This window comes from Balaenoptera physalus, assembly GCF_965194825.1.
Source record: "Balaenoptera physalus genome assembly, chromosome: 3".
Lineage (NCBI taxonomy): Eukaryota > Metazoa > Chordata > Mammalia > Artiodactyla > Balaenopteridae > Balaenoptera > Balaenoptera physalus.
This window is the reverse complement of record NC_138890.1, coordinates 7,230,420-7,503,254: the sequence shown is the minus strand read 5'-3', so window position 1 is coordinate 7,503,254 and position 272,835 is coordinate 7,230,420. Positions and strand designations below refer to the sequence as shown.

Genomic DNA, 272,835 nt, shown 5'->3' with positions numbered 1-272,835 from the left:
CCAAGACCAACTTTTGATGAACAGGGAAGGCTTCCTGGAGGTAACCGCTGAGCTGAAAGCAGGAGGATGAGGAGCTAGCTGTAGAAAGAGCCAGGTGGAGAGCATTTCAGGCACAAGCCCTGGGGCCAGGGTGTCTGGATGAGTCAGCAAGAGGGTGTTAATGGGGCGGATGGGGCAGAGCCTTGTGGGCTGCCATGAAGACTTTGGCTTTCACTCAGTAAAAGGGAGCAATGGAGGGTTCTTGAGCAGAGGAGGGGTGTGAACTCACTCGGGTGTTAGCAGGCGCCCTTCCGCACCCGTGGGGGAAACAGTGAAGGAGTGGGGACGGATGAGTTGATAATGAAGGCTGGGAGCTGAAAATATGGGGAGAAGTGAGGTTTAGGAGCTGTTTTGGAGGCGGGGTTAACAGGAGCTGGGGGGTAAGAAAGGAACAAACCTACAAGATCGAAATGAACAAGGAAACCCAAAGAACATCTGTACAGGATAGCAGGTGAGAGCTTTGGAGACCTGACCTTCTCAGCCCCTTTCCTGCTGGGGTCACCTTCAGACACGTCGCCCAACTTACCTGCCTTAATTAATGAATGGCGACAGTACATAAGCAGATGAGAAGTACTCCAAAAATGGTAGTTATTTAAGAAAAAATTCCGGAGGCAGGAATGTAGGAGGGAGAAAGGCAGTTAACATGGTGGAGCAGTTGGCCCAGAGGTGACAGTAAGCGAGCTGGCACCAAGGGGGCAGTAGCGAGCTTCCAGGTTAGCAGGGTCGGGCAGCTTGGCAGGTCTGAAGCCCTTTAGACTAGACTATGGTGCACAGGTGCCCGGCCAGGGACAAAGCAGGCCTGGGGGCACGTGTCCAGGCTGTGTGCTGAGGAGGTAGGCAGGTCACTGCCACCTTCTGGAGTCTGAGGATCAGAGCCTAATAAGGGGTATTTGTTCAGGAGAAACCTGAGCCGCCTGCATGGTGGAATTCAGGCGGAGGCCAGGAGACAGAGGCTTCCTGCCCTCCCTCCTTCTCCCTGGGGAGAGTAGCCCCAGATCAGAGGATCCCAGGGCGGTTGAAGCTGGGGTTCCCCCTACCAGCCTCCCACTCCCCCCCACAAACACTCCAGGCTCGGGCTCTGTACAATAGGCACTTTATTAGTGGTTGGAATGCAGTTACAAGTAGGGGTGTACGGACAGAATGGGGGAGGGGACGGCAGGCACTGGAGACAGAAACCCCAGGCTGGGATTTCTCCAGATCCCGGATTGGGATCCTGGATTGGATTGGTGGGGGGCGGGGGGGGGCGCGCCCTTGGGATATGGCGAAGGGGGAACCAGCACACCCGTTCTCCCCCCACCCCAAGTTCAACAAATTTGGCAAAAGGATCCTCAAGGCAAGGTGACTGGGCGGGGGGGGGTCCCCCCATTTGCCCAGAGCATCTGCCCATCTCCCCACTTCCTCTGAAATCATCCCTTGGGTGGATTCAGTTTCTTTTCTCTCTTACAAAGAGAGCTGTGTCAATAACTGGCAGAGAAGGGCGGCTGGGGGCGGTGGGATTCGGCCCAACCTGCCAGCCAGCTGGTTTCCATTAAGCTGCTATTAGCGACCTCCTCCCCCCTGTTCCACACCAGCTTGATCCCAGCCTCCCTCCCCGGACAGCCTGCCTTCCGTGCCAGGAGACACCCCTACCTGGCACACACCCCCCCACCCCAGCCATACCCGAGGAGGGGACATCGGAAAGCATTCCTCAGTGGCCCCATCTCAGCCGTGATGACAGACAGAAAAAAAGCTAACAGACCCTTTAACGCATGTCCAGGTTAAAAAAATAATAATAAATGCCTGCCGCAGCCGGTAGCCAGTTGTTCAGCCCCGGAAAAGGGTCCTGGCATCCTGGCCGGAGCAGACGCAAGTGAAAGGTGGCCTTCCTGTGGCCACCGCTGCTGCAGACACAAACGCTGTCCTGTCATGAGAGGGGGACAGGAAGCGGAGGGCAGCCCGCAGAGGGCCCTTGCATGTCAGACATCAAGAAGCCTCGCTGGGCTTCTCATCCGGGCCAGTGGGGGCTGGAGAGACTCATTGCACAGTCTTGGGGGGTGGGGGGCGGCCGTGAAAACGCGGACTGGCCCTTGGCATAGGGAGGAGATCCCACAAATCCTCCAGGTTCCCAGAAACTGGTGGTAACTGGATGATGGGGAGGGGCAGGAAGGGGGCGGCAGTGATAGGACTTCAGGTCAGCCCGATGGGCTGGGGGTTCTGACCCAGCTGCCGGGCACCCATTGTGAGACTTCCCGGGATGGGGGGTAGGAGGGTGGGGCCTTTAGGACTCCACTGGCTTCTTGTTGGTCTTGTTCAAAAGCTTCTTGAGGGTGAGAGACATGAAGTAAGGCCTCTCTGCGGTGCCATCGTTCCTCTCCAGGTCCTCCACTGCGGAGAGAGAGGCCCCAGAGCAGGTGGCATGAGGGGAGCCCACGGCAGGGGCCTCAGGGGACAGGGTTGGCGGACAGGGGCCACAGAGAAGCCTCAGAGGGTTAGGAAGCAAGACATGCTGGGACTGGAGGGGGCGGACTGGAGCAGGCTGGGAACTCAACACACACACACACCCCCACACACACGCTCCCCACTCCCAGGCCAGGAAGCCCCGCGTGCACCCCCATCTACAGGGAGGAAACAAGGAGGCCTGCGTGGCCTCCAAGCCAGCCTCCCTCTCTACTCCTCGACTTCGCCCCGCTTCCCCTCCTCCTCCGCACTCCCCTTCAACAGGATGTCTCTCAGCTCGGGCGACATGAAGTAGGGTCGCTCCTGAGAGCCGTCATTCCTTTCCAGGTCCTCACCTGGGCTCCCCCCAGGAACCAGCAGGGGGGAAATGGGGGTGGTCAGGAAGGGAAGGAAAGAGGGAGGCAGGGAAGAACAGGGAAGCCAGCAGGCATGGAGGAGAGGAAGAGAAAAGAGAAAACAAAACAAAAAAACACAGACAGATGGAGAGACCAGAGTTAGTGGCAGCCACTGATCCCGCCCGCCCCGCAACAAAGCCGGAAACTCCGAAGCTGAGGGCCCAGGGGCACAGAGTGTTCCAGTTGCAGCCTGGACCAGGGGACAACAGGATGGAGAAGCTCTGAGTGCAGGGGGAAGCTGAGAGGGGGCGCGCCGGGGCCCTAGGATGAGGGACAGCCAGGCCCTAGGGGAGGCTGCGGGCACTGGGTCGGCATGTGTACCCCCATCGGAGGGAGATGTTCTGCCCAGAGGGGAGAAGGGAGTCAGGGCCTGGGAAGGGTGGGGATGAGGGGTTACTCACAGAAACAGAGGAACAGTGTGTCCACACACATGCCGTAGACACTGAAGAAGCCGTGGGCAATCAAGTAGGAGCCGATGATCACCGTCTAGGCAAGGAGAGACAAGCTGTTTCCACCCCAGCTTCTGCCCAGGGCAACCCTCCACTCACCACCATGTCCCTCCCCAGCTGGGGTTATGGCATTTCCCTGCTGATAAGCCCTTCCTCTGGACCTCCCTGGTGGCGCAGTGGTTAAGAATCTGCCTGCCAATGCAGGGGACACGGGTTCGATCCCTGGTCCAGGAAGATCTCACATGCCGCAGAGCAACTGAGCCCGCGCGCCACAACTACTGAGCCCGCGCACCACAACTACTGAGCCCGCGTGCCACAACTACTGAAGCCTGCGCACCCTAGAGCCCGTGCTCCACAACAAGAGAAGCCACCGCAATGAGAAGCCCGCGCACCACAACGAAGAGTAGCCCCCACTTGCCGCAACTAGAGAAAGCCCGCACGCAGCAAAAAAGACCCAGTGCAGCCAAAAAAAAAAAGAAAAAAAAAAGCCCCTCCTCTTAGTCGTTCCTCTGGCTGCAATTTTATGCATCTTCAGGGCAAGACAAGTTTAATGCTCACAACCCTACTAGACTGTGTCTATCCCGTTTATAACTATATCCCCAGTTGGGACTTCCCTGGTAGTCCAGCGGTTAAGACTGTGCACTTCCACTGCAGGGGATGTGGGTTCGATCCCTGGTCATGGAACTAAGATCCCGTGTGCCATGAGGTGCGGCCAAAAAAATAAATAATTTTAAAAATTTTTGTTAATTTAAAAATAACTATATCCCCAGCAATCTGGAAATTCACGGGGCCTTGGTAGGTACCTGATAAGCATTTATTGACTGAAGTGAGCAGACTTCAGAGAGATTACATAACTTGCCCAGAGTCACTCAGAACTAGCAAATAAAGAACTAAGATAAAAATCGAGGTCACATATACGCACTGATGTGTATAAAATAGATAACTAATAAGAACCTGCTGTATAAAAAATAAATAAAATAAAATTCAAAAAAAAAAAAATCGAGGTCCCTGGGTGCCAAGGCCTGCACTCAGATACTGTACTGCTCTTAGGGTGATGACCTAACCCCTCCATGGCCCCGTCACCTCCCTGCCCTTATCTCCATCTCCTCGCCACTTCACTCCCTCCACACCAGCCACACTGATTTGCTCACTGTTTCTGGCATAGTCCTGCCTCAGGGCTTCCGTACTTGATGCCTCTGCCTGGATGTTGCCTGCATCTCCTTCAGATCTTAGGTGTGACGTCATTTCCACGGGGAAGCCCCCTGGACTCCTACACCTGCCCACATCCTCCACCACAAGCTCTAACAATTGGCTCCCTGTAATTCTACCCTGTGGCACGTACAGGTTTGCAAGCATGCATCCAATGCGGATCATCATTGGTTAATGTCGATTTACTCTTAAACTGTAAGGCCCTTTTCTTTTTTCTGGCTGCGCGGCATGTGGGATCTTAGTACCCCGACCAGGGATCGAACCCGTGCCCCCTGCAGTGGAAAAGCAGAGTCCTAACTGCTAGACCGCCAGGGAAGTCCCAAACTGTAAGGCCTTTAAAGGTCATGCCTGGAACGTGGTCGGTACTTAATGTCTGTGTCCCGAATTAACAACTCCCTACCTCTGACCCCCATCCACATCTGTCTAGTCAAAGGAGGCTAGTCCCAACATCTTCTCCCCAACCCCTGTCTGTCCCCAAAAGTTCATACCAGTATAGGGACCCAGTAATAATTGAGGGGTGGTGCTGTGTCCTGCACGATCCTGATTCGGTGGGTGAAGAAGAAGAAAGCCAGGATCCCTGGAGAGGGGGAGGAAACCGGGCTGGTTGAGGGTTCTGGGTAAAGGAAATAGCCCCCCCTCAAGAAGACCCCAGAGAAGAAGACAGTTATCAGAGAAGACGTGGGGGCCCGACAGCAGCTCACAAGTGGCCCCCAACAGGCGCCCGCAGCTGGACAGGCTCGGTGAGCAGCACTCACCCACACTACCCACGATCAGAAGTTTGCCCAACAGGAAGAGGAAGTCGGTAACTTTGTCCAGGACAGCCACCCTGCAGGGGATAGTAGTAAACAGGCGTGAATGCTGGCTCAGGGCCTGGGGGAGGAGGGAGGTGGCCAGAGGACGGTGTTTTCCCTGACCTGATGATGTTTCTCATGAGCAGGAAGAAGGCGTTTCTGGCTGAGGTGCAGAAGTTGGTGCCGTAGATGGCAATCTGGAGGGAGGTGGGAGGGATGGATCAGACCCAGTGGGTGGGGAATGAGGGCTCCTCCACCCAGCAGGAGCTGGTGGGTTAGTGCCTGGTCCCGGGCTTACTCACCATGATGTAGGCATTCCTGTTGAGGAATCTGATGAATTTCTCCAGGCACCAGAAGCAACATTTGAGACAGGTCATGAGGAACTTTGCAAACTTGTTCTCCGCAGCTGGTAGATGAGGGAGAGATGCAGAGGTGAGAGGAGACCCCACTCGGCCTGGTAGGAGCCCCCTACCTCCTTGTTACACACACTTGCCATAGTTCAGGACCCTTAGAGCCCACCTTCTCAAAGAGATGGGGAGAGGAGACTTGATCCAGGACCTCAGCCCCACCCCATAAAACGGCGTTCAGCCCAGCCTCCAAGACAAGAAGCAGTGACAACCCACACTGCTATCCTGGCCCCGCCTCCAGGGCAGAAGCCAATCCTTGATGCCTCCTTGGCTCCACCCCAAAGTACAACCAATCCCAGCCCAACCCTCTCGTCAGGAACCAATGGTGGCCCAGGCCTCTCGTTCCCGCCCCCTCAGCAGTAAGAACACCCAGTGGGCTCTTTCAGCCACCCCCTCCATCACAGGAACCAATCACTCAAGACCCTCAGCCCCACCCTTTCCCCATCATAGGCAGAAACCAATCTCTGTCCCACCACCTTAGCCCCACCCCCCCACCTCGGGAGTTACTGCCAACCCTCTGTGGGCCATACCTTTCAGGCGCTGATCCAAGTACTCGAGTATCACTCGGATGATCTGCACGATGGCCAGAATGAGGGAGCCGAAGGCCAGAGAGCCTGTGTGATACCTTTGGGCCGAGGGAGTGGTCAGTGGTCCAGCCAGGCCTCTTCCACTCCATCTCATCCCTACCCCCAGCCCACCGGGGGGCCCCACCTGAGCGCCCGGCCGAAGGCAGAGAAGAGCGGGAAGGCAGGCAGGTCATCCGGCTTGTTCAGGGCCCAGTAGTAGGAGGCGAAGGCCCCAGCTAGCGTGACCTGGCCCAGCGCCAGCACGAAGTTGGCCAGCCAGAAGAACATGAAGGCATTGAAGATCTGCAGGCCCAGCAGGGCCCGGTGATAAGTCGACTCACCACCGTAGAAGGCGAACTGGCAGTGGGCTCCAGGGCACAGGCGGGATTCATTGGAGGAGGGGAAGGTCTGTGGGAGGGACGCAGAGCCTGGTCACATCATAGGGGCTAGGGGTTCAGAGTGGGCTCTGGGCATCAGGTCAGACCTGTCAGGTAGACCACGAGATGGGACAGGAGTCACGGGGAACAGAGTTAAGTCAAGGAATTGGGGGTTTAGGATAGGGGTTTTCAAAAGGGCTTCTGGAAACAAGATTAGGGATCATCATACCAATGGGTGTCAGAGAGGCGGGATAAGCTCTCTTGGGGATCAATGGAGTGGCCATGTGGACAGATCACAAGTGGCAGAGATCAGTGTGAGGACCACAGAAGGCAGGTTAGGGGCTTGTGAAAGGCAAGGACGGGGCTCTAAAGGAAGGACTGACCGTCACTGGGTTAAGAGAGGGGTGTCGGGGCAGGAAATGAAGTCAAGGCGGAGGGGGAGGTGGGTAGATCAGCACTTAGGGGATGGGGGGAGTAGGTGCCAGGCTGGATCTCTTCCTCTCCATGCCACCCACATCTGGCACAGGACATACAGCAGGCACCACATGTTTGCTGAATGGTCCCCAAGTGGGGATGAGAGGCCTTCAGATCAACTGTGGGCTGCTAGGGAAATAGCCACCCCCCAACTTCCGGACACCCACCTCAGGGTTGCAGGTTTTTCCAGCAACTGAGCAAGCGGTGTCATTGAAGATCTTATAGACAGCTTCGTTGGAAGTGGACAGAAAGCTAGAGGCTCATTAAGGAACCCAACGTCTGGGATTAGGGACCCACAGGGGCATGTGGAAAAGAATCCATTCCCACACCAGGTTCAGGCTTCGCCCCCAAGATGTAGGTCACCTCCAGGCAAGTGTGGCACTTAGCCCCCAGCCCCGGGGTCGGAGATCAGGGTCTGACAGTGGATACATAGCAGTGCTAGCCCAGTAGGCGATGCAAAGGCACAGCAGGAAGAAGGTGACCAGTGGGTACAGCAAGGAGCACATCACGTATCCCACAGCCCTGGGAGGAGTAGAAACACAGACATCAAGGCCCGAGCAGCCCTGGGACCACCCCAGCCTGACCCCCTGGCACCCCGGCACCCACCTGCTGGCTTCTTTAATGAGTGCAATGGCGATGAGAATTCTCTTCCGCAGAAAGATGAGCAGTAAGATGATAATAACCTCGAGGACGCTCAGAATGATCACTGCGGGGGGGGGGGGGCAGAGAGTGATCAAGTCCGCCACCTGCCTGGGCTCCCCACTCCCACCCAGGCCTCACTGAATGGGGAGCTGGGACTCACTGAAGGCCATCCAGGTCTGCCGCAAGTGCAGGTACACGCGGAGGTCCGTATGGAAGCCAAGGTCCACCAGGGAGATGTCAGAGCCGGCCTCGCCACGCAGTCGAGCGTACTCCATGTAGCAATGAAATATTCCTGCATGGGGAACCACCGTGCTACGACTGACCTCAGCCCTCCGACGGCTCCCCCAACATTACAAAGCGTGTACAACCACACCCATTTAACAGAAACAAAAACCAAGGCTGAGAGGGGCTGCCATCGCTTGCTGCTGCCTCAGGGCCTTTACTTGCTGTTCCTGCTGCCTGGTTCAGTCTCTCCCCAACTGGATCCTCACATCCTCTCGTCCCTGCTCAAATGTCACCTTCTCATGAGACCTTCTGGGATCTCTTCCCCCATTTAGAATCATACCCTCTTACATTCCAATTTCTTATCCCCCTTCACAGCTTTGACATCCCAGAGGTTTTCTGGTTTGTTTCTTGCCCATCTTGCCCATACCCTCTGGAATATAAGGTCCACAAAAGTAAGGATCTGTCCTGTTTTATTCACTGCTGTAAGCCCAGGACCTAGAAGACTGCCCAGAACATAGTAGTCATTCAGTACATGACGGATGAATGAATGAATAGATGCCAGGATGCTGTGTGGCCTGACGCTTTCCTGACCCCTCTGCCATCCTGTAACAATGATTCATGGGTGGGGAGGCAGGACACGGGTGCTAACATCCAGTGGGGTAGCATTAGGGATTTTCACCATTCCCCTTAGCTCTGGTAGAAGAAAGTTATAAAGTACAGATAAAGTACAAAAAGCTAGTCACCAAAACTGCCAGCACCCAGCTAGAAACCACTATTAATGAATATTTTGGGAATTCCCTGGCAGTCCACTGGTTAGGACTCCACGCTTCCACTGCAGGAGGCATAGGTTCAATCCCTGGTCAGGGAACTAAGATCCCGCATGCTGTGCGGCATGGCCAAAATTTAAAAAAAAAAATTTTTTTTAATGAATATTTTAACATCTGTGTCTCCAGTGTAGGTTGCACATCCAGCATCTTTCCTCCTGGAAAGTTTAAATGAATAAACAGAACATGAAGCACTGGCTTCCGAGCACTGCCTCTGAGTTCCACAGGCCTCAGGCCCTCCCGCATCTCATCCGCAGACTGTCTTCTTCTCATTAAATCTCCTAACTAATAAATACTAATTATCCCCAATTTATAGAGAAGGAAATTGAGGCATGGGGAGGTTGAGTCACTTGCCCAAGGTCACAGAGCAAGGAATTGGCAGAGCCAGCATTTGAACCCTGGGCTTTCTGATGCCAGAGCATGTGGCCTTAACCACCGTGCAAAATGGTATACTTTAGAATGAATTTGCTGTTGATGAAATACAGACCCAGTCCTGCTTGGGAAGATTATGATTTAATGGTTGTTTCCAAGTATCTGCTCTCATAAACAATGTTGAGATGAATATCTTCACAAATATTCCAGATAAAAGATGGAGGATGTCTGATGGCTCAGGAGAAGTTTTGTTTTGTTTTTTTTTTTCGGCTGTGCCACAGGGCTTGGAGGATCTTAGTTCTCCAACCAGGGATCAAACCCAGGCCCCATCAGTGGAAGCGCCAAGTCCTAACCACTGGACCACCAGCGACTTTCCTCAAGAGAAGATTCTTGATGGGCCAATGACAGCTCAAAGGGCATAGGCATTTTGCAGACTGTGGGGAGGGGAGGACACAGGGAGGGAGAGACGTACCGTAGCCTAGGACCAAAATCACCATGACGATCATCACCCAGACCATAATGCCAGCCAAGAAGCGGAGCAGGACAATGAACAGGAGGCTCAATACCATGGCGATGGCCAGGCCTCTGGGGGATAAAATGGGTACATGAGCGGACCCCATCCCCTCGCCAGTCTCAGACAGGGCAGCCCAATGAGGGCTACCTTCCCTCTCAACTTACATGATAATCCAGTACCAGGAGACTGTGTAATCTTCAAATATCCGCATGGCCAGCTGCCGGGCCTCCAGGACTCCATTGGCCTTCCTGGGGGAAGGCAGACAAGGCTTTAGGTCGGACCCCGCTCCCTGATTGGGCCAGCCCCAGGGGATGCCCTGTCCCACCCAGGAAAATGCGATGCCAGCATGGTGGGTCATGGTCCTCACTTGGCGCCTTCCACCAGCTCTGTGATGTTTTTCCGAGAGCCATGCCCATCCTCATAGGTTGTCTCGTTGCCCACCATGAGGACCCCCTTGTGGCTGTGGATGGCTGGGAAGCACCGCCGGGCCACTGCACAGAGCGGGGGATAGGACCAGTCAGGCTGAGCCCCTGAAACCTCCCCACGCCCCTCCCAAGCTCACGGGACCCCAGACTCACGGGGTTTGCTGGGGATGAGGACGGCGGGGCAGTCGCCATCTCGGAGGACCTCGGCCACACCCTGCCAAGAGACAGGGAGGGGGTCAATCCTGCGGGCCAGCACTCTCGACCTGCCCCTGCCTGGGCAGTTATCTGCTTACCTTGTTGTTCTGGAAGCCAGGCACGCAGAACTTCTTGTAGTACTCAAAGTCCTGGGATCTGCGAGCGTTCAGGTAGGTGAGGTAACGGTCAGGACATTTCTCCACGCAGATCTTGGGGGGGCAGGAGGCAGGGGTTGAGTGGGGTCCAGATAGACACCTGATCGCCTCTGAAGACAGAGGTCCCACCCCCTTCCCCCTATTCACCAGGGAGAGAGAAAGGGCTAGGAGAGAAGCTGCCACTACAGGGGGAAAAGGACCTGATGGTGGAAGGGGGGGGACAGGAAAGAGGGGGGGAGGGGACGAGTTACCTGGGGGGTGGGACACTGGAATTCCAGCAGGACCAGGGGGCTGGCACACTTCACAATGTTGAAATAAAACAGGAAGGGTTTGTTCCTGGGGTTGGGGAAGGGAGATGGAAACTGTCAAGACTCCTCAATCAGCCTATATAGACTATCTTAATGAAAACAACAACAACAATAATAACCACAGCAGCAGCAACTCCATGCCAAGTGCTCTTCTAAGCACTGGACATGTGCTGGCTCATCTAACCATCACAACAGCCCCATGAGAGTGGGACTGTCATGATCCCCATTTCAGAGATAAGGAAAATGAGACCCAGAGAGGTTGAGACACTTGCCATAGGTCACACAGCCAGGGAATGGCACAGCTTGGATTGAACTTGCTCTTTTACCTCAACTATTCATCACCCGCGGACATCAGATCCGGGACTGTCCCCTCTCTGTCTCTCCCCTAAAATGTGGGCCACCAGAGGACAAGACTTTGAATGTCTCATTTAGTGCTATGTCCCCAAGGCCTAGAACAGAGGCTGGGGATGGCGGGAGTTTTATAAATACTTGTTGACTGGACTAGTGGATGGATGGAGGCGAGGAAAGCCTAGAACCTTCTCCCCAGTGCTCATGAAGCTCTCCCGCACACTCCTCTCCAGACCCAGCAGGCCCCAAGGAGCCAGACTCACTCATTTTTCGTGCCCTTCTGCCCGCAGAACTCGCCTCGGCTATCAGTGGGGTAGATCACTTTTCGAGGGTCCCCATGAGTCCAAGCTGTGGAGGGATCCAGGGATGCTGAGGGGCTGCCATTCCTTAGCACCAGCCCCACTTCTGCCCCAGAGGCGGTGGCTTGCCCTTCCACCCTGGAACCCCAATCCCATCCCCTCCTTTGCTCACCTATGATGCCTACAGCCACATAGCCCACAATGGCCAGGAGGAGGAACACACAGCAAATGACGTCTGTGCAGCCTCTGGGGAGCAAGAGACCGTGTCAGGGTGGGAGTACTGGTGCCCTGGATATCATGGACCCATCCTGCCTTGTACACACATATAGGTATGTGTTATTTGGACACATGTTCCTGAGTGGTACCAATGCTGTGCCGAAGGGCACGTGCATTTTAAATATTAATACCTTTCATTGCAACACTATTTACAATAGCCAAGATACGGAAGCAACCTAAGTGCCCGTCCATAGATCAATGGATAAAGATGTGGTGTATATGTATACAACAGAATATTACTCAGCCCCCCATAAAGGATGAAATCTGCCATTTGCAGCAGCATGGAATAGATCTGGAGGATATTCTGCAACGTGAAATAAGTCAGACAGAGAAACAAATAATGTATGCTTTCACTTATATGTGGAATCTAAAAAATGAAACAAATGAACAAACAAAACAAACAGAAACAGACTCATAGATGCAGAGAACAAACTGGCAGTTGTCAGACTAGAGGTGGGTGGGGGATGGACGAAACAGGTAGAGGGGATTAAGAGGTACAAACTTCTAACTACAAAATAAATAAGTCATGGGGATGTAATATACACATAAGGAATACAGTCAATAATACTGTAACAACTTTGGGGACTTCCCTTGTGGCACAGTGGATAAGACTCCGTGCTCCCAATACAGGGGGCCCGGGTTCGATCCCTGGTCAGGAAACTAGATCTCACATGCATGCCACAACTAAGAGTTTGTATGCCACAACTAAGGAGCCCTGGAGCCACAGCTAAGAAGCCCACATGCTGCAACTAAGGAGCCAACGAGCTGCAACTAAGGAGCCCACCTGCCATAACTAAGACCCAGCACAACCAAATAAATAAATAAATAAATATTTTAAAAAAATATATTGTAACAACTTTGTATGGTGATGGGTGGTAACTGGTCTGATTGCAGTGATCATTTCATAATGTATAAAAATATCAAATTACTATGTTGCACACCTGAAACTAATATAACATTGTATATTAATTATAACTCAATAAAAAAAACTAAAAAATAAAAAATAAATTTTAATACCTCATGCTACACTGTCCTCAAAGCAGGTTGCAGCAATGTTCAGCTCTCTTTTGATTAAGTGCCCATTTCCCTACATCCTTACCAGCATAGCATATTAATGTTTTTTAAAAGTGAAGCTATTTTGTGGTGATCAGTTTGTAATGTATAGAAATTCTGAATCACTATGCTGTGCACCAGAACTAACATAGTGATGTAGGTCAATTATACTTCAAAAACAAACTAACTCATAGAAAAAGATATCAGACTTGTGGTTACCAGAGGTGGCAGTTGGGGAGTGGAAGGGGGCATTGGATGAAGGTATTCAAAAGGTACAAACTTCCAATGATAAGATAAATAAGTGATGTAATGTACACATGGTAAATATAATGTTGTATGATATATATGAAAGTTGTTAAGAGAGGAAATTTTAAGAGTTCTCATCACAAGGAGAAGTTATTTTTTTCTTTTTCTTTTCTTTCATATCTATATGAGATCATGGATGTTCACTAAACTTTTTGTGGTAATCATTTCATGATATATGTAAATCAAATCATTATGCTGGGGCTTCCCTGGTGGTGCAGTGGTTGAGAATCCGCCTGCCAATGCAGGGACACAGGTTCAAGCCCTGGTCTGGGAAGATCCCACATGCTGCGGAGCAAGTAAGCCCGTGCGCCACGACTATTGAGCCTGCGCTCTAGAGCCCGCGAGCCACAACTACTGAGCCCACATGCCACAATTACTGAAGCCTGCGCGCCTAGAGCCCGCGCTCCACAAGAGAAGCCCTCGCAATGAGAAGCCTGCGCACCGCAATGAGGAGTAGCCCCCACTCGAGGGAACTAGAGAAAGTCCGCGTGCAGCAACAAAGACCCAACGCAGCCAAAAATTTTTTTAAAATTTTAAAAATTAAAAAACCATTATGCTGTAGACCTTAAACTTATTCAGTACTGTATATCAATTATATCTCAATAAAACTGGAAGAAAAAATGAAAACAAAAACCCATAAGTTTCACCATGTTAGCACTTACTAAAAAGAAAAAATTAAACTATTGTTATTATCATAAGATTAAATATGAACATGATAAAATTTAAACCATACAGGAATGTACATAACCAATAACTGTCTCCCACATAACCCTCCTCTCCAGGAGTAACCTGTGTTAATGATTTCTAGTGAGTTCTTTTTATTTTTTTTTAATTTTTATTTATTTTTGACTGTGTTGGGTCTTCATTTCTGTGCGAGGGCTTTCTGTAGTTGCGGCAAGCGGGGGCCACTCTTCATCGCGGTGTGCAGGCCTCTCACTATCGTGGCCTCTCTTGTTGCGGAGCATAGGCTCCAGACGCGCAGGCTCAGTAGTTGTGGCTCACGGGCCTAGCTGCTCCGCGGCATGTGGGATCTTCCCAGCCCAGGGCTTGAACCCGTGTCCCCTGCATTAGCAGGCAGATTCTCAACCAAGGCGCCACCAGGGAAGCCCTCTAGTGAGTTCTTTATTCACTGGTACAAATGTTTTCAAAAAAAACTTTTTTTGGTTAACTCAAGTATGATTATGATACACCCACTGTTTGTGTCTTGTTTTTTTTACTAATATATTGAGAGGGATCCAAGTGACTATTTAGAAAGGCTCTTGCACATTTTAACAGCTGTGTAATAAAATAACCTAAGGATGCACTGTAATGTATCTAACTAGTTCCAAGAGATGCAACTCATATCGTTGGTTTTTGCCATTTTCAAAAAGGCAGCAGTATCATACAATTTTGCCCATCTATGCAAGGTGTACTGAGAGAATTTTTTTCATAGAATTTTAATCTCTGGAACAAAGCCGTACATCAAAAAAAAAGAAAAAGTCATATTTCCAAATTCCCTCCAAAAAAGACTATCAATTAGTTTCAGAGCAGAATGTGTCAATGTTTTTTTAAATTGAGGTAACATTGATTTATAACATTATGTAAGTTTCATGTGTACAACATTATATTTCTACTTCTGTATACCCTAGTGTGTCAATCTTTTTAGCCTCTGCCAATCTGTGATGGGGAAATTCTATTTGGTTACTGTTTTAAATTACATTCCTTTACTTTCCAGTGAGTTTGAGCATTTCTCCATAACTCCACTGTTTACACTATTTCTTTTTTTTTTTTTTTTTTTTTTTTTTTTTTTTTTAAAAGGAATATTTTTTTTTTTTTTTTTTTTTTTAAATTTTATTTATTTATTTATTTATGGCTGTGTTGGGTCTTCATTTCTGTGCGAGGGCTTTCTCTAGCTGCGGCGAGCAGGGGCCACTCTTCATCGCGGTGCGCGGGCCTCTCACTATCGCGGCCTCTCTTGTTGCGGAGCACAGGCTCCAGACGCGCAGGCTCAGTAGTTGTGGCTCACGGGCCTAATTGCTCCGAGGCATGTGGGATCTTCCCAGACCAGGGCTTGAACCCGTGTCCCCTGCATTGGCAGGCGGATTCTCAACCACTGCGCCACTAGGGAAGCCCTACACTATTTCTTGTTCTATAAATGATCTGTTCCAGTCTTTCGCCTTAATTTTAAAAATTCATTTGTAAAGACTTTGTATATTAAGGAAATTCCTTTATCGTTCTTTTATCATTCTTTTATCTTTTAAGTTCTTTTATCATTAAGTTGCAAATATTTATCACCAGGTTGTTGGAGTACAAATGTGGAGGTGTGTAAAGAAACAGGGGTGGAGGCAGTGTTAGTAGAGACCCCTCCCCTCTCAGGAACCCAGACGGCTTACCTGTTGTAAATGGGTCCTTTGAAGGTGGGGTCATACTTCTGTGGTGTTCCTGAAATTCAGCAAGATTGAGCTGAGTGATCCAAGATGGGGCTGGCAGACCACCCTTCCCCAGATGTTCCTAGGGGTGTCTTGGCCACGGAGAAGTAAGATTCAGAGATCCTGCGGATTTTCTGTGAACAGCCCGATTTATCACCTGGCGACCACTCACTGGGAGGGGGCTGGAAAAAGGGCTACCAGCGAGCCCGGTGGAGAGGGGAGAGTCCAAGGTGGGATCTGGAGATGGTTCTCACAGGAGTCCTGGGGAGGCTGCGAGGACAGACCCTTCGGATGAAGGAGTTTGGAGGGACCTCCGGGCGGGCGTTGGGGTGAAGGGTGTTGCCAGGTGACGATGGGGGGTGGGGGATACAGGCTGAGATCTGCAATTCCGCTCCCCCCTCGTCCCCCCACCCCAGGTCCTCCCGCTGCCCCCTCCCCCTCCAAGTTGCCAGGCCCGGGCGCGGGAGCGGGGCGCTGCCTACCATGCTTCCCGTAGTAATGCTGCCGCTCGCCCCCCATCCCTGCGGGCGCCCTGCCCCGACGAGCGCCTGCCGGATCGCGCTCCCTCTCGGCCCTCGGGTCCGGACGCCCGGGAGTCCCGAGGGAGGGACCGAGGGACCGACTGACGGCGGCTCCTCCCAGCAGAGTCAGGCGGGGCGGCCCAAACCGGTCAGACCGGCCCTAGCAGAGCGGCTGCCTCGGACGGACTGGACCACGGAACGGAGGGAGGGAGAGAGGGAGGGAGAGAGGGAGGGAGGAGAGGGCCGGGCGGGGCGGCAGCTGCTCCTGTCACTCACCCGCCGCCCGATTTAGCCCTCTCCGCATCCCCCCCCGCCCAGCCCCCACCCGGGGAACTCTGTGGCTTCACTCTGTGGCTTCACCCTGTGGCCTGGGCTAGCCCCCTGCCCCCAGCCAGGCGACACCGCCCTAGAACATCTCTCAACCCTGGAAAGCGCCTAATAATTGTCCCATTCTCCAGGTATGGAAACTGAGGCATAGGGAGGTCAGTGTCTAGCCAGGCACAGCAAAACGGGCAGATGGCTTAACCCGAACAACCAATGACAGAGTATTTGGGCTGAAAACTCTCCAACCTGTGGATGCATTTTTTTTAAAAAGTAAATGCCAACAGTTAAATATTGGGACAGTCCATATAAAAATCCACATCCCTGTCTCTTGAAAACTGCCAAATTAGGACTGACAGCCCCCAGTGCCACATCCCTTCCTGGCATTGCCCCCAGCTGGTCCCTTTGTGGCCCCCAAGGCTACACACCTCAGCTCACCACCCTTGCACACTCTCACAGTCGATAATCCTGAAGCCACTGCTTTGAAGAACACGTATTTATTGAGCATCTGTTGGGTACAGTGGCATGTGAGAGACCCAGTCTTGTGGGTCTGCTCTTGTGGAGCTGATATCCTACCGGGTGGCCCTGGATTTGAATGTTCCTGCCCCATCTGAGCCCGAGGATACTCAGGCCAGGGCCTTGCCTTCTCTGAGCCTCAGCTTCCTCAACTGTGAAATGGGTCTAAAGCATAAAACCAAAACCAGCCAAAGACCAGGCATGGGATACCAAGAAGTATACAGTTGGCATGGATGTAGTATATTGTCAGTGTAGGAATACTCAGCGGATGTGGACGTATACAGTAGGTATGGGGGTACTGCCAGCATGGGGTATACAGCCCACATGGAGGTATACAATTCGGGGTGTTTAATCAGTTTGGGGTGTACAGTAGGGGTAGCGGTATACAGCTGGTGGGAGGGTACACAGTCAGCACAGCATTCCCAGTCAGCTGGCTACACCCCCTACACCAACCATCCACCCCTGCGCCAGCTGTATACTCTCTTGATCATGTGCCTGTTCAAACTGCATCTCCCAACAGCCCTTGGAGCCAGTTGTATACTTCATAGTACAACCAGCTCTACAGGTGACGTGGCATGATACAGTCGGCGTCAGGGTATAGTCAGCAGGAAGAGCTATCCAGTGTGGAGCATACAGCCAGCATGGGGTTATAAGAGAACAGTTGGTGCTCAATAATCGTACCTGTTGCTTCAGAGTCAGGCACCCCCTGATGGGACTCTGGTCACCAACTCAGCTTGTCCCTAGAGAAATGTCACACCACCCCCCCCAGTGGCTTCTAGCTGTGGAGGCCCCACCTGCCCCCTGGCCCACAGGCTTCAGCAAACAGGCGAGGCCCAAGGCTCCAAGCCATGCCCTTGGGTGACCAGGCCTCCCAAAGTAGCCCTGTGGTTGCCACGGTCCCTGCCAGCCCAAAGGCCGGCTGGTCCCACCCCACCCAGTGCAAGCAGTGCCCAGGCCACAGCCTCTCTCTTCCCAGATACGCTAGGTCCCCGGGGGACACTCTTGCAAACTCCGGCCTTCAGCCACCAGTTCCACCCTGATGATGCTCAAATATGGGTCCCTGGGGAGGGACCCAGGGGTCCCTGGGGAGGGCCTCACTCCTGAGCAGCACGACCCTGTGACACCTGCCCCCCAGCACCCTACATGGGGGTCTCATGGGCACCTCCCACTCAGCATGACCACATCGAGCCCCCATTGTCCCCCAAGCTGCTCCGTCCTCCTGAGTGCTCAGGCTGGAAACCTGGGACACCTCTCTCTTTGCTTCACATCAGCTTTGCCTTCAGAATCTATTCAGGATCCAACCACTCTCACCCCCTGTTTGGCTCCCACCCTTGTCACACGGCTGTCGTCTCCTGCCTGGACAGTGCAGGTGCCTCCACCCTGGTCTCTCAGCTCCCACACTTGTCCCCCACTGTCCATTCCCCCACAGGGGCCAGAGGAGCCTGTGAACACCCGAGTCAGGGCACTCCCTCCTCTGCCCTGAACCCTCTATGGCTCCCATCTCACTCTGAGGAAAAGCCCAACTCCTCACCATTCCCACAAGGCCCTGCCTGCTCTGCCCTGTCCCGTCCTCCCTGCCTTCACCCCGTCCCACTCTCCCCTTTCCTTGCTCCGTTCCAGCCTCACTGGCACCCTGGTTATACTGTAGGTTATACTGGGTACACTGTACACTGCTTTTTAAACTTTTTCACATTTATTAAAGGTTTTGACCATGAGGGCTTCACAAAATGTCATGAAATTCTATTTGCCATCTAACCGTCTACTTCTAAATAGGAGACAAACACTAGTATAGCAACCGTTCTAACGTGGAAAAATTTTTAAATTTTTTGAGAAAAGAATGATGTATTTATATTTTTTTCCTTTTTGAATTTCAACCCTCAAAATATTCCAGCAAAAAAATCGGGGGAGCTTGGGCTGGGTCTCCTTCAATGGGCATCTGTTGCCCAGGAGGATGGTGGACTTGCCCTCACCCAGGCCACCACCAGCCCATGTCCCCCCCTGATTAGACTATAACTCACCAGGCACAGTCTCACCTCAGGACCTTTGCTCTGGCTGTTCCCTCTCCCCAGAAAGCTCTTCCCTGAGACAGCTGTTTGGCTCCACCTTCTTCAAGCTCAAACATCACCTCCTCAGAGAGGCTTTCTCTGACCATCCTGTCTAAAACAGCACCCTTGGGGCTTCCCTGGTGAGGAAGGGGTTAAGAATCCTCCTGCCAATGCAGGGGACACGGGTTCGAGCCCTGGTCTGGGAAGATCCCACATGCCGCGGAGCAACTAAGCCCGTGCGCTACAACTACCGAACCCGCGAGCCTGGAGCCCGTGCTCGGCAACAAGAGAAGCCACCACAATGAGAAGCCCGCGCACCGCAACAAAGAGTAGCCCTCGCTCGACGCAAGAAAGCCTGCGCACAGCAACGAAGACCCAATGCAGGCAAAAATAAAAATAAATAAAGTAAATAAATTTTTTAAAAAAATAAATAAAACAGCACCCTTTCCCCCTTCTCTCCTGTTACCCTATTTTATTTTGTTTCTGACTCATTTACACATTGACTGTTTATTGTCTGCCCCCATGTCTGTTTGCTGCACAAGGGCAGGGATTTATGTCTGTTTTGTTCATAACTTTGCCCCCAGCGCCCAGCATAGCATCTGGCACAAGACAGGCACTCAGTCAGAGTTTGTTAAACGAATAACCACGATATATAATCCATGTATAATATAGCTAAAACTGAAAATAAAAATGCAGCTTAGAGTTTTCCGGGTGCACGTATTTAAAAAAATTAATTTTTGAATTTTATACATATAAGAATTGAATACATGATAAATGTGGAATTTCCAGTTGGCAGGGAAAGGATAAATCAGTCACTAGCCTTGACTGCTCATTTGGAAGAAAATAAAGTTAACTCCACTCCCACCACATAGCAAAACAAATTCCACATGGATTAATCATGCAACTATATAAAACTCAAAACTATGACAAGTAGGATGGGAAAACACAAGAGCATATTTCTACCATCTGATAGCAGGTGAGACGGGTAAGGTGGGTGGGGGAAGAGAGAAAGGAGCGCCGGAAGTTTCTTATGTCAGCCAAACTGGCAGAGTGGGAACCATCAGATAAGAACAGCTGGGGCTGGGACTTCCCTGGCAGTCCAGCGGTTAAGAACCAAGGAATATCTTTCAGACACTGGCGCAGAGCTCTTTACAATACGGGTGATCCTATCAACAACCCGTTTTAGGGAGTTCCCTGGCGGTCCAGTGGTTAGGACTCCGCGCTTTCACTGCCGAGGGCCCAGGTTCAATCCCTGGTCGGGGATCTAAGATCCCACAAGCCGCACGGTGCAGCCAAAACACAACAATCAATTCTACAGCGGAGGAAACCGAGGCTCACGGAGAGGAAGTGGCTCCCCCAGTCACCTAGCAACAAGTGGTCAGTCCCTACTCCAGTTTTGATGAATGAGTGGGAGCCACTGAGGGTGTTTGAGCAGGAGCATGACGAGGCCAGGCTGGGGAGGGGAAGACACATGGAGAAGTCTCAGCTCTCAGGGAAATTGGTGGCCGTGGATGGGACAGATGGGCTATGGCCTTGCTGTGTGAACTTGAGTTATCCCTCTTTAAGATGGAACTAAAGAAGCAGAGAGAGGCACCTGGTGTAGCCTTGGCTCAGGGCGTTGCCTTGTGGGTGGCTCAGGAAATATAAGAGGGAACAATGGTACTGTCATCTAATGGGTTCCATTAGCTCTCATTTTAACATTAGCCAAGTGGGGACGGAGGGAGGGGCAAGGCAAATACTAATGGTTTGATCATTGAGCCTGATGATGGAAACTTGCTGAATTTTTGCAAAAATGCTACAAAATAATAGCAGTAGAATGCCCCCAGTGCCTCCATATTTCTGACCCGTTTACTGTGTGCCAGGCACTTTTCTGGAACGTTACACGGTTTACCTCAGCTCACCCTTATAGCAACTTTGTGAGGTTGATCCCATCATTACCCCCATTTGACAGATGTGGAAACTGAGGCCCAGAGAGAAACACATGCTGGTGGCTACAAAGATGGTGAGCAACAGAGCTGGGCCACCCAGCTCCTGAGTTATTCTATGGCTGCTGTAAGTAATTAACACCAACTTGGTGGCTCAAAACACAAATTTATTATCTTATGGTTCTAGAGATCAGACGTCCAAAGTCAATCTCACTAGGCTAAAATCAGGGTGCTGGCCGGGCTGCATTTCCTTGCCTATTCCAGCTTCTAGAAACCCCCCTCATTCCTTGGCTCGTGGCCTCCTCCTCCATCCTCAAAGCCAGCATTCTCATTAAGCCCACATCCGCTTCCATTGCTACACCTCCTCCTCTGACTCCCCTGCCTCCCTCTTTTCTTCTTCTTTTTGGCCACACCGCGTGGCATGCAGGATCTTAGTTCCCTGACCAGGGATCGAACCCACGCACCCTGCAGTGGAAGCGCAGAGACTTAACCACTGGACAGCCAGGGAAGTCCCCCTCTTTTCTTTACAAGGACCCTTGTCCTTGGGGCCACCTGGATAATCCAGAATAATCTCCCCATCTCAAGATCCTAAATTTAGTCCCATCTGCAAAGTGCCTTATGCCGTGTATGGTAACATATTCATAGGTTCCAGGAATTAGGACATGGACGTCTTTGGGGGAACCATTATCCTGCCTACCACAGTGTCTTTTTTTTTTTAAGATGTTTTTTTTCTTTTGACGTGGACCAGTTTTAAAGTCTTTATTGAACTTGTTACAATACTGTTTCTGTTTTCTGTTTTGGTTTTCTGGCCGCAAAGCATGTGGGATCTTAGCTCCCCGACCAGGGATTGAACCCACACCCCCTGCACTGGAAGGTGAAGTCTTAACCACTGGACCGCCAGGGAAGTCCCTACCACGGTGTCTTAACCATTTAGGCCAGGGGTTGACAAACCATCCGTCCCCCTGTGGGGCAAATCCATCCACCATGTTTTCATATGGCTCAGCACTAGGAATGGTCTTTCCATTAAGTGGCTGAAAAACATCAAAGGAAGACTATTTTGTCATGTGAAACTCAAATGTCAGTGGCTATAAATCAAGTTTGCTTGGCACACAGCCATGCTCATTCGCTTTCATATTATTTTTAAATAAATTTATTTTATTTATTTTTGGCTGCATTGGGTCTTCGTTGCTGTGCCCAGGCTTTCTCTAATTGTGGCAAGCAGAGGCTACTCTTCATTGCAGTGCATGTGCTTCTCATTGCGGTGGCTTCCCTTGTTGCAGAGCACGGGCTCTAAGCACGCGGGGTTCAGTAGCTGTGGCACGAGGGCTCAATAGTTGTGTCTCACGGGCTCTAGAGCACAGGCTCAGTAGCTGTGGCGCACAGGCTTAGCTGCTCCGCGTCATGTGGGATCTTCCCAGACCAGGGCTCGAACCCATGTCCCCTGCAGTAGCAGGCGGATTCTTAACCGCTGCGCCACCAGGGAAGTCCCTGTTTTCTTACTGTTGATGGCTGCTTGCTTTCATGTTGTCTGTGGTCTATGGCAGACTCGAGTAGCAGGCATAGATTGTATGTGAAAATATTGACTCTCTGGCCCTTTACAGAAGTTCGCTGCCCCCTGGTCTCTAAGCCATGAACCCACACGTGTTGAGCCCAAGTCTGTGCCAGCATGTTTCATATGCTCTGCTTATAACAACAGGCAGTGGTAAAGGCATGTCATTCATTCCCGGCAATGTGGGTGAGGAAATTGACAAGCCCTTTCCCTCTCCAGGCTAACGTTTTCCTGTGTGGAGAATGGGACTCATCCTTGCATTTACTGGTAGCTGTTGCCAGGGCTTGGTGCTCAAAAAGCACTTAGCACAGGTCTGGGGTACAAGGCTTTAAGAAATGGTAACCAGGGGAATTCCCTGGTGGTCCAGTGGTTGGGACTCGCTTTCACTGCCGAGGGCTTGGGTTTGATCCTTGGTCAGGGAACTAAAATCCCGCAAGCCACGGCACGGCCAAAAGAAAACAAAACATAAGAGAAAAGAAATGCTAACCAGGAGCACGGTACCATTTGACAGAGGGGGCAAACTGAGGCCACGTGCTCAGACCACATAGCTGGTGAGGGATGGAGCTCTGAATCAAACCAAGGTCCCTCTGGCTCCAACCCAGGCCTTTTGGGGGCAGATACTGGGAGAGGCAGAGCTAAAGATGTGACAATGGTGGGAGAGAAGGCATGGGAAAGTTGGACCGTTAGACCAGGATCGGGGAGGGGAGGCGGCCGTTGGGTCCCAGCCTTGCTGAGTACGAAGGCCAGCGCACCCAGTTCAGTGGGTGTAGGAGATAAGGAAACAGATACAGGCTACCCAGTCACGATGCTCATGCCAGAACATCAAGTGCTACCCAGACTGAGGCCTCTGGATACAGGCCAAGTCCCCAAGGCCTGCAATGGCCAAAGGCCTCGCCCATGCAGCCAGGCCAGCTCACCACTGCCTTCCCAGAAATCTCTGCCTGGGTAATGGGCATCCCAGCTGCCCAGAAAAATCCCTTTGACAAAAGGGTGGGGTAGGAAAGCTAGAAGTGATTCTACTGGCCACCATGATAGGACCAAAGACAGAGCACCTACTGTATGCCGGGCACCAAAGCAGATATTTCCTTCTAGGAATCCATTTTATCCTTTCAACGAGGCTCTGAGGGCAGATGGCACAATGAAGAAATGGAGGCACAGAGATGCTTTGTGACTTGTCTGAAATCACACAGCGGGCAGGAGCTGAGATTTTGAACTCTGGTCCTGACACCATGCTCTTTTTTTTTTTTTTCCAAAAATTTTTTCAATTTTTTTTTTTTTTTTGGCCACACTGCGAGGCTTGTGGGATCTTAGTTCCCTGACCAGGGATCGAACCCAGGCCCTCCCTTGGCAGTGAGAGCGCAGAGTCCTAACCACTGGACTGCCAGGGAATTCCCTCAATTTTTATTTTATATTGGAGTATAGTTGATTAACAATGTTGTGTTAGTTTCAGGTGTACAGCGGAGTGATTCCATTATACATATACCCGTATCTATTCTTTTTCAAATTCTTTTCCCATTTAGGTTATTACAGAGTATTGAGCAGAGTTCCCTGTGCTATACAGTACGTCCTTGTTGGTTATCTATACCATGCTCTTGAACTGTGTGCTCTGTGAATAACTCCGATTAACTAGGCATTTACTGTAGACCCAGCTCTGAGCTAAGTGCTATACCCACATGAGTTCACTGAACCTTTGAGGCAGCCCCGAGAGGGAGCTGATACTGTCATTAACCCCATTTTCTGGATGGAGAAATTGAGGCTCAGATATGCAAAAGGTACAGATATGAAAGGTTCAGGGATACTAAAGGTCTCTGCTAGTACAGAGCTAGAAGAATGGAGCTGGAACCGCAACGGAGCCAATCCTGGGTTCCAGAACCTGGCTGAGAGTCAGAATTCTGCTTAACTTTTTTGTAGATGTGTTCATTTATTTAGCACCTTGGTACAAGGCGATTCATGTCCCTTGACTAGTGCTATCACCTCTGGCCTGGTTTCCTGGCTTCTGCCATTGCACCCCAGAAAGGCCAGGGGGTACCTGTGAACCCCTGAGTCAGGCTAGGTCCCTTCTCTGCTCAGAACTCAATGACTCCCACCTCTCTCAGCACAGAAGCCCAGGGAATTCCCTGGCAGTCCAGTGGTCCAGTGCTTAGGACTCCACGCTTTCACTGCCCAGGTTCAATCCCTGGTTGGGGAACTAAGATTCTGTAAGTCATGTGGCACGGCCAAAAAAAAAAAAAAAAAGAACAGAATCCCATTATACCCCCTTGATCTCTCCACTCCAGCCACATGCGCCTCTTGGCTGCTCCTCAAACACACCAGACACGCTCCAGCCCCAGGGCCTTTGCACATGCCTTGCCCACTACCTGAAACATTCTATACAGCTCCCTTTCTCACTCCTCTGGTCACCTCAGGATGACCTTCTCTGATCCTGTTTGAAATTTTAAACCCTGCTTCCAGGCCCTATAGATCACTCCTATCCCTCCTTCCTGCTACACTTTTCTCCAGAGCACCTTCTCTGACATTGTGAGAATTTTCTCCATTCACCTTAGTATCTTGTCTGGGTTCCTTTCTACAATTTCAGCTTGACAAGTGCTGGGTCTCCAGGGTCTAGGACAGAACCTGGCACATGGTACCTGCACAATAAATGTTTGCTGAAGGAAGTTATGAATGCACTTGCTTATGTTAAGTAACCTGTATGCTTATCAAGATTAAAACAAAAAAACAACTTCAGGCAGAACAAGCCTTTGGACTAAGAAAAATCCCTCTCCCTCTCACCCCCGGCCCAGAGCCTTCACTTCCTCTCCCTGGGGTATTCCTCTCACTGGTTTCCCTTCTAGATGCTGTCCACAGGGCACATACCTAAGCAGATTTCTAGATGGTTATCCCTCATCCCCCCTGTTTTGTTACACACCCTGTTCCCCACTTTGCTATTTCACAAACTAACATAATTAGACATTGTTTTGCAACTGCAAGTTTCTTCATCTCACAAGGCAACATAGTAGCCCACGCTAGGAACAGTACCCTGTCTCATTAAACCAGCCTGAGGAGGCTTAAAAAAGATACAGATGCCACACATACACACAGAAATAAATAGTCTAAGCTCTGGAAAGAGTTTTCTTGGCTGTCTTACCTCTGGGGTGAGGACAGCTAGCTGAGGGTATGTGAAGGGTTCTTTCACTTGGAAAGCTAAAATCTTCTGTGCGGTTGAGGGCTTATTTTTAATTTTCAGCCCCTACCCCCAGCCCAGCAGAGAGAATATATTAATTTTGTTATAAAAGAACTTTAAATTCTGTTTAAAAATAATCCTCCCTGGGAATGCCCTGGTGGTCCAGTGGTTAGGACTTGGCACTTTCACTACCGTGGCCCAGGTTCAATCCCTGGTAGGGGAACTAAGATCCCGCAAGCTGTGTGGTGTGGTCAAGATAATAATAATAATTATTATTATTATTCTCCCATTGGGGATTGACTGGGAAGGGGCAGGAGAGAACTTTCTGCGGTGATGGGAAGGTTCTTACCAGAGATCTGCAAATTTTTTCTAAGGGCCAGGTATTAAAAATTTTAAGCTTTCTGGTTCAGATGTCACCTCTATCACATATTCTTCTTCTAAGAACCCTTTAAAAATACAAGAGCCATTCTTAGTCCATTGGCTTTACAAAAACAGGCCACAGTGCAACAATGTAATAACAATACCTTATACTACTGAGCTGTACCCTTAAAAATGGTTTAGATGGTAAATTTTATGTTATGTATTTTACCACAAAAATTTTTAAAAAAATATTAATAATGATAGGCCCTCCTTGGGCATGAGGGGATTCAGGAAGCTGGTAATATTTTTTACCTGATCTAGGTGCTGGTTACCTCATACATTTAGAATCTATACCCTTTTACGTATGAATTTTCTACTTCAATAAAAACTTTAGGGAGTTCTCTGGTGGCCTAGTGGTTAGGATTTGGTGCTGTCACTGCCATGGCCCAGATTTGATCCCTGGTCGGGGAACTGAGATCCTGCAAGCTGCACGGCAGGGCCAAAATATATTAAATAAATACAATGAAATTTCATCTTAACAAAAATGTTTAAAATATTCCCCTTGATTGGTTCAATATAAGAGGGTCCACCCACAAATGCACAGCTTAATGCAACCATCAGCAAAGATTGAGGAGGGTTTCCAGGTGCTGATATGAGAAAGGGATCATCTCCAACATATATTAAGAAAAAGGGGGCTTCCCTGGTGGCGCAGTGGTTGGGAGTCTGCCTGCTAATGCAGGGGACGCGGGTTCGGGCCCTGGTCTGGGAAGATCCCACATGCCGCGGAGCAGCTACGCCCGTGAGCCACAACTACTGAGCCTGCGCGTCTGGAGCCTATGCTCCGCAACAAGAGAGGCCGCGATAGTGAGAGGCCCGCGCACCGCGATGAAGAGTGACCCCCGGTTGCCACAACTAGAGAAAGTCCTTGCACAGAAACAAAGACCCAACACAGCCAAAAATAAAAAAATAAATTAATTAATTAAAAAAAAAAAGAAAAAGGAAAAAAAAAGCAACACGATGTGAAACAAACACCTTTTCATTCGACAAATATTTGTTGAGCACCTACTATGTGCTATGTGCCAGGCACTGTGGATACACCTTCAAACCAAACAGACATGCCTTCTTGCCTCATGAAGCTAGTACTCTAGGGATTTGCTGACATTTTTGTAAAAGGGGAACAAAGCCACTAAACAAAGAATACGTACATAATTGCATGCAAAGGTCTAAGGCCTAGACTTTGTTTGGAAGAAAACACAAGATGTTGTAATACTGATGCATCCCAAGAAGGGAGTGTGATGTTGGGAGAGGGAGCAAGAGGGAGATTTTTCACGATAAAGCTTGTATCTTTTGTTTTTTGAAGCATGTGAATGTATTATCTCTTCCCCTGCAAAAAGTTACAATTAACAATACCCTCTTCCACAATATTTTTAACAATTCAGATGCCAGAGCCCTACTGCTGGCTGAGTTGAACTCTCTAGCGAATGAGCCATGGAATCTGCTTTTAAAACAAGCACCATGACTTTTTTCCCAGTCCCCGAACCCCATCAGAGTCTATTGTTTTAGGTTCTAGAATCTTTTTCCATACTGCTCATGCCAAGAGTGGGCTGGGAAGGATGGCAGTGCCCCTTGCTGACATCCGTCGGGGTCAAGAGCCATTTCCTGGTTTCCTCAGAGATGCTGCCTTCCTCTAGATATGGTGTCTGATAGGGAAGGAGCTTTCTGTCCTGCCCAGTCTTGTCCAAGTATGTGCCTCAACAGATAGGGCTGCTTCTCCAGCAGCTCATGGAAAAATCCATGTCCCCAGTATCACCAGTCCCAGAGCCCTCCTGAGCACGTACAGCTTACCAGGCACTGTGCAAAACACTTCCCACCAGCCAGTACAGTCTGCCCAGCCCTACAGACGAGGATACAGAGTCTCAGAGAGGTCACCAACTCGCACATGGCCACACAGCTTGTATGTATCAGAACCAACCACGATTTGAGCCTATGTCTGTCTGATATCACCCACTAAATTCACAATGACTGATGGGAAGGCACTGGGGTACAGGGGAGGATTTGTGAGCCACTCTTTCCAAAGCACACTGTTCCCAAAGGAAATCTCGTTATCTGGCAGGGACTTCACAGGGCAGAGCAAGGGCCCTAGGTTTTTGGTTCTGATGAGAATGGACTACTTACAAACTAAGCAAGACATGTCCCCCCCCCCGCCCACTCTGAGGATTCAAGCCATGTGGCCCCTCTGGAGGAGGTGAGGGCCTGGCTGCAAGACCCAGCTGAAGTCTCCATATCACACTCTCCGGCCTCACAGACAGAAATAATTAAGCAACTGTGTGGTTTGTTTGCTGTTCCCTCTGCCACATTTTGCTTAAATCTTCCCATGGCTGGCTCAACCTCCAGCCCTTGGTCACCTAAAATAATCCCAGATGATCCTCCCCCCACCACACACACACACACACCCCTACCTAAAATTACCTATTTATTCAAGAATTTTTCCACTCTGTTGACTGCTGTGTTCTCCGTGTCTAGACAGTGCCTGAAGGATGCTCAATACATATTTGTCGATGGAATGTGCTTCTAGTGCCCAGCACAAGGTCTGTTGGGCACATAGGTCCCCTGTCTCCAGCGTGTTCCTGGCAAGACCATGCATGGCTGGCTCCCTTTGGCCAAATTTAAGGCTGGGTGAATCATATCATTGTCCACTCTGCCCCCAGGCTTGCCTCAGGGAGACCAAAGATCCCTCAGGTGCTGCCCACAGGCAGGCAGGACCCCAGGCAGAGAATCCCAGATCAGAGACAGCCAGCCACACCGAAGGGGCGCACAGCACGGGCAGCCACAGGGTCTGGAGCTTGGGCCAAAACCAAGAGCAAGGGGGCCCCTCAGGAGGTCTGGGCTGGCAGCTTCAAGCAGAGAGGGGAGAGGCTGTGCAGTTGCCAGGCTGTTGGCTGGGCTGGGCGGGGAGAGCCCAGCCTCCCCTATCTGTCTCTCTTTGCAGCCTCTGAAGGCCACAGTCCCTGGGGGGAGGGAGGCACAGCTCTAGCCAGCTCGTTTTTCTTGATTATTTTTGAGCGGTTTCCGGCCCCCTCCCCAAGGCCCTTCGGTCTCACAGTTTCCAGGAAGTTTCAGACACACAAGGAGGGGTGGCAGAGCCCCTTTAGCCCAAGGCAGTGCCACATGGGCCGTATGCCCACCTGAGCCCTGGGGACCCAAAATGAAGGAGAAAAGAGAAACTGAGGACCGCACACCCCTCCGTAGAACCCTGGGAAGGGAAGCTCTGCAGGGCGTGGGTGGGGAGGAAGCCTCATCTTTGCCCCATCCCATAGGCCCAGAGGCGAAGGCCGCCCTCAGAGGTTCGCAGGAGGGGGTCCCTGTCGCTGGGACCCCTCGAAATGGGAGCGAGCACCCCCGGCTCCTTGCACAGGGCGGGGAAAGTTTCTCAATTGTTTCCTGTTTCCTTCCTGTCCCTTCGCCGGTGGCGCTCTTGTTTCCGCCCTTCCCAGACGGCGGGCGAGACCCGATCGCCTCCCACCCCAGCATTGGGTCTGCCCAGTCTTGCCTCAGTTTCCCCATCTGGCCGAAAGCCCGGGACTGCTACTTCTAGGGGGATGTGAGCAAGAGGAAGAAGTGGGCAAAGGGAATTGGAAGGGGAGGATTTGGGGAGGTTGGGGCCCTGGTCCTTTTCCGAGCCCCGGTAGCCGTGCCTCCCCTCCCCCGCCCTGCATCAAGCCGCCCAGATAACGGGACCTCCCCGGGCGGAGCATGCGCCGTGTGTCCCGGCCCATCAGCCGGAGGGGGAGCAGGGGATCCCGAGAGCGGATGCAGGGCGACCTGGCGGGAGCAGGTGGGTGTGGGCTCGGCGCAGAGCAGTATGCAAGGCCGGGAAGCAGGAGGCCCCCAGCTGCAGCGCGGGTGTTTAAGATCTCGGATGTTTCCCCCCACCAAGGCCCCCGAACTCAGCAGAGGCGGACGCGGGCCAGAGGCGGCTCCTACCGTAGGCTCCGTCCTTCCGCTCGTCCACCATGGCCGCGGCGGGCGGGGAGGGGAGTCTGAGCCAGCGCGACCCCAGCCCGGCAGGGCGAGAGGCTCCGCGGGCTGCAGCGCCCCGCCCCGGACCCGGGCCCGCCCCTCCCACCTGGTCATCCTCTCGCGACCCCACCAATGGGAGTCCCGAGCGGGTGGGGGCGGGACTCAGGGGCGGGGGCGGGCTCGGGAAGGGGTGGAGCCCCAACCTTTGTTTCCTATCTGGGCTCTGGAGAGACCCTCTGGGTTCGTTTAGTGGGCAAGGAGCAGTCGTCATTCATTCAATCATCTATCCATCCACTCATTCGCCAGATAGATATTGAGTGTCGACTGTGTGCCAGTGAACAGACAAAAAGATGCTCTTTTTCATTCATCAGATTGGCAAGAATTTTAGAGTTCGGTAACATCAAGCGGGGTGAGCTGATGCTGTGGGTCAGAATGTTCTCTGGCAGAAAGATTAAATCCAAACCGTGTTCACCCTATACGATTCCTCTCTGCCACTGATCCTGGAGAAACCATATGCACGGCGAGTACGTGCCAAAAGGTGTTACCTGCAGTTTTGAGAGTTCTTGTAAAAAATGGTGGAGAACATGTATGTCCACCAATTGAGGGGTGCATACAACACAATACAACAGAAGAGAACACCATACAATGGATGAGAAGAATGAAGTCATCAGGGAAATGCAAATTAAAACTTGGTAATAACACCACTACATACCCACTGGAATAGCTAACTCAGAATACTGAGGGTACCAAGTGTTAGTGAGTATCTGGACCAAATGGGGCTCTCCTACACTGCTGGTGGGAATGTAAAATGGTACAACTACTCGGAAAAAAGATCTGGTAGTTTCTTATAAACGGGTATCAACCATATGACCCAGACATTCTACTCCTAAGTATTTACCCAAGAAAAATAAAACCAAAACCACTAAAAAAAGAAAGAATAGAAAAGAAACCCGCAAAGATGTGTATGCAAATGTTCATAGCAGCTCTATAATAGCTTTATTCATAATGGCTCCTAGCTTGAAGCAACCCAAGTGTCCAGTGTCCATCAATGGGTGAATGGTTCGTCAAACTATGGTCCATCCATACCATGGAATACTCCTCGGCAAGAAGAAGGAATGAACTATTATTGGTAAGTGCCACAGCATGGATGAATCTTAAAAAAAAAAAAAAAAAAAAGACGTTATGCCCAGTGAAAAAGGCCAGAGACTTTGATATGAAGTTCTGGAACAGGCATAGCTAATCAACCTATGGAACATGGATCAGAGGGGGCCTTTGCTGTTGGTAGTGATTGGCAGGAAAGGCCATAGGGTGACTTCCTGGGGGGGCAGAAACAAGACTGTGGTTAAACAGATGGGTTCAGTTGGTCACAGTTAATTGACTTCTGCCCTTTCTTAATATATGTTACATTTTAAAAGTGGGAACTATCTCAATAGTTTAAGAAAGAAGGAGGCGGCCCTGCAGGTTAGTACAAGAGTAAATGTTTATAGGGAGATTAGTCAGCATAAGGCGAGGTATTAAGTGCTTTTCATTAAATCTTTATCACCTTTTTCCCGTTGGGGAAAATGACACAGGGAGATTAAGCAATTATATTAAGTGTTTTGTGTTACTCCTTGCAACCATTTTCCAGCTGCAGAAAGTGACACAGAGAGGGTAACTAATTTACCCACAAACACACAGTTAGTGAGCACTGAGCTGAACAAGAATTTGAACCCGTGAAGGCTAACTTCACATTCCACATACACTCCACACCCCTCAGCCATAACCCTGCAGAGTAGCTCAGCTAGGCTTTCAGGTCCTATTGGTGAGTAAAAATAGCAAGTTGTTTTTAGTCGGTTACGTTTGGTATGAGAAGGAGAAAGAGAGAGAGAAATACATCAAACAGACACACAGCACACATCTTAACATAACAACAGAAAAAGATTTCAACTTTATAGGGGATGTCAGAAGGACCAGGATGGGGGAGGGGAGGCAAAGGGGACTTTTTCCTAATCTATCATGTTCTATCTATCTTTCTCTCTGTCTCTTTAGTGGAAGAAAGTATTCAAGGGTTTCTTGGGTAACGAAAACTCTATTTCAAAAAACAGATTCCGGGGCTTCCCTGGTGGCGCAGTGGTTAACAATCTGCCTGCCAATGCAGGGCACACGGGTTCGTTCGAGCCCTGGTCCGGAAAGATCCCACGTGCTGCGGAGCAACTAAGCCCGTGCGCCACAACTACTGAGCCTGCGCTCCAGAGCCCGCGAGCCACAACCGCTGAAGCCTGGGCGCCTAGAGCCCGTGCTCTGCAACAAGAGAAGCCACCGCAATGAGAAGCCCACTCACCACAACTAGAGAAAGCCCGCACACAGCAACAGAGACCCAACGCAGCCAAAAATAAATAAATAAAATTAAATAAAAAAAAAAAAACAAAAAATAGATTCCGTGGGAATCCCCTGGCGGTCCAGTGGTGAGGACTCTGCCTTTCCACTGCAGGGGGCGAAGTTTCGATCCCTGGTTGGAGAGCGAAGACCCCGCGTGCCGCGCGGGATGGAGGGAGGGGGATGGGGAGTTATTGCTCACTGGGGACAGAGTTTCCGTTTCAAAAGAGAACAAGAGTTCAGGAAATGGGTGGCAGTGTTGGTTGTACAACAATGTGAATGTACTTAATGCTACTGGACTGGACACTTAAAATGGATAAAATGGCAGATTTTATGTGGTAAATATATATTATAGCACAATAAAAGTTTTTTAAATAGCTTTTTAAAAATATGGTGCAACACAGTTGTGATGGGGGCACGGGAGACTTGGGAAAGCAAAGAGGAGGGATCTGACCTAGACAGGGGGTGGGAGGTCAGAAAGGGCTTCTGAAGAGGAGGCCTGAGAGCTGAGTGAGAACCAGGTGGAGAAAGCACGAAGGGCAGGCATCGTGCACTAAGTGGTCATGTACCAGAGGAAGAAGAGAAAGAGAGAGGGGACCTGAAATTAGGGACATCAGTGTGTCTGAGACAATGGGTTCAAGCGTGCCTCCTGGGAGAGGTCATCAGGGGTCAAACTTTGCCAAGCAGGGCAGCTTGAGGGCAATGGGGAGCCCTGGGTGATGTGAGGGTGAGGGAGGGCCGTAGGAGCTGTGAGTTTCAGGGAGATGCCTTTAGTGGTGTGGAGAAGAGATTAAGGGGGGTGTCTAGAGGCAAGGTCCCTGTAGGCATCTAGGAGGAACTGGGGCAGGGCCTCAGCCTCTAGGGACGGGGGAGGTTGCAGCTGCAGTGGGGCAGCTGGGCACACAGAGCTGCTCTGTTCTCTGATCCCACTGAAGCTTTTGGGCTCATGAATTTTTCATCCAAACAGACCTTGAGTTTCAGATTCCAGGGCGCTGGGCCCAGGCTTTTAGGTTCTGTTTACTGCCTGAAAACATCTGAGGGCCCCAGGAGAAGGGCCCTTGCAATGTTCAATGATGCTGGGGCTGGGGCGAGGGTCTGGCAGTGTCCTCAATCCACCCAGTTTACCTTCTGAGCAAGGGGCTGGTCGAGGCATGAAGGACACCCCTCTTTTGGGCAGAGGCAACCTAAAACCTTGGGCTTTGCAGGGCTAGAATTTCCAGCTCTGCCTCCGCTGGCTGGGTGATTTTTGTACAAATCATTCACTCTTTCTGAGCCTCAGTTTTCCTATCTGTCAAATGGAGATAACAGGTTTCCTAACTCAGAACATTGTCTCCCACATGGGAGACTTTTAGGGGAGCCCCTGAGCGTTGTGAGCACCAAATAGGGGTTAGCTATTGTTAGTAACAATAATGCTTGTATCCTGTAATGAGACAGAAGAGGGCTGGGACCCAGGTCTCAAACTCCACAACTCAGGTTCAAATTCTGGCTCAATTGCTGTGTGGTCTTGGGCAAGTGGCTTCACCCCTCTGTGCTTCTGTTTTTTTCTCTGTAAGAGGACATGAAGATAAGTGCTCAGTGAATGATGTCAGAGGCAATGGGTGGCTCTGATAGCTGCTGTCCTCTCTCCTTCCTTCCTCAAGTCCCCTGTGGGGATGCCCATCCCCCCTTCAGGGGCTGATAAAGACCTGGGGCTGGGTTTGGGGAAGGAAGGACTAAGCATGGGAGAGCTGAGTGTCTCCCCCTATAGGCCCTGCAGGACCCTCCCTCCCTCTGTGAAGCATGATCATTCTTAGGCAGGCTGAGATTTATTTTCCCTTTCCTTTCCCCTCCCCACTACAAACTTCCCTGCCAACAATCTTGGGGTGGAACCCAGGGTCCACAGTAGCTGATGAGCTGGGAGGGGAGGTGCTGTGCCAGGCATTGAGTTATGCCTAGTAACTCAGTGATGGAGCCTGAGGAGACAGCAACCACAACTTTCATACCCATTTAACAGAAGGGGAGACTGAGGCACAAAAGGTGCCATCACTAGCCCAATGCCTTACAGCTGTGGCGGAGTCAGGATTCAAACCCAGCACCTGTATCCTTAACTGCCATACAGTAAATAATAATAATAATAGCAAATAATAGTAACATTATTGAGCATCAGCTCCGTCCCAGGCACAGTTCCAAGCATCGTGTTGCATGTCATAACTCAGTTGAGCTGCACTGTAACCTCATCAGGAAAGAGCAGTGGGTTATTTTACTGTGTTTTTTTGTGTTTGTTTTTATTTTGTTCTGTTTTTTTTTCCTTTTTTCCTTTTATTCTCTTTTTTTCTCTTTTTTTTCATTTTGCAAGGTTTTTAAAAAAATTTTATTGGAGTATAGTTGATTTACAATGTTGTGTTAGTTTCAGGTATACAGCAAAGTGATTCAGTTATACATATGCATATATTCATTCTTTTTCAGATTCATTTCTCATATAGGTTATCACAGAATATTGAGTAGAGTTCCCCGTGCTATACAGTAGGTCCTTGTTGGTTATCTACCTTATTATATATAGTGGTGTGTGTATGTAATCCCAAGTTCCTGATTGATCCCTCCCTAGTTTTTCTCTTTTTTATTTTATTTGTGTGTGTGTTTTAATTGAAGTATAGTTGATTTACAATATCATATTAGTTTAAGGTGTACAGCATAGTGATTCAGTTATACTATATATATATATATATATATATATATATATATATATATATACATACACACATACACATTATTCTTCAGATTCTTTTCCCTTATAGGTTACTACATAATATTGAATATATTCTCTGTGTTATACAGTAGGTCCTTGTTGGTTATAGGAAAGTGCAGTTTTAACTGTATTTCACAGATGTGCAAACCGAGATCCAGGGAGGGGAAGCCAGGTGCCCGAGGCCATACAGCTGGCTGCTTGCATACCCAGGACTTGAGCCCAAGCAGTAGGGTCCAGAGCCCATGCACTCAACCAGCACACACACGAACAACAACAGAAACAATACTACTACCAGCTTTGTGCCAGGCTCTGCAGTGGGACTTTCTCTTGGGTTGCCCCTGCTCTGAAGATCATGGTGGAAATTCAGGGTTGGGAAGCCCATGAACCTCAACACAGTTAAGGGATCAGCAAATAGTCCCTGGCAATAATGGGATCTCATCACATCACCATTTACTCTCAGGACTTTCTCAAATGTCAGCTCCTTCTCTGATCTCCCTGCCTCACAGCCCCACATTTATTCTCCAACACACACACACACACACACACACACACACACACACACCCCAACTCCCTGCCTTCAGGGCTCCCACCTTTATCAGGGATTTTTTTTTTTTCTGCCAGCCTCACAGCTTGTGGGATCCTAGTTCCCTGACCAAGGATGGAACCTGGGCCCTCTGCAGTGAAAGCATGGAGTCCTAATCACTGGACCGCCAGGGAATTCCCAAGGGTCACCTTATTTTTTGGTTTTCAAGTTGCATACCTCTCGCCCTCCCTAGGAGGAGAGCAGTGGAGTGGCTTTGTCTGCGTCACCATCCATAGTGCCACAGGAGCGCTCAATAAATATTCACTCACTGAATGAACCATCATTACCATAATGAAAGTGGCTTCCAAATATCCAGTCTAGCACACAGTAGGTGCTCAATAAATGTTGGTCGAGTGAATAATATAACAATTATAGTCATACTAATGATGACCATTTATCTCTTCAACATTCTAGCAACATCCTAATGTCACATAGTAGGACCTTATAAATACGTTGGGAATGAATAAGAGTAACATCAGGGTAGGGAATTCCCTGGCAGTCCAGTGGTTAGGACTCCATGCTCTCACTGCTGAGGGCCCGGATTCGATCCCTGGTCAGGGAACTAAGATCCCACAAGCTGCGTGGAACAGCCAAAACAACAAAAAAAAGAGTTAACGTTAGGGGATAAAGAAGATGTGGTACATATATGCAATGGAATACCACTCAGCTATAAAAAAAGAATGAAATAATGCCATTTGCAGCAACATGGATGAATCGAGATTATCATACTAAGTGAAATAAGTCAGACAGACAAATATCATATGATATCACATGTGGAATCTAAAATATGACACAAATGAATTTATCTATGAAACAGAAACAGACTCACAGACACAGAGAGTAGACTTGTGGTTGCCAAGGGGGAGGGGGTGGGAGAGGGATGGATTGGGAGTTTGGGATTAGCAGAAGCAAACTATTATATATAGTATGGATAAACAACAAGGTCCTGGCCTTCGCTGGTGGTGCAGTGGTTAAGAGTCCGCCTGCCAATGCAGGGGACATGGGTTCGAGCCCTGGTCCAGGAAGATCCCACATGTCGCGGAGCAACTAAGCCCATGTGCCACAACTACTGAGCCTGTGCTCTAGAGCCCGTAAGCCACAACTACTGAAGCCCGCATGCCTAGAGCCCGAGTTCCGCAACAAGAGAAGCCACCACAATGAGAAGCCCGCGCACCGCAATGAAGAGTAGCCCCGGCTCACTGCAACTAGAGAAAGCCTGCGCCCAGCAACGAAGACCCAATGCAGCCAAAAATATAATTAATTAATTAATTAATTAAAAAAAAAACAAGGTTCTACTGTATAGCACAGGGAACTATATTCAATATCCTGTGATAAACCCATAATGGAAAAGAATATGAAAAAGAATGTATATATATGTATAACTGAATCACTTTGCTGTACAGCAGAAATTAACACAACATTGTAAATCAACTATACTTCAATAAAATAAATTTTATTTATTTATTTATTTATTTATTTTTGGCCACGCCCTGTGATTTGTGGGATCTTAGTTCCCTGACTAGGGATCGAACTCACACCCTCGGCAGTGAAAGCATGGAGTCCTAACCACTGGACTTCCAGGGAATTCCCCAATAAAATAAATTAAAAAAAAAAAAGAGTAACATTAGAGTGCCCGTCAACAGATGAATGGATAAAAAAGATGTAGTATATATACACAATGGAATACTACTCAGCTATAAAAAAGAACAAAATTTTGCTATTTGCAGCAACATGGATGGACTTGAGGGCATTATGTTAAGTGAAATAAGTCAGACAGAGAATGACAAATACTGTATTATATCACTTACATGTGGAATCTAAAAAGTACGACAAACCAGTGAATACAACAAAAAAGAACCAGACTCACAGATATAGAGGATAAACTAATGGTTACCAGTGGCAGGGGGAGGGGCAATATAGGGATGGGGGTGAGGCACAAACTATTAGGTGTAAGATACGCTACAGCATGTATTGTACAGCACGGGGAATATAGCCAATATTTTGTAACAATTGCAAATGGAGTGTGACCTTTAAAAACGGTATAAAAATTTTTTTAATTAAAAAAAAATTTAAAGAGTAACATTAGGAATAACAATAAAAGCAGCTACTTGGGGAATTCCCTGGCGGTCCAGTGATTAGGGCTCTGCGCTTCAAGAGTAGCCCCCGCTCACCACAATTAGAGAAAGCCCGCGTGCAGCAACAAAGACCCAACACAGCCAAAAATAAATAAAAATAAAATAAATTAGAAAAAAAAAAAAGACTCTGAGCTTCCACGGCAGGGGCCATTTGTTGATCCCTGGTCGGGGAACTAAGATCCCACATGGCTGTGGCCAAAAAAAAAAAAAAAAAAAAAAAGGCAGCTACATTTGTCCTGCTAAGAGTGTAACTCACAGTTCTTGTCATTGAGTGAAAGAATAAATTATTTAGTAAATATTTATGGTATTAATTAATTAATTAAACACATATTGAGCACCCAGCACTGGGCCCTGGGGACACAGACATGAAAAGGACAAAGTCCCTGCTCTATTGGGGTGCACATGCATGTGGGAGTGACAGAAGAAACAAGATGAGTGGACGGGGACTTCTCTGGTGGCACAGTGGTTAAGAATCCGCCTGCAGTGCAGGGGACACAGGTTCGAGCCCTGGTCCAGGAGGATCCCACATGCCGCGGAGCAACTAAGCCCGTGCGCCACAACTACTGAGCCTGCACTCGAGAGCCTGCGAGCCACAACTACTGAGCCCGCGTGCCACAACTACTGAAGCCCACGCGCCTAGAGCTGGTGCTCTGCAACAAGAGGAGCCACCGCAACGAGAAGCCCGTGCACCGCAACGAAGAGTAGCCCCTGCTCGCCGCAACTAGAGAAAGCCTGCGCACAGCAACGAACGAAGACTCAACGCAGCCAAAACAATAAAATAAAATTAAAAATTAATTAATCAATTAATTAAAAAAAAAAGATGAGTGGATGGGTGGATGGATGAATGGTTGATTGGTTGGATGGATAGATGAATGGATGGATGGATGGATGGATGGATGGATGGATGGATGGATGGATGGATGGGTGGATGGGTGGATGGTTGGTTGGATGCATAGTTGGTTGGTCTGGGGTCTCCACCCACCAGCCCTCCAGGGCGCAAAGGGAAAGTGAGGCGGGGCAGCTGTCCCATCCGAAGCTCCGCCCCTCCCCGCCCCCGCAGCGTCTTCACGTCGGCAGACTGCGCCGCTCACCTGGTGGCCTCCCCTTTAAGACGCGCTCACCTGGGTGCTCACCTGCGCGCGGGCGCTTCCGCAGGAAGAAGGAAGCGGCGCCACCGTCGCCTCCAGGCCCTCCCTCCCCACCAGCCAGGTCCGCCGGCCGCCACCATGTCCGCCTCGGCTGTCTTCATCCTCGATGTCAAGGGCAAGGTGAGGCTGGGCGCAGGGAGTGGGGAACGGACAGGTGAGGCTGCACCCTCCCGGACCCAGGGGCGGCCCCTCCTTGCAGGCAGCGAGGCCCCGGAAAGCTCTGGGGGCGTGGGGACACCCCTCCCCCAATCCCTGGGAGTCCCGCGTCGAATCCCACCTCCACTGTTCACTAGCCGCGTGTCTGAGGCAAGGGGCTTCTCCTCTCTGAGCCTCAGTCTCCCAGTCCGTACAAATGGGAATAACAGAAGTCCCCACCCAAGAAGAACGAATACAACCTTGTGCGTGTATACCACCTAGCACAGTAGACCTGCTGCAAACATTAGGCGTTCAATCAATTGAAATTATTATTTCTGTCACCATCATCATCCACAGTACTAATATTTGGGAAAGACAGCAGGGGCCGGAGACCCTAATTCCCCTTTGGGGCTGTCTTGTCCCTTTCTGGTGCCCCCTCCCATTCATCTTGTCATTCAGTAGCAATAATAACAGTGGCGGTGAAAATAATATGATAATAATCATAGTGGGAGCTAAGGTGTGTGAGGACCTGCGGGTGCCCTCTCTGTTCTAAACACTGGACTAAACCTCACCAAGTAGGTATTATTATTATTGACCGCTTGCTGCCTGCCAGGCAGAGCTATATGAACTATAAGAGATATATGGATATAATTGTTTCTTTTCTTTTTTTCTCTCTTTCTTTCCTTTCATCGTCCCTACCTCACCGATTTGGTGCATATGGAGCCTGGCTTGAGAGCAGGAATTCTGGAGACGGGGCATCTTCGTTCAATTCCCAGCTTCCTCACTTACTATGGGCGTGGTTCATACCTCAGTTTCCCCGTCTGTAAAATGGAGATGGTGATACCACCTACCTCACAGGGTTGTGGTGACAACAGAATAAATCAGCAGGGGGCTTCCCTGGTGGCGCAGTGGTTGAGAATCTGCCTGCTAATGCAGGGGACACGGGTTCGAGCCCTGGTCTGGGAGGATCCCACATGCCGTGGAGCAACTGGGCCCGTGAACCACAACTGCTGAGCCTGCGCGTCTGGAGCCTGTGCTCCGCAACAAGAGAGGCCGCGATAGTGAGAGGCCCGCGCACCGCGATGAAGAGTGGCCCCCACTTGCCGCAGCTAGAGAAAGCCCTAGCACAGAAACGAAGACCCAACATAGCAATCAATCAATCAATCAATCAATAAATCTTAAAAAAAAAAAAAAATCAGCAAACAACCAGGCTTTAGTAGATGTCAGTGAGGGCTCTAGATGCTCTAGCTGTCATTATCACGTGCCCATTTTGCAGAGGAGGAAACTGAGATGCAGAGAGGCAGAGCCTTGCCCACGCCCCCTCAGCCAGCAAGTAGGGTCAGAGCTTGGCACTCTGATGCCCCCGGGCGTAGAGTCCCTGGATCCCAGCAGTGACCAGACCTTCTCTGCCCACCCTCAGCCCTTGATCAGCCGCAACTACAAGGGCGATGTGGCCATGAGTGAGATTGAGCACTTCATGCCTCTGCTCATGCAGCGGGAGGAGGAGGGCGCCCTGGCCCCACTGATGAGCCACGGCCGGGTCCACTTCCTGTGGATCAAATACAGCAACCTCTACTGTATCCGGGGCCACGGGAGGATCCCTGGGGGCCCGGAGTGGTGGGCAGCTCAGGCCCAGAGGTGGTGGGCTGGGACAAGAGGTGCACAATACAGCAGTGGCTCAGGCTGGAGGGTGAGGGTTCAGGGTCTGTGCTCCATTGGAACCCTCCAAAATGGCACCTTTTCCTTAACCTCGCTGCCTGCAGTGGTGGCCACCACGCTGAAGAACGCCAATGCCTCCCTCGTGTACTCCTTCCTCTACAAGACAGTGGAGGTAGGTCCTGGCCTTCCATTGGCCGGCTGGTCTGTCTGTCTACCTGTTTTGCCCACCTTTTTCGGAATCCATCTCTCCTAGGAAGCTTTCCCTGGGGGTGTCACCATCAAAGCCCCATCACTCTGTGTTCTCATTAGCTGCTGTGGGATCATCTCGCCCTATAGGGTAGGAACCAAGGAGGTCTCCGGTGCTCAAATCTGAACCAGAGGGAACTGGGTTCCAGACCCAGCTCCCCCACTTCCTGGCTGTGTGACCTTGAACAAGTCATTTCTCTCTGTGCCTCTAAACTGGGTTTAGTCCTGCCGCAGGGTTGTTGTACAAATTAATCAAATTTGTACTTCTAAAGCACCTAAAACAGTGCTCAGTATACAGTAAGTGCTCAATAAAGGTCTGGTATTATTGTTAGCATTACCACTAATGTTGTATCATACTATCATATAGTAATTTATTGAGCCCTTACTATATGCCATTCTCATTGACTGAGAAAGTGCTCAGTAAATACTTTTTTTTTTCCTCTGGTCGCCGTGCGGCTTATGGGATCTTAGTTCCCGACCAGGGATCAAACCCACACCCTCGGCAGTGAAAGCACAGAGTCCTGGACTTCCCTGGCCATCCAGTGGTTAAGACTCCGTGCTTCCACTGCAGGGCACACGGGTTCGATCCCTGGTCAGGGACCTAAGATCCCGCATACCGCACGGTGCAGCCAAAAAAAATTCCTAGTAAATATAATATACTTTGACAAACAAGAGATCTGTATTGATTTGTCTCCTCTCTGCCAGGCAGAGGTGGGGACACAGCTGTGCCTAAGACAGGCACGGTCCCTGCCTATGCTGAGGAGTTAAAGGGCAAGAAGGAGGGACTTCCCTGGTAGCGCAGTGGTTAAGAATCCGCCTGCCAATGCAGGGGACACAGGTTCGAGCCCTGGTTCGGGAAGGTCCCACATGCCACAGAGCAACTAAGGCTGTGCGCCACAACTACCGAGCCTGTGCTCTAGAGCCCGTGAGCCACAACTACTAAACCCGTGCGCCACAACTACTGAAGCCCTCACGTTCTAGGGCCCATGCTCCACAACAAGAGAAGCCGCTGCAAAGAGAAGCCCGTGCACTGCAGCAAAGAATAGCCCCTGCTCCTACTCTCCGCAACTAGAGAAAGCCCGTGCGCAGCAACAAAGACCCCAAAAACAAATAAATAAATATGTATATAAAAAAATAAAGGGCAAGGAGATTCAAAGGGACATTGTGATAACCAGTGACTGGGGTGCTAGTCTCACCCTGATACTCACAGGGGTCGAGGGATAGTGGTGGCTTCACTGAGGAGCTGAGGCCTGTCACAAGGAGACTGCTGTGAGGAGAGTGTCCTAAGCAGTGGGCATAGCATGTGCAAAGGCCCCGAGATGGGAACAGAAAAAAGGCCAGAGAGGCTGGAGCAGGATGAAGGATGGGGTTTCCAATGCTGGGTGACTGACAGGTTCTCTGCTGTGGTGATACCTATTAATCCCAGGGACTCCCATCGTGGGGTCCCCCAAGTCCCAAGGGCCCCTGGATAGAATTCAGGGAGTCCATGAACTGAGACGTATTTCTGTGTAACAGTTTTCCTTTGCCATCTTGCGGGTTTTTTTGTTTTTTGCTGCATGGCGCGTCTTGGCTTGTGAGATCTTAGTTCCCTAACCAGGGATGAAACCTGGGCCCTTGGCAGTGAAAGCGCAGAGTCCTAACTACTGGACCGCCAGGGAATTCCCATCTTGTGTATTTTATTTCATGCATTTACAAACCTTGTTCTGAGGTGGGTCTGTTCCAGGAGGGCAGAGACCCTGTTGGCTTTGTTCACCATTAATATACCGACAGTGGTATACAGTAGGCGCTCAATAGTTGCTTGTTGGGTGGCTGGCTGGGTGAGTGGGGACTCAGCCCACAGCTACACCAGCCACACCTCTGTGGATGTCGGTCTCCCTGAACCCGCAGGTATTCTCTGAATACTTCAAGGAGCTGGAGGAGGAAAGCATTCGAGACAACTTCGTCATCGTCTACGAGCTGCTGGATGAGCTCATGGACTTCGGCTTCCCACAGACCACGGACAGCAAAATCCTGCAGGAGTGAGTGGGCCATGGGTCAACCACAGGGTGGGCCATGGGTGGAAGAAAGTTGGGGAGGGCTGGGGAAGTGTCCCTGGGCCTACCTGCTCATCTCCCTGCCTTCCTGCCAGATACATCACGCAGCAGGGCAACAAGCTGGAGACGGGCAAGTCACGAGTGCCACCCACTGTCACCAATGCTGTGTCCTGGCGCTCGGAGGGCATCAAATACAAGAAGAACGAAGTCTTCATCGATGTCATAGAGTCCGTCAACCTGCTGGTGAGCCCCTACACCTCTTCCCCACCCCTGCCACGGCCTTAGGGCAGGAGAGTGGGCCCTATGCCTGTTGACCCCCCCATGTGTGCATCCTCAGGTCAACGCCAACGGCAGTGTCCTGCTGAGTGAGATCGTGGGCACCATCAAGCTCAAAGTGTTTCTGTCGGGAATGCCAGAGCTGAGGCTGGGCCTCAATGACCGCGTGCTTTTCGAGCTCACTGGCCGTAAGTTTCTGGAAGGGGGCGCAAGCGGGAGCCTGAGACTTCGTCCCATCACGGGTGGGTGGTACCGAGAGACTTGCAGTCAGTTCTGAAATAGCACTCGCCCGCCCTCTTCTGGTTATGACCAGTACTGCAGCTGCTGGTTCCTTGCGCAAACAACTGCTTCATTATTGAGTGCCAGGCGCAAGGACACCATAGTGAAGAAAAAAATCCCTGCCCTCATGGATCTGACATTCTAGCGGCAGTAGGAGACAGAATAGCATCATATTTAACAACCTGGCAGCAAGAGCCTGATTCCCGGAGTTCAGATCCTAGCTCCGCTCCTGGCTAGCTGGGTGACCCTGGGCAAGTTACTCATCCACTCTGGGCCTCAGTTTCCTCATCTGTTAAATGGGGTGATCGTAGCGGTAGAAAGGGAAGACAAGGATAGGGACCGTGCCCCGGGCTCCAGGGTCGCCCCAGGCTCCAGGATCACGCTGCTAACTCGGCTCCGAGTTTCAGGGAGCAAGAACAAGTCCGTGGAACTGGAGGATGTGAAATTCCACCAGTGTGTGCGGCTGTCTCGCTTCGACAACGACCGTACCATCTCCTTCATTCCGCCCGACGGTGACTTCGAGCTCATGTCCTACCGCCTCAGCACCCAGGTAAGGCAGGGTCAAGCCCCTGGCAAGGGGTGAGAGTTGACCCCAGAGCCTCGGAGAACTCCCTCTTCCTCTGTCTGTAGGTCAAGCCGCTGATCTGGATTGAATCTGTCATTGAGAAATTCTCCCACAGCCGCGTGGAGATCATGGTCAAGGTGGGCCCTGGGGAATAATTACTCACAATGCTGGATCCGCCCCTTCATACCCGCACCCACCCCCCCATCAGTCTAACCTCATCTCCTACCTCCCTCCCCGCTCCTCACTTCCTTCCAGCCACGTGGGTCTTCTGGCTGGTTTTCAAACATGCCAGGCATGGTCCCCGGCTGTCCCCTGGATCATTCTGCCCCCAGCCACCCATATATCCACATAGCTTGCTCCTTCACCTCCTTCAGTTCTTTGCTTAAATGTCACCTCCTCAGAGAAGCCCTCCCTGATTTCCCCACCTCCCTTCTTTGCTGTAGTTTTTCCCTTATTACTTACCACCATCTGACACATGATCTGTTTTACTTATTTACTTCCATACACATATATAAACCATATAGTGTATTTATATGGTTTAAAGATTAATAATAAACCACACAGCTTATTTGAACGTGCCTGGCTCCACCAGCTCCTCTGAAACCCCACCTGCCCCTCCCCCAATTACTGCTCCTCCTTTGCCCGCAGGTAATCACAATTTTGAATTTCCTGTAAATAATTTCTTTGCTTTTCTTTATAGTTTTGCCACCTGCATTTATAACCACAAATATTTCATTCTTCCGGTTTCTGACCTTTATATCCATGGACTGGAGCTGTATGACTTTTTGTTTAATTTGCTTTGTTCAGGTAACATGGATTTTTAAGAGGAATCCCAGCAGCCAGAGCTTAGTGCATCCATTTCTGTGGCTGTAGAATATTCCACTGTGAGAATCTTCTGTCCCATTTCTTGCATGGGTTGTTTTCAGTTCCTGGCTACTGTGGTTCACCTTGCCTTGAATAGCCCTGTGCTTGTTTCCCAGTGCCCCAAGCAAGAGCTTTTCCAGAGCATATAGTTAGCCCCTTTTACAGATGGGGAAACTGAGGCCCAGAAGAATTAAGATGTCATTCATCTAGGAAGGGAGGGGGCACGTTGAACTTGGGTCTGCCTGGCTCAAGAGTCTGTGTTCTCAGATTTAATTTTGTCCCCCAGTCTTAGAGTCTTCGGGGAGCTGGGTTGTGGAGTGGACGGTCACGGGGCGGGGGGTGGGGGTGTTGACATCCCCAGTGTCCCCGTCTCTGCAGGCAGGGAAAGTGGAAAGGGCCTTAAAGCTGGTGCCTTCCAGAAAGAACACCCCCTGCCTTGTTTTACCTCCAGGTCCTCTGGCCCCAATCCCACCTCTCATATATTCCCCCCCACCACCAAATTCATAAATAAGAGCAGTCATCATAATGCTAGTCACTGCACATGGACACTTAGAGTCCTTGTGTTAAAAGCTTGTCCCAAGTCACACAGATCTAGGTCTGGCTATAATGTTGTAACTTATCAGTAAGGAGAACATGTGAGGATTGAAAACACAGGCTTGGGTCAAATTCCTGCTGTGCCGGTTATCAACTACGTGACTCGGGCGAAAGCTCTTTCTCTCTGGGCCTCAGTCTTCTCATCTGTAAAATGGACCTTAGGAATGACTCCTACTTTAGAGAATTAGTGAGAGGGCTAACTGCTTGGCACAGGGCCCAGCACATGGTAGGGGGTCAGTAAATGTCAGCTTTCAAATGAAAACTCTGTGACGGGCTGAGGACCCATCAGGCTTTGCAGTCAGAAGCTTCGGCTGTGAGTCTTGGCCAGGAGCCTTTACTTTCTTGTCTGTGAAGTGGGCTGAGAGCAGAGCCTGCCCTAGGGGCTGCTCAAATGAGGGATCTTTTGAACCAGGCAAAGGTGTATGACACTTTCCAAACGGAAGGCACCAAAAGCAGGGCCTCTGGGGGACTTCCCTGGCGGTCCAGTGGTTAAGACTTTGCGCTTCCACTGCAGGGGGCGTGAGTTCCATCCCTGGTCGGGGAACTAAGATCTTGCATGCTCTGCGTGCAGCCAAAAAACAAAACAAAAAAACAAAATCAGGACCTCTGGAGTCTCTCCTGGGTGTGGACCCCGGCTCTGCCACTTGTTGGCTGTGTGTCTCCAGGCAAATGCTTTAACTTCTCTGTGCCTCTGTTTCCTCATCTGGAAAATAGGCTGGATTATGGTCCCCAGTTCAGGGCTCTTGATGAGCTGGCACATGAAAAGGCCTTGGTGAATATTTGCATGAGTGAATTCTTCATGCCCCATGTTCTCTCCACTGACAGGCCAAGGGGCAGTTTAAGAAGCAGTCGGTGGCCAACAGCGTGGAGATATCTGTGCCGGTACCCAGCGATGCCGACTCCCCACGCTTCAAGACCAGCGTAGGCAGTGCCAAGTACATGCCAGAGAAGAACGTCGTTATCTGGAGTATCAAGTCTTTTCCGGTGAGCACCGGGGATGGGCGGGGGATCTGGGGGACCTGCCCCTGCTTCTTGAGGGCAAGGCAGAGAATAAATCAGAGAGCCACCTACGTGTGCACATGACTATCCTTCGGGGATGATAAAGCTGGAAAGCAGACCAGCATAATAGTTAAATTCTCCCAATCCCAGACAGCCTTGGGAATCCCACTTCCTCTCATGGAGCCTCAGTTTGCCCATCTGTAAAATAGGCAATATCATGTTACCCACATCCTTAGGCTGCTGGAGGATTGGTCTGTCCCTGGGATATTGGTGGGGCTGTTCGTCGGGGCCTGGAAAATGGGAGGTGATCATTAGAAGGTCCCCGACCAGGCTTTGCAGTCAAAAGCTTTGGCTGTGAGTCTTGGCCAGGAGCCTTTACTTTCTGGTCTGTAAAACGGGCTGAGAGCAGAGCCTACCCCTAGGGGCTGCCATGAGAATGGTCTGGGGTATAGAGGGGCCTCTCAGTGTGTCTGATACCTCCATGTGCCCTCAGGGGGGCAAGGAGTACCTGATGCGCGCCCACTTTGGCCTCCCCAGCGTGGAGAAGGAGGAGGTAGAGGGCCGGCCCCCCATCGGGGTCAAGTTTGAGATCCCCTATTTCACCGTCTCCGGGATCCAGGTGAGAGAAGTGGGCAGAGTGGCTCCTCTCCTTGACCTCAGTGGGTTCCCTGCTCTCCCGTCTCTTGGCTTGGATCACCTCCGTTCCCTGGCCTGGCTCATCTCTCCTTTGCAATCATCCTTGTCTTTTCCTGGAACAGTGTTGCCTTTTCTGCTCTCAGCCTGGGTCCCCTCCCCCTCCCCCTCTTACTTTGCCCTGTGCCTAAACTGTGTTGTGTCTATTCCCTTATACTGGGCCATCTTTCCCACTGTCCTGGACCACCTCTCCCCTAACCCTCCCACACACTGTCCTTGCCACATCTTTGCCCTGAGCCATGTTACTTCATTTCTCCCAGCCTGTGCTTTCTTTTTTTTTAAAATATTTATTTATTTATTTTGTTGCACTGGGTCTTAGTTGCAACAGGCGGGCTCCTTAGTTGTGGCATGCGGACTCTTAGTTGCAGCATGCATGTGGGATCAAGTTCCCTGACCAGGGATCGAACCCTGGGTCCCCTGCATTGGGAGCTCGGAGTCTTAACCACTGTGCCACCAGGGAAGTCCCCAAGCCTGTGCTTTCTTATTCCCTGAAGTTGTGTTATATATTTTCCCCTGGCCCCAGCCAGCTCTCTCCCCCTAGCCTGGGCCACCTCCTTTCATCCCTTTTCAGGTCCGATACATGAAGATCATCGAGAAGAGTGGTTACCAGGCCCTGCCCTGGGTCCGCTATATCACCCAGAGTGGCGGTAAGGCAGCCCAGCTCCCTGGGATGACGGAGACAAGGAGATGAAAGGGGATGGTCTTGGGGCTTTAATACATCCTGTCTCAGAGGGCTCCAAAACTCAACAGGCCTGGCGCCACATCTACCCTGTCTTTGTCAGTGTGCCACCCTGGGCCTCGGTTTGCTTATCTTTAAAATGGGGACAGTTGCCAGTTCCAGGGTAGTGGTGGTGGGGTTTGGATGAGGGGCTGAACACACAGCACCCCCATCTACTGCCTGGAAGCAGGCTTGTTGCTATGGTTACAGTCCCCATGTTTGAGCCCGTCCTCAACCTTGTTACATACCTGTAGGGTTGATCATGAGCGCTGGGGAAGGGGCTGGATTTGGGTGGGGGGCCTGTCCCTTTGTCTCCTTTCCCCAGTTCTGAGATGGTCCCCGCTCATTGTTTCCCTGCAGATTATCAACTTCGTACCAGCTAGAAGGGAGAAGAAGTGGGGGTTTGAACACGGGCCGTCCTCTCCCCAGGCCCTGACTGCGGACTCTAGAGAGAGAGAGGGAAGATGGGATGCGTGTGTGTGTGTGTGTGTGTGTGTGTGTGTGTGTGTGTGTGTGTGTGTGTGTGTGTGTGTGTGTGTGTGCGTGCGTGTGTGACGGCAGTCCCTGAATTAGCAGTTTCTTAAGGGCTGGCTGGCTCCCAGCCTTTTCCTTTACCCATAGGCTGGGAGGGATGGTCTCCCTGTCTCCAGGCTCCCGCCCCTCCCCCCTCCCATTTTATATGAAGAAATAGAAAAGGGGCTTAAGTCCCCCTCATGAGTGCCTTCTTGCAGTGACCTGCCTTAGGAGGTGTGGGGAGGCCCTCCTCCACAGCTGCTGAGCCCAGAGGCCTGCTGGCCCATTCTGAGTTTTCGGATGACATTAAAAATGAATCTAGCTGCTGTTATGTGTTTCTTGGCTGGGGGCTGGGGGTGCCAGGGCTGTCCCTGAAGTGCTGGGATAAGCGTGAGCAACACATATCCATTTCTTATCCCGATGGTCACTTATCTGGGCCCTCGCAGTTGCCCCCACTTTGGTTCCCAGGGCTCTGGGCTTCCCTCCCCCACGACAGCCAGTTACCATCATAGCCGCCAGAGGGCGCCCGTTAACTCCTAAATCAGATCTTGGCTCCATTCTTTTTAAAAAGTAAAAGTCAAGCGCTCACCGCAGCCCACAGGCCTGATCAACATTACCCCTCCCCCTCACCTATCTGCCCTCACCTCCTGCCCCCTCTCTCCCTCTATACCTCACTCTTCCTGGACTTACTAGGCGTGCTCCTACCTTAGGGCCTTTACATCTGCAGCGTCTCCACCTGGTATGCTTTCCCCCAGATATCCACATGGCTCCTTCCCTCACCTTCAGGTCTCAAATCAAATGTCACCTCCTCCGGGTGGCCCTCTCTGACCTCTTTCAACGGCCTTCTTTTCCCAAGAGACTATTACTTATCCCGTTTTGTCAGCTCCACAGTGTATACCATTCTGAAAATATGTAATTATTGTCTTCTCCAGCCCTAAACGGTAGGCGTCCTGCAGCAGGAGGCACCCAGCTTGCTCTCCACTTGGCCGCCTAGTACACAGTAGGTGCTCCGTAAATATTTGAAGGCCTCTGTTAAGAGCCTCCGACCGCGACTCTCGCCTCCCAGGCTCACCCACGTGGCACCTGCAGCGTGAACTTTCCTCCACGCCCTTGTACTTGCTGTGCCCCGGCTGGCCCCATCTGAGCCGAATGTGATTCCTTCCTCACCCACCCCATTTCCACGTTTTATTTTCTTCACCGTGCTTAAGACTATCTAAAATTATTTAGTTGCTTGAATGTGCGCTCCACAGCGCCGGGTTCCTGCACACACAGAACGGTTCCTGCACACAGAGTGAATGAATCAAAGCGCCCAGCCCAGTAAGAGCTAATAAATACTTATCGCACGGTAGAACTCCGAACAGGGCGGCCCCAGCCCTGCCTCCTTTTCCCTCGGAGGTGCCGAGGTCCCGGAGCGGCCCGCGCTGCCCTGCTCCTGACCTTTCTCCCCTGGGTCAGTTAAACCGGCCCTCTTTCCCGCCCGCCCCGCGCATTTGAAAAACCGAAAACCCCGCCATTGCCGGCGGTCTACCGGTCGCCGCAGTTCGTCCAATCAGAAGCGGGCCCGCCCACGCCGGTGCGCACAGCCCCCCTGGCGACGCGTGGCCATTGGCTGCGCTGGCCGAGTGGGCGGGGCACTACAGGGTCCAGAGCCGGGCAATGCAGCTGGGCTACAACGTAGCGAGTTCTTAAGAAAACGAATCCGCGGCGTTCGGGGGCGGGACCCCGAGCGCGCTGGCTCCGCCCCTTGGCGGCCGGCTCGGCTGCGGCGTCGGCGTCTGCTCAGAACAGACCCCGCCCGTCGAGGAGGAGGGAGGGTGAGTTGGGGGAGACCCGGCCCCCAAGGGGCGGGCGCCGGGCCGGGCGCTGCGGGCCTCGGAGGGTTGGGCCCGGGCCCACCGGCCGACAGGGGGAGGAGCCGGCCGGGAGGGCGGGGGTCGCGCAGGAGCCCCGGACTGGCGAGTCGGACCAGGAGCCTCGCGCAGGCCGGGGACGCTGTGGGAGGGTTGTTCGGGCCAGCGCTGGTGGGCTCCCCCGCACTGACCGCGTCGGGGTGGGGCGGGGGGCTTCGCAGGCCGCAAATATCGACATGCTGCTGGAGGAGGTCCGCGCCGGCGACCGGCTGAGCGGGGCGGCGGCCCGGGGAGACGTGCAGGAGGTGCGCCGCCTTCTGCACCGCGAGCTGGTGCACCCCGACGCCCTGAACCGCTTTGGCAAGACGGCGCTGCAGGTGAGGCCCGGCCCGCCCGCAGCGAGGGCGAGGCGGGGAGCGGGGCGAGGACCGGGACCCCAGACACCTTCCTTCTTCTCTCCTTGTTCCCGTTGGTAGCCGACTGGGGTCTGTTCCTCCATCGCTGGGCTGACTTGGCTCCCTGATGTCCCCTTTCTTAGGTGGATGGTGGATGGGGTTAGGTTGGGGGAGGGGAGAACTTTCCATCTTTGGAGTATTCCTTGTTCTCTGATTGCGGAGGATTCAGTTTCCCTGGAGAAGTTCGTATTCCTTGGGTGAGGGTTCAGCTTCTTTGGATCCCGGTTTCATGAGGACGGCTCCGGTTTCTTGGAGCTTGCATGGAGGATCCGACCGCAGGAAGAAAGGATTCATGTTTCCAGGGTGTCCCCATTTTCTGGGGGGGTTCTCTGAGAGGTATCCAGTTTTTGGGGGGCGGGGAATCTCCATTCCCGCGGGATTTTCATATTGGCATATTATTGGGGGGATCCCAATAAGAGAATAGTTACAGATTGCATGGGAGTCTCTCTTCCCTTGGGGACATTTACAAAAGGGGAACCCCATTTCTTGAGAGGGTCAGGTACCTTTGGGAGCATCCTCACTATATGGGAGGGGGAAATTCCATGGAGAAGGAGTTTCAAATTCCCTGGCCATCTCCTTTCCCTTGAGGGGGCTGTTCTCTGAGGTCTGTTTCCTGGCGGGGGTTTCATATTTCCTGATGATTTCCCATCTGTGGAGAGAAGTGTCTCTGGTTCCTTGGGGGAGGGTCTCAGGTTCCTTGAAAGTTTCCATGGGGCTATATCCTAGGGGGAGTGTATTATCCTTGGGGGGGGGGTGACCAGTTTTTTGAGGGTCCTTATTCCCAGATCTTGTTCTATGGGGTCTCAACAGCTGCCTGGGAGTTTATGTTCCCTGAAGTTTCTCGTTCGCTAGAGGACCTCGTCTCTGGCATTCTCTACTCCTGAATGACCCCTCTCTGCAGTCACCCATTTTCCTGGACCTCCTCCTTTGGAGACCCCCTGACCCTCTACCCCCCGAACAGGTCATGATGTTTGGCAGCCCCACCGTTGCCCTGGAGCTCCTGAAGCAAGGTGCCAGCCCCAACGTCCAGGATGCCTCCGGCACCACTCCAGCCCATGATGCAGCCCGCACTGGATTCCTTGACACCCTGAAAGTGTTGGTGGAGCATGGCGCTGATGTCAATGCACCTGATGGCACCGGGGCCCTCCCCATCCATCTGGCAGTGAGAGAGGGCCACACGGCTGTGGTCGGCTTCCTGGCTGCTGAGTCTGATCTTCATCACAGGGACGCCAGGGGGCTCACACCTCTGGAGCTGGCAAGGGGGAGAGGCGCTAAGGATCTCATGGACATACTGCAGTGGCACACGGTGGCACCACTGTGACCTGGGGCCACCCACTCCGGCAGCAGGACCCGGCTGGGTTCTGTGTCAGAAGAGGAGGGAAGAAACACTTTCTCCCTTTCTTCCTCCTGCCCACTGCCGAGGGGCACCAGTTTGTGGCTTGTTGGTGTTGATTTCTGGGGTGTGTGTGTTTGAGGTACATTTCTCATTTTTTTTTCTCACCCCTTTTGGTGTGTTGGGCAGAGAAGGGCTCCTGCAGGCAACAGCCACCTAAACGGTTCGGTTTCCTCCACGCCCCGACTGCTGGGGCTACAGACGAGTCCCAAGGGCAGAGCGTTTAAAGCCCCAGCCCTAGAGTGAGGTCATCGCTTCCAAGGCTCCTGGAACCTGTCGACCTTGGCCGGCTGTACCCAGAGAGAGACCTCAAGTGTGCACACTGCTTTCCGGCATGGGGGAGGGGGGAGTGTTCCAAATCAATAAAAGGGTAGTATGAGTTCATTCATATTTTGTTGAAAGCTTGGTTTCCAGTCCCTTGTACAGCGTTAAAGAAAAAAAAAAAGTCTATTTATTATGATTTATGGAAGAAATTGTGTGTGTAATTTAATGTTTTTACCCATTAAATTAAGACTTGTGCATGATCACAGCGCCGGTGGCTTCTGATTTTTGAGGCTGCGATGGAAAGTTGCGTGTTCAGGATGTTTGTGGGGGTGGGCACCGGGGTCGCGGATCCTGGATACTTTGAGGGAGGGGAGAAAGTGGTAATTCCCAGGGCGCCACGGTGAGTGAGCTGGGTGGGGCAGCGGTTTGCGCTGTCGGAACGGAAGGGAGGCAGGAAACCGCGAGTGGAGAAAGGGCCCCCAGATGTCAGCTGGGTGCCGGGAGCCCCGGCGGGTGGGGGAGTGGGGTGGGCGGTGGCTGCAGCCTTCCCCGCAGAGGCGTGGCCCATGGGCGGGGATTGCGGTCACGGGGCTAGGGATCCCGGAAAGGCCGGGGGCGGGGTTAGGTGCGGCCCACGAGGCTCCGCCCCATTTAAAGCTAGCTACTGAGTAGCCCCGCCTCCTGGGGGGTGGGGGCTCTCCACACGCGTGCGCAGTGGGTCGTAGAGCCGCCATGCCGGAGCCGCGCGGGTCGTCACCCCTGCGGGTGAACGCGGCGTTCGCCGCGCGGTACGGCCGCTACCGGGAGCGCGAGGAGCTGCAGCGGCGTGAGTGCGGGGCGCATGCGCGCGGGGCGCCAGCGCGTGCAGGGCGGTCGGGAAGTGGGGGTTGATCTGGTCCCCCAGGCTGAGCTGGGGGGGTATCCCATCTGTGCCCCACAGTGAAAGATCGCTATGGGGATAGGGACAGCTGCGGCGACTCCAGCTCCGAGTCTGACTCCGGCGACGAGCGCGTGGTGAGCTTCCCCGCCTCCCTCCCGGACTTGCGGGAGGTGTCCAAGCCCCCCACCGCATCCCGGCCCCGACTTATAGGGGGAGGCTAACCCCCAACCCCATCGCGCCGTACGGGAGCGTCCATCTCCCACCCCCCATTTCCATGAGGGACAGACAGCGCCCTCCCCATCCCCAGGGAGTGGGCAGATCTCCCCTACTTCCCCTCCCCTACCTCGGATCTACCTGCCCATCTTGATCTGCGAGGTGTGAACCCTCTGTCCACATTTTCGTCCCTAACAGTTTAACCATTTCTCCGTGTCTGCCTCTGTCCCCAGAGTGGGGCATCCCTGTGCCACATGGGGCACCCAGGTTTTCCCCATATCAGCCCTGATCTTTCCAGCCTCACTGAGCAGTCTAGCCCTTCCTCTCTGTTCTTATGTGCCCTCTGCCCACTTGCCCCTAGGTTGTCCATCCCTTGTTTATACCAGAAAGTACCACCCACCCCCTTGCCTGCTACCTTCCTCTGTCTCATATCCCGTACCTATGTGTGGCCCACCCCCAAGAGGGCCCCTCTCCTTCCTCCACCTAATTGACCACCTCCCCCATTCAGATCCAGCCCTCCACCCCCACCTGCCTCTACCCAGCCGGATTCCCCCCCTTCCTTCCTCCTAACATATACCCCTCTATGCACACTAATTCCCACACACTCTCAGCCCACCTGCCCCTGTTGCTTACTGCCCCCATCACAGCCCTTTTCTGAAGTCTGTCCCCACCCCTTTTCCTGCCCTAGGAATTTGACACTCAGCAGGAGCGTGACTTTTACAGGACCCTCTCCTTACTGAAGAAGAAGGATCCGCGCATCTATCAGAAAGATGCCACCTTCTATCAGAGAACAGGTCTGGGACTGCTTCTCCTGAGGCCCAGATTCCTCATTACTTTATAGGCGGTTCTGACTGTTTAATGGATCTCCACAGGTCAAAACTGATTAGCAAAGGGAATTCCCTGGCAGTCCAGTGGTTAAGACTCCATTCTTCTACTGCAGGGGGCACGGGTTCAATCCCTGGTGGGGAACTAAGATCCGGCATACCACGCGGCAAGGCAAAAAAACCAAAACAAAAAAATCGCTTAGCAGAGTGTCTTAGGTTATGACCTGTTGTCATTAATAACGGCTGTGTGCTTGGCCCTGTTCTGAGTGTGAATTATTCACTGAATGATCACTGCCAGGTACTTCCAGGAAGTAGCAAGTGTGATGCCTCTTTGATAGCTGGGAACTAGTGGCTCGGGGATTGAAACCTCGGTCTGACTCTGGCCCAGCACAGTCTTACTGTCTGCCTGGGGGAGGAAGGGGTTTGTGGATGTGGGTGATGACAGATGTCTTCTGGTGTCCCCGCAGCATCGTCCTCGGACAGTAAGGAGGAGCCAGCAGCTGAAGAGAAGCAAAAGAAGGTGCAGTCCATGTACCTGAAGGACTACGAGAGGAAGGTTATCTTGGAGAAGGGAGGGTAAGGAGAAAGCCTGACCCCTCTGCTCCCACTTTCCCAGGGCAGGTGGACACATCAGGCACTTAGGGGTAGGGGTGGGAAGAAGCCGGTGACTCACCAGAGTTGAGGGAACCTTGGAGAGCAGGAGCCTTGGTGACCTGCCTGCACCCCACTGCCCCCTCCACCAGCTGTTGCTCTTAACAGCCCCCTACCCCGTGGGGACAGACAGGCCATGGGGAGTCTATTCTGAAGCCTTCTTCCTTCTTCATATAGCAAATATGTCGATGAGGAGAATTCAGATGGGGAGGCCTCCAAGCAGAGACTCCAGGTGAGTCGGGTGGAGGCTGGGTGGGGGGCTTGGGGGTGCTTGGAGCCTCAGGGCTGGGCCTGAGGCCCATGTCACTCTCTCTGCAGCAGACCTCATCGAAAAGTTATGTGGAAGAACAGAAACAGCTGAAGGAAAGGTGAGCCCTGGGGCTGGCTGAGTGGCCAGATGGAAAGGAGTTGAGGCTCTGAGGTTGAGCGGGCCTGGGTTCAAATCCAGCTCTGTCACTTAATGGCTGTGTGCCCTTGGGCACGTCGTTTGCTCGCTCCGGGCCTCAGTTTCTGCATCTGTGAAATGGGGTTGGTCATGGGCTCTATGTCACAGCACAGCTCTGGGCTTGTCAGGACGAGCTCAGGGATTAGTAGACAGGACTTGTCTTGGGGCAGCGGGCAGGGCCAGCCCACCCGTCCTGAGGCTTGTTCTCTCACACGGGCAGCTTCCGGGCATTTGTGGAGGACAGTGAGGACGAGGACAGTGCCGGGGAAGGTGGCTCCGGGTTGCTGCAGAAACGCGCTAAAAGCAGAGAGGAGAAGGTGGGTGCTGGGGCCCAGCTAGACGGGGGCTGGTGGCAGAGAGGGGGCCCCGGGGCTCCCACAGACCCTCAGCGCTGGCCTTCCCCCCAGGCCCAGGAGGATGCTGATTACGTCGAGTGGCTGAAGGGGCAGAAGGAGATTCAGAACCCCGACACCCTGAAAGAACTGGTGAGTTCCCATTCATGGTCCCTGACCCACTACTGCCTGGTCTGCCTCCATCCAACCTTTCCCTGGAAACCAGCCCTTGAGAGGGTAGCCAGGAGCACATTCTCTAAAGATGGGGTGTGCCCCTCTCTGGGACTCAGCTTCTACATCTATAAAATGAGGATTAGCCCACCTACTTCATAGGCCAGCTGTGAAGCTGCAGTCACTCAAATCCACTGGGTGCCCACATCTGTGCTCCTTCCCTGTCCCGGAGTCCCTGATCCAGGTCCTATTACCCACCCCCACTTCACCCCTAGACTCACCTCAAGGAATATTGGAACAACCCAGAGCTGGATGAGGGGGAGCGCTTCCTGCGGGATTACATCCTCAACAAACGCTACGAGGAGGAGGGAGATGAGGAGGAAGAGGAGGAAGGAGAAGAAGGGTGAGTAGCCATGTCCCCCAGGGGCCTGGAGCCAGCACTGGCCAGAAGGGAAAAGGCACTAGGCGTTTACACTTTTTCACATAGATGGTAGCAGAGTTAGCCTTTCTTTTCTTTTCTTTTTCTTTTTGGCTATGCTGTGTGGCATGCAGGATCTTAGTTCCCCAACCAGGGATTGAACCTGTGGCCCCTGCAGTGGAAGTGTGAGTCTTAACCACTGGACCACCAGGGAATTCCCCAGAGTTAGCCTTTCTTGAGGAAAAGCTGCAGAGTGCGGGCTCTGGAGCCAGGGGGCCCTGCCACTGGATTTCCATGCCTCGGTTTTCCCATCTATAAAATGGGGGTAACGGTGGCACCCTAGCAGAGGGTTCTTGTGAGGATTAAATGAGTTAATATGCTGGTACGCAGGAGTGCAGGAGCTCGGCTGACGCCCCCAGTCCCATCCCATCTCGTCCCTCAGGGTCCCTGGCCCCCCGGTCCAGCTGGCCGTGGATGACTCCTCAGACGAGGGGGAGCTGTTTCTGAAGAAGCAGGAGGACTTTGAGCACAAGTACAACTTCCGCTTCGAGGAGCCAGACTCTGCCTCGGTGGGTGGCCAGTGCCAGCTCCGGGGAGGACCTGGCCCGCAGGACCCAGGCCGGGAGAGCCTGGAATCATCTCTGCTGCCCACAGGTCAAGACCTATCCTCGGAACATCACATCCTCCGTGCGCCAAAAGGACGAGCGCAGGAAGGAGAGGAGGGAAGAGACGCGGGAGCGGAAGAGGAGGGTGAGTGTCTGTTGGGACGGTGCGCTGTGAGGAGGAGGGGCCCAGCCTGCCGGGGGAGGGGGGAGCCCATACCCTCCCTCTCCCGTGAACTGCCGCCTGCAGGAGAAAGCGAGGAAGCAGGAGGAACTCAAGCAGCTGAAGAACCTGAAGAGGAAGGAGATTCTGGCCAAGCTGGAGAGGCTGCGGCAGGTCACAGGCAACGAGACACTGGGCTTTGAGGAGCAGGACCTCGAGGACGACTTTGACCCCGCCCAGCACGACCAGCTCATGCAGGTGTGGCCCCAGAGCCCCAGCCTGGCTGTGCAGCCGAGTGCTCAGAGCGTGGCTCTGGAATCAGCAGTCCCTTCCTGGCTGTGTGGCCTCAGAAAAGTGACTTGACCTCTCTGACCCTGTGTCTCTGTCTATAAAGTGGGTCTAACTGCAGCATTTATGTCAGGGCTGTTGTAAAGATACCCTGAGAGGAATACTAAATGTTAATTAACTTGGTAAATGCTCAAGGAAATTTGGGTCGTGGTATTTCCTTTAAACTCATTTATTGAGCCGTTAGTGTTTATTGTTGTATTTGGGGAAACACAGCTTCAGGCCATTGGAACAGGCAATGAGGGCTGGATGGGAGAGCAGTGGGGACCACGGGCACTGCAAAGCTGCCCCTGACTAAGCCTGGGAGGTCAAGGAAGGAGACTAAGGATGCATAGGTGGGCCAGGTGAAAACTGGAGTGGGTGGGTGCTGTGTGGTCGGAGTTCAGCCTACACTTTCTAGAAGCTTCTCAGTCCTGAGCTTCAGCTTCTCAATATTTGGCAGTAGTTTCTGTCTCTTGGGGAGCTTGTGAGAACATAGTGAGATGCAGCCCAGCGTCTGGCGTGTAGCAGGTGCTTATAAATGGCACGGTTAGCAATATCTGCCTTTGCCAGCCAGTGGAACAGGGGGCAGAGAGCAGGGGGGTCAAGGGGGCAAGATGAGCCAAAAGTGGGTGTAGAGGGGCCCAGACACACAGGGTTCCCCCGACATCAGGAGCTGAGGGGGGTGCTGGGAGGCCATGTAAGGTGCAGGAGTACTGCCATCTGGGGGGAGTGGGCCCTGCTCACCCTCCCGGCCCCGACCCTGCAGAAGTGCTTCGGGGACAAGTACTACGGAACCATGGAGGAGGAGAAGCCACAGTTTGAGGAAGAGGAAGGGCTTGAAGGTGAGGTCACCTGGGGCAGTGGGCTGGGGGCGGGAGGTGCTTGGCCTGACCTGACCCCCCGGCCCACCCCTGCCTGCCTGTGCTCTGGAATCAGACGACTGGAACTGGGACACCTGGGCTGGGCCGGAGCAGGGTGGAGCTTGGAGCCAGCAGGAGCCGCACTGCGAGGACCCCGACTTCAATGTAGGTGCCCTGGGCGCGGGGATCTGGGGGTCCTCAGAGGGTCCCGAGGACCGCAAGGGCAGGCCTGACCTGCGCGTCCCGGCAGATGGATGCCGACTATGACCCCAGCCAGCCTCAGAAGAAGCAGCGCAAGGCTCCTTCGTTGGGCAAGAAGAAGCGAAAGTCGCCCTTCGCCACAGCCGTGGGGCAGGAGAAGCCTGTGTTTGACCCTGGTGAGGCCCGGGTGGGCGGCCGTGGGCAGGCAGGGGCTCCACGGGGCCCGGCACACCGCAGCAGCCTGGCTCTGTCCCCGCTCAGGGGACAAGACATTCGAGGAGTACCTGGACGAGTATTACCGGCTGGACTACGAGGACATCATCGATGACCTGCCCTGTCGCTTCAAGTACCGCACGGTGGTGCCCTGCGACTTCGGGCTCAGCACCGAGGAGGTGGGACCCTGGGGGCACCCGCTAGGCAAGGGGGAGCCTGGGGCCATCTGTGCTGTGACACGGCCTGTTTTTTCATCTCAAAAACAATAGGAATAATAGTGCTAATGACAGTACTAATAATATTACCTGCCTCAAAGGGTTTCTGTGAGGCAGGGGCTCAAACAGTGCTTTGCCCACAACAGGCCCCAGTAAATATTAGTTTTAATTCTGTTACTGTATATCGGCAACAGGGTGACCATTAAGACTTGACACAGGTTCAAATTCTGGCTCAGCCGCTCACCAGCTGTATAACCTTGGACATGTGACTTAAGCCTCTGTGCCTGGGTTTCCCCATCTGTAAAATGAGCCTCATAACAGCCCCACCTCATGGATGTGGATGTGAAAAAAATATGCTTTGAATGTCACTTGCGCCTTAGCCACAACGGCTATGCATGCTTGACAGTAAAAACAGACAACGTTTATTGAGCTTATAACATCTGCATTCACTTCATCTTCCTGATGACCTTCCAGTAGGTTCTAAGGGGGTGCCCAACTCATTAGTGAGGAACCTGGGCCTCATCTGTAATTAGCAAACCCAGTCATTGGCATGGAGACCCCTGCCCTGGTCTGAGGCTGCTGGGACCACAGTGCATGGGTCAGGGCTCAAGGGCCCAAATTGTAATCTGAGAGTAGCCACTTCCTGGCCATGTGACTTGGGGCAAGGATCCCCTCTCTGAGCCTCAGTTTCCCCATCCGATGCCCCCAAAAACAAAAAAATCAATTAGCCTCTGCAGAAATCAGTTCTTTCTCACCATCATGACATTTCTGCTGGGTGGAACTAGCATTACCCTGCTTTGACCCATGAGGTGACTAAGGCTTAAGAGTCAGGGCCCCCTGGGACTCATGAGCGGGACCCCACTCTCCCTGCCCTTGCAGATCCTCACTGCCGATGACAAGGAGCTGAACCGGTGGTGCTCCCTGAAGAAGACCTGCATGTACAGGTGACGGGGTGGGGCTGGGCCAGGTGCCCCGGGAGGAGGGGCGGGCAGGCTGAAGGCAAGCATGGGCACCACCCAGAGCGCCCAGCGACAGGTGTGTCTGCCGGGCGCCTGCAGGTCGGAGCAGGAGGAGCTGCAGGACAAGAGGGCGTACAGCCAGAAGGCCCAGAACGTATGGAAAAAGAGGCAGATCTTCAAGTCACTCTGCCCAGAGGAGTAAGTATTGCTGGTTGTAGGGGGTGGGTGGGCTTGGGGGCCTGCCAGGCCCAGGTTTGAGTCATGCTCTGTCAGCCATCTGTCACATGACCTTGGGAATGGGGTTTCCCTTCTCTGATACCTGGGTATCAAGTCCTGGCTGGGCTGTAGCTGTGTGACGTTGGGTAAGTCACTTTCCCTCTGGGCCTGCTTCCTTATTTATAAAATGGGGATAGAGATGGCTCACTTCTTGTTGGGTTTTTCTGTTTTTTGAGGATTAAGTGAATTAATTCAGGTACAGTGCTTAAAACAGTAAGTTCTGGATAGGTATTAGCTCTTGTTATTATGCCTGTTATTTCCTGATCTATAAATCAGGAGTGATAAAAGCTCACGGAGTTGATGTAAAGCTAAAGTGAGTTAATTTGTGTGAAGAGCTTAGTGTAGGCCCAGGCTCAACGATCAAAATTATCAGTGACACAATCCAGCCTCAGAGTTCAGTAGAAAATTCCCAGTTTGGTATTGCATTAGACCCACGTTTGAGTCCCAGGCAGGCCCCTGAATTGTTTTATTCTTTTTTATTTCTGGCCGCGCCGTGCGGCGTGTGGGATCTCAGTTCCCTGACCAGGGATTGAACCCGCGCCCCCTGCAGTGGAGGCACGGAGTCTTAACCACTGGACCGCCAAGGAAGTCCAGGCCCCCGCGTTCTGAGCCTCTCCTTTTTACATCTATAAAAATGGGGGATGGAAAGCCTAATTGTGACTGGCCTGGGCTGAGCCACGCCTTCCTCCTCCAGGACAGAGATGCCCACAGAAGCCACAGGGAAGCCACAGAGAGACAAAGCTGGCCCACAGGGGCAGCTGCTGGCACCCGATGGGGCCTGTGGGAAGTGGCCCCAGCCTGAGAGCCCCCCAGTACAGGAAGAGGCAGCCCCTGCGACACCCACCGAGAAGCCGGCCCCCCGGAGGCAGAGGAGGGGCAAGAAGGCACGTCTCCTGGGCCCCACAGTAACACTTGGTGGACGCGAGTTCAGCCGCCAGAGACTGCAGGCCTTTGGCCTCAACCCCAAACGGCTGCACTTCCGCCAGCTGGGCCGGCAACGGAGGAAGCAGCAGGGGCCTAAGAGCCACCCCTGAGCTCAAGGGAGCCTGCAGGGGCCTTGGGGCTCCTCCCCTTCAATCAAGCCCCCTCTTATCGACTGTATAGACCCTCACATCTACCTGTGGGCAAGGGAGTCTTCCCATCTTAGAGATGTGAAAGCTCAGGCCTACTCAGTAAGCTTCCCCAGATGACTTGGAACCTCACCTCGAGACATACCCTGAGCCCCATCCCTCAAATGCTGGGCCCAGCCATAGCCAAGGTCAAGTCAAACGGCTTTATTAGCCCCCATTGGTCACAGCCCCTCCTCCCTCCCACCAGCCCTTGGCAGGATGGGGGCGTTGGGACCGGTGAGGGGCATGGACGGTCCAGTGCAAACTACAGTACTGAGTCAGGCCCTGAGTGGGTGCCCGGGGGCCCTCCCTCCCTGCCCGGTGAGGAGGGCCCAGCTGGTGGGAGGCAGGTGTGCGGGCTCTGTTCCTGGCTGAATGGCCCCGGCCCGGAGGCTTCCTGGACTTCTCTCAGCTGCACTTGTCAGGGGGGGAGTTCAAGCTCCCACACCCAGCGTGACATAAATAAAAAAATAAATAGGGTCGTGTCTTCTCCCTCATCCCCTCCCTTTATAAAAACACAAAGTCCTCAGAGCTTGGGCGTTTAGCCTTGAGAAGCCGGCCTGTGCGAGGGAGCCGCAGTGGCGGCTGGGAGGGCTGGGAGCAGAGGTCGTCCAGGCTGTGGTCCTGAGCATGGCCCTCAACCAGGGTGAACATGGGGTATCGCTCTGTGGCTGAGGAGGAGCTGAGGACCTGGTGGGAGGAGAGAGAACAGCTCAGCCCCCAAGCTATGTTAATTACCCTAGTAGGTATAATTATCTTAACAGGTATATTTATCAGGTGCTTCCCGAACTCAACTCCCATCCCGCCAGGGCAGTGATGCAGGCCAGCCAATCAGCACCTTCTGTACCCTGGCTATAGTGATTGGCTCAGTGATGAGCACATGACCCTGTGCAGCCAATGAACCACAGCTGTGGGATTTTCAGCCCTGGGATTTTCTCTGTCTGCTGAGAAGGTGGGGCTCCCTTTCCACTGAACTAAATAGTAGGTGCCCAGAGAGCCTGGTGGCCACTTCTTGCCACCATAAGGGTAAAGCCTTGATAGGAAAACAGAGCCAAAGGACAAGGCAGGGTCCTACCACTTGACCCCCTGGAAGCAGCTGTCCCCTTAAGTTTTTCATTTCATGCCTCTTTTTGCTCTAATTAGAGCTGGGCTTTTGCAGCTTGTGGTCAGGATAATAATCTTAACAACAAAGCCTGGACGTGGCCTTGCCAGGTCTGCTGGCCTCAAAGCCTCTGTTCCTCTTCTACCCTAGCCCTGCCCTTTGCCTCCCACCCTCCAGCATGCCTTGCTCACCCTGGTCAGCTCTGAGCAGAGCGTCTCAAACTCCTTCCTGTCTCCAGCATAGAACCCCACGGTACAGCTCGGGTCCATCTTGGCAAAGGCCATCTTGCGGGGTGAGGTGCAATGGAAGGACTGGGGCAGACAAACAAGGGAGGCTCGGGGGGAACCCTCCACAGGCCTCCAACCCCACCCTGGGGATCCCAGCTCACCTCTAGGGGGAAGTCAGCCTGGCTGACATCCACAGTGGGCTGGCAGTAGTGAGGGTCCAGGTAGAGGAGGAAGTCATCTGCAGGGGAGGAAGCGTGAGCAGGGGTGGGAGAGGGTAAGGTGGGGTAGGATGAAGCAGGATGGGGTGGGCCTACCCTGATAGCCAATGAAGTACAGTGAGTGGCGTGGCTTGCCCCCCATGATGCCAAGGCACAGCTCTGAACGCAGGAGCTCCTGCAGGGAAGAAAGCGGGTGACGGTAAGGACCCACAGCAGGTGCTGTCACTGTCAACAAATGCATAGCAAAGGCCCAATGTGTGCAAACCCAAGCCTGTGCTGGGCCCTGCGGGGCAGCAGTGACCAAGACAGGCAAAACCCTGCCCTTATGCAGCTGATGTTCTAGCGCGGGAGAACAAGGAACAAGATGAGCAAGTTACATCACGTGTCACAAGGCGGTAACACTCTGGAGAAAGAATAAAGGGAAGAAGGCTTTGCAATTTTAAATAGGGGAATCAGGAAAAGGCCTCACTGAGAGATGATGTTTTAGCAAAGAGTTAAGGGAGTTAAGAGTGCATCTTGGGATATGTATAGCTGATGCACTTTGTTATAGAGCAGAAACTAACACACCATTGTAAAGCAATTATACTCCAATAAAGATGTTAAAAAAAAAAAAAAGAGTGCATCTTGGGAAAGAGCGCTCCAAGTGATGGGAACAGCAAGTGCAAAGGCTCTGAGGCAGGTGTCTTCTGAGAACAGTGAAGAGGCCTGTGTAGCTGGAGCAGAATGAAGTGAGTTGGAGAGTGTGGGCAGATGGTACAGGGCCTTGTGGGCTGTGGAGAGATCTTTGGCCTTTATTCTGAGTGTAAACACACCAGGGTCTTTCCAGCCTTGCTGTTCCTTTTGCCTGGAACACTCCTCCTCTGGCTTCTCACTTGGCTTCTGGCTAGAGAGGGGCTTTCCTAGGCTGTGCAGCCACCTGCATCTGCCCTTCATCGTGTTAATTTTGGTTCCTTTAGAGTCCGAGTTGTAACACCACAGCTGTCAGTTTGGTTCCACATACACTTCCTGTTATTCCCCCATTAGAACGTCTGTTCCCAGAGGGCATCAGTTGTTGCCTGTTCACCTCTGAATCCCCAGCAGCTGGGACAGTTCTTGGCACATAATTGGTGCTCCGTAACTACTGAATAAACCGATGAAGAGATGAAGGAAGCATAAACACCTAACCCAAGCTGAAAAAGTCTGCAGGGCTCCTGGGAGGAGGCATGGTAGAATCTGGTAGAACCTACCTTCACGCAGGGCACGTACACGGGGTTGAGAGTCTCGCCACCCAGCCGCACTGGCACCAGGATGACCACGGACTTCCACTCAGCTGTGGGGTCTGGCCTGGCCACCAGGCGTGCCACATCCGCCTTGTACACTGGAAGGACAGGGCAGCAGGTCACATTCTCTCCGGCCCTTCAAGCCTCAGAGTACGGTCCTCCATCCTCAGGGGACCAACCCTGCCTGAGCAACCTCTTGGGATGACACTCCTGTCATTGGCGGAAAAGCACCTTTCCAGTGTCCCCCCACCCCAAGCTCCCTCAGACAATCCCAGGGGCTTCAGGCAGGTGTGGACATCCCCATTTTACAGAGCGGGCAACTGAGGTCCTGAGATTTAGACAGACAATGTAAAGCTAGGAGAAGTTGGAGAGCCTTCCCCGCAGCCCAGAGGGCCTCTAGTCCTCCCCGACTCGGCGCCTGGGTTTGCTAAGATGGAAATGGGAGCGCTGAGCAACCCGCCAGTCAGCTGAAAGTTCCTGTGTGTCCCTCCTCAAGTCCCGTCTGCTGGTTTCTCCTCTCCCGCCTCCTCCCTTGTGGCTATGTGAGCCCCCTCCTGGCTCCCAGAAAAGTGCATTCAACCCTTTCCGGAGACACAGCTGCTACGGTCTGAATGCTTGTGCCCCCCTCTAAATTTGTATGTTGAAATCTTACCCCCCAAGGTGATGAAATTAGGAAGTGGGGCCTTTGGGAGGGGATTAGGTCAGGAGTGAAATCACTGCCCTTATAAAAGGGACCCCAGAGAGCTCACTTGACCCTTTTGCTACCTGAAGACACAGCAAAATGAACAAGGAAGTGGGCTCCCAACAGACACGAAAACTGCCAGTGCCTTGTCCTTGGACTTCCCAGCCTCCCCAGCCTCCAGAATTATGAAAAATAAATTCCTGTTGTTCACAAGCCACCCAGTCTATGGTTTGTTTTGTTTTGTTTTGTTTTTTTGGCCATGCCGCACAGCTTGTGGGATATGAGTTCCCCGACGGGGGATCAACCAGGGCCCCGGCAGTGAAAGCGCCGAGTCCTAACCACTGGACTGCCAGGGAATTCCCTGGTCTATGATATTTTTGTTACAGCAGCCCTAACAGACTAAGAAAAAGGCTCTCCTGAACTGTTTCGGAGGGAATAATAACAATAATAGCTAATATTTAGTGAATACTTACTATGTGAGAAGCACTATCCTAAGGGTTTTACTTCTATCACTGACTCACTTAATCCTCATGACAACCCTATGAGGCAGAGGAGACCCGACTTTCGTACATGTTGGAACTGTTTACACAGTAAGAGTGAGTTGGACCTGCGAGAGGAATTCCTGTGTCTTTTATTCTACCGCTCAGGGAGAAGCCCCGTAAGTCTCCTCTCCTGGTTCCAGAGGGAGTGAAGGAACCCAGAGCACCCCGACCCAGTGTGGGCCTCGAGTCCTTTCCAAGGGTCCCTCTGCCGCAGAGCTTGCTTCAGCATCTGAGGAATGTGGGTCCTAAGAGGCAGCTGAGGTAGTGACTGGCTCAGGGTGAGAACCCTGTGACCTTGGCTCCCGGCCCCTTACCTGTGCAGTCCTGAGAAACGTACACCACCAGGCGGGTGACCTCTGAGCAGCTCTCCACAGCTTTCCTGGGGATGGGAGGAAAGGCCTGAGTTCCGGGGGGTACCCAGTAGCTCCCGTGTCCCCTGCAGCGGCCCTCACCTGAGTATGTGCGCCACCAGGGACGGCCCATACCAGTCCCCTGCCTTCTTGCCCGAGCTCTGCCCAAGCTCCACCAGCCGGTGTAGGCCGAAGGGGGCCCAGGGATGGTCAGCGAACCAGGATACAATCTGCCGGTGCCGGCGCTCCTGCTCCGGCTCAGGGGCAGCCGGGGCCCAGCGCGGAGGCATCCAGTGGGCAGGCCCACGGTACCGGTTGGGAGAGGCCAACCCCGATGGCTCAGGGGGGCCCAGGCCCGCGCCCAGGGACCACGTCCAGTCTGGTAGGGATGGAGTTAAGAGTCAAATGGCGATGGTGTAGGGGGGTGGGGCACAGTTCCCACTATCCATGATTTACACACAACTCTACTGCTCCAGACATGCCGTGTTTAACTACAATTTTCACATTCCTTCAACTTATTTTCTAAACAACTCTCACTCCCCGCCCCCCCACAAGCTTACTTTACACACAATTCTAACATGACTTTAAACTCTTTGTTTACAAACAGTTCTAACACTGCTGACCTGTGGTGGGCGCTACGCTCCTACTGTGCCCTTCCCCCTCCACCGCTCACCTCTGGGCAGGAAGTGCAGCAGCAGTCCCTGAGCTAGCATCATCTGCCCACTCCGTAACATGCATCCCCAGCCACAGTCGGAGGTCAGGCAGCCCCCGGCGAGAGGTGGGAAGTCCCGGCGGTATGTGAACCATAGGCGAGATACAAAGTCCCGCTGGAAACGCTGGATGTCACCTACAAGAGCAGGCTTGTCAGTTGCCACCAGAAACAGCCCTGGGGGACTCCTCCAACCCTAGCCAGGGGCCACCAGCTCACCCTCGCCCTCAAAGCGGTAGCGGCGGCCACAGAGATGGACGCTGGAGATCTTGCTAAAGCTGGTCCGGCTTTTGACTGCCCAACCTGGGGAGACATGGGGCAGTGTCCAGCAAGATGAAGCACTTGCTTGGCAGACACGCAACCTAACAGGGCAGCAACAGCGCTTAAATTCTCCCATCTGTGTGATGGGGACTATCCTAGTTCCTATCTCAGGGAAGGCTCTGGGGAATCCGTGCTACATTTCTCCTGGATGGAGGCGGGGCCCCTAGTAACAGCCACATGCGTGTCTGCCGTTAATTCGGGATGAATCAAAGAACGTCTGATTATTGTACCCATTTTACAGAGGAGGAAACTGGAGGCACAGGGAAACAAAAAACCTTGCCCAAGGTCACATGGGGAATCGACTGAGGCTTGGAAACACATTCCCCTTTGGACCTGCCAGCCAGCGGCCCGCTCTGGGCAGGGCAGGGCAGGGCGGGGGACCGACCCACACAGGTGACTCACGGGAGGGGAGCAAAGGGTGGCATACTTGACAGGCGCAGGGTCTGGTTCTCCTTGACTCCCACCGACCTCCAAGCCCCCGGCCCGCCTGAACCCTCAGCTCGCTCCCACCTCAGAACCCAACCCCGGGGCCCGCCCCCTCCTCACCGTACTTGACGTTGTTCCAGGCTGTCAGGAACTTCGCTTTAAACTTGTCCACTTCGTCCGGCTCCCCGGGGCCGGTCCCCGGCGACGCAAGAGCGGGGCCGCTGGCTCCGGAGGGCCCCAGGCCGTTGGGGTCCGGGGTTCGGGGGCGCCGTGGCCTGCGGCCCTCGGGGCTGCGCGTGTCCTCCTGGCTCCCGCTCCGGTACTGAGCTGCGGCCGGCGACACGGAGTTCATGGGCGCGCCGGGAGGGCTGACCGAGGGCCCCAGGGGCCGCGCTCGAGCGCCCCAGGGGCCAGGACGCGGCCAGGACGCGGGCGCCCAGGAAGGCGCTAGTGGGCCCCCGGCACGGCGACCAGGCCCCCGGGCCCTGTGCGGGACGGTGTCACCGCCGCCGCCGCCGCCATTTTAGCGGCCCTGGCCCCGGGAGGGAGGCGGGCTTGACACAGCCGGACGCCCCGCCCAAGCCCGGCCCCCAGCCTGGGTCCCCGGCCCCAGTCCCCTGTGGCCGCGCTGGAACCTCCTGACGCCGTGCCTCCCTGCGGCGCCCCGCGACCCCCTCCACCGCCCGCCGTATCGCAGAGCCCAGACGCGGCCGAGGCCCTGGAGGTCCTTATCGGAGGCCCCAGAGCCGGGAAGCCCCGCGCCAGGCCCCGCCCCTCGCCGGTTCCGGCCCCGCCCCGCCCGGCCCCGCCCCCTCCGTGCGCTGGGGCACCGACCCCCAGGCGGGGCCCCTACGCGGTTGGCACCTGCCCACGTCCGCCAGAGGATCAGAGCGCTGCTCTGCGGGCTGCGCACCCAAGACCCGCCTCGGTCGGGGGCCCAACCTGTGCATGACACCCACTCCCCCAAACTCCCCCTTCAAGCCACACCCCTACGTGCTTTAGTTTCCCCGGGAGCAGAAGGGCTCAAATACACTCAACGACATAAACGAATCTTCCTAATTTTGATGAGGGAAAGAAGCCAGACAAAAAGAAGAGTATATACTCGCTGGTCCCATTTATTTAAACTCTAGAAAATGCAACCTCATCTATAGTCATAGAAAGCAGATCAGTGGTTGCCTGGGGGTGGGGTGGGGAGAGGTGGGAGCAAGGGATAAAAAAGGGCTTAGGATGTGTTTAGTATCTTGATTGTGGTGATGGTTTCCAGCGTGTGAAAGCGCAACGGATTGTACACATTAAAAGTGTGTGGCTTGTTGTATGTCAGTTATACCTCAAGAAAGCTGTAAAAATTTTTCAGTGCATCTAACTCAGGGGAATGTTAGGAGGACGAGCTGAGTTCATTCTGGTAAAGCGCTTAGCGAGGCATCTGAGGCACAGTTAGGGCTCAGCGAAAGCCAATCATGACCTCAAAGGCAGGATGAGTGCCCTGGGAAGCACAGAGAGGGCGGCCTCTAGTGGCCAGCCCACGGACTGTGGCCTCTAGTGGCCAGTCCACGGGCTCTGTCCTCAGCAGGCAGAAGGAAGTTGGATGAAGGATTTAGACGAGGGCGTGCAATGTGAAGAAGGCACAAAAGTACAGTCACCTCCCTGACTTTCCCACCTTCGGTTCTCCTCTCATTCACTTCCCTTCAACCACACACCTGCCTCCTTCCTCAAATTCAACAGGTACCAATCCACCTCAAGACCTTTGCACTTGCTGTTGCCTCTGCCTAGACCTCTCCTCCCTGAGATATCTGCAGGGCTGTCCCTCAGCCTCTTTCAGGACTTTATTCAAATGTCATCCCTGCAGTGTGACCACCTTCAAAATTCCACCCCACCCCTACCCTTGGGATCCTTCCCCCTTCCCTGCTATTTTTTTTTTTCCAGAGCAGTTATCATAACCTGATTGTCTGAGTCAGCTTGGACTTCTATAACATTAGTGCATGGTGAGGGCCCTATTCCTAGCGAAGTCCTCACATGGCCTTTCCTTGGTGCATTGTACACAGAGAGAGATATCTCGTGTCTCTTCCCTCTTGTTAATCCCATTAGGGGGGCTCCACCCTCATATCCTCATCTAAACCTAATCACCTCCCAAAGGCCCCTCCTCCTAATACCATCACACTAGGGGGTTGGATTTCAACCTGTGAATTTTTTGGGGGGAACACAAATGTTCAGACCATAGCCCTGATCTTTTATTTATATGTATAATTTTTATGTTTATCACCTCTGTCCCCACCACATCACTAGAGCAGGCATCTCTGTCCATCTTGGTCACTGCTGCCTCCTCAACAGTCAACGTGGGGCCTGGCATATGGTAGTTATCAAAGAACTTGTGGAGTGGAAGGAGAGTGTATAGCTTCACAGGGGACAGATGGACTGGGGTGGCCCCAGGTGACCCCTTCTGTTTGATTTGCTGGCTGAACCCCGCCCCAACCATGGTCACAGCTGTTGACCGAAACCCCCCGCCTTGGTCAGGCAGGATGATAACCACGGGCATGAGTTGTCTCACAACAGGAGCTCCCAATAAAGAATATGCTGCTGCCGCCGAAACTAACAGGGAGAATTTGGGAGGGGCCAAAAGGAGGGAGGAGATGCCAGCCCATAATATTGTCCTACAAACCTCCCAGGATCCTTTGCGCTAGGGTCCGTCTTGGCTGAGAGATGCACGCGCCACCAGAAAGGACCCTGAGTCAGACTATATATGCGCCAAGCAAGATGACTGGCCAGAGATAACCCGGAAACTAACCCCATTACCATAAAACCTAAGACTGCGAGCCACGTGGCAGAGAAGTTCTCCTGGGTTCTCATACCCTGCTGCTCTCCACCCGGACGCCCCTTTCCAATAAAGTCTTTTGCTTTGTCAGTAGGTGTGTCCCCTAGGACAATTCATTTCCGTGTTAGACAAGAGCCCACTCTCAGGCACTGGAAGGGGTCTCCCTTCCTGCAACAGTTCCTTCCTGGAGGAGGGCAGTGATTCACAGTGTGACCTTCAATTTCTTCCCTTCACTCCCCTTCCATACCAGCACAGCCACAACCTCAGCTCCCCACCTGGGTCTCTGTCCCCACCCAGCATCCAGCTGCCAACTGTATCCCCCCTGGGATGTCCCCCAGGCTCCCCAGTTTCGGTTTTTCACCCCCACTGGCTTTTCCTCCCATGCCCTTGGCTCCTCCCCACCCAGCCTTCATTGCCTTCCTTCCTGGGATGTGGAAGCAAGCAACCTAAATGTCTACCAGTGGATGAATGGATAAAGAAAATGTGATATAGGGGAATTCCCTGGTGGTCCAGTGGTTAGGACTCTGCGCCTCCACTGCAGGGGGCACGGGTTCGATACCTGGTGGGGGAACTAAGATCCTGCATGCCAAGTGGCGTGGCAAAAAAAAAAAGCGTATATATATATATATAAACATTATTCAATCACAAAAAGAAGGAAATAAGTCAGACAGAGAAAGACAGATACTGCAGGATCTCACTTATATGTGGAATCTTAAAAAAACCAAACTTGGGCTTCCCTGGTGGCGCAGTGGTTGAGAGTCTGCCTGCCAATGCAGGGGACACGGGTTCGAGCCCTGGTCTGGGAAGATCCCACATGCCGCGGAGCAACTAGGCCCGTGAGCCACAACTACTGAGCCTGCGCGTCTGGAGCTTGTGCTCTGCAACAAGAGAGGCCGCGACAGTGAGAGGCCCGCGCACCGCGATGAAGAGTGGCCCCCGCTCGCCGCAACTAGAGAAAGCCCTCGCACAGAAACGAAGACCCAACACAGCCATAAATAAATAAATAAAAATAAATAAATTTAAAAAAAAACAAAAACTTGCAGATACAGAGAACAGATAGATGGTTGCCAGAGACGGTGAGTGGTGGATGAAATCAGTGAACAGAGTCAAAGGTACAAACTTCCAGTTATAAGACAAATAAGTCATGGGAATGTCATGTACAGCACGGTGATTATAGTTAATAACACTGTATTGTGCATTTGAAAGTTGCTAAGAGAGCAGATCTTAAAAATTCTCATCACAAGAAAAAAAAATTGAACCATGTGTGGTGATGGATGTTAAATAAACTTATTGTGGTGAACATTTCAGAGCATATACATACAGCAAATCATTCTGTTGTATACTTAAAATGAATACAATGTTATATGTCAATTCTATCTCCATAAAAAAAATTACAAGAAATAGGTGACATTAATTTTAATAATACTCTTTACTTAACCCACTATACACAAAATATGATCATGTAACAAGTATAAAAAATTATTAATGAGCTATTTTACCTTTTTTGGGGGTACTGTTCTCAAAATCTGACATAGTTCATGTGTTTTTTTACAACCATAGAATGCCTCAATTTGGATTGGACACATTTCAAGTGCTCAAGAGCCACATGTGGCCAGTGGCTACTGTATTAGACAGTGCAGGAAAGGTAACCACTGCCCAGGTGAAGACAGGAGACATCCCAGATGCAGCTGGAACCCTGGGTCCTTCGCTCCATGTTCCCAGATAATCTCTGCCTGAATTGCGGTGGACTACTTGGAGCCTGGTGTAGGGCTGGAGCCCAGTCTGTATCTCCAAAGGTACAGACTCTGCCCTTTGAACACCTTCTCCTCTCTTCCCTCCTCCTCCTCCCGCAAGGTCCCACTACCTTAAACAAACCAGATGCCAGGCACCCCCACTGGGCCACCACAGGCTTGTCTGGATCCAACTGGGGCCACCACCTCAGATTCCAAATAACAATGACTGTCACGGCCATCCTGCCTTGTGGGCTGTATTATTTCTCCAAAAAAGATATGTTGAAATCCAAACCCCAGGTCCTTGAGGTTGTGACCTTATTTGGAAATGGGGTACTTTGCAGACGTAATTAGTTAAGATGAGATCATCCTGAATTAGGGTGGGTCCTGAATCCAATATGACTGGTGTCTTTAGAGAAGAGAGATGCAGACAGGCACAGAGGAAGAAAGTCATGTGACCACGGAGGCCAAGATTGGGGTGATGCAGCTTTGTGCAAACCAAAGAAGGCCAGTAACCACCAGAAACTAGGAAAGAGACAAGGCATGATTCTCCCCTCTCCCCTAGAGCCTTCAGAGAGAGCATAGCTCTGCTGATACCTTGACGTTGGACTTCTAACTTCCAGCACTGAGAGAGAATCCATTTCTGTCTCAAGGCACCCCGTCTGCGGTAATTTATTGCAGCAGCCTTAGGAAACCAGTGCAGCCTGTTTATCCTTTCTCTTCTTCAGGTCTTGGCTTGCCAATCACCTGCTTTAAGAAGCCTGCCCTGACCTCCAGCTTGGGCCAGGCTTTCTTTATTCTTAGGCTCCTCCTGACCACAAATGAATTATTACATCTTTACAATCGTGTCATCGCTTGTTAATCCCAGTGTCCCCTGTGAGAGCAAAAGCCCCACAAAGAGAAGAGCCACAACAGTCGTAACTCCATTATTCCTTCAAGAACATCCACGGTAAAGAATGAACTACTTTTTTTTTTTTTGGCTGCACCACGTGGCTTGTGGGATCTTAGTTCCCCAACCAGGGATCGAACCTGTGCCCCCTGCAGCGGAAGCGCGGAGTCTTAACCACTGGACTGCCAGGGAGTTCTCAAAGAATGAAATTCTGCTATCTGCAACACCATGGATGGGCCTGGGGGGTATTATGCTTAGTGAAATAAGTCAGACAGGGACTTCCCTGGTGGCAACTGTGGGACTTCCCTAGATCCCACATGCATGCCGCAACTAAGAGTTCGCACGCCGCAACTAAGAGTTTGTACGCCACAACTTAGTTCGCATGTTGCAACTAAGAGTTCGCACGCCACGCCTGCCTGCCGCAACTAAGACCCTGCACAAGCAAATAAATAAATTAATAAATTTTTTTTAAAAAAGAAATAAGTCAGACAAAGACAAATATTGTATGTTGACTTATATGTGGAATCTAAAAAATAATACAAATAAATGAATACAACAAAACAGAAACAAACTCACAGACACAGAGAACAAACTAGTAGTTACCAGTGGGCTGAGGAAGGAGGGAAGGGGCAACATAGGGGGAGGAGATTAAAAGGTAGAAACTAATATGTATAAAATAAATAAGCTACAGGCTACATTGTACCGCACGGGGAATATAGCCAATACTTTATAATGACTTAAAATGGAGTATAATCTACAAAAATATCAATTCACTACATTGTACACCCGAAACTAATAGAATATTTTATTTTTATTTTTATTTATTTATTATTATTATTTTTTAAGATACATTTATTTATTTTATTTATTTATTTTTGGCTGCGTTGGGTCTTCGTTGTGGCACGCGGGCTTTTCTTTGTGGTGGCTTCTCTTGTTGCAGAGCACGGGCTCTAGGTACACAGGCTTCAGTAGCTGTGGCTCGCGGGCTCTAGAGCGCAGGCTCAGTAGTTGTGGCGCACGGGCTTAGTTGCTCTGCGGCATGTGGGATCTTCCCGGACCAGGGCTCGAACCCGTGTCCCCTGCATTGGCAGGTGGACTCTCAACCACTGCTCCACCAGGGAAGTCCTTAATAGAATATTTTAAATGAACTTTACTTCAGTTAAAAAAAAGAAGAACATCCATGGTCACTCTCAGTGTCCTGCACCAGGCCAGCGATGACAAGGAGAGAAAACCAGCCATCCTGGCTCTCTGGTGCCTCTTGTGTTGTTACATGACAGACACACAGTAATTGTTAAATGACTAAATGAACGATTAAGGAACTTAGCTGTCCTAAGAGCCTCCTCTCAGCTTTTTTTTTTTAAATTTAAGTAGAGTTGATTTACAATGGTATGTTAATTTCTGCTTACAGCAAAGTGATTCAGTTATACATATATATACAATCTTTAAAAAAAATTTTTATGATGATTTTTAAAATAAATTTATTTATTTTATTTATTTATTTTTGGCTGCACTGGGTCTTTGTTGCTGCGTGTGGGCTTTCTCTAGTTGCGGGGAGCTGGGGCTACTCTTTGTTGCGGTGCGCAGGCTTCTCATTGCAGTGGCTTCTCTTATTGTGCAGCACGGGCTCTAGGCACGCGGGCTTCAGTAGTTGTGGCACGCAGGCTCTAGAGCACAGGCTCAGCAGTTGTGGCACACGGGCTTAGTTGCTCCACGGCATGGGGAGCTTCCCGGACCAGGGCTCGAACCCGTGTCCCCTGCATTGGAAGGCGGATTGTTAACCACTGTGCCACTAGGGAAGCCCTATAATGATTTTTAAACAATATTTATTTATTATTTATTTTGGCTGCACCAGGTCTTAGTTGCGCCACGTGGGTTCTTCGTGGAAGCATGCAGACTTCTTAGTTGCAGCATGCAGGCTTCTTAGTTGCGGAATGTATGTGGAATCTTAGTTCCCCGACCAGGGATAGAACCCATGTCCCCTGCATTGGAAGGTAGATTCTTAACCACTGGATCACCAGGGAAGTCCCAGGACCTTGTTGTTCATCCATTCTATATATAAAAGCTTCCATCTGCTAACCCCAAACCACTCCATCCCTCCCCCACACCCTCTCCCCCTTGGCAACCACAAGTTTGTTCTCTATGTCTGAGTCTGTTTCTATTTCATAGATAGGTTCATTTGTGTCATATTTTATATTCCACATATAAGTGATATCATACGGTATTTGTCTCTTTCTGACTTACTTCACTTCAATCTCTAGTTGCATCCATGTTGCTGCAAATGGCATTATTTCATTCTTTTCTATGGCTGAGTAGTAGTCCACTGTATATATGTACCACATCTTCATTATCCATGCACATGTCAACGGACATTTAGGTTGTTTCCATATCTTGGCTATTGTGAATAGTGCTGCTATGAACATAAGGGTGCATGTATCTTTTTATTTATTTATTTATTTATTTATTTATTTATTTATTTATTTTTGGCTGTGTTGGGTCTTCGTTTCTGTGCATGGGCTTTCTCTAGTTGCGGTGAGCAGGGCCACTCTTCATCGCGGTGCACGAGCCTCTCACTGTCGCGGCCTCTCTTGTTGCGGAGCACAGGCTCCAGACGCGCAGGCTCAGTAGTTGTGGCTCACGGGCCTAGTTGCTCTGCGGCATGTGGGATCTTCCCAGACCAGGGCTCGAACCCATGTCCCCTGCATTGGCAGGCAGATTCTCAACCACTGCGCCACCAGGGAAGCCCGCATGTATCTTTTTGAATTAGAGTTTTGTCTGGATATATGCCCAGGAGTGGGATTATCATGGTAATTCTATTTTTAGTTTTCTGAGGAAACTCCATACTGTTTTCCAATGTGGCTCCACCAATTTACATTCTTACCAACAGTGTAGGAGGGTTCCCTTTTCTCCACACCCTCTCTAGCATTTGTTATTTGTAGAGTTTTATTGATGGCCATTCTGACCAGTGTGAGGTGGTACCTCATTGTAGTTTTGACTTGCATTTCTCTAATAATTAGCATTCCCAGCTCTTTCTGAGTCTCCTCAGCTGGCTTCTCCAGGGTTCAAGATCAATTCTCTCAAGACTTGCCCTACTGGCTTTACCTGTCTTAAGTCATTTAACCCTCAGTACAACCCTAGAAGTTAGATATAATTATTTTTTAAATAAATTTATTTATTTATTTTTTGGCTGCATTGGGTCTTCGTTGCTGTGCGCAGGCTTTCTCTAGTTGCGGCGAGCGGGGGCTACTCTTCGTTGCAGTGCGAGGGCTTCTCATCGCGGTGGCTTCTCTTGTTGCGGAGCACAGGCTCTAGGCACGCGGGCTTCAGTAGTTGTGGCACACAGGCTCAGTAGCTGTGGCTAGCAGGCTCTAGAGCGCAGGCTCAGTAGTTGTGGCACACCGGCTTAGTTGCTCCATGGCATGTGGCATCTTCCCGGACCAGGGATCGAACCTGTGTCCCCTGCATTGGCAGGAGTATTCTTAACCACTGCACCACCAGAGAAGTCCCTAGATACAATTATTAAACCCATTTTACAGATGAGGAAATAAAGTATCAGAAATAGAGGTCAGGGCTTCCCTGGTGGCGCAGTGGTTGAGAATCTGCCTGCCAATGCAGGGGACATGGGTTCCAGCCCTGGTCTGGGAAGATCCCACATGCCGCGGAGCAACTAGGCCCGTGAGCCACAACTACTGAGCCTGCGCGTCTGGAGCCTGTGCTCCGCAACAAGAGAGGCCGCGATAGTGAGAGGCCCGTGCACCGCGATGAAGAGTGGCCCCCGCTCGCCGCAAGTAGAGAAAGCCCTCGCACAGAAATGAAGAACCAACACAGCCAAAATAAATAAATAAATGAATAAATTTATTTTTAAAAAAAGTTAGATTTATTTAAAAAAAAAAAACAAAAAAATAAACCCAAAAGAAATAGAGGTCATACAGTGGGCGAACTACTGTTATTCCCAGTGGTCATCTTCATAGTCGTCATACATTTAAAACTCAGAAAGCAACCCAGTAAAAGAACAGGCAAAGGATCTATACAGTCTCTTCACAAAAGACAAATGGATGCCAAATAAGCACATGAAAAGATTCTTATCAAAAACCATCAGAAAAAAAAAAAAAAAAAAAACCATCAGGAAAATGCAAAATAACATGACAATCAGATACCACCACAAACCCACCAGAACAGCTAAAATGAAAAAGACTCACCCTACCAAGGTAAAGATATAGAGGAACCAAATATTTAAAGGGCATGCAGTTTGTTGTATGTCAATGATACCCCAATAAACTAGGAAAAACAAATCAGTATGGTAACATTAGGACACGAACACAAAATTGCATTTGAGTGGAATCCAGTGAGGTAGGATTGGTGACTGTATTCTGGTGATTGTATTTTGGCATCAGTGCCTAAATTTCATCCTGGGTCTCTCAGCAATTTAAAGAATGTTTCTGTGCTTCTCCACCCAGTTCCCATGCTCCTTAGCGAAATAATCCCTCCTAGGCTGAGCTGACTAAATTACACTCTCTTGAAGGAAACACAAATATGTATAAAGATGCTTTCTCACATAGATCACTTTCCTAGTCAAACTTCCTTGCTTCCTTAGAGCCACCTCGTTCTGCCTCTCATGCCTTTATTGCACCCAGAGTTGTGTGAGAGAATGCTCTAGAAATGAACTCACATTATGGCTGCCTTTTTGGCTGAAAGGATGCCAAACTCTTCTTTCATTCAACAAATGTATCCTGGGGGGAGGGATAGATTAGGAGTTTGGGATTAAAATATACACACTACTGTACATAAAATAGATAATCAACAAGGACCTACTGTAGAGCACAGGAAACTATATTCAATGTCTTGTAATAACCTATAATGAAAAAGAATCTAACAGATAGATAAAGTATAGATAGATATAGATATACATATATAACTGAATCACTTTGCTGTACACCTTAAAGTAACACAACATTGTAAATCAACTATATGTCAATAAATTTTTTTTTTTTTTTGGCCGCACTGCATGGCATGTGGGATCTTATTTCCCCGACCAGGGATCTAACCCTCATCCTCTGCATTGGGAGCACAGAGTCTTAACCACTGGACCACCAGGGAAGTCCCTCAATAAAAATTTTTAAAAGTAAAAATAAAAAATAAAAACAATGCTACTAAAAACCAACCAAACAAACAAACAAAAAAACCCCACAAATTTATCCTGAGCATCTACTATGTGCCAAGCTCTATGCTATAGAAAGAGACTATAGAAGGCTATAGAAAGAGGACAAATACCACAGTCTCCTCTTGGGGTCTTGGAGGTAGGATAAAAGAGATAAATGTTGAATTCATTACACAAATAATTACATAGTTATGATTGCAATAAGGGTCACATAGGAAAAGGCAAGCTTACAATAGCAGGAAGTAACCTAGTTTGGGGGCTGTGATCCAGGAGGACTTCTGAGGAAGCCACATTTAAGTTGAGCTCTGTATTAGTCCGAATAGGTCAAGTTTCCCTGCAATAACAAACAAGACCAAAGTCCAATGGTTTAACACAAAACCAAAGTTAATTCCCCCTTCATGTTACTCATCCTACATGCTGGCAGAGGCTCAGCTCTACACAGTCATGCAGGGGTCCAAACTGACCAGGTACGTACCATCTTGTGGCTGTACCATCAGGAACTCACTGCCTCAGTTGCCACAAAGGGACAAGAGAGAGACTGGAGAAGCTTGTGTGGGCTTTTTTTTTTTTAATTTAATTATTTAATTAATTAATTTATTTATTTTTGGGCTGCGTTGGGTCTTCGTTGCTATGCATGGGCTTTCTTCAGTTGCGGCGAGTGGGGTCTACTCTTAATTGTGCTGCGCAGGATTCTCATTGTGGTGGCTGCTCTTGTTGCAGAGCATGGGCTCTAGGCGCTGGGGCTTCAGTAGTTGTGGCATGCGAGCTCAGTAGTTGTGGCTCTCGGGCTCTAGAGTGCAGGCTCAGTAGTTGTGGTGCACGGGCTTAGTTGCTCTGTGGCATGTGGGATCTTTCCGGACCAGGGATCAAACCTGTGTCCCCTGCATTGGCAGGCGGATTCTTTTTTTTTTTTTTTTTTTAATATTTTGGTATTCCATTTGGTCCACATTTTTTTTTTTAATTTCTTATTTTATTTTATTTATTTATGGCTGTGTTGGGTCTTCGTTTCTGTGCGAGGGCTTTCTCTAGTTGCGGCAAGTGGGGGCCACTCTTCATCGCGGTGCGCAGGCCTCTCACTATCACGGCCTCTCTTGTTGCGGAGCACAGGCTCCAGACGCACAGGCTCAGCAATTGTGGCTCACGGGCCTAGTTGCTCTTCGGCATGTGGGATCTTCCCAGACCAGGGCTCGAACCCGTGTCCCCTGCATTGACAGGCAGATTCTCAACCACTGCGCCACGAGGGAAGCCCAAGCAGGCGGATTCTTAACCACTATGCCACCAGGGAAGTCCTTGTGTGGGCTTTTTTTTTTTTTTTTATAAATTTATTTATTTATTTATGGCTGTGTTGGGTCTTCGTTTCTGTGCGAGGGCTTTCTCTAGTTGCGGCGAGTGGGGGCCACTCTTCATCGCGGCGCGCGGGCCTCTCACTATCGCGGCCTCTCTTGTCGCGGAGCACAGGCTCCAGATGCGCAGGCTCAGTAGTTGTGGCTCACGGGCTTAGTTGCTCCGCGGCATGTGGGATGTTCCCAGACCAGGGCTCGAACCCGTGTCCCCTGCATTGGCAGGCAGATTCTCAACCACTGCGCCACCAGGGAAGCCTGTGTGGGCTTTTTGATGCCTCCTCAGAATTGATTGACTTGCAGAAGTGATGTATGTCATTGCATACATCTCATATTTCAATGGCCAAAATTAGTCAAGAGAATCACCTAAGTGAAGTAGTTTTTCATTCAATAGATAGTGATCCCCAGAAATGTTTATCGTAGCATCTAAAGGATGAGTGAGAATTAGTCAGAAAAAGAGAAGAAGGAAGGAAGTGCCTTCCTGGTAGAACAGCACATTCAAAGACATGGGAAACAAAGAGACAATGGGGGCTTCCCCGGGGCTTCCCCGGTGGTGCAATGGTTAAGAATCTGCTTGCCAATGTAGGGTACACGGGTTCAATCCCTGGTCCAGGAAGATCTCACATGCCATGGAGCAACTAAGCCCATGCACCATAACTACTGAGCCTGCGTGCCACAACTACTGAAGCCCCTGCACCCAGAGGCCATGCTCCGCAACAAAAGAAGCCACTGCAATGAGAAGCCTGTGCACCACAACGAAGAGTAGCCCCCGCTCGCCGCAATGAGAGAAAGCCCGCGTGCAGCAACGAAGACCCAACACAGTCAAAAATAAATAAATAAAATAAATAAATCTATTAAAGAAAAAGAGAGAGGTTCCCCGTCCCCCTCCTGCTGAGAACCTGCCTTTGCTTCCTGCCCTCAGGTGTGTGAGAGGAGCATGTTTCTTTCCAATAAATACCGATACATCAAAAAAAAAAAAAAAAAAAAAAGAGAGAGAAAGAGAGACAATGGGGATATGGATTCAAAATTCTGACAGAAAAGGATTTTCAATCCAGACCACTATTTCCAGCCAAAATATTGATCGAGTGTGAGGAGCAAGTAAAGACATTTCAGAACATGGAAGGACTCAGAAATGTTCTCTTTGATGCTCTTATGTTCTCAGAAATTTACTGCAGGATGCACTCCACAAAAACAGAGGGGTAAACAAAGAAAAAAAGAAGACATGAGACTGAGGAAACAGGGATTCCAGCTTAGGAAAGAGATGAAGAGAATTCCTGGGATGGCGGCAGGAGGAATACCCCAGCAAAAAGAACCCAGGAGGAAAGCAGAATGCTACCTATAGATTACCTGATGAATTTTATGATTTGGAAAGTTGAATTGAGATAAATTGCCAGAACTTCTAAGAAAGACAACTAAAGAAAAAAAGAAGGTAATTAACTCCAGGTGGATAAATTATACATCATAATAATTACATTGCTTAATTGTATCCTTCAAAAGGAAATTAAATTACATTTTCATAAAATCAATAAAAAGAATGTGAGCCACCAAGACACCAGGTGAATGCACGTCTCATATTCAGTTGATGACTCAGTGGCACCACCTGATGGCTGGGAGGCATCTCAAACTCAACTGGCCTTAAACTGAACTCTCTGAATTTAACTTCTGCCCTTTCTGTTGTTCCATGCCCTTCCCATCTCAGATGCCTGAAAAGCAACCCACCAAGGTTTGAGGACTCCTAATGGCCCACGTGAAGATGCTCAGACCAATTTTGGGTTGACTCCGCCCACATTCTCCAACCTGACCAATCAGAGCAGTCCACTCCCCAGACCAGGAGATTGGTTTGGTTATGACATGTGATCCTAGCTGGGCCAATGAAATTCAGTACTAGGACTTCTGGTGGAACCTTGGGGTGACTGGATGTCTTTTCCCAAGTTGCTACTGAGTGGGAATGATGGATCTGTAGTGCCAGGAAGAATCTCTGCCACCCAAAGGGGAGCTTGATGAGATGAAAGCCCAGCTGAACCAAGAGACAGAGTTAGATTCCTGGTGACATTGGAGCTTCTTGATCCAGGTATGCCTGAAGTTAACCCAACTCCTAGATCCCTAGATTTTCAGCTACGGGAGTCAATTCATTCCTAACCACTGCCCCCACACCGGTTTGAGTTGTTTTTAAGTTGGACTTAATTTTTTTTTTCTGGAACTTTCAACTAAACAAATCCTGATTCATACAGCCCCTACTCAATGCCAGGCTTTGCACTAAACAGTTGACATGACCAGTCTCATTGAACCATATGAGAGGGGAATAATTATGATTCCCATTTAACTGATGAGGAAACTGAGGCTCACAGATGTCAATCCATCTGCCCAAGATCAGAGCCAGAATTCCAACCCACGTCTCTCTGACCCCAAATCCTGCTTCTCTGACCATGAGGAACAGTTGCCAGATTTGGAGATTTAGAGACAAGAGGTATGGTATGGTAGGGGGTGGGGAGCAGGGCAAGAGCCAGTTGGCAATGGCCTGGGCTGCTTGAGCTTGCTTTCTTTTTTTATTATTTGTTTTAATTGAAGTATAGTTTATTTACAATGTTGTGTTTGTTTCAGATATACAGAAAAGTGATTCAGTTATACATGCATATATATCTTTTTTTTCCAGATTCTTTTCTCTTATAGGTTATTACAAAATATTGAGTATAGTTCCCTGTGCTATATAGTAGGTCCTTGTTGGTTATTTATTCTACGTGTAGTAGTGTGTATATGTTTATCCCAAACTCCTAATTTATCCCTTCTCCCCTCTGCTTGAGCTTTCTTCAAAGGGCTCCAAGGAGTTACGGGAGGGTCATGAGTGGGGAAGGACAGGAGGAAAGATGCACTGCAGTGTGGGCATTGGGATCAATAAAAATAATAACAAAAAGTAATAACTATCAAACCACAATGAGATGCCACTTCACGCCCACCAGGATGGCTGTAATAAAAAAGGATGGAAGGGACTTCCCTGGTGGCACAGTGGTTAAGAATCCTCCTGCAGGGGACACGGGTTCGATCCCTGGTCCGGGAAGATCCCACATGCCGTGGAGCAACTAAGCCCGTGTGCCACAACTACTGAGCCCGTGCACCACAACTACTGAGCCCGTGCGCCACAACTACTGAAGCCCGCGTGCCTATAGCCTGTGCTGCACAAGAAGAGAAGCCACCGCAATGAGAAGCCTGCGCACCGCAACAAAGAGTAGCCCTCGCTCCCCGCAACTAGAGAAAGCCCGCGCGCAGCAACGAAGACCCAACACAGCCAAAAATAAATAAATAAATAAATAATAAAATAAAAAAAGGACAGAAAATAACAAGTGTTAGCAGGATGTGGGGAAATCAGAACCCCTATATATTGCTGGTGGGAATGTAAAACAGGGCAATCACTTTGGAAAACTTTGGCAGTTCCTCAAGATGTTCAGCATAGAATTACCACATGACACCACCATTCCACTCCTAGATATATTCCCAATAGAAATGAAAATATATGTCCACATAAAAAACCTGTACACAGGGACTTCCCTGGTGGTGCTGTGGATAAGACTCCACGCTCCCAGTGCAGGGGGCCCAGGTTCGATCCCTGATCAGGGAACTAGATCGCACATGCATGCCGCAACTAAGGGGCCCGCCTGCTGCAACTAAGACCCGGTGCAACCAAAAAACAAAACAACCACAACAAAAACAAAAAACCTGTACGCAAATGTTCATAGCATTTTTCAAGGTAGCCAAAAAAAAAAAAAGAAGAAGAATAGAAACAAGCCAAGTGTCTGAGAATTCCTTGATGGTCCAGTGGTTAGTACTTCACGCTTTCACAGCAGGGGCCTGGGTTCGATCCCTGGTCAGGAACTAAGATCCTACGTGCTGCACGGCATGGCCAAAAAAAAAAAAAGTCTGACATTTGCCAAGTGGTTAGCTCTGGGCCGAGCAGTGTGTTAGCTCTTTACGCCAATGATTGCCTTCATACTCCCAAGATCACTGTGAGAACGAAAAAGACTTTCATGACTTCATTTTACAGATGAGTAGACTGAGGTCAGAGAGGTTAAGCAAGTCACACAGCAAGATGGTGAACCGACATCATAGGCCTGATATTTGAGGTCCACCAGATCTGCCCTTGCCCCACCCCCAGTTTCACCTCCCACTCCTGCTCTTTCCTCCCCCTAAGCCACAACTCTGCCCTACTGACCTGATTTCTGTTTCTTTTACCCACACATTCTTTTCAGCCTCCACACTTTTGCATGTGCTGATTCAATCCCTCTGCCCAGTTGTTCTTTCCCCTCCCCTCCCTACCTAGTCTGTGAAATGAATGTCTAAGTGTGAGGGGGAAGAGAGAGAGAGAGAGAGAGAGAGAGAGAGAGAGAGAGAGGAAGAGAGAGGAGGCTCTGACTCCAAGTTTCCAAACCTCACTTGGAAGTGAGGGATGCAGGGAGGGGGGCACCAAGAGGGCTGCTTGGTGGGAAAGATCAGGGCCTGCCTCCTCTGCCTTCTGAGGACTTGGTCTGCCAACCATGTCTACAGCTTTTGGAGCCCTTGGCCTGGGTTTAACTCAAGCTGTATCTGGGGACATCTGTGCAGGAAGATGAGGTCAGATTTTCCCATGGGCAGTTCACCAGGCCCGGAAAGAGCAGGGGAGAAAAGCATGGCTCTGCCCAATTTCTGCGCAGCACCTGGGACAAGGTGATTCCCCCCCCTCCCCGCCACCAAGCCCCTCACCCTCCCAACTCAAAGCCTCTTCTCGGAGCCTTTTAGAATTTTTAATAAGTACATTAATACAATAGTATTATTCAGCCGTAAAAAGAAATGAAGTCCTGCTGCCTGCGACAACGTGGAAGAACCTCAAAACATTATGCTAAGTGAAAGAAGTCCGGTGCAAAAGGCCACATATTGCATGATTCCATTTATATGAAGTATCCAGAAGAGAGAAATCCATAGAGACAGAGCGCAGATCAGTGGTTGCCTCGGGCTGGGGGATGGGAATGGGGAACAACTGTTTAATGGGTGTGAGGTTTCATTTTGGGGTGATAAAAATGCTTTGAAACTAGATAGAGGTGGTGGTTGAATACCATTGTGAATGTCCTCAATGCTACTGAATTGTTCCTTTAAGAGGATTAATTTTATGTTACCTGACTATCACCTCCATTTTTTTTTTTTTTTTTTTTTTTGGCCGCGCTGCGCAGCCTGCAGGATCTCAGTTCCCTAATCAGGGATTGAACCCAGGCCACTGCGGTGAAAGCGCTGAGTCCGGACTTTCCTGGTGGCGCGGTGGTTAAGATCCGCCTACCAATGCAGGGGAAACGGGTTCAAGCCCTGATCCAGGAAGATGCCACATGCCTCGGCGCAACTAAGTCCGTGCACCACAACTACTGAGCCTGCGCTCTAGAGCCCACGAGCTACAACTACTGAGCCACGTGCCACAACTACAGAAGCCCACGCGCCTAGAGCCCGTGCTCTGTGACAAGAGAAGCCACCGCAATGAAGAGTAGCCCCCGATGGCCGCGACTAGAGAAAGCTCACACACAACAATGAAGACCCAACGCAGCCAAAGATAAATAAATAAAGTTATTAAAAAAAAAAAAAAGAAAGCTCTGAGTCCTAACCCCTAGACCACCAGGGAACTCCCTTAATTAAAAAAAAAAAAGGAAGTACAGTAAGCTAGGCCTTTGCTCATGCTGATTCCTCTTCCAGGAACACCCTTCCCTCTGCCTTCATGTTATTCTGACCTCAGCTCACTTCACCTCCACAAAGAGGCCTTGCCTGTTCTTGGATCTAAAATGGTCCCCATTCCAGGAATTCCCTAGCGGTCCAGTGCACACTTTCACTGCCGAGGGCGCGGGTTCCATCCCTGGTTGTGGCCCACAAGCTGCGCGGCCAAAAAAAAAAAAAAAAAAAAAAAAATTCCCCATTCACTCCCGTAACACAACATTATATTTTATTTGTTTATAGCACACGTCACTATGTGGAATTCTCTTAATAACTTGTGTATGATTTTTTTTGTCTCCCACAAAAATGTGAGCCCCTTATGGGCAGAGGACCATGGTGTTCCCATTTTCAGATGAGGAAGTGGAGGCTCAGGGATGTTTAGAAACTGAAAGTCGCCCTGCCACCTGTCTCCTCTAAAATCCATGCTCCTGGCACTGCAGCCAGGGATTTCAAGCTCAGATACTGTGAGAGGCCAGGCTGGCAATAGAAATGTCCAAAGCCTCCTGGTGGCATGGCCTGGGAGCATATGTCTTCTCGAGGACCTCTCAGGCTTTTTATCTTTTTTTTTAAATTTTAATTTAATTTAATTTAATTTTTTGGCTGTGTTGGGTCTTCGTTGCTGCACACAAGCTCTCTCTAGTTGTGGCGAGCGGGGGCTACTCTTTGTTGCGGTTCGTGGGCTTCTCATTATGGTGGCTTCTCTTGCTGTAGAGCACAGGCTCTAGGCACGTGGGCTTCAGTAGTTGTGGTGCACGGGCTTAGTTGCTCCGCGGCATGTGGGATCTTCCTGGACCAGGGATCAAACCTGTGTCCCCTGCATTGGCAGGCGGATTCTTAACCACTGTGCCACCAGGGAAGTCCCTAATTTTTATTTTATATTGGAGTATAGTTGATTTACAATGTGGTGTTAGTTTCAGGTGTACAGAAAAGTGAATCAGTAATACATATACATATATCTACTCTTTTTCAGATTCTTTTCCCATATAGGTTATTACAGAATATTGAGTAGAGTTCCCTGTGCTATACAGTAGGTCCTTGTTGATTATCTATTTTATATAGAGTAGTGTGTGTATGTTAATCCCAAACTCCTAGTTTATCCCTCCCCCCCCCTTTTTTTTTGATTAATAAACTCTATTTTTTAGAGCAGTTTTAGGTTCACAGCAAATTGAGCAGAAAGTACAGAGATATCCCATATACTCCCTGTGCCCCATTCCCAACCTCTCCCACTATGGACACCCCACACCACAGTAGTGTATTTAGTACCACTGATGAACCTACATGAACACATCATTATCACCCAAAGTCCATAGGTCCATAGTGGCTCCCCCCCCGTCCCCCCCGCACTGCGAGACTGCGAGGCATGCCGGGATCTTATTTCCCAGACCAGGGATCGAGACTGTGCCCCCTGCAGTGGAAGCACGGTCTTAACCACTGGACCACGCGGAGTCCCAAAAGTCCATAGATTTTTTACATTGAGGTTCACTCTCTGTGTTACACATTCTATGGGTTTAGACAAATGGATAATGACATGTATCTACCATTACTGTATCATACAGAATGGTTTCACTGCCCTAAAAATCCCCTGTACTCTGCCTATTCATCCCTCCTTCCTCCATAATCCCTGCCAACCACTGATCTGTCCCCGTAGTTTTGCCTTTTCCAGAATGTCACATGGTTGGAACTATACATCATGTAGCCTTTTCACATTGGTTTCTTTCACTTAGGAATATGCATTTACGTTTCCTTCATGTCTTTTCATGGCTTGATAGCTCATCTCTTTTTGAGCTCATCCCTTTTTGAGTCCATTGTCTGGATGTACCAGTTTATTTATCCGTTCACCTACTGAAGGACATCTTGGTTGCTTCCAAGTTTTGACAATTATGGATAAGGCTGCTAGTAACATCCATGTGCAGGTTTTTGTGTGGACAACACTCTATTCTTTGGAAACAAGTCTCCAAGTCCAGCTCCTTCCCTCAAGGAGGGGGGAACTTAGCTCTCCCCCTTAGAGGGAGTTTCCAAGAATTTTTGGACAAAGATTAAGACCACCTAGGTGATTAATAAATATTTGGGAGGAGAAACTTTGAGGCTATGCGAATGTCGTCTTTCTTCTTAAAGTTTTACCCATTAATTTTCTCATTCATCAGTGGATTCTACATGCAACAATTATCACAGTGGTATTCTAACAGTGATTTTCTATTTTCATCATTCATTATACTTTTTTTTTTTTTTTTTTGGCTGCATTACGCAGCTTGTGGGATCTTAGTTCCTTGACCAGGGATCGAACTCGTTCCCCCTGCAGTAGAAGTGCAGAGTCCTAACCACTGGACTGCCAGGGAATTCCCTCATTATACTTTTATTAATTGGAATTCTTCTGTCGGGAAGATTTGTTCCTTCTCCCTCATTTTAAAATAGATTCAATCATGTATTTAAATCGGTATGGATTTGTGGACATTTATTTTATTCTTTGGGTTATAATCCAATTCTATCGCTATTTATTTTGTTCAAATTGTTCCAGCTTTGGCCAGTGGGAGTTCTTTCAGACTGGCTCTGGTGTCTTTTTGGCATTTTTTTTTTTTAAAGCACTCTGTCTAGAAGATGCTCCAGGGTCCTTGTGCAGTTTCTCTGCCCCAGCCCTAGAAGTGGTCATTTCTCCAAGAAGCCCTGGTTCCTCACACTGGAAAATGGTATTTAGAAACCAAGATCTGGGTGCTGAGTGTACTCATTGCTACTGGGGTGCCATTGCTCTGAGCCCTCGGCAGACAGAGCTGGGAAATGTGTGTGTACTAATCCGTGTGTACACTCACATCCATATTTACTTTCATATCTAACTGTTAAAATAAACATTTCATAATGATAACCCCATCCGGCACCACACTGCTTATTTGTAGCTTCATTCTCCAACAGTATGGAAACTGGTTGTCAGTATCTACAACATATGTACTTATTTGTTCAGTGCTAGTACATAGCAGTTCCAAAATTAACCCGTACTCCTGTGAGAAACAAATATACCAACCAGACTAGTGTCTCTGTACAGTTCAGACAGATGTTTGAACGGGAAACCTTTGAGCCAAGCAAACAAATCTTGAGGTTGTGAGCCAGAGTTGGCCCTTCAACCTCCAGTTTGAGACAACCCACCCATCCCGCCCACCCACCCCCACCCCCCACCCCCGCCGAAACCATGAATGCTCTGGTCTCTGGCTGTGGGAAAGTTGTCAGTTCACACCTCCCTGCAGCCACATTCATGCCTCAGGACTGGTCACAGGGAGATGGAGAGGGGGGGAATGGGAAGTCCTGCTGCAGCCCTCTGACTCTGGATGGGTGGAGGTGTGAGGGTACTGTGGGAGGCATTTTGCTCTTTCAGAGATGAGGATACTGTGCTCAGTGAGAGTGGGCACAGATTGGGGCGGCCCCTATGGGTGAGGGCCCTGGCAGCAGAACCTGTCAGGCAGGTGTGCCGGCCCAGGCTTGCATCAGGCGGCGGGCTGTGGCAGGAGCGCAGAGGCCAGGGGTGCCCTTCCCCTGGGAAAGAGACCAGGCATGGCTGGGGGGCAGGGGGAGGGGGAGAGTTGGGGTGGTAGTGGTGCCTGGGGTTGATAGGGCCTGAGCTGAACCCCTTCCTAATCCCTCCTCTGGGATACAGTGGTGACCAATAGCACCTGAGCTAACATTTACTGAACTCTCACCTGTGTCTCACAGCTCTGTTCCACTCCTTCCTCCTCAACAGCATCCCTCGGAGTGGGAACTGTCATTATCCATTTTACAACAGAGGCCGCCAAGGCTCAGAGTGGGTGTCACTTGCCCAGAGTCCTAGATTACAAAGTAGCTGAGCCCAGCTGCACGCTACAAACTCTTAACCTTTACTCAGTGACTGGGCAGAGGGACAGACAGGGTCCCTGGCTTCCTGGAGCTGGGAGTCTAGGGCAGAGACCCACAGTATGCCAGATGAATAAGTAAATATTCAAGGTAATTTCAGATGGTGCCAACTGCCATGTGAGATTGGGGAGGAGGGGGACACAGCAGGGAAGGCCTCTCTGAGGAGGTGACCGGCTGGAAGGGCTGGAGGAAGGATGTTCCAGGCAGGCTGATCCCCAAGTGCCAAGGTCTTGAAGTGTGTGAGGAACTGGGGGGAAGTCAGTGGGGCTGGAAGGGAGTATGGCAGAGGAATAGCAGAGGTGTAAGGAGGAAAGACTGTGCAAGGCCTTGTGGGTTTTGAAGGCCTTGTAGTTAGGGTTTGGACCTTAACTCTGAGCCACATATGGAGCCATGGGAGGGTCTGGAGCAGGAAGAGGGCTGTGATCTCGTGGGATCTTGTGTACGAGGTGGCATGAGTTGGGGGTGCTGGGGCCTGAGACCCGTGGCAGGAAGAGCCCCCCTCCACCCTGCAGGGCCCGTGGGAGGTGAGATTGCCGCCTGGGAGGTGAGAAGCAGCCACTTTCCCACCCTGGGGTGTGGCTTCCCCTTTGCAGAATGGGGTCATCTATGGAGCACATGATGTGTGCCAGGCATGGCCCTGCCACGTCTGGGGAATCTTCAGGGCTCATCCCAGCGGGCTTGGTCGCGGGAGGCTGTGGAGCTCTGGCACCCAAACCTTAAGGCGCCCCCCCCCTTCGCGGGCCCCACTGGCTGCGCTGTCCCTGTGTGTGATCTGTCGGAGCAGGCAGGAGTGGTTCTATTTGGAGCCACGGGGATTCCCTAAGAGGCTACACGGGGATGCGACCCAGCCTGGGTGTCCCACGCGGTCCCTTCCCTGGGGGCACACCTCCGATCCATCCCCAACCTCTGGCTCATGGTCCCTGGGACGCCCTCACCCCACCCGTGACCGGCAAAGCCTGAGGCAGCCGGTGCAAAGGGCACAGTCCCGGTGAAGGTCGCGGCAGCCAGGCCCAGCCCCCCTTCCCGGCTGTGGCCTCTGGTAGGACGGAGCTTCCCAGCCTGGAGGCTCCTGGGAACTGGGGGTGCGGGCTGCGGGGCCAGCTGGGACTGGCCCGTCAGAGGAGCGGAGGCCTGGGAGAGACGTGGGAGAGGCACAAACAGAGAAAGACGGAGACGCGACTGAGAGAGACACACACAGAGACGGGGAGGGACAGAGATGGAGAGACCCTGAGAGAACAGAAGAGAGACACACAGAGAGAAAGTGAGGGAGACAGTCATTCATTCATTCACTCACTCAGCGGCTGCTTACTGAGCACAGGCCGTGTCCAGGCAGAGCCCACGACAGAACGCGAATTCCTACCCCTGTGCGGCTGACTGGAGGGGACACAGTCCAGAAACATGACAACCGCGTAAATCACGTTGTCGGGAGTGATAAGGGTGAGAGAGACGGGGTGGGGGAAGCGGGAGAACCAGGGGGACTTACGAGCCAGCTTCTCCTTATCTGGGGAGGAAGAGGTTCCCACCAGAATCTTGACCGCGCCTGCCCCTCCCCCACTCGCCCCAAACCGGGGGTGGGAGCGGGGAAATGGGGTGGGGCCTGAGCCCGGAGGCCGACGGGACCTAGCTGCTGGGGGGAGGGGATTGAGGCTACCGCTGCCGAAGACCCCTCCTGACCCGGGTTGCCGGGGTCCCTCCGCCGGCGGGACGTCCTTGGGGTGCAGCCCAGGAGGTTCAGTTGGAAGGTAGGTGGACTATAGGGAGGGACCAGTGCCCAGAGGACAGGGAGGACCCCTTTACTTCGGTGGGGGTGGGGGCGGGGGCGGGGGGAGAGGCTCGGGTTGCGGCCGCCCCGGCTGAAGAACCCTCCCCTCCTCATGTCTCCGGGTCCTCCCACCGCGACGGAGCGTCCCTGGGAGAGCAGCCCAGGCCCGGAGCGGGGAGCTGAGGGCTCGCCTGTGCCAGTCGCCACCAGGGCGCGTTCCGGTGCCGCGGCGAGTGGCACAGGCTGGCAGACACGGGCTGGGAGCCCGGGCCCCAAGGGGAGGGGGCAACTGCTTGCGACCGCCGGCGCTCGGCCTTGCGGGCCCGCCCCCTCGCCTGTCAGCTCCAGCCGCGCCCCCCGAACAGAGGCAGCTCACTCAGCTCCAGGCCGCTCGACTGCTGAGCGCACACCACCTGGGCGCAGGGGTGAGTGTACAGCACAGGGTCCTTTCGCGTGCGGGGCTCGGCCTGGCCCAGAGGGTGTTGCCCTTGTCACTACCCTTGTCCCCTTGCTTGGGTTCCTTGGCCTTTCCCGAAGGCCTCTCGGCAGGGGAAAACCGGCGACTTCAGGACTGGATGCGGGACCCTGGATGGGGGTGTGTGGGGGGCGCCCGGAATCCCCTGGCCTCGCTCCCTCCCAGCCACGCCACTGCAAGTTTCACTACCTCACTCCTGCCTCCAGGCAAGACGAGGCGAGGCGGGCGGTGCACAGGGTGTGAGCCTCTATGCAGTGTCCCCAGCGGAGCGAATGTAACCTGTATCTGCGTGTATTTGATGTCCCCTTCCCCCCAGCGTGGCTGAGTCCGTGACTCCCTGTGAGTCTGTATTTGTGCCTGGTTCCCTGTGTGCAGCTGAAGCTGTCTGGGATGCATTTGTTTCTGCCATGTCCAACTAAGTCCGTTCCCCTCCCTAGGCCTTGGTTTTCTCATCTGTTAAGTGGGACTCCCGTGACTGTGTGACTGCTTCTGCGTGGATGTGTTTGTGTGGGAGCGTGAAAACCTTTGTGCCTGCTTCTATGCGAGGTACTTTGTTTGAGCCTCAGCTTCCTCGCCTGTAAATTGGGGATGAGGGGATTATAGCGTGCAGTCACAGGTGGGAGGTATTATTATACTTTAATGACATATATGCATTTCTGCAAGAGTCTGTGAGATGTGGATCCTGTCTGCTGCCCTCAGGCTCTGCCTCTGCAAAGTGCGTGGATAGGCTCAGCTTTCTCCCTGAGGTTTTGTGGCGGATGAAGGGGGGTTCGCAGGAAAAAGCCCTGTGTGCAGCGAGGTGTGCAGATTGTGGGGCTCTGGGTTCCAGGCTGGGTGTGGGTGGAGTTTGTGAAATTGTGGCCTGTGAGACTAGGCATAAGATCCCGTCTGCGTGTGGCGGAATTTGTATATCTTTGCCTGTGTCTCTCTGTCCATGTGTGAATGTGCATTCGTGTTTCCCTGATGGGGTGTAACTGCGCATTTTGCCCTAGTTTGTGACTATCTGTGCACATGTCCTTGTCGGTGTATCACTGTATTTGTGTGTCACTTTCTGTGTGTGGCTATTTTTGTCTGTTTATGATTAATATGCCTCTGGATGTCCCTGCTGTGTGTGAATTATTAGTGTACCTTTCCTGTGGGACTGTGTGTTACCCTGTCCCCTTGTGATGTTATTTGTGTGTCTTTGTGTCGGCCTGTCTCCATGGACACCCCCCTGCCATCCCAAACTCCCTCTGGGCCCAGGAGTGCGTGTGGGGTAGGGAGTAGGGGGTTAGGGCCCCCTTCGCAGGTGAGGCCCCGCCCGTGCCCGCCTCCGCAGGCCGCGGGGATGGTGCACGCCAGGCCTGACATTGCACCCAACCTCCCCGCAGTCTTGGGGCGGGCAGCCCATGGAGCCGGGGCTGCTGCGGCCAGCGCCAGTGAGCGAGGTCATCGTCCTGCATTACAACTACACCGGGAAGCTCCGCGGTGCGCGCTACCAGCCCGGCGCGGGGCTGCGCGCCGACGCCGTCGTGTGCCTGGCCGTGTGCGCGCTCATCGTACTCGAGAACTTAGCCGTGCTGATCGTGCTCGGACGCCACCCGCGCTTCCATGCGCCTATGTTCCTGCTCCTGGGTAGCCTCACGCTGTCCGACCTGCTGGCGGGCGCCGCCTATGCAGCCAACATCCTGCTGTCGGGGCCTCTCACGCTGCGCCTGTCGCCCGCGCTCTGGTTCGCTCGTGAGGGTGGCGTCTTCGTGGCGCTCGCCGCGTCCGTGCTGAGCCTCTTGGCCATCGCGCTCGAGCGCCTCCTCACCATGGAGCGCAGGGGACCCGCTCCCGCCGCCCGTCGGGGGCGCACGCTGGCGCTGGCGGCCGCCGCCTGGGGCGTGTCGCTGCTCCTTGGGCTACTGCCCGCGCTCGGCTGGAATTGTCTGGGCCGTCTGGACGCCTGCTCCACGGTCCTGCCGCTCTACGCCAAGGCCTACGTGCTCTTCTGCGTGCTCGCCTTTGTTGGCATCCTGGCTGCCATCTGCGCACTCTACGCGAGGATCTACTGCCAAGTGCGCTCCAAAGCGCGACGCCTGGGAACCCGCCCCGGGGCTGGCGAGGGCGCCTCGACCCGCGCACGCCGCACGCCGCGCTCGTTGGCGCTGTTGCGCACGCTCAGCGTGGTGCTCCTGGCCTTCGTGGCTTGTTGGGGACCACTCTTCCTGCTGCTTTTGCTGGACGTGGCGTGCCCGGCGCGCGCCTGTCCTGTGCTCCTGAAGGCGGACCCCTTCCTGGGCCTGGCCATGGCCAACTCGCTTCTGAACCCCATCATCTACACGTTCACCAACCGCGACATGCGCCAAGCGCTCCTGCGCCTCCTCTGCTGCGGCCGCCGCTGGTGCAGCCTAGGCCCGGGTGCCTCCCAGCCGTCGGGGAGCGCCCCTGGGGCTTCGGGTGGCCTGCAGCGCTGGCTGCCTCCTGGCCTGGATGGCAGCTCCAGCCACTCTGAGCGCTCGTCACCCCAGCGGGACGGGCTGGACGCCAGCGGCTCGACCGGCAGCCCTGGCGCGCTCACAGCCGCCTGGACCCTGGTACCCCCGCCAGCCGCAGAGTGACGCCCTTTGGTCCGCCATTGGCCTCCCTAAGAGTCTTTCGCAGACTTTCTTGCTAAATAAAGGAATTTATAGGAAAAGCAGCTGAGGATGGTGGAGGAAGAAAAGACGCAGGAGAATGTATTTTATTGACGCTGAACCCCACGGCAATGAACAAAACAGACAAAAATCCCTTCCCTTGTGGAATTGATGTTCTGGTGGCGGACATAGACAATAATGGAATGAAGAGGTATGGAGATAATTCCAGTGACAATACAGTGATGCGATGGTGGTCAGGGGATGCCTCTCTGCAGAGATGGTGACATGTGATGTGAGATGGACTGTCCTGGGAACTTCTGAAGGAAGATCATTTCAGGGTGGGGCTGCAAAGGCCCTGAGCCTAGAATATGCCTGTGTGTTCTCTGAAAAGCACATATGTCAATGTGGCTGGAGCGGAGAATGGAGAGGGAGAGTGGGAGGAAACAAAGGCAGGGAAATAATGGGACAGATGGGGCAGGGACTTATGAGCCCAGGGGAGGACTTTCTTTTGCTCTGAGTGAAGGGGGATTCATGGAGGGTTCTAGGCAGAGGAGGGACTTAATCTGGCTCACGTGTTTACAGATGCCTCTGGTCTCTGTGGAGGGCGAAGCTAGGAGAACAAGGTGATGGTGACTGCACTGGCCTAGGGGAGTGATGATAAGGAATCAGACCATGTGGATTCTCCATGGATTTGGGAGGTATTGGACAGAATTCCGGAGGAAATTGGGTGTGGGGGAGAAAGGAGTCAAGGACAGCTCTTCACTTCAGAGGAGGAACCAAAGACAGGGCACCCTAAAATTTGACTCTAGGAGACGCAGCCAATTCCTATCTGAAACAAGATTTCTTTGAATGTGGTGTCAGATCCTTCATAAAGAATAAAAATACAATCGAATAATAAAAGTGATTACAGTTTATTGTGCCTGGATAGCTGCCCCATAGTGCTAGGCCCAGGACAGGCCTTTTTCTCACCCTTACTGCTACCTTTCAAGGTAGGTTTCCTCACCCCCATTTGACAGATGAGGAAACTCCAAGAACTAAGTACCTTGTCCCAGTGTCTGAGCCAGGATACTAGACCAGGTGGTCAGGCTCCGAGGTCCGAGGAGGCGCAGGCTTGATGTCTGGCCCCTCTGGAGGGGTCTGTTAAGGCCAAGCAGACACTCCCTCCTTCAACGGTCTGCATTTTCGGCCAGGGGCGATCCTAGGGCCCCGTTTGTGCCCATAAAAGGCTCCAGGAGCGGAGGCCGCGTCTCCCAGCTGTCCCTGGCCCCCAGGTGTCCCCAGGCGTATTCCTAACCTCTAGTGCAGAGGGGCTGGCGGGAGAGGGGCGGGGTGGGTGTGGGGAAAGGACTGGGGGCTTTGGGCTCAGATTGCGGCACGCCGCCTGCCGGGAAACAGCGGAACTGCAGGCAGCCGTAAAGATCGCGGTGTGTTTTGCGGCGGGGTCGGGGGGGGGGGGCGGGGGGAGGCGGTCACTGACCCAGCCTGGGGACCTGAGTCTCCGTGGGCCACTCTCAGGCCATCACTGCAGACCGTACGCACGGGGAAACAACCTACTTCCTGGAACACAAACACACTCAAACCTGGGGTCGCATCCCAGGGCACTTCGAGAACTGGACCCAATCTCCCACCTGGCCTGGTTCCCCTATCCCCAGGCTCCTGTAATCTTCCAGGGCAACCTGAGACACCCCACCCCATTGTTCAGTTGTGTGATGGTGTGATGGCAGACGAGTTATTCACTTGTTCACATCTTACAAAATTCAAAAAGCACCAGTTCCCCCTCCTGGATGCATACACTATTGGGAAACTTCCAGAGCTATTCTGTGGATAAATGAGCTGAAATGTAAATACATCTTCTCTCGTTTTACACTTTAGCACTGCTCTCCACCTTGCTTTGATCACTTAATAGTATATCTTGGAAACTGTTGCACATCTAGATTTTGTACTGTGTTAATTGGCTCTGGCTGCCATAACAAATACCATAGCCTAGGTGGCTTAAACAGCCAAAATTTATTTCTCACAGTTCTGGAGGCTGGAAGTCCAAGATCAAGGTGTCGGCATGGTTGGGTTCTGGTGAGAGCTCTCTTGCTGGCTTGTAGACAGCTGCCTTCTGGCTGTGTCCTCACATGGTGGAGAAAGAGAGCAAGCTCCCTGGTGTCTCCTCTGATAAGGGCACTAATGCCATCATGAGGGCCCCACCCTCATGTCCTCATCTAAACCTAATTACCTTCCTAAATCCCCATCTCCAAATACCATCACCTTGGGGGTTAGGGCTTCAAAATATGATGATGGTGGGGGGGGGCACAATTCAGTTCATAGAACTTATTTTTTTCCACATTAAAAAAAATTGAGGTAAACATGTCTTGCTTCTTTTCACTGGCTGCATGGTATTTCACAGCATAGACATACCACCACTTATTATACCAGGGCCCTAGGGAGGGACACGTGTTGAGTCCAACACCTTGCCTTTATACACAGTGTGGCAATAAACATCTGTGTACATACATCCTCCTGCACCTGTGCCAGTGTACCTTGGATAAATTTCTACACGTGGCACTGCTGGGTCACAGGGCTTGTAGATGTTATTTTGAGATACCGGAGGTTTCTTTCGGCCTGTGGAGGAGGGTGCGGGTTTCCCCACAGTCTCAGTCACTCCCTATACAGTATTTGCCGGCTATGCTATTGCGCCCCCTCTGGAGCTACCCAGAACTGCAGCTTCACGCAACTGGAATGGGAGGAGGGGGGAGGAACCCCACTCCAGCCTCGGACACTGGATTAATCCCAGACCCTGGGCAGGGAGGCTGAATCTTCCCGGTTCACCCCGGAAGCGGGTGTAATCCTTTCTTAGACCAACATCTGTTCAGCCTAGTGTTTCATATAGATGGACTCTTTTTAAAAAACTTAAATACATTTACTTAAAAACTAACTTTATATCACAAACAGCAAACTCAGTATCACTTGCCATGAAAAATAACAATCCATATTTATTAGGCCCTAGCGTTCTCATTTAGTTCTCCCGATAACCTAGCAGGTATTAACATTTTACAGGGAGGAAACTGAAGCATGGAGAGGTTAAATTATGGGCCCACCAGCACAGAGATAGAGAGTGGCAGAGCCGTTGTTCGAATGCCCGACCGCGAGCTCCACGCGCCTCCAGACTGGAGATAAAAAATAAAGACAATGCAAATCCAAGTAGGCAGACAATTCTGGCTGGATCCTGAGGCCGCCTTAATGTGAGGCCTGCACTGTGTGGAGTTAAAGGGAGAACAGGTCGTGGAGAGCAGACCTGCGCTGACACGACGAAACCCGGCGGATGGAAGGGGCTGCGAAGGAGGGACGGGCCGGGTGGGCTTGGCCGTGCGCCCTCGCCCGACGCCCCATTCCTCGCTCACGAGCGCCGGGCAGCTGCGGGAAGGGCGGGGAATCGCGACTCCTTCCCCGCTGCGCCCTCTCCCCGCCTCCTTCCCGGGCGTCCCGAGGCTGCCCCCCATTCGACGGCCGCAATCCCGCAGGCCCCGCCGCCCCGAAGCCGAGGCCCCCCCAGACGGCGGAAGCGCCCGCGGGACCCTGACAGTGAAGGTTAGGCGGGAGCCGCGCCCGACCGGGCCACGGCCCCTCGGGCTTCCCGGAAGCTCGGTGCGCGTGTGGCACCACCGTCCCCGGAGCCACCGCCGCGCCCCTGGCATCCCCACCCCGCGGCGAGAGCAGCGGAGGCTACGCAGAGACGCAGGTGAGCGCGCCGGCGGCGGCAGCGGCGGGGAGGGGTGTCCACTGATCCCTGGTGCGGGGAAGCGCTGGGCCTCGAACCTGGGGCTCTGATTCTCCGCGGCTCCGACCACGCGGCTGGCTGCGCTGCGGTCCTTGGTCCCGCCGCAATGACCGGCGCTGTGGTCGCCGCGCTGGGGCTGCGCAACAGGGCGACAGCTAGCGTGGGCGGGGGAGGGGGAGCGGCCCCGCCGCGGGAGGCCTGGGGCCGCGAGGACTTTTATTCTGACACGGCCGGCGCCCGGCTCTGCTTAGTCATGGTGACCTGCGCGCGTTCCGCGCCTCCCCCCTGCGCACTGCGATGGAGGCGCCCGGGCCTGGGCGACGGAGGCGGAGCCCGAGCGCGGCCATGGCGGGGTGAGTGGGGCGGCCTGCGCCCGGGCTGAGGGCGCCGCGGGCCGTGAGCGCCCTGCGGCCGTGCCCGGGGGCCGGAGAACCGGGAGATGCGGGCCCGGTCTCGGGGTTTCCGCGGCTCCGCGGAGGGCCAGGAGGGCGCGGCTCGAGTCCTATCCTTTTGTTGGACGGCGCGACTCGCGGGGTGGCCCGGGAGCGACGCAAGCCGAGCGAGAGGTCCAGGGAGCGCCCCTCGGACGGAGGCCCGGGGACCCCGGGGCGTTGGGGGGCTTGGTCTGTGCCCCGGGGCTGGCAGTGGAGAGGCCGCGGCGGGGTTACTTCCTCCCTTCTCCAGGCCTTGGCGGCTCAGGCGTGACATGCGCAGTCCCCCACTTACCGCTTCTTGGGGGGAAGCGCTCGGTGCCCAGGGGGCACCGTTGACCCATTGGCCAAAGACCGAGAGGCAGGCTTGGGCCTCGGCTGGGGAGAGGCGGCCAAGCGGCATCCAGGGCCCGGTGGAGGAGGGTGCTCTGGCAGGGACAGTGGAGTGGGCAGTCAGCCAGCCACAGCTTACTGACTCCTGCGGGGTGCCAGGCCCCAGGCAGGATGCAGGGGAGGCACATGAGAGGGTGGGCATAACCCTGACCTACACAGGTCTACCTGCCCTCTGAAGCCTGGGGCTCAGGGCCAGAGGGACAGGCCATCTTTCAACAAGCAAGCAAAGGAGCTCCTTTCCATTGCTGACAAGTGCTGTGATGGAAATAAAACAGGGAGGAGGTGACTCTGAGTCGAGCCCAGAGAAAGATAAGATGAAGAACCCAGGGAGCCTCTTGCAGATCCACCACCCGCCCCCCCACTCCCCGCAGGACTTTTCAAAACATAACTCATGCTCTGGCCCTCCAGACTCCACAGGGTTCACCGAAAGCCTCCCTTCACTAGTCAGTCTCTCTCATTACACTCCTCCCTGATTCTCTAGATTGTCTCTCATCATTCTGCCTCTGAGCCTTTGCACTTGCTGTTCCCTCTGCCTGGAAAACTAACTCCCACCCCCAGCTTCTTCATACGTTCACCCTTCTGGTCTCAGCTCCAACAGAGGCCTGGACTACTTGATTTTAAAAAAACTGCCCCCACATCACACTGTCCCAATGCTGTTGTCATTTTCTTCATAACCCCAGTTTCTGCTCCAGTCTTGCTTATTTTACTTACGGCCCTTCCCTCCTCAGTGTCAGCTCCAGCGGGACACAGTGCATGCCTGTCTTGCTCACTGCTGTGTCCCCGGTGCCTAGAACAGTGCCTGGCACACAGTAGGTGCTCAATAAATGTTGGTGAGGTGAATGAAGGAGTGAGTTGGACATGTCCTAGGAAGGGAGGGGCCACCAGAGAGCTGGAACAGAATGAGCAAAGGGCAGAGGTGGACAGGAGCTGACTGTGAAGGGCTTTGCAAGCCACTGAAGAGTTTGGTTTTGTTCTTCATGCCACAGGGAGTTGTAGGGGGATTCTGAGCAGGGGAGGGTCACCATCTGACCTATGATTTAGGATGGACCCTTGGGCTGTTGAGGCCATGGGGCAGTTAGGGAGCGCAAATGCACAATGCTTCACCTGTGCTTAGGAGGGAAAACTGGTCTAGGAGTTACTTTATCTTAGGAAAGAAGGCCTGGCCCCAGGCCCTCCCCCCAGCCCTGTGCTCTCCCTCCTCCAGGCCCCTGAGTGCCAGTGGTGGTGTTGTCCCTTGTCACCTGGAACCCCATGCAGCTGGAACCCGGGCCTAGTGGGGCTGGGGCCCACACCCAATTCCTGCCCCTGAGGTCACAGCGCCCTGAGGGGGCAGGGGACACGGTGATGTACGCCTCCACCGAGTGCAAGGCCGAGGTGACGCCCTCCCAGCACGGCAACCGCACCTTTAGCTACACCCTGGAGGATCACACCAAGCAGGCCTTCGGCATCATGAACGAACTGCGGCTCAGCCAGCAGCTGTGTGATGTCACACTGCAGGTCAAGTACCAGGATGCACCAGCCGCCCAGTTCATGGCCCACAAAGTGGTGCTGGCCTCATCCAGCCCCGTCTTCAAGGCCATGTTCACCAATGGGCTGCGGGAGCAGGGCATGGAGGTGGTGTCCATTGAGGGCATCCACCCCAAGGTCATGGAGCGCCTCATTGAGTTCGCCTACACGGCCTCCATCTCCATGGGTGAGAAGTGTGTGCTCCATGTCATGAACGGTGCCGTCATGTACCAGATTGACAGCGTGGTCCGCGCCTGCAGCGACTTCCTGGTGCAGCAGCTGGATCCCAGCAACGCCATTGGCATCGCCAACTTCGCCGAGCAGATCGGCTGTACCGAGCTGCACCAGCGTGCCCGAGAGTACATCTACATGCACTTTGGGGAGGTGAGCAAAGGGAGGGGACGTGGAGCAAGGGCTTGGGAACAGACAGGTGGTCATCACTGTCTCCCCTTAAGATGTGAAGGGTCAAGGCAAGGAGCTGGAGAAAAATGGGGTTCTGGTTTCCTAGTCTACATATCTGGGGCAACTCTGGGAAACAACGAGGAAAGTGAGGGCTTCATGGGTTTCTGGGCTCCCTGGTCTCTCTGGGGTTAAAGGTGGGGATAGGGTGCAGTGACTATGTTGCCAATTCCACTCTGGTGTGCTGAGCAGGGCCTGACCTTTTAGTCAGTCAGCCAGTATTTATTGAACACCCATGACATGCTGTTGACTGCAAGTATGACCCTTACACATGTTTTCTTTGGTCCACGAAGTGTTGTTCTTGCACTATTCTTTGTTTCGTTTTCGTTTTTAAGTGGAGGAAGTTGTGAATAGAGAAAATAAGTGCTTGTTGAGCACTTGCTGTGAGCTAGCCCCTGTTCTAAGTGATTTTCATCCTTTAAATCACTGAATCTTCCCAGCTCTCCTAGGAGGAGGTATGCTTTGGAATGTCTTCTTGGAAGTTTTCAAAGTCATCCTCCAGTGGCTGGGACCAGCTGGGGTGGACACTACCCTGATCGCCACTCCTCTTCTTCTCTACCACCTTGGGGGTTGACCAGATGCCCCAAGAAGCTCTGGCATTAGTCCTAAGGCCTGTGGCTTCCAGGAAGGTGGTCCAAGAGCAAGGCTCTCCCACTGACCTGCACAGCATTGGTTTCAAGGGGTTGCATGGGCTTGGGGGTACCAGAAAATTGGTAACCCGCTTATGTGGAGTGACTGAAATTATTTATATAGACCAGTGCCTGGCAAGAAATATTTACCCTAGGAGTAGCCCTGCTATGAGATAGCTACTAATTTAATCCCCTTTTTATAGAGGAAGAAAACCAAGACCTGGAATGTTTCAGGTCTTTGCCCAAAGTCACACAGTTAGAAAGTAATGGGCCGAAATTGCAACTCAGGCTGTTTTCTTCGAGGCTGAACTTTTTTTTCTTTCTAGAATATTCTATTGCTATTGCCTTTGTAGTCTGTCTGCTATTTTGAAAAGTAATTTCCTTAAAAGAAAAGGGTAATGTTCTTATAGTTCAAATACAAAATCATACAAAAACGTACATGATACATTGTGTCTTTGCCCATTTACCTGAGTACTTATGCACTACATGCTTGGCTCATGTAATGTAACTCATTTGATCCTCACAAACTGTGAGGTTCATACTGTTCAAATCCCCGTTTCACACCTGAGGAAACTGAGATCGTCAGAGGCAGGTTGAGTGACTTGTCCAAGGTCATAGCACTGTTGAAGGGCGGGCTGCGGGGGTGGGGAGGTGGAGAGAGACATGTAAGTCAGGCCGTCACACAAATGCCCTCTGCAGGTGGCCAAGCAAGAGGAGTTCTTCAACCTGTCCCACTGCCAGCTGGTGACCCTCATCAGCCGGGACGATCTGAACGTGCGCTGCGAGTCCGAGGTCTTCCACGCCTGTATCAACTGGGTCAAGTACGACTGTGAGCAGCGGCGCTTCTACGTGCAGGCGCTGCTGCGGGCTGTGCGCTGCCACTCGCTCACACCCCACTTCCTGCAGATGCAGCTGCAGAAGTGCGAGATCCTGCAGTCGGACTCCCGCTGCAAGGACTACCTGGTGAAGATCTTCCAGGAGCTCACCCTGCACAAGCCCACACAGGTGATGCCCTGCCGGGCGCCCAAGGTGGGCCGGCTCATCTACACGGCCGGCGGTTACTTCCGCCAGTCACTCAGCTACTTGGAGGCCTACAACCCCAGTGATGGCACCTGGCTCCGGTTGGCGGACCTGCAGGTGCCAAGGAGCGGGCTGGCAGGCTGTGTGGTAGGTGGGCTGCTGTATGCCGTGGGTGGCCGGAACAACTCACCCGACGGCAACACCGACTCCAGCGCCCTGGACTGCTACAACCCCATGACCAACCAGTGGTCGCCCTGCGCCTCCATGAGCGTACCTCGAAACCGAATCGGGGTTGGGGTCATCGATGGGCACATCTATGCTGTCGGCGGCTCCCATGGCTGTATCCACCACAACAGTGTGGAGAGGTGAGTGGCGGCGTCTGGAGGGGTGGGCTCCAAGGGTTCCCAAGCCATTGGGATCTGGGGGTTCCCCCTGTTGTTGAGTGCTTTTCTCTGTGCCTTGCCTTCAGGGAGTGGAAGCCTCAAGGTGAAGCTAAACTCCTGGGAGATTTATGGTCATGACCTTGGATGATGTGTCTGGGCCTAGGAACTGTTTACAGGGCCACCACAAATGCACACAGCAACTTTGTGCAGCTTTGGAAAAAGTTCCATCAGTTTGAAATTGTTGTAATATGCTAATTTTGTTAAAACATGACACCTCACTGCCATCTGTCAACAAATTGTTGTAATAAACATATGTATGAGGCCTGTTACATGGTAGGTTCCCCCCTTAGATGTGGTGCCCTTGTGCAGTACACAGTCTGCACAACTGTGCGTGGCGACCCTGTGTTTAGAGGCCAAGTATTTTGGGCTTTTGACTCTCCTATAGCCTAGTCCTCTGCCTTCTTGTTTTCCAGAGGTGTGAGCCAGAATACAGTTCTCACCTGGAACTTGTTAAAACAAACTCCCCGGCCCACCACAGGGGATGCTGGAGATCTGGCATTGGTGGATTTGGAGTGAGGCTGGGGAGTAGGAATTTTAAACAAACACCCCAGAGGCTTCTAATGTACACGGTCTGTGAATAGGATGATGAGATGATGCATCACCCTCAGCAGCCCACTTTCGAGAAAAAAAGGGGCCCTATGAATTATTCCCAGAGCGCAGGCCTGAACTGGAAGTGCCTGGGCCAACTGGGACATGTGGTTACTCCGTCTTTGAGCATCATACTTTGAGAAGAACCATGCCAGGCGGTAGCCTAGTTGTTAGGACTGGGGTTCTGGTGTCCAAGAGAGCTGGATCAGACCCCAGGTCTGCCACTTCCTGGGTGACCATGGGCATGCCATCTCACCTCTCTGTGCCTCCGTCTTGTCATCTGTGAGGTGGGGGATGATAGCAAGGACTCCTTTCCCCACCAGGCTGCGTGGGGCTTTGGTGAGGTAACACACATAACACTCAGCACAGGCAGTGGTATGACGGAGCCATTGGGGTCCAACAGATGTGCATGCGACCTTGAGCAGATGGTGGCTGTGAACCTCAGTTTCCTCATCCGGAAAACGGACCTACTGATAACTTGTGTTTTGGGGAATCCTTGTGAGAATTAAAGAGTTCAAGTGCCTAAAGACGTAGCAGAATATCAGTGGGGGTCAGTGTTCCAGGTCAGCTGTGGTTGCTGTTGTCATTGTTATTATGTCGTTGCAGGTATGAGCCAGAGCGGGATGAGTGGCACTTGGTGGCCCCAATGCTGACGCGAAGGATTGGGGTGGGAGTGGCTGTCCTCAACCGTCTACTCTACGCGGTCGGGGGCTTTGACGGGACGAATCGCCTTAACTCAGCCGAGTGTTACTACCCAGAGAGAAACGAGTGGCGAATGATCACACCCATGAACACCATCCGAAGTGGGGCAGGTGCGCAGGGGCTGCGGGGAGGGGAGAGAAGAGGAACACCCTCCCACCCCTGGGCGTGAAACTCGGCCAGGCCTCCTGTTTCAGCCTTAAACCCCGTGGCACACACGGGAGAGCTAGATTCTGATAGAGTCCATGCTCTTCTCTCCCGGCTTTGTTTCTAAAGGGTCACTCGGGAGAGGGGAGAAGGGGGAGGGGAGGGTCCCCCCGCCCAAGAAGGTGGTGGCTGGGGCCCGCAAGGCCAGGCCCCGGAGTCACCCTCTCTGCGTGGTACCACTTAGGAGTCTGCGTCCTGCACAACTGCATCTATGCTGCGGGGGGCTACGATGGTCAGGACCAGCTGAACAGCGTGGAACGCTACGACGTGGAGACAGAAACGTGGACTTTCGTAGCCCCCATGAAGCATCGGAGAAGCGCTCTGGGAATTACTGTGCACCAGGGAAGAATCTACGTTCTCGGTGAGGCCCTGGGAGTGGGGGCCTGGGTGGAGAAGCCTACCTAACCCCATCTTTTAGGGGCGGGCTCCAATCCTGGCAGGAAGGCATCTTGTGGTTTCTTCTCCTCTTTTTCCCCCTGCCCTCGGAGGGAGCAACAATCCCTTCTGCTCTCCCTGCAGGAGGCTACGACGGCCACACGTTCTTGGACAGCGTGGAGTGTTACGACCCAGACACGGACACCTGGAGCGAGGTGACCTGCATGACATCTGGCCGGAGTGGGGTTGGCGTCGCTGTCACCATGGAGCCCTGCCGGAAGCAGATCGACCAGCAGAACTGTACCTGTTGAGCCACTTTTGTTTCTCGGGCAAAAAAATGTTCCAATCCAGAGTATTGTCGTCTTTGTACAAAAACAGGGACAAAAGAAAAGGCTACAGAGCAAATGCTTGTCCTCCAGGATGGGAGGCTGGGATGCCTCATTGTTAAAATGACAACTCGAAAGAAAAGAAGGCCAGAATGGGAACCCGTGAGCCCATCAGAGTAGTCCCAGGAATGTCCAAGAGAGCCTGCCCGGGAGGTGGGTGCGGGAAGGACGGGCCCCCCGGGGAGAGGCCCCTACACCTGCTACCCCGAGACCAGGCCTGGGTCCCACACCAGCAGCCACCGCCTCCCTTTGGGATGAAAGCAGGTGCCGAGGACAGGCTGGTTTTTGTTCCCTGCATCTTCGTGATTGGTTCTTGGAGGCCTGGGAAGGAGCCAACTGAGGCCTCAGGGGCTGAGGCCCCTCCAGAGGTGTGGACCCCGGGGATGGGCCTGTACATAGAAACCACTGGGTATCGCTGCCCTGGACAGTCATTTTGTTGATAAGTAACCCTGTAACTTTCCATTGAAAATAAAGAACAAACTAACTAGTGTCTTCCACCCGGGCTCTCAGCTGGAGGTCTCGAACCAGTGGGACAGAAAGGACTCTTCTCCTGAAATGCACTCAAGTCTTTGATTTAGGGCTTGGATTTGAAACCAGTTTGTTATCTCGGCCCGTTGAATTTTGATATGTAGGTTATCTTTCTCCCCATGGGCAAGCCACACAGGGCTCACTTTGTCTATCACTTTTAGCTGCTTTGCAGACAGTGACCCAACTCCTTGACTCATCTCCTAGGGCTCCCTGAGGTTAACTGCACATGCGAACAGTTTATATTTTAAGGCAGACTATCCCTAGCACGCCTTCCAAATGCCGTGAAAGTCCATCTGGTCATCTTTATACACTTCAGTAACGTAGACTGAGCCTTTTATTTTATTTAGGTGCCTGGGACAAAGGGGTTCTTGAGAATTTTCTTAGGCAAAGGGTTCAACAGCCTGGTTCCTTCTGAACTATATGTGTGAACAGAGTATGTGGCCTGGATCTTTTCTTCTGCGAGTCAACTCTGTTCGTGCTGGGGGAGTGGAGAAAAGAAAAATGAAGTATGGTCTCAACTATTGGGGATTTCACAGGTTCTTCCAAACAGCTTAGAGGAAACATTTGATTCCTTCCCTGCCAGGAGCAACAAGAGAAGCCACCGCAATGAGAAGCCCGCGCACCGCAACGGAGAGTAGCCCCCGCTCGCGGCAGCTAGAGAGAGCCCACACGCAGCAATGAAGACCTAACACAGCCAAAAATAATAAATAAAAATAAATAAATTTATTTAAAAATACTATACTAATATCAATAAAAATAATAATATATTAAAGTATCCAGTTGGGGAGAAAACAATTTTTGTATTAGGTCTCTCTGTTCATGAACTTGGTATATCTGTCTATTTAGTGAAGACTTTGCTGTCCTTCAGGAAAGCTTTATAATTTCTCCACAAAGGGCTTGCAGTGGGTTTTATGGGAGTTTTATAGGCCTTGCTGCTCTTGTCAATGAGATCTTTACTTACTGATCCTTTTAAATTGATACTTCTGTTATGGGGAAGTTGTTGATATAGATGTATTGATCTTCTGCCAGCTTCTTTCTAGTATCTTTTTTTTTTTAGCAGATAGTCATCTACAAATAATGATAGTGTAATGTCATCTTTCCAATAGTTCTACAACTCATTTCTTTTTCTTGTCTTACAGCAGTAGCTAAGACATTCTATACAATTTTGATTAGTAATGGTAATAGTGGGCATAGCTGTCTTACTTCTAACTATAAGGTGACTGCTTCTAATGTTCCACCATTAATTCTGATACTTGCCAAAACATTGTCTGTAATCTGTGCCTTAAGTTTTGCTGGAAACTTTATCAAGTTCAGGAAGCTCCCTCCTATACCTAGTTTGCTACATCTTTTTTAAAATCATAAATGGGTGTTGAATTTTCTAGCTGTCTCTCATTCAATAGGTGGGTCCCAAGAAACTGCATTTCCAACAAGTTCCCAGTTGATGCTGAAGCTGCTCATCCAGGGACCACATTTTGAGACACTAGCGTCGAACAAGAATAATTCTGAGAAACAATATTTAAGGAGTAGAGGGAAGTAAGAGAAGGCCCGATAGAAACACAACAGCAGAAAATTATGAGAAAAACTAAGAAATGTACAGTGTCACAGAAGCCAAGTGGTGAAAAATTTGAGCACAAAAAGTTTAAAAGAATCACTATTAAATACAAAGCGGTTCAGAAAGAGACCTTCAAATGCTCGCTGGATTTGGCGATTGGAAAGTAAGCTTACTAAGAACCATTTTGGTAGAATCGTGAGGGTAAAGCAATAGATTCTGCAAATGTTTATTGAGTGCCTCCTTAGAACAGGCACTGTTGCCGAGGAGATAAACACTGAATCAGTGAAGGATGCTGAAAGAAGGAACATCTCTTTTGAGACATTTGGGTGAGAAGAGGCAAAGAAAGTACGCATGACAGCTAGAGAGGAACGAAGGGTTCAGGGAGGGTTTACGGTTTTGCTTTTGATTGAGAAGATAAAGCATGTTTATAAGCTAAGGGGAAGTTCCAGTATAGAAAGAGAAAACAAAGATGAAGGTGAAAGACAGGATGAACTCATAGTGATGATGAGCAAGTAACTTCCCACTCAATTAACTGGACAATGTCTAAGATAACTTTCAGCTCTGTGAAGGCCACTGTAGTTCTGGATGCTAGAGTATCTTTGTGCAATACAACATACCTTCAATTCAAGGACTATCTTCTCCCTTGGGAGTGTATTCTGGTGCGTTTGTTTTTTAATTGGGCGAAGGAAGTATTTATTACTTGCAACAAGTAAGGAGAACACTGGGAATTCTGGTTTTAAAATATAAATGTTAGTGGGAATATACAGTATTGCAGAAGATAGAATTTAAGAAAATTAAATTTAAAAGAAAAAAGAATAGAGAAAACAGACTAGGTTTGAGACCCATATCTGTCACTTACTAGGTGCAGATCCTCTCTGGGCCTCATTTTCCTCCTCTGTAAAGTGGGGAATAGTAACAGTATCTAGCACCTGGCACACAGTAAGAATACAATAAATGTATTATTATTATTATTTTTTAAATATTTATTATTTTTGGCTGTGTTGGGTCTTTGTTGCTGTGCGCGGGCTTTCTGTAGTTGCAGCGAGCGGGGGGGCTACTCTTCGTTGCAGTGCGCGGGCTTCTCATTGCGGTGGCTTCTCTTGTTGTGGAGCACAGGCTGTAGAGCGCACGGGCTTCAGTAGATGCGGCATGTGGGCTCAGAAGTTGTGGCTCACGGGCTTAGATGCTCCGCAGCATGTGGGATCTTCGCGGACCAGGGCTTGAACCCGTGTCCCCTGCATTGGCAGGTGGATTCTTAACCACTGCACCACCAGGGAAGCCCAATATAGTATTATTGACTAGGAACGAGATAAGTACTAGAAACCTGAAATGCTAACATTAATCTGAATTATTAAGGTTTTCAAAGTCAGAATGATAATGATAACATTTTATTACCTCAGAGTACTATACCTGCATTACTTAAAATTCCTCACTGGCTCTCATTACCTGTGAAAAAATCAGTGCTTCCACCAACCCACCTGTCTTATTTTATGATGGTTTTGTAGCTCCCCAAGACCCTCAGGGTTGATACAGGAAGTGTGGCCTAAAAGGAGTGCAGCACCCTCTTGCGGGCCTTTGGGTAAAAAACGGAACTATTTCCAGAGAAGAAAAGGAGCGAGATTGGGGAAGCCCCAGAGTGTAGAATGCCCTGATTTTGGCTTGTTCCTATTTTTTAAAAAATCAGCATTCTTCAGAACTTCTGGGAAAATTATATTTTTATAAATAAACAAGAACTCTCCCTCCTGTGAGCACCAGCACCAAATCCACACCTCAGGGTTGTAACTTTGATTTTATTACACCAAATTGTAAGCCGGACACGCAGGAACACTTTTCAGACTACACATCCCAGGATCCCCTGGGGTTTATTCAGTTGATTTAGACAACATTTGTGGGAAATTCGAAACTGCAGCCCGATGCTGACGTCAGCTCCCTCTTTGCCTTCACTTGCCCTCAGCTTCAGGGTCAGGAGAGATTAATAGCATTAGCCAAGGAGTTGGTGTTTCTTAAGTCTCAGCTATTGCAGGTGGATTCTCTTTCATTTCTAGCCCATGTCTTTCCCTTACTGATCATATATCACCGTCTCTGACCATCTCCCAGTTCCTCTGAGGATTCACCAAGTGAACAGATGAGGCGGGAACAACAAATATTTCAGTGCCTACCATATTCCAGACCCTGTGTAGATACAACTGGGAGCAGAAGACATGGTTTCTGCCCTCCTGTAGCCTATGGTCAAGGGCGGTGAGGGGTGGACAGTTATTTGTATTTTATTAATGTACAACCAGAAACCCTGAGAAGTGCTCTAGGAAAAAGTAGCTTGCAGAAGTCATAAACAATGTATTTTTTGCCTTGTATTCATAATTATTCCTCTATTCTTCGTCTTGTTCACCATTTTATTTACTGGCACACAATAGGAGCTTCACCCATAGTTGAACGTTGAGTAGATGAATTCTTGGTCACAATGGATGTATGATAAACATTTGTGAGATTAAATGGAATTGGTGAGGTCATGCAGTTGCTTCTCCAACGGTGTGGATTTCGCCAGCTCTGTGCAAGAGTAGAGCTACTTAGCCTGTTAACGATTTTAGTTCAACCCAAGAAGCCCTTTTGACCTTTCTTTACCTGTTATCATCAGATACCTTGGAACTTCATGGAACAGAGTAATCCCTCTTTCAGGTAACAGCCTGCACATATCCAGTTGCTGAATAAGTACCTACTGATGATGTCAGGAGCTGTGACAAGCACTTGATAAATATTTTAAGGCAGCTTTAGATCCTTCCTCCAGCTCCCATTTTAGGAGAAACAGCCCCAGTTCCTTAAACAACTTCTCATGTGACATGGTGAGTTCCTTTATCAGCTAGTTTCGCTCCCCCGCCCGCAAACATTTTGAGGGTGATTTGAGCCTTGCCTTCTCCCTCTCCCCAGCTGGGGATAGGAAAGCGCAGGAGGGGGCTTTGGGACTTCTCATGTACGGGGACCACCGAAGCCCTTGCCGGGGTCCTTCTCGAATTGCAAGGGAGGAAGAGATTACCCTCAGAGAGAAGGGGGATGATGGGTCCTTTCAGGGTGTGGGGATGGCAATGACGACAAACTCTCAGGAAGGGAGGGGACAATGCCAGACCCCTTCTCAGGAAGGAGGAGCAATAGGGGGACCCTTGAGGAAGGGGGGGAGTATGACCCTGGGGGGGATCCCCTTAGGAGAGGATGACATAGGAGGGGACCCCTCAAGAAGAGGGGGTGACGCCAGGGTCGGTCTCCCTCAGTAAGGATAATGCTGGGGCCCCATCAGCAAGGGGCCTGACACCAGGGTTTCCTAAAGAAGTGGGAACGACTCTGGCGTCGCTCTCAGAAAGAAGAGACGCTGCTAGGGTTCACTTCAGGAGGGCGAGAGGATGCTGGGGTCCCCCTCAGCACGGCAGGAATGACGCTAGGGTAACTCTCAGGAAAGGGGGATGACGCCGGGGTCTCCCTAAGAAAATGGGAACGGCGCTGGGGTCACTCTCAAGAAGGGAGTGACGCCAGGTCCCCTCACCCGCCTCAGGGTTCGTCGCACCTGCCTCGGTCCAGGTTCCTCGGCTCCCTCAGTCATCTGGTTCGAAAAGCGCAGCGGCCGCGCCTCTCATTGGCGGCTTTATTGGCTGCTGACAGCTACGACAGCCAATCGTAGCTCGGGGAAGAAAATCTCCCGCGCGACCTTGGCACGCCTTCTTCCCAGTCTACGCGCGCGCACCTTCCTGCCTGCTGTAGTTCCTCAGACCCACTCTGGGGGGCGCACAGGGGTTCGAACGCCTAGTCCTACCTCCTTCCTCGCCTGTGACCCATTTTATAGAATAGTACCTACTTAGCAGGGCTGTTAGGAGAGTTAAGTGCAGTAATTTATGTAAAACAGTGCCTGGCACATGGTAATCGCCTGGCAAACCTGAGCTGTTATTATTTGCATTTTACAGCGAGGGAAACTGAAGCACAGCATGAGTAAGTAATCTGCTCAAACTAACTCAGTCATTAACTGGCAGAGTCGCGACCAGAATCCAGAGTCCGTGTGCTTATCTACTATGCTTCTGTGGCTCCCAGATAACAAATACTGGCTATTTCTTTCCTCTGATTATGAAATAACTTCCCCTTGATTATGAAAGTAATACATGTTCATTGCAAAAATTCAGAAAACATCCAAGACTACAGAACAGAAAACACCAGTGTCTTTTAATCCATTCACTGGAGACTGTAAATATTTTGATGAGCAAACTGCTTTTTCTATGCACATATGAAGGATGGTATAAAGCAGAACATTTTTTTAAAATTTATTTTTATTTATTTTTGGCTGCATTGGGTCTTCACTGCTGCGCAGGGGCTTTCTCTAGTTGCTTCGAGCGGGGGCTTCTCTTGTTGTGGAGCATGGGCTCTAGGCGCGTGGGCTTCAGTAGTTGTGGCTCGTGGGCTCTAGAGTGCAGGCTCAGTAGTTGTGGCACATGGGCTTAGTTGCTCTAAAGCATGTGGGACCTTCCCGGGCCAGGGATCGAACCTGTGTCCCCTGCATTGGCAGGCAGATTCTTAACCACTGCGCCACCAGGGAAGTCTCACCTCATTGTTTTTAATAAGTGCATATTACTCCATCATACAGGAAGCATAATTTCATGACTACCTAGTGTTGGACATCTGGGTTCTTAACAATTCTTCACTATTCCGACCAGCACTAGAATGGGCATTTGGTACCTGTAACTTTAGGTTTTCATCCAACTGGTTCTTTTTTTTTTGAAATTTTTTTATTGGAGTAAAATTGCTTTACAATGTTGTGTTAGTTTCTGCTGTACAATGAAGCGAATCAGCTGTATATATATCTATATCCCCTCCCTCTTGGACCTCTCTCCCCACCCACCCCATCCCATCCATCTAGGTCGTCACAGAGCACTAAGCTGAGCTCCCTGTACTATACAGCAGGTTCCTACTAGCTATTTTACTCCTGGTAGTGTATTTATGTCAAACCTAATCTCCCAATTCGTCCCACCCTTCCCTTCCCCCACTGTGTCCACATGTCAGTTCTCTACGTCTACATCGCTATTCCTGTCCTACAAATAGGTTCATCTGTACCATTTTTCTAGATGCCACATATATGCGTTAAAACACGATATTTTTCTCTTTCTGGCTTACTTCACTCAGTATGACAGACTCTAAGTCCATCCACATCTCTACAAATGACCCAATTTCGTTCCTTTTTATGGCTGAGTAATATTCCATTGTATATATGTACCATATCTTCTTTATCTATTCATCTATCGTTAGACATTTTTTTTAAATTTTAGTTATTTATTTATTTATTTATTTATTTTTGGCTGTGTTGGGTCTTTGTTGTGGTGCACGGGCTTCTCATTGCAGTGGCTTCTCTTGTTGCGGAGCACGAGCTCTAGGCGTGTGGGCTTCAGTAGTTGTGCCACGCAGGCTCAGTAGTTGTGGCACATGGGTTAGTTGCTCCACGGCATGTGGGATCTTCCCAGACTAGGGCTCAAACCCGTGTCCCCTGCATTGGCAGGCGGATTCTTAACCCCTGGGCCACCAGGGAAGTCCCTGGATATTTTTAAAATAAATTTATTTGTTTTTATTTTTGGCTGTGTTGGGTCTTCGTTGCTGTGCGTGGGCTTTCTCTAGTTGCAGCGGGCGTGGGCTACTACTCGTTGCAGTGCGCGGGCTTCTCATTGTCGTGGCTTCTCGTTGCAGAGCACGGGCTCTAGGCCCGCGGACTTCAGTAGTTGTGGTGCATGGGCTTTGTTGCTCTGCGTCATGTGGGATCTTCCTGGGCCAGGGCTCGAACCTGTGTCCCCTGCATTGGCAGGAGGATTCTTAACCACTGTGCCACCAGGGAAGCCCCGCTGGACATTTAGGTTGTTTCCATGTCCTGGCTATTGTAAATCGTGCTGCAATGAACATTGGGGTACATGTGTCCTTTTGAATTATGGTTTTTTCAGGGTATATGCCCAGTATTGGGATTGCTGGGTCATATGGTAGTTCTATTTTTAGTTTTTTAAGGAACCTCCATACTGTTCTCTATAGTGGATGTATCAATTTACATTCTCACCAACAGTGCAAAAGGGTTCCCTTTTCTCCACACCCTTTCCAGCATATGTTGTTCGTAGATTTTTTGATAATGGCCATTCTGACTGGTGTGAGGTGATACCTCACTGTAGTTTTGATTTGCAAAAATATGGAATGCTTCACGAATTTGCGTGTCATCCTTGGGCAGGGGCCATGCTAATCTCTGTATGGTTCCAATTTTAGTATATGTGCTGCCGAAGCGAGCACCAACTGGTTCTTTAGGATAAATATTTTTTAAAGTGCAACGTCTGCGTCAAAATGCATGCACAGTTATGTTTTTGATGAATATTGTCAGACCACTCCTGGAAAGCTGTATGTGCTAATTTCTACCAGCACTAACGAGCTATGAAAGTGCTTTGCCTACCCCTGGATGACCCATCTTTTCATTATTTGCCAATAAGTGAAAAAAGAAAGCTGTCTTCTTTTCATTTTACTTCCATATATTTTTATGCTGAGAAAAGAGGGAGAGATATTACCCACATCTCAGGATTTTGTGCATGTGAACTAAAGTAGCGATAATAATATAAAAGTACCAGGCAGCTATCATTGTCAAACAGGCATTGGGTGAAGTGAGATCCCTGCCTTATTTCCCTGAATTTTCTCAACACTGTGAGATCACTTCTCAGCCTCAGTTTCCTCATCTGCAAAATGATAGTACGTATCTCAAGAACAGCTGGAAAGTTGATAAAATAATCTGAGTAATGGGTTCAGCATAGGGCAGAGCCCTCTAAAGGCTGGGCGAGGTGGAGCCATTTGCCCCAGACCCCTGAAGCCTGCAAGTGGCTGATGTCAACTTCAAAGAATGAACCGACTCCACCCCTTCCCAGGGCCCCCTGTCCTGTTCAGATTACACGGCTTCTCTGCCCTTGGCCACCTTTCCCTGAGGAAAGATGAACTCCCCAACAGGAGAATTTTAAAGAGCCAGTTGACGGTCACATGCCACCTCTATCCTTTGACCCACATTCTCAGACTGTCACCAAGTCCCAACTCAGGATGCATGTGGGACATCACTCCTACCCTTTTACACTTGGGAAAACTGAGGTCCAGAGCAAGAAGGCTCACCCAGAGCCACCCACCTAACCCCTGCAGGCTGGGATTGATACTGTCGCCTCCTGACCCCCAGCCCAACACCCTTTCCCCGACTCTGCTTCTCTTTGAAACACCCTCGGGAAAACAACTGTGTCTCCTCGTTGCTTCTTGCGCAAAATTCAGATTCCCTGGAAACTTCTACCTAGTTTTTCAGCTTTGCTCCTCCCCCCTGGGTCCAGGCTGGCCCCTGCTCCTCTGGCCCAGGATATCTACTATGAATCTTTAAGCCAAAGTCAAGCAGGAGAACCTTTGTATACATTAAACCCTCTATATTAACTCTCTCGCTTAAGTGCCAATACTGCACAGTCAGATATAGTAGCCATTGGCTAAACGTGGCTACTTAACGTAAAGGAAAATTAAAACTCCAGTTCAATTGCACTAGCCGCATTTCAGGTGCTTAATAGCCACGTGTGGCTAGTGGCTGCCTTATTGGATAGCGCAGACATAGAACATTTTTATCGTCATAGAAAGTTTCACTGGACACCCTCTCTAGTCTGGAACTTTTGTTAATCCCATTTTATAAATGAAACAATTGCAGGTCAGAGAGATCACGCCCAAGGTCACACAGCTACAACTGGGATCCAAACCAGTCCTTGGCCACTAGAGACAAAATAGCAGAGTAGGTGGGTCGGCCTATCCTCAGATCCAGGGAAGCTGCCATCTTTTTTTTTTTTTCAATATTTTTTATTTGGCTCCGTCGGGTCTTAGTTGTGGTGTGCAGGTTCTTCGTTGCGGCACGCGGGCTCTCTAGTTGTGGCTCTCGGGCCCTAAAGCACGCGGGTTTAGTTGCCTCACGGCACACGGGATCCCCGACCAGGGATCGAACCCGCATCCCCTGCATTGGAAGGCAGATTCTTAACCACTGGACTACTAGGGAAGTCCCAAGCTGCCATCATTTTGTTTCAGAAGACACATGCTGTGAATATATACCGGTCCCACTGTGCTTAACCACTTAAGGACTGTGTGTGTACGTGTGTATCTGTTTATTACACACCAGAGGCAGCCCGTATTCTAATCTGAAAACCTGCATCACAAACACTTCCTCCATCTTCATCTTTATTCACAAGGGAAGTTTTGCTAATTAGCATAATGAATGGCAGAAACGTTTTATTGGTGAAATCGGGGCTTGTTAATTAGGCTGATAAAGGTTGGAAAAATGGGCTCCCAGGGGTGGAGTTAACAGTATTCAAATATGTGGATTGGTTAAAATATCTGAGACTCACTAGCTCCCCGATCTTGTATGAACTCGTTGGAAAAACAGAGCTAAAATCCCAAGCTGGTCCTCTGTGAACTTGGAGGATTCAGCTTGCCTGATATACATCATAAGGTTCACAGGCTTTAGGATAGTCAAGTCTGTTTGTTTGTTTGGGTTTTGTTTTAATGCAGCCTGAGGGCTGCAACACTATCATGGCCAGAATTCATGGAACTTACAGATGTAAATTCTCTTGTGCTAATAATTCAAGTTTAATGTCTGCAGGGCAGAATTTGATCCAAGAGCTTTTATCATGACCTGGCAACCAGATGTTGGAGGTGGGGGTCAGTCAGGTTTCCAGGAATGACTTCGTGGTACCAGGAGAACCTGCCTTGCGTCACATATGCTCCACGTGAGAGAAACAAGGCTTACCTGGGTCTGCTGGCCTCTAAAAACTGCGTGGTCTGAACCTCCACTTTACAACCTGCAGCCCCTGTGCCTGGACCTGGCCCAGGCCAGGGGGCTGCCTGCCGCCAAGCTGTCTGCACCCCCTTCAAGTTCTATCTGCTTGGGAAGGGGCAGGGACAGAGGCCGCTCATTTCCCCCACGCCTCCCCAGACAGATAGCGAGAGAGACACACACCTTGAGAAACAGGATGGGAAAGGAAGCCACATCAGCCAGGAAGATGGGTGAAAGCCTCAGTTTAATTGGAGACAAGATCGAAGAAGGATTGAGTATCGATCAGCAGACCTACTGACTGATCATCAAAGTGGAGCAGCTCAAGGGGGTACTGACTCCCCCCCCCCACTCCCGGGGGTCCCTGTCCCCAGCTGCCAATCACTCCTGGCCCTGGGGCCGGGGGAGGGGCAGGCTCTGCCCAGTCCTCCCTCACCCTCTCTGATGACATGACTCGCCGTTCAACAACAGTGCTGAGTCCACACTTCTGGGGTCTATGGTACAGTTTGTATAATACAGCAGGAATGGAGACTCCCATCGGGAGACCCCCAACCCCTCCTTCCCCTGAGTCAGCGGGGGAAGGGCAAGTTTATTTTCCCTTTTTGCCTCTGTAGAATAATTTACAAACCAACCTTACAGTATGTACAAAAAAAAGAAAGAAAGAAAGAAAAAAACAAAGAAAGAAGGAAAACCCAAAAAAAAAAAAAAAGGCCCACTCCGGTGGCCGGCTGGGTCTGAAACTACTTTCACTACAAAAATGAACCCTGTACAGCATCGTGGGGGTGGGAGCGGGTGGTACTCCCCACAGGGAAGGACAGACAGATGGAAGGCTGGGGGGAGCTGGGGGCTACAGTACCGTGTGCTCCGAACTGGAGGGGAGAGAAATGAGAGAGAGAGAGGCCGGTCCTGCCCAGCTGCAGAGCCAGGCTGAGGGGCAGAGCGGAAGGGGAAGAAGGGGTCTTTCTTTCCAAACAGCCCCCCATGGCTTGGAGAAAAATGGCCTTGCATCTGTCTGTCGTATTGCTTGGGGGAAGAGCTAGGGGTAGAGGGGGAGGCTTGGCAAGGTGCGGGCAAAGGAGAGATGACCTTGGCTGCCAGGGTGGGAAGGGCTGCCCAGAAAGGGGACGTGGGTGTACACCGTTATTGCTTCCTCCTAGGGCAAAGAGTCGGGGAGGGGGGCAGGAGGATGCTGGGGAGGGGGCTGTGCCCATGATGGGGACTCTGGGCCTGGCCTTACTCCACCCAAGGTGCAGGTGGGAGCCACTGCAACCCCCTCTCCTATGGCCGTGGGAATCATTAAGGCAGAAACAAGAGGAGAAGCAGCTGGAAGGAGGGGTGCGGCTCCAAGCCATCCCCCGCCCCCGCAAACGGAGAAAATTCAAACGGAAACCAGACTGGAAGGGGAAAGGGGTGGCCAGTGGAGGGGGGAGGTGGATCACGCCCTCCTCAAACCTCAGACCCCAGGTGGGTGGTGTGAATGTCCCTCCAACACCCTACCCCTGCATCCTTAAAATCCCCGTCTCCCCCCTGCCCCTCCCTCAAGTCAGTATTGCCAGGTTTGTGCAAAATGAGGCTGAAGACTTCTGGGGGGGACGTTAGAGAGCTCATGGGGCGCCCCCTCCTCGCCCCCAGAGGCCCCGCCCAGAATGGCTATTCCTGGCTGGGTTCTAGAGACCCTCCCAAATTCAGAAGAAAAGTCTGGAGGGAGACCCTACACCAGGTGAAGAGACCAAAGAGGCCGGAAGACTGAGCCTGGAACCTGGGGCGCGGGGCCGGGGGCAGGGGGAAGGGGGGGGAAGCGAGGGGGGGGAAGGGGGGAACGTGGGGCTCTGGGGGGGAAGCGGGGGGAGGGGGGTGGAGCTGGCCGAGGGGAGCTGGGAACGGGAGCATCTACAGTTGCTGTGTTTCATCCTGGGTTTTTTTGTTTTTTTCTTTTTTTTTTTTTCTAAAAATGTAACAATTAAAATTCCAAAAATAAAATCCCTTCCGGGACCTCAGCCCCTTGTTCCCCAGCCCCCACCTCCAAAAAGAGGCCCCATGGGAGGGGGTGGGGGGAAAGGGGAAAAAAAGAAAAGAGAAAAAACCCCACTTTTCTGTTTTCTTTTTTCTCAGGAGGCCCAAGAGTCTTTGAGGCAGTGGAGGAGGTGGGGGGGTGATGGTGGTGGCGGGAGGCAGGGAGGCCAACGGGGTGTAGAGGCCGAGGCTCAGGTAGGGCCTCCAGCTGACCCCCACCCTCCAGGAGCTGGGAGTGTGGATGGATCCTCGCCCGATGTTCCTGTGCAGGCACAGCACGCCCTTTTGGCAGCCTGATCCTCTTTTTGGGCCCCCACCTCGGCCGCCGTGGAGGGGAGGCCCAGAAGGCCCGGGTCCTCCTCTGGAGGGGGCGGGGTCCTCAAGACAGGCAGAAGGAGGCTCTCAGGAGACAGGGCAGGGGGGCTGCTGCAGCCTACAGATGCATCTGGGGGCGTGGACGCGTCCTGACCCTTAGCCACACTATCTGCTGAGTCTGCTTGCTGGGTCCAGTACATTTCCTCTACCTCCACCTCCGTAGACTGGTCCTGGCCATCGACCTCCAACGGTTCCTCAGCTGGGAACATATCCTGGGCGGTGGACAATTCCTGCACTTCAACTGCACCTGGGGCAGTGGACACCTCCTCCTCTTCTTCCTCCTCCAGCGTCAGCTCAAACTGGAACTTATCCAGTGGAGGGGGGTGGCCTGGTCCCCCGGGCTCCTCCTCGGGTGGTGGCGATGGGCTCTGCCGAATGGCGCTGTAGTACCAGTCCCGGTTGTCCTCCAAAGTGTCCAGGATCTCTTGGGCATCTGGGTGAACCAAGTCAGCCCACGTCTCCCACAGCGGGTGTACAATGTAGTCGATGAAACCCACCTGAGGGAGGGAGAAGGAAGAATAAACCAGGGATCTGCTGGTGCAGATGGCACCGCCATGCTGCGGGATCTAATAAAAAATTTTTTTAAAGTCTTTACTGAATTTGTTACAATATTGCCTCTGTTCTATGTCTTGGTTCCTTGGCCACGAGGCATGTGGGATCCTAGCTCCCCGACCAGGGATCGAACCCACCCCAACCCTCGCACTGGAAGGTGAAGACCCAACCACTGGGCCGCCAGGGAAGTCCCAAAGATCCCGCATGCTGCGTGGCGCGGCAAAAAATAAAAAAAATAAAAGATGTTGATACCCTTGGACCCAGCAATCTTGCTTCTCCAGAGCCACCCTGGAAAAACTCTTGCACAAGTAAGAAAAAAAGAAAAAAAAACACGTATGAGATGCAAACAAAAACTGGTAACACCTCCATATATACATCAGTTGGGAATTAGTTTATTTTTTTAAAGTTATTATTTTTTTTTTTGGCCACACCGTGCGGCATGTGGGATCTTAGTTCCCCGACATTCCAGGGAGGAATGGCTGGAGCTTCAACAGCATCTGTGACCACAAGAGACATCTCTGAGGAGAGAAGCCCCAAGCTTTGCATGATAGAAGAGAAACACTGAAAGTTCTGGGGTGCCTGCCAACTATGTGGAGCCAGAGAGAGCCAAATTCTCTTTCTCCAGACTTTCCTTACATAAGAGAAAAAAAAAATCAATAAAGCTTTATCCTGTTTGAGTCACTGTGAATTCCTAACTACTAAACACTTATATGTCCACCAACAGAGCAATCACTACACAACACAAACCATTATCCATCTGTCTCTGTGGGAATACTATATAGCAGTGAAAAAGGATAAGCTTAATCTATGTGTAATAATATGGACAGATCTCCAAGTCATTTTTGGAAAGAAAAGGCAAGCTGTATAAAAATAGGTATACACTGGGATTCCCTGGCGGTCCAGTGGTTAGGACTCCGCACTTTCACTGCCAAGGGCCCAGGTTCAATCCCTGGTCGGGGAACTAAGATCCTGCAAGCCACGCGGTGCTGCCCCCCCCCCGCAAAAGGTATATATTGATACAGTTTATATTTTTTAAAAAAGCTAAACCCACAAACTATTGCTATTAAGTTGCTTGTGAACATAAATACATAATAAAACAAGCAAAACTGGTTTTCATCAGGGGTTTGGGGCTATGTGCATGCCCTGGGAACATTTGGAAGTGTTTGGAGACATTTTTGGTTGTTACCGCAGGAAGGGGAGGGTGTTCCTGGCATCTGGTGAGTGGAGGCCAGTGACGCTGCTCAACACCCTACAATGCACAGGACGGTCCCACCACAAAGAATGATCCAGCGCCAAACGCCAGCAGTGTTGAGGCTGCATAACCCTGGATGGGAAGGGCATACACACCGAACCGGGAAGAGGAGGTCTCACCAGGGAGGAGGCTGGAAGCAGGGAGAGTGAGAAACTCTCATAGTCACACTTCAGTGTTGTCTTTTACGAGACTGTGTTTCTGTCCCTCTCGTTAAATTAAAAAGGCACGTGATGAAGACGAGTCACTTAACTTCATTTCAAAATCCACCAAGGGACTTCCCTGGTGGTCCTGTGGTTAAGACTCCGCACTTCCACTGAAGGGGGGCACGGGTTCAATCCCTGGTCAGGGAACTAAGATCCCGCATGCCACGTGGCGTGGCCAAAAAACAACAACAACAAAATCCACCAAAACTCAGGCACAGAATGAGTGGCCAGATTATAGGGAAACCGAGAGGCTGAAAGGACATGAAGTCTGTAACTAAGGGCCAGGTAAGTGTTATCACTGATGTTATGGCAGTTGCTACAAATGAGTTACACCTGTCTGGGTACAAATCTACAACTTACGAGTCCAGAGGCTCAGTTCAATTGTTTTGTGGAGGAGAAAGTGTTGCCTATTTCCCATCAGGATAGAGAAGGAAAAAACAGACAAAGACAAACTTCACACTGTGTACGGGCAGGTTAGGCCCTCTTGGGCCTTTGGAGCTCCAGGCCGGTGTGGGGTGAGGAGGCCCGCCCTGCTCTCTGCCAGTGGTGCGGAGACTGTACCTGAGACTTCTCCACCGAGGCCGTGTGCTTGTCGCACATGGGGCTGATCTCCATGCCACGCTCGCGTTCACGGTCGCCCTGCTGGAAGAACTCGGCCATGATGCGGTCGGTCCACTGGCGGTACAGCTCCAGCGGCTTGGTGGGGTTGCTGAGATCTGCACAGTGCACCATGTTCCGTAGGACCTGTATGGGGCGGGGGACCTTCAGAGACCGTGTCCCCCTCCTAGTCTGAGGCCTCAGGCTTCCTTACTTCCCCTTTGGAAGGAGAGTAGGGGAGAAGGGGTAGCGGGGAGATGGAGAAAGGTAGAAGAGGTGAGGGAAGAGGGTCGATGAGTGGGGGAGAGAAGGGGAGAGATGAGACGAGGTTGATGAGCAAAGGGCAGAGGGAGGGAAGGGAAAAGAGGCGGTGGGGAGACAGGGGTGTGGGGGACATGGAAACGGGTTGATGAGGAAAGGGAAGAGGGAACTGGAGGAGATGGCGGGAGATGGGATGGAGAGGTGGGAGTTGGAAAGGGTTAGATGGGAGAGGAGAGAAAAAGAGACAGGAAGATGGGCAACCTGGGAGCTGGAGCAGAGGGAGGGTCAGCAACCCAGACCTAAGGGGGGAGGGGAGGGTCCAATCTCCCTATACGGTGTGGGGAGGGGGGCACCTGGATGCGGTCGGCATAGTTATCCAGCAAGAGCACCCCCGAGCTGGTCACTTTCTTGGTCTCCACCATGGTCTTCAGGTCAGCCAGGAGGGTCATGTGCTTGGACATGTCCGTGGCCAGCACCTGTGGGCAAGAAGTTGTCACAGGGGGCCGTCGAAGCCTGGCCGCCCGCCGTACTGACCTGGGCAGGGCCTCTGGAGTTTTCACTCCGCCCAATCAGCCGCCACGACCCACTCCCAAAGGACGTCTCCCCCACTAGGGGCCTTTCTATCCCAGACTCAGACCTGGCCCTCCCCAATGCCCCCTTGCCCCAAAGGTGACCATTCCCGCTCTGTCCCCGCCCCTCGCCCCGCCCACCATGTCGATGACCATCTTGCGCAGGCTTTGCCGCTGGCGCTTGCTGAGGTTCTGGAAAATGTCGCAGTTGTCTTCCTGCAGCAGCTTGAAGCCCACGGCCAGGTGGTGATTCTCCAGCACCGACTCGTCATTGTACATGAGCGCCAGTTCAGAATCTGTAGCCCAGGCAGGGTCGGGCACTCAGGGGAGGGGAGGACCCACCCAGGGCGCGCCCCCGCTAAGAGGGGAACCGCAGGCCCCGCCTCCAGCCCAGCAAGCCCCGCCCCCGTGGCGGGCCACTCACTGGTGTTGATGAGGAACTGGTTGGAGACACCAGGGTGGTCCACATCATGGATGGAAGCTGCGAAGAGGGCGGCGAGAATCTCCAGGTCCGTGAACACGGCCTGGGGGCAGAGGGAGACGGGTTAGAAAGATGGGGAGTCAGAGAGACTGGATAAGAGAGAGATGGGGAGTCAAGAAAGATGGGGAGGGCTTCCCTGGTGGCGCAGTGGTTAAGAATCCGCCTGCCAATGCAGGGGACACGGGTTCGAGCCCTGGTCCGGGAAGATCCCACATGCCGCGGAGCAACTAAGCCCTTGCGCCACTACTGAGCCTGCGCTCTAGAGCCCGCGAGCCACAACTACTGAAGCCCGCACGCCTAGAGCCCGTGCTCTGCAACAAGAGAAGCCACCGCAATGAGAAGCCCGCGCACCGCAACGAAGGGTAGCCCCCGCTCGCCGCAACTAGAGAAAGCCCACATGCAGCAACGAAGACCCAACGCAGCCAAAAATAAATAAATAAATTTATAAAAAAAAAAAAAAAAGAAAGAAAGATGGGGAGTCAGGAGAGAGAGGAACGGGGTCAGAGAGAGATGGACGTCAGAGACTCAGGGTCAGAGAGATAAACAGAAGATTGGAGATGGATAGTGTGGGGGGCAGCTGGGGAGACATGGGGGCCAGGCGATGCTCACATCCAGCGCAGGTGTGGCCAGCAGCACGTGGGTGGACTGCAGCACGTCAGCCGCGTGCAGGCTGTTGTGGTAGGCCACATCGGGGTGGTAGTGGTCCTCCAGGGTCAGCATGTATGTCATCATCGTGTCCACCGGGATGCGGAACTTTTTCAGCAGGTCCCGCTCCTGAGGGCAAGAGTAGGGGGCGGTGACCCCCACACCGGCCCTCCGCTCCCCGCCCCGCCCCCTCCCTTGCATCCAGTCCCACTCAGCCCGCCCTACCTGGAATATCGTGTACATGATGCAGCTGAGGGAACGGCCCCCCGCATAGTCCGACACGCAAAAGATGTTCAGGCCCCACTTGTTCAGATTTTCCAATTCCTGGTGGAGATGGAGGCCAGAGGTCAGGAGCCCCCAAGGCCCAGGGCCCTCTAGACTCTTTTCTAGGAGTTCAGAACCCTGGTCTGAATAGTGGCACCATTATCGCTCACCCAGTAGGTGGCATGTTCAGCAGTATAGAGTTTACTGCCCAGGTCCTACTGGGCCAGAAAATAACAAAGCAACCCCAGAGTCTACTGAGTGTGTATTATCCATCAAGCACTGCACTAAGCGCTTGATTTCACATAGCAGGTGACGGAACCAAAACTCAGAGCAGCGACATGACTTACCCGAGACCCTGCATCTCACAAGTGGCAAAGCTAGGATGTGAACCCAGCGTGACTGACCCCAAAGCACAGCTCAGCCTCAGTTAAACTGCTCTTGAGCGCTAAGAGGAAAGGAACATGGGCTCATTTTCCATGTCTCCCCAGAATTCATAACAGCACCACCACATAGTAGGTGCTCAATAAACACTGAATGACTGAATCTAGCCCTGGCCAGTACTGGCACGCAGAGGGTTACAACAAATGTCAGCTGAGGGAGCCACTGAGCTTGCATCAAGTCCACTGTACAAATCAATGTGGGAGCCCCTTGGCTTAAGATTTCATGGAAAAGCCAGGAGGCAAATCCGGGTCTGGTCTGTAGTGGATGCTGTTTGGGTTCTGCCCAGATTCCCTTCACTGGTCAATGCACCCATCACCCAGCTGCTGGGGCTGTTGCTTACAAAGACTCACAGCTGCCCCTTGTCAAAAATCTGCTCTTCCCCCACAGGAGCTATGTGAAGGGGGTGATGCCATCCACCCTGGGGACTGCCCCCAGCCCATGACTGACACAAGGGTATAAAATGCCAGCACACTTGCCTCAAGGTGGGCTCAACTCAGTGCTGTTGTTCATACTCCAGAGCCCCCTGTGGACACCAGCTGAGACCACTCCCTCTCTCCTGAGAGTCTCATAAAGCAGGTACACCCGAATACTCATCTCAGGCTGATCCAAAGCCCAGTCCTTCTTTGGGCCCCAGGAGAACCCTGCCCCTCTCCAGCCCAGCCCCCGCTGAGGCCCCACCCACTTGGGCCAGGAGTTCCTCTTGATCGGTCTTCACCCCAAAGCGGGGGATGCTGGAATCGTTCAGGCTGCTGCTATGCATCAGCTTCTTCACCCCGGTGATCTGAGACATCGGCTGGAACTGTGGCCCAGGCGGCGGAGGCTGCTGGGCAGGTCTCTGCCGTGGCACTTGCTGTTTTTCTCGATCCTTCATTGCGGGTGATGGGATCTCCACTTCATTCTGCTTGTCTGCAGAAGATAGAGGAGAAGCCAGCATGAGAACCTCACAGAGGCTACCTCATCTGGCTCTCAGACCCCCCCTCAACCCCTCAAGCCCTGGGAAGTCTCACCCAGGAGGGCAGACCTATTCTGGGTGTCATGCTGTTGGTTACTTATGGACTGGAAACCAGAGAGGAGGTAGGAACTCTTCTGGGAGGTGGTGGGCTGGAGTGGGGACCCTGGGGCCAGCCCAGAGCTATGGGGTAGCCCCAGTCCAATCACCAAGTTTGGCATGGGGGTGGCGTGGGAAGTCAGGAAGCAGGGTGGGGATGCTAGAGAGAGCCACCGCCTGCCTCGGATAGGCAGGGAACCTTATCCAGCAGGCAGGGAAGACACCCCCATGGTGACCCAGAGGTGGGTGGAGGTGGACAGCGCTGGGAGGCGGGAGGGAAGGGTGGTCTCTGGCTCCATGGACCCCCACCCCCACCCCCTGGACACCAGCCTGCCTGGGGGCCAGCCCCAGAAGCCCCTTTCCTGAGCTCTTTAGGGTTTCCAGAGCCCAGCCAGGGCCACCCATTGTGACCTGGGGCCCGCCAGTCAATGACAGGGCCTAAGAGGGCTCATTTGCATGCCGTGCTCTTATTGGCTGGATCTCAGGCACACCACACCCCCATTGGCGGGAGTGTTTGAAACTCTGAAACCTTCTTTCCAGCTTGATGGGGGGGTACCCTGAATTCCGGGACCTTTGGTGACAAATTCTGAGGGTGAAATTATCCTGAGTTTGTGGGGGATATCCTCAGCTAGGTCTCTTGGGTTCAGGATGAGGTTAGGATGAGTTGGAGATCCCCATGAGCTTGAGGGTTCCAATGAATTTGGGGTATTCTACTGTCTTCAGGGTTCCACTGAGTTAGGAAATTCTCCTAAGTTTGGGGAATCACTTACAGGTTCTTAAGCGGGAGAATCCTATTAAATTTGGGTATCTAAAGTTTGGGGGGGGTCTACTGAATTTGGGGGGGTCATACCAAGTTTGGGGATTCTACTGAATTTGGGAGACTTTTCAGCTTGGTGGAAAGGTTTAGGGGTCTTTTATGGGCTCTTAAGGGCAGGGGTTCCCTTAAGTTTGAGAACCCTACTGAGTTCGGACATCTCTCAAGTTTGAGGGGTCTTCTGAATTTGGGGGGCGGAAATCCAAGTTTGGAGATTCTAGTGAATTTTGAGAGACTTTTCAGCCTGGAGGCATTTTAAAGTTTAGGAATTCTATTTGAGTTTGGGAGTTTCTTGGGGTCTTGAGTTTAAGAGTTCCAATGGGGTTCCCCTGAGTTTGGAGGAGCTTTGCAGCTTGGAGAGATTTTTAAATGTGTGTGTTCTATAGAAGTTGGGGTCCCACTAAATTTGGGGGCATCGCGATATAGGAGCTCTTGAGTGTGGTGACTTTGACCTTTGGGGAGTTGAGTCAGGGTCCCCTGGGCAAATGTGGGCAACAGGACCCAGGGTCTGGGGTGGCCCCCTGCAGTCCAGTTATGCAATGCCTCCCCCCACCCCCATAACCCACACACAAGTGCCACCCTTCACTCACCTAGGAATGTGGTGGAGATGTACTCAGAGACCTGGTTTCCTGACCTGCTCATCTCTGACAGGTGTGTGAGTTCACGGTTTAGCATCCTCTTGAACTAAGGTGAAGGACGCAAGAAGGAAGGAATGATGGGGTCATGGCAGGTGTGGGTGGGGGGGTGAGGCAAGGCCCTCTCAAGAAACTTCTGAAGAACCCATGAGTCCCTCTCACTTCTCTGCTCAGCCAACAGAGTCCTCAGCAGGCTGCTAGAGGGGAGGGGTCAGTCCTTCCTCTCCTCCCAGCTCTGGATGGGGGTCCCCAGGCTTGGGGAGTCAGGACTCAGCATACCCCTCCCTGTCTGAGGAAGCAGGGCTCCTCTCACCATACTCCCTCCTTCTCCCCCCAAGGAGGAGCCAGAGGGGCACCTGTGGAAGGGAGGGGCTCCTACCTAACAGGGAGCCAATGGGGTGTCAGGAGAATCCCATCACCATGGTGATGGGAGTCTCCTTAGCAACTCCCCCTCCAACCAGCTGCTGAGCTGGGGAAAGGGGGGGGGGCAGCCGGCAGGCCCTTTAACCCCTGCCTTCCCAGAGCAACCCCTGGCCCAGGTCTTCCCAGACAGGGACCCCACTCCCTGGGGTCCCAGCCCCCAGCCCCCAGCCTGGTTTGGAAGGAGGGAATGTAGTCCTGAAGTTCTGGGTGGAGAGGTTTGACCAGGGCAGGGAGAATAGTGAGCTGAGGAAACCCTAGTTCAGTCACCCAGGGGAGGGGGTTCCCATCATAGCCCCCTCTCCCCCAACCTCAGAGTGGTGGACAGATGCACAGATGGACGGAGTATACCCAGAACCAGGCTGGGGGCTCCTTCTGGTCCCCCCATAGCACTTCACACAAGCATCTGCTGTGACATTGTGCATGAGGAGAAAGGGCATCGGCTCCCCGCCCCCAAGCTCCACCAAAGCACCCCCAAAGCAGGAGCAGACTCTGTCCAGAGAGGCAAGAGGGACATTCGAATAGCAGGAAGGGTGAGCCCGCATGGCCCACATCAGGACGAGCGCTCCTTCCTCCCAGTGCTGCCAGAGGCCTGGGCACACATAGAGAGTCAGACACACACACACACACACACAAACACACACTCACACACATACACACAAGATGGACCCACAAAGTCACACAACCGCACACAGAGTCACAGACTCCCATATTACACAGTTCTACACAGCCCCAGACGCACAAACCAAGGAGCATACACAATAAGGCAGTCACTGACACTCAGGGTCACATGCCCCAGAAAAATCACGCCGCTCTGGGCTCATAAACATGGCCCCAAACACAACACCACAATCGGAGCCACGTGATTTCAGCCAGGGCCACCCCCTGGTCCCTGACCCAGGCAAACAAGCATATAGTCAGGCAGCCCCCCACCACTGCAGACACACACGTGTGTGCACTGACAGTCACACCCAGAGAAAGACCCACACCCCCAGCCACCCGCCATCCACGCCCGGCCCTGGGCCACACACAGAGACCCAGTCACAAGGCTTCATGTCCAGGCCGCACACGTGCACAGCTGCACACACAAGCCTAGACCGGGGTCTGGAGGGTCTGAGGTGGGAGGACCAGAGCAGGGTCTCCTGACCATCCTCCACCCCGAGTTCCCCTACCTGGTCCCACCAGCCCACCAGCCATGGCTTGGAGCAGGTCTCGCAGAAGAAATCCACCAAGGGCATCTTGGAGTCTTAGCCCTGCTCAGGGCTGCCGCACACAGAGGCTGGGCTTGGGGAGTCCCGGGATTAGCAGCTACTGTGCGGGGGGGCGGGGGGGCAGGGTGCTGGGCAGGTGGGCAGTGGAAGGGGGAGCCGCGGAGGGGCCTGGGCCGGCCCAGCAGGGCTGGGGGCTCCCTTCCCCTCCGCGCTCCCGGCAGCAGACCTGGTTACATGGTCCGCCAGCCCCTGGCCCCGATGGGCACTCTGGCGGCGGCGGCTGGAGGCGGCCAGGGACCCCTGCCCATGGGGTGGGGGGGCAGGGTAAGGGTCCCAGGAGGAGGCCTCGGAGGCTCTGGGCTCCGTGTGTTCGCCTGTGTGTGTGCGTGTGCGTGCTCACTGCAGCGCTGGCAGGCTGCACTCGATGTCAGGTGGTGCTGGAGGTGGGGGGGGCGTTAAAGGGGCATTGGAGCCCACGGGCCTCGGGCAGGACCCGGCTGGGGCTGCTGGGCAGAGGCAGGGAGGCACGCACACCCTGGAGAGGATGTGCCCCCTCCGGGGACACACCCAGAGACAAAGACACACACCCACATGCTCCCCACACAGACACACCCACACTCAGACACACCTTCCATGCCAATACAGCCAGACACTTGACACACTCATGCACTTGAATACACTCCAACACCCAAATGCTCTCCGTCCTTTGCTGACCACACACACACACACACACACACACACACACACACACACACACAGTCCCAACTCTGTTGTTCAACACATTTATAGGTATACAGTTGACCTCACAGAGATACAAATGCCTTCAGACACACGCCTTCCAAGAACGCAGACTCACACTCAGATGTGGAGACACACACTAAGGGATAAACACCCAGATACTGGACACACTTACAGACACACTCAACACACCCACAGACACACTTGTAAACAAACACAAATACCCATGTGGCCTTAGACACATATGTGCCCTGACAAATCCATAAGGGGATACTCACACTCACACCCACAGATACACACGCACACACCCCATCGCAGAAATACACCCACAGACCTACATTCAGAGACACGGTCACATTCTCGGATGCTCAACACACCCTCAGGGACACAAGCGCCCTCAGACTCACATGTTCACAGACAAACCTCCACCCATGGTTGTATGCACCCCCCAACACAGACACGTCTACCTGCACATTCATTTCCTGATAGGCATCCCCCCACAAGGGCTGCTATCATGCTGCACAACTACAGGAAGTGTCATTCACATTGCCTGCTTTCTGAATGGTGTCCCCTGGAGTTGTGCAGTGCACAGTCTGCACAGCTGTACATGGAAGACTTGCACCCTCTCCCGCAGCCCTGCAAGCGCGCACACACACACACAGAGTTACAAACACATGGAGATATACACTCAGATTCACATCTGGACCAACTCACACCTCTAGACATACACACCCCTCTGCCGCAGCCCCCCACACTTACAGCCCCGTGTAATCAGCTGTGCACACCTATACACACTCCATAGATACACACGTGCATGCCACTCCTGCTGGATCCTAGTGGAACACACCTTCCCGCGCTGCAAATGTGTAGCCAACAAATCAACAACCACATAGACCCAAAGCCACAGATACACATTCATAAACCATACAAACATACAACCCACCCCCAGGAGAGATGGTCGCCTACGGACACGCACACATACAAACACGCACACACATACACCCCAGGGCCCCCCAGCCCTGGGAAAAGTCAGAATCTATAGGCGCTACAAAGTCCGCCCAGGGATTGACCCCACCCCATAGGCTCTAGCCACAGGCTGACCCCGCCCACCAGCCACGCCCCAAAGTTAACCCCGCCCCAGCAGTTGGCCCCACCCCACAGGCCTTGCACACCTTGTGGGACGCCATCTCGCTGACAGAGCGGTAGGTCTGCATGGTCTCCAGCTGCTCCAGACACCAGTCGAGCTCCTCCAGCGTCTCCCGGGCCAACTGCTGACACGTCTCTTCTGGAGAAGGGGCAGCCGGGGCAGTGACTGAGAGGGTCCACATGCAGACCCCCAGAGGTGATGGGGCCCCACCAGGTGAGTAGGGTGCAGGGAGAGGGGGGTGACACAGGCTCCCCGGGTGAGGGACCCCCCCCCACTGGGGCAGCAAGAGGGGCCTTTCCCATCCCCCGGGGCTTAGTTACCTGATAGTGTGGCCTTGCAGACGGGGGTTGGGCCGCCCAGCGGGGACCGCCTGCAAAGAAATGGGGCTCCAACAACAGCCTGGTCCTCCCCCATCTCTGCTTCCCCCTGTCTGTGAAGAGTGCTGATTTTCCTTTTTCTGAGCCCTCTCTGTGCTGCCATGTACTCTGCCCGCAGCCTCTCACAGAGCCCCACAAGAACCCATTTTACAGATGAGGAAACTGACGCTCCAGGAGGTGAACTGGCTTCCTCAAGACTACACGGCTGGTAGGGTCAGGTCCTGTGTCTCCAAAGTCCCTGCTTCCCTGATCATTCCTCCCCCCAGCTCCTTGAACTTGAGGATGGCTCTGCCCCCCACTCCCAGAGGGACCAGCAGCTCTCAGCTACACCCCTGCCCCCAAATAATAACAACTACTTCTATTTAGTGAGCACTTACTATGTGCTGGGCAATATTCTAGCACTTTCTATATATCACCTTCTGAACTCCTCATAGCAGCTCTCTAATGGAGACACTATTAAATTCCCGTATTATGGAGGGGAAACCGAGGCACCACAGGATGCTATTTGCCCAGCAAGTTGGCATCAGGGCCAGGAGTGGCCCAGAGGCTGGGGTGGCTGGCCACCCAAGAATTCTGTCCAGACCCCCCCATCTTTATTTATAAAAGTTTCTGCGTCTTAGGCATTCGAATCACAATGATTTACTGGCTCAGAGGGAGCTGTCACCTGAACAGAGGCTCAGAGAGGTCAAGTGCCTGCCTGAGGTCACACAGCAGCACGGAGAGTTGAACCCAGGTGTGCTGAGCCTCATGATCATTGGGCATTGGGGCCCAGCCTCCACTTACTTGTTGCTGGGAATGGGTACATTGGTCAGGAGGGAGAAGTTGCTGCGAACGCTCCGGAGACTGGCCAGCACCTGGGTTGGGGAGCCACAGTGAGGAAAGTGGTCCACCCAGAGGGGCAGCGGGGGCTGGGCCCCTGTCCCCAAGTGTGGGGTAAGGTTAGAGCCCCTTCCCTCCTTAGGGGAAGGGTCTTACCTGGGCGAATGGTGTCACGATGAGGTCCTCTGCGTGCCTACAAGGACAGGGGCAGGTCAGGGGTCCTCACAGTGGGACCCCCAAGGGCCCGGGGTGGAAAGGGGCTGGGGTGCAGGGAAGCAAGTCTCTGGGGGGGGCTGAGCCCGGGGAGGCTTGTGGGCAGGAAGGGGGCTCTGTGGGTCGGTGGGGGGAGGACATTTACACCTCACAAGGGTGGCCACGCTGCGGGGGGCCGGGCAGGGAGAAGGGCTCAGGGGTGTGTGTGGGCGCAGAGACAAAAGGAGGGCGATGAACACACCATAGGGTCTGGGCTTGGGGAGACCAGCGGCGGGGAGGGCGCGGAGGGCCGGAAGGAGCCGCGGGGAGGTGAGATGGATGCCTCGATGGGTAGGGGCAGGGCTGGAGGACTGGGTGAGAGGGAAGGGGGCTGAAGAGATCGGGAGTGCGCACACCTCCACAGGTGGTCATGATAAGGGGGGCTGGCTTTGGGAAGCCCGGAGTGGGGGAGGAAGAGGGGGGTCAGCCAAGGTGGACACTCTGGAAGGAAGTGGTGGCCAGGGGGGGCTCCCTTCTTGCTGGAGAGACGGGATGAGGTGGGCCAGGTCCCCAAAAACCAAGGGGTAGGAGTGGGCTTGGGCAGATCGGGTGGGCGGGTACTATATGGACTTGAGTCCGGGCTGGGCCTGAGGGAGGGGTTCAGCGTGGCTGGGCAGGGGGCAGAGATAGGGTGGGCGTTCATACGGCACTGCGTGGACATGCTACAGAGGGACTGAGCCCTCGACAGGGGAGAGGGGTGCTGTTTACTTTTCACTAGGGAGGACGGGTGTGTGAGTGGACGGGGACTGGGGCAGCGTCCCCCTCCTTGCTGGGAAGGGCAGCTTGTGCTGGGGCCCGGCCTGGAAGAGCGGGCGGGTAGGGATAAGGGCTGCTCACGCCTCGCTGGTGACCGACGAGTTCCGGGACATGGTCTTGGGTGACATGTCATAGTCGCTGTCTGAGCGGTAAAGAAAGGATTCTCGGCGCTGGCTGGTGGCCGCCCCAGAGTGTAGCACGAGGCCCGGGCTCGCCTGCGAGTCCAGGGGGCTGCGGCCTGGCGATGGCGTCGGCCCATTCTCCGCCTCCAAGCTGCAAGGGGCGGGCAGGAAGAGGGGTCAGAGGGGCTGAGATGGCATTGGGGGGTGGGTCAAGAGGAATAAGGGGACCAAGGAAATTCCTGGCAGAGAGACAGACACCCCAAAAGAGATGGGAGACAGGAAATGACAGAGATGAGTGACTGAGCGCCTTTGTGGGCCAGGTCCTGTTGCAGGAGCTGGAGACACAGCAGGGACTAAGACAGACCATGATCTGCCCTCACAGAGATGACACGGGGAGGGCTAGACTATCAACAGGTTAACCTAGCAGCAACGCACACCCCAAAAGTCGTGGGGTCCTCCTTGGCTCTGTTTTTTCCTTTGCACCTCAAATCAACCAAATCTGTTCAGAATCTGTCCGCTTTGCACCCCTTCCTCGGCCAGCCCCACCTTATCACTTGCCTGGACCAGTACATTCGCCTCTGCCCTGGTCCCCAGGCTCCTGTCTTTGCCCCTCAGTCTGCTCTCCTACAGCGGCCAGAGGGAGCCTGTGAACACCTGAGTCAGGTCACATCGCTCCTCTGCTCAGAACCTTCTATGGCTCCCAGCTCACTCAAAGCAAAAGCCAAAGTCCTTGCTGTGCCCACAGACCCTGCCCCACGACCTCCCAGTCTACCCCTCACGTACTCTGCTCTAGCCATAATGGCCTCCTTACTGTTCCTTAACATTCCAGATACATTCCTGCCTCAGGGCCTTTGCAAGATCCCTTGCCCAGATCTCCATTGGCTCCTCCTTCACTTCCTTCAGGCCCCTTCTCAAATGTCGCCTCCTCAGGAAGGCCTCTCTTGACCAACCCATCTAAAATGTCAACCCCTGCCCTTATATTTCACATTTCCCTTCCTTAAAATAAATACTACTTACCTGACACATTCTATATTTTACTCTTCACTGTTTGCCTTCCCTTCTAGAACTAAGTTCTGCAGGGCAAGGACTTTTGTCTGCTTTGTTCACTACTGTATACTTTGGGCCAAGAACATGGCCTGGCACGCAGTGGATGTCCAACAGCTGTCTATCGTATGAATCAATGTATGAGTGAATGAATGAATATATGGACTGCCATGCAGAGAATTAAAACTAGGTGGGTGACTGGAGAGGTGATTTTTGCTGATATGGTTGAGGCAGGCCTCTCTGAGGAAGTGATATCTCCAGGATATCTTTCAGGAGCAGGGCCTGAAAGATGAGAAGGAGTAGGCCACAGGTCAGGAGGTAGGAGAAAGTACTCCAGGGTGAGGAAACAGCAAGTGCAAAGGCCCGGTGGCAGGATTTGGTTTTTGTTGGAGGACCGGCAAGGAAACTGGTGTGGCTTGAGCAGAAATACAGACAGATGACATAGACACAGCTACATAAGGACAGGACAGAGCCTGGTGGCACTGGCAAGACAGACCCTCAGGATGAGTCAGGGAAAAGCTGGCTGTGCCACTTCCCAGCTGTGTAACTTGAGGGAAAGATGGAATTTCAGTTTCCTCATCTACAAAATGGGAACAACCACCATCTGCCTCAGGTCATCCAGGTGACCAGCGTTAACACAGGCAAAACGCTCAGAATGGTGCCTAACAAAGAGCTCAAAAAACATTGGCAACTGTAAGTCTATCAGTCCCATATATGCCACTTGGGGAGTGAACTCAGCAAGGCAATCAATAGGAAGATTTGAGGATGAGAGTGGGGAGCTGTGTGCTTGTGACGTGCTGTGTGACTTCAAGAAGGTCACTGCCTTCTCTGGTCTGTTACCCTTAAAGTGAGGGGGTTAGTAGACTGGTCAGCCGACTTCAGGCAATGCTCTGGTGGGTACAAGGGGGTAGGGGGAAGAAATAGAACACCCCCCCCCCCACACACACACACTTTCTGGTCCTACTACTGAATGTCAGCCTAAGATTTTATTTGAATGTTCCCTCTGCCAAGAAATAAATCTGAAATCTCCTAGGCCAGGACAGTGATATCAACTTCCATATATTGAGCCTTTTTTCCGGGCCAGTCCTGGGGTGAGGGAACGGGGAAGGACTTTATTGCTTCCATTTTACAGATGAAGAAACTAAGGTTCAGAGAGGAGAATGATTGGCTCTATGTCACCCAGCAAGGTCATGGTGGGGTCAGAATTCAAACCAAAGTCTTGTGATTCCTCAGACCAAAATGGTAACTGCTGCCCTCTGCTGACTTGACCCCCATCAGAGCACATTCCTCCCATTAGAGCAAATGTTTCCAGGGGTCAGGCGGCCAACATAAAAAGCAGAGTGGAGCTGGGGACACTGACCAACCAGATGTTCCAATTTTAGGAAAGAAACCAGAAATTTTAAATAGTCAAAAATTCAAACTTCTTTTAGAAACAAACTTCAAAAAACGTTTTAAAAACATTGAAAACTGCTCTGCAGAAGACACTGTCAAGAGAATAAAAAGACAAGCTATAGACTGGAAGAAAATATCTGACAAAGGACTTGTAGCCAGCGTACATAATGAACTCTGAAAACAATAATAAGAAGACAAATAACTCAGTGAAAAAATGAGCAAAAGTATGGTCAGTTCACCAAAGAAGATAAACAGATGGCAAATCAGCAGAGGAAACATCATTCCTCCTTAGGCAAATGCAAATTAAAACCATGGACTATCACTTCACACCTACTAGGATGCTAAACAAACAAAAACTGACAACGAAATCAAGTGGTGATAAGGATTCAGAGCAACTGGAACTCCCATTCATTGCTGATGGGAATGCAAAGTGGTACGGCCACTCTGGAAGACAGTTGGTCAGTTTCTTATGAAATTAAACACACGCTTATTGTACAAGCCAACAAATCCGCTCCTATATATTTACCCAAGATAAATAAAAACATACGTCTACTCAAAAACCTGCTGACTGATGTTTATAGCAGTTCTGTTCATAGTCACCAAGAACTAGAAACAAGCAAATCAAGTGTGCGTCAATTGGTGAATGGATAAACTGTAGCAGATCCATGCCATGGAATACTATTCAGCAATTTCAAAAACACAAACATGAACTACAGATCTTCCTTGACTTATGACAGGGTTATGTCCTGATAAACCCACCATAAATTGAAAATATCGATAGCTGAAAACGCATTTAATACACCTAAACTACCTACATCGCAGTGTAGCCTAGCCTACCTGAAACGTGCTCAGAACACTTACATTAGCCTACGGTTGGGCAAAATCATCTAACACAAAGCGTATTTTATAATAAAGTGCCGAATATCTCGTGTAATTTATGGAGTACTGTACTGAAACTGAAAAACAGAGTGGTTGTATGGGTCTAGAACGGTTGTTAAGTATATCAATTGTTTACCCTCATGATTGCGTGGCTGGCTGGGAGCTGCGGCTTGCTGCCACTGCCCAGGATCACAAGAGAGAATCAGACCACATGTTACTAACCCAGGAAAATATCAAAATTTGAGGTACGAAAAAAAAAAAAAAATTTGAGGTACGGTTTCTACTGAATGCGTATTGCTTTCACATCATTAGGAAGTTGAAAAATCATAAGTCGAACTATCATAAGTCGGGGACCATAAGTACTGTGAAAGAATAAATATATATATTTGGTCTCAGCCTTGGTTTCCTGGCACACAGTTCCTAAAACCCTGGAAATCTCCACAGTAATAGGTATCTTTTTGTATGCTAACGAGATGACTGACTGCTAGGGACTCCTGGACAGCCTCCGGATGGGGGCTGGTTGCCAGGAGAGCCAACCATGTGATTAGAGAGGCTGGACCAGTTCAGGGACCAGGACTGGAGGTTGAGTTAATCACCAGTGGAATGGTCAATGGTTTAGTCAATCGTGGCTACATAATGAAGCCACCATCAAAATCCCTGAATGACATGGTTTGGAGAGCTGCTGGGCTGCTGAACATATCAAGGTGCTGGGAAGGTGGCGTACCTGGGGAAGCACCAAGTCCCTCCCCCAATTCCTTTTTCTATGTATCGCTTCCATCTGGCTGTTCCTGAGTTGTATCTTTTAAAATAAACCAGGAGGGGAATACAAAAAATAAATTAAAAAAAAAACAACCCAGCAATCTAGTAAGTAAACTGGTTTCCTGAGTTCTGTGAACTGTTCTAGCAAATTATCGAACCAGAGGAGGGGGTTGTAGGTACCTCTGATTTATAGCTGGTCGCCCAAAAGCACAGGCGACAACCTGGATTTGAGACTGACATCTGAAGTGGGGGAGGTCTTGTGGGACTGAGCCCTTAACCTGTGGGATCTGCACGAACTCCAGTTAGTGTCAGAATTGAATTAAACTGTAGTTCACCCAGTTAGTGTCCATAGAGTATTGGAGAATGGGTTGGTGTGGGGAAAACAACCAAACATATTTCGTGTCAGAAGTTTTCTGCAAAAGTAGAAAGAAACAGTTTCCTTTTTAACTACTCAAACACAAAATAATTTGGATGACTCTCAAATGAATTTTGCTAAGAGAAAGAAGCCAGTGGTGAGGATTACATGTGTCAAAACTCATACAACTAATAAATGAACTTAGCAACGTTGCAGGATATAAAATCAACACACAAAAGTCAGTAGCTTTTCTATGCCCTTAACAATGAACAAACCAAAAAGGATATTATGAAAACAATTCCACTTACCATAGCATCAGAATGATTAAGATACTTAGGAATAAACTTAACCAAGGAGGCAAAAGCTTTGTATACTGAAAACTACAAAATGTTGCTGAAAGAAAGTAAAAACACAAATAAATGGAAAGACATACCATATTCATGGATTGGAAGACTTAATAATGTCAAGATGTCCATACTACCCAAAGCAATCTACAGATTCAATGCCATCTCTATCAAAATCCCAACAATGTTCAGGACTTCCCAGGTGATGCAGTGGTTAAGAATCCACCTGCCAATGCAGGGGACACAGGTTCGATCTCTGGTCCGGGAAGATCCCACATGCCGTGGAGCAACTAAGGCCATGCACCACAACTACTGAGCCCGAGCACCACAACTACTGAAGCCCATGCACCTAGAGCCCGTGCTCCACAACAAGAGAAGCCACCGCAATGAGAAGCCCTCACACCACAATGAAGAGTAGCCCCCACTTGCTGCAACTAAAGAAAGCCCGCGTGCAGCAACGAAGACCCAATGCAGCCAAAAAATAAATAAATAAATGAAAAATAATAATAAAAAAATCCCAACAATGTTCTTTGTAGGAAAAAAAAAAAAAAATCTCAAGGAACCTGAAGAGCCAAAACAACCTTGGAAAAGAAGAACAAAGTTGGGGGACTCACACTTCCTGATTTCAAAACTTATTACAAAGCACAGTAATCAAAACAGTGTGGTACTGTATAAGACAGATGTATAGACCAATGGAATAGAACAGAGAGCCCAGAAATAAACCCTCACATACGTGCGGTCAAATGATTTTCAACAAGGGAGCCAAGACCATTCAATGGAGAAAGGACAGTCTTTTTAACAAATGGTGCTGGGAAAACTGGTTATCCACTTACAAAAGAATGAAGTTGGAACCTTAGCTTACACCATATACAAAAACTAACCCCAACTAGATCAAAGACCTAAACATAAGGGCTAAAACTATAAAACTCTTAGAAGCTTCATGACATTGGATTTGGCAGTGATTTCTTGGATATGACATCAAAAGTACAGGCAACAAAAGAATGAATTGGAATTCATCAAAGTTAAAAACCTTTGTGCATCAAAAGACACTATTCAGGGGCTTCCCTAGCGGCGCAGTGGTTAAGGATCCGCCTGCCAATGCAGGGGACACGGGTTCGAGCCCTGGTCTGGGAAGCTCCCACATGCCTCGGAGCAACTAAGCCCATGCACCACGACTACTGAGCCTGTGCTCTAGAGCCCGTGAGCCACAACTACTGAGCCCGCGTGCCACAACTACTGAAGCCTGCGCACCTAGAGCCCGTGCTTCGCAATGAGAAGCCACTGCAGTGAGAAGCCCGTGCACCGCAATGAAGAGTAGCCCCTGCTCACCGCAACTAGAGAAAGCTAGCGTGCAGCAACGAAGACCCAATGCAGCCAAAAAAAAAAAAAAAAAAAAGAAAGAAAGAATAAATTAAAAAAAAAAAAAAAGACACTATTCGGGGAGTGAAAAGGCAATCCACAGAATGGGAGAACATTTTTTTAAATAATGTTTTTGTTTGTTTGCTTGTTTTTGCCTGCACCATGGGGCATGCAGGATCTTAGTTCCCCGACCAGGGATTGAACCTGTGCACCCTTCAGTGGAAGCGTGGAGTCTTAACCACTGGACCACCAGGGAAGTCCTGGGAGAATGTTTTTGCAAATCACATATTTGACAAGGGATTAATGTTCTAGACTATATAAAGAACTCTTAAAACTCAACAACAACAACAACAACAAAACAAACAACCCAATTAAAAAGTGGGAGGGAATTCCCTGGTGGTCCAGTGGTTAGAACTCCGTGCTCTCACTGCTGAGGGCCCGGGTTTGATCCCTCATTGGGGAACTAAGATCCCACAAGCCACGTGCGTGGCCAAAAAAAAAAAAAAAGTGGGAAAAGCACTTAAATAAACATTTCTTCACAGAAGATATACAGATGGACAATAAACACATGAGAAGATGCTCAACACCATTGGTCATTAGGGAAATGCAAATCAAAACCCCAATGAGAGGGACTTCCCTGGTGGCGCAGTGGTTAAGAATCCGCCTGCCAGTGCAGTGGACATGGGTTCGATCCCTGATCCGGGAAGATCCCACATGCCGCAGAGCAACTAAGCCTGTGTGCCACAACTACTGAGCCCACATGCCACAACTACTGAAGCCTACGCGCCTAGAACCCATGCTGCACAATAAGAGAAGCCACCGCAATGAGAGGCCCGCGCACTGCAACGAAGAGTAGCCCCCGATCACCACAACTAGAGAAAGCCCGCGCACAGCAATGAAGACCCAACGCAGCCAAATATAAATAAATTTATATAAAAAGAAATCCCAATGAGATACCACTGCATACCCATTAGGATAGCTATTATTTAAAAAAAGAAAAAGAAAATTGGGGAGCATGTGGAGGAATTGGAATACTTGTGCACTGCTGGTGGGAATACAAAATGGTGAAGCCAGTGCGGAAAAGAGTTTGGCAGCTCCTCAAAAACTTGAATACAGAATTACTATGTGATCCAGCAAAGCTACTGCTAAGTATATACACCCCAAAGAATTGAATGGCAGGACTCAAACAGATACTTGTACACCAATGTTCATAGTGGCATTATTTACAACAGCCAAAAGGTAGAAACAACTCAAATGCCCATTAATGGGTGAATAAAGAAAATGTGGTATATATATACAACAAAATATTACTCAGCCTTAAAAAGAAAGGAAATTCTGACGCATGTTTCAACATGAATGAACCTTGAAAACATTACGCTAAATGAAATACGCCAGACACAAAAGGACAAATATTGTACAATTCCACTTACATGAGGTCCCTAGAGGAGTCAAATTCATAGAAACAGAAAGTAGAATGGTGGGTGCCAGGGGCTGAGGGAGTGGCAATGGGGAGTTAGTGTTTAATGGGGACAGAGTTTCAGCTTAGGAAGATGAAAAAATCCTGGAGATGGATGGTGGTGATGGTTGCACAACAATGTGGTTGTACTTAATGACACTGAATTGCACACTCAAGTTAAAATGGTAAATTTTATTATGCATATTTTACCACAATTAAAAAAAACCCTTATGCAATATATACTAAAAAGGCTGAATTTTGGGAATTCCCTGGCAGTCCAGTGGTTAGGACTCTGCGCTTACACTGCCAGGGCCCTGGTTCGATCCCTGGTCACAGAACTAAGATCCCACAAGCTGCGCAGCACAGCCAAAAACAAGGTGAATTTTACTTTATGTTAATTTTTTTAAGTAAATTAAAAAAAAAAAACACTCAGGGACTTCCCTGGTGGCACAGTGGTTAAGAATCCGCCTGCCAATGCAGGGGACACGGGTTCGAGCCCTGGTCTGGGAAGATCCCACATGCCGCGGAGCAACTAAGCCCGTGCGCCACAACTACTGAGCCTGCGCTCTACAGCCCATGCGCCACAACAAGAGAAGCCACCGCAGTGAGAAGCCCCTGCACTGCAATGAAGAGTAGCCCCCGCTCGCCGCACCTAGAGAGAAAGCCCGCATGCAGCAACGAGGACCAAACACAGCCAAAAAAAAAAAAAAACCACTCAGGAATGAAAATACTCTTAGATCATGAGCTTGGGCCTTTGGTGATAATGCCCATTTATTGAGCACCTGCTGTGTACTGGGTGCCAGGTTAGATCCTTTAAGTTTATAGTAATAATAACAAGATACTTATTCAGTATCTGCCGTGTGCCTGGCACTATCGAAGTGCTTTGTACACGTGAACCCGATGAGGTCTCCCACTAACTCTGTGAGTTGGGTTCTGTTAACGTCCTGGGTCAGTGAGGAGGCTGAGGTGCAGAGAGGCAGCGAGGGGTTGGTGGCCTTGCTGCCTGCGGACCATGTCCTGTCTCCCAAGGCCCAGCGTGGACGTTATGGCTCTGCTGAGAGGCCCTGTGGAGGGGAGAGGAACATAGCTCCATACTGAGGACCTCAACCCCGCCCCAGGAACTGAAGCCACAGTTCGTTGGGGGAAGGTGAGACCCAAGTCCAGAGGGCGCCCGACTAGCCTTGCGGGCAGATCCTGCAGCCCCAGGGGACTCAGCTCACGTAAGCAGGAGCCCAGAGGCCGGGATGGGAAGAAGAGGCTCCCTGGGGCCCTGCTGTTTGTGCTTCCAGGAGCGAATGTCCCCTGGGCTGTGGAAGGGCAGAGGAGAGAGAATCGGGCCTGTTGAACTGCAGCCTGAGTGTGTGTGTTTGTGTGTGTGTGTGTGTGTGTGTGCATGGGGGGGGGTCTCAGCTACCCCTCAGAACCAAACTCCAGAGCTGTGGGGACTCACCCCTCCCTGACCTGCCACTGCTCAGGGTGGCCAAAGTCAGGCTAGAGGCTGTTCCAGCAATGTCCCAATGGGACCTGAAGCCACAAACCAGAGTCAAGGGCAGTCGACAGGCACTGACAGCACAGCCACACACCCAGACACTTCATCACAAAGGAAACGACTTGCCCAAGACTCCCCTTTGGACAGGCTGACCACTTGATGGCATTCTCAGTTGAAGTTGCTACCTGCCTCCACCCCCCTGGGGCCCCGAGGCCTGCCCACCTGGGCTCCCAGAGCATCAAATTGGGCCTCTGCAGGACTGTGCAGCCCAGGGGCAGATCCAGGCTTCAGGGAGTTCTGCTGCAGGGGCCGATGGGAAAGAAACAAGCAGGGGAGGGGGGTGGCCAGGAAGGGGGACACATCCCAGTTGGTAAAGATCATAACAATGAAAGTAGCCAACTGCTACTGAATGTCACATGCTAGGCACTCTGCTATGCCTGGATGTGTACGGATGCCCCATTTTCCAGAGAAAGAAACTGAGGCACAAACAGGATGAGTAACTTGGCTAGTGGTAAAGCAAGGATTTGAACCAGGGCAGCCAGGCTACAAGGCTGCCCAGTAAATCACTGGGTGTCTGTCTCCCCCAGGCAGGCCTGGCATCTCCCTGGGCTCCCTGCCCCACTCCACCTGACTGCCTTGTAGGAGGTGCCAGGCAGGCTTCATGGAAAGGCCTGGCATTTGCTTTGTGAAGGTCACACGGAGGTTGGGGGCGGGCGCTGGTGTGTGTCTGCCAGGAGGGCGCGTGGTGCCAGGTGACACGGCAGTTTTTGGGGCTGGGTGTGCAAGGAGGGTCTGTGTATGTGTGAGTCGGGGTGTGTGTGCACGCTCAGGAGCCCCTGTGTGCATAGAGTTGTCTGTGTGGATTTGTACGTGTGTGTGTGTGTGTGAGCGGGGTCTGGGTGTTGGTGGTGCCTGTGTGAATCTGTGTATCTATGTCTGTGTCTGTGGTCTGTATGACCTTGGGAGAGGGTACCTTTGTGCTGCACATGGGCGGCCCTGACTCCTCAGTGGGTATGAGGTATGAAAGCTCCTGTGTGTGGCCATGTGCAGGTGGGAATCGGGCCTGGGTGTGTGTGTGTTGCAGTGACAGTGTGTTCCTGGGGTCAGCGCAGTGTATGCGAGGCTGTGTGAGACCAGGGTTTCTGTGGTGTTTGTCACCATGGCCATGGGTCACCTGCGGGGTTCTCTTTTTGGCCCCATCAGCCAGAAGACCCATGCCTAGCACAGTACACACCAGGTGACCTCGATTACCCTGGGTGTGGGTGTGTCTGTGTTTGTGTCCTATGTAGCTGCATATGTGGAGTGTGTGTGTCCATGTGGGAGAGCATGTGCGTGGCTGGGTGTCTGATGGGACTGGTGCAGGGGAGCAGGTACAAGGCTGGAGCACCCTGAGAATTCTGAGAACCTAAAGACCACTTCTCTGCCTCAGCGCGGTCCAGCTGACTCTAAATACCCCCAGGAGTTCCAGCAGGAACCTCCTCCCCACCCCCACCCCAGCTTGGTTTTCATCCTGGCAGCCCCAGCAAGGAAGAAGGGAGGGTAAGGCTGGAGGCACTGAGCAGAGCAGGGCCGGAGGGACGTGGCTTGAGGCCAGTAGCCCGGGAGCGGAGCCCGGGTGATGCGGGACACCCATATTTGCTGCTACGGTGAATGCCAGGAGCCCAGATTTGGGGCACAAAGAGGGTGAAGGGATCCCATCTTGGGTAAGCAGGAAGGGGGCAGGACCCAGCACCCATTCTGGGGGGTCACCACCTGCAGGAAGCCCTCAGTGGCATCCAGACAGTTTAGGGCCAGGGAAGGGGGTGAGGCTCCAGACCAGACATTGGGGACTCCCCGCAAGGCAGATTGCTCCCCCACCCTACACACACACACACACACACACACACACACACACACACACACACACACACACACACACACACAGCAGCCAGAGCCCTCCGGTGGCAAAGGAGGGGACTGGCCAGAGGCCACCCACCTGACAGATCTGCCTGGAGGGTACCAACAGGTGTCCTCGTCGCTGAAGGAGAAGTGGACCAGGGACTCAGGGCCCGCGGGGGGCAGTGCCAGGGCAGGGGGCCGGGGTCGGGCCCGGGGTGCTGCACTGGAGCGCATGAGTGCCAAGCACCGTCGGGGAGCGCATGGGGACGGCTGCACGGTGGTGTGGCGCGCACTGCTCTCCAGGCCCTAGGTGTCTGCGGCCGCCGCCGGCGCCGCCTCCACACCCGCCCTCCCGGTGACTCCCCCCAGGGACGGCCCCGGGCGTTCGGGCGTCCCCTCGTCCGCAGCGCCTGGGCGGGCTCCGCGCCTGCCTCCTCCTGCGGGGGCCCTGCGGAACTCTGCGCATACTTCCCGCCTGCCTCCCTTCCCCCGGGCCTCGGAGGGTGCCCCGGGCTCCGGTTTCCCAGGTTCCGAGCCCTCCCCTGACCCCGCCTTTTCCACCCCTTCCCTGACGTCGAGCTGGGCCCGCTGGAGGTCTCCGAACGCCGTGCGTCCTGGGGGGGAACGACTTGCCCGCGGGCGCAGTGCGGGGTCCGGTGACAAAAACCCGGGGGAGGGACGATGGATGCGGGGGAGGTGGAGTTGCGGGCGTGGGGGCGGCGTAACAGAGACAGGAGAGGCAGAGGTGAAGACAGAGACACAGAGAGAAACCGGAGACAGGCACTGATTTCCCCCCCCACACACACACACACCCTTCCCGACCCCACGCGGGCCTCCCAGAATTGGGGGCCTCGACCCCTCCTCCTTATGTCTTCCCGCCCCGATCTCGTCCCCAAATCCGGACGCGGGCCCGCGTACTGTCCCTGCAGTGCCCTCTCTCAGCCTGTGTCTCCGGACTCAGGTTCTAAACAAGTGCACGCGGAGAGTAGCGAGGAGAAGGGCAACCAGAGGACCTCTCCGGGCTCCGGAGAAGCCCCCGAAGCCAGCCCGTGCCTACCTCCGGACCGCCAACCTCTGTTTCCAAGATAAACGGACACTGGAAAGCCAGACCGGATGTGGCCTCCAGGCTCCTCACCCCCAGGCTGCCCGCCCCCGCGGCCCACCCCGGGTCTGGCCAGGAAGGGAACTTCCATTTGCCCTCCTTGCTCGGTGCACGCGGTAATATTCCAGCGCCTCCTGGCAAGGCAACCCCCAGAGGGCAGCGCTGGCCCCATTTCACAGGCCTGTAGACTAAGGATAACACAACTGAACACACGTCCCCAGATCACCCTGGATGGCAGGTTGGCTTCACTCCCCCAAAGCCTGACCGCAGCTTCAGGTCTGCACAGAAAGTGGGAGGAACATAGCGTTTATTGAGCGCCTACTGCATGCCTTATCAGATGTCTCCACGGCAACCCTGGAGAGCAGACTTGATTTTTATCGCTGCCCTGTGACGGAAGAAAAAAAGTGAGGCTGACAGAGCCAGCTACGAACCCCAGACCCTGGCGCGCGCCTGATGGCCAGGGGGGACTCGAACCCACAGACACCAGCGCGCACTTACCCGGCCCACGCCTGGCGACCGAAATCCTGAAAGCTGCGGAGAAGCCGAAGACGCCTGCGGAAAGTTGGGGACGGGCTGGCAAAGAAGACAGGCGAGGAAGGTGGCGATCGTGGGCGGCGGGGCGCGCGCGGGGCCGGGGGCTCGGGTAGGAACGCCTCGTCCTCGGTGGCCGCCGCCGCCGCCGCCGGGAAGACCTCCAGCTGCAGTTCGGGTATGCGGCCCAGGCCGCGCGGCCGCGCCATGGCTTTGGCGGGGGGCCGCAGAGCGGCCCGGCCTCGGCGGGCGCTGGGGAACAGCGCCGCCCGCCCCGCGCGGCCCACGCAGGCCGGCCGCCCTACCCGCGGGACCACGGGCCCCACCCCTCCCGGCCGCCTCGGCCCTTCCGGCTACGCGCTGGGGCCGCCCCTGGGGCGGGGCGGGCCAGGGGCCCCCACGCGGCCGCGGCGGGGACACCCCACAGACGCCAGGGGCCCCCCGCAGTCCCTCTGACGTCCTCACAATCGCCGGAAGCATCTCTACAAACACCTGGGATGCCCCCAGATCGCTGGTGCTCTCACACACACACAGCTTCCACGATGTTGAGACGTCCCACAGACCTCAGGGGCGTCCCCAGAGTCCCTCAGGCTGAGATCTCCACAATCCCAAGGAGTGCCCCTACTATCCCTGAGCTGTCCTCACACAACCCAGAGGTACCCCCCAAATCCCTGGGTTCCCCCACAAAGTCCAAAGGTGCTCTGAGAGGCTCCCATAGACACCGGACACTCTCACAGCTCCCCAGATGTCCCCTCATTGTTACTGAAACATGCCCACAAACTCCAGGGGCACCCCAACAATCCCAGGATGTACCCACAAATGCCAGAGGTGCTCTGAGAGTCCACGAGAAACCCCTTCAGATCCCAGGACAACCACTATGTTTCCTCAGATGTCCCCCAAATCTCCTGGGGCACTCCCACCATCTCTGAGTCATGCAGAGACCCTCCAAACACCCCAAGAATCCCCCACAGCCACAGAGCATTCCCACAGATCTCCGTGAGGGCCCCCCAAAATCCTGGGGTTCCTTACAGACCTCAGGAATGGTTCCACAATCCCTCAGATCCCCTCCCCCAGTAGCTCCACAGCATTCCTGAGATGCCCCCAGAAGTGCAGAGAACCCAACATTACCTCAGGGGTGTCTTAGGACTCAGGGGATATTCCCACAACCATGGGGATGCCACCAAGATCCTGGGGTGCCCCCCATAGATCCGAGGGGCACAACTAGATTCCTCCACAGCTCCTAAGACAGGCCTACAACCCTAGGCTACCCCCAGAATCCAAGATGTACTCACAATCCTTGGGGCATCCCCAGAATGCCCCCCCCACAGGCTCTGAGACATGCCTTATAAGTCTTAGACACCCCTAGAAGCTTGGAGTGTGCTCACAGCCCCTAGACACTCCTAAGAATCCCCCAGTCCTCCCACTCCTTAGCATGAGGCACCTCTCTGAGGCACCTCTTAGAATTGGGGGCCCCACAGCTCATGAGGTGGCTCCAAGAACCCAACCTTCCCTCGGCACTGACTTCTGTGGGGCCCAGTGGTGGTGACTGCATGCCCAGCCACTGTGACTTTGTGAGGGGCATATTATCCCCTCTCACAGATGGGGAAACTGAGACTCAGAGAGATGAAGATTCTTGAATAAAGTCAGCTAGCTAGTTATAATTCCAGAGCCTATCCCTCTTGTCCACAGCTCTTTGGGGTTAGGGAAGGGGGAGAAAATTGTTTAAAATAAGAAAAGGGGGCAAATCTCTACTTTAAATCTAAATTGCCTCTGTGAATATCTTTCCCTCTCTACCTGTTGGCTCCCATGTCAAGGGGCCCAAAGTTGGATGACCTAGGCTTGAGTCCGGCCTCCGGCGCTTCTTATCCATTTGACCTTGACCCAGTCACTTCATTTCACTGAGCCTCAGTTTTCCTACCTGTAAAATGGGTAAAATAACACTACATACCTCATGGATGGACACGTAAAAGGCTCAGAAAAGTGTCTGTACATAGTAAGCGCTCACTGAATGTTAGTTACGATTTTTTTTTTTTTAATTTGCTCCAACCACCAAGCGCTGAGGCAGCTGGTGCTGCTTTGAGGAATTTTGAAGGACTAATTCTCAGGACAAGTGGTCCTAGCAGCTGCTAGGGCCTTACCTGAAAATTCCCCAACCAGGGCAGCAAGGCTCCTGGCTGGCTGCACCAAAATTTGTTACCAAGTCCAAGCTCGTACTGCTTGCCACACGACAGGCTAATAAATTGAGTGCCAAGACGTTGGGGCAAGGAATCGTGACTTTATTCGGAAAGCCAGCAGACCGAGAAGATGGTGGACTCATGCCCCAAAGAACTATCTACCTACGATTATTATTATTGGACAAAACATTTATGGAGAGCTTATAATGTGCAAGCCATGCACTAGACAGAGGATACAGATGATGGTGATGATGATAATGATGACATAGCAGCTAACCTTCAGAATGCTTCCTGTGCATTTACCACCTCTACCTATGATCTCATTTAATTCTCACAAAATGCCATCAAGTGACACTACTGTCCCATTTTACAGATGGGAAAACTGAGTCTTGGAGAGAAACAATCTGCTCAAGGTTACAGAGCCAATGAGTGGCTGAGCCAGGCTCTAGACCAGTGGTTGTCTCCCTTTATTTCACAATCATCCCCCCGAGTGCTTTTTTAGACGCTCCCTTCCCCACCCACCCCCAAGTTGCCTCCTCCATGAAATGTTAATGCCATAGACATGTTGTATATCTATTTATGTACTGGGTGTTTATCTGGGCTTTATACATAAAAGTAAGCTTTTTTTCACACCTCCATCCCAAGAACCAAATTTCACCCCGTTGGAGGTGATGTCGCCTTGTTGGGAATGCAGGGCTTCCCAACATTGGCACCATTGACATTTAGCACCAGATGATCCTTTGTCCTGGGGGCCAGTCCTGTGAGATAGTAGCAGTGGCAGAATCCCTGGCTCCTCTCCACTAGATGCCAGTAGCACCCCCTCAGTCACGACGACTAAAATGTCTCCAGCGGGGCTTCCCTGGTGGCGCAGTGGTTAAGAATCCGCCTGCCAATGTAGGGGACACGGGTTCGAGCCCTGGTCTGGGAAGATCCCACATGCTGCAGAGCAACTGGGCCCGTGAGCCACAATTACTGAGCCTGCGCATCTGGAGCCTGTGCTCCGCAACAAGAGAGGCCGCGATAGTGAGAGGCCCCCGCACCGCGATGAAGAGTGGCCCCCGCTTGCCACAACTAGAGAAAGCCCTTGCACAGAAACAAAGACACAACACAGCCATAAATTAATTAAAAAAAAAAAAAAAGTCTCCAGCAATTGCCACATGTTCCCTGGGGGGCAGAATTGCCCCTGGTTGAGAACTGTTGCTCTAAACCCACTAAGACCCATGCCCTGGCCACCGGTACCCCTCAGTCAGGTACAAACAGAAAGGAAGGGCATTTGTATTTACCTGCTCTCAGGGTTCCCTGCATTGTTTTGCTGATTCCTCACATCAGACTTTGGGAATAGGGTTCATACTAGACCCATTTCAGAGACGGGGAAGCTGAGGCCCAGAGAGGGAAGTGACTTGGCCAGGGTCACTCAGCCTGGAAGGAGCACAGCTCGACTATGAGTTGATTATTATTATTATTATTATTTTCCACGACACGTGGCTTGCAGGATCTTAATTCCCCAACCAGGGATTGAACCCCGGCAGTGAGAGCGCCGAGTCCTAACCACTGGACCACCAGGGAATTCCCTCGATTACAAGTTGAGTTGTCTGACTTCAGAGACTGGAATTCTGGCCAAAAGGGCCTTCACGGTTCAGTTTCCTTCTGGCCCCCTGAAGTCAGATATAAACTGATGTCTAAAGCCAACCCTGACCATGATCTACAAGGCCCTACATGAGCTGCCCTATCACCTCTGTGCCCCATTTCCTCCCAGCACCCCTTGCTCACTCTGCCCCAGTCACACTTGCCTCCCTGCTATTCCTCCAACATATGAGACAGGTTCCCACCTCAGAACCTCTGCACCTGCTATTCCCTCTGCTTGTCAACCTCATCCTTCAGACACCCACATAGCATCTTCTCTCACTTCATTTAGGTCTCTGCTCAAATGTCACCTCCTCAGAGAGGCATTCCCTGACCTCAAGGTCCCTCTTTTCTTCACGTCCCATGTGTCACCATCTATAATTATTGAATGCCTTTCCTTATTTCTTCCTCACTCACTAGTCTGAGAACTCCAGGACGGCGGGAACTGGGTCCATTTCAGTCTTCACCACAGCTTGAAGATGCTCAATCAATGTTTTTTGTTTTTTGTTTTATTTTTGGATTTTTTTGGCCGCGATGTAGGGCATACAGGATCTTAGCTCCCCGACCAGGGATCGAACCCACGCCCCCTGCAGTGGAAGTGCCGAGTCTTAACCACTGGACTGCCAGGGAAGTCCCACTCAGTCAATGTTTTTGGAATGAATGGCCCTGTTGCAGAAGAGGAAACTGAGGCTCAGACAGGTGAATTCCTTTCCCAAGGTGACACAGCAAGTCAAGGGCAAAGGCTGGATTTGGGCTCTTACTCAGGAGTGAAAACAGTGGGCTCAGATGCCCCCCAAAACTCTGCCCTCACCCTGCCGATCTGCAGTTCTCCCAGGCCCAAAGCCCTAGTTTCCTGCAACTCAGAGGAGCTTGCAGTCCATCTGTTACTGCTGAAAGAGGGGGCACGTTGGCAGCCAGAACCCGGGTTTGTGGTTTGGGGGACGCCCCCTTTCTCTCTGCTGAGGAAGTGCATTTTGAGGAAGTGCAGTTCTCAAAACACCAGCTCCTTGCTGCCCAGCCCCAATGTCGGCTATCTCAGCCTTACCGCAGCCCGGGGGGGTGGGCAGATCTTATTCAGCCCGGCTTACTGACCAGGAAACTGAGGCCCAGAGAGGCATGATGCTGGCCCCAGGTCACAGAGCGAGTCAGCGGACAGGGCTACAATCTGAATCTCACCCACTGGTCTGCAGTCGAGGAGACCTGGTTTTTAACCCCAATTCCTTCCTCGCTGTGTGACCTTAGGCAAATCACTTGTGTCTTGGTTTCCTCGGCAGGAATGGAAAGCCAAAGATGCCGGGAGTTAAAACGCAGGTTGGTGTTGGGAGGCCCTGGCATGGGCATTGGCTTGGGCAAGCGCGTGCGGAGGCGAGAGGGGAACTCCGCGTCCTCAACTTTTCCGCCAAGTTCCTCTGCATCCGCCAGGCGGCCGTCTCCACCACGCTCGGCTGAAGGTGGAGGATGGAGGTAGCGGCCTGGTACCAACCCCGGGTGGGCGAGGACCTCATCCGCAGCCTGCGGTCGGCCGGCCTGGCGCCCGCTGTCCGGGGCGCTCAATAAACATGAATAATACGGGGCGCCGCGGCAGTGACTGGCGGCGGCGACTTTGCTAGGGGACGAGAGTTCCGGAGGCAGGTCCGGACTCCGAGCGCACACTCAGCCTGTGCCTTTCTTGTCACCCAGCAGAGGGCGTGCGGAGGGAGGGGCGCGAGGAGAGACCTACTCCCGATACACACGCAGGGATGTGGGAGCGCCAGGGACTGGGGGAGGCGAAGACCCCAGTGGAGACCACGGGCCAGAGAGAGACCCCAGTCCGGTATCCACCTCCTCCTGGGGCCAGGCAGAGCCTCCCTCGGTGGGGAGAGTCTGGGGGTTCAAAAGGGGTCGGTACGTTGGCCTCGCCCCCCAGTTCAGGCAAGTCTCCCCACCTCACCAACAGAGTCCTTCTCTTCCTCCCGCTCCATCTGCCTTTTGACAGATTGTGGCGGTGCCCTGACTCAGCCCCACAGGGAGCCGGGAGCGCAGGCTCTTACATCCCCAGGTCTGGAGGGGGGGTTCAGATGCCATCTCAGACGGGGGGACAGTGCCCTCTCTTTGGAGGTTCCTTTGATTCAAGTCTGGAGGGCTCTCTGGGTCCCCTTTCTGGTGGCTGCATGAACTCTAACGTGGATAGCACTGGAACCCCCTGTGTGTGCACCCTTTCTGGAGAACTGGGCTGGCAGAATGCTCATTCCTAAGAAGTGAGTTCCCATTAGAAGCCTTTCAGTTTCTCCTTCCTCCTTCTGCCTGGGGGTGGGGGGAGGATGCTGGCACCAGTGCCCTCCCTCCGGCCACAGCCACTGGAGGCTACGCAGGCCCACAGTGAAACAGAAACCTGAGCCCCTGCTGGGATGTGGTTGAGGTTCCTGTTTTTCCTTCCCACCCTACAGGAGCAGGGTCTACGGAGGCCCCACCTCCTCTCCCAAATTCGGGTCCCTGAGTGACTACCAAGCACTCGCTGTGTGAAGTCCTTTACACACATCCCCAAGCTCGCAGAACTCTCGAAATGACCCCCACAGGGCAGTGACAACAACAACCTCACTTTACGGATGGGAAAACTGGGGCTCAGAGAGGGCAAGACACTTGTGCCAGGACACACAGGCATCAGATGGGACCTGTGCTGGAATCTCAGCTCTGCCATTTCCTGGTTGTGTGAACTTGGGTAAGGAGGAGAAGGGGGGACTTCACTGGCAGTCCAGTGGTTAAGACTCCGCACTTCCACTGCAGGGAGCACGGTTCAATCCCTGGTTAAGGGGAACTAAGATCCTGCATGCTATGTGGCGTGGCCAAAAAAAAAAAAAAAAAAAGAAGGAGAAAGGGCTTTGCCCCTCTGGGCCTCAGTTTACCTCACAGGTCACTAGGGATGAAGATGTGTGGAAAAGCCCCTGGCATGGAGCCCAAGAGAGAGCCATTATGAGATGGATCTCACTAAGATAATGATGATGATTGTCACTCGGCCACTGTCCCCAGAGAGTCAGCACCACAGAGACCAGGGTAGGGGGAGTCCCTGGGGCCTAAAAAGGGACTAATGCCCAGTTCCTATTGCACCCCGCCCCCTCTTGGGTCTCTCAGGACAGTGACCTGCGCCAGTTTGGCGCACTGCCCCTGGTCTTGGCATTTCCTGTTGATTCCAGCTTTGTTTTCCTTCAGCCTCTCTCCAGTTCCCTGTGGGAAACAGCAGGCTGTGAGTGTTGGATCCATGACACTTGCATCCTGGGGGTGGGCAGGGGTGCTGGAGTGCCCCGAATGGAGGGGGCTGGGTGACCTGGAGGCTGTGGTGCCTGCTGGAGATCTCCAGAGAGAGCTAAAATAGTAGGGTCCCAGCCTAGAGGGGCCTCCCTCAGGAACTCCAGGAGAGGCCTGAATCTGACTGTCCCAGTGGTGTTCCAAGTAGAGGGGCACCCATGGGAGTCAGGCGAAGCGCTCAGTCAAAGCCATCAGTCACACATGTCACCAGGACACAAAGTCAGACCCCATCGGAACACTAGCTGGTTAGAGGACAGCATGCCAGGGAGTTGGGTGCACGCCCTGAAAGTGAGAGCACCAACTCTCAGGCACGGGGTACACAAGCAGCCGAGAACATTTCACAGTGTCTCAATCACAGTGTCCCCAGGAATATACACATCACAGTGCCACCATCACTGCATCCCAGAAACACACGCTGTCACAATCACTGTCCTAGGAGCACGCACAGTCACTCTGTCACAATCACTGTCCTGGGAGCAGACACAGTCACTCTGTGACAATCACCACATCCTACAGTCAGGGACACAATCACAATGTCCTGGGAGCACATACGGCCACGCTGTCACAATCATAGTATTCCAGTAGCACACACAGTCATCCCATCACAATCACAGCATCCCAGGGGCACACTCAGTCACCCAGCAAAATCACTGTGTCCCAGGAGCACTCGATGTCACTGTCACAATCACCATGTCCCTGAAGCACACAAGTCACACTGGCACAATCACTGTCCTGGGAGCACACAGTCAACATGTCACAAACTATACTATCCTGGACACACACACAGTTATGCTGTCACAATCATAGGACCCCAGAACCCCAGGCAGAGCATGCAGCCAAGGCGGCCACAGCTGGCCATCCCCAACAGCTGGAGCAAACTCAGGTCAGTGAGAGGGTACCCAACTCACACTTCATCACTAACACTGTTACCTAGGGAGCCAGGGACTCCCTCACCCTGTGCTGGGACTGTGCACCCCCTGAACACTGTTCTCTCTCCCTCTGGGCAGCTACTGAACCCTAACACTCCTGCCCTGAGCGGGGGCTCTGACATAGCACACAGGCCCCCAACACAGGGCTCCCCCAAGAGGCCCCCTTTAGATTACTGACCCCAGCTGCAAGGCAAGTCCATGAATCCCGCTCCCAATACAGTCCTCCCCACTCTAGAAGGACCCTGGGAACCCCCCAGCCTGCAGGAAGCATTGTGGTTCTCGCAGGCACTCCCTACAGACTGACCCCTAGGCCATCCCCAAACACAGTGAATCCAGCCCCGTCAAATGGCACCCAGCCTAGTCACTGTGCTGCACTGTCACCGACGAAGGCTACAGACCCCTAAAGCTGCAACCCTCAACCAAGACCCCGTTAATAGCACGCGCAGCATGGCGCCCCCATAAATCGATCTCAAGATCATCTTCAGTAGGAAGTCTCGGGTACAGTGCACCACCGGGGGTCAGGTCCCAGACGCCCCCGCAGTAGAACTCCTCCCCCCAGCCCCGTCAGTCACACTGATCCCACCCGCATCACAGCGCCCCCCTGCGGTCAGCGGGGCGAGTTGCGTCCTCTCTGCGCGCCTATCCGCTCCGCGCGCGTCCGCCGCGGAGTCTTACCGCCTGCAGCTGCCTCCGCCCGCGCTGCCGCTGCCGGTGCCGGAGCCGTGAAATGACGAGGGCCAGGACATACGGGACGTGCGCAGGCCGGGCCGGTCGCCGGTGTCCACGGCGTCGGCGCGCTCTATGGGCCGGTGTGGCGGCCGCTCGGGCTCGGCGCGCTCCGCGCTGTCCGAGTAGCCGCGCTGCTGGATACGGATGGGGGTCCGCGGCTGCCGCCACAGGTGCTGGGGGGGCGGCTTCAGGGTGGCCTGGCCATCCCGGGGCCCGGGCAGAGACAGAGATAGGCTCCTCTCTGAGGGGACGGCCGGGGGCTCCATGGCCGCAGCCCCCACCTGCACCCCAGGGGGCCCCGGCCCTCTCCAAGCTGCACCCCGTTCAGCTGCGCGCGAGCTGACGCGCCCGGGGCCCCTCAAGTGCGCCTGGCCTCTGTGGGGCCATGGCGCCCCGGGGAGAGACCCGGGGGCGCTACGGGCCGATCGCCCCCGGGCCGGGCGCGGAGGCTTCCTGTCAGCGCCTGGCGCTCTGCTTGACGCGGGGCAGCGCTCTCCGCGCTCGGCGTCCCGCTCGGAGGCAGCCCCGGCTCCCCCGCCCCGTCCCGCCTCTCCCCGCCCCCCGCCCGCCGCGGCTGTCAGCACCGCCCCCCCTCCTCCTCCGTCCGGGCCAGTGGGGGGCAGCCACCCAAGGAGGGGGCCCTTCCCGCCCACGCAGAGCCCCGCTCCCGGCGGGGAGGGGGCGCCGGAACTCAGCTCTCTCCAGAGCGCCCTGCCTCAGCCGCGGCGCGCACGGCCACGAAGGAGTTAAACGGTTAATCCGATCGTGAAGGAGACACCCGACTGGTTGCCGGTGTGTCAGTCAGTCCGTCCATCATGGTGGGGGCGGAGCCCAGTGCTGGCTTGTCCTCTTCGCTACCCCTGGCCAGGGGGAGCTTGTGGGAAGTGGTCTCGGTAACACGGATGCGGTCCCTGCAGCGGGCGGCGACGGTGTTCGGGGAATCTCCTGTTGGTGGGTCGGAGGACGGTGATGGTGTGTGCCCGGGGCGGGAGGTGCGCGCACGTGGCCTCTTCCGAGGGATGTCTGTGTTTTCGGTGTCTCCTCGAAGTGTGTGTGCGCACGTGGTTGGCTGCTGCGGTCTGCCTGTTTACCTGGATTTCGCTGTGCGTGTATCTGCGTGTCTGTGGCTGGAGGAAGTGTGTGCACGTGTGCTGCCTGTTTGGAGGGTGTGTGCCTCTTACAGGGTCTGTTCTGGTGGCCTGGGGTCTGTGCTTGTGTTCCCCCGCGATTGGGTGTGTACTGTGGTGGGTCCGCGCTCGCGGAGCTGTGCACTCGATTCGCCTCTGTTGTTTGACTGTGGTGTCTGAGGGAGTCAATGTGTGTTGGTGTGTGTGTGTGGTCGGCCTGGGGCCACTCTGAGGTGTTACTGGGGTGTGTCCCTTTGGCTCCTGTGTGGCTCCAGGAGGACACCCCGGCTCTGATACCCCGACTGCCCGCCCACCGTTCTGTGTATCGCTGCTCCTTCTAAAGCGCTTCTGCAGCAGGTAAACTGAGGCAGATCCCGGGCAGCCGCGGGACGCATCCCCGTGCCCTTTTCAGGCGAGTAAACAGCCGCGCCTCCTCCCCGCTGCCCCCGCCGGCAGAGCCCCCCTTCCGGCACCTAAATCGGGAGTCGCCGTGACTCACGCTCCCGCCTCCCCCAGCGCCGCGCTGAGCGCGAGCGAGCAAAGAGCTAGCGGGATCCGAGCGCCCTCCCTTTCCCCCGCCCAGGCCCGGGCCGAGCCCTGGTGTCGGTGGCTGCCGGGCACGGGGAGAGCACACACACCAGTGGCCCGCCCCCGGCCGTTGCGCGCTCGGATTAACCAGCTTGGGTGCAAGTACGTGCAACCAGGCCCCGCCCCCGCGCGCCCCCCTCAAGGGCTCCCCCCGGGCAAGCCTTGCCGTCTGCCACCGCCCTCCCTCCGCACTGTTCTTATTGGAAAAAACAAACAAACAAACAAAAAAAACAAAGCCCGTCTCCAACCCTCACAGCCGCTTTTCTCCCCGCCAGAGGGGGCTCCAGGCGTGGGCGAACGCAGAGCCAGAAACGCCCTCCCATTAGCAGCGGCTGGATGTCCCAGAGGCCAGAACTGTGTCCCCCAACTTCTCTCAGGGACCCTCCCCACAAGTGAATACTCAAAAAGGCTTCTAGGGGATCGGTAAGGGCTGGAAGTCCTCCCCAGATCACTTGAGGGTCTTGGGCTGGACCAAATTCTTGGCGGGGGGCGGGGGTTGCTGTTGTCTTGTCAAAGCTCTGGGTGGGGTAACACAGGGTGCGGTTGAGGGTGGGGTCAGGTCACAGCGGGGGCTGCACAAAAAGGAAAGCCCAAGGCAGTGGGCCAGAGCTGGTAGTTGGATCTGTGGCCTGAACCAGGTAGATGCTAGAGGAATTTTCTTTTTGTTGTTTTTTTTTTTGGGGGGGGGGTACATTAGACCACTGGAGAGGGGAATGACAGTCAATTCCTCCCCCATTTGGAAATGAACCATTGTACCATGACCCAAGCAGAAACCCTGGGGCCCTCCGATTGAATAGACAAAGGGGTGGGTGGGGAGATTGAGGCTGCAGAGAACAGTGGCAGCTGTCTGGCTTTCAAATTCATCCTTGGGCCAAGATGGGGGTTGAAGTGCCCTCCGAGGACCCCAGATGAGAAAGAGCAAGGAAGTGCAGTGTGAAGCTGAGCTCAGGAGAAAGAAAAATGCCAGTCCAGACCTCCTCCAGGGTCCCACCATCTCCTTTTAAGGCCTTGAAGAAACTGCATCCTCTCAGAAAGGGAAATAGAGGTGCACAGCGGATTGGTGGGAGGCTCACTCCCTAGCCTGTCCCAGCTCTCTGATTATGGGAGCATCGTTGGGGACTGGAGGGTTGAAACCCTTTCCGAAATCCTGCCCCTTGCTGACTCAGGCAGCTGCAAAATGGAAGAAGGGGTTCCTAGAGGCTGCAAGAGGTGCCTCTTGTGGGGGCGGGGTTATGTCACAACCTGACCCACCAGGCTCCAGGAGAAGTTTCAGCTGCTTTTGCAAAACACAGGGAGCCAGGAGCCTAGAGCACGGGAAAGGGTTGGTGGCTGGACTTAGCCCAGGTGGCCCTGTTCCTCCACCCCACCTCCCAGCCTGGTCCACCTCCTGCCTACCTGTCAGCTTTGGTGATGGAAATCCGCGGGGGGATCAGCAGTGGCAGCGTGGTGGGCCGTGATGGCAGAGGGACCCCAGTGTCCAAGGGCTCAGGCTCAGCCCAGCCCAGGCCTGGGCCCGTGGAGAGGCGTCGGCGAGGGCGTCGGAGGGCAGCCCCGAGCATGTTGGCTCGGCCGGGCTCGGGGGTCTCTCGCGGCCTCTGAGGTGTGACAAGGGCGGGATAGGGGTGCAGCCTGGTCAGGCAGCTCTGAGCCCCTCCCTGCAGTAACGTCCCTCCCTAACCATCTGAGATAGTGGCTGATGGGGATATAGGCTCCTGTGCCCCTCACGTCTTAGCCACTCACTAATCCCTCCCACAGAGGGTCCCTTCTCAGCTCTTACATCTGAAGGGTGCCCGTTCTCAGCCATAATTTTTGTGGGACTCCCTTTTTTCCTCTCTTTTTGTGTGTGTGGGCGCACCACGCGGCATGTCGGATCTTAGTTCCCTGACCAGGGATCGAACCCGTGCCCCCTACAGTGGAAGCGCGGATTCTTAACCACTGGACGGCCAGGGCTCTGGACCCTCATGCCTGTACTCTGCCCTTCACTGTGAAACCCCTCTAACACATCACCACCCTCCACGTCCAGGAAGCCCCCTCTTGGCCTAAACGTCTGTGGCCCCCTCTCCTCATATCTGAGACCCTTAAGGCCTCACCTCCGGCACCCTCCCCTCCACCCTACAATCCTCTCCCTATTTGGAAAGCCCCTTGGAAGACCCTGCCTTCTATCCCTGGGCTGAGAGCCCTTAATTTGGGCAGCAGGAGAATAATGAAGTCAAGGGAGTAAACTGAGGCACAAGGGGACAAGACTCCTTGCTGCCTGGGGGGAAAGTGAAGCCAGGTTTAGTGAGCAGTCAGTCTTGGTCTGTAGAGGGCTCCCTACTCCCCGTCGCAGCCCAAGCCCCGCCCCCAGCCAGGGCCCCGCCCCTCGCACCTCGTCACCGGTCCGGGCCACCGACAGGACACTGCGACTCCTCTTCATCCCGCCAGACTAGCGCGCCTTGGGGGCTTCAGGGGCCATGTCGGCCCCGGCCAGTGCCTCCTGCAGGACCAGGCCGAAGGCATCCGCCGTTAGCTCCCTGGGGCTCCCCCTGCCGGTTGAGCATGGAATCCGCACCCGCCCCTCGCCAACTGCCTCTCCTGGGGCGTGACGTCAGCAGGTGGCTGACGCACTGCCTGTCGGTGACGTCACCCGTCTGTTGCCAGAGCGACAGCTGATGCGCGACTGGGCTCTGAACAGCGTCAATGCCTGGATTGGCCACTGGGGGGCCGAGAGCCTCCGGCCCGGGTCGCCCCAGCCCCCACCTGTCCTCTTGCGGGGGCTTCTCCAGCTTGGGGATCCCTCAGAGAAGACAGGGAGCTCCCAGAGCCGGCCGCGTGTGGCGCGTGGTCCGAGTCGGGGGCAGGAGGAAGCGTCTTCTCCGAGCTGTTGGGCTTTTATGCCTAAACCCGAAATAGCTCCGATGTGCGGGGGCCGGGCGCAGCGAGACGGCGGCTTGGGCACAGATGGGGGACGCGCAGGCAGAGGCGCGCAGAGACAGACAGGGACGCGTGGAAATAGAAACAGACAGGGACACAGACGCAACTCCAGATTATGAGTGCGCTCTGCTGCCGGCAATCCCTATCTAAAAGCTTGCGCGAGGGGAAGGCCGGCTCGCTACACCGTCACACCCAGGCGCTGCAAATTATTGCTGTGTGGCCGTAGGTCAGTGACTTAAACTGTCTAAGCCTCAGTTTCACCTCTGTGAAATGGAATGATAATCTTTGCAGGTTCTATATGAGAATGAAATGAGATCAGACCATATTGAATTCTCGAAGAACAGCGTCTGGCACGCAGTAAGTGCTTAATAAATGCTATTACCATCTGAGCCTGTGGGAGCCTGTTAGAACCCAAGTCAGATCATGTCCTTCTTCTGCTCAGAGCCCTCCATGGCTTTCACCTCCCTCAGAGGAGACGTCAAAGTCCTCAACAAGAGGCTTACACAGTCCTGCTGTCCTCATCCTCCTCCCACCCTCCCCCAGGCTCACTCTGCTCCATATACACTGGCCTCTCGGCTGTTTCTGGACACACCAGGCAAACTCCAGCCTCAGGGCTTTTGCACTTTCTGTTCCCCCTGCCTGGAACTTTTTCCCCATAAACATCCGCAGGTCCCTCACATCCTTCAGGTCTTTAATCACATCTCACCTTTTTAGCATTTCTCCTGGTGTTTCTCTCCACCCCACCCCTGTTTAAAGTTGCTAGCCCCTCAGGATTCTTAAACTCCCTTATCCTGCTCTATTTTTTCACAGCATTTATCACCTCATAACATACTATGTAATTTACTTATTACATGTATTGTCTGTCTTGTCCCATACTAGAATATCAGCTGCAGGAGGACAAAATATTTTATCTATTTTATTAATATATCCCCAGTGCCTGGAACTGAATCTGGAACATCATAGGCTCTTAATAAGTATTTATTCAATGTCTAGCTACTGTTTTGAGGACTCAAGAGCATATTAATAATGTTCCTAGAAGGTCTACTAACTACTAGCTACTTTACCCTCTACCTTGGCTCTTATTTCTTTTTCTTGCCTTATAGCTCTAACTAGCACTTCAGTTCAATATGAACTAGTAGAAGTGAATGTAAACGTCATCTCACCCACGTAGTGCTTAGCACCAGGCAAGTCTATGACAGACAATTGTTGAACAAATGGATGAATGTATAAAGATAGCTTAAAGGTCACCTCCACTTCTCAGCTGGACTGAGCCAGTCCATGTTCTGGGCTCCCACTGCTGTTTGTTCTGCCCCTATTAAAGCACTCATCATTAGGGGTTGTAATTATTTGTATTCCCCACTAGAGCTCTGTGAGGGCAAGAAATGGTACCCATTCATCATGGTCCCCCACACATAGTCTCAATGAATGCTGAATGAATAAATGAAGAAATGAGTTAGACATACAGAGAAAGAGGCACCCTCTCCTCTGTATGCAGACAGACACATATGCTCAGACAGGCAGAGAAACAGCCATGTAGTACGGACCATGCTTAGGCTCCAGTATTACATTGACAGACATGCATTCAAATCCTGACTGTGCCACTTATTAGCTGTATATTTGGGGGCAAGTTGCCCAGCCTCTTTGAGCTTCAGTTTCCTTATCTGTAAAATGGGGATAATATTCATACCTACCTGAGGAGGTTGTTGTGAGGATGAAATGAAATAATGCATGTAAGGTTCTGAGCACAGTGCCTGGTTCATAGTAGGTGCTCATGAAACAGTAGCCACTATCTTAATAATACTAACAATTATCACTGTTGTTGACTCAGTGGAGCTATGGACATAACATGGGAGACAGCTACACATTCACAGAGACCTCAATTCCTCCCGTCCTCCCCGCTCATCCCGCTGGCCTCCTCGCTGTTCCTCAAACACTTCAAGCATATTTAGATCTCAGGGCCTTTGCACTTGCTTTTCCCTCCCCTGGAAAACCAGCCTCAGATATCCTGTGCTCCTCCCACCCCCGATCTCCCTGGCTCTGCTTTCATTTTGTTTGTTTTAGACTTACAACATTCTAACAAGATATATAATTTACCTATTTTATTATCTATTGCCTGTCCTTTGATTAGGACATGAGGTCAGGATGTTGGTCTGTTTTGTCCCCTGCTGGATCTCCAGGACCTAGGACAATGCTGGTATACAGTAGGTGCTCAACAAATGTCTCGAGTGAATGAATAAATCCACTTGACTCCCTCACCTCCTTCACCTCTCTGCTCAAAGTCACCTCCTTTTAGAGGCCTTCCCTGGCATGGATGCCTCCCCCCACCCCATCACCCTCTGTTTCTCACTCATCTTTATTTCTGTTCTCAGCACTCATCACCCCTGAGGTATCATATGTTTGTTTCTGCTTGCCCCACCCCTTAGTTCCATGAGGGCAGGAGATTTTTCTGTCTTGTTCTAGGGCCAACTTCATGGACACGTGACCTGAGCAGTCCCACTGGGCTCCATGCTTAGAAGGTTTAATGCACTGCTGTCGTCGTCTTGAAATTCTTAATAATTTTAAACAGGGGACTTGCATTTTCATCTGGCCCTGGGCTCTGCAGAATTCTTTAGCCGGTCCTGGCTGTATCCTCAGCGCCCAGAACAGCCCATGGTAGGTGCTCAAGGATTCGTGGAATGAAGGAAGGAATGGAGGAGGCCAGGGGAGAGAGGTGGAGACACACATGCCACCACTGTCTGGACACCTATGCACATTTTCAGAAATCATCTCTGGCAGAAACCTGGGCATGGGACACAAGGCCTCAGAAACTGGCCTGAGTGCCCAGGTGGAAGGGAGCCGCTAAGCCTGCCTTCCCCTCCCCTGCGCAGCAGCCAGCTGGCGAGTGGGGTCCAGATGGCAGAGCAGGCGCCAGGCTCAAGCTGAGAAGAGGCCTCTTCCCTCATCCAGCTTGTCAGCGTCCCTGGCCTGGCCTGACAGAGGAGCACTGGCTTCACCCAACTTCCACCGCCTTCAGAAGGACAGGGTGATGGGCCACTGTCTGATGGACAGCCAAAGAGGGATGGAAATGAGGATGAATATGCTTGTCCACAGCTTGCCCCAGGTCATTCAGGCCTGAGGAGCAACAATGACTACCCAAGCTCCAAGACTTGGAGCTGGGAAGGACTCTCAGCCCCCCTCCCCACGGGGCATGCGTGTGTGTGTGTCTGCGTGCGCGTGCGCATGTGTGAACGTGACTTTGAACACAGCTGCCCACATGCAACCGGACGGGTAGAACTCTCTGGGAGTCTGAGTGTTGTGTAGTTGAGACTAGACCATACCCGCAGGAGTGTGTGTATGTGACAAAGTGACACCATATCAGTCTATGTGGGCATGAGGCTGGCTGTGTCTCTGTGTGACTCTGAGTATGTGTGTGTGTGGAGGCGGGGAGGGTACATGCATGTGGGTGCAGCGGGAAGTACACTGGTTAGAAAGGTGGATTCTGGGTTCAAATCTCTGCACGGCCACCCAGTAGTTATGGGGCCTCAGGCACACTATTCAGGTTCTCAGGCTCCAGCCTGTATGTGGTGTTTGTGGGATTACGTTCGTCTGGATCAAAGTGTGTGTGTGTGTGTGTGTGTGTGTGTTTGAAGAGTAATGCAACTCCTCTGGGAGGTCTTCCTGGATACCCAGCCCAAAGTGGATCCCTCCATTTTTCTCTCTTGTCACAAGCTATTTCTATCACCGTCCTAATCACAGTTTGTTGTTATATATTTATTCGTTTGTTTATGTTGTTTCTTCTCTGTTTTCTCTACTAAATGTCAGCTCCATGGGCATAGGGGGTTTTCTTCTGTTTGCTGTTGTGTCCTGAGCACCTGGCACATAGTAGGCACTGAGTAAATACTTGTTGAATGGATGAGTGCAGGGCTGTGTCTGTGTGGTATGGGGAGAGAGATGGGCACCGGCTGGGTGTCATGGGTTCCTGGAGGGACCTGTGCTCAAGTCTGGTCTCTACTCTCTTCCATTCCCCGCTGTTCAAAACCATTCCTTCAGCCATCCTCACTTGTGTGGGAATGATGACACCCCGTCAACTCCCTTATTGCCTTTGATGACATCTTTCCCCTTTCTGGGTCTTAGGGACTCACTCGCCTCATCCGTAAAATAGGAGAGAGGATGGATTGGTTCATGATAAACCTCCTACCTGCTCTAAAGTGCTATGAAAATAGTCTTAATCGAATCCCCTCTTTAACTCATTCAACATTTACTGAGCACCTATTGTGTACCAGCCACTCTTCTAGACCTGGCCCTCCCCTCATGGAGCTGAAAGTGAATGAGGAAGGCAGATACAAACCGTAAATCTCATTTAATCTTGAACATCCTTCCCTGCAGTCACTCTCTATGCCTCATGAAATTTTAGTCTTCACAGTGTGAAATCACCGTGGATATTTCTCTGTTTACCCACTGATCTTGCTCCCTCACCAGTGTCCAGGGTCAGCAGAGCAGGGACCCAGCTGGTCTTGTTGGTTGCTGTAGCCTGACAGCCTGGTAACAGTGTCCTGCACACAGTAGGCTCTTGGGAAATATGTGTGAAATGAACTGTAAAATAAATGATGGCGTAACGGCAGACTCGCATGCATGACCTCCCCGAATCCTGGGTGTGTCATTACCCACTTTGCAGATGAGGAAATTGAGGCTCAGGAAGGCAAAGCCGTTTGCCCGGTCCCACAGCCGCAGCTAAGCAGTGTGTGGCTATGGGATGCAGCAGAGGAAGCTTGGGAGCCTAGAGGAGCATTCCCAGCCCCCCACCCCCACCCCACAGGTACAAGACGCCCAGCAGGGGGTGCGCTGATGGGGGGAGGGCGGTTGGGAGTCCGAGGGACAGTGCAAAGCAACTCAGGGGTCTCTGTCTCAGTCCCCCGGGCTGGAGATGCTGTGTTGTCAGGAGATTAGTAAATGCTTGGCGCTGATCGGGGAGCTTCCGGCGCCCTGTCCCCAATTCTGGGAGCTGGGGCTCCTGGGACCCTGTTTCCCTGGGGCCAGGCAGCTCCGGTCTCCGAAGCCAGGTAGAGACCCCCGCGCCTACCCGGGAATCCGGCATCCGGTGTCCTCCCTACACACCCTCAGCCTGGAGGCCGGCCTGAAGCCCTCAAAGGGCGTACAGGGGGCCCCTGACTTTCTTGGGGGGCGAGGGAAGTTCCCCCACCCCGTCCAGACCCCCTCCCTCCCGGCGCCTGTCCCCCTCCCCACCGCAGCTTGTGGTCCAAAGCTTACCTTGCAGGGGGGCTGGGCAGGGGATGCCCCGCCCTCTCCGGCCTGGTGGGCGGGAGGGGACGGGGGTGTCCAGACCCTTTGTTTGCTGGTGTGTGTGTGTGTGTGTGTGTGTGTGTGCGCGAGAGAGAGACAGAGAGAGAGATAGAGATTGTGAGACCCGCTGAGGTGTGGGTCCTTGCGCGCGCGTGCCCGGGACTTGACTGCCGCTGTGATGCTGGACTGCCGGGGCTGGAGGGGGAGGAGGAGGAGAGGGGGACTCCCCCGCCCCCGCCCGCCTACTCGCGGGTTTGAATGGGGCGCGAGGGGGAGGGGCGGCAGCAGGCGGGCGCTTTTGTCCGGATGGCCCCTCCCCTTCCGTGGGCAGGGGAATCCCCCACATCCCCACCCTTTTAGAGACCTTTACTCCAGTTGCTCCAGCCCCTCCCTCCAACGCCCGCTCTGGGGGAGTCTGGAAGAGGCTCCCTTCACCAGAGTGGTTGAAGCTCCTCCCGTCCACCCCGTCCCCCCAGCGCCCTTTAATCTGAGATAATCCTGGCCCTAGGCTGCAACGAAGCCTTTTATCCCGGTGTCACAGCGTGGATAGGGATGTATGAAAATGTGTGGCTGGGGTCGCCCAAGCTCAGTGTAATGGAGTCCTTAGCGCCCGGGACGAGGAAGGGGGCAGGCGCTGCGAGCAGTCCTAGAGTACATCAACGGGTCAAGACCCCCCGCTGTGCTCACTGCCAAGATTCCCCCACCCCCACCCCCACCCGGCGCGAAGCCAAGAGCACGGGCCGCTAGTTAGACACTAGCGACACCCAGCGGCTGCACAGGGGGGGACGCAGTGGACAGGCTCCCGAGGCCCGTTAGTGCGGTTCGGGTGATCCCAGAGGGGGCGTGTATGCGCGAATCCCCGCTAAAGAGGCAGAAGATGCGGACGCGAGGGGTAGGCTGTGGTCCGAGCCGGGGAAACACCAGCCCTTAAGGCAGGGCCACATCGCCCCCGCCTCCGACTCCTCAAGGGCAGGGCCATATCCTTCCTTCACTTAGACCCTCCCAGGGCAGGGCCCTGTACCCCTCGGACTGGGAATGTCCTTTCCTATCAGGCACAAAGTTAAGTTCCTCTTCACAAGGGGCGGGAGCGAGGTTTTCTCGCCGAGGCCCGGCCCCAGCAGTGGGCTCGGGCTGACGTCACTGTGGCGTGGCTAAGGGGACAATCCTCTCCCTCAGTCTCGCCATCTGCCCCGCTCACGGCCGCCGTAAACGCCCACCGTGGGGCAGCGGGAGATAAGGGGAGCTCGAGGCTGGAGAATCCACCCGTATACCCCTAGGAGGTGCCTAGCGGAGGCCCCGAGCCCGATAGGGTGAGGTCTCGGCGAAGACTCCCGGGAGCCGAAACACCTGCGCGGGGGTCTTTAAGACCTCGGTCGCCAGTGCCGCTGCCGCGGTTACTAGGGATGTGACGTCACGCGCGGGCGGGGGCGTCCGCGCCCGGGCGGAAACGGAAGGGGCGGGACTCTGCGGGCAGAGTCTGTGCGCTGCTGCCGCCGTAGCCGCTGCTGTTGCCGCCGCCGCTGCCGCCGCCGCTGCTGCTGCTGCCAGAGCCGGAGCGGGCTGGGCCGCGGAGGCAAGATGGTGGACTACAGCGTGTGGGACCACATCGAGGTGTCTGACGATGAAGACGAGACGCACCCCAACATCGACACAGCCAGCCTCTTCCGCTGGCGGCATCAGGTAGAGCGCGCGCGCCCAGCGCCTTCCCCCACTCCCGGGACTCCGCTTCAGAGTTCTGACCCCTGATACTGCCGGGGGCCCAGCCATTGACACCTGGGTTTCCCACCCTACAGTCTGGACTTTCCGGATCGCCCGGGGTTCCTTGATTCAACTCCGGGGCAACAGAACTGTCGAGACCCTTGAGTTCCTTGCCCGCGATCCCGGGCCCTCCCCCCCTCCCCACTCCCCTTCCAATTTCTTCTTGGAACTCCCAGTTGACCCCTAGGGCACCTTCTTCACAGTTTAGACTACCAAGACAAGCTTTGGACATGCCCCCCCAATCCATTTGGGACCTTCCACTTACACCCAGAATTCTACCTCAGAATCTGCACCCTGAATACCCACTTATGATCTTGGATGTCCCACTGGCCCCTCCCAACCCCTAGAGTTCCCAATACTTTAAGTCTAGTCTGTGACCTGCCTTTCGGAATCTTGACGGTGATTCCCATTTAGATCTAGAGGTTCTGCTCCTCTCAATAGAGCAAGGAATTCTGTCCTCCCCTGAGATTTCTGTTCCTGGCCTGGGACTCCAACCCACACCCAGGACCCCTTCCCTAGAACGTAGACCGGTGCCCCACCAGGGCCCTCAGTCCCATCTAGGACTGGAATTTTGAAACCTGGTTCCCCTTCAGACTGAACCACCAGCTCCACCCTGATGGAGCCTCCAATTCCGGCCACTCTCCTTCAGCCTCATGTACTGTAGACCCAATTTCCCATTGCATCAGGAAACCCTACCCACGTGGCGTCCTGCCCAGCCAGAGCCCCTGCCCCTACTTGGTACTGCAGGCCCAGTCACCGCCCACCCCCAAGACAGGCTTCCTGTAGGAACCTCCGCCAGCATTGAAATGCCTCATTCAAGCCCAAGTTCAGGACCTAAACCCACCTCAGCTTCCTTCTGACCCCTATTTGGTCTGCTGTTCTCAGACACCCACACTGACCCTGCTTTTACCAGGAACCCTCCCAGTCTGATTCCAAATTCCCTGCCCCTTCTTTTATTTATTTTCCCCCAAATCCAGACCCCAGAATCCCAAGTCTGTGTGTCCTCTCACCCCTCTCCCTGACCAGCAGCGCTCTCAGGCCCAACAGAATGGCTCTCATGGGACCTAATGTTCTAATCTCCTGCTCCACCAAATCAGAGCTCCTGCACCCACATTCCTATGCTTGTTGTACTCTCAAACTGAGGGCATATATCTCTCAGAACCTTCCAGTTAGGAATTCCTCACCCCACCTTCCCATATATCAGCTCCCATTCGTTTATCTAGAAGCTTCTAGAAGGGCCCTTCCCCATCCTGCCAAGACCCAGCATTAGTCCCTACATCTGGTTCCCAGTCCCAGTTCCAACCCATTCCTTAAAGCAGCAACCTCCTGGGTAGTGTACCTGCCGGGTGGGCCCCTGGAGTGTAAGGAGAAAGTTCTAGCACTTCTCGTTCTTGCCATGTGTAACATTTTATTATGAAATATTGAAGATCTCTGCAAGCTCTCAAGGCGATTCTTGGGAACACCTATTTCTGTCACATAGTTAATCTATATCACCGTGGGGAGGACGGTTTGGTCCTGCTGAGTTGGGAAGCCGATGCCCCCTCTCCTGCAGCGTCCTCCTCCCACCACACCCTTCTCCCTCCTGGCACAAAAGCTTTTCCTGGCCTGCCGCTGGGAGCCCCAGGGCTGGAGTGGAGGCGGGGAGCCTGGTGTCTCCAGCACCCGGTTCAGCAGCCACCAAGCCTGGGTTCTCACCCCAGCCCTGCCACAGGGCCATTGCTGCTTTAGGGGGAGCGAAACCCCGCCTCCATGAGACCATCGTAAGGACGACATGAAATGAGATCTGGAAAGAACTTGGCTCAGGGCCTGGGAGGGAGTAAGCAGGACCAGAGGGGAAAGGGGGATTAGAGAAAAGGTAGCCTGGTGTGCTTCTGAGCATAGGCCTACCCACCCGGGTTCAGATGCTGGCTCCTGCTGAATCACTGACCTGCTGTATTGCCCCCAGTGAGTTTTGATCTCTCTGTGCCTCAGTTTCTCCAGCTGGGGATCTTATTAGTGTCTGCCTCATAGGGTTGTTGTGAGGGTTGCCTTATGTATTTAATGTGTGCAGTGCTCTCAGGACAGCACCTGGCATGTAATAAACTGTGTAGAAACTTTAGCCACTATCATTATTATTACTCAGGTAATTCACGCTCATGGTAAAAAAATAATCCAAAGGTTCCAGAGGGGGACCAGCGAGTCTTCCCAGCTCCAGCTCCAGCTCCCTGGCTCCCTTGCCCAGAAACAGCCACCAGTACTAGTTTCTTGTGGCTCCTCCCAGTGAGCTGTGTGGCATCCAGGTTCTGTGAGCCTCGGGTCCCCTGTCTGTAACGAGGGCAGTGATACCTGTGGCCCCTCCTCGCTGCCAAGGCTTCTGCCCTGCCCAGCCTGCTACATCCCCTCCTGGAGGCGTAAAGCTCAGGCCGGGCAGGCTGCCACCCCCAGCAGCTCCAGAAGGCCTTTATTTAGCTTTGGCCTCCCTGGCGGCTGCTCAGAGGATGCCGGGAAGATTTTGATGGCCGTCCAGCAGAAACCAGCAGTGTGGTAGATTCCTGCTGCCACCCAAGGCCAGCTATAATGCCAACCGTAACCCTCATAAGGCAGCAGGAAGGCTCCAGGTGACACAGGCCCGTCATGGAAAAAGAGAGGAGGCAGAGGCCGCAAGGTGTTCTCCGCAAGGCGAGGGCCTTATCCGAGTGGGAAAAGTGAAGCTCAGGGTTGGCCATGTCGGTCCTGTGGGGTGTTAGAGAAGGATTCAGGTCTCCCGATTCTCACCTGCCGTCTTCCTGGCCCTGTGCTAGAACCTGGAGATACGGCCTCTAGTAAAGCACAGAAGCAAGTTAGCAGACCATCCTGGTGGCCGTGGCCGTGGCCATGACGACGGTGATGACAGTTGAGGACACGTATACCGAGTGCCATGCTGCAAGCAGTTTCCTGGGAGTAGCTCATTTAGTCCTCACAACAACGCTGTGAGGTCCCATTTCATAGAGGGGGGACACCAAGGCAGGGAGAGACATGAGACTTGGCCAAGGTCACATCACCAGTAAGTGGTGGAGCTGGGCTGCTCTGATGATGCAGTAACAACTGCTCCCAGTTACCAGTTATAAGCATTTACTGGATATCGAGCTAAACACTTGAAGTACATTTTCTTGTTTGAGCCCCAGTACAGTCCCCAGAGAGAGACAGATTGTCCCCTTGGACAGACAGTAATGACAGTGGCCAACGTGGGAATGGTGCTGACTGAGCACCCAGCACGGCTCTGGACTGTCTACTTTTATAACCTTTTTTGCTTTTCCCGATGCAGCCTTGTGAGGTCAGCCCTGTTGTCTGCATCTGACAGATGAGGAAACTGAAGTTAGGGGATTGGCCCGGGGACACCCGGCCATTACATGGTGGCTGTGAGATGTGACCCCAGGTCTGGTGCCCCAAGGCCTTCCACTAGCATCTCATCACGTCATCTGATGATCACAGAGGGGTCTTTGGGGCTTAGTGACTCTGGGGGTTGGGCACTTGGGGAAGGCTCTGTCGAAGCTGAGACTTGGGGACAAAGCAGATGGAATAAGGGGAAGAGAGTTCCAGGTGGGAGGAACAGCATGTGCAGAGGCTAAGAGTCAGGAGAGAGCTGGTCCATTCAGGGCTAGCATCAACCACAGGGGCCGGCATCAGCCTGGGACCCAGCCCCCCAAGGAGCCTTGGCCATCTGGCCAGCGTGGGGCAGGGGTCTGGGGTCCCCTCTGAACCCAGACACTCCAGTTTGAGGTAGCAGGGAGGGCTGTGGTCAGACAGGTACATTTCAAAGACTCCTGTGGCAGCTTCCGAGCCTGGATTGGGGCGACAGCGATGGAAGATGGTGGCACCTCTCAGGGTTCAGTCATCGGCTCTGGGTCGAGCAGGCGCTGCTGGGAGGCAAGCAGGGTTGGAGAGCGACAGGGCCCAGTGATCTGATCGGGGTCGGGATGGGGGACTGAGGAGATGGGGTGCAGTGGAAGAGGAGGTCTGAGGAGCGGTGTCTAGGGTGGGGGGTGGTGCACAGGAGGCTGGTGGGCACTAGGCTGGGCTCCGGAGGGCATGCTGGCCTGGAGACAGAGCTGAACGGGCCTCTGCAGATCCAGGTGCAGCACTCGGGGTGGAGCAAATTGGAGAAACAACTGGAAATTCAAAGTGTCAGGGGAGTTTCCTGGTAGCCTAGTGGTTAGGATTCTAGGCTTTCACTGCCATGCCCTGGCTTCAATCCCTGGTCGGGGAACTGTGATCCCACAAGCCACGCAGCGTGGCCAAAAAAAAAGAAAAATAGTGTCAGGATTTGGTGGCAGAGAGGGAGGGACAGGGCTCACAACAGGCCTCAGCTTGGGACAGGAGGCGGGGGCAGGCTCTTTGCTGAGGGAGGACACAGCAGAAAAACAGGTCTGGGGGGCTCCGATGGGGAGTTCAGTTTTGGGCACAGAATTGGAGGTGCCTGTGGGACACCCAGGCAGTGGTGGCTTGAGGGGCATGGTGGGCACAGGAGGGTGCCCGAGTGTTACTGAGGGTGGCTCCAGGGAGGAGGGGGAACCTGAGACCCTGGGGAGGGGTGAGGCCTCTATCCAGCATCTTATTACTTTATTACATCCAACAAGGCTTTTCTGAGTCCGTACTGTGTGTCAGGCCCAGTTCCTGGCTCTGGAGGCACAACAGTGAACAGATCCCCACCTTGGTGGAGCCAGTATCCTTGGAGGAGGACAGTGCCCGAAACATGATAAATAATTGTCACAGGCTGTTGTCGGGTGACAGGTGTTGAGGAGGAAGATCAAGCAGAGCAGAGTGGGGGGAGGTTGAGACCTTGAGCCGGGTGGTCAAGGAAGCCCTCATCTGTAAGGGACTTTTATTTTTATTTATTTATTTATTTTTTGCCGCACTGCGCTGCTTGTGGGATCTTAGTTCCCCAACCAGGGATTGAACCCGGGCCCTCGGCAGTGAAAGCACGAAGTCTTAACCACTGGACCACCAGGGAATTCCCTGTAAGGGACATTTGAAGATGATAAGGGGGACTTCCCTGGTGGTCCAGTGGTTAAGACTCTGTACTCCCAATGCAGCGGGCACAGGTTCAACCCCCGCTCAGGGAACCGCGATCTCGCATGCTGCACGGCATGGCCAATAAATAAATAAATAAATAATATATTTTTTAAAACAAGAAGATGATAAGGATGCCAGGGTGGGGGGTATCTGGGGAGAGGACATTCCAGGCCAAGGGAACAGCCAGTGCAAAGGCCCTGAGGTTTGAAGTGGGTTCAAGAAAAGGTGAGGCAGCCAGTGTGGCTGGAGGGAGGGGGTGAGCAGGAAGAGGTGAGGCCACGGAGGGCACGGGACAGATTGCGCACGGCCCTGTGGGTCACAGGGAGGACTTAGGTTTTTGCTCCAAGTGAGGTGGGAGCCGTAGAGGGTTCTGAGCAGGAGAGGGACCCGCCCTGGCTCAGGGGTACCTGTAGGGGCGAGAGCGGGAGCCGGGAGTCCGGCACGCGGAGGTTGGTGCTGACATTCTCTGGGGTCATCCCAGGTGCAGCTGTTGGGGTCCTGGGGCTGGGGCTGGGGTCGAGGGACAAGCCGTTCCGCAGAGTGATGGGCCGTGCCTGTCCCACAGGCCCGGGTAGAGCGCATGGAGCAGTTCCAGAAAGAGAAGGAGGAGCTGGACAGGGGCTGTCGCGAGTGCAAGCGCAAGGTGGCCGAGTGCCAGCGGAAGCTGCAGGAGCTGGAGGTGGCCGAGGGCGAGGGCAGCAGGGCCGAGCTGGAACGGCTACAGGCCGAGGCACAGCAGCTGCGCAAGGAGGAGCGCAGCTGGGAGCAGAAGCTAGAGGAGATGCGCAAGAAGGAGAAGAGCATGCCCTGGAACGTGGACACGCTCAGCAAGGATGGCTTCAGCAAGGTGTGCGAGGGCCGGGCGCGCTCGGCAGACAGTGGCAGGTGTGGCGGAGGGGACTGCTCAGGTCCAGGGACGGGTGGATGGGGGTGGAGGGTGAGGGGATCAGGGGTGGGGGGCCAGGCAGGTGAGGCACCCCACCGGTACCCCCCCCCCCTCTGATCTGCCCGAAGGCCCTAGTCCGAGGCCACACCTGCCACGCCCACGCTCCCGCCACGTTGATGTTCATGGCGCCGTCACCACCTCCACCCTGGATGGGATGGGCGCTGCGGCCGCGGCCCACCCGGCCACGCTTGAGGTGCTCCGCAGCCTCGCCCCAGCCCACTCCCCTTCTCACCCCACCACAGAGCATGGTCAATACCAAGCCTGAGCAGGCGGAGGAGGAGTCGGAGGAGGTGAGGGAACAGAAACACAAAACCTTCGTGGAGAAGTATGAGAAACAGATCAAGCACTTTGGTGAGTTGGGCCCAGGTCGGGGCCCAGTGGATGGTGCACGTGACAAGGGGCTGGCCCTCCGCCTCCAGGGCCCTTCCAACACCTTGCCAACGCCTTTTCACAGGCATGCTCCGCCGCTGGGACGACAGCCAGAAGTACCTGTCGGACAACGTCCACCTGGTGTGCGAGGAGACCGCCAACTACCTGGTCATCTGGTGCATTGACCTAGAGGTGGAGGAGGTACGTGGAGCCCGCCCCCGGGGCTGGGGAAAGGCTCTGCCCTGAGTCCGCCACTTGGCGACGCCGTGCTTGTTTTCCTTTGGCAGAAATGTGCGCTGATGGAGCAGGTGGCCCACCAGACCATCGTCATGCAGTTCATCCTGGAGCTGGCCAAGAGCCTGAAGGTGGACCCCCGTGCCTGCTTCCGGCAGTTCTTCACCAAGATCAAGGTAGGGAGGGGCCTGAGCGGCCAGGGCAGAATGGAGGGTGGTCCTCCTCAGGCGACCAGCCTGCGGTCCACTGGGGGAGACAGACACGGGTCTACTCGGACTCAAGCCCCTGTGATCAGACCTCTCCTCAGTCAGGAGAGGGCTGGGCCACGGAGGAGCTGACAAGTGGTCAGCTCCTGGGCAGATTTGGAAAGCCGAGCTGGCACGATGTGCTGAAAGTCCTAACCTGGGGTGAGGGCCAGAGTCAAGGACGCCTGTGGGTTTCTTACCTGAGCACCTGAAGAGCAGAGCTATCCCTGCTGAGCTGGGGGAGATGCAGGACAGACTGAGGGGTGTGATCTGGAGCTCCGGGGTGGCTGTGTTGCATTTGAGATGCCTGCTAAACTCCACAGGAGGACCTGGAGGAGGTGGGTGTCACGAGTCTGAGGTTCAGGGGGATGTGCAGGCAGGTGGTCGTGAGCACAGAGGAGGCAGAGGAGACTAGATGGAACAGAGGAGAGCCCTGAGGCCCAGGGTGCCCGTCTTTCAGTTCAGGACCAGAGGTGGGGAGCCCTGGGGCATCTCTGAGCACCTGCAGTGGGAGGGTCTTGGGTCCCCCAGTTCAGCCCTGTGCATGCCCCTGCCCCCCGCAGACTGCCGACCGTCAGTACATGGAGGGCTTCAACGACGAGCTGGAGGCCTTCAAAGACCGCGTGCGGGGCCGGGCCAAGCTGCGCATCGAGAAGGCCATGAAGGAGTACGAGGAGGAGGAGCGCAAGAAGCGGCTCGGCCCCGGCGGCCTGGACCCCGTCGAGGTCTACGAGTCCCTCCCTGAGGTGCGGCTCCCTGGGCCCTGGCGGGCAGCAGGCAGGCAGCCAGTGGGGTCCCCGGGGTCCCTGGGACCCAGGCCCTGACCCCGCCCCTCTGCACCCACAGGAACTCCAGAAATGCTTTGACGTGAAGGATGTGCAGATGCTCCAAGATGCCATCAGCAAGATGGACCCCACCGTGAGTAACTGCGCCCAAGCCCACCTGGGCGAGCGATGTGTCTCCCCCGCCCCCTCCAGCTCTGCTGCCCACATCATTGTTAGAAGTGTCCCTCCTGGGCTTCTCAAAGGAACAAGGGACGTTTTGTCACTGTGTGGCCAGCACACGAGGCAGCCAGGCTTTGTGCCACCTGCTCACTTACATTTATTGAGCACCTACTGTGTGCCCAGCGTCCAGATTGAGTGTCCCTGTCCCTGTGGGCTGTTTATGAGCACACCCAGGTGACCCCACCTTTGCCAGCAGCTCACAGTGGCCCACGGAGGGGGTCCCTTTCCAGCCTCAGTTACCTCATCAAACCACTTTCTCTCGATATTAACTCACGAAATCCATGGGGAGGGCTGAGCACGTAGTTGGTGCTGGTAAACAGCAGCTGTTTTGAGCAGTAACCGCGCTGGTAGATAAATACTTTGAGTCTTGATAGACCTCAGTTTGACCCCATTCCTGCTGCCTGGCTCACTGGTTGGCCACACTGCTTTCCTCATCTGTAAAATGAGTCTGGTCGCAAGACCTGGCCCAGGGTTTCTAGACTCTTCTGTGGGAATGAACATCTAGACCAGGGGTCTTCCGCCTGTGGCTTGCAGGCTCATTGCCTGTCTCTACATAAAACTTGATTGGAATGCAGCAGCCAGGATGGTTTATTTTCATCTTGTCTGTGGCTGATTTTGTGCTACAACCCTAAAGTTGAGGAATGATGGGTTGAGAGGTTTTGACAGAGACCGTAGGGCCTGCAAGCCAAAAATATTCACTGTCTGGCCTTTTACAAAAAAGTTTGCTGACCCTTGTTCTAGACTACACTGTTTAAACTTGAATTAAAGTTAAGTAAGATTTAAAGTTCCCCTGCACCAGCCACATTTGAAGTACTCGGTAGCCACACGTGGCTGGTGGCTACCATATTGTACGGCACAGATTACAGGCCATTTCCATCATTGCGGGCAGTTCTTTTGTAAAGCTGTGATCTAGAAAGAGCAGGAAGCAGGCTCGAGGATGTGCAGGGGACAGGCGGGCCACCAGAAGGTGGCATCCCAGCCTCACCAACCCACCCTTCTCCCTGCAGGACGCGAAGTACCACATGCAGCGCTGCATCGACTCTGGCCTCTGGGTCCCCAACTCCAAGTCCAGTGAGGCCAAAGAAGAGGAGGAGGCGGGTCCCGGGGACCCCTTGCTGGAAGCCTCCAAGCCGGGCGACGAGAAAGACGTCAGCGCATGACCCATCTCAGCTGCTGCCCAACTGCCTGCAGGCCCCTGTGTGCCCCTTTTCAGAAAACAAAAATAGACACCATCTCCCCAGCTCCTGGCTTCCTCCACTTTTGCTGCTCCCACACCTAGCCCAGAGGGGCCTGCCCACCCCCCTCCACTGACCCCACTCCCCGAGTGCTCATCCAAGTCTGCTTTGAGTCAAGGGGCTTCACTGCCTGCAGCTCCCCCTCTTCAGCATTATGCCAAAGGCTCGGGGGTCCAGGGAGGGGTAGAGGTTGCCAGACTGGTCCACGGGGTAGGGGTGGGGTCCCCAGCCGAGGGCCCTGTCCCAGTCACTGTGGGCTCCGTTTTCACTGTTCATCTGCTGTTGAGTCTCCTATATAGTAAACAGCAATTATCTTCCAATAAAGGATTTCAGATGCTCCGCGAGACCTCAGGAGGGCTGGCACAGCTCTTCTCTTGAGGGGGTGGGAGGGAACCCTGGTGAGTGCTGGCGGCTGGGCCTGTGATGCCCCCAGCTTTGCCCTGCAGCAAATGGGCAATGTCCTCCATCCTCACTCCAGGCTCTCCAGGAACGTGCTGCTCCGCCGCCTGGAACACTTCCTCAGGACACCTTTGTGTCAGAGTTCTCACTACCCCCCCCACCCCGCCCATAAGTCTTGGGCTTATCTCATCCCTCTGAGACCCCCACCACATGAACTTGCACCGTGTCTCACCTTCCACACGGCCAGCTCTGCCTTCAAAACAAATCTTGAGTCCACTGCCCTTCGTCCTCCACCCTGGTTCAGGTCCCTATCACCTCTGGCCTGCATGCCCCCTCCAGCCTCTTCCCTGTCTCCCCTGCCCTCACTGGAGCCCAACAGGCAGCCGCCAGTGGGCACCTGTGAACACCTGAGTCTGGGCACATCCCTCCCTCAGAGCAGAAGCCTAAGACCTCTCTGCAGTTCACCAGGCCCTGTACCATCTGCCTGGTCACCTCCCTGCCCTTGTCTCGTGTCCTCCCCTTCTCATCAACTCCCTCCTTGCTGATCCTTAAGCACTTTCAAGTTTTTCTATCAGTGTGACCTTGGGCAACTTCCTCAGCCTCAGTGTCCCCCTCTACAATGAGAGTAATGTTCAGGCCTTCCAGGGTTGCGATGAGGAGTAGGTGAGATAATGTACAGGCACGCGTGGCGCCTGGTACTCAGATGCTCAAAATCTGGGCCTCGGCACATGCCTGTCCCTCTGCTTGAACACCCTTCCCTTTAAAAAGTAATCTTTTTAAAGCTGTTTTCCTTTAAAAGTTAATGAACTATTCGGGCTGCAGGAAAGGCTTAAAGAATACTGTAATAAACAAGGACACATCAGCTTTTAAGACATGAAATGCCAAGGATCCAGTGAAGCCCACTGCCCACCTCTTCTGGGGGACACCACCCCCTGGCAGCTGCTTCTCACTCCAATCAGAGCTCTGCCACCTCCTCCCAGAGGTCCTTCTTGACCCGCCTTTTGAGTCACCCATCACGTCTGGCCATGCAGCTTCTTCACCTGCCTGGCTTTGCTAATGTGTGTATTGCTGTCTCCTTTACGCTGTGAGGACCACCACGGCACAAACTGAGTCTTTCTTGGTCCTAAAATATTCCCAGCGCCCCTAAGGGGTCCTGGCCCTCAGTAAATGTCTTTGTGTTCAAGCTGATCACCACCAGGGGGCAACAGTGAGCTGCAAACCTGAGTGGCATTACCTAATGCTTTTCATATAGATGAGAATGGCTGGTGGAGGGGGGGATGGGGGGGCCCTCCTAAGGCCCTGGATAAACCCCACCCATCCAGGATCCACTCAGGATCATCAACTTGTTAATTCTTTACTGCAAAAACTTTCAAAGATAGAATCCATATTCCTGATATTTTGTTTGACCTCAGGCTTCAGTAGAATTCAGCACTGTTACTGATTTTTTTTTTAATTAATTTATTTATTTTTGGCTGCATTGGGTCTTCGTTGCTGTGCCTGGGCTTTCTCTACTTGCAGCGAGCGGGGGCTACTCTTTGTTGCGGTGCGTGGGCTTCTCATTGCGTTGGCTTTTCTTGTTGCGGAGCACGGGCTCTAGGTGCGTGGGCTTCCATAGTTGTGGCGCACAGGCTCAGTAGTTGTGGTGCACGGGCTTAGTTGTTCGGCGGCATGTGGGATCTTCCCAGACCAGGGCTCAAATCTGTGTTCCCTGCATTGGGAGGCAGATTCTTAACCACTGAGCCACCAGGGAAGCCCTGTTACTGATTTTTGACTTAAAATTTCAGTATTTTGTTCATCATGTTTTTTTTCACATTAATGGTGTTTTTGGAAAATATTACATTAAAATATTTATCTCGATTACTGAGTTGGTGCCCTCTTTGCTTTCATGCCTTGCCTGCCTCACCCTAGTGCCGGCTAGGATTTAAAACATCAGCTATTAAGAGAGACACATAGAGTAGGTTCTCTCCCTACTCACTCTCCACCCAGCCTGTTCCCTGCCCCCAACCATGGGAACCCACTGTCTACGGTGTCTCGTGACTCCTTCCAGGGTTTCTTTTTGTAAGTTCAAATGTAATCTTACCCCTTCCGTTCCTTTTTTACACAAAGCTAACACACTCTGCAGTCTGTGACGCGTCTTTGCTGTTTTTCACTGAACCTTGTGGCCCTGCAGATTTTTCCTTATCAGTTCATCAGCACTTCCTCATTCTTTCTACTCTGGTAGAAAACTCCAGTATGTGCACATCTCAGCATTTATTTCACCAGCGTTTTTTTGTTTTGTTTTTTAACACTTGCAGGTTTTCCCATCTCTACTTTTACAAGCAATGCTGCGAAAAATACCTTTGTGCACCATTTTCCACGAGGACAGGCATCCCACCTATAGAGTAAGCTCCCAGAAGCAGGATTGGCTGGGTCTTAGCGGCAAACAGAAGTCCACTCAAAAGGGTTTCACTGAACAAAATGTAATGATGTGAGTGGGACAGGAGAACCAACAGATGTGTGTTGAGTGGATTCATTTTCTATGACTGCTGTAACAAATCACCACAAACTTAGTGGCTTCAACACAAATGCATTACCTCACACTTCTGCAGGTCAGAAGTCTAACACGGGTCTCGCTGTGCTAAAATCAAGGCATTGGCAGGGCTGTGATCCTTTTGGAGGCTCTGGGTAAGATCCATTTCCTTGCTGTTTCCAGCTTCTAGGGGCTGCCTGTGTTCCTTGGCTCACGGCCCCCTTCCTCCATCTTCAAAGACGGCAAAGGTGAATCAAGTTCTGTCACATCACTCTGACCTCTTTTTCTGCCTCCCTGTTCCACTTCTTAAAAAAAAATAAATTTATTTATTTATTTATTTTTGGCTACATTGGGTCTTTGTTGCTGCACGTGGGCTTTCTCTAGTTGTGGCGAGCAGGGGCTACTCTTCGTTACAGTGCGCGGGCTTCTCATTGCAGTGGCTTCTCTTGTTGCGGAGCACCGGCTCTAGGCGCTCAGGTTTCAGTAGTTGTGGCTCGCGGGCTCTAGAGCACAGGCTCAGTAGTTGTGGCACATGGGCTTAGTTGCTCCGCGGCATGTGGGATCTTCCCGGATCAGGGCTCGAACCTGTGTCCCCTACATTCTTAACCACTGCGCCACCAGGAAAGTCCCCTCCCCGTTCCACTTTTAAGGACCTTTGTGGTTACACTGAGTCCACCAAGATAATCTCCCTATCATTTTTTTTTAATATAGAATGATTCACGTATTTGCACATCATCCTTGTGCAGGGGACATGCTAATCTCTGTATCCTTCCAATTTTAGTATACGTGCTGCTGAAGCAAGTGCTAATCTCACTATCTTAAAGTCAGCTGAGTAGCATTCTTAATTCCTGATTCTCCCTTACTGGGGATTAGGGCATGGACGTCTTTGGGACATTGTTATTCCATAAGGCACCCGGAACTAGCAACAGTGGGGAGATTTTGACAGGACTAAAGGGGATGGGAAGGGAGCAGAACTTGCTGACATCTGGAGCAGTGAAGAAGGGATTCCTTGCAGGTTATGTGGCCACAGAGAAACCACCACTGCCCAACTGTGGTTGGGCAGGGAGGGAATAGGGACCCTTGTCTGTCTCCCACCTCTGATCTCCTGCCAGCCTTCCCCATCGGCAGAACCCACCAGAAGCCAAGGACATGGCAGCTGAGTGAAGCAATGTGCTTTTTTTTTGTGGCTATAGGAGGAAGCCCTGAATACACAGCTGCTCATAGGCAACAAATATCCTGCCGGGGGCCTGGAATTACACTGGGTTCTGAGGACAGAGGCTAAAACAAGTTACTCCTGCACCCTATACCCTTTATCTGCTCCACTCTTGTCTGCCCACCACTTCCACCTTCCAACAAACCCACAAAACCCACTTATTAGTATTTATCTGGTTTATGTAAGCTTCCTGAAGGCAGGGGTTCCTGTGTTTTGTTCATGGCTAAATCCCCACGGCTGAGAACACAGCACAGAGTAAGCATTCCGTAAGTGCGTGCGTGTGCGCACGCGCGCGTGCGTGTGTGTGTGTTTAATTGTGGTAAAATGTACATAACATAAAACTGATCACTTAACCATTTTGGGTTGTTTTGTTTTGTTTTGTTTTTTGCCACACCACACGGTATGCGGGATCTTAGTTCCCCGACCAGGGATCAAACCCACGGCCCCTGCAGTGGGATTGGGAAGTCACAACCACTGGACCGCCAGGAAAGTTCCCATTTTAACAATTTTGAGGGGTACGATTCAGTGATATTAAGTACAAGACTTAATTTTTTTTATTGAATTGTATACTTTATTTTTTTAATTGATTAATTTATTTTTATCTTTGGCTGTGTTGGGTCTTTGTTTCTCTAGTTGCGGTGAGCAGGGGCTACTCTTCGATGAGGTGCGGGGGCTTTTCATTGTGGTGGTTTCTCTTGCTGCGGAGCACGGGCTCTAGGTGCGTGGGCTTCAGTAATTGCGGCACGTGGGCTCAGTAGTTGTAGCTGTGGCGCACAGGCTTAGTTGCTCCACGGCATGTGGGATCTTCCCGGACCAGGGCTCGAACCTGTGTCCCCTGCATTGGCAGGCGGATTCTTAACCACTGTGCCACCAGGGAAGTCCAAGTATGAGAATTTCTGTATGCATTAAACACTTAAGTCCCCACTCATAAAATACCTGTAATTTTGTTCCTGGCTTATTTCACTCAGTATAGTGTTTTCAAGGTTCATCCATGGTGTAGCATGTGCCAGAATGTCCTTCTTTTTTTTTTTCTTTATGGCTGAATAATATTCCATTGTAGAATACACCACATTTTGTTTATCCATTCATCCATCAATGGACACTTGGGTTGCTTCCCACCTCTTGACTATTGTGAATAATGATGCTATGAACACGGATGTACAAATCTCTCTCTGAGTCCGTGCTTTCTTTGTGTATACACCCAGAAACGCAACTGCTGGATCATATGGTAATTCTTTTTGAGGAACCATTAAACCATAGCATGTTTTGAATTCAGTAATGAGACGGGTGTCAGGGGGATGGAAACAGAGTGGGGACTTGTCCTCAAAACGATTCTGTGCCTTTTCGATTTGGAACTATGTGAATGAATTACTTATTTAAAAAAAAATCCAAAAAAAATTAAAAAGAAAAAAAGGGTGGGAAAAGTTTGTTTCCTGGAGACATTGAGACCACAAAATTGGAATTCACATAACTGTCCATTCATGGGGGAAGGGACAAATAAATTATAGCCTATTAATGTGTACAGTGCTGCACGACAGAGCAGTGAAACGAGGGAGAGTAACTCACATCAATATGGATGAAATTCATGAACAAAAATGCGGTGAACAACAAGAGAAGCCACCGCAATGAGAAGCCCACGCACTGCAATGAAGAGTAGCCCCCGCTCGCCGCAGCTAGAGAAAGCCCACGTGCAGCAACAAAGACACAACGTAGCCAAAAATAAATAAATTTATTTTCAAAAATTAATTGTTAAAAGAAATAATGAGGGACTTCCCTGGTGGCGCAGTGGTTAAGAGTCCACCTGCCAATGCAGGGAACAGGGGTTCAGTCCCTGGATGGGGAAGATCCCACATGCCACGGTGCAACTAAGCCCGTGTGTCACAACTACTGAGCCCGCATGCTGCAACTACCAAAGCCCGCATGCCTACAGTCCATGCTCTGCAACAAGAGAAGCCACCGCAATGAGAAGCCTGCGCGCTGCAGCAAAGAGTAGCCCCCGCTCGCCGCAACTAGAGAAAAGCCCGTGCACAACAACGAAGACACAACACAGCCAAGAATAAATAAATAAATAAATACATAACTTAAAAAAAATAAAATTAAAAAGAAATAATGAGGGGCTTCCCTGGTGACGCAGTGGTTGAGAATCCGCCTGCCAATGCAGGGGACACGGGTTCGAGCCCCGGGCTGGGAAGATCCCACACGCCACGGAGCGGCTGGGCCCGTGAGCCACAATTACTGAGCCTGCGCGTCTGGAGCCTGTGCTCCGCAACAGGAGAGGCCGCGATAGTGAGAGGCCCACGCACCGCGATGAAGAGTGGCTCCCGCTTGCCACAACTGGAGAAAGCCCTCGCACAGAAACGAAGACCCAACACAGCCAAAAATAAATAAATAAATAAAATTAAAAAAAAAAAAGAAATAATGAAATGAGAAGAAAAAAAAAAGAAATGCAGTGAAGCAAGTTATGGGGCCCAGTAGATAGATAGGAATTGCATCAAGTTCAAGGACAGCCTTCTCCTCCAGACCTTTGCCTCAGCTGTTCCCCCTGCCTGGTACACCCTGCCCCTGACATCCTTGTGTCTCCACCTCAGCTCCTGCAGATCAGAAAGATGGTCCCAGGCCACCCGATCTCCAGTGACGTCACCTCCCTGCTTTGCTTTTTCTATATCGTGTCACCATCTGTCACACTATATATTTTTACTTGTTTATCCTTGTTCTTGGCTGTCGTCCCATCTAGAACGTCACGCCACAAGTGCAGGGAATTTTATCTGTTCTCTTCCCTGCTGTGTTGCCAGGACCTAGAACAAGGCCGAGCATAAAATAGGTGCTCAAGAGATATGTATTGACTAAATGAAAAGTGGCCCTTACTCATTGCTTAGGGGGTGGAAGGGATAACATCCACTTCCCTCCAGGGATGAAAGTGGAGAGTGGAACTCTGAGATCCTCCACGGTATTTATGCTGGTTTGGTTTTGTTTTGTTTTTTTACCTCAGTGGATGGCACACAGACAATTTTTTTAGATTTTTAGAAAATTGAGAGGGAATTCCCTGGCAGTCCAGTGGTTAGGACTCTGTGCTTTCACTGACGGGGGCGCGGGTTCAATCCCTGGTCAGGGAAGATCCTGCAAGCCCTGAGGCGCAGCCCAAAAAAAAAAAGAAAATTGAGGTATAATTGACATATAACATTATGTTAGTTTCAGGAACAACATAATGATTTGATGTTTGTATACACTGTGAAATGATCACCAAAATAAGTCCAATTCACATCCATCACCATACATAGTTACAAAAACTTTTTTCTTGTGTTGAGAACTTTTAAGATCTACCATCTTAGCAACTTCCAATTATGCAATACTGTATTATTAGTCACCATGCTGTACATTACATCCCCAGGACTTATTTATTTTATAACTGGAAATTTGTACCTTTTGACCACCTTTGTCCATTTCACTAACCTCATTTCCCCCTGATTTTTTAAACATTGTGGTTAAAATACACATAACATAAAATTTCATATTTAAACCATTTTTAAGTTTCTAGTTCAGGGGCACTAAGTACATTCACATTGTTGCGCAACCCTCACCACCATCCATCTCCAGAACTTTCTCATCTTCCCAAACTGAAACTCTGTTCCCGTTAAACACTGACTCCCCATCTCCCTCCCCCTCCCCCTCCCCCTCCCCCAGCCCCTGGCCCCCACCGTTCTACTTTCTGTCTCCTCTAGGGACCTCCTATAAAGTGGAATCATACAATATTCGTCTTCTTGTATCTGGCTTCTTGCACTTAATATGTTTTCTTTTTTTTTTTTTTAATATTTATTTATTTATTTGGCTGCACCAGGTCTTAGCTGCGGCCCGCAGGATCTTCATTAGTGGCATGCGGGATCTTTAGTTGCGCATGCGGGATCCAGTTCCCTGACCAGGGATCGAACTCGGGTCTCCGGCGTTGGGAGTGCAGTCTTAACCACTGAACCACCAGGGAAGTCCCAGCATTTGACAGGTTTTCAAGTTTCATGCCCACTGTAGCATGTGTCAGAACTTCATTCCTTGTTATGGGTAAATAATACAATCGTCCCTCGGTATCCATGGAGATTCATTCCAGGACCCTCCATGGATATCGAAATCTGCAGATGCTCAAGCCCCTTATATAAAATGGCATAGTATGTGCATATAAACTATGCACATGGGCTTCCCTGGTGGCGCAGTGGTTGAGAATCCGCCGGCCAATGCAGGGGACACGGGTTCGAGCCCTGGTCTGGGAAGATCCCACATGCCGCGGAGCAACTAAGCCCGTGAGCCACAACTACTGAGCCTGCGCGTCTGGAGCCTGTGCCCCGCAACGGGAGAGGCCGCAACAGTGAGAGGCCCGCGCACCGCGATGAAGAGGGGCCCCCGCTCGCCACAAATAGAGAAAGCCCTCGCACAGAAACGAAGACCCAACACAGCCAATAAATAAATAAATAAATAAATAATAAATAAATAAACTACGCAATCCTCCTGTACACTTTAAATCATCTCTAGATTACCTGCAACACCTAATACAATGTAAATGCTATGTAAATAATTGCCAGCATGTGGCAAATTCAAGTCTTTGCTTTTTTCTGGAATTTCCTTTTCTTTTGATTATTCTCCATCCATGGTTGGTTAAATCCGGGATTCAGAACCCGTGGATGCAAAGGGTCGAATGTATTCCATTGTACGGCTATATTACATTTTGTTTGTTCATTCATCTGTTGATGGACACTGGGTTTGTTTCCGTCTGGTGCCTAGGTGATGTTTTTATTTATCTCTACACCTTTTTGGATGCCTGAAATATTTCATATTAAAACAATTCTGGGACAACATTGTAAAGCAACCATACTCCAATAAAAATTAATTAAAAACAAAACAAACAATTCTGGGGAATTCCCTGGCGGTCCAGTGGTTAGGACTCCAAGCTTTCACTGCCGAAGGACAAGTTCGATCCTTGGTCAGGGAACTAAGATCCCACAAGCTGCAAGACACAGCAAAAAAAAAAAAAAAAAAAAAAAAAAAAAAAAATCCACCAAATAGATCTATACACAGTGGAAAGGAAAGATATCTAAGAAATATTATGAAATGAAAAAGATAATACCAGTTGCTCTGTGCCTGGCTCTTTATGTATATTAATTCATTTGATGATCCTGACACACCTCTGAGTTTGGGACTCCAATTAGCCCCATTTTGCAGAAGAAGAAACTGAGGCATGGTGAGGTTGAGGGATGGCTTGGGATCACACTGGCCTTCTGGCTCCAGCCTTCATGTGTGTAACTCCTCTGTTTCCTCTGGAGTTCAGCACAGAATGTGCTTGTCTGTGGCTACTTATGAGAATGTTCTAGAGGCCATGTGTTCACACACATACAAGGGAAGGATTCCCAACCGACCTCATGGCTATTTTGGGGAGGGGGCTGACTGTTTCCTGAACCCTCCCGTTCAAAAGGACACAAAGAGATTTTTGTTTTAATTTAGCAGCCCTTGACTTTTCCCTGGTTTGGCCGGAGCTCTAGGGAGGTCCCAGCAGGCCTCTCAGAGTCTGGGGAATTCCCCAGTTCTAGCTTCCTCCTAAAAAAAACCCACTGGGGTAGGGTGACCAGTAGTCTCAGTGTGCCCAGGACTGTCCCAATTTTAACCTGGAAAGTCCCTTGCCTGGGAACCCCCCTCGGTCCTAGGCAAACCCCCATGGTTGTCGGGGTAACCCGGAGCCTCCCTGCTGGGGCTGGACCCCAGCTGAGGTGTAGGAGTTCAGGAAAGAGGACTCAGGCCTCGGGGGCAGCACATGAGCCTTCCCAGTGGCCTCCATGGCCTCTTTTTTCTTCAGCTGTCAAGTGGGGTACTTGTTCCACTTTAAAAGAACTTGAGACGGCTCAGAGAATTCTCAACACCCAGGCCTGGGCCCAGACAACATCCAGCCTAGAAAAATGTGAACTATTATTAGAGTTTATTATTATGGCTGGGTTTATTACCATTATTGTTATCATTAATCACCCTATCTGACACTTCCTGCCAGTCCCTCCTCGGGCGGTAGACAGCAGGTCCCAGGTCCAGCCCGCCCTCTGTAGTCCGGCCTCCAGGCCCAGCGAGGCCAACCGACCTCACCCAGGCTGGCTGTTGAAGAATCTGGCACACTTGGTTTTCTGCTGCTGCGGTCCTAGTGGCAAAGAGGAAGCTGAGGCCGGAAGACCATGGCCAGCCCTTCCACAGCAGAGCAGGACAGTAGCCCCGGCCTAGACATCTCCGTAGATCATTCACTCCACCAGCTTCTTGGAACCTACTGGGTGCCAGGCACAATTCCAGGCACTGAGAACACCGTGGAGAACCCTTGTGGAGCTGACATTCTAGAATGGAAGCCAGGCATTAAAACCAGTGCTCAAAGAGACTTCCAGTGGAATGTCAGACTGTCATAAAGGCTGCTAAGAAAAATATAGCAGGTGAAGGGGACAGGAAGATGGGCTTGCTGATTCAGAATGAGGAGCTTCTGGGGAGTGGTGAGGGTTTATTTCTTGGCTTGGGTATTTGGTTTGTTTTATTATTGTTCTTTCTTTAAAACTGAGCCCACGGGTGAAGCTCATGAAAGTTTTTTTTTTTTTCTTTTTATATTTTAAAATATTTATTTATTTATTTGGCTGCGCCGGGTCTTGGTTGTCGCACTCGGGATCTTCGTTGAGGCATGCAGGATCTTTAGTTGCAGCATGCGAACTCTTAGTTGCAGCATGTGGGATCTAGTTCCCTGACCAGGGATCGAACCCGGGCCCCCTGCGTTGGGAGTGCGGAGTCTTAGCCACTGGACCACCAGGGAAGTCCCTTAAATTTTTATTTTATATTGGAGTATAGTTGATTAACAGTGTTGTGTTAGTTTCAGGTGTACAGCAAAGTGATTCAGTTATACATATAAATGTATCTATTCTTTTCCAAATTCTTTTCCCATTTAGGTTATTAGAGAGTATTGAGCAGAGTTCCCTGTGCTATACAGTAGGTCCTTGTTGGTTATCTACTCTAAATATAACAGTGTGTACATGTCATTCCCAAACTCCCAGTCTATCCCTCCCCCAACCCTTCCCCCCCATAACCATAAGTTCGTTCTCTAAGTCTGTGAGTCTGTTTCTGTTTTGTAAATAAGTTTATCTGTATCATTTTTTTTAGATTCGTCATATAAGTGATATCATATGATATTTGTCTTTTTCTATCTGACTTGCTTCACTTAGTTTGACCCATGAGTCCATCCATGAGTCACCTCATTAGCATAAACTCGGGTATGGTTGCTCAGGCTTATTACGAAAAACAAAAGATGTTTTTCTCACCTCTCACCTCTGTCACTCAGGAAATTCCAAGGGTTTTAGGAGCTCTGAGCCAGGAACCAGGAACTAAACCCAAATACTATAACAAAACATGATGCTATCAGCTCTTTCACTCAAGAAGTTTCAAGAGTTTTTGAAGTTCTGTGCCAGGAATCAGGGATGAAGAGCAAATATATATTTCTTGTTACATCACAATATCACACGTGGAAGGGCCAACTCCTTCAGACAAGTGTATTGATGGGGTCAAAGTTCTCAGGGTCATCTGTGTCTGTCCAATATTCCCATTCCAAACTTCAGAGACTCACTCCTCCCCAGTCAGTGCCCTTACCTTAGCATAAGAGACCCTGAGCATTTAAATGGTTTTACAATTCTGTAACCCACACAATCAGGCTCTGGGCCTGATCACCCATATCTATAAAGGATAAGAGATTGTGCTCAGATGCTCACAGATGCCCTGTGGGTGATGCAGGGAGGATAGACAAGGAGGAGGTGGTGGTGGGCAGGGGCAAGGGGAGGAGCCTCAGATCAGGATAGAAGCAACTGCATTGGTCCAGGCAAGTGATGATGGGGGCTGGACCAGGAGGGGTGAGATTTTGCTGATGAACCAAAGGTTGGTGTGAGACAAATGTGAGATTTTTTTCCCTGAGATTCTCTGAAATTTTTTTCCTTGAGCTAACCAATATTTCTATATTTCTCTTGAGTCTTCCCATAGGTGGGCTGAGCAGGCACAGGGAAATATAACACATTCTCTTTATTCTATATATTTCATTCTCTGTTATGAAATATACAGACACTCTGGAGATGTCTCCATATCAGTACAGAGCTCCTCTTTTTTTTTTTTTTCCCCAGTTGCAAATTATTCCCTTGTCAGGATGCATCACTGTTGATTCCCCAGTTTCCAAGTTCCTAGAACTCACTACCCTCCAGGTGCTAGGCTAAGTCTCTATCTACAACTTCACATTGAATCTCCATAGCTGCCCTGTGAAGAAGAGTCGGTTTGTCCCCACATTTTCTCAGACTGAGATGAGTAGCCACATGCCCTTGGTCACAGCAGCTGTGGCTCCAACTTCAGAAATAAACCTGGTTCTGCTCTTTTGTGCTGGGAAACTAACTAACCTGGGAAAGTTACTCAGCCTCTGTTAAAGAAAAAAATTACTGACACTTGTTAAAAACTGTCGACTGAAAAAAAAAAAAGCATGACCTAAAAGTTGAGAGTTATATTTTATTCAGCAGACAAAACTGAGGATTAAGTATGGGACACAGCATCTCAGATAACTCTGAGAGATTGCTCTGAAGAGGCAAGTGGGGATCTAGGATATATAGGAGTTTTTGCATCAAAGACCAGGTAGTCGGAACATCAAAAGATTATTGTTAATTAAAGAAAACCAGCTATCTCAAGTTAAGGAATTTAGCACTTTTCTGTGTATGGGAAGATGCAAGAGTCTGGGCTCACTGAAGTCGTTCCTTTGATAGGCACCTCAGCTATCTAGGGCCAGTATCCTGGGCTTTCTCATCCTGAGTCTCCTCAGGGTGCATCATTGCGGGGGTGGGGGTGTGGTGTGGTGTGGTGTGCTGTGGCTGATGGCTTGATGGTGGGCATCCTGTTTCTATCCTGAGTTCCCTCCGGGGTCACCATCTGGGGGCTGTAATGTGATGGCTTGATGGCTACAACATCCTTTGTTTATTGATATGGCAGGCAATATTTTTCATTCACAGAACAGTAAGGAAGACTTTATTCAGGACTATTGCAATAGGCGGATTACAAAAGGGGAAAGCATTGGGCTCAGCTCTGAATGCAGCAAAGACAGCTGGGGATTGACAGCCAAAGAGCAGAGTGAGGAGGTCCATGGGGACATCGAGGGTAGGGGGATTCTTGCTAAAGAGAGGCCAAGGATGTATACATCAATGGTGGGGAATGAGAAACTTGATCAGATATCAAGGGTTGGGGGATAACTTAGAAGGATTCTTTGCTCAGACTGGACTGTGCAGGCCAAAGACAGGACTGCGGCCAAGGTTGAGGAGTAGTCGAGAAGAGGGTTCAGAAGACTACAGTTTGGTCAAGGAGAGAGTCTGCCACCTCTCTGGACCTCAGTTTCTTTCTCTGAGAAATGGGGATAAGAGTCCCCAGAGGACTACTGCTAGCATCAAATGAGATAACGCGTGTCAAACGCTCAGCGCATAGCCTTTTCTGTAAAATGGCAGCGACCTGCTGTGTAGGCCTCAGAACTCGGATCAGGTGGGACGTCCAAGCTGCTACCTTGAGAGCAAGGGGCCCTCAGAGGACAGGGCTACAGGTGATCAGAAAAGGGATGTGAGCTGGTGGGCTGGAAATGCCTCCCGTAGAGGAAGGGGTTCTCAGGCCGCGAAGCAGGGCTGGCCAGGCAGACAGGGCGAAAGGCAGGACAGATGTAGGGCCATATGGCAGGGGAGTTGGAGGACTGAAAGACTGCCGAGCTGAGGACCTGGGCTTGCACTAAGGTCAGGTCCGGAAGCCTGACTTAGGCCCGCCGCCCGCGTGGGTAATGGAACTCGCAGTGGCTCGGAAAGACCTCACACGCCCGCCCGCTGCTGAGCGAAACATGAAGCCGGGACCAATGGGAGCGCCGCCGTAGCAGCGAGGGGGCGGAGCAGAGCGGCCGCCAATGAGTGTGCCCGTTTCAGGCAGCCAATGGGAGGCGGTGTCCCAGCGGCGATCAAGCGGCGGCTGCCCCTGGCGGCTGGATTGGGCGGGGTCCCAGGTTGGAGCCGGAGTTCCCCGGAAAGGGTGAGTCTGGAGTGGGGCGGGAGGGGGCGCGCCCGGGAGGTCATCAAGAAGGATGCGGCCGGCGGGACTGCCCTTTGCAGGAGGTCGGTAGAAGCCCCCACGCTGCCTTGGGACTGATTGATGCCCGGTGGGTACACGTCGCGGTTCCGGCCCCTGCCAGCAGGGTTTGGAGATTTCTGTTGGGGGGCGGGGGCTGCGGACCTCACCCAGACCTCATCTTCAAAGCTGGGTCTGGGCCCAGTGGGGACGAGGAAGGAGGAGATGGACACCTGCAAAACCCCATCCCCACGATCTTATCTCGAACGTTAATAAGATAATAATAGCGAACATTTATCAAGCACTTATTGCACGCCAGGCCCGGTGCGGAGCCCTTTCCCTGTCTCACCTCACTGAATCCTCCCAGCAACCCTTTGAGAGAGAGACTGTTTTATGCCCATTTTCTAAATGAGGAAACAGGCTCGGAGAGGAGTTGATTCTTGACGACTCCGACGTTGTCCTATTACAACCTTCTCTTTTCCCCCATCACTGTCTTAAATCAGTAACATCCGTCGAATCGCTGACAGCCCCTCCCTGCAAATACTGGAGACCTCAGGAGGCCTGAGCCCTGGGCCTGACTCTAGAAAAGTTCCAGATTGCTGGGGAAAGCGCTGAACACAGCCCCTCCTCCGCTCAGGGAGCCAGCAGGGACTGGGGTCGCTGGTGGGGGTAGATGTGGTATGCAGGAATCTCGGCTTGAAAGAGAAAAAGGATTATGATGATAAAACCAATAATGACTTCATTATTGTTTTTATCATATTTGTTATTTTTTCATGCCTGTAGCAAGGTACTGAACATGTGATGTGCAGAATTGTGTTGAAACGTCACAACCTAATTGATCTACAACTCTAGTTTAAAAAAAAAAAAAGATGTAGAAAAAATAACCGTAATACAATAATCTGTTTTAGTTACACAACATAAAAAACATGTGAAGTGTAACAGCAGTAATCAAAATATGAGGTGGAGGAGAATAAAAAGTATAATGTTTACCAGTCCTATCGAAGTGAAGCTGTTATTAGCTTAAAATAGGGTGTTACAAGTGTAAGGTATGTTATGTAAGGCTCATAAAATGTCTTAAACTTATAACATTAAACTTAGGGTAACCACAAAGGAAAAATCTTATAGTAATTACATCCAAACACAAAGAAAGACAGCAGGATAAGAAACAAGGAACAATGGATCTACAAAACAACCAGAAAACAACAAAATGGCAATAGTAAGTCCTTACCTATCTGTAATATGGTGACAGTGGTGTGTAATTCACTTACAACTCTAGTTTAAAAGTTAAAAAAAAAAAAAAGAATGTAGAAACTTCACAACCATCTCTTCATGGCAACACTCTCAGCATCTCCATTTTCCAGATGGGGAAACTGAGGCCCAGCATGGCTAAGTGACTCATCTGAGTCGACACAGGATTCACCCCCAGGTCTGTCTGGCCACCCCTGTCTGCCTGGTTATTTTGGAAAGGTGGGTTCAGAGCAGATTTTTTTAAAAAAAAATTTACTGGACAGAGCAGATTTTTATATTGGTGAATTCGTCCAATAAAGGGGTTTGGTGGTGTTATTGTTCATGACTGATCTGGTAGGTGGGGACACATACCCCAACTCCATCAAACGGTTGTGGAAACTGGGGCTCAGGAAGGGGAATTGGGTGCCTAAGTTTGCACAGCAAGCAGGGGTCCAGAATCTTCCCCCCAAGCCTCAGTCTGGATGGTTGGAAGGTTGAGGTGCTCAAAGGGGCCTCCAGGCTGAGGCCTGGGGCTGACAGGATGTTCCTTCCCAGGGAAGCCAGCTGTTAAGAGCATGCCTCTGTGCCAATGGGGGGCCACCACCCGGGGCAGAAAGCCCGATGGGGATGGAGCTCAGCCCATGGCCACCAGAGGAGGCCTGAAGGTGCTTCTGCACTGGGCCGGCCCCGGTGGCGGGGAGCCCTGGGTCACCTTCAGCGAGGCCACACTGACTGCGGAGGAGGTCTGCATCCACATTGCACACAAAGTCGGTGAGTCCCGGGCATCAGCCCCATGGCAAGGTGGAGGTGCTGGCAGCCGCTGGGCCTCATCCATCCAGTCGTCTGTCCATTCATTCAGCGGACATTGAGTGAGCACCTAGTGTGTGCCAGCCCCCAGTTACTACATTTGTAGAGCTGATATTCTAATAGGGATCAACAAGAAACACAATAAATAAGAAAACTGTATGAGGCCAGAGATCATGGTAAAAGATTTAAAACTTGAGGAGATAAGGGACTGAGCCACAGGTATAGCTTGGGGAAGATGGCGCCAGGCAGCGGGAACAGCAAGTGCAAAGGCCCTGAGGTGGGAACTTGCCAGCAACAGCGAGGAGGCCGGTGTGGCTGTAGCCGAGTGAGTGAAGGGGAGACAGGAATAGGTGAGGGCAAGCAGGTGATGGCACAGGTTGTACAGGGCCTCTTGGGCCTCAGGGAGGACTTTGGATTTTACTCCAAGTGAGATGGGAGCCACAGAGGACTGTGAGTGAAGAAGGAATGTAATTGGACGCAAGTGTCACAGATGATCTCTGGCTGCTGTAGGGGGAGCAGACTGTGGCGGGTGAGGGCGGGAGTAAGGACCTCCAAGTAGGAGGTGATGGGGCAGAAGTCAGCCAGGTTCAGATCTTACAGTGTTTTAAACCCCAGAGGGAGGAGTTTAGGGCTTCAAGTTTTCCCCAGGAACAGTAGTGAAGCATGGAATGGTTGAGAGAGCCTGCAGCAGATGTGCTTCAAAGTTAATTTCTCCTGCCGGAGGAGGAGAAGGTCTCTCCAAGGGGACTTTGCTTACATACCCTTTCCTCCAGGACGTCCTCTCAAACCGCCTGTCCCACAACTGGATGGGGGCCTTCTGGTAGATTTCTATAACACCTTGTACTTTCCCATCAATGGCAGATTCTTAAAGAAGTACTGTTTGCTGGGTGGTGTGAAACATGCCTGGCCAAGGACCCAGAGAACCTGATCTTTTTGAGGAAGCAAAAGATCTTAAGAGTAACTGGAGCATAGTTTTCAAGAATTTGGAAGAGGAAGTAGGAATTGAAAGCAGAGCATAATTGTCTGGGTCCAGGTCATGGTTATTCAGTGCTGAGGGGGTTGGGCTTTCTCAGGGGGCAAAGGGGAGCGACGGAAGTTTTAAGCCAGAGAGTGAAACAGATTGGTTCTTTAGGAAGTTGTCTCATAGGGAGGCATGCTCCTTCTTTGGGGGGCAGTACACTTGGATGCAATGATTCTTTTCCTTTCTTTTATTTTTTTTTTTGGCCGCGCCATGCGGCTTGTGGAATCTTAGTTCCCTGACTAGGGATTGAATCCGGGACCTTGGCAGTGAAAGCACCAAGTACTAACCACTGGACCACAAGGGAATTCCCGGATGCAATGATTTTGGAGAGCAATTTGGCATCGTCTAACATGGTTGAAATGTACATTCCCTGAGGGCACACAGTTCCACTCCTAGATATGCACTCGACAGACACTCAGCTCATGTGTTCCAGGAGATGTACACGGGAATGTTCAGAGTGGCCTCATTTATCTTAGTGAAAACAGGAGACCATCTCAAAGTCTGTGTATAGGAGAATGCACAAATCAGTTGCAGTTGAACACTGGAATACTATACAGCCAGGAAAAAGGAATTTAACCAAAGTTACACATATCACGTGTGAAGCTTAAAACCTATCGTAGCATGAAAAAACAAATTGCAGCAAATGGTATAATACTGCATTTGAATTTATAACATTCAAAGCTAGGTGATAGAGAATATGAAAATGATAAACTCTAGTTCAGGAGTATGGTTACCTCTTTGTGGGAGGGGAGAGGAGGTGGATGTAGGTGGGGGCTTCAGTTGTACTTGCCAGGTTTTATTCTTTTTCTTGTGGCTGGTACTTAGGTGATTATAAATTATTCTGAAGGACTTCCCTGGTGGTCCAGTGGGTAAGACTCTGTGCTCCCAATGCAGGGGGCCCGGGCTTGATCCCTGGTTGGGGAACTAGATCCTGCATGCATGCTGCAACTAAGGAGTCTGCATGCCACAACTAAAGATTCTTCATGCCGCAACTAAGACCCGGCGCAGCCAAAACAAAGAAAGAAAGAAAAAATTTTTTAAATTAAAAATCAAAAAATAAAAATAAGTAAATAATTCTGAACTATTTTAGATACAATTTTTAAGTGATGTGTATAAAAAATAGATGCTTGGGCAGCCAGTGTGGGGAATGACAGTAAGTTTGGAGGCTGAACTAGGGCTGAGTTTGGATTTGAAGAAAGTGGGTAGATTCCAGAGAGATGGAGGATGCAGAAAGAACAGGACTTGTGACCAATCTGATGTGGAGGGGGTGGGATGAGTTGAGGACAAGGATGAAGTCTGGCAGAGAGGGGGCAGGTTTGGGGACCTCAGATGAGATCTATTTGGAACAAGGCACATCTCAGGGGGCCCGAGATGTCTAGAGGAAGACAGCCAAGGGTTAGTTGGATATTTCTCTGGGTCTGGAGTTCAGAGAGAGACCAGGCAAAGTGCCAGCAGTCTGTAGAGCTGTGTTAGTCAGTCTATGATAGGTTTTGCTGTGGTAACAAGCAGCCCCCCCAATTCTACTGGGTTAAGACAATGACAATTTACCTAAAATCTAATGCAGGTCAGATGGTTCCCCTCTATCTTATAGCTTCACCACTAGGCATAAGGGGTTTCCAACATTCCTGGGGCAGCGAAGATGGCAGGAAAGTTTATTTCTGGGCCTGGAAAAATGTACATCCCTTATGCCCACATCCCACTGGCCAAAAACCAGCCGAATGCCTCCATCCTAGTTGCAAGGGAGGCTGGGAAATGTAGTTTTCCTGTGAGGCCACAGGATGGTTTACATATTGCATTGTCTTGTGTTGGCAAGGCAGGAGGCCCAGGGAGGGACTGTGAAGGGAGACAGTGGGTCTGGGGGTCCACAGGGCTAACAGCAGCAGGCACTGACTCCTGACTCATTTCTCCCCTGTCCAGGCATCACTCCACCCTGCTTCAATCTTTTTGCCCTCTTCGATGTCCAGGCCCAGGTCTGGCTGCCTCCAAACCACGTCCTGGATATGTCCAGAGACTCGAGCCTGATGCTGCACTTCCGCATGAGGTGGGTGAAGTCCCCTTGGAAGGCTTTCGTTCTATCACCTCCCTCCCCTGTCCCCCACCTTCCTGGACCTGGTCTGAATCTGTGCTAAACCCCAGCTGTGCCCCCTCCCTTCCTGCAGGTTTTATTTCCGGAACTGGCATGGCATGCATCCCCAGGAGCCGGCTGTGTACCGCTGCGGTCCCCCAGGGTCCGAGCCTTCCTCAGAACAGGCAGAGCAGGGGGTGCAACTCCTGGACCCTGCCTCCTTTGAGTACCTCTTTGAGCAGGTGTGAGCAGGGCTGGGGAGGTGAGACTGTTTGTGCGGGAGGTTGCAAATGAGGAGTCCTCACTTCCCTCCCAATTTGCTATAGCTAGTAGGTTTCAACTCATGCCATCTGGGATCCTTTGGCTGCCTGAACCGAAGGGTTTTGAGACTCTTAGGGTTGTAGGGATAACAGTGCTGTGATCGATTAGTGATGTCTGCCACAGGCATAGGGTTGGGCAGAGGAGGCATACATGTGGGGTCCTTCCCTTCCCCAAAGTGACCAGAAGCTGGGGAGTGAACAGGTTCTCATGCCTCCCTTTCTGCCTGATTCCCCATCCCCAGGGCAAGCATGAGTTTGTAAATGATGTGGCATCGCTGTGGGAGCTGTCAAGCGAGGAGGAGATCCACCACTTTCAGAACGAGAGCCTGGGCATGGCCTTTTTGCACCTCTGCCACCTCGCTCTCTGCCATGGTGTCCCCCTTGAGAAGGTGGCCAAGAAGATAAGGTATCTGAGAATGAGGTGGGAACACTGCATAGGTGGGTGGACATGCCCAGGCATCTGGTGGCCAGGGTAGACCTTGCATACTGTCATGCCTTCATTCATTCAACAAACATTTATTGAGCGCCTACTGTATGCTTGTACTAGTTGTTTGTTTTTCTTCCGGCCGTGCTTAGCGTCTTGTAGGATCTTAGTTCCCCGACCAGGGATTGAACCCAGGGCCCTGGCAGTGAAAGCACTGAGTCCTAACCACTGGACCGCCAGGGAAGTCCCTGGTACTAGTTTTGGGTGTTGGGGACACAACAGTCAACAGGACAGACAAAAATCCCTGCCCTCCTGGAGGTCACATCTGATGAAGGAGACAGGCAATAAACAAAATACAAAAATAAAATGTATAGTGTTTTAGACAATGATAAGTGCAATGGGGAAAAATTAAGCAGGAAAAGAGGAAGAAGCGGTGTGTCAGGGAATGAGGGGTGTATAATTTAAAACTGGGTCATCTTAAGAACCTGCTGTATAAAAAACAAATAAAATTAAATTAAAAAAAACAAACTGGGTCATCAGGGAATTCCTCACTGAGAAGGTGACATTCAAATTCAGAAATCTGAAGGAAGTGAAGGAGGGAGCCAGGTGGGTATTTGGGAGAAGAGAATTCTCCACAGAGGGATCAGCCAGTGCAAAGGCCCTAAGATTGTACCATGCTTGATATATGGTGGAGGAAGTGTGGCTGGAGCAGGGTGAGCTTGGAGGACTCCCTAGAATTCAAGGGAAAAAAGGAGGCAGGAGTCTGGAGAGCTGCTAGCCTCCACTGCAGTGAGAGCTGGGGCAATCAGGGCACACTGCCTGGAGGAGGCAGCAAGAGAAATGGGTCTTTCAGGACCTGCAGTTCTTTTTCGGCTGCGCCACACAGCTTATGGGATCTTAGTTCCCCAACCAGGGATTGAACCCATGCCGAGTCCTAACCACTGGACCGCCAGGGAATTTCCCAGGACTTGCAGTTCTTAAAACACATATTTTTCAATCCCTGTCTTGTTATCACTGGAGGACTAGGGCTGTGACAGTGAAGCCCAGGACGCTGGGAAGCCCAGAGGAGGGACCCTATCCAGCCTGGAGATCAGTGGATTCTCCTGGGGGGAGGTGATTTCTGCTAAGACCTGAAGGTTGAGTTGGCTTTATCCAGATGTGGATTGCTTTGGCCAAGCATTCGAGGGAGAGGGAACAGCATATACAAAGGCCCAGAGGCAGGAGGTGGCAAAGGCCCATTTCCAGGGGAACTGAACTCGGAATGTGATTGCCCAAGTGCAGGAGACGGCCAGGCACTAGTCAGGGAACCTTTTTCCCTGAGGGCACTAGGGAGCCCTGGAAAGCTTGGAAGTGGGGGCAGAAGGCAGCTAGAACCTTGACCTTTAGGATCTTTCTATTCAAAGGTTGGAAGAGGTGGCTTGGGACATGGAGGGTGAGGCTTGGAAATCTGTTATCTGAGTGGGCTATGCTGGTGCGCAGGTGCAGGGCAGGAGAAGGGGTGAAGGGTATGGCTTTGTGAAGAGCAGAGGGGCTTCCCAGAGCTGTGCCTTTTATTGATAATCATATTAATGATCAAAACAATAGCGACTTCTCCAATAATAATAATAGCCAACACTCACATAGTCCTTATTTTATGCCAGTCAATAGTCCTGATTCTCTCATCAGCCCTAGAAGTGGGCACTGTTTGATCCCATTTTGCAGATGAAAAGACAGAGCCCTTTAGAGCTTAAGGAAGTTGCCCAAGAGCTGGGATTTCCGACCCATAGCCTCCTCCAAAGTCCTGGGCCCTGGGCCCAGACACCACCTGGCCTCCCTGTGCTGGCCCTTTATAGCATTCTTTTTCCACCTTCATAACAGCCTGCCTGTTTTTTTATTGTTTGTGTATTTTTTTCAGTTTTAATATTTTTTATTTTTATTTTTTAAATTTTTGGCTGCGCTGGGTCTTCGTTGCTGCGTGCGGGCTTTCTCTAGTTGTGGCGAGCGGGGGCTACTCTTCGGTGAAGTGTGCGGGCTTCTCATTGTGGTGGCTTCTCTTGTTGCAGAGCACGGGCTCTAGGCGCGTGGGCTTCAGTACTTGTGGCGCATGGGCTCAGTAGTTGTGGCTTGCGGGCTCTAGAGCACAGGCTCAGTAGTTGTGGCGCACAGGCTTAGTTGCTCTGAGGCATGTGGGATCTTCCTGGACCAGGGCTCAAACCTGTGTCCCCTGCATTGGCAGGCAGATTCTTAAGCACTGCGATACCAGGGAAGCCCCCCCTAATATTTTTTAAATTGAAATATAGCTGATTTACGATGTTGTGTTAATTTCTGCTATACAGCAAAGTGATTCAGTTATCCATATATATACATTCTTGTTTTTTTCATCCTCTTTTCCATTATGGTTTATCATAGGACATTGAATATAGTTCTCTGTGCTATACAGTAGGACCTTGTTGTTTATCCATTCTATGCATAAAAGCTTACATCTGCTAACCCCAGCCTCCCACTCCATCTGTCCCCCAACCTCCTCCCCCTTGGCAACCACCAGTCTGTTCTCTATGTCTGTGATTCTGTTTCTGTTTCGTAGATAGGTTCATTTGTGTCGTATTTTAGATTCCACATATAAGTGCTATCATGTGGTATTTGTCTTTCTCCTCCTGACTTACTTCACTCAGTATGACAATCTCTAGTTGCATCCGTGTAGCTGCAAAGGCATTATTTCATTCTTTTTTATGGCTGAGTAGTATTCCACTGTATATATGTACCACATCTTTATCCATTCATCTGTCGATGGACATTTAGGTTGCAGCCTGTCTGTTTTTCTAGACGAGGCAGCTGAGGTTCAGAGAGATTAAGCCACTTGCCCCACGTCACCCAGCTAGGCCTGCAATCCCGGCCCCTGACTGGCCCCTCCTGGTCGTCCCCACAGCTTCAAGGACTGCATCCCACGCTCCTTCCGGCAGCAGATCCGGCAGCACAACGCTCTGACGCGGCTGCGCCTGCGGAGCATCTTCCGCAAGTTCCTGCGGGCCTTCCAGCCGGGCTGCCTCTCGCGGCAGGTTGTCATGGTGAAGTACCTGGCCACACTCGAGCGGCTGGCGCCCCGCTTCGGCACAGAGCGCGTGCCCGTGTGCCACCTAGAGCTACTGGCCCAGGCCGAGGGGGAGCCCTGCTACATCCGGGTTGGCGGACAGGCCCCTCCCGACCCCGGGCCCGAGTCTGCCGCCGGACCCCCCACCCACGAGGTGCTGGTGTCGGGCACTGACGGCATCCGGTGGCGGCTGGTGCAGGCAGAGGTGAGTGGGGCGCCTCTTCCATCCGGCAGTCCAGGGCAGCTGGGGGTGGCGCGCTCTTGCTCAGCCTTGGCCTTGTCCTCTGAGGGTGGTTTTCCCCCACGTGCCTCTGGGGTGTGTCAGTCTGTGCCTGGGGGTCTGTTTCTTTTTTTGTTTTGTTTTGGTTTTTTGTTTTGTTTTTTTTGGTCACGTGGCGTGTCATGTGGGATCTTAGTTCCCCGACCAGGGATCGAACCCGTGCCCCTTGCATTGGAAGAGTGGAGTCTTAACCACTGGACCGCCAGCGAAGTCCCTGGGGGTCTGTTTCTTGGGGAGTGTCCTCTGTCTGCCTGCCCCCCTGGGGACCTGATTTTTAGGGTCTGGCATCTGGGGCCGAGAGGGTGAGGAGCCTCCATTCTACTCTCCCCGAAGTTCCTGTTTCTGGCATGTGTATCTCTCTGGGTGGGTCTCCTGTCCAGCCTGTGACACTGGGATCCGTGGGGGGGATGCCTGGTCCCTCCAGCTCCCGCCTCTCCCCCGGGGGAAAGTACAGCGGGACTAAAACAGGCACTGCCCTGCTCCATTCACCTGCCCCACGTGCTGGTTTCCAGGGTCCCAGTGATGGTGGTGGTGGTGGCGGCAGAAGGATGCCCCATGCTGGCCCATCTGGGAAGAAAGCCAAGGCCCAGGAGGTGGGCAGCCAGCCAGTGGACAGGCCTCAGGAGGCCCCATGGGCCTACTTCTGCGACTTCCAGGACATCACCCACGTGGTGCTGAAAGAACGCCACGTCAGCATTCATTGTCAGGACAACAAGTGCCTGGTGGGGCCCGGGGCTGGGGGCCGGGCTGGCCGGGGGGGGCAGGGTTGGGGAGCGGTGGGAGCCTCTGGCCTGTGACATCTGCCTGATGTTGTCCTCCCCGCTGCCGCCCCCCCTGGCCTGCAGGATTTGACCCTGCCTTCCCGGGCTGCGGCCCTGTCCTTGGTGTCACTGGTGGATGGCTACTTCCGCCTGACGGCCGACTCGAGCCACTACCTATGCCATGAGGTGGCTCCTCCGCGGCTGGTGATGAGTATCCAGGACGGTATCCACGGACCCCTGCTGTGAGTGCCGGGGGCGGGGGGGGGGGGAAGCGTGGGTGGGCTGCGTGGTGGTGACTGTGAACTGGGCAGTGAGCTCTAGGGACCGTGGGGTTTGAACGAGGTGTGTGCATGTCAGTGTCTTAGTGTGTGCATTTGTGTCTTAGGGTGTGAAGGCCTGTGTGTTCACCCATGTGTATAAGTGCACATGTGTGTGCAGCCATTCATGTCGCCGTGTGTACATGTCAGTGTGTGTGTGTGCCTGTGAGTGTGGGTGGGTGTGCATGCACGTGTGTGAGAGCATCCGTGTCTAGTGTGCACACGCGTGTGTCTGTGCGTGCGTGCATGTACACGTGCCAGGATTTGCTCATACTGCGTTGTGACGCGTTCACGTCAGTGGGTGCTTGCGTGGGTGCACGTGCGACGCGTGCACGTGTGCAACCAGGGGTTATGGGGGGAGAACGGGCACCTGTGATGGCATGGACGGCATGTCATGCTGAGAGTGCCTGGGTTTGGGACTGTCACCGTGCACGTCTGCATGTTTAACAGCCCATTTGGCATGCAGCTGTGTCACTACCCTGGCGAGTGCGTTTTGTTTGGTTTTGTTGTTGTTGTTGGTTTGGCCGCGCCACGGGGCATGCGGGATCTTAGTTCCCCGGCCAGTGATGGAACCCGTGCCCCCTGCAGTGGAATCGCGGAGTCTTAACCACTGGACCACCAGGGAAGTCCTCCAGCTGCGTTTTAAATTGTCAGTGTGTGTTTTTGCACGTGACAGGACTGGTGAGTTTTGCTGGGCTATGCGTTGTCCAAACGCTGGTGGCTGTTCAGATATACGTGTGGGTGTTTATACCCCTGCAGGCATGTGTCTGTCCTGGTACTTGTGGATCGCTGTCTGAGCACTCCTGCTTGGACGTGTGGGGCTGAGAATGTGAAGTGTCAGGGCTTGATGTGTGTGGCCATCCTGTATGCTGCCGGGTTGGGGTTTGTTACTCTCAGCTTGTCTGGTCATTGGCCCTGTGCCTGGGTGTCCCCTGTCCTACCTGTGACACTGGGACTGGCCCCTGGGTCAGTCTAAGAGGTCTCACCCTTCCAAGCCTAGACTCTACACCAGAGGAGGGTGAAGTGGTCGTTTCACCTCTCAAGGGCTGTGGCCGTACAGGGTCTATGGGCCATGTCAGCGTGTGTCTTAGTCCATTCGGGCTGCTGTAACAGAATGCCAATGACTGGGTGGCTTAGAAACCACAGACACTTATTTCTCACAGTTCTGGAGGCTAGAAGTCCAAGTTCAAGGTGCTGGCAGATCCAGTGTCTGGTGAGAGCCCCATCTCCTGTTACATAACCGAAGTTCAGTCTTCTGGCTGTGTCCTCATGTGGTGGAAGGGGTGAGCCAGATCTCTGGGGTCCATTTTATTTTATGTATTTATTTATTTAATTTAATTTATTTATTTAATTTATTTTTTGGCTGCGTTGGGTCTTTGTTGCGGTGCCCGGGCTTCTCACCGCGGTGGCTTCTCTTGTTGCGGAGCATGGGCTCTAGGCACACGGGCTTCAGTAGTTGTGGTGCTCAGGCTTCAGTAGTTGTGGCTCGCGGGCTCTAGAGTGCAGGCTCAGTAGTTGTGGCACATGGGCTTCGTTGTTCTGCGGCATGTGGGATCTTCCTGGACCAGGGCTCGAACCCGTGCCCCCTGCATTGGCAGGCGGATTCTTAACCACTTCGCCACCAGGGGAGTCCCTGGGGTCCATTTTATAAGTCACTAATCCCATTCGTGAGGGCTCCACGCTCATGACTTAATCACCTCCCCAAGACCCACCTCCTAATGTCATCACCTTGGTCGGGGGTTAGGGCTTCAACATAGGAATTTTGGGGGGACACAGACATTCAGTCTATGGCACCACATATGTAACTGTCAGAGTCTGTGTGGCTGTGTCACCTTGTGGTACCTGTTTGTGCTTATGACAGTTGTCACCTCTAGGTCTGGGGTGCCAGTTCCCCTGTGCCGTTATGTTACACAGCGGCTGTGTCTGTGATCTTTCATACTTTTTTTTTCTTTTTTTTTACGGCCGCACTGCGCGGCATGTGGCTTCTTAGTTCCCCGACCAGGGATTGAACCTGCACGCCCTGCAGTGGAAGCGTGGAGTCCTAACCACTGGACCACCAGGGAAGTCCTCTGTCTGTGATCTTTTCCTTTCGGTGTGTGACAGACTGTGCATTGTGCGTCACCCTGGGAGTGGCAGTGTCTATGGCTGGGTGTGTGCCCATTTGGTATCTGATGGCTGTTTCCTGTGTGTGTGTGTGTGTGTGTGTGTGTGTGTGATCTTGTCAGCCACGGTGTCCACAGCTGTTGCGCACGAGCGTGTGCCTGTTCCGGTACCTGTGTCTGTGTGTGAGTTTTCATGCATGGGACAGTGTTACATGCGTGTGTGTGTTCAGACACAGTGTCACCACATAAGCTGTGTCTGACATTTATCCCAGCTGGGAGTGTGCCCCGCTGGGCAGGTTTTGTGTGTCCTTGTTGCCAGGTGTGGGCCCAGCAGTGCCCCCAGGTGCCCTGATGGTGCCCCTTTTTCCCCCACCCCCACCCCCACCCCCACCCAGGGAGCCATTTGTGCTGGCCAAGCTGCAGCCCGGGGATGGCCTCTACCTCATCCACTGGAGCACCAGCCACCTCAACCGCCTCATCCTCACGGTGGCCCAGCGCGACCAGGTGGGCCTGGGGCGGGGGTCCTGGGCTGGGGCTGGGCGTGCTCCCTGCCTGGACCCCTGCTCACCGCCCTCACCCCTGCTGCCACCTGCTCCAGGCACGTGGCGTGAAGGGCTTGCACCTACGGAAGTTCCCCATCGAGCTGCAGGCTGGGACTGTCGCGCTGGAGGGCTGGGACCGGTCCTTCCCCAGCGTGCGCGAGCTGCGGGTTGCCCTGCAGGGCTGCTCCCTGCGGGCCGGCGACGACTGCTTTTCCCTGCGCCACTGCTGCCTGCCACGACCAGGAGGTACCAAGATGGGGGTGCCACGGGGCCGGGGAGGGGGGGCCTCTTCCCTCCGTGCCAGCCCTCAGGGACTGCTTCCATCCCCAGAGATCTCCAACCTCATCGTCACGCGGGGACCTCGGGCCAACAGCAGGCCGCTCAACCTCAGCCATCTCAGCTTCCACCGGGTCCGCCAGGAAGACATCACCCAGGTGCGTGGCGCAGGGGTGGCCCCTGCGGGCGTGGGGCACCAGGGAGGCCGCCTGGAGCTGTTGTCATGGAGATCTTCCACACCATGTCCCCCCAGCTGTCCCACTTGGGCCAGGGCACGAGGACCAACGTGTATGAGGGCCTCTTGCGAGTGGGGGGCGGAGGCCCCGAGGAGGACAAGGTGGATGGCGGGGACCCCCCCATGCCCGGGGCGGGCTGTGAACAGGAGCTGCGAGTGGTGCTCAAGGTGCTAGATCCCAGTCACCATGACATCGCCCTGGTGAGTGAGCGTGGCCAGGGGATGGGCGGCAGGGTGAAGAGGGTCAGGGTCAGGGCCTGCAGCCCCTTAACCTGTCCCGTCCCCACAGGCCTTCTACGAGACAGCCAGCCTCATGAGCCAGGTCTCCCACGTGCACCTGGTCTTCGTGCACGGCATCTACGTGCACGGCTCCGAGAGTGAGTGGGTCCTGCCCCACCCCCAACATACACACACACCCCACCCCACTCTGCCCCACTTACAGCCCGACCTCACTTACACTCTTGACCTGCATCCTTATCCCTGACTGCACACTGACCTTTGAGCTACACCCCGACCCCTGAACGCACTCCAGTCTGTGCCCATCGACTCTCACCTACAGCCTAAACCCTGTCTACACCATGACCCTTAGCAGCTCCCTGATCCCTGGCTACGCCCCAACCGTCTACCTACACCCCGACTCCAGACTGCATCCCTAGCTCCATCTACCCCCCAAACACCTCTACAATCCAGCCCCTGTGCATCCTCTGACCCCCTCAATACCGTGACAGCATGCAGACCCCAGCCTTGTTGGCCACCCCGATCCTCCCAGACCTCAGCCCCTGCTCCTCCCCCACCTCTCCCGCTACTCTGTGTGTACCTCCTTGTACAGGGCGCCCACGGCCAGCCCCCAGACCCACCGACCTCAACGCCATGTGTCCATCTCTCCTGCCTTCCCCCCAACGCTGGCCTACGTGCCGACCCTGCACACCTCTCACTGCACAAGCACCCCCAGCCCTGTGGGATCCCAACCTCCAGCTCCACTTCTTCCGCTCGTCTGCACCCTCCCCCCGGTTCCCCAGCCCCGTCCTGACCTTTGTCACTTACTCGCAGCCTCCTCTCTACCCCAGCCCCACCCTGGACCCAAATGCCACCATTCACCTCGGCCTCACCCTGCACCCACCTCCGCCTGCCCTCTGTACTGCATTCCTCCACTCCCCAGAGTTGCCCCCAAGCCTCCCCCCGCACCCTTGCCCGACACCTTCCCCACCTACAATCCCAGTCCCCCTGCGTCCTGCCCCCTGGCACCCTGGAGGGTAAGCTGGTGGGCAGCACCTGCAGCGGCTGGGCCTTTGCAGACATCATGGTGACGGAGTACGTGGAGCACGGGCCCCTGGACGTGTGGCTGCGGCGGGAGCGGGGCCACGTGCCCCTGGTCTGGAAGCTGGCAGTGGCCCAGCAGCTGGCCAGCGCCCTCAGCTACCTGGTGCGTGGGCTGCGGGCGGGGCCTGCGTGGGCGGGGAGGGCCAGGGCAGCCCCCACTTTGTGTATGGAGGCCTGAACGCATCCGTCCACGCACTAGATCTTCCCATGAGCCTCCTCTGCTCGCGCACCCCTGTGGCTCCCGTCTCTTCCACCTCCTCCACTTGGTGTCCAAGGCCCTGTGGCAGTCGCCTCTGTCACTCTTGCCATTTGTTCCCCAGCCCTTCCTGGTCCAGTCACCCCAGTTTCCAGAACACCCCCTGTGTGCTGGGCTCTGTCCTAGGCCCTGGGGACCCAACAGAGAACAAAACAGACAGAAGTTTCTGTCCTTGGGGAGCTGGCATTTTAGTTGGGAGGGACAAACGAGAAATAATAGTTAGTACGTTACATTACATAATATGCCAGAAAGTAGCAAGAACTGTGGGGAAAAAAGCAGAGGTGGAGATGAGGATTTGATACAGTTTGGGGAAGAGGTGACGTCTTAAACAGGTGGGTTGGGGAAGGCCTCACTAAGGTGACCTGGAGGTGACATGGGGTGGGGGGAGAGGCGGGTAGTTGTGAGTGTATCTGGGGGAAGTGCATTCCAGGCAGAGGGAACAGCCAGTGCAAAGGCCCTGGGGAAGGAGCATGCCTACCATGGGTTTGAGGACCGCAGTAGGGTCCTCTGGCCTTTTGTCCCTGGCCGAGAGCCTTGGCCACCAGCACTGGGAAAACAGGAAGGACCCACTGGAGACCCAGTGCTGCCGTGTCACTCTGACAATGGATTGGCATCTCCATAATGACCGTGATTGTCTTTTTCACTTGGGCTGTCCCTGGGGGGACCGTGTGGGATGGGGTAGGGGTGGGGTCTACAGCCCCCAGTGGCCACGCTCCCTTTCCCCTCCACCCCAGGAAGACAAGAGCCTGGTTCACAGCAACGTGTGTGGCCGGAACATCCTGCTGGCACGGCTGGGGCTGGCGGAGGGCACCAGCCCCTTCATCAAGCTGAGTGACCCCGGCGTGGGCCTGAGCGCCCTCTCCAGGGAGGGTGAGGACGCAGGCAGGGCTGGGCACAGGGACGGGCTTCCCCCACTCCTTTTACCTTGCTGACCTCTGACTCTGGCCCCCAGAACGGGTGGAGCGGATCCCCTGGACAGCCCCTGAGTGCCTGTCCGGTGGAGCCAACAGCCTAAGCACTGCAGCCGACAAGTGGGGCTTTGGTGCCACCCTCTTGGAGATCTGCTTCGATGGGGAGGCCCCCCTGCAGGGCCGCAGCCCCTCGGAGGTATGTCCAGGGGACCCCTGGGCCCTTCCCACAAAGAGGGCTGGCACCGCCAAGGAGTCCAGAGGGTGCATTCAGGGTCCAGAGCTGCCTCCCCTCTGGCTGTGCAGCCTCGTCTCCCTGGGGCTCCATCAGGTCACCTGTCAGTTGCAGTGAACTGCAGTCCCAACCTCATAAGGTCGTTATGGCACAAAGCAAATAGATCACATGCTTTAGGCAGAGTGACCAGGGCATCAAGGGGGAGGCACAGGCTGTCGGGAGGAAGGGGACCCAGAGGATGCCCCTGACCCAGCTGAGGGATGGGGCAGGGCTTCCCAGAGGAGGTTTTAATCTAAGTGCAGAAATAGCACAGTGTCCCAGGCTAGGAAGAGCAGCCTAGGTGGTGGGCGCAGCCTATGCAAAGGCCGGGAGGCTTTGGGGCATTCAGGGAGCTGCAGTATGCAAAAGCGTCCTGGGAGCAGAGGTGCGTGGAAGTCAGGGCAGGAAGGGCCAAGTGTGAGATGCTCCAGCACAGCACAGTCTGCTCTACTTGGGTTCCAATCCTGACTCTGCGGTGGTCGGCAAGTCTGCATCCCATTGCCGAGGCTCAGTGGCCTCATCTGTAAAATGGGAATGACAAGAACAAGGACCTGGCTGGTCCAGCCCTGCTCTGGGGACTTGACTCTGCCTCTTGGGGAAGGGGACTGAGGGTGTACACTGACTCCTTCCGGTCCCCTCTCCAACAGAAAGAGCGCTTCTACCAGAAGCAGCACAAGCTGCCTGAGCCCTCGTGCCCAGAGCTGGCCACACTCACCAGCCAGTGCCTGACCTATGAGCCAGCCCAGCGGCCATCCTTCCGCACCATCCTGCGTGACCTCACTCAGCTGCAGCCCCAAAGTGAGCATGACTCCGGGGCGGGGACCCTGGAGAGGGGGAGGGGCTGGAATCCCTGCTGACTCGGGCATGGTGCACCCAAGTCTTTGTACAGTGGCTTAGGGTGTGTGCCGGTTTCTAATTCACTTAAGTAAGGGGGAGGGGAAGCCTCGAGCTCTCCTTTATGTTTTGCTTGGGGAGAGCCACAGCTTCTTTGGATGAATTAGACCCTGGCAAATTTTTTGGTTATTAATGAGAAGTTTGTGCCCTTTACCCCATCTCAGAACATCCCAGGTTTTGGTTATGTGTGCAGCCAACTCTGTGTTTTGGACAAGAAGTGGAATTTTCCAGCCCTTGCAAAAAAAAAAAAAAGTTTCCTTATCTCTGGGATCAGATGCTGGGGATAGCAGTAGCTGGCTTTCTGTGTCCCCAAGTGTGGACCCTTTTGGGGAAAGGGCTGTGTTCCAGACTCACCCACTGTAGCTCTTCCAGATCTCGTTGATGTCTTGTCTGTGAACCCGGACTCACCGGCGTCAGATCCTACGGTTTTCCACAAGCGCTATTTGAAAAAGATCCGGGATCTGGGTGAGGTAAGGGCGAGGCCTGGAGGACCGGGTTGGCGGGGGGGGGGGGGGGGGGGGCATGGGCTGCTAGAAGGCCCTGGCCTTAGAGACCCTCAGCTTCAAGGGAGGCCCCTGGGAATTGAAAGGGAGGCCTCGGCCCCAAGGGGACCCATCCACATGGAGTAGGTGGAGCCTTGGATTTTCCAAACAAACCTTCCTGGAGGTGGGGCCTGGGGAGCTGGGGGTGGGGCTGACGCTCCTGCACGCTCCGGCCAGGGTCACTTCGGAAAGGTCAGCCTGTACTGCTACGATCCAACCAATGACGGCACTGGTGAGATGGTGGCCGTGAAGGCCCTCAAGGCAGACTGCGGTCCCCAGCTCCGTACAGGCTGGAGGCGAGAGATCGAAATCTTGCGCACACTCTACCACGAGCACATTGTCAAGTACAAGGGCTGCTGCGAGGACCAAGGTGGGCGGGGCCTAGAGATGTAACAGGGTGGGGCTATGTCTTGGGTGTGGCTTTGTGGGCGGGGCCAGGAGGACCTGGCCAATTAGAGCCTCTCAGTCCCAGGCTGGAGGATGCAGTTTGCAGACACCAAGGTGGGCGAGGCCCGGCTGCCTCCTTTCCATCCTTAGGCCCTCTGCTGGGGCCAGGATGGGTGGGAGTCAGCTCCCTTGCCTGTGGACGGGTTCAGGATGGGTCCGCCCCACCTGAGGACTGGTCCTAGTGTGGATGGATCTTGGTTTTCCCTCCCCACCTTGGGATAGGGGGTGCAGGGTGGGCAGCCTGTGGTCCAGGTCTCTACCACCCTTACGGGCCCCTCCTCTCCGGTGTCAGGCGAGAAGTCGGTACAGCTGGTCATGGAGTACGTGCCCCTGGGCAGCCTCCGAGACTACTTGCCCCGGCACAATGTCGGGCTGGCCCAGCTGCTGCTCTTCTCCCAGCAGATCTGCGAGGTGGGCCTGCCTGCCCCTGCTCCCAGAACCTGCCCCCTTCTTTGGCTTGGCCTGAGCTTCCTGTCTACCCCGCCAACCCCCCTGGGCCTGCTCTCCTCCATCCTTGTCCATTCTGCCGATCACCTGGCCACACCCCCGCTGGCCCGGGCCCCCACCCCCGCTAATGCCCACTGCTGACGTGATCAGGCCCGGCAGGCCGGCTTCTCCCAATTCTCCCGCCCCCTGCCCCAGGGGAGCCCCCCATGTGGCTCCACCTCTGCTGTCCGGCTCTGCTCCTTTTTGCTCTGGCCCCACCCGCCGTCCTGCCCGTTCTCGCGCCCGGTCCCCGCCAACTTGACTGTCCCCCAGCCATCCTGGTCACTGCTTCCCAGGCCCGGTCCTGCCCCCGTGCTGATCCTGACTCGCCCCGCCCCCAGGGTATGGCCTACCTGCACGCGCAGCACTACGTGCACCGAGACCTGGCCGCACGCAACGTGCTGCTGGACAACAACAGGCTGGTCAAGATTGGGGACTTCGGCCTCGCCAAGGCCGTGCCCGAAGGCCACGAGTACTACTGTGTGCGCGAGGATGGGGACAGTCCCGTGTTCTGGTAACCAGTGGGACCCAGCCGGAGGGAGGGGCGCCAGGGTCACCTGGAGCAGACAGGGTGGAGGAGATGGATACTGGGGTCTCAGACGACAGGGCCTTGGTCAAGTGACACTGCACCCCCTCTTAAGGGTGGGGCCCTAACTGGGGCCACAGGGCTCCTAAGCCTCAGGTAAGGACTCCAGCTTGGTCTGGCCAAGGCCTGAGTGCCCTTTCTCCCCAGGTATGCCCCGGAGTGCCTGAAGGAGTGTAAGTTCTACTATGCATCCGACGTCTGGTCCTTTGGGGTCACCATGTATGAGCTGCTGACCTACTGTGACTCCACCCAGAGCCCCCCCTCGGTGAGAGCCAGGCCCGCACCCCGACCCCATACTAGAGGAGTTAGCGAGGCATGCATTCCGTTCCCAGCTCCCCCACCCTAGCAAGAGCTTAACCCACCTGAGCCTCACAGTCGCATTCTGTAAAGTGGGCCGGTTACACTGCAGAGGGCTTGGATTGTGACAGAAACCCACTCAAATCGGAACGGCTTATTCTGCCATTTGCAAACCCCACAGGGACAGTGGGAATGTGGCTTGATCTAGACCTTCAAATGCCCTCAGGAATCCCATTTTCTCCATCTCTCAGCTCTGCTCTTCTCCGTGGTAGCATTTTTTTTTTTCGCCGTGCCACGCAGCATGTGGGATCTTTGTTCCCTGATCAGGGATCGAACCTGTGCCCCCTGCAGTGGAAGCACCGAGTCTTAACCACTCGTAGCATTTCTCAAGCAAGCCTTCCCTGTGTTGTGGCAACAGTGGACTCTGAGGGGAGGAGGGTCTTTCTCTTTCCAACATAATTCAGGACTCTCTGATTGGCCCAGCTTGGCTCACGTGCCCTCCAGGGAGCCACTCACTGTGTAGTCCTTGGCTGAGGGGAGGAGCCTAGAGTATGTTAGGGGTTTATTCCCAAAGCCAATCAGAGTGCCTTTATAGGAGAATTAAAAAAAAAAGGTTTCTGAACAGGCAAAAACAACTTGCTGAGGCTTAATAATAATAGCAAGCACCTAATTCAGACTTACTCTATGAATATTAGTTTATCTAAGTTTCACAATAACCCCAGGTGGTAGATGTTATCACCCATTTTACAGATGAGGGAACTGAGGCCCAGAGAGGCGAAGTCATAAGACCAACGTTATGCAGCTGAGAAGTAGTAGAGATGGCATTAGAACTCCTGCCGTCCAGCTTCAGGCTCTTGACCTCTATCTAGGCAGCCCCGCCTCTTAAAAAGAGCTTGTCCTGTTTCTTCTGTAGAAATTCATCGAGCTCATAGGCCTCACCCAGGGGCAGATGACAGTGCTGAGGCTCACTGAGCTGCTGGAACGAGGGGAGAGGCTGCCACAGCCAGAGAAATGTCCCTGTGAGGTGAGACCCTCCCTTTTCCCCCTGCCCCCACCATCGGACCAGGGAGAGAGCAGAGATCACAGCCTCAGTTTTTGCTTCCCTAGATCTATTGCCTCATGAAGAACTGCTGGAAAGCAGAGGCCTCATTCCGCCCGACCTTCCAGAACCTCATACCCATCCTCAAAACGGTCCACGAGAAATACCAAGGCCAGCCACCCTCAGTGTTCAGTGTCTGCTGAAGCCCGCCAGCAGCTCTGCTTGGGGGGATTGGAGCAGACAGTACCCAAAGAGAGGGAGGGCCTCCTGCTCCCCACCCTAAGAGGAGCCCAAGAGGGGGTGGTCAGCCTCACTGACTCCCTGTGCCTTACCCCTGTCTGGAGGCCCCACCCCTCTGAACTGACTTTCCTTGTCTTAGTCCGTTTGGGCTGCTATAACAAAACGCCACAGACTGGGTGGCTTATAAACAACAGAAATTTATTTGTCACAGTTCTGGAGGCTGGGAAGTCAAGATCAAGGCACCAGCATGGTTGAATTTTGGCAAAAGCCCTCTTACTGGTTCATAGCCTATGCCTTCTCACTATGTCCCCACAAGGTCCAAGGGGGCAAGGCATCTTTCTGGAGCCTCTTTTACAAGGGCACTAATCACATTCATGAGGGCTCCACCCTCATGACCTATGCACCTCCTAATACCATCACTTTGGGTGTTAGGATTTCAACATAGTGATTTTGAAGGGACAGAAATATTCAAACCATAGAACCTTCCAAGATCATGAGCCTGACACAGGCTCCTGAGGGACCCAGGACAAGCAAGGAGCTAACCAGGCCCTTGAATCCAATCTTTTTATCTTCCCCCAGCTCCTGCCCTTGGAGCTCACTATCTCCCCTAACTGGTTAAAAACTCATATTTCCTCTGCTAGAGGCATGGTCCTTGGGCCCTTCTTCAGCAAGTGTCCACTCCCCTGGGGACTGCAGCTAGAGCAACTCATTGCAGAAGAAGTCAGATTCAACTATTGAACCTTTGCTCACCTCTAAATCACCAGCCAGCAATTAGACCAATGCCTGGAACACAGAAGGCCCTCAAGATATATGTTAAATATATCAACAAAGGACCTGGGGGACCACATGCCATGTAAATAAGATTGCCAGTTTCACCTTTTTCTCGCTGTGTGACCTCAGGCAAGTGGCTTCCCTTCTCTGGGCCTTAGCTCTCAACTATGAACTTGGGATGGTCATGCTTGCTGCCTTGTAGGACTAATGTCAAGAGCTAATGAGGGCTTCCCTGGTGGCGCAATGGTTAAGAATCTGCATGCCAATGCAGGGGACACGGGTTCAAGCCCTGGTCTGGGAAGATCCCACATGCCGCAGAGCAACTAAGCCCGTGCGCCACAACTACTGAGCCTGCACTCTAGAGCCTGTGTGCCACAACTACTGAAGCCCGCTCACCTAGAGCCCGTGCTCTGCAACAAGAGAAGCCACCACAGTGAGAAGGCCACGCACTGCAACAAAGAGTAGCCCCTGCTCGCTGCAACTAGAGAAAGCCCGTGCACGGCAACAAAGACCCAACACAGCCAAAAATAAAAACAAATAAATTAATTTTTAAAAAAAAGAGCTAATGAGGTCGTATCTGTCAAATGCTTAGCAGAGAGATATGCAAACAACTGCTCAATAAACATTTGATATTATTGTTAATCTGGTGTTTGCCAACGTGTTTCTGCTTAACAGGTATACTTGAGGTGGGTCTGCCACATTGTGAAAGGCAGATTTCTTTCCCATGGGATTTTCTAAGACCCTGTGCATTGCAGCTTTCCTGACTGGACGGTTTCACACTATTCTAGTGATATTTGCTTTTTATAACAGTTTTTAAAATTAAATATTCATTATAATTGTAAATCTTCCTTTTTTTTTTTTTTTTTTTTAAAGGTAATATTGCCATAGGCAGTGAAATGTTTCCCTCCTCTGTCCATCAGCCACCACTGTCACCTCCCCGGGAGACAACTAATGTTATCTGGTTTCCTGTTTTGGCTTCCAGAGACATTTTATCCAGATACAAGGAAATCTGTGCACATATTATATTTCCCCATTTTTCGCAAAAATAATAGTATGTGCTGCTATATAGAGCTCTAGCCGGTATCGTTTCTATTTTTTTCCCACATAATAGGCCTTGGAGGCAAACAGTGTTTTCTCTTTCTATTTTATGGTTGTGTTGTAGCTCATTCAAATGTCATCGGCATTTGTTCATGTAATCATTTCTAATCCTTTGCCATACCCAGGCTTCTGCAGTGAGTAACCATGTGTGCACATGGTTTCACCCACGTTCAAGGGTATCTGTAGGACAAATTCCCAATGGGAATAGCTGCACGATCTAACCTGGTAATTTGGAAAGTCATTGCCACTAGAATATATTTTGATAGTTGATAGGGCAAGTCTCTCATTCTTTTCTCAAAATTATCTTGGCTTGTTCTTGGGCAGCTACTTTTTTTTTTTTGCATTCTCTTTTTCAAAAATTATTTTCCAGGACTTAGCTGGTGGCACAGTGGTTAAGACTCCACGCTCCAGTGCAGGGGGCCCAGGTTCGACCCCTGGTCGGGGAACTAGATCCCACACGCCTGCCAAACTGAGAGTTTGCATGACACAACTAAGGAGCCAGCGAGCCACAACTAAGGAGCCCTCCTGCTGCAACTGAGACCCAGTGCAACTCAATAAATAAATTTTTTTTTTTTTTTTTTTTTTTTTTAAGAAATGCATTGGTAAGGGCCACCAGCATCCTCGGCTAGCTCTGACGGCTGTCCTCTGTAGGCTGGAGATGCTAATGGGGGATGCTGGATTGTGAAACTTAATTCCTTATTTATTTATTTATTTATTTATTTATTTTTGCTGTGTTGGGTCTTCGTTTCTGTGCGAAGGCTTTCTCTAGTTGTGGCAAGCGGGGGCCTCTCTTCATCGCGGTGCGCGGGCCTCTCACTATCGCGGCCTCTCTTGCTGTGGAGCACAGGCTCCAGACGCGCAGGCTCAGTAGTTGTGGCTCACGGGCCCAGTTGCTCCGTGGCATGTGGGATCTTCCCAGACCAGGGCTCGAACCCGTGTCCCCTGCATTGGCAGGCAGATTCTCAACCGCTGCACCACCAGGGAAGCCCTAAATAAATATTTTTAAAAAATTATTTTCCGTTATGGTTTATCACAGGATGTTGAATATAGTTTCCTGTGCTATGCAGTAGGACCTTGTTCTCTCTGTTTTATTCTTTTTCTTTTTTCTTTTGTCCTACCCAGTTACATGGAGATTTTCTTGCCCTTTTGGAAGCCTGGTATCTTCTGCCAGTGTTCAGTAGATGTTCTGTGAGAATCCTTGCACATGTCAATTGTTTTTTTTTTTTATTTGGCCGTGCGGCATGCCATGGGGGATCTTAGTTCCCCGACCAGGGATGGAACCCATGCCCCCTGCAGTGGAAGCACAGAGGCTTAACCACGGGACCACAAGGGAAGTCCCTGTAGATGTATTTTTGATGTATCTATGGGAGAAGGTAAGCTCCACGTCCTACGCCTCCGCCATCTTGATCCAATCTCAGGACCTTGTTGTTTATCCTTGTTGTAAACTCTGTGTAATAGTTTGCATTTGGCAGCTACCTTTTAAAACTTTTATTATGAACAATTTAAAGCATATTCATAACTAAGAATAATGTAATGAACCTACACTTAACCAACAGCCAGCATCAACGGTTTCTAATACCCATGGCCAGTCTCTTTTTTAATAAATGTATTTATTTATTTTTGGCTGCGTTGGGTCTTTGTTGCTGTGTGCGGGCTTCCTCTAGTTGCAGTGAGCGGGGGCTACTCTACTCTTCGTTGCGGTGCACGGCTTCTCATTGCAGTGCTTCTCTTGTTGAGGAGCACGGGCTGTAGGCGCACGGGCTCAGTAGTTGTGGCCTGAGGGCTCTAGAGCGCAGGCTCAGTAGTTGTGGTGCACGGGGCTTAATTGCTCCGTGGCATGTGGGATCTTCCCGGACCAGGGCTTGAACCCATGTCCCCTGCGTTGGCAGGTGGATTCTTAACCACTGCGCACCAGGGAAACCCCATGGCCAGTCTTGTTTCAACTTAACCCATGCCACTGGATCATTTGGAAGCAAATCTCAGAAGGCATAGCATTTCTTCTGTAAAACTTTGATATCTATCTTGAAAGATATTACCACAAACAATAACTACAATGTCATTATCACAACTGGAAAGTTTAAAACAATAATTCCTCTATATCATTGTATAATTTAGAGTGTTTTGATTTCCCCAATTGTCTCTTCAATATTTGGTGTTTGTTTGTTTACAGTTTGTTCAAATAAAACTCCAAACAAGGTCCATGCATTGACTTTGGTTGGGGCAGCTTCCTTTAAGTTCTGGATTCCCTCTCCTTCTTTTTCCCCCCTTGCAACATATTTGTTGAAGAAGAGGCTGTTTGTCTTGTAGACTTTACCAGTCTGATGTCATCCTTGTGGCATAGTTTAACACATTCCTCCATCCCTCAACTTGACCGACCGAGGGTCAGATTCCGTGTCCAGTTTTGGGCAAGTCTCTCTCACAGAGGGCAATGTGTCCTCTTGGCGGGAAGCTGTCCGAGTCTGCTTGTCCCTTCTTTTGTGACACAAGCCGCCACCCAGATCCACCAAGAGGTGGTTTTTCTTTTCCAACATTTTATTCTGAACAATTACAAACATTCAGAAAAGTTGGAAGAAGAGTACAGTGAATACCCATAGGTTCCACAATTACCATGGTGCTAAATTTACTTTATCATGATGTATCTATCCATCTATCTATCCATTCCTCTGCCCATCCATCAATCCATCTCATGTATTGGATACACATCAAAATAGGTGGGACTTCCCTGGTGGCGCAGTGGTTAAGAATCTGCCTGGCAATGCAGGGGACACGGGTTCAATCCCTGGTCCAGGAAGATCCCACATGCCGTGGAGCACCTAAGCCTGTGTGCCACAACTACTGAGCCCGTGTGCTGCAACTACTGAAGTCTGCACACCGAGAGCCTGTGCTCCGCACCAAGAGAAGCCACTGCAATGAGAAACCTGCGCACCACAACGAAGAGTAGCCCCCGCTCGCCACAACTAGAAAAAGACCGTGCGCAGCAACGAAGACCCAACACAGCCAAAAATAAAACAAAATATATAAATTTAAAAAAATAAATAGATAAAATAAAATTTTAAAAAACCAAAATAGGTGGATGTCACTTTATTTTATTATGGTGAAATATACATAATATTAATGTTACCATTTTTACCATTTTTAAATGGTTTAAGTGTATGATTCAGTGGCATTAAGTACATTCACAATGTTCTATAGTCAACATCACGATCTATTTACAGCACTTTTTCATCTTCCAAAAAAACTGTCCCCATTAAATACTAACTTTCCTCCTCCCACTAGCCCCTGGTACCCATCCTGCTAATTTCTCTATGAATTTGCCTATTCTAGAGACCTCATATAAGTGGAATATTTGTTCTTTTGTGTCTGGCTTATTTCACTTAATGTTTTCAAAGTTCATCCATGTAGCACGTGTCAGAATTTCACTTCTTTTGTTTGTTTAATAGTTATTTATTTATTTATTTGGCTGCTACGGGTCTTAGTTGCAGCATGCGGGATCTTTAGTTTCGGCATGCGAACTCATTTTTTTTTTTTAATATAAGTTTATTTATTTATTTATTTTTTGGCTGCATTGGGTCTTCGTTGCTGTGCGCAGGCTTTCTCTAGTTGTGGCGAGTGGGGGCTACGCTTCGTGCGGTGCGCGGGCTTCTCATTGTGGTGGCTTCTCTTTGTTGTGGAGCATGGGCTCTATGCGCGCGGGCTTCACTAGTTGTGGCTCACGGGCTCTAGAGCGCAGGCTCAGTAGTTGTCGTGCACAGGCTTAGTTGCTCCGCAGCATGTGGGATCTTCCCGGACCAGGGCTCAAACCCGTGTCCCATGCATTGGCAGGTGGATTCTTAACCACTGCGCCACCAGGGAAGTCCCACTGGCATGCGAACTCTTAGTTGCAGCATGTGGGATCTAGTTCCCTGACCAGGGATCGAACCCTGGCCCCCTGCATTGGGAGTGTGTTGTCTTAGCCACTGGACCACCAGGGAAGACCCAGAATTTCACTTTTTTTTTTACACCACCCCCCCGCCACTTTCCCCCCTTGGTGTCCATACGTTTGTTCTCTACATCTGTGTTTCAATTTCTGCCCTGCAAACCGGTTCATCTGTACCATTTTTCTAGGTTACACATGTATGCGTCAATATACGATATTTGGTTTTCTCTTTCTGACTTACTTCACTCTGTATGATGGTCTCTAGATCCATCCACGTCTCTACAGATGACCCAATTTCATTCCTTTTTATGGCTGAGTAATATTCCATTGTATATATGTACCACAACTTCTTTATCCATTCGTCTGTCGATGGGCATTTAGGTTGCTTCCATGTCCTGGCTATTGTAAATAGTGCTGCAATGAACATTGAGGTGCATGTGTCTTTTTGAATTATGGTTTTCTCTGGGTATATGCCCAGTAGTGGGATTGCTGGGTCATATGGTAATTCTATTTTTAGTTTTTTAAGGAACCTCCATACTGTTCTCCATAGTGGCTGTATCAATTTACATTCCCACCAACAGTGCAAGAGGGTTCTCTTTTCTCCACACCGTCTCCAGCATTTGTTGTTTGTAGATTTTCTGATGATGCCCATTCTAACTGGTGTGAGGTGATACCTCATTGTAGTTTTGATTTGCATTTCTCTAATAATTAGTGATGTTGAGCAGCTTTTCATGTGCATCTTGGCCATCTGTATGTCTTCTTTGGAGAAATGTCTATTTAGGTCTTCTGCCCAGTTTGGATTGTTTGTTTTTTTAATATTGAGCTGCATGAGCTGTTTATATATTTTGGAGATTAATCCTTTGTCCGTTGATTTGCTTGCAAATATTTTCTCCCATTCTGAGGGTTGTCTTTTCGTCTTGTTTGTAGTTTCCTTTGCTTTTCAAAAGCTTTTAAGTTTCATTAGGTCCCATTTGTTTATTTTTGTTTTTATTTCCGTTACTCTAAGAGGTGGATCAAAAAAGATCTTGCTGTGATTTATGTCAAAGAGTGTTCTTCCTATGTTTTCCTCTAAGAGTTTTGTAGTGTCCGGTCTTACATTTAGGTCTCTAATCCATTTTGAGTTTATTTTTGTGTATGGTATTAGGGAGTGTTCTAATTTCATTCTTTTACATGTAGCTGTCCAATTTTCCCAGCACCACTTATTGAAGAGACTGTCTTTTCTCTATTGTATAGCCTTGCCTCCTTTGTCATAGATTAGTTGACCGTAGGTGCGTGGGTTTATCTCTGGGCTTTCTATCCTGTTCCATTGATCTATATTTCTGTTTTTGTGCCAGTACCATACTGTCTTGATTACTGTAGCTTTGTAGTATAGTCTGAAGTCAAGGAGTCTGAGTCCTCCAGCTCCGTTTTTTTCCCTCAAGACTGCTTTGGCTGTTCGGGGTCTTTTGTGTCTCCATACAAATTTTAAGATTTTTTGTTCTAGTTCTGTAAAAATTGCCATTGGTAATTTGATAGGGATTGCATTGAATCTGTAGATTGCTTTGGGTAGTATAGTCATTTTCACAGTATTGATTCTTCCAATCCAAGAACATGGTATATCTCTCCATCTGTTGGTATCATCTTTAATTTCTTTCATCAGTGTCTTATAGTTTTCTGCATACAGGTCTTTTGTCTCCCTAGGTAGGTTTATTCCTAGGTATTTTATTCTTTTTGTTGCAATGGTAAAGGGGAGTGTTTCCTTAATTTCTCTTTCAGATTTTTCATCATTAGTGTATAGGAATGCAAGAGATTTCTGTGCATTAATTTTGTATCCTGCAACTTTACCAAATTCATTGATTAGCTCTAGTAGTTTTCTGGTGGCATCTTTAGGATTCTCTATGTATAGTATCATGTCATCTGCAAACAGTGACAGTTTTACTTCTTCTTTTCCAATTTGTATTCCTTTTATTTCTTTTTCTTCTCTGATTGCCGTGGCTAGGACTTCCAAAACTATGTTGAATAATAGTGGTGAGAGTGGACACCCTTGTCTTGTTCCTGATCTTAGAGGAAATGCTTTCAGTTTTTCACCATTGAGAATGATGTTTGCTGTGGGTTTGTCGTATATGGCCTTTATTATGTTGAGGTAGGTTCCCTCTATGCCCACTTTCTGGGGAGTTTTTATCATAAATGGGTGTTGAATTTTGTCAAAAGCTTTTTCTGCATCTATTGAGATGATCATATGGTTTTTCTTCTTCAATTTGTTAATATGGTGTATCACATTGATTGATTTGCATATATTGAGTATGAGGGTTCCAGTTTCACCACATCCTCGCCAATACTTGCTATTTTCTGTTTTGTTTTTTGTTTTTGATAGCAGCCAACCTAATAGGTGTAAGTGCTATCTCGTGGTGGTTTTTAAAAAATATTTATTTATTTTTATTTATCTATTTGGTTGCACGGGGTCTTAGTTGCGGCAGGCGGGATCCTTTAGTTAGTTGCAGCACACGGGCTCCTTAGTTGTGGCATGCGAACTCTGAGTTGTGGCATGCATGCATGTGGGATCTAGTTCCCTGACCAAGGATCGAACCCAGGCCCCCTGCATTGGGAGCACGGAGTCTTAACCACTGGACCACCAGGGAAGACCCTTGCTGTGGCATTGATTTGCATTTCCCTAGTGGCTCATGATGTTGAACATCTTTTCATTTGTTTATTGGCCATTTGTATAGCTTCTTTGGAGAAATGTCTACTTCAGTCCTTTGCCCATTTTTGAATTGGGTTTGTTGTTGAGTTGTAGGAATTCTTTATAATCTGGATATTAATACCTTATCAGATATATTATTTACAAATACTTTTGATTTGGGTTTTAGTTGCTCTCTGGGCACCATGTGCGAAACGGATTTTTGGGAGGTGGGGCAGGTGAGGAGAGACCTCATTGGGGAGGGTACTCCAGGTGAGAGAGGAGGGGGTGTGGCCTTAGGGATGGGGAGAGTGGATGAATGCTGAGTGCCATCAAGATCTTCAACAAGGGGCTTCCCTGGTGGCGCAGTGGTTGAGAATCTGCCTGCCAATGCAGGGGACACGGGTTTGAGCCCTGGTCTGGGAAGATCCCACATGCCGCGGAGCAACTGGGCCCGTGAGCCACAACTACTGAGCCTGCGCGTCTGGAGCCCGTGCTCTGCGACAAGAGAGGCCACGATAGGGAGAGGCCTGCGCACTGCGATGAAGAGTGACCCCAGCTTGCCGCAACTAGAAAAAGCCCTCGCACAGAAACGAAGACCCAACACAGCCAGAAATAAATAAATAAATTAAAAAAAAAAAAAAAAAAGATCTTCAACAAAGTCCCTCTCTGGAGCTCAGATCAGAGGCACAGGAGGCAGGTCAGAGGCCTGAGAGATGGAACTGAAGGAGGTGGGAGTCCCCACCTGACCACCACACCCCCCCAGCCAAGTCCCTGCTCTTGGGATAAAGAGACCAGCTACCTGGAGAAGGGCAAGGGGGGAGGGGGACAGGGGTAAGAGCCGGTTACAAGTAGCACCCTTGGCAGACGGTGGCTCAGGATTTAGCTGTCCCCCAAACACTCCACCTCAGCACTGCACACAGGGAACGGGGGACCCCACCCACAAGATCTTCAAAGATAAGGGGTCCTATAAAAGCCACCCAGCCAGCCAACACAGAGCCTAGCACAAGTCCCCAATAAATGTGGGCTCTGTTCATTTTCATGGCTTCACTCATCTTAGGGGTCCCTCATTATCACCCCTCAAATCTCTTATTTGCCCCCCAGGAATGTTGGGATCTCGCGCTAACTGTGTGAAGCCCTGCCTAGAAGTCCACCCATTGTTGCCTCCTTGAAATATTGCCTTGAAATCCCACCCTATCCCTTCAAGGAAAGTGTCTGAATATCCCCCGTTAACTTCCTCTCTGGGAACAGAACACCCCCGACTTCACCTAAGTTCAACAGGAAGGAGGTGTCTCACCACCTCCACCCCCTCCCCCCTCCAGGCTTTCCCGTGCTAAAAACAAAGGAAGAAGACTGCATTATCACTTCCTGTGGGTTCATCTGGGGGCCGGGGGTGTGGGGAGGGGCGGTGACTGAGGTCTGCCTTACCTGAGACTCCCTGGAGACTGGCCAGCGCCCTCCACCTCCCTGGGCCCCCAACTCTGGACCCCTGGGGCCGCACAATATCCCCCTGCCCCTCCCTAGGCCTGGGCAAGGTGTGGCCCCTGGACTTCTGCATTCTTAACTGCGGTGGCTGTGCTTCCTTCCCCTGGGTGACCCGCCTGCTCTCCGGTGCCCAGAGCCTTATCAACACAACTTCCTCCTACAGGCTGGCCACCATGATGCCCTCAGGACCGCTGCCCAGGGCCTGCTGGACTTCGTTCATCTCTCTGCTTCTAGTCTGCTGTCTGCTGCCCCCAGGTGAGGCCCGGTAACCTGGGGAGGGCTGGAGTTGCGGGATTGGTGGCGGAGGGGAAGGAGAACAGAGCGCCTCACACCCTGCTGCCTGGGCTGTGCCAATAACACTTCTTAAACTCAGATCGGCCAGGGGGCTCCCCAGTGTCCTCGGGAGAAAGTGGTGGCCTCTTAGCACAGCCTTCAGGGCTCCCGGAGGCACAGTCCCTGCATTTGACTTGTTCTTCTCCCCCTGTACAACACACGCACACACACCCACACACTTAAACACACACACACACCCAAGCACGCATGCATGCACGCATTCCCTCCCTGGTCCATCTGGACCCTCGACCTCTGCGTATGCTCTTCAGTCTGCCAGGATCACTCTTCCCTTTCACTTGGCTAACGCCTCCTTGACCCTTTAAAACTGACCATAGTGGTCCCCTCCTCCAGGAAGCCTTCCCTGACTCACTTCCTCCTAGAGGCTTGATCAGGGCTTCCCCTGGCCTCCCTCCCAGCTCTCCTTGGTTCCTGATCCATCATCTGTCTTCCTCACTAAACTGAAGCACCATGAAGGCAGAGACCATCATATCTCGGCAAGAGGAAGTTTTGAATTGTGGAGCCTGCAAATGGGTGGGTTGGGGGGCACTGGAACCCCCAGGAGAGCTTCCTTCTGTTCCCTCAGGTACCCAAGGGCAGGAGTTCCAGCTGCGAGTGGAGCCGCAGAACCCAGTGGTGCCTGCCGGAGAGTCCCTTTTGGTAAATTGCAGTATAGATTGCCCCAGCGCTGAACTCATCTCCCTGGAGACGTCCCTACTCAAGGAGTCGGTGGGCAGTGGCCGGAGCTGGGCAGCCTTCCATCTCAGCAATGTGACTGGTGACACCCAGCTCCTCTGCTCTGGCTTCTGCAATGGCTCCCAGATGATAGGCTTCTCTAACATCACAGTGTACCGTGAGTGGCTGTGCCTGGAGGTGGAACTGGCTTCGGGCAGCAGTGGGGTTAGATAACCAACGGTGCAGGGGAGTGGGGCGGGCGTGGGGGCCCTGAGTTTGCAGGAATGGACCCGGCCTCTGACCCAGAGCTCGGACCTGAATGTGTGTGTGTGGGTGTGTGTGACAGAGACAGAGACAGAGAGATGCGTCTCGACCACATGCAAGGGCAGCAGTTGTGAATTAATTTATTTGGGTCCCAATAAGCATTTAAAAGATATCTCAGGAATTCCCTGGCGGTCCAGTGGTTAAGACTCCGTGCTTTCACTGCCGAGGGCCTGAATTAAATCCCTGGTCAGGGAACTAAGATCCCACAAGCCATGCAGTGTGGCCAAAAAAAAAAAAAAAAAAAAATACAATAGACTAGAAAGTAGCAGAGTACATCACTCATGGTGCCTACTGTTTTGTGAAGCCATAGAGAAGTGTAGTGTACATGTGTAACTGTGTGTATGCTCCTCCTGTGTGCACCAGTGTCTGTATTCGTGTTTGTGTACCTATGTGTGTGTCTGTGAGCTTCTGTATCTGTCATTATCTCTGTGAGACTGTGTGAGCGTACTTGTGTGTCTGTATATGTGTCTGTCTGTATGTCTGTGTGTGCCTGTGTGTATGTGTCTCTGGATTTGTGTATATCTCTGTGTGTGAGTGTCTGTATATGTCTGTATGTCGGTATCTGTGCCTGTGTATCTGTGTATCTCTGTGTGTGAGCATGTGTGGATGTCTGTGTCAGTACGTGTCTGTATATGTCTCTGTGCGTATTTCTGTTGTAACATGTACATCTGCGAGTATATATCTGTTTGCCTATGTATGTATCTGGGGGTCCCCCCATCTGTGTGACCGTGAGATGCTTCTGTCCAGTGCTGTGCAGGAGTCTGTTGGTCCTGGCTCATGAGAGCCCATGGTGCTCATCTCCTCCCAGCTCATTGAATAGCTGATTTCAAGCTACTCAATGTGTCACACTGAGTAGCCTGAAATCAGCCAAAGTATTTACACCACAGAAATTGGCAAATGCTCCATGTTGGGGCTCCCCCATCTCACCCCAGAGAGCCCAAGCATAACCAGCATTGGCTAGCATACCACTGTCCCTTAACCAGAGGTTAAGATGGGGGCCTCCTTGTTGAATATTCTAAAATTATAAGTAGTTAGATGTTAACTATTTTCCATAGCAGCCAGTCCGCAGGCCTGTGTGTGACAGCTTGAGATCCAGGCTTGAGAGATGTTCCTCCAAAGGAGGCCCAGGGTTTGGTATGTGTGCCTGTGAGGGCCACTGCAGCTGCAGCTGGGAGAGGACGCAGCCGGGGGCTGTTGAGTCCCCCAGGACTGTGCAGAGCACCCTGAGAGGCTGCCCTAGGCCTTGAGCAGCCGGGACTGATTCGGGAGGGCTAGACCAGACCCTGGGAAAGGCCAAGACCAGAGTCCAGGCCAGAAGCTGGGAGGAGGGGTCAGGGGGGTTCCTAGACCTGATATCAAGGAGGAAGGTGGACACACAGGTCTGGAGTTTGGGAAAACCACTGTCTAACCCTGGCTCTGCCCTTTCCTGGCTGTGCCCTTTCCTGGCTGTGCGTCCTTGGGCAGATCACCTCATCCTCACCTCTCTGGGCCTCAGTTTCTCTATCCATAAAAGGGAAGAATAATAGAAGAGATTTCACTTGGTTGCTGTGTGAATGAAGGTGGATGACATCTGGAAAGTCTAAGGAAAACTCAAAATAAACAGGAAATTTTATGATTACTATTAACATCATAAGTGGCCATAAACTTTAGTCCCCTTCCTTCCTTTTTTTTTTTTTCCCCTTAACGGTGAGGTCCTTGGGAACAGAAAATCTGGCTTTTATTTCAGTGCCTGGCAAGGTGTCCGACAAAACAGGAAATAATAATCATGATGCTAATGATAATAGCAAACACTTATACTAGCACATTTCTAAGCCCTGGGGGTTTATTAACTCAAAGTTCACAGTCCTGCACTGGGCCACCCTTGACTCCTCGCCACTCCCTAGTGTGGAGGCTGCCAGACTGGCTGATAAGTTCTACTCTCCCCTTCATACCCCCCACTCAGGGTTCCCGGAGCGCGTGGAGCTGGCCCCCCTGCCGCCCTGGCAGCCCGTGGGCAGGCGCCTCATCCTGCGCTGCATGGTGTCCGGTGGGGCCCCCCGGGACCACCTCACCGTGGTGCTGCTTCGTGAGGAGAAGGAGCTGGGCCGGCAGCCAGCGGGAAATGGGGAGCCTGCCGAGGTCACGGTCACGGTGCTGGCGACCAGAGATGACCACGGTGCCAATTTTTCTTGCCGCACGGAGCTGGACCTGCAGTCCCAAGGGCTGGGACTGTACCAGAACAGCTCGGCCCCCAGGAAGCTCCGAACCTTTGGTGAGAGAAGGGACTGCAGACGGTGGGTGATGAGCGAAGCCAGAGTAAGGGTGCTCTGGCCGCGGGATTCCTGAAAAGGGGGTGGCCTGGACCTCAAGGGCTTTTGGGAAAACATGCCTTTAGCCATGGGTAGCCTCATATGGGAGGCTCGCAGCCATGGGACCTTTGGAGAAGGCTGTGAGTGTGTCCTGGGAAGGGGGTGACCCAGGCCGCAAGGTATCCTGGGAAAGAAGGACCCTGGTTTGTGAGGATGAGTGTCATGGGAAAAGGGGCCTCCACGGCTGTGAGACCTCCTCCCGCTCACTCCCACCCTTCTTTCAAGCCATGCCCATGATCCCCCCGCGCCTCGTTGTACCCCGGTTCTCGGAGGTGGAAACGTCGTGGACCGTTGACTGCACCCTGGATGGGCTGTTCCCAGCATCGGAGGCCCAGGTGCAACTGGCGCTGGGGGACCAGATGCTGAATGCCACAGTCGTGAGCCACGCTGACACACTCACGGCCACAGCCAGAGCGAAAGCAGAGCAGGAGGGCACTCAGGAGATTGTCTGCAACGTGACCTTGGGGGGCGAGAGCCGCGAGACCCGGGAGAACGTGAAGGCCTATAGTAAGAGGGGGCGGAGCCAAAATAGCTCAGGAGGCAAGGGGCGGGGCCTCCATAGCCCCAAGGGGGCGTGGCATTGGGCGGAGACTAAACCGGAGAGGAGCAGGACCTAAGTGACCCGAGAAGAAGAGCCTGAGCGCCCTAAACCGGGTGGGGGCTGCAGAGTAGATGAAGGCGTGGCCTGGATACCCCGAGGGGAAGGAGGCGGGTGGGGGCGGGGTTTGACCCAAGGGAGGTGTGTGGTCATCAAACTCCCGGGCAATGCCCCGCCTTTAGGCTTCCAGGGGCCCAACCTGACACTGAGCGAGCCTAACGCCACTGAGGGGACCACAGTAACTGTGACTTGCGCTGCCGGACCCCGAGTCCAGGTCACGCTGGACGGAGTTCCAGCCGCGGCACCGGGACAGCCTGCCCACCTTCAGCTAAACGCCACTGCGAAGGACGACAGGCGCACCTTCTTCTGCAATGCCACCCTCGAGGTGCATGGGGTGATCTTGCACCGTAACAGGAGCGTCCAGTTGCGTGTCCTGTGTGCGTAGGTCACTCTGACCTTTAATCCCTTGCTTCCTTGATTTGGGAAGATTTGTCTCTCCCTTGTCCCATTGTGCCTCGGGTGTGTTGGGTGTATCTGATCATTTGGTGGTCCCACAGACGGCCCCAAGATTGACCGCGCTAAATGTCCCCAGCGCTTGACGTGGAAAGACAGGACTATGCATATCCTGCAGTGCCAGGCCCGGGGCAACCCGAACCCCAAACTACAGTGTCTCCAGGAAGGCTCCATGTTCAAGTTGCCCGTCGGCATCCCATTCCTCGTCAGGTTAAACTATAGTGGCACCTACTATTGCCAAGCGGCAAGCTCACGGGGCACGGACATTCTGACAGTGATGATGGCCGTTCAGGGTGAGCCTACGCGGGGCGTATTTATTCTAGACGAGCAAGCTTAGGAGGGGCCGAGACGCGCGTATTTATTCCTCGCTTTTCTGCACAGGTCGGAACCCCATCGCCATCACCATTGTCCTGGGGGTGTTAACGACTTTGGGCCTGGTGATTCTCGTTGCGGCCTTAGTGTACGTCTCTGGGGTGCAGAAGCGGCGTGACATCTACCACGTGAGGCAAAGCAGCACCCGGTTGCCCCTCGCGCCTAAACAGCCCGACGAGGCTGTGGCAGTGGAGTTATCCTGAGCATCAGAGTGCCGTGATACTGGGCAAAGACGACGGAGGTTTGGCTGTATCCCCGAATTCCGCACTAATAAAGGCTTTAAAATCCGCACACTGTGGCTTGCCATTCCACTGCTCCGCGCGTCCTTTGAGTGACACCTTGATAGCGGAAAAGGGCGGAGCCTGTAGCGCCCAGACGCGGCTTGAACTCTGAGAGGCGGGCGGGGCCTTACCCAATGGACTGAGGGGTCGGGAAGGAGGCGGGGCTTCTCTCGGCGAATCGGCGGACGCGCCCTCGTTGCCGCTCTATGCCGCTCCGCCTCGGCTCGCTGGTCCCAGAAGGCGCCGGGTTTCCCAAGATGGCGGCCGACGTGTCCGTTACTCACCGGCCCCCGCTGAGCCCGGAGGCTGGGGCCGAGGTTGAAGCTGACGATGTCGCGGAGCGCCGGGCGCCTGAAGAAGAACTGCCGCCGCTAGATCCAGAGGAGATCCGGAAACGCCTGGAACACACCGAGCGCCAGTTCCGTAACCGCCGCAAGATACTGATCCGGGGCCTCCCGGGGGACGTGACCAACCAGGTGTGGGGGGGGGGGTGGCCGTGTGGGAGCGTGGCGGGAAATACCACCGTGCGCGTGCGCGGGGGGAACCGGGCGACACCAACGCTCTGGCGGAGGGCGTAGGCTGAGTCCAAGCGCGGGATCCACGCGGGGTCGGGAGAGACCAAGAGCGGGATGTGGGGGGTCGGAGATGGAGGGTGAAACCAACTTGATTGAGGGGACGTTGCTAGGGGCGACCACAGGCTTGGACGAAACCAAGTGATTGAAGGGGGCGGGGAATGGAAGGGGGCGGGCAGCTTTGGCCACGTTGGGGGATTGTGAATGGGCAGCCAGATCGGGACTGTGGAAACTGGGACGCCAGTTGCTTCCTGCTCTACCATGGAGTGGTGGGACCTCATATCCATAAGTTTCATGGTTGACTAGACTATGCCTTTTCCTAGCAAGCGTTTATTAACTCCTTTTAGAGGTAGATCCGGAAGTCGTAGCAGCTTCTGGGGTCTTTTTTCCCCAAAAGCCTCGGGATTAATTTGGAAAAATGGAGTCTCCTCCTGTCGCCATGCCACAGACCTGCAGAAAAGAGGGGGGGGTTGTTCCATGTAGCCCCCCCCCTTGGCTGATCTGGCCAAGGGTGCTCTTCTGTTGGGGCCAAATGGAGCAGGACTTCCCAGTGCTCTTTGAACCCAGGAAGATTGCATCTGGTCTGCCCTGCCCATCGGCGATGGAATGGGTTCTTTGTCCCTGCTATGGAGAATCTCTGGTCTCTGGCCCATCAACACACCTGCCATTGGCTCTCTCTGCCCATGGGTGGTCACATGGCTGGTGGGGCCCTGGGAGTGTTGGGAGGGGTGTGACTTGGGGACAGACCTGGGGCAGGCACCCCTAAGCATAGTCTGGTTTGTTTCTAGAGTCAGCCATCCTCCTAGTGCCCACCATCTCTCAGCTGGGAACACGCTGCCTCTCCTGCAGGGTGCACAGTGTGTCTGGCACAAGCAGGCCCCAGAGCCTCGCCTCCATAGCTGGCTTGCAAGAAGGCAGCCCTGCCAGTAGGAGGAAATGGGGAGGCACGTGAAGCCACACAATGTGGGCTTATTAAGTACACAGGGTCCCCAGTCAGGTACCCATGGGTGGCATTCCCACTGCTGCGCTGACCAACTGCATGACCTGTGACAATTTTCTTCACCTTTTTGAGCCTCAGTTTCCACATGTACAAAATGGATTTGTTAATACTTGATTTGCAAGGTTGTTGGAAAGGGTCAGTCTTGCAAGCCGAGGTTCAGATGGGTTAAACAACTTCCCTGTGGGTGTATGTAGAGCTGGGACTTGAACTCAGACACACCTGACTCTCTAATAAGAGTGTGTTGTGTTGGTTAAAAGCATGGGATCTGCAGCTAAGCTCTGAATCCCAGCTCTGCCAGGTATGGCCTCAATGGCCTTGGGCAAGTAGCTGCTCTGAGACTCAGTTTCCTCCTTTGTAAAATGGGGATGGTAATTGACCTGCCCTCATAGCTGGTCCACGTGAAGGTGGCACTGGGTTGCTCCCTTCAGCCTTCGGTGATTCCCTGTCCTTTGGCTTCTGTCTTCACAGGAGGTGCACGACCTGCTCGGCGACTATGAGCTCAAGTATTGCTTTGTGGACAAATACAAAGGGACAGGTCTGTGGGACTGTGGGGTGGGCTAGGGGCAGGGGATGACAGCCCCTGAAGCTGGGAGAATCTTGGCCCAGTGTCTCATGAACTTCAGGCCCAACATGCAGCAGCGATGGAGGGGATATGGACCAGAAGGAAGCCAAGAGAATGGAGGGGCACTAGTTGTTCTGGAGGACTTGAAGGAGAAGACCAGACAGGCGTGGGTGACTGGCCGGCTGGGGGGATGGCTTGGGAATGGGTACCCAGTGCCCAGGTATCTGCTGGGTAGCCTGGAAGAGGAACATCAAGGATGCCCCACGATGGGCACTCAAGATGAGGGATAGATTGGGGCAACAGTCTGTCTTGCGCTGGACCTAGGGTACATCTCTGCCGAAATGGCAGCCTCCCTCTGGCCTCTCTGCCTCCACGATTTTACTCCCCTGCTTGCCTTCCCCCAGACCGCCAGCTCTGATCTGACTGCAAATCTGATCATACCTGGTCCTAACCCTGATCATTCTTCTCTCTCCTCAAAACCTGTCTGAGGCTCCTTCTGATACTACCTTGCAAGGATGTGCCTCAGCCTCACTGTCTCCTCAGGTGCCTAAGGTTCCAGGCTGTTCCCTCTGCCACTGTTCTTAGCTGTCTCCTCTTCCGTCCAGCTGGCATCAGGCAGCTCCTCACAGTGCCCTGAGCGCACCCCCCCACCCCATCATAGCACCGACCACCCTAGGCTGTCGCTGCCAGCCCACTCACCTGCCTCCTGCATGTGGTGGTCAGTTCTATGAGAACAGGGACAGGTCTTGTCAGCCTTGGCCCCCTACATGGGAGGCTCTCGGTGGGTGTCTGTGCCCACAAGGCATTGTGCCAGGTGTTAAACCAGCCAGGGCCTTTGCCTGTGAACTATAACATGGGTGAGAAGGCACTGAGGGCTGGTGACCCCTCGAGACCTAGCTGGTGGGCTGGAAGTAGTGCTTAAGGTCTTGGGCCCTGGAGGCCAATGGACCTGGGTTCTAGTCCTGGTCCTCACTCTATGGCCATAGGCAAGTGATTTACCCTCCTCAGCTTCGGTTTTCTCAGCAAATTGGACATGACCCATTGGAGTTGATCGTGAAGCCAAACGTATTAAAACACCTGAAAAACTGTGGGTGCCTGGGAGCCGGCCTGCCTGGGTTCAAGTCCAGGCACTTGGGCAGGACACTGCTCTGGGCCCATTTCATTGCTGGAAAAATAGTGTTTGTGAGCAGTAAGTTATTCCCGTTTGACAGACGAGGAAATAGACCTCAAAGCCACTCAGGGGCTAGAGTTGAAACCCAGGCTCCAGTGACCACATGCTTAACCACTACCCTGTGTGTCACCCGAGTTACACATGTAGTTCTTAGGATGGGGCCAGGCTCCCAGTAGGTGAGCGTCACCGCGGGTTGCAAGGAGCAAGCCTTGAAGAGCCCGGAGGCGCTGGCTATCGTGGCTCAAGGCTGGCGACTGTTCCATTCAGTTGGTGCCTGTGATGTGATGTCCTGGCTGTTTGGTGTTCTGAGGTCACATGTGGTTTGGAGGGAGGTCGGTGCGGGCGACCACGGGGTGGAGGGGCAGGCCCTCGGGGGCCCCACTGACCCACACTCCCTCCCGCCGCAGCTTTCGTGACCCTGCTGAACGGGGAGCAGGCCGAGGCCGCCATCAGCGCCTTCCACCAGAGCCGCCTGCGGGAGCGCGAGCTGTCGGTGCAGCTGCAGCCCACAGACGCCCTGCTGTGCGTGGCCAACCTGCCCCCCAGCCTCACGCAGCAGCAGTTCGAGGAGCTGGTGCGGCCCTTTGGCAGCCTGGAGCGCTGCTTCCTGGTCTACAGCGAGTGCACCGGCCACTCCAAGGGCTATGGCTTCGCCGAGTACATGAAGAAGGACTCGGCCGCCCGCGCCAAGTCGGACCTGCTGGGCAAGCCGCTGGGCCCGCGCACCCTCTACGTGCACTGGACAGACGCCGGGCAGCTGACGCCCTCCCTGCTCCACTCCCGCTGCCTCTGTGTCGACCGCCTGCCGCCCGGCTTCAGTGATGTGGATGCCCTGCGCCGGGCGCTCTCGGCCGTCCACGCACCCACCTTCTGCCAGGTGAGCCCTGTGCCCAGTGCGGGGATCTCGGGGAGCAGATGCGAAGCCCAGAGCACCTCAGAGGGGCCTTTGAGTCACCTGCTCTCTCCAGTCTCCTGGGTCCCTTTTCAGTAAGGCAGCAGCGATGCCACTTTGAATGGGCTTCTTGTTAGAAACGCCACGTGATGCAGTGGGTGACAGCCCACCTAGGAGCCAGTTGGCTGGGCTTCAGATCCCCGCACACCCTCTGGCGACTTGCTTAACCTCCCCACTGTAAAATGCAGGCAAGGCTACCTTTGTTAAAAAAAAAAAAAAATGGCTGTGAGGCCTGCTCACCCTGTGTTCACATCCACTTCTGCGCTCACGCCTCCTGGGTCCCAGGCCCCGGGCCCAGTATCAAAGAGGCTACTCTGGAGGAGCCCACAGTCCATTTAAGCCTCGAGGTCAGGAAGTTGGACGTGGCCAGATCCCAGCCCTGCTCTGTGGCAAGTCACTCACTCTCTGAGTCTTTGTTTCCCTCCTCTGTAAGAAGGGGTTCAATACTCATGCGTTGGTTTAGCAAAACAATCCCTGGTTCATTCCAGTCTCACTTTTTGGGCCCTTCTGTGAGGGTGTCTAGCCCCATGACAGGCGCGGTGGGGCGAGAATAGGCCAGACCCAGCTCTTGGAGAGCTCCCAGGTGGTCGTGCCCACAGACCCCCAGGGTGGACATTCCTTCAGCACTCACTGGGCTTACCTGCAATCCCTCCATCCTGTAACAGCCTGGAGAGGCAGGTGTCATCCGCGTCTTCAGGTGGGGACACAGGCATGGAGAGGTCAGTTGACATGCCCCAGGACATACAGCCGGGATGTGGCAGAGCCAGCATTGGAACCCCAGGCCACCCTGGAGGAGGCTGGTACTGGGCTCACACCCCAGCTCTGTGGCCTTGGGTGTTGGTGCTGGGGAATTGGCGTTGGTAGGAGCCCCTCTCTTTGCTCACTGCTGCCTCTGCCGCGCACCTACTGTGTGCCAGGCCCTGGACGGGACTCAGGACACAGATGACATATGCATATAGCTTAGCAGCTACCTCCTCTCGTGTGGAGATTGTAAGGGCTGTGGCCAACTACAGGTTCTCTCTCTGGGCCTTGCTTTCCCCGTCTCAAAATGGGTCTGGCCCCGCTCTGTGACTAGGTTATTGCGAACGGCTGCTCACGCATTCCTCCACATATGCATTCACCAGATGTCTGCTGAGCACCTGCTGAGGCCCCGGCCTCGAGGTGACTGCCTCCGAGGGGCCCAGTCATGCTGGGCATGCTGGTTGAACGGAGGTTGGGCTTGGGAGTCAGGCAGGTTGAGGTGTGAGCCTCGGTGCCCCTGTTTAGGAGCCTTGTGGCCTTGGTTGCTCTTTGACCCCTTTCTCTATTTGTCTGATGAGACGAGCGTGACTGTGAGAAGAAGCACATCCAGGCCTTGGTGCCGGGCCTGGCCAGAGGCGAAGGTGAAGTGCTCGCTAGAGGTGGGCTGAAGGCCCGAGCCTGCCCTGCCTGGGCACTCAGAGTGGGCACTGGGCCTACGCCCACAGCCTCCCCCGCCCCTGCTGAGCACACTGTTGAACCCCCACCGCCACTCTGCCAGGTGGGTCTAGTGGCTGGGCCCATCTTACAGAGGAGGAAACTGAGGGCCGTGGATGGGCAGGTGCAGTGGCCTCCACAGGCTGGCCAGCCAGTAAGCGGTGGGCTGGGAGCCAAGATCAGGCAGCTGACCCTGGGGCCCCCGCTCTCAACTGGGCGCCCCTGCCTCCCATGACGGGAGTTTGCTGCCCATGTGGGGGGTGTTTTATTTTTGACATAATCAGGAGAAGATCGTGAAGGAAAGCCCACAGCAACCCAGTCCGGTTCACTTTGCCAGTTATCCACAGGCCAATTGGCGTATCTTTTTTTATATGTATATATAATTTGTATTTAACGTATTTACTGCCTTTACTGCCACGCGGTATGTGGGATCCTAGTTCCCTGACCAGGGATCGAATCCGTGCCCCCTGGAGTGGAAGCACGGAGCCGCAGCTGCTGGACCACCAGGGAAGTCCCTACGTATCTTAATTGCTTCATTTTATTGCAAAGTTGCTTAAAAATGTTTGAATGCTATGGATGTGTATAAAGCAGGTGTCCCAAGACCCTGGGGTGTTGTAAAAAGCCTTTTCAACTTGATTCATTTTTATGAATGGGCAGTCCAGGCCCATTTCGAAATTTAGCATGTCCACAAGGGCCCTGCGGTGAAGACTCCCTCCTGGCTCCGCAGGGTCTTTTCCTGCAGCCCCTTCTCGAAGCAGTTTGTGTGTGTCCTTCCAGTGAGATTTTATTATGCATTTCAAATGGATACGTATATATGTTCCTGCATTCCCCTTTTCTTGACTCATATATTGCCATGCCTGCACTGGTTTGACTTTATCTTGGGCGTCTTCCCATGTTCAGAAATGAGATCTTTCTCATTTCTCCTGTAGCTGCACCGTATTCCATTTTATGGACTCTGTGCTGTGCCCTACTGGCGGGCAGTGCGTTGCTCCAAACCACACTGCAGTCATCCGTGCGACATTCTGGACCCAAGAGGAACAGCACTGGTTCTCAGGATAGCCATTGCCACGCCAAGGTGCCCAGTCCTGTTGAGGGCTTCTGCCTGGCCTTGTCTGATCCCAGCTCCAGCTCTGTGGCCTGGGCAAGGGACTGCCCCTCTCTGAGCCTCAGTTACTTCACCTGCAAATTGGGTGTGCTGAAACAGCGCCTGTGGCACCTGGCCCGTGGGCGCGCAGGGCCCAGCTGAGTGCTCTCACAGTATCTGCTCTCCCTGGGACAGCCCCGGCCCACAATTCCAGCACCTACAACACCCTGAAAACCAAGAGTTTTGTTCCGAGTTGGGCAGGCTCACTGGGCAGCAAAGCCTGAGTTGAACTGACGTGGGGTCGTCTGTGGCCTTTGTCTTTGCATCTTGCTGCCGAGCTATTCACGAGCTCGATTTCCAGGGCGCCTCAGAACCCACTGGGGGTGACTGATACCTAATACAGGGTGTGTGCGGCACCCTCCTTTCTCGTCTCCCAAACAGCCTCAATCCTGGAACATATCTGGCCCCAGGGTCTGGAGAGGGGGCTGTGGGCCGGAAGTATCAAATGACTGCGTCAAGGGGGGTGAAGGGGCCTCTCTGGCCTGCTTGTGACCACATCCCTGTTCCCTCCACTCACTGGCTGTGTGACTCCACCCTCCAGCCCAGCTCCACCAGCCTCAAACCCGTGCTTGGTGGCCATCTGCCTCACCACCAGGCTGTGTGCCCTTCCCAGCGCCACCTGCATCCTCGGCCTGAGGTTTGTGGCAGGGCTGCACTTCCGAGCCACCTGCTTCTCCCGCTGGCTCCTCCTCTTTGAGCCCACCAGCATGTGCTCGGGAATCCCAGGCAAAGACCCAAAGTGGCGCTGGCGCAAGGCCTGGGGGAGTTGACCCGTGTGGAGTGGGTCCTGGCTCTGCCCTCCCACCAACAGTGTGACCTTGGGCGTGCTGACCTCTCTGAGCCTCAGTTGCCCCCTCCGAAAAATGGGCAGGATGTAGCATCCTGGGGCCATTCAGAAGATTCGACGAGCTAACGCTGAAACCAGGCACGGGACAGTGCAGGGCCCCGAGTCCATTCTCTCTGGGGTGTCACTGTCATCAGGATCCTCATCTGGTCACCGTGGTCACTTCATGTGATGGTGGTCACTGCCACCCAGGTGCTTATGACTGCCTCTCCCCCCACCCCCCAGCTGGCGTACGGCCAGGACGGGCAGCTGAAGGGCTTCGCCGTGCTGGAATACGAGACGGCAGAGATGGCGGAAGAGGCACAGCAGCGGGCAGATGGCCTGGCCCTGGGGGGCAGCCACCTGCGCGTCTCCTTTTGCGCCCCTGGGCCCCCTGGCCGCAGCATGCTGGCTGCGCTCATTGCTGCCCAGGCCACGGTGAGCGCGTGCCAGAGGGAGGGTGCCCCAGAGGGTGGAGATGGGGGAGCCAGGGGACCAGGCGGGCACCCTCTGTGGCCAGGCAGGGCCCTGAGCTGCGCCTCTCTTCCTCTCTGCAGGCCCTCAATCGGGGCAAAGGGCTCCTGCCCGAGCCCAACATCCTGCAGCTGCTCAACAACCTGGGGCCCTCCGCTTCCCTCCAGCTGCTGCTCAACCCCCTGCTGCACGGTGGCGCGGGTGGCAAGCAGGGTAAGGCAAGCAGGGGCCAAGCGCTCTTAGCGCCGGGCGCCTCCCGCAACCGTTCCCACCTGAGCTGCGGGTGACATGAGCCCGTGAGCAGGGGCTGGGGTGGAGTGATGCTCCCCCGATGGAGCTGGTGCCCTGAGCCCCTCGCAGGGGGTGGTGGCGGGAGGGACCGTGCCCTCCTGGCGGGACTCATCTCCCAGGCCCTTTTCTGTGGTTGTCAGTTGCCCTCTGGCAGCTTCAGTTTCCTGCTCTCCACAGGCCTGGGGCTGTGTTTAATTGGGGGGGGGGGGGTTCCACCCGGGGCCCGCCTCCCATTTTCTGGGTCTCCCCCTAGGCCTCCTGGGCGCACCCCCGGCCATGCCACTGCTCAACGGGCCCGCCCTGTCCACAGCGCTGCTGCAGCTCGCCCTGCAGACCCAGAGTCAGAAGGTAACGGCAGGCCGTGGGGCCACGGGCTCCCTCCTCACTCACATCCCGCAGCCCCTCGTCATTCCATTTCCAACACCGCTTGTACCCACCAACGGGTGGTTCACCATCAGTGGGGTTGTGGACCATCAGACTGTGTCCCTGGGGCCCATTATGGGGCCCGGCCTGTCGCAGGTGCTCAGGACTCAGGAAGTGACTCAGTCAAAGCTGAGGCCGCACAGGGGAGTAGAGGGGCCTCTCATCCCCACCCCCTCAAACACACACACACACACACACACACACACACACACACACACACACACACACACACACACACACACACACACACACACACACACACACACACACACACACACACACACACACACACACACACACACCACCACCACCACCACCACCACCACCACCCCCCCCCCCGCCACCCCCCCCCTCCCCCCCCGTCTGGTTTGATTCACTGGGGCCAAGTCAGTGGTGCAGATGTGTCTTGACGGTAACTGACAGAAGGTAAGGTTGTGGGCTTGGGCCCTGTGTGGCTAAGAGTGACTGAATCCACATGTGGCTGTCACACGCCGTGTGCCTGAAGTCGACGTGGTGTTGTACGTGTTAAGACACTGTGCTTCCGTGATAATCAGCAAGGGGGCTGGGTGTGAGATGGTGGGTGACAGGCTCTGACCCGCTGCGCATGGTCCATGTTCCCTGGGTCTCCCCAGCGCCTCGGGTAGGCCCTGGCATGCAGGAGGCCTCGGTCACCATCGGCTGGGTGGGTGACGGCCGGGCTATCGCAGACATTGGGAGACACCCTGTGTGTCTGCCTGTGATTGGCTGTGGGCTGGAGTCTCAGTGTGCTGGGCGTTGTGACCCACTGCCCTCGTCTCCAGCTGACTGTGCTCTGTCCCTAGAAACCCGGGATCCTGGGAGACTCTCCCCTAGGCACCCTCCAGCCCGGGGCCCAGCCGGCCAACCCCCTCCTCGGGGAGCTGTCTGCAGGTAATGCAGACCCCGCTCCTCCCCATCCCTGTGGGTCCCATCCCACTTCCCCTTCCTGGGCCCCTTTCCTCACTGGGCGTGGTAAATTCCCAGCTGTGCAGCTTTGGGCAAGTGACCTAACCCCTCTGGGTCTCAGTGTCCTCGCCTGTCAGTTGAGTGCGTGGGCGCACACCTCCCTGGGGAGCCATGAACATCTGGGAGTCGATGCACTTTGAGGGCCCTGCTCAGTGTCCAGCACACAGTTACCCCCCGGCTGCTGGCCCTGGTCCAAGCGGAAGCTGTAGGGCCCTGGGAGGAGGGGGCCTGTGTGGTCGGGCTGCTGACACCCTCCTCCTTCTCTCTGTAGGAGGGGGCCTGCCCCCGGAGCTGCCGCCCCGGCGAGGGAAGCCACCGCCCCTGCTGCCGCCACTGCTTGGCCCCTCTGGGGGTGACCGGGAACCCATGGGCCTGGGTCCCCCAGCACCCCAGCTCACTCCGCCCCCTGCTCCTGTGGGGCTTCGAGGCACTGGTCTCAGAGGCCTGCAGAAGGACAGTGGGCCTTTGCCAACGCCCACTGGGGTAAGGCCCCACCTGCACCCAGCACCATTCCAGCCCCCTGCCTTGCGAGGGCCCCCCGCCAGGGGCCCTCGTGAACCCGGCCCTCCCGCCACAGGTCTCGCTGCTGGGGGAGCCTCCCAAGGACTTCCGGATCCCCCTGAATCCCTACCTGAACCTACACAGCCTGCTCCCGGCCAGCAATCTGGCGGGTAAGGAGGCCCGGGGCTGGGGAGGCGCTGGGAGAAGCCGCCGCCCAGCTGAGGGCCCCCTGCCTAACCCCCCAGCCCCTGGAGGTGGTGGCAGCAGCAAAGCTTTCCAGCTCAAGTCCCGCCTGCTCAGCCCCCTCACCAGCGCCCGCCTGCCCCCCGATCCAGGGCTGCCTGACAGCTATGGCTTCGACTACCCCTCAGTAAGTACCTGGCTGCCCTGGGGGCAGCCCTCCCAAAGGCCGGCTGCTGTGGCCCTTTGTCCCTTGGGAGCAAGTCACTCTCCAAACTGACATTTCTCTAGTACTGATTGTGCCAGGCCAAGCGTTAGGGAGACAGCGGGGAACATGCTGGACGCAGTCCCTGCCCTTAAGTCTCTTGTCTGTTTGTCTCTGCGCATCATCAAACCCTGCTTCGCTTCCTGTCAGTCAGTTTTTCTCTCCCGAGAGGCCTGCAGCCACACTTCTGCTTCTCCTTAGAGACAGGGCTCAGCCTCCTCTCTGTCTCTCTGTCCTTCTCCCCCTCCTCCCCTCTGCAATTCATGTCTCTGTCCCTGGAGAGCTGCTCCTTCTATGATTCCGACTTCCTCTAGGCCAGACGTTGCAGGCTGGCCACCTGTGTTGTGTTTGGCCCACAGTGGGTTTTTAAAAAAATAACCGAAATAAATGCCAGTGCCAGCATAAAAAAACCACAGGAGTTCACACAACCTGGATGCCCTGCTTGCCTTGAAAACTCCAAACCCCTGGCCCCATTGGGGCCACACACTCTCACAGCCCTCTGGGGTCCAGGTACAGTCACCCCCCTGGGACTGGTTACCTATTCTGTCTCATTGCCCCACCCTGCTGGCTGAGTTTGCCCCCATACACTAGAGTTTGCCCTCTCCTGGAGGGGGCTGACTTCCCCAGTGACAGCTGTACCGTGGAATTGAATCAAGGGTGAGGTTGGTTACAGACCCCAACCCAACGTGCTTCTCCCACTTTCATTCAGGATGTGGGACCTCGGCGGCTCTTCTCCCACCCACGGGAGCCAACCCTTGGGCCTCACGGACCCAGCCGACACAAAGTAAGAGCTGCCCTTTCCACCCTACCTCCTGGGTGTATCAGTTAGCTTTTGCTGCATAACAAGCAATTCCACCACTTTGTGACTTAGAACAGCAAATATTTTATTATTTCTCACCATTCTGTGGGGTGGTGGGTGGGCAGTTCTTTGCAGTCACCTGGCGGGTCAGCTGGGGCTCAGCAGTCCATAGTGGCTTCCTTCATATAACTGGCAGTCAGTAGGCTGGTGAAGAGCCTCGGCTGCAGTGATTTATCTGCTCCACATGGAGCTCATCCTCCAGCAGGCCCCCCGTGCTCATGCATGTGGTTCCCTGGAGGAGGAAGGGAGGGCAGGCCCCTCTGCTGGCATTGTCACACCACTGTCGTATTGGCCAAAGCCCAGAGTTGTTTGGGGACAAAAGGGGGTGATACTGCAATGAACTGTCTTACTCAGCCAGCCCCCTCTCTGCAGATGTCCCCCCCACCCAGTGGCTTTGGTGAGCGGGGTGGCGGAGGTGGCGGTGGGCCCGTCTCCCACTTCTGTTTGGGCTCACCCACTTCCTACTTCACCAGCGGCCTGCAGGCTGGCCTCAAGCAGAGCCACCTTAACAAGGTGAGGAGCCTCCCTGACTGAGCACAGGTCCCCAGGGACAGCCAGGATGCATGGGGCCCTGTGACCTTCAGCGCCAAGGCCAGGGTGGTGGCAGGGGTCAGTTTTGCTCAGGGCCGAGCTGAAACAAGCCATTCTCCCTGAGCCTATGTGTCTTGCACCCAGTATTGCCCAGGCTTCTTGGCCTCTCACTTCCTCCCCCAGCAGCCCAGGGTGTGGGTGGTATAGCCTCAATCCACAGATGAAGAAACTGAGGCCCAGAGAGATGAAGTAATCTGACCCCAGTCTCATAGCTAGTAAGTGGCAGCAGCAAGATTTGAACCTGAAACCCTTGCCTCTGCTCTGGGGGCTGCTTGCTTTCCCATCCCACATCTCTCCCATTTCTCCCAGGCGGTCGGCTCCTCCCCACTGGGCTCTGGAGAAGGGCTCCTGGGCCTCGGCCCTGGGCCCAATGGCCACAGCCACTTGCTGAAGGTACGGGCAAGGGGTGGGGACACTCGGCTGGGGAGTGGTGGCCCCTGGGTGACCCCTGACCCACCACCCCTTCCCCTCTGTCTTCAGACCCCACTGGGTGGCCAGAAACGCAGCTTTGCCCACCTGCTGCCCTCGCCCGAGCCTAGCCCAGAAGGCAGCTACGTGGGCCAGCACTCCCAGGGCCTTGGAGGCCACTACGCAGATTCCTACCTGAAGCGCAAGAGGATTTTCTAAGGGGCCAGTGCTGGAGATGCTCAAGGGCCTGCACCAAATCGCTTTTGGGTTTTCTGGTGTTTTGTCTTGTGTTATTTTTCTTTTTCCTTTTTCTTTTTTTTTTCCTTTCGGTAATAGAAAAATTTCTGAAAGACTTTGCTGACCAACCAGCAGGAGCCCAAGGAATGTAGGGGCGTCTGGGAGCCACTCTGCACCTCTGGCCTGCTCCCAGTGTGGAACCCTGCAGCCTTAAGAGGGAGAGGCCATGGCCTGCTCTCCCTCCCCACCCCTGTGTCCGCCTGTGTTCGTCTCTCTGGGAGTCCTCTCCTGCCTCGTCGCTCCTGTATCTTGGCCTTTCGAGTGCCTTGGAGGTTTCCCTGACCTCCCGTGAGGATCAGAGACTGTCCCCCTTTTTTAACTTTGACAGTTGACTTTGGTTTCCTTTTCTAATTTTTATTATTTTTTAAACAATCCAGGATGACCCCCAGCTCTGATTCCTTCAAGGCCCAGCGTGTCTGGGCCTCCATTCCACACTTTTCGGTTTGAAATGGCTCAGCCCTTTTTTCTTTTTCCCCCAACTGCTGCAGGCATGGCTGTCTCCTGCCCCTGCCTGCCCTCTCTGACCTGTACTCCACCTCCAGGTCCCTTGCCCCCTACCACAGTCCCCTCGCCTTCTGATGCCTTAAAAGCCAGGCTCCAGGCCCCAGGCCCCGCTGGCCAGAGCCTCTCAGATGCTGAGCTCCGGAAGCTTGACTCAGGACCAAATGGCTCTGGCCTGGGGATTGGGCCCCTCTACCCGCGGTCCCCCATCGTGGGGACAGTAGAAGGCCAAAGCCTTGGTCTTGGCAAACCAGTCCCACCAGCCCTCCTGCTCAGGCTTAGGTGCAGGGATGGGCTTTCTCTGCCAGCTTAAATTAGTCCCCCTGCTGTCCGTCTGTCAGGCATTGTACATCTCACTGAGCCTCTGCTGTCTCCTCCATGTTGAAGATGAGCTCCGCCTCTTCATCCCCAGGCCAGATCACCCGGAGCTGGCCTCCCTTTGGCCCAGTGCTAGAAAATTCAACAACATGCCAATAAGCTCTGCCCCTGCCCACCAGCAGGACATGTCAGCCTGAGGTGACCCTGGGCCCTGGTCCTGGCCGGCTGGGCCACCAGCTTCCCTCCCCTGACTCTGGGGGTCCACATCCACTCCGGGGGCGGGGGGGGGTGTCCTCTCCCCAGTCTTCTCACACAGACCTTTGCTGAATTAAAGTTTGTAAGTAAATGGTTTTAAAGAAAGCAGACCTGTCTGGTTCTTGGGATAACAGTGGGCCTGGTGGGAGGTCTGGGAAAGCCCTGCAGGTCTTGGTGCAGCCGCGCCTGCCTGGCTCCTCACTCTGGCAGCCTCCTCCTGGACTCACCTCTGTCGCACGCCCCCACGCAAAAACGTCGGCGCGTATATTCGGGCGATTACGGGCCCTTTTCTCGCGTGTGCGCCGCGATGCATGCTTAGTCTCCGGGTCACATGATCCCTGTCATGGCCGCTTCCGTGGCCTGGGGAGGCGTGAATGCTGGGTTCCTGCTGCGGGCTGCCAGGGGTGCCTGGTGGTGCCGATCCGGGGGCTTTTGGGGGTCCGGGGAGGCGGCGGCTCCTGCGATAGCCAAGAAGTTCCGGGCGACAGGTACCTGGGGCGCTTCGGGCGGGCAGCGTTGACCCATTGGACGCCGGCCGGGCGCGGCATGGCTGCTCACCCAACCGTGTTTTCTAGGCTCGCGCCCGGCGGGGGAGGAAGAAGCCGGCTGTCCCGAGCGGCCTGGGGACGTGTGAGTGTGGGAGCCAGGTCCCCCATTACTAATTTCACGAGGTTTCTCCGGTCCCCACCTTGCCCTACAGCCTCATCCCTGGGTCCCCTTTCTGTATCACCCTATTCCCCTGTCCATCAAGCCCCAAACGCGACTCCCTAATCCTAGATTCCACCTGGTTCCTGTGCCCATCATCCAGTTCGTCATCTGCACCCCGATCTGTCCCCAGGGTGAACGTGGTGTTCGTAGACCGGTCAGGCCAACGGATTCCGGTGAGCGGCAGAGTCGGGGACAATGTTCTCTACCTGGCCCAGCGCCATGGGGTGGATCTGGAAGGTGGGAGCCGGGCACAGGGAACTGGGGAGGCCCTTATTCATTCGTTAAAAAAACCCACAAGTCAGATATGATTCTCCACTACTTAATCCTGCATGGCTTCCCACCAAACATGGGTAAACTTCAGACCCCTCACTACAGTCTCATTCCCTGCCTCTTAACCTTCATTCATTCAGCAGTTATTTACTGAGCATTTGCTAGAGGTTACTAAAACTCCTGCCCTCCAGGAGCTTGTATTCTCTTCCTTTTTCCTCCCTCTCTTCTAGCCACACTGGCTTTCTTGCTCTTCTTCAAACAGCCCAGTTCATGCCTGCCTCAGGGCCTTCGCATTTGCTGTTCCATCAGAAGTGTTTTCCCACCAGATCTTCTGGCTCCTTCTCATCCTTCAGGTCCCGATGTAAATGTCATCTTCCTGACAATCTTTTCCCCCTCGGTCCAACTAAAGTCCCCATGCCCCGATAACTGTCATCTCAGTGTGTTTCATTCTCTGCGTAGCACTTCTCATTGTTTTGTTTCCTTCTTTGTCATCTCTCCCCAGAATCAGATCAGAAACCCTGTTTGCCTTGTTCACACTTATCTGTTGCCTGTCATGGTATTTAGATGTAACAGGTATTAAATCAGTATTTGTTAAAGGAAATATAATAATAGCAGACATTACTTTAAGCCTGTTAACACATGTTAACTGATTGAATCTATTCCATGAAAACTTTATGCAGTAGGGGAGAATATTATCCTGTCTTATAGGTGAGGAAACTGAGCCCCAGGTTGAGCAGACCTGGTCCAAGGTCAAGTAAGTGGCAAAACTAGATTCCAGCAAACCCAGCCTATTTTAGCCACTAATCTGTGCTGCTCTTCTATGAATATTGAACACTTACTGTGTGCCAGGTAGCAATGTAAAAAACAGATAAGGCCCCTGTCATTTGACACCAATTTCAACCTAATAGGGACAATAATCCCATGCATAAACATGTGATTATATCATGAGCAACTGGGAAGAGCAGTCTTTTAAAAAGTGTACAGGGTTATCTGTTGGGTGTATGTAATAGGGAGCTGATTTAATCATTAGACGGGGAGAGTTGTAGGAATGTGTGTGTGGGGGCGTGGGGGTCATAGCAAACCTACCTCAAGTTCTGTTCTGGAATCCAGTGATTGGCAGTTCATGACAGAGATTAGAACATGAACTTTCAAGGCAAGTGGCCTGTGTTCAGATTTTGCTGTTGCCAACTGTGTGACTCTGAGCAAGGTCCTTAGCATCTCTCGGCCTCCTCATCTATAAAATGGGATAATTTAGTTCCTATCTCACCAGGTTGCTGTGAGGATTAAACAGATCTCACGTGTAGTGTGTCGTACCTGGCATATAGTTGGCGTGCAGTGAGTAGTTGGGACGATTATATTAGATAATCTCTGTCTCATGGGGTAAGGACGCCAACGAGTTGGGAAAGAGGGCTGAGGAAGAGATGCCTGGGAACTACTGGCAGTTTCGAGGCCCAGACAGTTTCTTCCCCAGAGACTGGAAGGGTGGGCAAATTAGTCACCATAGCCCACAGGGATGGTCTGCTGGTTCAGGAGGCTGCCTTGCAGCACCACCCTTATTGTCCAACATGTCTGGAAGAGAAAAGAGAATTATGTCCTGTTCACTTATAACAAGTATCTCTCGAGCATCTACAACCTGCCAGGCTCAGTGCTGAGTACAGAGAGAAGAGGGCAGGTTGACAGAGCACAGGTAAACCCAGAAATGATGATGGTAACTTCAGACTGTGATAAACACTGTCCAGAAATTACTAAAGAGATAACAAGGGTCAGAGGAAGGACAAGAAATGGGGCACTTGGAGGACAGTTAAGTCCCCAAAGACAACAAGGACGTAGCCATGGAAAGAGTGGAGAGAAGAGCATTCCAGATCAAGAGTATGGCAGATGCTGAGGTCCTGTGGTGGGGATGAGCTTGGCATGGAGGAGTTGAGTGAGGGGAGCCAGTGTGGCTGAAGTGGGTGAGTGCAGGGGTGGGAGCATCTCAAGGACTGAGTGGAGGAGTTTGGATTTTATTCTAGTTATAAAAACCCTTTGGAAGGCTTTAGGCCAGGAGGAACATTATTCCGGAGCACAGTTCCCAGTGATCAATCAGAAGGTTGGGAATGTGTCCAGGGGCAAGCAGGAAATCCCAGACTCTCCATCCTCCAACCCTTATTCCCTAACCCCTTCCCCTGCTGCAGCATTAGATGCTGAGTGAGCCAGTCCCTCCGTCAGCAGCAGCAGGGAAGCCCAGCACAGTGGCAGGGTCACAGCAAGGGCCCACAGGCTACAGGAAACCTGCCTGGCCTGTCCCCTCACAGCTACACTGAAGTCAGGTCCACGCTCATTACCGGTTCCAGGTATCCAGCCTGGTCCTCAGCCTGCTGGGGAGTTTGGGGGAAACCCCGGACGTCCTTTTGCAAAAACTATGGGCAGGTTGGGAACAGCCAGCTAAGTCAATGACAGGGTGGAGGGTGCCCACAGTGGGCGTGCAGGCCCGGGAGGGAGAAATGAGGGTCGAGTGGTGAAACGAAGGGATTCTTGGGAATTCCCTGGTGGTCCAGCGGTTAAGACTTGGCTCTCACTGCCGTGGACCTGGGTTTGATCCCTGGTCGGGGAAATAAGATCCCCAAGCCATGTGGTGTGGCTAAAAATAAAAAAATAAAAAAAAAATAATAAAGAAACAAAGGGATTCTCCTTTATGTCCTTCACTGCATGGCACCTGCCTGACCACTCCCCTTACCAATGCTCCCTCACTTGCTGCCCCCAGGGGCCTGTGAAGCCTCCCTGGCGTGCTCCACCTGCCACGTGTATGTGAGCGAGGACCACCTGGACCTTCTGCCTCCTCCTGACGAGAGGTGAGCAGGGTGGCCCCTCCCAGCTCTGAGCTGCAGGGCTTGGTTGCTGAGCCTTTGCGTTCTGGGGGTCCAGAGTTCCACCTCTGCAGCAGCAGAGGGCAGCCCCAGCTTTTCTCCCTGCTCCGGCTGCTGGCAGGAGAGCTTCCTTTCTGGCCACTCCCCCGGACCCATTAATAATCGCTGCCCCCTTTGCCCCAGGGAGGACGACATGCTGGACATGGCCCCCCTCCTCCAAGAGAACTCCCGGCTGGGCTGCCAGATTGTGCTGACACCTGAGCTGGAAGGGGCTGAATTCACCCTGCCCAAGATCACCAGGAACTTCTACGTGGACGGCCACGTCCCCAAGCCCCACTGACACAGGCAGCTGGATGGTCCCAGACACTCACGGCCCCAGGGCCAGGACTGGAGGAATAGCCAAGTTGCCAGCCCCGCCCAGAGCACGGGACAGGCCCGGGAGAGATGGCGGAAGGAACCGGAAGGCCAGAACCCCTGCTTCAGAGAGATCCCACGTCCAGGCTCTGGTGGGGACAGGGCCCCTGTTGGGGCAGCCTCCCCCAAACCCCTGAGAATGGGGGTGTGGATAGGGGTGGACTCTAATCGGAGAGATAATAAAACCGTCTCACAGACTTCCAGCATCTTGAGTGTCCTTGCGGGGGGTGCGGGGGTGAGTACAGGCCCTGGGGTCTACAACTGCAACTTCCAGGCCTCCAGCTTTCCCCTCCCACGGTGGTGATGGGCCAGCGGGAAACTGAGAAAGAGGCCTCATAGTGAGGGTCCGCGAGCCTGAGGATCAGCGTGGCAAGGCCCCGCCCCTCAGCCGCGGAGGGATTTGGAGGGGTCCAGGCTGCTCTTGGCCGCAAGGGGTGATCAGGTCACCTGAGCAGGGTCGGAAGGGACAGAGGGACGGAGGCTAGCCTGAGGGTGGAGGCTTCGAAGCCGGTCCCCAATATCGCCGGCCAGAGGCGCCGATCCCACTGGCCCCGCCCCCCTCAGGTGGAGCTCCTTGCACCCAGGGCCAGAAGCGCCCCCGCCCCAAGCAGGTGGGGCTCATCGAGTGGGCCCGGCGTGGGCGGGGCCGGGCGAGATTTGGGAAGTGGGTAAGGGCTGGGGCACAATGGAGGCCGAGCCAGCCCCGGACTTGTCGATGCTTCGAGAGCTGCTGACGCCGCCCTGTCTGGACCCCGAACCGCCCCCGGAACTCCCCACCCAGCAGGCACCAAGGACTCCAGGATGCCTCAGACCCAGTGGCAGGTGCGTTAAGGAGCGGCCCTTCCCCCAACCTGGCCCAGTGGTCAAGGGATCATGACCTCTGGTTCCTGGGGTTACTCAAGGGTCAAAATGTTAGTTACTGGTACTTACAAGGAAGAGGTCCCGGTCCCCAGGGATACTTGGAGTCATATGGGGGTCAGAGGCTATACAGTTCTCCTTGCCCCTTGTGCCTGAGACTCATGTAGGTGCCGCCCAGGGAATGGGGTGACCACACTGTCCCTTGTCCCCAGGTCCTTCTGGCCTGCACACCAGGACTTGGTCACCGACTTGCACTTCCTCCAAGAGCCAGCAGAGGGGCTGGCCCAGTCCCCCACCTGGGACACCCAGGCCCTAGGGCCCTGCTGGGAGCCGAAGGCCCTGGAGACTCTGGGAGCCCTACCTCTGGCCGAGGATGCCAAGAACATGCTGACCCCAGTCAGCCAGCAGAGCCCCAGCCTGGGGCCCCGAGTGGCTCCCCCGGCCTCTTCAGCCCAGCCACAGAGGAAACCCCGGAAGCAGTCGAACCCCCAGCGGGGCGCCGAGAAAGTGGACCCCCAGTTCGAGGGGGTGACCCTGAAGTTTCAGATAAAGCCAGATTCCAGCCTACAGATCATACCCACCTACAGGTAGGGGCTGGCCTGGGCAAGGGCACCCTTTATGCAAGTAATAGTGGTAACAGTGCAGAGGCCCGGGGGCAGGTGCTCCCAGGAATGCCCTCATGGACTCCCACCTCAGCCCTGCCTTACAAATGGCCCCATCTCTGAGCGAGACCTCAGGCTGGTGTCGGTTCCTGTAACTGCTGCTATGAGCCAGTCACATCCAGGTCTGAGCCCGGGTCTCCTCCTAAGAGGCCTGACCATACCCGGGGCTGCTGCTTCTGTTAGTTTTTCCAGCAATGATAATAGCTACCGTTTGTCAGACATGACAACAGTAATAGAGGTAACAGGTAGCACTTGGTGTGTATGGGCTCTCTGAACCCCGTGAGGCCCACTTTACAGATGCAGAAACTGAGGCGCAGAGGATGAGATCTCTTGTCCTTGGTCACACGGCCAGGATGTGGGAGAGCTGAGCTTTCAACCTGGCAGGCTGGGGAATTCCCTGGCGGTCCAGTGGTTAAGATGTGGACTTTCACTGCCGTGGGCCTGGGTTCGATCCACGGTCGGGGAACTAAATTCCCACAAGCCGCTCTTCGCAGCCAAAAAAAAAAAAAAAAAGCAAAACAAAACAAAAACAAACCTCGCAGGCTGGCCCCAGGCTTACTGTCTTTTCAAATGATTATGTCTGTGATATTAATGAGGTGCAAGGCCAGGCCTTTCAGACATCAGATGCCTCCTTGGGGGTTGCCTGATTGTAAATCTTCAACTGGGGGCTATCTGGGACAGCATACAGACAGAGCCTCGGTGCTAACGCCTTGTCTACTCCCCAGCCTGGCCTGCAGCAGCCGCTCTCAGGGTCCCCCGCCAGGCCCTGCCAGAGGCCCAGAGGCCAACGCAGGAGGCAGCGAGTCCCTGGGTGAGTCCTGGAGACTTGAGAGCTATAAATACTTGGTGGGGGGGGGGGAACAGTTTCATTTCTTCCTTGTCTTTCTCCCCATCCCGCTTCCCTATTTAGACCCATCCAGGAGGAGTCTCAGCGTCCCCCTCCACTCAGGCTGAGTCACCCACACCCCCGGCTTCTTCCTCTGCTGAGCTTTGCCATCTGTCTCCCTTCTTGGCTTTCCCTCTGTCTTAGATCTGGCAACACCGGGGCTGGCCCGGAGCTGGGTGGGGCCTTCACAGAGACCACCTCCCTCAAAATGCCCACCCCACACAGGCCTCCTGAGCTCGGACTCTTGGCCTCTGACCCTTGCCCTTTGGCCTCTTCCCTTTCAGGGCGCCGACGCTGTGCTTCCTGTAGGACCCAGAGGACCCCACTCTGGAGGGATGCCGAAGATGGGACCCCCCTCTGCAATGCCTGTGGTATCAGGTCCTCAAAGTGGAGGAGGGATTTGGGGTGGGGTCCTCGCATCAGTCCATGCTTAGCCGGTGTGGGGTTTTGGGAAGAGAAAACACCCACCTCTTGGGGAACGTGGCTCACTCGTGGTGATTTCTGGGCCCCTGCTGCCTGCTGAATGTTGGTTTCTTGCACCCCCGTCCCAGGTACAAGAAATATGGCACCCGGTGCTCCAGCTGCTGGCTGGTGCCCAGGAAAAGTGTCCAGCCCAAGAGACTGTGTGGCAGATGTGGGGTGTCGCTGGCTCCCCCTCCAGTCCCAACTCAGGAAGGGTAAGCCCTTCCTCACCCAGCCGAGCCTGTCCTGCCTCAGTTGCTCCAGGGGAAGAATGGGCTGAAGGCCTCCTAGGGGAAAAAGCTTGGGTCTTGAGGGGTCCAGCCTGCCTCCTCTCTGCCCCCTCCCCATTCAGAGACCCCAGGTGGAAGACCCAGGCCTCAGGCCCCAGAGCTCCTGGCTCAGGGGGTCACTGGCCCCCTCCTTGGCCCCTGCTTCAGTCAGGCTTGGCTGAGCACCTCACCCCCTCAGGAAATGCTCATGGCAGTGAAACTCATATTGTTAATATCAGTGGCAATAAAGAACAGAACTACTCAGAGAAGGGGTGCTGTGACTTCAGGATCCCACCTTGCACGCCCTCACCCGCCTCTCCCCCGGCCCAGGAATGTGGGGGAGGGGTTTTCTCAGTGGGGTTCTGAGGGACACACACAGTCACGGAGACAGGCACCACCTGGGAATTAGCCACATTCATTACAGCACCCCATACAGGGCGACAGCCACCGCATGCAGAGACAGACAACACGTTCAGAAAGATGCACACAGTGGGACTTCCCTGGGGGTCCAGTGGTTAAGACTCCGTGCTTCCACTGCAGGGGGCACAGGTTCAATCCCTGGTCAGGGAACTAAGATCCCACATGCCTCGCGGCATGGCCAAAGACGCATCAGCAGACCCATATGTGCTGACACTCACGAGACACACAGACCACACACAAGACAGAAAGACATTGACAGACGCACATCCACCGATAGACACACGTGTTGATGTACACACAGGACACATACACATGCACGATACAGACACACATGAAAGACACATAGGTGGCACACGTTGGCCCACGGTGATACACACACAAGTGGGCCCTTTATCTGGCAGCTCCACCCTTGCCTACAGAATGTCCCCGTCCTGCATCCTTCCACACACCAGTCCCTACTGTGTCCCCCCTCCTCCCTTTCAAGATCTCTCTAACCCCACCAAAGTGTGTCCCCAACCTGAAGCCAAAAGCCACATGGGAGACGCTGAGCTCTACCCCTGTTGCCAGGACACACAGGCCACCACTACTCACTGGGAGGGAGGGAGGGAGGAGGGGGGCATCAAGGATGGGTGAAATGCAGAGTGGGCAGGGGTGGTCGCTGCTGTGAGGGGTGAGTGAGGCCTGCAAGTCCACTGGCCCTGGGAAGGGGAGCCCCTCTGAGACCCCCTTTGACTCTCCTGAGTGAGCCTGTGGGGAAGGCTTGGGTCCAGATTCCTCAGCCTCGGATCCCTGACTCATTCAGTACCCCCCTTGCTTGGCTCACAACACCCTCCCCCAGGTCTCCTGTAGCTGCTGCCTTCGCATCACTGGAGTGAGGGTGGGCTCTGCCCCAACACCACATCTTCAGAGACCCCTTCCTTGACCACCCAGCCTAAAATGGACAGCCCCCCTCCCACCCCACGTCAGGCTCTAGTTCAGCTCTTTGCTTATCTCTCTCTTAGAACCTACCAGAAGTTTCACCTCTCTACTGGTCCAGGGTTATTTCATTCACATTCATCTCCCCTACTGGACCATGACTTCAGAGGTCCAAGGTCACCACCTCTCTGTTCTTGACCGTGATACACCCCCCCACCACCACCACCAGTGCCCAGCATGGAGAAGCTCTTCGGGGACAGACACAGCACACGAGGGTCTCAGACTGTGTGTCTACAAACCCCTGGCTGTTTTTATCGACGTAGTCAACATTTATTGAGCAACTACTGTGTACCAGGTTCCAATGAGGCACTCAGTTGTGAATAGAACAAAGATCCCTAGCAAAGCCAATATTCGAGAGTGACAGTAAACAGGTATTCAATAAGTATCTAATAGAATGTCAAGTAGTGATCATGCTACAGAGAAAATAAAGTATGTAAGGAGGTGAGGAGTTGGGCTGCTACCGTGTTCTCAGGGAAAGCCTCTCTGAGAAGGTGTGACCTTTGTGTAGAGACCTGACAATAAGGAACTAGCTGGGAATTCCCTGGCGGTCCAGGGGTTAGGAATCCGTGCTTCCACTGCAAGGGGCACGGGTTCGATCCCTGGTCAGGGAACTAAGATCCCACATGCTGGCAGTGCGGCCAGAAAAAAAAAAGGAACTAGCTATGGGACTATTTGAGGTGAGGACACCTGGGGCAGAGGTAATGGCAAGAGCAAAGGCCCTGTGGCAGGCAGAACTTTGGGATTCAAGGAACCTCAAGGATGAGGGTGGGCAAGGAGAGAGGTGATGGGGGCCGGACAGCAGGGGCTGCACCACGTTTGGGCCTTGTGGCCTTTTGTACCTCGCACCCGACACTGGCTTAGCCTCTAGTGCCCCAGTTTCCTGCTCTCACTTTTGCTCCCGAAATGTTTGTGGGGGGCAGCCGGTGGAGCTGGAGCACTCCAGGCCCGCTTCCTTCTGGCAGCTCTGTGTTCCTGCTTTTGAGGGAGGAGGAAACTGGGGGTGGATGAGGCCCAGCTGTTCTCTCCTTCTGCTGTGGGGGGGTGAGGGGGATGACTGGTGGTGGGCGGTGGGGGGGGTGCAGCTGATATCCTGTGTGTCTCTTCTGAATCGTGATGGGCCAAGTCGAAAGGCAGCTTGTGGGTAAACTGAGGCACCGCGGATGGGCACGGGATGGAGGAGGCCTTGAGGGTGGGGCAGGGGTGCACCCTGTAATAGGAGGGACATCGCAGCGGCTGACACTCGGAGCTGCAGCTTCGTTTACCCATCCCTGCAAGGCCTCAGGGCTGGGGCGATGCCCAGAGCCCTGGGAAAGGGCCTCCACCCATCCAGGGAAGGCAGCCTCAGCTCTGCCTGGAAGCAGGCCTGGGGGAAGCACCCAGCTCCCACCCCGAACATTAGCCGGATTAGAGGGCAGCGCTGGGCGGAAGAGATAAGCAGTAGAGAGGGAGGAAGGAGCCAGGTCCCCACCCCCGCCCAAGGGTCCAGGGAGAGCACGAAACAGGGCACGGAGAGCGCAAACTCCCGGTCACATCGCGAAATGGCGGCTTGGACTGTGCCTGACACATAGTAGGCCCTCAAAAGCAAAAAGGGTTTTTTGAATAAATAACCCACAGGGTTGGGATTCGAACCCTGCGTTGCTTCTGCATCGCAGACTGAAACAGATGGAGCCGGAGTCCTTTATAAAAACTTTATTGGGGAAGGGGGGTAGAAAATGGGGGGTGACGCCCCTGGAATTGAATAAATAAATAAAATAAATAAATAAATAAATAAATTGAACAATAAATAAGCCCCCGTGTGAGTCTGGGGGGCGTCCCCCGGCCCGCGGGGAGAGGGGAGCGGGCTCACGCTGACGTCAGCTGGATGGCAAAGACCTCGCCCCCCGCCGGCGCCTCGGCGGTGCCCGCAGCCTCAGTTGCACCTTCGGCGCCCCCGCCCCCGCCGGCGCCGGCACCCGCGCCGTTGAGACACACGGCCTCACCCGAGCTCTCGGCCTCCTGCACATTATATTCGCCCTTCTTGCAGGCGGTGGACTGCACGTAGAAGGCCAGGCCGGCCCCCGCGGCCAGCAGCGCCGCTCCCCCAGCCGCGCCGCTCACAGCGACCCATAGCCACGGACCTGCGGGGTGCAGACGCTCAAAGAAGGTGGTCGAGCTCCCCCCGCCCGTCCAACACGCCAAGCCCGGGCCACTTCTGCCCCTTCCCACAGGCATGAGGTCAGTTCTCACGCGCCTGGCAGGGAGCCCCAGGGAACCCAGCCTTGGAGGAAAGGAGAGACCCCAGTAAGGCCACCCCAGCTCGGGTGAGGCCCCAGACCCATTTTATGGGCCACCCCATCACAGGGAGGATATAAGCCTCTAGCCCCAGAGATACCCAGGAAGTCAACCAACTCTCCTCACCCTCAAAAGGATGGTGGGGTGGGGGAAACCCAGTCATTGCTCCACCCCAGAAAGACCCCAGCCAGCCCCAGAGATACGCGAAGCAGGAGCAGGATCTTGCTGGGCCCCCACCACTATCCTCTGCCCCTGTCCCTCTCCAAACCCCCTTCTCCACAGCCACACGGTGGAAAGTGAATTGCATCAAGCCTTCACCACGCAGAACCCACGCAAAGTTAAGTCCCTCCTCACAGCAGTCACAGCCCCGAAGGTTCCCTTCCCTTGGGCTCCAGTCAGCTCCCTCTCCTTCCACTTGCCACCCCCAACGCGCCATCAAAGCCCCAAGGGCGCCCCTAATTTCCACCTTGGCTCACTTCTCTCTCATCTGTGGGGACTGAGAGGGAGGCAGGGACGGGGTCAAGAGTCCCAAGGCGCAGGTCACAGCCCCCTGTAGATCCCTCGCCCAGGCCCCCCCCCTCCCCAGCTGCTACTTACCAGCCACGCGCACGGTGATGCGTCGGGTGTGGCGCCCATGCGCGTTGGTGGCTGCGCACTCATACTCGCCGCCGTGGCTGCCCATAGCGCCCGCCACGCTCAGCGTGCTGTTGTTGCTTGACAGGCCGATGTTGAGCGCCCCCGGGGGCGCACGCCAGCTGATCTGGGCTGGGGGCCAAGCCTCGGCTCGGCAGGTCAGCGTGAAGTTCCCGCCTGGCCGCACGCCTCCTGGAGGCGAGGCAGCCAGCTCGGCCACGACGGGGCGGTCTACAGGGGACAGGAGGTTGAAGGGGCCAGCCGCTGACCGAGCGCCCCCTTCTGAGACCGCCCCTCCTGAGATGAGCAGGCGAAGATCCCGCCTCGCTTCAGAGCCCCCTCCCCCTACGACTGGACTGCTGTCGGGACTAAAATCCTGAGCCCTGCTTCACTGAATGGAAGGAGGTGGGGACCCACGCCAGGGCCCTTCAGACCCAGAACTTGAGGGTGCGGGGGCGGGCTCTTGTTCCCTAGAGTTTTCATTACCCTTAACATTTCATGTTAAGGCCAGGATTCCTTGTCCCCGGAAATGGGACTGGGGAGGTGCCCTTGAACTCCCCCGGGGAATCCCACCTCCTTTAGTCACTGTTCTAGAGACCGGATGCCCTCTATCTGGTGCTGCCCGCAACTCACATTCCACGCCCACGGTGACGATCCGGGCGTCAGTGCCGTGCGCGTTGGTGGCCAGGCAGTGGTAGATGCCTGCATCCTGTCGGGACACGCGCAGCCGCTGTGGCCGGGGCGCGCCCTCCCGGGAGCAACGCACTTGTGGGGAGGGGCGACCCCGGGCGGAGCAGGCCAGCGCAGCAGCCTCGGCGCCTTCCAGCCACGTCTGGTGACTTGGGCAGGTAGATTCATCCATTTGCGGTGGCGCTGCAAAACAGCCATGGGGTGGGGGCGGGGGGGCTCGTTGTTCAGGGAGAAGCCGGGACCTGGAACACCCCCTACTCCCCGCCCGCCTGGGCCTCGCTCACACTCCGCGCTCACGGTGACCATCTTGACCACGGAACCGTGCTGATTGGTGGCGTTGCAGATGTAGGTTCCGGGTGCCAGTTCTCTAGGGATTTGAGGGGCTCTGGGACCAGGGTCTGGGGGTGCCAGCGGCAGCAGCACCCCCTCACTGGTGCCTCCGGAGCCAACGCACTCCACGCTTGGCTCTGGCTTCCCATCCACCTCACAGGAAAACAGTCGCCCAGATCCTTCCACCCATGTCCAATTGCTAGGGCAGCTCACCTCCTCAAAACTGGGGCCATCTGGGGGGCAGAGGGACTGGACGTCAGGACAGGGTTATTCTGACGTACCCCATCTTGCCCTGTGTCGTCCCCACTCACATTCCACTGTGACGGCGACATTTTTGGCTGCAGACCCTCGAGCATTAGTGGCTTCGCAGCGGTAGGTGCCCGCGTGCTCCCGGACCACACGCAGTAGGCCCTCGACGACCCTGGCTTCCCCAGAGCGCACACAGTTCACGCTGGGTGGCGGGACCCCATGGGCCACACAGCTCAGGGAAGCCTCTGTTCCTTCCAGCCAGGTAATGCGTTCAGGGCAGCCCACACTGTCCAGCGCTGGTGCGTCTAGAGAGGGGAGTGTTGTTGAGTTTTGGGGTTTAGGGACAGGTCTAATGTCCCTGGACCCTTTTTCCCATCCCAGGCGGGTAGGCTACGCTCTGCACAGGGACACCGAAGCAAAGGAGTTTCTCTCCAGTCAAGCCGTGCACTGTTTTGGGACTTCCTGAGCCCTGAAGTGTGCTTTTTTTTTCTGATTCCTACAAAGTGCCCACAGGACCCTCCGCAGTCTTTAGCTTAAAAATTGTTAGCCAGTTTGGAGCACCCACGTTTCCAAGACTCAGCTCGAACGCCAGGCCGCAGGCCCCTGTGGACAAGTCCACCCCTTCCCCTCCATCCTTCTCTAAGATCTTGCCTTAAGCCGGCTCACCATCCCCTTGCCTTTCTCAAAATCCTGCTCAAAGGCACGCCTCAGACCCTGTTTCCACCCTCCTCTGTAGTCAGGCCACCCCTAGACCCTGAGAACCAGACAGAGGTGCGCCCTATGCACCTCCACTCACACTCCACCGTCAGAGTCACGTCCTTGACCGCCTGGCCCTGGACGTTGGTCGCGGTGCAGCGGTAAGTTCCAGCGAGCGCGCGAGTCACCGGACCCAGCAGGCCCAGGGCCAGCACCGCCCCGCCGTCGGGCCGCGCGCAGTGCACCGAGGGCTCTGGGTTTCCGCGGGCCTCGCAGCGCAGCGTCTGCTCTGGTCCCTCTGGCCATGTCCAGCTCCTGGGACAGTCCGAATCGTCCAGCCGGGGGGCGTCTGCGGGCAGGGGCATGGGATACAAGAGGCTAGACGCGGACCGTGGGGAAATCCTCCACTTCCATGACACGGCCAGAGACCAGGCAGGCGGAGGTAGGCGAGAGGTTAAAGGCCAACTCACATAGGACGCGCAGCTCGGCGCTCTCGTTCTTGCTCAGGGTCTCCCCGTCAACTTCGAGGGTGGCGTCGCAGAAGAAGACACGCCTGTCGTCGTTCTCGGTGGCGTTTAGCTGGAGCTGGGCGGGCTGTCCCGGGACCGCGGCTGGAATTCCGTCTAGTGTGACTAGGGATCGGGCCCCGGCTGCGCAGGTTACTGTCACCATCTTCCCCTCGGAGGCGTTGGGCTCGGTCAGGGTCAGGAGGGGTTCCGGGAAGCCTGGGGGCGGGGCATTGGCCGGGAGACCACTGACCATGCCCCTCCTGCGGTTCAAGGCTGCCCCTTATCAGCCCGAACCTTCCCCACTTCAGCCAAACCGTGGGTACCGTGCCCTGCCCCTCGGGCTGTTCAGGCTCCTCTCCCTTCTCGCCCCGCCCCCTTGAGCTGGTCAGGCCACATCTCTAGGGATCCTTGTCGGGTTTGCGACCTTCCCCTTTGGGCAGCTCAGACTCCGCCTCTCCAGCTACTATTGTCTTCCACCTGCCCCGCCCCTTCGGGACTCTCGGTCCACGTCTATTCCGATGCCAGGGCCCCACCCACTATTTGCCCCGCCTTCGCCTTCCTCTGGCTCCATCCCCGAGCCGCCGAGGCCCCACTTCACTAGCTCTTACTGTAGACAGTCACGTTCTCTTGGGTCTCTCGACTCTCGCCCCCCAGGGTCACGTTGCAGACCAGCTGCCTGGCGCCCTCCTGCTCTGCGCTAGCTGTGGCTGTGGCAGTGGCCATGAGAGCGTCCCCCTCGAGGGTGACATCGGGACTCAGCCTCTGGTCCCCCAGCGCCAGGTAGACCTCAGCCTCCGAGGCTGGAAACAGCCCGTCCATGGCGCAGCTTACGGGTCCTTCTGAGCCCACTTCCAAGAGCCGGGGGGCAGCGAGGCGAGGGGGTTCCGGAGGCAGGGCTGGGAGTAGAAGAACAGAGCTTGAACTTATGTATTGAACGCTCGATATGTTCTAAGCGCTTTACAGGCACTCTATTATGGTATTATCCTCAAGGCACAGAGAGGAAAATAACTTTCAGCTGGTGAGTGTTAGGGTAAGAATTAGAATTCAGATTTCTCTGCCTCCAAGCTTCTTAAACATCGGCCCGACCCCCCTTGGTCCCCTTCTCACACCCACTCACCGAAGGTTCGGAGCTCTCTGGGGGCTGAGCTGTTTTCAAACAGCCCCAGGCCATGCGGCCGAAGGTCCAGCTCCGCACGGCACGAGAAATTGGCCCCATGGTCCTCCCTCCGAGCCAGTACCGTGGCTGTGAGCACCGCACCCCGCGCTCGGGGTGGCTCTCCGGAGAAGCTGCGGCGGATCAGCTCCTGGGCGCCCCGCAACAGGGTCAATGTGAGACTCCCACGAGGCCCGGCGCCGGGGACCCTACAGCTCAGGGTGAAGTTCTCGCCCACTGGCTGCCAGGCAGGCAGCGGCACCAGTTCTACACGATCCGGCCGTTCTGCAAGGGGGGAACCACGGCTGTTGGAAATGCCAGGGCTCAGCACGACATGGCTTGGAACCCAGGGACCAAGAGGGGGAGGGCGTGTTGATCCAGAGGGTGGGGCCTGTAGGAGAGGACCCCGTGACCCAGGGGGCGGGGCCTGGAAGGGAGGGAAAGTAGCTTGGCCTCTGAGAACTCACGAAAAGTGCGAATGAGCCCACGCGCCTGCAGTGTGCGTCGCGCGCAGCGGAAGAAGCAGACGGGCTGGGTCTCCGGCTCTCGGATGTCCACCAGCTGCCGCGCCAGCCAGCGCAAACCCCTCTGGGTCCCATTCCGGCGCAGCGAGGTCTCCAGGCCACCGCGCTCGGGCCGTGGGCAGTTGGTGCTGCAATTCAGCCACAGCGATCCCCCGCGTTCCACGAGCGCCACGCGGGGCTGTAGGTCCGCCCAGAAAGGCTCTTGCGCGACCACTGCCCGGAGAAACGCGAGCTCAGCCTGGGAGCCACCTCCCTGGGATCTAAGAGCCCCTATGGAGACTCAGGATTCCCAGGGAACGAGCAGAGGCCACAGCCAGGAGTCCCAAGTCCTGCCCAGGTCTCAGGTTTACAAGCGCGCTCCCACGGTCCAGACCTCGAGGGTGTCTCTGGTACATGGCAGCGGAGAGCCCTTCTCTCCAAGGTGCGGATGGAGTGACGGGGAAGAATGGGGGGAGGAGAGAGATGAGATGAAACATGGGGTTTTCAACGCACACAGCAATGCTGGGAAGAGGGGACCCCAGGTGGGGGAAGGGAAGCGAACTGGTTCTCACGGTTCTCGCCAGGAGAGGGGAGACTGTGGTTGAAGCGAGGGCAAAAGAGAGATGAGGCTGAGTCAAGCAAGGCTAAGGGAGGATTCCAAACCCGGGTGAAGAGTACGGAGAGAGGACGCGGGGCTGGGCTCATGAAAGGAACCGCGGGAACAGCCAATGGACTCGGTTGCCAGGGCTCCGGGTGGAGCGGGAACAGCGCCTCGGAGTCACGGCAGTTGGTGAGATTGGGTCTTCGTGGATTTCGAGTGGTGAAGATGCCAGTCCGTGGACCATGGTGCATAGCAGAGCGTGAGGAGGTACCCCGGGAGGGGACAGGGGAGATAATGGAGTCTCCAGAGCTCGAGGCTGGGTGCAGAAGAGCACCCAGGATCTCGAAGAAGGTAGGGTAGAGACCTGAGTGAGCGAGGAGTCAGGAAGCTTGGTCTCCAGTGTGTGTTGGGGGGGAAGAGGGATAGAGAAGAAGGCCCTGGGCTCAAGGTGGGGGCAGAAGCGTGGGAGCGAGGCGAGGGCGCAGCGGGGAGGGGCTTGTGGCCGCTTCTCAGGTCCAGAAACTACGACCCCGCCCTGTCCACCCTGAGCCGGACCGGCTCTTACCTGAGAGACCGAAGAGCCCCAGGCCCAGGGCAGCCCAGAGGCCGAGCAGTGCCCGGTGCAGCCCTGGCGAGGGTCCTGGCATCGCCGCCGCGGGGGAAGCGCAGGAGGCGAGGGGAGCGCGAGCGCTGAGCTGGGCTAGAGGACTGCGCGGCGCGGCGGGTGGGGTGTGGAGGAGGCTGAGTTGCGCTTGGGGATTGGTTTAACGTTGGTAACTTGGTTTCCAAGGAGGGGGCGGCAGCAGAGGCGGCGCGGGGAGGGCGGGAAGGCGAGCGTGCACCAGGCTACCGGCCTTGATGAAGGCGTGCTGGCAGGAGCGAGCGACCCCCAGGGTCTACATGGAGGCCGGCCCCATTGCCCGGAGCCTTCTGGGGGCGGCTGCACACTCCAGCGTCGTCCCCGGCGGCGACGCTGAGGTGGTGGCGATGCAGGGTTGCCCTTCTCAAACCCCCACCCCACCCCTTGCTTAGATGCTATGATAATGAGCTGGACTCCGAGCTCCGCCTCCACATTTAGCCCCTCCCACCAGCCCCCCCCCCCCCGGAGCGGAGATGGGTTGGGGGCTAGGAGAGATTTGAGACGCGCAGGCTGGGGATGAGAAGGCTCTAGGGGAGGATGTGGGGACGCCTCCCTCACTGATCCTTCCCCTTTTAACCCCTGGGAGCTGAGGGTTACAGCTACGCCTCTAGTCTTTCTCTGGCTCCGCCCCCGCACGCGACAGAAGGGGCGGGGACGAAAGTGACAGCGAGTTGGGAACATGTGTGCGTGCGCGCAGCGTTCTCTGGGCGTCTAAATTAGGGTCTGCTCGGCTCTGGGTCTGTATTTACCCAGCGTGCAGCGGGCACGTGTCTACGCGACTTGTGCGAGCAGGAGCCGCCAAAGAGCGCCTCTGAATCCGCTTTCTGCTCGGCGGGCGGGGCCCTGGACCACTAGGGCCTTGCCAGGCATCCACTGCAGGCCCCGATTCTGCGTCCACGCGAGACCAAGAGACCAACTGTGATACTTTTGACTCCGCATCTGGGTTCCAGGTTTGGACACCCTCCATGTGCTCACCAGGCCCGGTGACTATCAGGGACGTTTCCAGGATGCGAATCTGTGACATACACCACCACCCCCACCCCACCATCTGGTTGCTCCTTCCCCGCAGTCAACACACGGGTATCTTTTCTGCGTATCCACGTCCCTCACAATGTACATTTGACCCAGCCCACCTGTGCTCTCACTCCCAGAGCTAATGGTGAACTATGGGGATTAGTTCTCTCCCCACCCCTGCCCTCCAGGAAAGTGCAGGGTCTAAAGGGGGGGGGGGCAGGAAACTTAACATCCAATCAGAGCTGCTGCGTGGCAGCGCTGGAGCCAATCAGGAGAAGCCATACCATGAACCAGCCTTCCCACAGGCTAAAGCCCCCCTGGGCCCATGCCTTGCCCCTCTGCACCGCACTGATAATGCCCTCCGGAGAGGTTTTTACTACATCGGCTGGGAATGCAGAGGGAATGGGGCTCCGGCAAGGGAGACCAGAGTGAAAAACCTCAGGTGCCCTCAGGGAGACAGGAATTTGGAGAAAATGATAGCGGCAAGGCCAAAAAAGAAGACCACTTCAGTCAGAGGAGGTGCACTAATGGGGGACCTTTATGCCCAGGGGCAGAAGCTGGCTGAGGAAGGCTTTATTGATCCAGGCAAGGTTCCCCCAAATGTTCCAGATTCCTCTTTCCTCCAGCTCAGCCAGCATGGACCACTGCCTCTATGCCCGAGACTTCATCGATAGGTACTTTCTCAGGCAGAGGGCCCCCACTACAAGAAGGATCCCCACAAGGGCTGCGATGGAGGTGGAGGCCAAGGCTTTGGACGCAGGGCTCCAAGCTGGAGACAAGAGGGGAGAATTAGGAACAGAGCACTTGGAGGTGTGAGGACCCGCATGGACATGCTCTGGCTTGGCCCACATAACCCTTCCCCACTCTTCCCAGGATTATAAGGGTGCCTCACCGAGGACCGGCAGCGTCACGGGTGCCGAGCTACTGAGGACCACCAGGCCATCGAGATTGAGGCGGGCGTGGCAGGTAACGGGCTGCCCGAAGTCACTGGGCCTGGCGCGTAACGTGTAAGTCAGCGTCACGTTGGCCAGATCCCGGCCGGTGAAGCGCTCCAGGCTCTCGGAGTAGATGACCCGGCCACCGCGCCTCAGAGTCACCACCAGGAAGCCCACGGGGAACACGTGCGTCACATGGCAGCGCAGAGTGTACTCACTGCCCATTAAGACCGGAGGCTCCAGGATCACGCTGCGTGGCTGTTCTAAAGCAAGAGGGGACCGCTGGGCAAGGTCCGAGGGCTCCCCCTAGCGCGACTGTCAGTTACCCCCGCTCCGTCCTCCTCCCCTCACCCCAGCCAGGCCTGAGCCCCTGTCCCTCACTGTAGGCGGTAATCCTGGCGGTGGCCCCCCGCGTTTCTCCCGCGCAGGTGACGAAGCAGTGCACATCGGAGCTCCAGGCCCTCACATCCAGCAGCTGATAGGATACCCAACCGGGCCCACTGAGCGTGTCGCCTCGCCGCAGCTCGGTGCGGAGGCTGGAACCCTCCGGTCGGGGGCAGCTGCTGCTGCAGTTGAGCCACACTGAGGCCCCCGGCGGCACGGCCTTGAACTCGGGGCTTATGCGCACCCAGAAGGGTGCTGAGGTCTCCGGGGGCGCGGGAGAGGGGCCTCCCGGGCCTTGTGTCCGCGCACCCCAGCGCCTCCGCGCGCTCCCGCCTCGCGGGTAGGAGGGCGACAGCAAAAGCAGCAGCAAGAGAAGGAGCAGAGACCCCATGGCAAAAAGCCCGGACTGAGGGGCCCCGCGCCAGGGAGCCAAGGCTGGCTCTGGAGATAAGGAGGCCGGCAGCACCGCCTCCTCAGCCCCACCCCGGGGAGAGAGAGACAGAGGCTCCGAGGGGCCCCGGAGCCCTGCGGTATACAGCCCACTCCCACAGCTTAAGAATGGGATTCTCCAACCCATTCTAAACCAAATGTCATCGTGTTTTTCTGGAGAGGGATCTTTAATTTTCACTGAAGTCTCAAAAGGCCCTAATAAACCCCAGATTTGGATTAGAGCCTGAGGGCTGGGCCTTGAACTGGCAGCCTTCTCTTGGGGCAGGAAGTGGGAGGATAGGCTAGAAAAGGCTCCAGCTGGACATGACACCTCCCCTCAACTCACACAAGGCTGGAAGGATGAAATAGCTTTATTAGCACAAGGGAGAGGCTTCCGCAGTTGGGAGGGGGTTCTCCCAGGCCTCTCCTCCCCGCTGCCTGCAGGAGCCTCGTCGCTGCAGGAATTTGGAGCTGCAGACTGCTCTGTTCTTGCATGGTCCCACTGAGATGGAAACAGGTAGGACAAGGCAGGGACACACAGGGGTTGGGCACAGTTTCATGGGACTCCATGGTTTAGCTATCAAGGAGTGAACACCCACGTTTAGGCATGCCACCAAGTGTCATTGTGACCACTGGCAGACATGGGTATAGGTGGAGAGGTGGATTAGCAGAGGTCAGTGCCAGTGCTGGGGTGTAAGGGCTCAGTGGGTCATCGCTGGGCATGTCACCAGCTATACCTTGTCACCATTACTAATCCCTTTCTGGGAGAAAGCAGCTTGGCCAGGGGAGTGGGAAATTCTAGCCCCACTTAATCTTTTTGCCAGGCACTCTTGTGCAGTGCACAGCCAGTACAACTGTAGCTGGCGACCCTGAATGAGATTAGACTGAGAGCTCCCTAAGGGCGGGAATCAATGTTCTTCTTGTTTACCATTCTAGCCCACATAAAAGGCACTCAATAAATAGCTAGTAAAAGAACAAATGAATAAATATGTCATCATCAAGAGTTGGAAAAAAAAAAAAAAAGAGTTGGGAACAGTCTGTGGACAGCAATGCTGGAGCTGGCTTCTGTCAGAGGACGTGTGGGGATTTGTGTTTCAGAGCTGCATGTGTCTGTGCAGGGCCACTTCTCTCTTAGGACTGTAAGGCCTCAGCACACGCAGTAGGGGGTGAGTTTCAATGTTTCCCAGTTGGGTGTCCCCATGTGGGAGGTGAGGGTCTCCATCATACACCCTCCGGCCAGGTCAGACTTTGACATCCCTCACATTCATGCCCTGAGGCTTGGCCCCTTCTTTTGTCTCAGTCCTGTGGCTCCACATCAGGTGTGAGGCCTGGGGGCTATAAGTGTGCAGGGGCCATGACCCCAGCTGCTGTCTGTATCCTGACTGGGGCCTCTCTCCTGTCCTCTGGCACCCTGGGAAGGTGGGTATAGCTGAATGGCATATGTCCACCATTGTTTGATGCAGCCCTGCTTGTCACGGTTTGGGGGCTGAGGAGGTCCTGTCCTGAGGGGTTAGGCTCAGGGCGGCGTGGCTGGTGTGCTCAGTTTCATGGCAGCCTCTTCCTGGGCCTTCCGGGCCTTCTGTAGCTCATATTTCTGGATCTTCCTCTGGTAGTTATAGATGTAAGCGGCTGTGCCCACAGTGCCCAAGATGAGCACAGATGCCACCGGAATGACGATGGCCATGTTATTCTGGTGGTCTGTGGGGAGGACACAGGGGGCAGTGAGGGTTGAGCTGCCCTCACTGCCCCTGCCCTGCCCAGCCCTGAACTCCAGCACTTACAGATCACATTGATGACAACTTCACGGGTAACCTCACCGCAAGTGCTGGTGGCCCGACACTGGTAGGTGCCCGCCACCTCCCGCTTGACGGGCCTCAGGTCCCCAATGGGTAGCAAAGCCCCATCCTCTTTCCGGCTACAGTTCAGCTTGGGGGTTGGGTTCCCCCAGGCCTGGCACCTCAGGGTCTGCTGGGAGCCTTCCTGCCATGTCCAGTTTCCCAGGCAATCCCTCTCATTTAGTCGGGGGCCATCTGAAGAAACACAGCAAGATGAGGGATGGGGTCAGGGACCAGGACATCACTCACCATCTAGGTCTAGGTAAGAAGACTTAGGTAGGAATCTGGGGAAGGGGCTCACCAGGGTGCGGGTGGGAGTGGGCCTTGGTGGAGGCAGGAGTTCTTGGGGTCTTAGGGGTTGGGCCTTGGAGGTCAGGGGTCATTGTCTAGTGGCCCCACTCACACAGGACACGGAGCTCCCGGGTCTGGTGCTTGTGTACCACCTGCTCGGCCACCTCCAGGGCAGCAGAGCAGAAGAAGCTGCGCCCGTTGTCCTCGGCGCTGGCATTCAGCTGCAATTGGGCCCTCGGGCCCGGAGGTCTGGCTGGGGCCCCGTTCAGCGTCACCACAGCTCCAGCCTGGGCCTCACACTCCACGTTCACCGTAGTCCATTCCGAGACCTCGGGCTGGCTCAGGGTCAGGTTGGGAGCCGGGAAGCCTGGAGGTGGGGCGCACAGTGAGCCCCGCCCCTGGCATTAGCCCCACCCCTTCGGAAGCCCCACCTGGGTTTCTACTTACTATAGATGGTCACGCTCTCCTGAGACCTCCGGCTCTGCCCTCCCAGATTCACCGCACACGTCAAGTACTGGACGCCTTCTTCCTCCACCTTTCCCTTGACCCAGGCTTTGGCCAAGAGTGAGTCATCATTGTACGTGATTGTGGGTTGCAGCCTCATGTCCCCCAGCGCCAGGTGGACCTCCGCCTCCGAGACTGGGAACAGCCCACCCAGGGTGCAGTTCACCTGCCACTCTGTGCCCACTTCCAGTACCCGGTGGGTAGCAAGGTGCGGGTCGGTCATTGGTAGGACTGGCGAGAGACAGTGGGTGTAAACAGAGAGGAGACAGACATCCTGAAGCCCTTTCCTGGGGCATTTTCATTCCCCCATCTGGAACACTCTCTTCCTGGGAAACTGTGGCCTGGGTCACCCTTGTCCCAGGACACGTGTACCACTTGCCCTGGGCCACAGCCTTCTCAGAGGATCCTGCAGTCCAGGCACCGCATCCCAGAACACTCCACCCCAGTGGCCAAGAAGATGCTCTTCCCAGAAGCCTTTGCAATCAAGGTTGCCACCATCTCAGCGCACCCACGGCCAGGGGCCTCTCCTTCCCAGAGACCCCACACCCCAAGCATGAAATCCCTGTCATCCCATCCTCTCTGCTGGCTCCCCAGTGCCTCACCAAAGGTTCGGAGCTTCCTGGGAGCCGAGCTGTTCTGGAACAGTCCCAGCCCTTGGGACCGCAGGTCCAGCTCCGTGCGGCAAGAAAAATTGGCACCGTGGTCATCTCTGGTCGCCAGCACCGTGACCGTGACCTCGGCAGGCTCCCCCTTTCCCGCTGGCTGCCGGCTCAGCTCCTTCTCCCCGTGGAGCAGCACCACGGTGAGGTGGTCCCGGGGGGCCCCACCGGACACCATGCAGCGCAGGATGAGGTGCTCGTCCACGGGCTGCCAGGGCGGCAGGGCGGCCAGCTCCACGCGTTCCGGGAACCCTGGAGGGGAGGGAAGTGTTGTTTGAACTGGCTGGCCGCCCGCCCACAGGAGTGTTGGGGCCCTGGCTACACCTGCTCGGGAAGTCTCACCACGCTCTCCCCAGAACACACCCCAAACCACCTAAGCTAGAGAGGAATGTTAAGAGCTTCAGGATAACCCAGTGAGAAGTCCCCAAGTGGTTGTGAAGGAGGCAAAATCAATCTTTATTCACTGCAGCATCTGAGAGTGAAAAGTGGGAAAGAGTTTCGAAGTCCATTGCCAGGAGTCCCGGCAAATAAATACAGTCCGTTTAAGCTGCCCAGTCTCTAGACGTTGTTGTAAAAAGACTCCTGTTCTTCATTCTCCTCTTTTTGGCCTTAGCATTTTTCTCCATAGTATCCCTCACCTCTGAGGTACAAGATCATCTACTCAGTTAATTTGCTTTTCCACTATTCCTGCAGGGATCTTTGTCTCTTTTGTTCCCTGTTGTATCCTTGACACCCGATAAGCACTCTATTTTTTTTTTTTTTTGCCACGCCCCGTGGCTTGAAGGATCTTAGCTCCCCGACCAGGGATCGAACTCACGCCCTTCGCAGTGGAAGCGTAGAGTCTTAACCACTGGACAGCCAGGGAAGTCCCTTAGGCACTCTATGTTTGTAGAAAGAATAAGGTTGAGCCACCCACAGCGATTCGAGGCCTTTCAGGAGCTTGCTTTTAAGGGTTCCCGAATGAACCGTGTGATCCCCTGAAATGTTAAAAATCTAAGAACAACCCACAGACCCTCAAAACGAAACCCTGAATATCCCTTGAAAACACCACACGCGGGCTTGGTTTCCGCAGGCCAGGGTCTCCATTCTGCATGAGGTAACAGAATTCCAAGCCTGGATCGCCAGTGGAAATTGCCAGCAGAGCCCCGGTGAGCTGTGGCTTAGCCTGAGAATCACCCCCCAACTCCAGGCTCCCTAAGGAGGGGTCTTGAAGCCTCCCACTTTTAGACCCTTCTCAAGAGGCCCTGAAATGTCACTTAAACAGTAGTGATGTTGGGAATTGATTTTTGGACATGAGTCCACCTTCTCCCCAGGTTACCAGCCTCCTGAATAAAGCAACCTTTCCTTTTCCAACCTAAGGAAAAAAAAAAAAAAAAGCAGTGATGTTAAAGTGTCAGGAGCCTGGAGTTGATTCCTAGCTTTGCTGATTCTTTGCTATGGCCTGTGGGGGAGTGACTTTGCACACTGGAACAGTCCCAGCCCTCGGGGCTACAGAAATGAAGCCTCAGTTTTCTAAGCTGTAACCTGGGGCTAATGAAGGTAGGACTATTATTATTATTATTAGGACTATTATTAATCCACTTCAGAAGTTGAGAGTGACTGTAAATGGGCATGAGGTTACTTTATTTTTTGACTTTTGATTAAATGTTTATTCATTTTAATTTTGCCTTTTTAAAAATTTTGAGGGGCTTCCCTGGTGGCGCAGTGGTTGAGAATCTGCCTGCTAATGCAGGGGACATGGGTTCGAGCCCTGGTCTGGGAAGATCCCACATGCTGCGGAGCAACTAGGCCCGTGAGCCACAACTACTGAGCCTGTGCATCTGGAGCCTGTGCTCCGCAACAAGAGAGGCCGCGATAGTGAGAGGACTGCGCACCGCGATGAAGAGTGGCCCCCGCTTGCCACAACTAGAGAAAGCCCTCGCACAGAAACGAAGACCCAACACAGCCAAAAATAAATAAATAAATTAATTAATTAAAAAAAAATAGGAAACACTTTAAAAAAAAATTTGAAGCCAATATATTGTGTTTTCCACATCTGAAATTTTTTTTTGTGGTTACTTTTTAAGGTGAGATATATGTTCTTAAACTAGATTGTGGTGGTTGTACAACACTATAAATACTCCAAACTTCATTGCAGTGTATGCTAAAAGCTGTTAAAAAAAAAAAAAGGTTGAGAAAACCCTCAGATATCCAACTCTTACCTCTGACCATCTGTTGCAAACTCCAACTTGCAGAGCTGATGGCCCCCTCAAACCACAGCCTCCAAATGGAACTCACATCTCGGAGCCCAGGTCTTTCCCCTGAAGCCCAGACTGGGGGAGGAGGTCTGTTCTGCCTGTACCTCTCCTTGACTCCCCATCTTTAGTCCCTCACTAAGTCCTGGTCACTCCACCCTTCAAATATTTGTCTGCCCCTCCCTTCTTGCATATGAAACTGCCCTCAACATGCCCGACCTGGACTGGGTCCACGGGCAGCTGCTCTCTGGCTTCCTGTAAGGTCAGCCCTCTGCTTTGGATCCCTGGCCTGCTCACACACCCTCCATGGCTCCCTGTCACCCTAAGAAGAAGGTCTCAGCTCCTCGGCCTGGCATTCAAGGTCCTGCCAAACTCAGCTCCAGCCACACCGATCTGTTGATATTCAGTCCCTCTTGCCTCCCCAACCCCAGGTCAGCATGTTTCCCCACTCCAAATCTTTGCCCAGGCTATTCCTTCTGTCTAGAATGCCTGTCTTTACCAACTCCTACGCATCCTTCAAGGCCCAGTTAGGGGTCACCTCCTGCAGGAATTACAACTCTTTCTAGAGAAAGTTCAGCCACCCAGAGATGCTCCCTCATCTTTACACTGGCAGTGGGGCAGGACCAAGCTAGAGTCTCTCCTAGGTGACCCCTTGCTACTGTGTGCAGCCGTCTGTTCCATTTCACAGAGGTGAAAACTAAGGCAAAGTCTGGCACCCAAAGAGGGAGAAATGTATCAGGGCCAGGACTCAAACCTGGAGGGTTGGGCTTTCAACTCTCAGGGTGAGATGCAGAAGGTCCTGTGAAGAAGTTTTCTGGGGGTTTTCAGAGGCCACTGGGAATGTTTGGGGACTTCCCTCACTTGGCCAGCAGCTGCTCAGACATCCTCCAAATCAGAAACAAAGCTGATGTTTGCCCCAAAGCTTCTTTTATGCAGGCACCGTGAAGGTGGAATGTCCTCCAGGCCTCACTGCATCATTAGACCCTTCCGAGGAGGTCTCATGTGAAAATCAACCAGGAAGCCATTTATTCCCCCCTCCCCCCTCCCCACATCAGAGTCACCAGTTAGTGAGGCCCACGCTGGGACTAGAACCCAAGGTTGTCTGATCCCAAGGCCAGGTGGCGAGTTCTCTTTCTTTTTTCCTTTTATATTTTGTTTTGTTTTCATCTCAGTTTCATTTATCTATTTATTGCTTACAGTCATGCTAACTCACTGTCACACTTCAAAATGCCCAAAGTAAAAAAAAAGGCACATGGAGAAAACTCGCCCCCTGCGCTCTCCCGGAGCCCTACACCTTCCTCACAGCCAGCTAATATTGTCATTTGTTGTATTTCCTTTTAGGGCTCTTTAATGCAGAAACACAGCCTCCCGAACCCGGCCCCCATGGCTCCTTAACACTGTGGTTGGCATGACACTCATTCTGGGCATACCTTACTTTTGAACATGACAATACATCTCGGAGCGGCTGTCTCATTCTTTTACACGGTTGCATACTATTCCATGGGATGACTGAACCACAGTTTCTCTCCGCAGCCCTCTACATTTGAGTGCCTTGCAAACTTTTGCCCTTTCAGATCAAGCCACAGTGAATAACCCCACACTCCCTCAGTACCCTTGTGGGTGGGGACACCTATAGGCCCAATTCCCAGGAGTGAGTTTTCTGTGTCAAAGGACCCACGCATGTGACATTTTGAGGACTGAGTCCATACTTGGAAGTCACCCCCAAGGAAGTTCAAGGAAGGGTTCTAGATGACAATGAGACTTTCCGAAGATGGGCCCCCTTGCCCTTCAGTGAGACCCTGCCCCCCCCCACCCCCAAGTAACAAAGGCTGTTCCAACCTGCTGGGGACTCCCCTGTCCACCTCCCCAACCCAGTCTGCCTAGTCCAGCCCCTGGGCCCAGCCACTCACAGTATACGGTGAGGTTCATCAAAGCTGATGCCTGGCCACTGGGACAGCTTGAGTAGCATATTGGCATGCTGTCTTTTTGCACGCCACTCAGTTCAAAAATCTTCCAGTTGTTCCCATGGTCTACTTCCCTCTTGGCCAGCTGGGTCTCTAGGCCCAACAATGTGTGTTGGTCACAGGAGGTACTGCAGTTCACCGTTATGGAGCTTCCTCGGGGTATGATGGCATTTGGAGGCTGCACTGATGTTTGGGCACCTCCAGGCCCTGGAACCAAAAGATGAGGAGGGGTCAGGCATGACAAATCGGGCTCATCAACATTACTGCATCCAGCCTGTTCTGGGTGCTGGGGACACAGCCTTGAACAAGACAAAACTCTGCTTTCAGTGTGGGAGACAGAAAAATTCATGAACAAACAACATAATTAATAACTGATGCTGACAAGAGCTTTGGCAAAAACAAAATGGGATGATAGAACAGACAGTGCCTTGGTGACAGGGTAATGTGTGAGCAGAGATCTGGATGATGAGCAGGGGCTGGCCATCTAGAGAAAAGGGAAATGAGTTCCAGGCAAAAGGAGCAGCAAGTGCAAAGGTCCTGAGGCAGGGTGGCTGGAGCAGAGTCACAGGGATGAGTTGGGGGGAAATGAGGTCAGGAAGATCATGCAAGCGGTGTTAAGCCATGCCAACGAAGTGTTCTTCACTGCGGGGACAATGGGCAGCCACGGAGGATTTTAGCAAAAGAGGGGCATGAAGTCAGTGTTCTTTTCCCCCCCAAGAGGTCAGGTGGAGGGAGTCAGTCCTCCAGGGATGAAGGGGTTCCAATCAGGCTGGTTCCTCACCCACTTGGACAACTGGTTTCCCCTCTCAGGACCTCACTTTCCCCATCTGTAAAGTGGGTGAATATAGTCACCCCAACCCCTGCTGATGCAAGTAACTCCTAGCACAGGGCAGGTAGCGAGTGGCTGCAGGTAAAAAGGAGGGGGCTTGTTGGGATTAGCTCCCGCAGACTGTGGTGACTCCAAAGCTAAAAAACAAAGTCCGTCTGAGCCCACCCATCTGAAAGCCCCCCGCCCCAAAGATCTCTGCCTTCAGCTTTGGGCCTACTCCATCTGGGATGGAGGCGTGTGGAAACAGCAGCTCCATGAATTCTCCAGGGTGATTCTGGGGTCGCTTCCATTTCACAGAGGGAAATGGTGAGACCTGAAGGGAGGTCACTCAGCTAGAAAGTGGTAGAGTCCAGATTAGAATCAGGATTAGAAGGCTTCATTGAGCTGGTAACCGCGGTGTGCTCTGCTCATGAATTTTTCACTCTCCTGCTTCCCGACACTGACCACCATTTGAGACCAACTGTCCCCCTTCTCCCCTCCCTCCTAGCTGGAGTTGATGAAGGGCTGCTGGGGCATCCCACTCCTTAGCCTCTGCTTCCTTGGCAAGTCAGCCCTGGAATTCCCCTGAGCAGAGTCCTGGACTTCCCCCAAGGGCACGGGATGAGGAACAGAATGTCTGTGTGTTGGGGGGGGGGGGTGGGGGGTCCCAGTCTACCTAAGCTTGGCACGGGGCCACATCTCTACACGGTCTGACCACCTCCTGGGGCCAGGACACAACCGCTGCGAGGTGAACGCTATTAACTTCTCCATTTTACAGCTGAAAAACTGAAGCTCCTCTGGGACGGGCAGCCCATAGTCCGAAGGCACACAGCAAGCCATGATGTAGGGTCTGGATTTGAACCCATGACTGTTGACTTTCAATCGATGGCTCTAGCCCCAACTTGCCATAAACAGCTACGTAAGTACCAGTGTCCCCAGTTGGTGGGGAGCCGGTCCTCCCACCGCTCCCAGGGCGCAGCCCAGATCCCAAGAGCTAGCCCGACGGCAGCCCCCCGACCCCTGACTCACCTGGGAGCAGAGCCCCGAGCAGGGCCAGGAGCGCAAGCATCGCGGGATGGGCAGCGCCGGGAACCATCGCAGGCGGAGGCAGGGCTGACGAGGTGGCGCAGAGGCGTGGGCGCGGACTGTGGCGCTGAGGACCTTGTGGGTCCTTTTATAGCGGCCAGCCAAGGGGGGCCGAGGGGGCGGTGCTGCCTTCCCGGAAACCTCGCGCTTTCCTCTCCGGAACGAGGGCTCTGGCATTTCCGGATTGAGAGGGTGCCGGGGCCGAGCAGGGTTGTCCCCTCTCGCTGGCCGCTCTCGCACCGGAATTTCCGAATTGAAGTAGTGAGGGCTGCCTGGCGGCAGCGGCCAGAAAACAACCCGGAGACTACTCCCGGCGCTAGGGGTCCCGTCCCTGGGCTCGGCTACCCTTGATTCTGCGTTTACACAGCGCTTTATTGGATACTGCCAACCACCCTGGACGGTAGGGACTGCTATTGTGTCCGTTCCACAGAGGGGTAAACTGAGGCTCCAAGGTGCGAGGGCATTCGAACTCAAGTCTGACTCCCCAGCGCAAGCAGGCCTCTTTAACCGAGTGGACGGTCCCTCGTTTCGGTGGGGCCCCAGGAATCCTCCGGGGGCGCTCTCGATCAAGGGTGCCCCTCCCCAAAGGGTCATGTCCCCGCCCAGCTGACACCGAGATTTCCTGAGAAGCGGCCGCAGAAAGCCCAGGCACTTTCAGGCGCCTGTGAACCCTGGGGGAGAGGACGCAAGGCGCATCACGTCCGGGGCTCCGCGTCCCCCACCGATGGGCGCTCCCGTTCCCCCGCGGCCTCGCTTCCCCTTTCGGCCTCCAGCGCGGGGGCGTCTTTACAGCTTCCAGAAAAAGGAAGGAAGCCGCGTGCCCCTCCGTTGCAGTTCCCAGGCTCCGCGGGGAAACTGAGGCCGCAGACCTTGACGGGGGAGGAGAGAGGGGGCGCTCGAATGCTTGCCTTCTGCAGGGAAACTGAGGCAGCTCCCAGGCCCCGGAATGGGGCGGGGAGAGGGGGCGTTCAAACCCCTGTCCTCTGCTCTTAGCTCCTGTAACTCGAACCCCGGGCGCCAGCACTAAATCTGTGCGGGTGTTTGACCCGGCTTGTTCCATTAGGGTGTTTGGGGGGACATTGTGAGGTCCCGCGCCGCGTCTATAGGCCGTCCCACGCCACCGCCTCCCCCCAAGCCACGCCTGCGCGTGTGACCGCCCAAGACTCGGCATCCACCATGTCAAGGCTGGGGATCCCGGAGTCTCCGAGCGCGGAACCCCGCCGCCTAAGGCTTCCTGTTGTGGCGCGCGCGCCACGTCGCCAGGGAGACCTCAGAAGGGCCAAGGAGGTCGCGCAGCAGACGGGGAAGGGAGGGGGCTTCAAGGACGCTCGACCCCTTCCTCCCGGGGAAGGGGCTGCGAATTACTCGCCAGCCAGAAAAGAGTCCCTCGCTTCGCCCCGATTGTTCCTAAGGAATTTCCACGGGGATCTTTCTTCTTGGAGGGTGGAGGGTGTTGAATTCCCGCCCCAAATGGACTGGGCAGAGGCGCAGAGCGGGGGCCGGGGACGTCCCTGGGAGGGTCTAGGAAAATCCTCCGCCGGGGGTTCATTTTCCGGAGAATTTTTACCAGGTTCAGATCACTGCTTACTTTGGCCTCTGTCCCAAGTGCGGGCGGCGAGCTCCCCCGCGCGGCTCTGGTCCCCCTTACAGCGGGAAAATCGTGCTTCTTCCTTCTGTCTCTCAACACTTGCTACGCAGCGTTGATTGAGAGCCTGCTGTGTGCCAGGCATCGTTCAGGTGCTGGGGACGCAGCAATGAACAGAATAGACCAAAATCCCTACCATCCTGCAGAGACCGTCTTAGTCCGGACGACAGAAACAAAAATAAGATATATGGAGACATAGCTTGTGATTAGTGCTAAGAGAAAGTAAAGCAGGGAAGGGAATAGGAAATGTGAAGGTTAATAAACCTTTAAATAGAGTATTCTGGGAAAGACTGAGAAGGTGACGTTTGAGCAAAGAGCAGAGAGTCCTGACAATATCAGGGAAGGAATGCACCAAGCAGAGAACACTGAATGTGCCAAGGCCCTGAGGTAGGAACTGCCTTAAGGAACAGCCAGGAGGCTAGTGTTGCTGGAATGCAGTAAGGGAGGGAGAGAATTGGAAGAGAGGAGGGCAGGGAGGGAATGGGGTAGAGCATGGCCTGGGGAGGACTTTGGCCTTTCCTCTGAGTGAGGTGGGAGCCATGGAGGGTTCTGAGCGGAGCAGGGACACGCCCTGACTCAGGCCTTTACAGGCACCCTCCTGAGACAGCAGGAGCTAGAGTCAGGTGGTGGGGAGGACAGGGTAGAAGGAAGCCAGGAGACTGGAAAGGAGGTGACTGCTCCAGTGCAGGGGAGCAATGATGGAGCCTGGAGTGGACAATGGCACTGGGGAGATACGGTCCAATTTGGCATTTATTTTGGCAGCAGGTCCAACTGTGTTTGCTGGGATGTGGGGGCAGGCAGAGTCAAGATCAACTACTTGGCCCTGGTCTGAGGTCCTAGGAGGGTGGAGGGCCATTTCCTGAGATGAGAATGGGGTGATAATAGGGGGCAGTTTGGCAGAAGAAGCACGCACCCCCTAGTCTACGTTCCCTTTGTGCTTTCTTGGAAGAAAGGGAAGCAGATGTTCCCCATCCCTTTGCTGCAGCCACCAGGAAGGGCAGGGCTTCCTCCAGGGTGCCAGGCAGTCTCAGGAAGGTCAGGGAATGGCCCCATTGCAGACCAGAGGCTGTGGACCCAGGGCAGAAGTACCCAAACCCCACTGCATGACATCATGCCTGCTCGCCCCTCATTCTGAGGTCTGGCGTGACCACATTGCAGTTCCCTTGACCTGGAATGCTCTTCTTCTCGTCCCTGATATGGCCAGCCCTTTCTTGTGGCCTGAGCCTCTTCCTAAAAGCTTTCCCGGATGCTCCCCGACTCCCTGACTCCTTCCATCCTGGGCCACACCCTAAACATTCCCTGTCACTTGCTCTTATGGTTTCATTACTGAAACTTCATTCACTTGCTGAAATTCTTTTTTTTTTTTAATTAATTAATTATTTATTTATTTTTGGCTGTGTTGGGTCCTTGTTTCTGTGCGAGGGCTTTTCTCTAGTTGCGGCAAGCGGGGGCCACTCTTCATCGCGGTGCGTGGGCCTCTCACTATTGCGGCCTTTCTTGTTGCGGAGCACAGGCTCCAGACGCGCAGGCTCAGTAGTTGTGGCGCACGGGCCTAGTTGCTCTGTGGCATGTGGGATCTTCCCAGACCAGGGCTCGAACCTGTGTCCCCTGCATTGGCAGGCAGATTCTCAACCACTGCGCCACCAGGGATACCGCTCACTTGCTGAAATTCTTTTGATTGACTTGTGTCACCTCCATTTGCGTGAGCTCCAGAAGGCCAGGGACCCTCTCAGCCCCAGCATCTGATTCAATGTCTGGTCATTATAGGCAGATGGTCAATACATATTTGTTGAATGAATGAACTTCTCTTATTCTCTGAACATTCTGCACATGCTGTTCCTCCAGCCCAGAATTCCCATCCTACCGCTTTTACAAAAGGTTACCAGAGGATTTCATCTACCAGGTTGTAACAGGGCTAGGAGCACAAGGTCCAGATATCTTTTTTTTCTTTCTTTTTTTTTTTTTTTTTTTTGCCACAGAGCTTGTGGGATCTTAGTTCCCCAACCAGGGATTGAACCTGGCCCCTGCAGGGAAAGTGCCAGGTCCTAACCACTGGACCGCCAGGGAATTCCCAGATGTCTTTTCAAGAGAACAACTTTGTTTCCTTCAGATAAATACCCAGAAGTGGAATTCCTGGATCATATGGTAGTTCTATTTTTATTTTTTATTTTTAAAAATTTTTTATTGAAATATAGTTGATTTATAATGTTATAGGTAGTTCTATTTTTAATTTTCTGAGGAACCTTCATACTGTTCAGGCCATAGTCTGAGTAATATTCCATTGTAAGGCTATATCAGTTTGTTTATCCATTCATCAATAGATAGACATTTGGGTTGTTTCCACATTTTGGCTCTTATGAGTAATGCTGCCATGAGCATTCGGGTACAAGTTGTTGCATGAACATGCTTTCATTTCTTTTGGGTGTATACCTTGGGAGTGGAATTGTTGAGTCCCATGGTAATTCCATGTTCAACTTTTTGAGGAACTGTCAGACTGTTTTCCATGGCAGCTGCACCATTTTATCAATACATTCCCACCAGCAAAGTACAAAGGTTCCAGGATTCCAATTTCTCCACATCCTTGCCAATATTTATTTTGTTTTATTATTATGGTGATTGCCATCCTAATGGGTGGGAAGTGGTATCTCATTGTGGTTCCCCAGTTCTTCTGATCTGTCCAGTGGACAAGCCAAGCACAATCCTGCAGCAAAGGCAACTGGGGGTGTGCACGGACCAGCAAGTACCGAGGGGATGTGGCCAAAGTGCACCTGCCACCAGCTGTGACCTTGAGCAAGCCACTTCCCCTGGTGGTACCTAGATGGCCTCAGCTGTAGAAAGGGATGGTAATGCATCCCTCAAAGGGTGGGTCTAAGATTTTTTTTTCTTTTTTGAACATTATTTACTTACTTTGGTTGTGCCAGTTCTTAGTTGCATCAGGTGGGCTCCTTAGTTATGGCATGTGAACTCTTAGTTGTGGCATGCATGTGGGATCTAGTTCCCCGACCACGGATCGAACCCGGGCCCCCTGCACTAGGAGGGCGGAGTCTTATCCACTGCCTCACCAGGGAAGTCCCGAGATTTCAGTAAGACCATTCGTGTGCAGGAACAGATAACAGGAGTTACAAGTTGTCTGTTTCCATAGGACTCAGCTCTGAGAATCCCCCCTCAAACTTCCTAGGAATACAGACTTCCTCCTCTGTGCCCACAGATTAGTTCATTCTAGCATCACGGTTCCTCATCAGAGCCCCAGGGTGTAAAGCAAAAATGCATGACGTTTGGATGTTGATCAAAACATAACTTGGCTTCTCCTTCCACTTGAAAGTTTATTCTGTGGTGGACTCTGCTTTGACCCTGGCTGAGAATCCCGCCCCGGACTCAGGACCCGATCAGCATCACGTTCAAATCTCGGAACTTGGTGTTGGATGGGAGCCCCAGGTCAGGCTTCTTCAGGCTGGAAGCTTTGGTAGAGAAGAAGGGCCTGGTGCCCCTGCTGTTGACCCTCTTTCTGTCCCCCTCACCTCCTCTCACCAGCCTGTGGGTCCCTCCTGCCCAGGTGCAAGGAGGAGGGGACAGGGCATTTCCTCCATGGCTGGTGGCTTTGCCCTTTTGGGTACCCCAGCAGCGTGTTAAAGTGTTCTGGGGGGGCTCTTTGAGGCTTCCTCTTCCTGGAGACCCCTTCGCTGGCATGGAGGCATCTTTGATATGGGTTGGGGCTCTTCCCTCAGCCCTTGGGGTCTGGTCCTACCCTCTCATCTCTCTCCTGGTGGGCCTCCATGCTGACCACCAAGAAGCAGACACCCTGACTCCACCATGAGAACCGCCTGCCTCGCCCCCTGGATCTCCTGGGGGTCAGATCCCAGCCCCGTTGACTCACTTGAGCTTTCTTAAGCCAGGGTCAGCCTGAGTCTCTGGTGTCCTGCCTTCAGGGATATTTTTCAAAGGCTGTGAAGTCACCTTCCTCTCTAGGCTCTGGGTTAACCAATGTCCCAAGAGGGTGTGATAGGGCTTTTTTTTTTTTGGCCGTGCCGCGCAGCATGTGGGATCTTATTTCTCCGACCAGGGATTGAATCCGTGCTCCCTACGTTGGAAGTACGGAGTCTTAACCACTGGACCGCCAGGGAAGTCCCCCTGTGATAGGGGTGTGCAGGTAGCAACAGCTCCCCTGAAGAAAGGTCTTCACCCATCTCTCTCTTTCTAAAAAAATTTTAAAAAAATTATACAGAATTTCAAAATAGACATCAGCAAAGAGGACATGTGATGAAGCCACATGTGCCAACTTCCACAGTCCTCACGGCCAATCTTGTTCTTTCCTTCCCCTTACACCCTGTCATGGGTTCAACTACCTCTCTTCCCCAGGGGGAAA

General features: G+C 53.3%; 16 protein-coding genes and 1 long non-coding RNA gene across 55 annotated transcripts; 12 read left to right on the top strand and 5 right to left on the bottom strand.

Moving 5' to 3' along the window:
- Positions 1-1,115: 1,115 nt before the first annotated feature.
- On the bottom strand, positions 1,116-30,004 carry SLC44A2 (solute carrier family 44 member 2 (CTL2 blood group)). Of its 4 annotated transcripts, none has more exons than XM_082454920.1 (22): positions 29,875-30,004; positions 15,458-15,506; positions 11,623-11,696; positions 11,415-11,499; positions 10,747-10,831; positions 10,439-10,549; positions 10,299-10,359; positions 10,088-10,211; positions 9,885-9,968; positions 9,679-9,791; positions 7,946-8,077; positions 7,750-7,849; positions 7,573-7,665; positions 7,311-7,395; positions 6,438-6,700; positions 6,257-6,351; positions 5,622-5,725; positions 5,443-5,516; positions 5,284-5,354; positions 5,017-5,105; positions 3,272-3,356; positions 1,116-2,810 (listed from the first exon to the last, which is right to left on the bottom strand). In XM_082454920.1, the coding sequence occupies exons 1-22, from the start codon at positions 29,903-29,905 to the stop codon at positions 2,686-2,688; spliced, it is 2,133 nt and encodes a 710-aa protein (XP_082311046.1). In that variant the 5' UTR covers positions 29,906-30,004; the 3' UTR covers positions 1,116-2,685. The 4 variants fall into 4 exon arrangements, with proteins under 4 accessions (XP_082311046.1, XP_082311048.1, XP_082311045.1 ...); XM_082454922.1 differs by having other exon boundaries at positions 1,116-2,403; XM_082454919.1 differs by lacking the exon at positions 29,875-30,004 and adding an exon at positions 15,976-16,200.
- Positions 30,005-38,822: 8,818 nt separating this feature from the next.
- On the top strand, positions 38,823-48,756 carry AP1M2 (adaptor related protein complex 1 subunit mu 2). 3 transcript variants are annotated; one of them, XM_082454937.1, is made up of 12 exons: positions 38,824-38,976; positions 40,412-40,568; positions 40,755-40,822; positions 42,784-42,914; positions 43,025-43,172; positions 43,267-43,393; positions 43,892-44,034; positions 44,115-44,186; positions 46,333-46,491; positions 47,000-47,125; positions 47,771-47,846; positions 48,278-48,756. In XM_082454937.1, the coding sequence occupies exons 1-12, from the start codon at positions 38,935-38,937 to the stop codon at positions 48,298-48,300; spliced, it is 1,272 nt and encodes a 423-aa protein (XP_082311063.1). In that variant the 5' UTR covers positions 38,824-38,934; the 3' UTR covers positions 48,301-48,756. The 3 variants fall into 3 exon arrangements, with proteins under 3 accessions (XP_082311064.1, XP_082311063.1, XP_082311062.1); XM_082454936.1 differs by having other exon boundaries at positions 43,886-44,034; XM_082454938.1 differs by lacking the exon at positions 47,000-47,125 and having other exon boundaries at positions 38,823-38,976; positions 43,886-44,034.
- A 133-nt stretch (positions 48,757-48,889) lies between these two features.
- Positions 48,890-52,652, top strand: CDKN2D (cyclin dependent kinase inhibitor 2D). Of its 2 annotated transcripts, XM_082454972.1 has the most exons (3): positions 48,890-50,244; positions 50,502-50,657; positions 51,697-52,652. In XM_082454972.1, exons 2-3 carry the CDS (start codon positions 50,517-50,519, stop codon positions 52,054-52,056), a joined length of 501 nt encoding a protein of 166 aa, XP_082311098.1. In that variant the 5' UTR covers positions 48,890-50,244; positions 50,502-50,516; the 3' UTR covers positions 52,057-52,652. The 2 variants fall into 2 exon arrangements, with proteins under 2 accessions (XP_082311098.1, XP_082311099.1); XM_082454973.1 differs by lacking the exons at positions 48,890-50,244; positions 50,502-50,657 and adding an exon at positions 50,832-51,071.
- A 410-nt stretch (positions 52,653-53,062) lies between these two features.
- Positions 53,063-61,730, top strand: KRI1 (KRI1 homolog). Of its 2 annotated transcripts, none has more exons than XM_082454924.1 (19): positions 53,063-53,218; positions 53,333-53,406; positions 54,174-54,279; positions 54,777-54,885; positions 55,138-55,192; positions 55,282-55,328; positions 55,626-55,722; positions 55,813-55,890; positions 56,184-56,311; positions 56,769-56,895; positions 56,981-57,076; positions 57,179-57,349; positions 58,185-58,260; positions 58,355-58,443; positions 58,529-58,655; positions 58,741-58,871; positions 59,787-59,851; positions 59,966-60,064; positions 60,837-61,730. In XM_082454924.1, exons 1-19 carry the CDS (start codon positions 53,125-53,127, stop codon positions 61,174-61,176), a joined length of 2,109 nt encoding a protein of 702 aa, XP_082311050.1. In that variant the 5' UTR covers positions 53,063-53,124; the 3' UTR covers positions 61,177-61,730. The 2 variants fall into 2 exon arrangements, with proteins under 2 accessions (XP_082311050.1, XP_082311049.1); XM_082454923.1 differs by having other exon boundaries at positions 55,279-55,328.
- ATG4D (autophagy related 4D cysteine peptidase) lies at positions 61,402-67,836 on the bottom strand. 2 transcript variants are annotated; one of them, XM_082454934.1, is made up of 10 exons: positions 67,208-67,834; positions 66,560-66,643; positions 66,305-66,478; positions 65,734-66,010; positions 65,596-65,660; positions 64,025-64,155; positions 62,895-62,973; positions 62,742-62,818; positions 62,545-62,664; positions 61,402-61,941 (listed from the first exon to the last, which is right to left on the bottom strand). In XM_082454934.1, the coding sequence occupies exons 1-10, from the start codon at positions 67,437-67,439 to the stop codon at positions 61,759-61,761; spliced, it is 1,422 nt and encodes a 473-aa protein (XP_082311060.1). In that variant the 5' UTR covers positions 67,440-67,834; the 3' UTR covers positions 61,402-61,758. The 2 variants fall into 2 exon arrangements, with proteins under 2 accessions (XP_082311060.1, XP_082311061.1); XM_082454935.1 differs by lacking the exon at positions 62,545-62,664 and having other exon boundaries at positions 67,208-67,836.
- Positions 67,837-79,275: 11,439 nt separating this feature from the next.
- On the top strand, positions 79,276-81,718 carry LOC309657465. Its single transcript, XR_014261819.1, has 2 exons — positions 79,276-81,081; positions 81,664-81,718. It is a non-coding gene; the product is annotated as an uncharacterized lncRNA (long non-coding RNA).
- An 8,935-nt stretch (positions 81,719-90,653) lies between these two features.
- On the top strand, positions 90,654-94,183 carry S1PR5 (sphingosine-1-phosphate receptor 5). The gene is made up of 2 exons (XM_082456085.1): positions 90,654-90,788; positions 92,209-94,183. The coding sequence occupies exon 2, from the start codon at positions 92,227-92,229 to the stop codon at positions 93,421-93,423; it is 1,197 nt and encodes a 398-aa protein (XP_082312211.1). The 5' UTR covers positions 90,654-90,788; positions 92,209-92,226; the 3' UTR covers positions 93,424-94,183.
- Positions 94,184-96,398: 2,215 nt separating this feature from the next.
- KEAP1 (kelch like ECH associated protein 1) lies at positions 96,399-104,837 on the top strand. Of its 3 annotated transcripts, none has more exons than XM_082456084.1 (6): positions 96,399-97,165; positions 99,233-99,918; positions 101,322-102,007; positions 103,280-103,485; positions 103,764-103,940; positions 104,099-104,837. In XM_082456084.1, the coding sequence occupies exons 2-6, from the start codon at positions 99,280-99,282 to the stop codon at positions 104,263-104,265; spliced, it is 1,875 nt and encodes a 624-aa protein (XP_082312210.1). In that variant the 5' UTR covers positions 96,399-97,165; positions 99,233-99,279; the 3' UTR covers positions 104,266-104,837. The 3 variants fall into 3 exon arrangements, with proteins under 3 accessions (XP_082312210.1, XP_082312208.1, XP_082312209.1); XM_082456082.1 differs by lacking the exon at positions 96,399-97,165 and adding an exon at positions 97,456-97,557; XM_082456083.1 differs by lacking the exon at positions 96,399-97,165 and having other exon boundaries at positions 97,564-99,918.
- Positions 104,838-115,468: 10,631 nt separating this feature from the next.
- PDE4A (phosphodiesterase 4A) lies at positions 115,469-163,874 on the bottom strand. Of its 7 annotated transcripts, XM_082454905.1 has the most exons (17): positions 162,431-163,874; positions 156,639-156,746; positions 155,666-155,865; positions 131,190-131,381; positions 130,257-130,293; positions 130,065-130,135; positions 129,225-129,274; positions 128,930-129,042; positions 125,344-125,437; positions 123,574-123,797; positions 122,412-122,510; positions 122,151-122,315; positions 121,485-121,584; positions 121,202-121,356; positions 120,845-120,967; positions 120,195-120,377; positions 115,469-118,123 (listed from the first exon to the last, which is right to left on the bottom strand). In XM_082454905.1, exons 2-17 carry the CDS (start codon positions 156,684-156,686, stop codon positions 117,443-117,445), a joined length of 2,535 nt encoding a protein of 844 aa, XP_082311031.1. In that variant the 5' UTR covers positions 156,687-156,746; positions 162,431-163,874; the 3' UTR covers positions 115,469-117,442. The 7 variants fall into 7 exon arrangements, with proteins under 7 accessions (XP_082311031.1, XP_082311032.1, XP_082311036.1 ...); XM_082454906.1 differs by lacking the exon at positions 162,431-163,874 and having other exon boundaries at positions 156,639-156,776; XM_082454910.1 differs by lacking the exons at positions 155,666-155,865; positions 156,639-156,746; positions 162,431-163,874 and adding exons at positions 143,786-143,839; positions 152,502-153,051.
- Positions 163,875-163,919: 45 nt separating this feature from the next.
- On the top strand, positions 163,920-173,624 carry CDC37 (cell division cycle 37, HSP90 cochaperone). The gene is made up of 8 exons (XM_082454965.1): positions 163,920-164,143; positions 169,818-170,099; positions 170,441-170,549; positions 170,653-170,768; positions 170,855-170,977; positions 171,610-171,792; positions 171,893-171,964; positions 173,058-173,624. The coding sequence occupies exons 1-8, from the start codon at positions 164,042-164,044 to the stop codon at positions 173,208-173,210; spliced, it is 1,140 nt and encodes a 379-aa protein (XP_082311091.1). The 5' UTR covers positions 163,920-164,041; the 3' UTR covers positions 173,211-173,624.
- A 13,718-nt stretch (positions 173,625-187,342) lies between these two features.
- Positions 187,343-209,659, top strand: TYK2 (tyrosine kinase 2). Of its 10 annotated transcripts, none has more exons than XM_082454877.1 (26): positions 187,382-187,477; positions 188,612-188,729; positions 188,875-188,980; positions 189,296-189,511; positions 192,486-192,609; positions 192,728-192,875; positions 193,196-193,359; positions 196,283-196,649; positions 197,237-197,446; positions 197,570-197,727; positions 200,300-200,408; positions 200,503-200,692; positions 200,777-200,880; positions 200,976-201,158; positions 201,247-201,334; positions 202,253-202,380; positions 203,268-203,403; positions 203,486-203,640; positions 204,363-204,513; positions 204,973-205,079; positions 205,329-205,521; positions 205,891-206,009; positions 206,426-206,598; positions 206,818-206,935; positions 207,881-207,991; positions 208,075-209,659. In XM_082454877.1, the coding sequence occupies exons 4-26, from the start codon at positions 189,316-189,318 to the stop codon at positions 208,207-208,209; spliced, it is 3,567 nt and encodes a 1,188-aa protein (XP_082311003.1). In that variant the 5' UTR covers positions 187,382-187,477; positions 188,612-188,729; positions 188,875-188,980; positions 189,296-189,315; the 3' UTR covers positions 208,210-209,659. The 10 variants fall into 10 exon arrangements, with proteins under 10 accessions (XP_082311008.1, XP_082311001.1, XP_082311003.1 ...); XM_082454879.1 differs by lacking the exon at positions 187,382-187,477 and adding an exon at positions 187,484-187,604 and having other exon boundaries at positions 188,875-188,939; XM_082454876.1 differs by lacking the exon at positions 187,382-187,477 and adding an exon at positions 187,484-187,604.
- An 8,364-nt stretch (positions 209,660-218,023) lies between these two features.
- Positions 218,024-272,028, top strand: ICAM3 (intercellular adhesion molecule 3). 4 transcript variants are annotated; one of them, XM_082454931.1, is made up of 8 exons: positions 218,024-218,057; positions 218,336-218,427; positions 219,089-219,355; positions 221,444-221,752; positions 222,075-222,356; positions 222,630-222,884; positions 223,005-223,253; positions 223,342-223,623. In XM_082454931.1, the coding sequence occupies exons 2-8, from the start codon at positions 218,346-218,348 to the stop codon at positions 223,533-223,535; spliced, it is 1,638 nt and encodes a 545-aa protein (XP_082311057.1). In that variant the 5' UTR covers positions 218,024-218,057; positions 218,336-218,345; the 3' UTR covers positions 223,536-223,623. The 4 variants fall into 4 exon arrangements, with proteins under 4 accessions (XP_082311057.1, XP_082311056.1, XP_082311058.1 ...); XM_082454930.1 differs by lacking the exon at positions 218,024-218,057 and adding an exon at positions 218,068-218,222; XM_082454932.1 differs by lacking the exons at positions 218,024-218,057; positions 223,005-223,253; positions 223,342-223,623 and adding exons at positions 218,068-218,222; positions 268,036-272,028 and having other exon boundaries at positions 222,630-222,832.
- RAVER1 (ribonucleoprotein, PTB binding 1) lies at positions 223,805-237,744 on the top strand. Of its 4 annotated transcripts, none has more exons than XM_082454918.1 (14): positions 223,805-224,089; positions 225,654-225,720; positions 227,326-227,795; positions 231,539-231,730; positions 231,850-231,979; positions 232,311-232,405; positions 233,302-233,389; positions 233,736-233,947; positions 234,042-234,135; positions 234,211-234,335; positions 235,120-235,194; positions 235,642-235,782; positions 236,170-236,253; positions 236,341-237,744. In XM_082454918.1, exons 1-14 carry the CDS (start codon positions 223,820-223,822, stop codon positions 236,485-236,487), a joined length of 2,190 nt encoding a protein of 729 aa, XP_082311044.1. In that variant the 5' UTR covers positions 223,805-223,819; the 3' UTR covers positions 236,488-237,744. The 4 variants fall into 4 exon arrangements, with proteins under 4 accessions (XP_082311044.1, XP_082311043.1, XP_082311042.1 ...); XM_082454917.1 differs by having other exon boundaries at positions 235,624-235,782; XM_082454916.1 differs by having other exon boundaries at positions 234,042-234,335.
- On the top strand, positions 237,866-242,074 carry FDX2 (ferredoxin 2). Of its 7 annotated transcripts, XM_082454950.1 has the most exons (6): positions 237,866-238,127; positions 238,215-238,269; positions 238,417-238,584; positions 238,848-238,978; positions 241,361-241,448; positions 241,647-242,074. In XM_082454950.1, the coding sequence occupies exons 1-6, from the start codon at positions 237,971-237,973 to the stop codon at positions 241,801-241,803; spliced, it is 756 nt and encodes a 251-aa protein (XP_082311076.1). In that variant the 5' UTR covers positions 237,866-237,970; the 3' UTR covers positions 241,804-242,074. The 7 variants fall into 7 exon arrangements, with proteins under 7 accessions (XP_082311076.1, XP_082311079.1, XP_082311077.1 ...); XM_082454953.1 differs by lacking the exon at positions 238,848-238,978 and having other exon boundaries at positions 237,943-238,127; positions 238,417-238,520; XM_082454952.1 differs by lacking the exon at positions 238,848-238,978 and having other exon boundaries at positions 237,950-238,127; positions 238,478-238,584.
- ZGLP1 (zinc finger GATA like protein 1) lies at positions 242,152-246,333 on the top strand. The gene is made up of 5 exons (XM_082454975.1): positions 242,152-242,699; positions 242,948-243,322; positions 244,123-244,208; positions 244,568-244,661; positions 244,835-246,333. Exons 1-5 carry the CDS (start codon positions 242,563-242,565, stop codon positions 244,962-244,964), a joined length of 822 nt encoding a protein of 273 aa, XP_082311101.1. The 5' UTR covers positions 242,152-242,562; the 3' UTR covers positions 244,965-246,333.
- On the bottom strand, positions 248,079-267,016 carry ICAM5 (intercellular adhesion molecule 5). Its single transcript, XM_082453977.1, has 18 exons — positions 266,771-267,016; positions 264,880-265,140; positions 260,679-260,987; positions 260,020-260,307; positions 259,685-259,939; positions 259,228-259,476; positions 258,970-259,144; positions 254,610-254,809; positions 253,408-253,677; positions 252,905-253,225; positions 252,396-252,683; positions 251,749-252,003; positions 251,379-251,627; positions 250,645-250,887; positions 250,288-250,566; positions 249,947-250,186; positions 249,278-249,544; positions 248,079-248,526 (listed from the first exon to the last, which is right to left on the bottom strand). The coding sequence occupies exons 1-18, from the start codon at positions 266,835-266,837 to the stop codon at positions 248,252-248,254; spliced, it is 4,491 nt and encodes a 1,496-aa protein (XP_082310103.1). The 5' UTR covers positions 266,838-267,016; the 3' UTR covers positions 248,079-248,251.
- Positions 255,002-258,451, bottom strand: ICAM4 (intercellular adhesion molecule 4 (Landsteiner-Wiener blood group)). Of its 2 annotated transcripts, XM_082454948.1 has the most exons (3): positions 257,015-257,454; positions 256,591-256,896; positions 255,002-256,467 (listed from the first exon to the last, which is right to left on the bottom strand). In XM_082454948.1, exons 1-3 carry the CDS (start codon positions 257,406-257,408, stop codon positions 256,349-256,351), a joined length of 819 nt encoding a protein of 272 aa, XP_082311074.1. In that variant the 5' UTR covers positions 257,409-257,454; the 3' UTR covers positions 255,002-256,348. The 2 variants fall into 2 exon arrangements, with proteins under 2 accessions (XP_082311074.1, XP_082311073.1); XM_082454947.1 differs by having other exon boundaries at positions 256,349-256,896; positions 257,015-258,451.
- Positions 272,029-272,835: the final 807 nt, after the last annotated feature.

What these genes read in the sequence shown, in the direction of transcription:
- AP1M2 (XM_082454936.1), top strand. Translation starts at nt 38,935, where the DNA reads ATGTCCGCCTCGGCTGTCTTCATCCTCGATGTCAAGGGCAAG. An exon ending in TCCTCTACAAGACAGTGGAG is followed by an intron (nt 40,823 to 42,783) that starts GTAGGTCCTGGC and finishes CTGAACCCGCAG; the next exon opens with GTATTCTCTGAATACTTCAA. An exon ending in TCACCGTCTCCGGGATCCAG is followed by an intron (nt 47,126 to 47,770) that starts GTGAGAGAAGTG and finishes ATCCCTTTTCAG; the next exon opens with GTCCGATACATGAAGATCAT.
- PDE4A (XM_082454910.1), bottom strand. Translation starts at nt 152,821, where the DNA reads ATGGAGCCCCCGGCCGTCCCCTCAGAGAGGAGCCTATCTCTGTCTCTG. An exon ending in GGCGGAGGCAGCTGCAGGCG is followed by an intron (nt 143,840 to 152,501) that starts GTAAGACTCCGC and finishes AACTTTCCGCAG; the next exon opens with GCGTCTTCGGCTTCTCCGCA. An exon ending in GCGAGATGGCGTCCCACAAG is followed by an intron (nt 125,438 to 128,929) that starts GTGTGCAAGGCC and finishes CCTTCACCTTAG; the next exon opens with TTCAAGAGGATGCTAAACCG.
- ZGLP1 (XM_082454975.1), top strand. Translation starts at nt 242,563, where the DNA reads ATGGAGGCCGAGCCAGCCCCGGACTTGTCGATGCTTCGAGAGCTGCTG. An exon ending in TGCCTCAGACCCAGTGGCAG is followed by an intron (nt 242,700 to 242,947) that starts GTGCGTTAAGGA and finishes CCTTGTCCCCAG; the next exon opens with GTCCTTCTGGCCTGCACACC. An exon ending in TGCAATGCCTGTGGTATCAG is followed by an intron (nt 244,662 to 244,834) that starts GTCCTCAAAGTG and finishes CCCCCGTCCCAG; the next exon opens with GTACAAGAAATATGGCACCC.
- KEAP1 (XM_082456084.1), top strand. Translation starts at nt 99,280, where the DNA reads ATGCAGCTGGAACCCGGGCCTAGTGGGGCTGGGGCCCACACCCAATTC. An exon ending in TCTACATGCACTTTGGGGAG is followed by an intron (nt 99,919 to 101,321) that starts GTGAGCAAAGGG and finishes TGCCCTCTGCAG; the next exon opens with GTGGCCAAGCAAGAGGAGTT. An exon ending in CACCATCCGAAGTGGGGCAG is followed by an intron (nt 103,486 to 103,763) that starts GTGCGCAGGGGC and finishes GGTACCACTTAG; the next exon opens with GAGTCTGCGTCCTGCACAAC.
- ICAM5 (XM_082453977.1), bottom strand. Translation starts at nt 266,837, where the DNA reads ATGGTTCCCGGCGCTGCCCATCCCGCGATGCTTGCGCTCCTGGCCCTG. An exon ending in CCGGGAGCTCCGTGTCCTGT is followed by an intron (nt 259,477 to 259,684) that starts GTGAGTGGGGCC and finishes GTGTTTCTTCAG; the next exon opens with ATGGCCCCCGACTAAATGAG. An exon ending in CATCACCGTGCGCGTGGCTG is followed by an intron (nt 248,527 to 249,277) that starts GTAAGTAGCAGC and finishes TGCACCCCGCAG; the next exon opens with GTCCGTGGCTATGGGTCGCT.
- ICAM3 (XM_082454931.1), top strand. Translation starts at nt 218,346, where the DNA reads ATGATGCCCTCAGGACCGCTGCCCAGGGCCTGCTGGACTTCGTTCATC. An exon ending in CAGGAAGCTCCGAACCTTTG is followed by an intron (nt 221,753 to 222,074) that starts GTGAGAGAAGGG and finishes CCTTCTTTCAAG; the next exon opens with CCATGCCCATGATCCCCCCG. An exon ending in GGAGAACGTGAAGGCCTATA is followed by an intron (nt 222,357 to 222,629) that starts GTAAGAGGGGGC and finishes CCCCGCCTTTAG; the next exon opens with GCTTCCAGGGGCCCAACCTG.
- S1PR5 (XM_082456085.1), top strand. Translation starts at nt 92,227, where the DNA reads ATGGAGCCGGGGCTGCTGCGGCCAGCGCCAGTGAGCGAGGTCATCGTC.
- SLC44A2 (XM_082454919.1), bottom strand. Translation starts at nt 16,012, where the DNA reads ATGGGGGGCGAGCGGCAGCATTACTACGGGAAGCATG. An exon ending in AAAGGACCCATTTACAACAG is followed by an intron (nt 11,697 to 15,457) that starts GTAAGCCGTCTG and finishes CTTGCTCCCCAG; the next exon opens with AGGCTGCACAGACGTCATTT. An exon ending in TGTGGCTGTAGGCATCATAG is followed by an intron (nt 11,500 to 11,622) that starts GTGAGCAAAGGA and finishes ATCCCTCCACAG; the next exon opens with CTTGGACTCATGGGGACCCT.
- RAVER1 (XM_082454915.1), top strand. Translation starts at nt 223,820, where the DNA reads ATGCCGCTCCGCCTCGGCTCGCTGGTCCCAGAAGGCGCCGGGTTTCCC. An exon ending in CGGGGGACGTGACCAACCAG is followed by an intron (nt 224,090 to 225,653) that starts GTGTGGGGGGGG and finishes CTGTCTTCACAG; the next exon opens with GAGGTGCACGACCTGCTCGG. An exon ending in ACGGACCCAGCCGACACAAA is followed by an intron (nt 235,195 to 235,623) that starts GTAAGAGCTGCC and finishes TGTCTTACTCAG; the next exon opens with CCAGCCCCCTCTCTGCAGAT.
- FDX2 (XM_082454950.1), top strand. Translation starts at nt 237,971, where the DNA reads ATGATCCCTGTCATGGCCGCTTCCGTGGCCTGGGGAGGCGTGAATGCT. An exon ending in CCCGAGCGGCCTGGGGACGT is followed by an intron (nt 238,270 to 238,416) that starts GTGAGTGTGGGA and finishes CCCTAATCCTAG; the next exon opens with ATTCCACCTGGTTCCTGTGC. An exon ending in CTGCCTCCTCCTGACGAGAG is followed by an intron (nt 241,449 to 241,646) that starts GTGAGCAGGGTG and finishes CCTTTGCCCCAG; the next exon opens with GGAGGACGACATGCTGGACA.
- ATG4D (XM_082454934.1), bottom strand. Translation starts at nt 67,439, where the DNA reads ATGAACTCCGTGTCGCCGGCCGCAGCTCAGTACCGGAGCGGGAGCCAG. An exon ending in TGTACGTGCCCTGCGTGAAG is followed by an intron (nt 62,974 to 64,024) that starts GTAGGTTCTACC and finishes TCTTCCCTGCAG; the next exon opens with GAGCTCCTGCGTTCAGAGCT. An exon ending in AGGCTGACTTCCCCCTAGAG is followed by an intron (nt 62,665 to 62,741) that starts GTGAGCTGGGAT and finishes TGTCTGCCCCAG; the next exon opens with TCCTTCCATTGCACCTCACC.
- CDC37 (XM_082454965.1), top strand. Translation starts at nt 164,042, where the DNA reads ATGGTGGACTACAGCGTGTGGGACCACATCGAGGTGTCTGACGATGAA. An exon ending in TCTACGAGTCCCTCCCTGAG is followed by an intron (nt 171,793 to 171,892) that starts GTGCGGCTCCCT and finishes CTGCACCCACAG; the next exon opens with GAACTCCAGAAATGCTTTGA. An exon ending in TCAGCAAGATGGACCCCACC is followed by an intron (nt 171,965 to 173,057) that starts GTGAGTAACTGC and finishes TTCTCCCTGCAG; the next exon opens with GACGCGAAGTACCACATGCA.
- CDKN2D (XM_082454972.1), top strand. Translation starts at nt 50,517, where the DNA reads ATGCTGCTGGAGGAGGTCCGCGCCGGCGACCGGCTGAGCGGGGCGGCG. An exon ending in TTGGCAAGACGGCGCTGCAG is followed by an intron (nt 50,658 to 51,696) that starts GTGAGGCCCGGC and finishes CCCCCCGAACAG; the next exon opens with GTCATGATGTTTGGCAGCCC.
- ICAM4 (XM_082454947.1), bottom strand. Translation starts at nt 257,594, where the DNA reads ATGGGTTGGAGAATCCCATTCTTAAGCTGTGGGAGTGGGCTGTATACC. An exon ending in CGCCAGGATTACCGCCTACA is followed by an intron (nt 256,897 to 257,014) that starts GTGAGGGACAGG and finishes CTCTTGCTTTAG; the next exon opens with AACAGCCACGCAGCGTGATC.
- TYK2 (XM_082454873.1), top strand. An exon ending in CTACGTGCACGGCTCCGAGA is followed by an intron (nt 201,335 to 202,252) that starts GTGAGTGGGTCC and finishes GGGCCTTTGCAG; the next exon opens with ACATCATGGTGACGGAGTAC. An exon ending in CACTCAGCTGCAGCCCCAAA is followed by an intron (nt 204,514 to 204,972) that starts GTGAGCATGACT and finishes CACCCACTGTAG; the next exon opens with CTCTTCCAGATCTCGTTGAT.
- KRI1 (XM_082454923.1), top strand. Translation starts at nt 53,125, where the DNA reads ATGCCGGAGCCGCGCGGGTCGTCACCCCTGCGGGTGAACGCGGCGTTC. An exon ending in CGCGGGAGCGGAAGAGGAGG is followed by an intron (nt 57,077 to 57,178) that starts GTGAGTGTCTGT and finishes TGCCGCCTGCAG; the next exon opens with GAGAAAGCGAGGAAGCAGGA. An exon ending in GAAGCCTGTGTTTGACCCTG is followed by an intron (nt 58,656 to 58,740) that starts GTGAGGCCCGGG and finishes GTCCCCGCTCAG; the next exon opens with GGGACAAGACATTCGAGGAG.